This window comes from Vigna umbellata, chromosome 5 (assembly GCF_029865625.1).
Source record: "Vigna umbellata cultivar VRB3 chromosome 5, Vumbellata_1.0, whole genome shotgun sequence".
NCBI lineage: Eukaryota > Viridiplantae > Streptophyta > Magnoliopsida > Fabales > Fabaceae > Vigna > Vigna umbellata.
The window spans coordinates 69,897,726-70,155,160 of NC_142169.1; the positions used below are offsets into that span (position 1 = coordinate 69,897,726).

The 257,435-nt window shown below is 32.5% G+C and overlaps 34 protein-coding genes and 1 non-coding gene across 58 annotated transcripts in view; 16 read left to right on the forward strand and 19 right to left on the reverse strand.

Moving 5' to 3' along the window:
* Nucleotides 1-722, reverse strand: part of LOC124826785 (7-deoxyloganetin glucosyltransferase-like) — a 1,906-nt gene extending 1,184 nt beyond the window's left edge. The window contains exon 1 of the mRNA XM_088116608.1: nucleotides 189-722. Within this exon, the coding sequence (XP_087972734.1) occupies nucleotides 189-708 (520 nt within the window). The 5' untranslated portion in view covers nucleotides 709-722. The remainder of the gene's footprint in view (nucleotides 1-188) is intronic.
* A 6,696-nt stretch (nucleotides 723-7,418) lies between these two features.
* Nucleotides 7,419-9,742, forward strand: LOC124826780 (Aldolase-type TIM barrel family protein). The gene is made up of 6 exons (XM_047299716.2): nucleotides 7,419-7,682; nucleotides 7,843-8,055; nucleotides 8,205-8,300; nucleotides 8,892-9,037; nucleotides 9,142-9,361; nucleotides 9,444-9,742. Exons 1-6 carry the CDS (start codon nucleotides 7,548-7,550, stop codon nucleotides 9,624-9,626), a joined length of 993 nt encoding a protein of 330 aa, XP_047155672.2. The 5' UTR covers nucleotides 7,419-7,547; the 3' UTR covers nucleotides 9,627-9,742.
* A 155-nt stretch (nucleotides 9,743-9,897) lies between these two features.
* Nucleotides 9,898-12,155, reverse strand: LOC148198854 (7-deoxyloganetin glucosyltransferase-like). Its single transcript, XM_047299713.2, has 2 exons — nucleotides 11,036-12,155; nucleotides 9,898-10,943 (listed from the first exon to the last, which is right to left on the reverse strand). The coding sequence occupies exons 1-2, from the start codon at nucleotides 11,562-11,564 to the stop codon at nucleotides 10,000-10,002; spliced, it is 1,473 nt and encodes a 490-aa protein (XP_047155669.1). The 5' UTR covers nucleotides 11,565-12,155; the 3' UTR covers nucleotides 9,898-9,999.
* Nucleotides 12,156-14,685: 2,530 nt separating this feature from the next.
* Nucleotides 14,686-16,735, reverse strand: LOC124826778 (7-deoxyloganetin glucosyltransferase-like). Its single transcript, XM_047299711.2, has 2 exons — nucleotides 16,154-16,735; nucleotides 14,686-15,776 (listed from the first exon to the last, which is right to left on the reverse strand). Exons 1-2 carry the CDS (start codon nucleotides 16,680-16,682, stop codon nucleotides 14,827-14,829), a joined length of 1,479 nt encoding a protein of 492 aa, XP_047155667.1. The 5' UTR covers nucleotides 16,683-16,735; the 3' UTR covers nucleotides 14,686-14,826.
* A 3,161-nt stretch (nucleotides 16,736-19,896) lies between these two features.
* LOC124826779 (7-deoxyloganetin glucosyltransferase-like) lies at nucleotides 19,897-22,445 on the reverse strand. The gene is made up of 3 exons (XM_088116499.1): nucleotides 21,858-22,445; nucleotides 20,851-21,427; nucleotides 19,897-20,453 (listed from the first exon to the last, which is right to left on the reverse strand). The coding sequence occupies exons 1-3, from the start codon at nucleotides 22,375-22,377 to the stop codon at nucleotides 20,078-20,080; spliced, it is 1,473 nt and encodes a 490-aa protein (XP_087972625.1). The 5' UTR covers nucleotides 22,378-22,445; the 3' UTR covers nucleotides 19,897-20,077.
* Nucleotides 22,446-25,845: 3,400 nt separating this feature from the next.
* LOC124826777 (uncharacterized) lies at nucleotides 25,846-30,603 on the forward strand. Of its 2 annotated transcripts, none has more exons than XM_047299708.2 (5): nucleotides 25,846-26,810; nucleotides 26,913-27,051; nucleotides 27,354-28,520; nucleotides 29,567-29,939; nucleotides 30,139-30,603. In XM_047299708.2, the coding sequence occupies exons 1-4, from the start codon at nucleotides 26,068-26,070 to the stop codon at nucleotides 29,933-29,935; spliced, it is 2,418 nt and encodes an 805-aa protein (XP_047155664.2). In that variant the 5' UTR covers nucleotides 25,846-26,067; the 3' UTR covers nucleotides 29,936-29,939; nucleotides 30,139-30,603. The 2 variants fall into 2 exon arrangements, with proteins under 2 accessions (XP_047155664.2, XP_047155665.2); XM_047299709.2 differs by having other exon boundaries at nucleotides 25,848-26,810; nucleotides 30,265-30,603.
* A 1,014-nt stretch (nucleotides 30,604-31,617) lies between these two features.
* Nucleotides 31,618-36,672, forward strand: MC3 (metacaspase 3). 2 transcript variants are annotated; one of them, XM_047299706.2, is made up of 5 exons: nucleotides 31,618-32,433; nucleotides 32,783-33,116; nucleotides 33,203-33,320; nucleotides 33,402-33,581; nucleotides 36,354-36,672. In XM_047299706.2, exons 1-5 carry the CDS (start codon nucleotides 31,833-31,835, stop codon nucleotides 36,411-36,413), a joined length of 1,293 nt encoding a protein of 430 aa, XP_047155662.1. In that variant the 5' UTR covers nucleotides 31,618-31,832; the 3' UTR covers nucleotides 36,414-36,672. The 2 variants fall into 2 exon arrangements, with proteins under 2 accessions (XP_047155662.1, XP_047155661.1); XM_047299705.2 differs by lacking the exon at nucleotides 36,354-36,672 and adding an exon at nucleotides 34,129-34,502 and having other exon boundaries at nucleotides 31,619-32,433.
* A 124-nt stretch (nucleotides 36,673-36,796) lies between these two features.
* LOC124826775 (alpha/beta-Hydrolases superfamily protein) lies at nucleotides 36,797-38,938 on the reverse strand. The gene is made up of 4 exons (XM_047299707.2): nucleotides 38,107-38,938; nucleotides 37,676-37,768; nucleotides 37,353-37,420; nucleotides 36,797-37,268 (listed from the first exon to the last, which is right to left on the reverse strand). Exons 1-4 carry the CDS (start codon nucleotides 38,740-38,742, stop codon nucleotides 37,097-37,099), a joined length of 969 nt encoding a protein of 322 aa, XP_047155663.1. The 5' UTR covers nucleotides 38,743-38,938; the 3' UTR covers nucleotides 36,797-37,096.
* A 998-nt stretch (nucleotides 38,939-39,936) lies between these two features.
* Nucleotides 39,937-46,040, reverse strand: LOC124826772 (outer envelope protein 64, mitochondrial-like). 2 transcript variants are annotated; one of them, XM_047299701.2, is made up of 13 exons: nucleotides 45,628-46,040; nucleotides 45,380-45,532; nucleotides 45,164-45,288; nucleotides 44,543-44,668; nucleotides 43,923-44,105; nucleotides 43,546-43,690; nucleotides 43,211-43,379; nucleotides 42,196-42,330; nucleotides 41,891-42,088; nucleotides 41,537-41,664; nucleotides 41,409-41,460; nucleotides 40,993-41,062; nucleotides 39,937-40,394 (listed from the first exon to the last, which is right to left on the reverse strand). In XM_047299701.2, exons 1-13 carry the CDS (start codon nucleotides 45,849-45,851, stop codon nucleotides 40,312-40,314), a joined length of 1,791 nt encoding a protein of 596 aa, XP_047155657.1. In that variant the 5' UTR covers nucleotides 45,852-46,040; the 3' UTR covers nucleotides 39,937-40,311. The 2 variants fall into 2 exon arrangements, with proteins under 2 accessions (XP_047155657.1, XP_047155658.1); XM_047299702.2 differs by having other exon boundaries at nucleotides 45,380-45,552; nucleotides 45,628-45,764.
* A 903-nt stretch (nucleotides 46,041-46,943) lies between these two features.
* LOC124826773 (putative protein phosphatase 2C 10) lies at nucleotides 46,944-50,637 on the reverse strand. 3 transcript variants are annotated; one of them, XM_088116634.1, is made up of 6 exons: nucleotides 50,356-50,637; nucleotides 49,887-50,036; nucleotides 48,780-49,019; nucleotides 48,272-48,548; nucleotides 47,548-47,702; nucleotides 46,944-47,456 (listed from the first exon to the last, which is right to left on the reverse strand). In XM_088116634.1, the coding sequence occupies exons 2-6, from the start codon at nucleotides 49,911-49,913 to the stop codon at nucleotides 47,316-47,318; spliced, it is 840 nt and encodes a 279-aa protein (XP_087972760.1). In that variant the 5' UTR covers nucleotides 49,914-50,036; nucleotides 50,356-50,637; the 3' UTR covers nucleotides 46,944-47,315. The 3 variants fall into 3 exon arrangements, with proteins under 3 accessions (XP_087972760.1, XP_087972759.1, XP_087972761.1); XM_088116633.1 differs by having other exon boundaries at nucleotides 49,887-50,234; XM_088116635.1 differs by having other exon boundaries at nucleotides 48,780-49,025; nucleotides 49,887-50,234; nucleotides 50,356-50,635.
* Nucleotides 50,638-56,918: 6,281 nt separating this feature from the next.
* On the reverse strand, nucleotides 56,919-68,334 carry LOC124826771 (calmodulin-binding transcription activator 2-like). Its single transcript, XM_047299700.1, has 13 exons — nucleotides 68,162-68,334; nucleotides 66,754-66,873; nucleotides 66,088-66,203; nucleotides 65,832-65,920; nucleotides 65,238-65,280; nucleotides 63,584-63,716; nucleotides 63,109-63,234; nucleotides 62,696-63,006; nucleotides 61,239-61,772; nucleotides 59,488-60,179; nucleotides 58,557-59,139; nucleotides 57,490-57,813; nucleotides 56,919-57,408 (listed from the first exon to the last, which is right to left on the reverse strand). Exons 1-13 carry the CDS (start codon nucleotides 68,199-68,201, stop codon nucleotides 57,295-57,297), a joined length of 3,225 nt encoding a protein of 1,074 aa, XP_047155656.1. The 5' UTR covers nucleotides 68,202-68,334; the 3' UTR covers nucleotides 56,919-57,294.
* Nucleotides 68,335-70,038: 1,704 nt separating this feature from the next.
* LOC124826770 (protein FLUORESCENT IN BLUE LIGHT, chloroplastic-like) lies at nucleotides 70,039-77,798 on the forward strand. Of its 5 annotated transcripts, none has more exons than XR_015786877.1 (8): nucleotides 70,040-70,316; nucleotides 70,413-70,466; nucleotides 70,622-70,775; nucleotides 73,090-73,199; nucleotides 74,044-74,206; nucleotides 74,457-74,780; nucleotides 74,916-75,270; nucleotides 77,457-77,798. XR_015786877.1 is itself a non-coding variant. In XM_088116349.1 (7 exons), the coding sequence occupies exons 1-7, from the start codon at nucleotides 70,095-70,097 to the stop codon at nucleotides 75,116-75,118; spliced, it is 1,230 nt and encodes a 409-aa protein (XP_087972475.1). In that variant the 5' UTR covers nucleotides 70,040-70,094; the 3' UTR covers nucleotides 75,119-75,418. The 5 variants fall into 5 exon arrangements, 3 of the variants coding, with proteins under 3 accessions (XP_087972476.1, XP_087972475.1, XP_087972477.1); XR_015786876.1 differs by having other exon boundaries at nucleotides 77,463-77,798; XM_088116349.1 differs by lacking the exon at nucleotides 77,457-77,798 and having other exon boundaries at nucleotides 74,916-75,418.
* Nucleotides 77,799-81,310: 3,512 nt separating this feature from the next.
* Nucleotides 81,311-87,087, reverse strand: LOC124826769 (potassium transporter 7-like). Its single transcript, XM_047299696.2, has 10 exons — nucleotides 86,613-87,087; nucleotides 85,702-85,930; nucleotides 85,372-85,620; nucleotides 85,120-85,170; nucleotides 84,535-84,795; nucleotides 84,129-84,181; nucleotides 83,922-84,036; nucleotides 83,583-83,837; nucleotides 82,486-83,008; nucleotides 81,311-82,232 (listed from the first exon to the last, which is right to left on the reverse strand). Exons 1-10 carry the CDS (start codon nucleotides 86,862-86,864, stop codon nucleotides 81,698-81,700), a joined length of 2,523 nt encoding a protein of 840 aa, XP_047155652.1. The 5' UTR covers nucleotides 86,865-87,087; the 3' UTR covers nucleotides 81,311-81,697.
* Nucleotides 87,088-88,880: 1,793 nt separating this feature from the next.
* On the reverse strand, nucleotides 88,881-93,108 carry LOC124826765 (CD2-binding protein-like protein). Of its 4 annotated transcripts, XR_015786488.1 has the most exons (11): nucleotides 92,933-93,107; nucleotides 92,323-92,548; nucleotides 91,919-92,044; nucleotides 91,684-91,839; nucleotides 90,894-91,020; nucleotides 90,685-90,726; nucleotides 90,065-90,253; nucleotides 89,939-89,981; nucleotides 89,644-89,721; nucleotides 89,324-89,422; nucleotides 88,881-89,198 (listed from the first exon to the last, which is right to left on the reverse strand). XR_015786488.1 is itself a non-coding variant. In XM_088114831.1 (10 exons), the coding sequence occupies exons 1-10, from the start codon at nucleotides 93,055-93,057 to the stop codon at nucleotides 89,132-89,134; spliced, it is 1,179 nt and encodes a 392-aa protein (XP_087970957.1). In that variant the 5' UTR covers nucleotides 93,058-93,104; the 3' UTR covers nucleotides 88,881-89,131. The 4 variants fall into 4 exon arrangements, 1 of the variants encoding a protein (XP_087970957.1); XM_088114831.1 differs by lacking the exon at nucleotides 89,324-89,422 and having other exon boundaries at nucleotides 92,933-93,104; XR_015786489.1 differs by lacking the exon at nucleotides 89,324-89,422 and having other exon boundaries at nucleotides 89,135-89,198; nucleotides 90,061-90,253; nucleotides 92,933-93,108.
* Nucleotides 93,109-97,789: 4,681 nt separating this feature from the next.
* LOC124843428 (uncharacterized) lies at nucleotides 97,790-103,242 on the forward strand. Its single transcript, XM_047320174.2, has 5 exons — nucleotides 97,790-99,756; nucleotides 99,841-100,003; nucleotides 101,385-101,548; nucleotides 102,201-102,459; nucleotides 102,645-103,242. Exons 1-5 carry the CDS (start codon nucleotides 98,180-98,182, stop codon nucleotides 102,750-102,752), a joined length of 2,271 nt encoding a protein of 756 aa, XP_047176130.2. The 5' UTR covers nucleotides 97,790-98,179; the 3' UTR covers nucleotides 102,753-103,242.
* Nucleotides 103,243-105,666: 2,424 nt separating this feature from the next.
* Nucleotides 105,667-112,799, forward strand: LOC124843424 (dentin sialophosphoprotein-like protein). Of its 5 annotated transcripts, XM_088116171.1 has the most exons (9): nucleotides 105,669-105,834; nucleotides 107,177-107,275; nucleotides 107,407-107,537; nucleotides 108,737-109,272; nucleotides 109,388-109,739; nucleotides 110,335-111,021; nucleotides 111,875-112,017; nucleotides 112,246-112,381; nucleotides 112,449-112,799. In XM_088116171.1, the coding sequence occupies exons 3-9, from the start codon at nucleotides 107,535-107,537 to the stop codon at nucleotides 112,572-112,574; spliced, it is 1,983 nt and encodes a 660-aa protein (XP_087972297.1). In that variant the 5' UTR covers nucleotides 105,669-105,834; nucleotides 107,177-107,275; nucleotides 107,407-107,534; the 3' UTR covers nucleotides 112,575-112,799. The 5 variants fall into 5 exon arrangements, 3 of the variants coding, with proteins under 3 accessions (XP_087972297.1, XP_087972295.1, XP_047176127.1); XR_015786843.1 differs by lacking the exon at nucleotides 107,407-107,537 and having other exon boundaries at nucleotides 105,667-105,834; nucleotides 112,236-112,381; XR_015786842.1 differs by lacking the exon at nucleotides 107,407-107,537 and having other exon boundaries at nucleotides 105,668-105,834; nucleotides 112,236-112,381; nucleotides 112,461-112,799.
* A 1,382-nt stretch (nucleotides 112,800-114,181) lies between these two features.
* Nucleotides 114,182-119,370, reverse strand: LOC124843426 (putative inactive receptor kinase At2g26730). The gene is made up of 4 exons (XM_047320172.2): nucleotides 119,277-119,370; nucleotides 118,124-118,147; nucleotides 115,135-115,665; nucleotides 114,182-115,042 (listed from the first exon to the last, which is right to left on the reverse strand). The coding sequence occupies exons 1-4, from the start codon at nucleotides 119,368-119,370 to the stop codon at nucleotides 114,378-114,380; spliced, it is 1,314 nt and encodes a 437-aa protein (XP_047176128.2). The 3' UTR covers nucleotides 114,182-114,377.
* On the forward strand, nucleotides 119,263-120,950 carry LOC124843427 (cationic peroxidase 2-like). The gene is made up of 3 exons (XM_047320173.2): nucleotides 119,263-119,793; nucleotides 120,075-120,237; nucleotides 120,368-120,950. Exons 1-3 carry the CDS (start codon nucleotides 119,398-119,400, stop codon nucleotides 120,760-120,762), a joined length of 954 nt encoding a protein of 317 aa, XP_047176129.1. The 5' UTR covers nucleotides 119,263-119,397; the 3' UTR covers nucleotides 120,763-120,950.
* A 6,011-nt stretch (nucleotides 120,951-126,961) lies between these two features.
* LOC148198855 (uncharacterized) lies at nucleotides 126,962-133,281 on the reverse strand. The gene is made up of 2 exons (XM_088115936.1): nucleotides 129,945-133,281; nucleotides 126,962-127,215 (listed from the first exon to the last, which is right to left on the reverse strand). The coding sequence occupies exons 1-2, from the start codon at nucleotides 133,279-133,281 to the stop codon at nucleotides 126,962-126,964; spliced, it is 3,591 nt and encodes a 1,196-aa protein (XP_087972062.1).
* On the forward strand, nucleotides 132,641-132,747 carry LOC124834735 (small nucleolar RNA R71). Its single transcript, XR_007028515.2, has one exon. It is a non-coding gene; the product is annotated as a small nucleolar RNA R71 (small nucleolar RNA).
* A 2,245-nt stretch (nucleotides 133,282-135,526) lies between the features above and the next one.
* Nucleotides 135,527-137,165, forward strand: LOC124830028 (cationic peroxidase 2-like). Its single transcript, XM_047303634.2, has 3 exons — nucleotides 135,527-136,016; nucleotides 136,123-136,285; nucleotides 136,569-137,165. The coding sequence occupies exons 1-3, from the start codon at nucleotides 135,621-135,623 to the stop codon at nucleotides 136,985-136,987; spliced, it is 978 nt and encodes a 325-aa protein (XP_047159590.1). The 5' UTR covers nucleotides 135,527-135,620; the 3' UTR covers nucleotides 136,988-137,165.
* A 2,119-nt stretch (nucleotides 137,166-139,284) lies between these two features.
* Nucleotides 139,285-146,332, forward strand: LOC124830029 (cationic peroxidase 2-like). Its single transcript, XM_047303635.2, has 4 exons — nucleotides 139,285-139,606; nucleotides 144,888-145,057; nucleotides 145,149-145,311; nucleotides 145,663-146,332. Exons 1-4 carry the CDS (start codon nucleotides 139,381-139,383, stop codon nucleotides 146,067-146,069), a joined length of 966 nt encoding a protein of 321 aa, XP_047159591.1. The 5' UTR covers nucleotides 139,285-139,380; the 3' UTR covers nucleotides 146,070-146,332.
* A 652-nt stretch (nucleotides 146,333-146,984) lies between these two features.
* Nucleotides 146,985-150,677, forward strand: LOC124830027 (uncharacterized). The gene is made up of 4 exons (XM_047303633.2): nucleotides 146,985-147,356; nucleotides 147,436-147,496; nucleotides 147,580-147,724; nucleotides 150,219-150,677. The coding sequence occupies exons 1-4, from the start codon at nucleotides 147,158-147,160 to the stop codon at nucleotides 150,468-150,470; spliced, it is 657 nt and encodes a 218-aa protein (XP_047159589.1). The 5' UTR covers nucleotides 146,985-147,157; the 3' UTR covers nucleotides 150,471-150,677.
* A 202-nt stretch (nucleotides 150,678-150,879) lies between these two features.
* Nucleotides 150,880-152,239, reverse strand: LOC124830026 (chlorophyll a-b binding protein CP24 10A, chloroplastic). Its single transcript, XM_047303632.2, has 2 exons — nucleotides 151,929-152,239; nucleotides 150,880-151,611 (listed from the first exon to the last, which is right to left on the reverse strand). Exons 1-2 carry the CDS (start codon nucleotides 152,153-152,155, stop codon nucleotides 151,062-151,064), a joined length of 777 nt encoding a protein of 258 aa, XP_047159588.1. The 5' UTR covers nucleotides 152,156-152,239; the 3' UTR covers nucleotides 150,880-151,061.
* Nucleotides 152,240-155,139: 2,900 nt separating this feature from the next.
* LOC124830025 (Protein phosphatase 2C family protein) lies at nucleotides 155,140-160,097 on the forward strand. Of its 2 annotated transcripts, none has more exons than XM_047303628.2 (10): nucleotides 155,140-155,554; nucleotides 155,698-156,303; nucleotides 156,422-156,915; nucleotides 157,106-157,236; nucleotides 157,586-157,652; nucleotides 158,296-158,383; nucleotides 158,745-158,923; nucleotides 159,093-159,236; nucleotides 159,344-159,472; nucleotides 159,831-160,097. In XM_047303628.2, the coding sequence occupies exons 1-10, from the start codon at nucleotides 155,347-155,349 to the stop codon at nucleotides 159,990-159,992; spliced, it is 2,208 nt and encodes a 735-aa protein (XP_047159584.1). In that variant the 5' UTR covers nucleotides 155,140-155,346; the 3' UTR covers nucleotides 159,993-160,097. The 2 variants fall into 2 exon arrangements, with proteins under 2 accessions (XP_047159584.1, XP_047159585.1); XM_047303629.2 differs by having other exon boundaries at nucleotides 158,757-158,923.
* A 487-nt stretch (nucleotides 160,098-160,584) lies between these two features.
* LOC124830024 (non-specific lipid transfer protein GPI-anchored 31-like) lies at nucleotides 160,585-162,153 on the forward strand. Its single transcript, XM_047303627.2, has 3 exons — nucleotides 160,585-161,051; nucleotides 161,193-161,219; nucleotides 161,798-162,153. The coding sequence occupies exons 1-3, from the start codon at nucleotides 160,691-160,693 to the stop codon at nucleotides 161,944-161,946; spliced, it is 537 nt and encodes a 178-aa protein (XP_047159583.1). The 5' UTR covers nucleotides 160,585-160,690; the 3' UTR covers nucleotides 161,947-162,153.
* Nucleotides 162,154-168,516: 6,363 nt separating this feature from the next.
* LOC124830022 (chaperone protein dnaJ 20, chloroplastic-like) lies at nucleotides 168,517-169,268 on the forward strand. The gene has a single exon (XM_047303626.2). It carries the CDS (start codon nucleotides 168,549-168,551, stop codon nucleotides 169,065-169,067), a length of 519 nt encoding a protein of 172 aa, XP_047159582.1. The 5' UTR covers nucleotides 168,517-168,548; the 3' UTR covers nucleotides 169,068-169,268.
* A 7,088-nt stretch (nucleotides 169,269-176,356) lies between these two features.
* LOC124830030 (chaperone protein dnaJ 20, chloroplastic-like) lies at nucleotides 176,357-177,117 on the forward strand. Its single transcript, XM_047303636.2, has one exon. It carries the CDS (start codon nucleotides 176,430-176,432, stop codon nucleotides 176,925-176,927), a length of 498 nt encoding a protein of 165 aa, XP_047159592.2. The 5' UTR covers nucleotides 176,357-176,429; the 3' UTR covers nucleotides 176,928-177,117.
* Nucleotides 177,118-177,480: 363 nt separating this feature from the next.
* LOC148198856 (high affinity sulfate transporter 2-like) lies at nucleotides 177,481-182,915 on the reverse strand. Of its 2 annotated transcripts, XM_088091547.1 has the most exons (15): nucleotides 182,632-182,915; nucleotides 182,218-182,304; nucleotides 181,161-181,511; nucleotides 180,878-180,926; nucleotides 180,587-180,791; nucleotides 180,312-180,486; nucleotides 180,171-180,236; nucleotides 179,972-180,085; nucleotides 179,782-179,898; nucleotides 179,545-179,671; nucleotides 179,171-179,457; nucleotides 178,898-179,088; nucleotides 178,459-178,544; nucleotides 178,299-178,375; nucleotides 177,481-177,937 (listed from the first exon to the last, which is right to left on the reverse strand). In XM_088091547.1, exons 3-15 carry the CDS (start codon nucleotides 181,497-181,499, stop codon nucleotides 177,794-177,796), a joined length of 1,977 nt encoding a protein of 658 aa, XP_087947673.1. In that variant the 5' UTR covers nucleotides 181,500-181,511; nucleotides 182,218-182,304; nucleotides 182,632-182,915; the 3' UTR covers nucleotides 177,481-177,793. The 2 variants fall into 2 exon arrangements, 1 of the variants encoding a protein (XP_087947673.1); XR_015779755.1 differs by lacking the exons at nucleotides 178,459-178,544; nucleotides 182,218-182,304; nucleotides 182,632-182,915 and having other exon boundaries at nucleotides 177,865-177,937; nucleotides 181,161-181,587.
* A 4,946-nt stretch (nucleotides 182,916-187,861) lies between these two features.
* On the reverse strand, nucleotides 187,862-191,524 carry LOC124821893 (high affinity sulfate transporter 1). Its single transcript, XM_047293837.2, has 14 exons — nucleotides 191,425-191,524; nucleotides 190,948-191,295; nucleotides 190,793-190,841; nucleotides 190,509-190,713; nucleotides 190,230-190,404; nucleotides 190,089-190,154; nucleotides 189,891-190,004; nucleotides 189,701-189,817; nucleotides 189,488-189,614; nucleotides 189,108-189,394; nucleotides 188,834-189,024; nucleotides 188,659-188,744; nucleotides 188,494-188,570; nucleotides 187,862-188,295 (listed from the first exon to the last, which is right to left on the reverse strand). The coding sequence occupies exons 2-14, from the start codon at nucleotides 191,281-191,283 to the stop codon at nucleotides 188,152-188,154; spliced, it is 1,974 nt and encodes a 657-aa protein (XP_047149793.2). The 5' UTR covers nucleotides 191,284-191,295; nucleotides 191,425-191,524; the 3' UTR covers nucleotides 187,862-188,151.
* An 8,165-nt stretch (nucleotides 191,525-199,689) lies between these two features.
* Nucleotides 199,690-201,766, reverse strand: LOC124821892 (uncharacterized). 3 transcript variants are annotated; one of them, XM_088115355.1, is made up of 3 exons: nucleotides 201,357-201,766; nucleotides 200,095-200,137; nucleotides 199,690-200,009 (listed from the first exon to the last, which is right to left on the reverse strand). In XM_088115355.1, the coding sequence occupies exons 1-3, from the start codon at nucleotides 201,669-201,671 to the stop codon at nucleotides 199,858-199,860; spliced, it is 510 nt and encodes a 169-aa protein (XP_087971481.1). In that variant the 5' UTR covers nucleotides 201,672-201,766; the 3' UTR covers nucleotides 199,690-199,857. The 3 variants fall into 3 exon arrangements, with proteins under 3 accessions (XP_087971481.1, XP_087971482.1, XP_047149792.1); XM_088115356.1 differs by having other exon boundaries at nucleotides 199,690-199,948; nucleotides 201,357-201,763; XM_047293836.2 differs by having other exon boundaries at nucleotides 199,690-199,948; nucleotides 200,062-200,137; nucleotides 201,357-201,754.
* Nucleotides 201,767-205,072: 3,306 nt separating this feature from the next.
* LOC148198857 (aminotransferase ALD1, chloroplastic-like) lies at nucleotides 205,073-209,064 on the reverse strand. Its single transcript, XM_088091610.1, has 10 exons — nucleotides 208,965-209,064; nucleotides 208,817-208,854; nucleotides 208,565-208,632; nucleotides 207,685-207,801; nucleotides 207,382-207,444; nucleotides 206,681-206,785; nucleotides 206,535-206,585; nucleotides 206,031-206,351; nucleotides 205,703-205,909; nucleotides 205,073-205,539 (listed from the first exon to the last, which is right to left on the reverse strand). The coding sequence occupies exons 1-10, from the start codon at nucleotides 209,009-209,011 to the stop codon at nucleotides 205,234-205,236; spliced, it is 1,323 nt and encodes a 440-aa protein (XP_087947736.1). The 5' UTR covers nucleotides 209,012-209,064; the 3' UTR covers nucleotides 205,073-205,233.
* Nucleotides 209,065-216,904: 7,840 nt separating this feature from the next.
* LOC124839464 (protein RAE1-like) lies at nucleotides 216,905-226,630 on the forward strand. The gene is made up of 11 exons (XM_047315283.2): nucleotides 216,905-217,071; nucleotides 217,158-217,244; nucleotides 217,323-217,400; nucleotides 218,103-218,296; nucleotides 218,708-218,849; nucleotides 220,376-220,456; nucleotides 220,822-220,950; nucleotides 224,948-225,025; nucleotides 225,126-225,197; nucleotides 226,081-226,161; nucleotides 226,248-226,630. Exons 1-11 carry the CDS (start codon nucleotides 217,021-217,023, stop codon nucleotides 226,296-226,298), a joined length of 1,044 nt encoding a protein of 347 aa, XP_047171239.2. The 5' UTR covers nucleotides 216,905-217,020; the 3' UTR covers nucleotides 226,299-226,630.
* A 970-nt stretch (nucleotides 226,631-227,600) lies between these two features.
* Nucleotides 227,601-235,688, reverse strand: BAK1 (BRI1-associated receptor kinase). Its single transcript, XM_088115338.1, has 11 exons — nucleotides 235,167-235,688; nucleotides 234,348-234,480; nucleotides 234,197-234,268; nucleotides 233,107-233,250; nucleotides 231,181-231,252; nucleotides 230,994-231,065; nucleotides 230,828-230,907; nucleotides 229,982-230,110; nucleotides 229,542-229,883; nucleotides 228,849-229,243; nucleotides 227,601-228,348 (listed from the first exon to the last, which is right to left on the reverse strand). Exons 1-11 carry the CDS (start codon nucleotides 235,258-235,260, stop codon nucleotides 228,028-228,030), a joined length of 1,854 nt encoding a protein of 617 aa, XP_087971464.1. The 5' UTR covers nucleotides 235,261-235,688; the 3' UTR covers nucleotides 227,601-228,027.
* Nucleotides 235,689-238,232: 2,544 nt separating this feature from the next.
* LOC148198858 (uncharacterized) lies at nucleotides 238,233-246,151 on the reverse strand. 4 transcript variants are annotated; one of them, XM_088115340.1, is made up of 9 exons: nucleotides 245,615-246,148; nucleotides 244,796-244,928; nucleotides 244,645-244,716; nucleotides 243,546-243,689; nucleotides 241,937-242,008; nucleotides 241,750-241,821; nucleotides 241,584-241,663; nucleotides 238,566-238,606; nucleotides 238,233-238,467 (listed from the first exon to the last, which is right to left on the reverse strand). In XM_088115340.1, the coding sequence occupies exons 1-9, from the start codon at nucleotides 245,706-245,708 to the stop codon at nucleotides 238,453-238,455; spliced, it is 723 nt and encodes a 240-aa protein (XP_087971466.1). In that variant the 5' UTR covers nucleotides 245,709-246,148; the 3' UTR covers nucleotides 238,233-238,452. The 4 variants fall into 4 exon arrangements, with proteins under 4 accessions (XP_087971466.1, XP_087971467.1, XP_087971468.1 ...); XM_088115341.1 differs by having other exon boundaries at nucleotides 238,566-238,625; XM_088115342.1 differs by lacking the exons at nucleotides 238,233-238,467; nucleotides 238,566-238,606 and adding an exon at nucleotides 239,760-240,036 and having other exon boundaries at nucleotides 245,615-246,149.
* Between the last annotated feature and the right edge of the window lie 11,284 nt (nucleotides 246,152-257,435).

A 257,435-nucleotide genomic window follows, 5' to 3' on the forward strand; every position in this document is an offset into this window, starting at 1 on the left:
CTGATATAATTTCTACAAAAAGTTATCTCAATAAGATAATTACAAAATTCCGTAAAAAGTTCCACTTGATGAAAAAGTAGTGCTCTACAGACAAAACTCGAACCTTTTTAAAATAAAAGTTATATTTTTGTTCTTTGTGCTATAGAAGTACCTAACAAACACGTGCTAATAAATTATACAGGAGTAACCTTTGAGTGGTGCGAGACCTTTGTCGACCATGGTGGGAAAGGTCATGGCAGACAAGAACGAACAGGCACTGGAAGTCCAACAGATAACGCTAAGGAGTGAAAATCGTTGAGCAGCTTGTGCAGCAAAGGACATGCAACCGTCAGAAACTAAGCAAGTAGGTGGGGGAATGAGACCCTGAGAGGCAGAATGGTTGAGTTTATGAAGAAGGTCGCAAAAGGGTTGAAGGAAGTTCTTTCGGATAGAGTCAAAAGTTGCGGGTACGGGCTGAGTAACATCATCATTCTCCAATGGAGGAAGGCCATCTGGGATGGTCTCAAAGCGAAAATCTGGTAGGCCATCGAGAGCGTTGGCGCCTCTTGATTTGAGCATGCGTTTGTAGTTGTACTCAGTGTGCACAAAGGTTATGTGAAAGCCTCTGAGGTTAAGCAGCTTCGCTAATTGGAACATCGGCGTCACATGACCTTGTGCTGGATACGGAGTCACCACAGCGTGAGGCTTTCTATCTGCAATGTAACTCATCTTTCGCTTTTCCTTTCTTCTCTTGCAAGATGAGAACAGACTGTACTTATATCATGACATGCAGAGTAACACTAATCACAAATTATAAACATTATTCCCACGTTTTACCAGAATTGACAATTTTTCCACAATGATACCAAGAAAAGGACAAAAATTCATGGACCTACTTCCAGCCAACGCAAATAATTCAAAGGCAAAATTTATGGTGAATGTTGGGCAAGAAATAAAGGCTACAGAAAGATCTGGAGTTACGACCACACAATGCTTGCAATAAGTTGTGTATTTTAAAGTTTACTTAAAAAAAAAAAAATATCAATACATGAAATATGCGTTACAATAAGATTGATGCAGCATATTCAACTTTTTTTTTTCTTAATTTAACACATACCACTAGAAAAAAAGTTAAAGTTCTTGTTTTAAAAAGATAAATATATACACTTTTTTCAAACTCATTTTACCACGTTCGGATAAATCAACAGAAACAATTGTCACATTCTTTTATGACATTAATTTATTTACATATTTTAAAATATTAATTCTATGTTCGTGATTTAATTTTTATGTTTTGGTTTTTAAAATATAGTATTATAACTCTCATTATATTGTCGATTATAGATAAAGTAACATTTTGCATTGAAACTTTTACGCATACTTTTTTCTTTATTAAAATATTAACCTTTTAGGTTTATTTTCCTTATAATTTAAGTTTTTATATATGTCTCTATCCTGTTAAAAAACACCAAACACTGTAAATCTATTATCATACATAATATATTACTTAAACTAAAACTTTGTTAATTACACATTTAACGTAACATACTGATAAGATTCAATGGTTAATATAATACTATTTTTTTATTATTGATCACATTTTAAATTGAAAAATAAATAAAATAAAACAATAATTTAACTTTTTAAAAACAACATAAAATACTATCATATAATAAAACAGAAAAATTATATTTTGGACCTTTATTTTATTACAGATGCTTGATGGTTGGAGATGCCAAATAGCTACTATGGGTACCAGTTCTTTTCCAGTTTATATTTATCAATAGTAGGTATCTACACTTATTAGAAGACTGGGCCAACTTTCAAGTGAGAAATTATGGCCCAAATGAAAAAGTTCGATTGTGGCCCATTAAGAGTCATTCGGTACGTACGGAAAAATGTTTTAAAAATTTTCAATTAAATGGATGCTTTTCAGAAGTACTGCATTAATCAAATATAAAACTAATTAATTATTTTCTGAACCGAGAAGTTGAAGGACACATTCATTCTTGTGGCAGAGACTTCGGAGTGCTGCAGATTTATCTTGTTATAACTATTGTCAAAAGGTTATAAGATAAATTAAACATCTTTTTCAATGACTCATTATTTATAAATGCCATTTCAAAATACTACAATAAAACATTTACTGATTTATAGTAAAATTTAATATTTATGATAATTATAATTTTTAACAGAAGGCCTTTTAATTATGTTCTAAAAATATATTAAATTATAACGAGTAACGTTACCCACTAGTTATACTTTATAACAAAGGTAGCAGAAAACTATTGAGGAAAAGTTACTCTCAAATTGTTGGAAAGTTTTTTGTTTTATGATATGTAACTGTCTTAGAAATAAATTCAGACAAATATATGAAAAAATTTAATAAGAAAAATAGTATATTTCTCATCTATGAATTCCTTTTTATAATTTTGTGACTTTTATGATTTCATTTGGAAAAAGTTAGTTTTGAAAAAACTTCTCATTTAAATAATACAAATATTATACAGAAGTTATCACATAATAAATAAAAATAAAACACTTAACAAATAAATACAAAGTCACAGCACATTTATCCAAATATAATTATAAGTCAAGTTTTATATATAAATCACTGATCCAAAAAAAACTATGTAGCTAGTACATCTAAAAGATATATATATATATATATATATATATATATATATATATATATATATGTTTTACAACATATATACATTAACGTCATCTCTATCCAAAATCTGTTCAAAAAGACAAGTCATCTTTCTTTACTCATACCCATCAGATGATCAACGTCAAAAGGATCAACACACAATAACAATCCACAAAGAAACACACATGAAAGGATAAACTAATGAAGAAAAGAATTAAGCACAAACTATTGAGATTCATGCATTTGTGGTGATCTCTAGTGCTTTGCAGAGCCATTGTTAATGAATTTCATCCTATCACATACACAAGGTTGATTTATTAAATGTTAGTATAACCTCCAAGACTGAGCTTCCAACATTCATATCAACACACTTTGATACCACAAATAAGATTTCTTTCCTTAGAACTCTTAAAACCATAATTCTATACCATCACGTGTTTCAAACCATATCACTAAGTATACAATAAAATATCACAAAAAATACTCAACCACAAACCTCAAACATTCCAATTTGCCTCAAACCTTATATTTTAAAATCTTACTAGTCCAAACCCATAAAAATGAACTTAAAACCATCCAAAACACAACCTATTAACTACCAACCATTTTTTTAACAAATTTCTACTAACTCAAGGCTGTAATAAGTTTCAATGATCACCAAATACATGCTATAACTCAATTTTTCCTTTTTGACCCTTAATTCAAAATCTCACCTATGAAAACCTCTTTTTTATACTAAAAACGACCACTAACTCATTCAAAATCCTTTTTTTCTCAAATTACATTAAATTTATACCACTAAAATTCACAACAACAACATTCATAAAACAAATCCAATCCAAAACAGAATCATACAAGGCATCAAGTATCACATAACTAATTACACTAATCAAAATACAAATGAACACTAAAATGGTTATCTCAATCACATTTAAATCATCACATCATCCTAACAACAACCAATCACAATTCTAAACTAAAATTTAAGCATAAATACTAGTTTCCCTTACCTTATAGAGAAGTTGTGATTGTTTTAGATAATGAGACAAGTTTATCAAATTATATTTATATTATTGAATTATATTAATATTAAAAATACTCGATCTTATTATTTTAAAACATCTATCAATTCTAATACTCTATTTTCTAAATTTTTACAAAAACATATTAACGTAAGAGAAAGACCAGTACCATCCTTTTATTATAAATTCAGTCATTTATAATTTTTAAACGAGTAATAAGAGGCTATAAAAAATAAGTTTAAATTATTTAAGGAGTATGTCTAAATAAAAATATATATATCATTATTACACAGTGAATATTTTAAAGAGAAATGGAGATTTTTTTTTAAGAAAAATAAAACATTATTGCGTTTAAAATAATAATTATTAAACAGATATAATACATTTTGTCTAAACCTAAAAGAAAGTATCACTTAAACATTATTTTTTATAAAATTAAATATTGAAACAAATGATAATGATATATTATTAAGATACGATGCATATTAAAGTATTTACAACCCATATAAAATGTTAGGAAAGTCTCAGTAACTACAAGAGATAATTTGTCATCACTACCTATATAAAGATATTTTCAATTATTTCCCAAAACCAACATTGTTATACGTGAAAGAATTAGAATTTTTTTTTTTAAATGATTTAAATCTTATTATGTTTGACATAACTTTATAGATAGAAAACATCAGTACCTTAGTTTTTCATGTTGAATAACACGACCTCTAAGTCTATATAGCATGTATATCTTGTCTCCAGTAACATATTTAACTCAATTCCAAAACCTATTATCTTCCTAATTATGCATTTGATATTTGATTCTACAACTTGATGAACATTCCCGAATATTGAGGATCTTTAAGTCAATCCCACACCATAAAAATCTCTAACCATTCTGACTTGAACATTTATTTTTCTAACAAACCACTATAGCAATTCAAAATTCATGGACCTACTTCCAGCCAACCCAAATAATTCAAAGGCAAAATTTATGGTGAATGTTGGGCAAGAAATAAAGGCTGCAGAAAGTTCTGGAGTTAGGATAACACAGTCCTTGCAACAAGTTGTGTATTTCATAAGTTTACTATATATATAAAAAGAAAACTTAAATATCAATGTATGAAATATGCGTGACAATAAGATTGACGCAGAGCATATTCAACTTTATTTTCCTTATAATTTAAGTTTTTATTTATGTCTCTATCCTGTTAAACAACACCAAACACTATAAATCTATTATCATATATATTATCTGTAAACTAAACCTTTGTTTATTACACATATAACGTAACACACTGATAAGATTCGATGGTTATTATAATAATATTTTTATTATTGATCGCATTTTAAATTGAGAAGTAAATAAAATGAAAAAATAATTTAACTTTTTTGTAAAAAAACATAAAATACTATCATACAATTATAAAAAAAAATTATATTTTGGACCTTTGTTTTGGACTTGATGATTGGAAATGACGAATAGATACTATGGCTAGAGCAGGTTCTTCCCCGTTTATATTTATCAATAGTAGGTATCCACATTTATTAGAAGACTGGGCCAACTTTCAAGTGAGAAATTATGGCTCAAATGAAAAAGTTCGATTGTGGCCCATTAAGATTTATTCGGTGTGTACGGAAAAATGTTCTAAAACTTTTTAATCCAATGGATATTTTTCACAAGTACTACATTAATGCAAATATAAAACTAATTAATTATTTTCTAGTTATGTGAGAGGAGAAAAAAATATATCTCTTGTCTATGAATTCCTTTTATGATTATGTCACTTTTATTATTTATTTTGGTTACCGGTTACATGTTACAAGTTACAAATTATACACATTACAAGTTACAGGTTACATGTTACAAGTTACATGTTATAGGTTACATGTTACAGGTTACATGTTACAGACTACATGTTACAGTTTTCAGGTTACAGTTTAGAGGTTACATGTTACAGGTTGTAGATTGCAGGTTACAAGTTGCAAGCTATAGGTTGCAGGTTGTAGGTTACAAGTAATAGGTTACAAATTACAAGTTACACGTTACAAGTTACATGTTACAAGTTGCAGGTTGCAGGTTGCAGGTTGCAAGTTGCAGGTTACATGTAAGAGGGTGCAGGTTGCAGGTTGAATGTTGCAGGTTGAATGTTGCAGGTTATAGGTTGCAGGTTACAGGTTACAGGTTATAGGTTGCAAGTGATAGGTTGCAAGTGATAGGTTGCAAGTTACATGTTATATATTACAAGTTACAAGTTGCACGTTGTAGGTTTCAAGTTGAAGGTTGCAGATTAAAGGTTGCGGGTTGCATGTTAAAGGTTGCAGGTTGCAAATTGTAGGTGTCAAATTGCAGGTTGTAGGTTGTATGTTGCAGGTTGTATGATAATTATTTCGTTAATTGTCATATGTACGATATGTTTGTTATTTAATTAATACTATTTAATAAGGTTACAGGTTACCGTTTACAAGTTAGATATTACATAGGTTACAAAATTCAAGATTCAAGTTACAAGCTAGAAATTATAAGCTAGAAACTACAAAATTCAATATTCAAGATTCGAGTTACAAGCTACATGTTACAAGATAGAAGCTATACAAGTTACATATTACAGGTTACAAGTACCAGGTATAAGTAACAAGTAATGGGTTACATGTTACAGGTTACAAGTTACAAGTACCAGGTAATGGGTTACATGTTATAAGTAACAAGTAATGGGTTACATGTTACAGGTTACCGATAACAGGTTACACATTACACATTCTAAGTTATATATTATACATTCTAAGTTACACGTTAGAGGCTCTAGGTCACAAATTATACATTATTGTTTACAAAATTGAATATTGAAATAAATTGTAATAATATATTATTAAGATATGATGTTTATTAAAATATTTAAATCCGATACAATGTTAGAAAAGTAACACTAACTAGAAAATCACTTTTCTTCATTACTTATATAAAGTTCCAAAAGTAGAGTTGAATCTTTTGCTATATATACCTCCACATAGTTATTGAGTTTCACTTGTCTTAGGCTTCTTCATTGCAAGATTTACCAATAAGTAATTATAATCATTTTGGTCTATCTGCTCTGAGACGTAAAATGGATAATTGGCTTCACTGAATAAAAATTAATCTAATTTCGTGTAAAAAGCAAAATGAAAACAACCATTTAAACTTGTGAAAATGGGATACATAAAACTATAAATGAAGCACGTTCAAGTTTTGAACATTTGAATGAAGACAATTGCAAGGTTACTGAAATTGTGATGCTCCAACTTCATCTTTATACTGTGAAGTTTTCTGAGAAACGATCCTTGTATGTACAGTCAAGTCAATTGTGCAAGAGAAAAGTCTACAATTCTTTGAGAAGTGTCGTATATGAATTGTATGGTGTGCACTAAGTTTATTTCACTATAATTCAATCATTAAAAAGAGTTCAAGTTCAACTCCAATACTTGTGAGTTTATAAAAATAATATAAATGGGTTACTGGGTATATTAAGCTAATTGTGTCTGCTTCTGTCTAACCTTAAAAAAATAGTTTTTGTTATCTGATTCTGAGGTTCGTAAGCTAAGTCCACAGGACAAGAATTTACGAAGTAGAGGTGTTAAAAAAAGTAACTAAATTATGTAACAAGCTTTGTCATCTCTCACTTTTCATTATGTAACAAATTAGAAAAGTAAATTACGTATTAAAGCTTCTTTTATATAATGATTGAGCAGGTCAACAATTTCGAACAGCCCTACTAGTACGTGATTGCTTACGTTAAATTCAGAAAGGCACATGTTGTAATCTTACATACTTTTTACTTTTAAAAGCCTCACACATGTAGTGTGCATCGTGGTCGTGACACTCATCAGATTCTTTTACTGGTAAAGGAAGATAAACTCAGAACAAAATGGGTTGGAGAGGAATACTGGGTTTTGAATATGGTATAGTTCAGGCACCATTAGGCCCTGATATCTCTGGTCCTCAACTTGTAGCTGCAGTTGCCAATGCTGGTGCTCTTGGTCTTCTTAGGGCCCCTGATTCGGTATGCTCATGCTTCCCTGTTGCTTATCGCTGCCTTCTGTTCTTCAATTCGCGCATCAATTCATTGTTAATTGTCATATACAGTGTAAATTTACAGTCTTTTTCTACAAGTTAATTGTTCTGAGGTGCATAACCATTGTTTGTTGATTTGACTCTAACAGGAATCGCCGGATTATTTGAGGGGACTCATAAAGACGACTAGGACCTTAACTGATAAACCTTTCGGGGTTGGTGTCGTGCTAGCCTTTCCCTTTGAGGAGAATTTGAAGGTCATTCTGGAAGAAAAAGTTGCAGTCTTGCAAATTTCCTGGGGTGATTGTACAAGGGAGTTAGTAGATAAGGCTCACGCCGCTGGGGTTAAAGTTGTTCCTCAAGTGAGTTTTCTGTTCATTTATTAATAGTAATAGGTTACTAACTATAGGCAAATCCTAAGAGAAGATTATATTCTTATTTTGGCGTTCCTTTGATTTGCTCTGCAAATTAATGATTCCGTGATTGGTATCTAACCTTTTACCTATTACAGGTTGGAAACATTGAAGGTGCAAAACAGGCAATTGAAGCAGGTGTCGATGGGATAATTGTACAAGCACTTGAAGCCGGTGGTCATGTAATGGGTCAGGTGTGCATGCTTATAATAATTTTGATGTATATTTATAGATTATAAGTGTCTTGTTTTGGTGTTGATAGTTAACAAGAATTTTTAATTTTCTGCTTGAATTCAATCATAAGATGGAAGAAAAAATCTTTAGCGGCTCTAAACCCTAGACCTAAAACTTTTCGCGTTAGTGAAGTGGCTAGTGCCATAAAGACCTACATTCACAATGGACTACAACATCGGTGTCCCACTGTCTGTCATATCTGTCTTTAATACGAAAACTTCAAGTGGGACAAGTTGTATTTAGATATAGGAGTCTATGTAGTAGTAGTGATTGCAGATGTTGTATATGTAACTTTCTCACAACCTAAAACCTTGAGGTAACGGGTATGTGATATAAAAAAGCTAAAACACCATTTTAGCTCAAAACCTTAATACTATATGTATGCTCATATACTGTTTTTCAGGATAATTCGTATTCAATGAGACCAAACTCATACTTGAAATCCTTGGAGCTTATCATAGCTAATCATATTTTTTCAATTGTGTACAACACACTACTACTATACATTTTTGCCACTCAGAGAAAGTGCTTTCCCTTTCATGTAATTGCAGGATAGTCTAATTACATTGGTGCCAAGGGTGGTCGATCTGGTTGGTGACCGAGAGATACCAGTTATTGCAGCTGGAGGAATTGTGGATAGTCGGGGTTATGTTGCTGCTCTAGCCCTTGGTGCTCAAGGCGCCTGTTTAGGCACCAGGTTTTGAAATATTACTTTCACATTAATCATATTTCAGTAAATTGCTCTCCTATCATTTTTACACCTTTTCATATATGTTTTCATGCCAAGAGTCTTGTTTGCAGGTTTGTGGCAACTGAGGAAAGCAATGCTCATTCCACATACAAAAGAAAATTGGTTGAATTTGATGAGACTGCATACACGGATGTGTTTGGGAGGGCAAGATGGCCTGGTGCTCCTCATCGTGTCTTGCAGACACCTTTCTATAAGGAATGGAGATCGCTTCCGGCACACGAAAACGAAGCCAACCAACCCATCATTGGCCATTCAACAATTAATGGCGTGGTATGTAACAAAGCTAACATTCTTATATGCAACTGTAATGTCTACAACATTTGTGTTTGACTGTACTTTTTGCATGAAACAGGACAAAGATATACGACGTTTTGCAGGTACTGTTCCAAACGTGACAACTACAGGAGATCTCGAGAGCATGGTGATGTTTTCTGGCGAAGGTGTTGGTCTCATCAAGGAAATTCTGCCTGCTGGAGAAGTGGTAAAGCTGCTAGTTGAAGGAGCACAGCTTATAATACAGCAAAACTTAAACTAGATTGTCAAATGTCGAGTGAGAGAGCATGCTTAAATTCTGTACAACGGTTGTGGCTTGGAATAAAAATAAGTGTGCCAGTTTCAAGACAAGTATATAATAAAAATTTCGTTTTTCCATTGCTTCATCTTCAGAAAAATGTAATGTTACCATAGAAGTTTACTGCAGGAAAAATTTAAAAGAAAAGAAACAATAAAATGAAAATTAGTTAATTGATAACAAATTTGAAATGTCGAGAAGAAGATATTAGGTACTGCTACAAAGAAAACACAAATTAGCACTCGTAACCGGCCCATTATTTCGATTTCAAAGAAAGTCCAGAGAAAATAAGATCAATGGATTATTACAGTACAACATTATAAAAAGGAAAAACAATTCAATCAAATGATGTTTGCTTAAGCAAAACCTCCTTAATTAGTTTGTCCAAATTTATGTATGAACGACCACCGGGTCTGGTGAACTCCTCTGCCTTCTTCTTCAAATCCATCGTATTTTCTCTCATCTTCTTTCCCTTCTCCCCCACCATCAACTCATTCACCAGCTTCTCCACCTCCTCTCTCTTCACATTGGTATCAATCTCAATCCCAATCTCCCACTCATTGCACACATATCTACAGTTTGTTGGCTGATCTGCAAAAAATGGCCAGCACAACATTGGGACTCCAGCACAAACACTTTCAGTGATTGAGTTCCATCCACAATGAGTCAAGAATCCACCAACTGATGAATGGTTCAGCACCTGTTCTTGTGGACACCAACCTGCTATTAGGCTTCTGTCTCTAGTTTCATTCACAAAATCAGATGACAAAATCACGGAACCTCCAATGACAAGGTCAGGCCTAATGATCCACAAAAACGGTTTCTTGCTGTTGGCCAAACCCCAAGCAAATTCCAACAGTTGATCTGCAGACATAACAGTGATACTGCCAAAATTCACATAAACTACGGATCTGGGTTCCTGGGATTGAAGCCACTGAAGACACTTGGGATCTTCATTCCAAAGACTGGAACCAAGAGAAGCCAAGTAGTTATTCGGAATTTGATCCAAAAACGAAGGGAAAGGACCAATGGTGTAGAGAGAAGGGAGCATAAAAGACAGAGCATTCATCGCATCTCTCTCAAGCTCATAGAAAGTATTAAAAACAACAGCCGAGACTGTAGGAATTCTACCAGCTACTTCAATGAAATATTCTAGCATGAAATCATTTGGATCTGCTGTCTTTACAAAGCTAGGAAGGTCCCTCATGCGAAAATTGTTCAAACCAGGAATACATTCTACTTTGGTGGTGTCCAAATATCCGTTTGTCAGATAACTCTCATCTGCAGATCATAACCACAAAAACCAATAACAGTGAGATCCGTACACGAACGAATCTATACACATTAAATGGAGGAAGAACATAAATTTATACCTTTGAGAGGTATGATTCCTTTATCCACCAGATAACCGAAGTGCATAGAACACAAGAATGCACCTGCACTGATAGGGGAAAGGAGAATAATAGGGACAGAAAGTTCTTCAGCAACTTGTATAGGAAAACTAATGAAACAATCAGAGACTAAGCAGGTAACTGGGGGGATGAGGCCAGCAGTGGCAGAGTGGTTAAGTCTAGCAAGAAGTTGGCGAAAGGGTTGGAGGAAGTTGTTTCTGACAGAGTCACAGAGAGAGGGTATGTGTTGACTAACATCACCATCAGCATCGTCATCCAAAGGAGGAAGACCATCTGGGATGGTTTCAAAGCGAAAATCTGGGAGACCCTGAAAGGCATTAGAATCCCTTGATTTGAGGTAACGTTTGTAGTTGTAGTGAGTGTGGACAAAGGTTACGTGAAAGCCTCTGAAATGAAGCAGCTTTGCTAGTTTGAACAGAGGGTTTATATGGCCTTGTAGTGGAAATGGAACCAACACAGCGTGTGGCTTTCTCTCTGCAATGTTGCTCATCTTCGTTTATCTCTTTTAAGGAAAAGTCTCTTAGCCTCTGCGTCGCCTCAACATATATAGCACACTCCAATCAACATTTTGGTTTCAGGAAAAAATTTCTGGCAAAGATGAATTTTGTACCGTCCGGTCTTCTCGTTCATAAACCAAACGTCCACTCAGGTTGACCACCAATAGCAAGCATCCAGGCTAACACATGGACGGAGTGACCCTCCAAGGTCGACCATTCATCAAGACCGAACGTCTACTCAGGTCGGCCATCAAGATCGAGCGTCCAGTGTGACCGGACAGTAGAATCGAGTCGCCGTCCACCTAGGTTGACATCCTGGCCGACCATCCTTCTGACCGGCCGTCTCGACCGACCCTCACTCGATCGACTATACGATTAAATGCTAATGACTCATTAAAGCCCTTAAAATGAAGATTAAGGTACGATTGAGCCCTTATCAGGCCCACGAAAGATAGAAGTCCATTAAGGGTTTCAGGTATGATTTCTGGACAGATTGCTTACGATGCAATATATACATGTATTACAGACCACTCGGTCATGTTACTAACTTAAGCGTCGGAGTGCCTTTGACAGGTATCCGACCTCCCGGCTTGTAGAACGGGGTGGAACGAACGCCACAATCAGGACTTGAAGACGAGAGAGCCCGTCCGACCCCTCCCAGCACGTCCAGACCTCAGCAAAGAGATCGCTCGATCTGTTTCGGCTTGTGAAATTCAACGACGTCCGTCCGATTTTCGACAAACTCACGTTAGCACGGTGATCCAATCCGGCCGAAACAAATTGCAATATCTCTTATTTTATAAAACTAGTTATTGTGAATCTGCGACCAAAGTTGTTTCCATCAAATTTTGATTTACATTTTATTTTTACTTGAAAACGAAAGGAAATTGGTTCTTCTAATTACTTCATCCGCGGGTAACAAGGCTGTTTTTTTTTGAAAAAAATAATGTTATATGATGGATAAATGTTCGATTCCAAAAATGAAAAGAAGATAGAGAAATGTACAATGGTTATTTACATTTATTATTTTTATTATTGTTATAATAATAATATAATATTTTATTCTTAAAAATAGTTGTAGAGATTCACGAGGATGCTGGAGAATGCAAAAGGTAATCCTAATAAAAGAGAAAGAAAAATAGACACCTAAATTTAATTATCCTTCTAAAAATATTTGTAAGGACATATATAATTTCTTTTAGTTTGAATTTTTTTAATACGTTATTGAACTTGTTTATTTTTATTTAATTTAGATGCACATTTGAAATTTCTATTCATACCGTACTTATATTAAACATACTAATTTTTTTAAGGGTAGATATTCATGTGAAGAAGGAAGTAACTTGAAATAGATTGTTATTTTCAAATGATAATTATCTAAATCCCTACTTGAATAGAAAAATAAAAAACTGTATAAAATTGAGAAGTTAATTTGAGTATTCTCGTTATTAAAATTTTAAATTTATGATGACTTTTAAGTGTATGATAAATTTGTATATATTGAATTGAGTTCTGTTGAATTGTTATAGTCTAGTAATTACTAAAAATTGTATATTTTTAATTAAATTTGTGTTGGTGTTATTATGGAATTTTATCATTTTACATTTTTACAATTTAATTATCACAAATATCGCAATTTTTATTACCGATTTCAATTATTATAATTTTTCATTTTTTTAATCTCAATTAGTACATAATCTCTTTATTGAAAAATTATCAGATAACTTTTCCTTCAATACATTGGATGTTTTCAGAAAGTCAATTATATGTTGAACCACATGTTTTCAAAAGAAAAACCATGTGTGAACAATATCATTCAAGATTTAAAATAACTTTACCCATTCTCCACTTTGTGATATCGAAAATTCTATAGAGGAATTTAATCAATAATTAAAACTTAATTCCTTTGTAATTTATATTAAAATATTAAGAATATGTTTATATATTTTTTTTAAAATGATACAATACAAAAATTAAAATTATTTAAATTATATTCTTACTATAAATATAATAATTTTCTGACAAAATTGGCCAGGCCTATTCACTCCATTTTACTAAGGACCATTCTATTGGATGTAAGCCTGGTCACACTTTTTTTAGACAAATAAATTTTAATTACTTTATTTCATTTAATTATCATTAAGAGATTAGTAGACTTTTTTGTCAACAATTACTTTTTAATATGTGTAGAGTTTATCTTTTCTTATAAGAAAACGGAGGCTGTAAAATATTTCAGTCTCTCTCGTGCACTTCTCTAGAAATAATATAATTTAAATATCAAACAAAACTAATAACCAAAAGTATAAAAATTAATTAAATAAATTAATTTTAACACACTTTAGATTTTGACACGTATTTACCTCTTATAACACGTGTATCTTTTCAAATACAAATATTTCTTTTCAAATTTCAAATACACCTCTCGCGTGTCTGATCTGAAAACACGGTATTTCTCTCTCCTCTACAAAACAGAAATAATTTTTTTTTCACACATAAATTTTTTGCATTTATTTATATTTTATTATTATTTATTTATTTATTTTTAATTATAATTTTTTATAATATTATGTATGAAATAAATACAAATATCGATCATTCTACCTTTTTCTTTGAAAACAATATCAACACCTACTCACGCTATATTGTCACACATATGGTATTTCTCTCTCCCATATGTTTATTAATGATAATTATCATATGGTACAATTCAATCTTTATCTAAACGTAATCGAATTGATTTATTATATTAATCAACAAATTAATATTTAAATAACCCGTATGTTTCATGCTTCAAAAAATATATTATAAAAAAGAAAGCTGGAAATAACAGTCAAAAAGTTTAACTTATTGCCGTCCTAATGCATTGTCACATCACATCTCACAAGTTTAATTAAGCGGCCGAAACGAGGAAGGTATATTAGGCATTTCACTCATATCATTAACAAAGAAAACAGAAAAAAAAATGCAGCCACTAAATCTCAAAAGCATATGCTACTTCCACCCTTTTCTAACTTTATAAATTATCATTTTATTATAATATTTTATTTTAATTTATTATATTAATATAATATTTTAATGGAAAAGGTCACCGTAAAACGATATAAAAAGCTGGCATCAGACAATATTCTTGTATTCCAAAACCCTTTGATAAATATAAACTGAAAACAGAAAAGAACGGCAGTTTGAAATGCGAAGAAGAAGATATTAGCTGGTGTACAACGTAGAAAACACAACATTATGAATTAGAAAAACCCTTCAATCGAATGATGTCTTCTGATTTAGCAACACCTCCTTAATTATTTTGTCCAAGTTTACGTATGAACTACCACCTGGTCTTGTGACATCCTCTGCTTTCTTCTTTAGTTGCATCGTCGTTTCTCTCATCTTCTTTCCCTTTTCCCCTACCATCAACTCATTCACAAGCTTCTCCACCTCCTCTCGCTTCGCATTGTTATCAATCTCAATCCCAATCTCCCACTCACTGCACATGTATCTACAGTTTGTTGGCTGATCTGCAAAAAATGGCCAACACAACATTGGCACTCCAGCACAAATACTTTCAGTGGTCGAGTTCCATCCACAATGAGTCAAGAAACCACCAACTGAAGGATGGTTCAACACTTTCTCCTGTGGACACCAGCTTGCTATCAGGCTTCTGTCTCTAGTTTCATTCACAAACTCTGATGACAAAATCACGGAACCCCCGGTGACAAGGTCAGGCCTAATGATCCACAAAAACGGTTTCTTGCTGTTGGCCAGACCCCAAGCAAACTCCAACATTTGCTCTGCAGACATAACTGTAATGCTGCCAAAATTCACATAAACTACGCTCCCAGATTCCCTGGATTCAAGCCATTCAAGACAATCGGTATTTTCCTTCCAAAGGCTGGAACCTAAAGACGCCAATTGGTTTTGCGGACTTTGATTCAAAAGTAAAGGGAAAAGACCGATGGTATAAACAGAAGGGAATACAGAGGAAGAGTAGATAGCATTCATTGCATCTCTTTCAAGTTCATCAAAAGAATTAAAAACAACGGCAGAGCCGCTGGGAATTTTAGCAGTTTCTTCGATGAAAAAGTTTAACATTACATCATTTGGATCTGTTGTCCTCAAAAAGTCAGGCAGGTCTTTCAGGCGATAATTTTCCAGTCCTGGAATACAGTCTACTTTGGTGTCCAGATACCCATTTGTCAGATAACTTTTATCTGCATTTCATGATCAGAAAGGCCAATACTGTCAGATTCATAGATGAACACACATACTACGTAGTACATTAAAATGTAATCGCAGTTTTAAGTTCCTTAAGATTCTAAGAAAATGTTGTCAATCCCTGTATACTAAAAAGAGTATATTGGTCTTTATGTTTTCTGAAATATGATCAATTTTTTTCCTCATCCGGTCAAAATGACAAACAGTCACAAAATTCACCACAGTTCAAAAGTACATGGACTAAAGTTGTCCTTTCCAAATTATAGGTACTAAAGTCAATCATGTGCAAATCTTGAAGAAATTAAAACAAGTTTTATCCTACCTAAATATAGATACTAACTATATTTAATAGATGAGGAACATAACTGTATACCTTTGAGGGGTACGATTCCTCTTTCAACCAGAGTACCATAGTGCATAAAAGACCAGAATGCAGCAGCACTGAGTGGGGAAAGGAGAAGGACAGGGATTTCAAGTTCTTGAGCCGCTTGAATAGGAAAAGTCACAAAACAGTCAGAAACTAAGCAGGTAACTGGAGGGTTGAGACCAGTAGTTGCAGAGTGGTTAAGTCTAGCAAGAAGTTGGAGAAAGGGTTGGAGGAAGTTCTTTCTGATAGAGTCACAGAGAGAGGGTATGTGTTGACTAACATCACCATCAGCATCTTCATCCAAAGGAGGAAGACCATCTGGGATGGTTTCAAAGCGAAAATCCGGGAGATCATGAAGGGCATTAGGACCCCTTGATTTGAGGTAACGTTTGTGGTTGTAGTCAGTGTGGACAAAGGTTATGTGAAAACCTCTTAGATGAAGCAACTTTGCTAATTTGAACAAGGGATTTATATGTCCTTGAAGTGGATATGGAGTGAACACAGCGTGTGGCTTTCTCTCTGCAAAGTTACTCATGCTTGATCTTTCAATGCTTGGTCTATGGTTTATGAATAGAAATTGAAACTCTAGCAACACAAGTTCCAATTTAAGGGTTGCAAGATCATATTTTATTGGATTAATTATTTTGGAATCAGCGATGACGTCGGATCTACATTATTATTGTTGAATCTGGCGGCTATCCGAAGAGGATGATTTCATATTTAATGAATGAGGACCATTATTCATCTGTGCATACTCATCTCCAACTTGTCATTTGCGAATCTGAAGTTGAGAGACAACAAATAAACCTCTTCTTAATGAATTAAATATACCAAATGAGGACATAAACAGAAAGCTTTACTAAATCGTACGCCAAGATACAGAAAAATAATAATACCACAGTCAGTGTTTACAGGGTCATCGGATCTCACGTAAACTCATTGATTTTTTTTATAGTAATTATGCTGAAAGTCTGGAGTATACAGAATGATTTTCGTTTCTGAGTTGACATGATTCATGATTTTGAACTTTTTTTTTACATTAATGTCAAATTAAGATTAAACTTTGATGTCCTCACTTAGTACATGTTCCATCACAAATTGCGAAGAATCTGTTACAAGTGTGATTCATTCAACTTAACGTTGGAAATCTAAGCATGGGTTCAAGTTTCAGATATATAAAAATGAGAAAAAAAAGTATTATATAAAAGTCGTTAACCCATTGGTTTTGGATAGAAAATAGTGTAACTTTTTATATAATACGCCGTTGAAAAAGACTACTTATGAATGTGGTTGGTTGAGAATATTTCTCCTAAAAGAAATTCACCCTTGAAGGAATAGTGTTTGTATCTCCTGTCCTGTCTTTTTGATAAGGAATAGTGTTTGTATCTCCTGTCCTGTCTTTTTGATAAATCCAACACTCAATCACTATAAAAAATAAACAATAGAGAAACTTGGGCACCTAACATTTCATTAGCATTTCTAATCTTTATATTTTTTTCCTTCGCCATTATGTACTTCCTATCATACGTACTTTATTTATTTAGCTACGTTCCGGACATTCACATCTTACATTACAGATAGAATTATTTCATCACAATAATAACTGAATAAAAAATCAATATAAACAATCAGAATATAACTCTTAGGCTGTGTTCGTTTGGAGTGATTTGGGGGAGATGATTTGAATGGATTTGAGTGGATTTGAGGGTAATTTTTTTGTTGTTTTTTTAGTGGATTTGTGGATAATTGAGAGTGGATTTGGAAGTAAAGTTTGTGAGAATTAGTGTAGGATTTGATTGATGTGATACATTTTAAAAATTAGTTTAATTGATAGAAATTAAGGATTACCAAAATGCCCCTAGTTATAAAAGTAATATAAAATATTATTTATAAATGTTATATTTAATTGTAAAAATGTTTATAAAGAAAAAAAAATTATGAATAATTTATAAAATTAATGTTTAAAAATTAAAAAAACTAAATAATCAATTTTTTTTAATAAATTAGAAAACTAAATAATCAATTTATTAAAAATAGATTAGAAAATATAATAATCAATTTATTAAAAATAAATTAGAAAATATAATAATCAATTTATTAAAAATAAATTAGAAAATATAATAATCAATTTATTTTTAATAAATTAAAAAATATAATATACCTAATTTTATTAATATTAAAATAATTATAAAAAAAAACTTAAAAAAAAAATAAATAGAAAATCGCGTAACCGGTTACGAAAACGTGTAACCGGTTACGCAAACGCGTAACCGATTACGCGAACGCGAACGCTTACGCGAACGGACCAACTTTGATCTTCTTCTCCATCTAACACATCTCCTTGCTCTCCCTCCTCCCATTCTTCATGTTCCTCACATTGTTCATGTCTTTTTTTTGTAACCGGAACGGTGCCATCAACCTCAACCACGATACCGCAACCTCATCAACCGGAACGTTTTAATTGATAGGTCACATACCGCAACTTCATCAACCTCAAACCACGATACTCCCAAATCAACGTACACGCGCACACCGTCCATGCAACCGGAGAAGACTGTGCAACCTAGCTCACGTTTTCAAAGAAGCTGTAACCGGTTATAGACCCTGTAACCGAATACGCTCAACGCCAACTTCTGCATCAAAATGTAACCGGTTACGCTCGCTGTAACCGAATACGCACAACCTCCAACTCTGTAATCTGCGTCTGCTTCTCCTGCCCAAACAACGAACCATTGGTGTGCATGCTTGGTCTTCTTTCCCAATACACTGCCATGAACAACCACAGCTCTTCAACCACTGCTTCCACCTTTGTGACCTGCATCCCGTCACTCATCATCATCAACAACCATCTTCCTCATCCTCGTCAACAACATTTAACTCTTCCGTTCAACACTGTCTCTCTCTTGAAGTAGACCACAATGCTTCTACCTGCAACAACCACATGAAAACGGAAACAAACATTACCTCTCCTCCACACAGCTGCTTTGACTTCAATACTTCACCACACACACTCGGCCAAAGCTGGAAATCTGCAGAACTCTTCAAACTTGGTTGTTTATCTACCAACAACCAACTTATTAATGGCGATGGCATGCATGGTTAATGTGTTCAAATTCAAACAACTTTCCCTCGATTCTCTCCTTTGCAGTCAAAGGCAGTGAATGATAGTGTCCACCAGGGAATCAAACAGGGAATCTCTGCTGCAAAAAGCAATTTTTGAATTGAAAATATGCTTTCCCAGGACACTGCAAACTGGCCTTCACATGTACACAGTGCACTTTACTGTTCAAACCAAAGTAAATGGCTTCTTTTCACGTTGACTATTCAAACCAAAGTAAATGGCTTCTTCTTTTTACGTGAAAGCACAGTACATGGATTTATTTTTATTACGATTTCATATATCTGTAATCGGTTATTCAAAATGATAACCTAATATGGTTTATAACAGGTATTTTGAAATTCCGTAAGGGCATATCAGTATTTTGAACGCATTTCATGGCAAATCCGCGCATCTAAGGCGAGATGGGTTGAACAGTGCGATCTCGCAAATCCCCGATTTCACGTCCGAGCAAATTCACGCAAATCCATCCAAAAGAACAATCATCACTTTATAAATCAGTCCTCGCTAATTCACTTAAACAGTGAAATCAGTGCAAACGAACACACGCTTAATAATTTGAAAATAATATCGCTACTGTTAACGTGTCCATTTTACCTATTGTGTGAAAATACTGACTAATATCAAAATATATATAAGCTGAGAATTAATTAATCGATAACAAGTCTGTAAATATCCTTACAAAGATAGGAAATGAATGCACTTTGAAATGTCAAGAAGAAGATATTGGGTAGTTCTACAAGGCGTTCCAAACCGCCCCCATTATTTCGCAACAGGTTCTAAAGGAGAACATTATGAAAAAGAAACAACCTTTAATCGAATGATGTCTTCTGCTTAAGCAACACCTCCTTAATTACTTTGTCCAAGTTCATGTATGACCGACCACCGGGTCTTGTTGCCTCCTCCGCTTTCTTCTTTAACTGCATCGTCTTTTCTCTCATCTTCTTTCCCTTCTCCCCTACCATCAACTCATTTACCACCTTCTCCACCTCCTCTCTCTTCGCATTGCTATCAATCTCAATCCCAATCTCCCACTCACTGCACATATATCTACAGTTTGTTGGCTGTTCTGCAAAAAATGGCCAGCACAGGGTTGGGACTCCGGCGCAAATACTTTCAGTCGTTGAGTTCCATCCACAGTGAGTCAAGAAACCACCAACTGAAGGATGGTTCAACACTGTAAGGATGCTGCAGGAAATAGAAAAGGGTGATGGCAGAGGAAAGAGAATATTCAGAGATGAAGAGAGAAAATTTCAGAGGGAATTTTTCTGTTATCTATTGTCCTCCCCTCTCTATTACAATACTGTATTATATATGCGCTTGGCTCTGCCTTGCAGTACTGATCATGTGCATATAACAAATAAAGGAAAAATTACAAAATAATTCCAATCATTTCTTGCTAACCGAATTCCCCTTCTTACTGGTTGCTGGACACGTGACCATATAATCCTTTAGGTAACGTGGCTGTTTTGTGGTTCTTTTGGCTCTCTCCTCTAACGGTTTCTCAACAGCTGGAGCTGGAGTAACAGCTGTGTTTGGGCTTCTGGAAGGAGTGAGGGGAATGGGCCCTTCAGCCCTTACAAACACTTTCTCCTGTGGACACCAGCTTGCAATTAGGCTTCTGTCTCTAGTTTCATTCACATACTCTGATGACAGAATCACGGAACCTCCGGCGACAAGATCGGGCCTGATGATCCACAAAAACGGTTTCTTGCTGTTGGCCAAACCCCAAGCAAACTCCAACATTTGCTCTGCGGACATAACTGTGATGCTGCCAAAATTCACATAAATAACAGATCGAGGTTTCTGGGATTCGAGCCAATCAACACACTCAGTTTCCTTCCAAAGATTGTAACCTAAAGATTCCAAGTGGTGATGTGGACTTTGGTTTAAAAGTAAAGAGAACGGACCAATGGGATAAAGAGAAGGAAAAATAGACGATAGAGCATTCAGTACATCTTCCTCAAGTTCGTCAAATGTGTTAAAAAGAATTATCGAGTTTTTTTCAACTGTATTTGCCAATTCAACGAAAAACTGCAAATGTACATCATTTGGATCCGTTGTCCATAAGAAGTCAACCATGTCCTTCAGCCGAAAGTTCTCCATTCCAGGAATCCAGTCCACTTTGGAGTCCAAAAACCCGTTTGTCCGATAACACTCGTCTGCATATCATAAACACAAAAAGCCATTGCTTAAAGCTTCATGTATGAATTGATAATTGACTTTCAACTTCTTTATCTTTCTTCCATATCCTTGTTTATAAGAAAAATTTAAGATTCTGACATAATTTCTACAAAAAGTTATCACAATAGTCAAATTGTAAGATAATTACAAAATTTGGTAAAAAGTTCTACGTGACGAAAAGGTAGTGCTCTACAGACAAAACTTAAACTTTTTAAAATAAAAGTTATATTTGACTGGCACCATTTTGTTTCGTATATTAAAATTTACATTCTTTTAGGGAAAGTGTGCTTGGTAAGGAGTACTATTAAATTGTTTTTTGTTCGTTGTGCTAAAGATGTACCTAACAAACACGTGCTAATAAACAATACATGCGAGTTTAAGAACGAAAGTACATATGTTGATGCCAACCTTTGAGTGGTGAAAGACCTTTCTCGACCATGGTAGGAAAATTCATGATAGACAATAAGGAACAGGCACTGGCAGGCCAACAGATAACGTTAGGGAGTGCAAATCGTTGAGCAGCTTGTGCAGTAAAGGGCATGCAACCGTCAGAAACTAAGCAAGTAAGTGGGGGAATGAGACCCTGAGAGGCAGAATGGTTAAGTTTATGAAGAAGGTCGCAAAAGGGTTGAAGGAAGTTCTTTCGGATAGAGTCAAAAAGTTCGGGTATGGGCTGAGTAACATCATCGTTCTCCAACGGAGGAAGGCCATCTGGGATGGTCTCAAAGCGAAAATCTGGTAGGCCATCGAGAGCATTGGCGCCTCTTGATTTGAGCATGCGTTTGTAGTTGTACTCAGTGTGCACAAAGGTTATGTGAAAGCCTCTGAGGTGAAGCAGCTTCGCTAGTTTGAACAACGGGGTCACATGGCCTTGTGCTGGATAAGGAGTCACCACAGCGTGAGGCTTTCTATCTGCAATGTAACTCATCTTTCGCTTTTCCTTTTCTTCTCTTGCAAGATGAGAACAGACTGTACATATATCTTCACATGTAATCACAAATGAGAAAATATAAGCATTCCCACGTGGTAACAAAATAGACAACTTTTCCAGAAGGGTACCAAGAAAAGGACAAAATATTCATGGACCTACTTCCAGCCAGCCCAACTAATTCAAATGCGAATTTATGGTGAACGTTGGGCAAGAAATGAAGGCTGTAGATATTTCTAGAGTTAGGATAACACAGTTCTTGCAACAAGTTGTGTATTTCTTAAGTTTACTATATGAAAAAAAAAACTTATATCCTGATTTGCCACCGCCTGATAGATAGAGATGTCTAAATCTCATGACAATGTTAGACTTTACGAGTTGATGATTATTATCATTACCATTGATTTCTATTTTTATTATTTTATTACCGTTATCTTTGTGAGATAGGAATCTTCTGGGTCCCTTTTCCCAAAAAATTTTACAAAGTTGACAAGACTTCTTCTTTCGATATGAATGTAGAGAGAAAATAATAGCAATGAAAATGCCACGTTTGTCTTTCTCTCCCAAGTTTCTAGGTAATGCTTTGCGTGTTTCTTTCTTATACAGGCTTATCTTATCTGACTGAGATTAAAAAAATGATTTTTGGCAAAAACAAATCCTGAAGTTGAGATATGAACAACGCGTCAGTGGTAATGGATCTGTACTACCATTGCCAATGTTTCCACTCACCAAGTTTCAATCTTACAGGTATTCAACAGTCCTTAAGTAAACTCTATAGTTTGGAGCCACCCACTATAAATTACTACTAATTAATGTCATCAAAATAATTTGAATTGGTAGGATTATAATCACTAGCTGAAAATCAATACACAACCATGATGGGTATGCCGGTAGTTTCATTTACAAGTTCATGTGCACACTGTAATGAAATATTAATGCTTCCAACCATACTTATTTGAAGCAAAGTTATGAAAGTTAGCTAAGAATGTTGAAATAGAAACATTTTACCTATAATTTTATCAGTTTTTGTAAGATATAAAAGTATAAAACAATATATTATAAACTTGTATTACTTGAGAAGCAAAATTTGCAACGCGACCAATGTTTCTTGGGCTTATCAGTCTTTTATTGCAGAAGCCAACCCTACATTTCTAAAAATCCAACAAAGCATATTTTGTATAAAGACTATTTATTTTTCTACTTACATTTAGCAAGGTCATAAATTCAAACCTAATCTATGAAACTATGACCACTTATTTTTCCTGTTTGATCTCATTTTCAACTTGTTCATTATTTAAACTTTTAGGAAACGCCTTCCAATTGTAGCAATCGATACATTTAATTCCTGCAATGTGGTTCATTTTGAACGAAACGATAGTGTTAGTTTTTTATATAAAATGAAGATATTGAATTGAATTTTTAAAAACAGAAGAGTTCAATTGAATTTTATAAATAATAAATCAATAAAGTAAAAGAGTTAATTAAAACGAAAAGGAAAAAAAAAAAGTAGTAAAGAAGAAAGCCCAATGTCTTTGGATCCATCAGCGCGAACAAAGCCGACATGAATACATGGCCTGCTCATAAAAGAATCTGGGCACTTCTTACTGCATCCTACGTTCTTTCTTTCTGCACCTCAAACCTTTTCTTTTTCCTATTTTATCCTCTTGTAATATTATAATAGGAACTAATGGGGAGAACTAATCAGATCAAGAAACCACTTAATTCTTTTTAGTGGGTATAGTTTCCAGATTCCCAAATCCAATGTAAAACTATGGATTGGAGAAAATCCTGCCAGATTTATAACTTCCATAACCATATTTTGAGATTTAAAACATATAACGGTGCAATTACCTTGGAGACCGAATGACCGTGCGAACGAAGCCAAGTGGCCGAGTTGTCGGGTAGTCGAGGTTGAGCGTGAGAAGCCGAAAGGTTGAGTTGACACATTTTTGAGGCACCACTCATTGATTCTTTATGGCTACAATGGGGAATACCAGCTCGGTCCCATGGTGGGCGCCAAAATATTTCGGTCGGGTTTGGTGTGACCCTACTAAAACACTCTTAATTGTATTGAAGACTGGGTGGATGCTAGAGACCGGATGGACGAACTCTGTTCAAAGCGCGACAGGATGAAGACTGGGCGGGCTTTGCTCCAAGCGGGCTACCATTGGGAGCTGGACGAAAGTTGAAGACCCCTTAAAACATTCCGAGATGGTTTCGAGGCCGGACGGTTCTTGATGACTGGACAAACATGTTGAGGGGTAGACGGATTCATTGAAGGCCGGACGACTACCTTGATCTTCCTCATGTTCCAAGTTATTCGTTCTCCCTCCTCCTCCGAGTTGGGCGGGTACGTGTCAAAGGCACTCCGACGCTCAAGTTAATAATGTAAGCGAGCGCTAAGTAATGCATGTATATAGTGCATCCTATGCAACCTGTCCAGAAATCATACATGAGACCTTTATTTATACTAGTTGTAATGATATGTCAGTATGGGTGGTTGACTTAGTCGGTGGGGACGTTGGCTTGATGTTGACCTAAGAAGAACCGTTCGATCTTAGGAATAGTCGTTCGGTTTGGACTATGTGGTCGATCAGAATGATTTTGGCCTGATAGTTGACTCGAAAGGAGACCGTACGGTACATACATCAATAAAGTTTATTAAAGCAAAATTAAATTTAAAACTACAACTATGAAGTATATTTGGAAAAAATAAAAATTAAATTGAATTTTCATAGCATGAAGTTGAAGATGAAGTTATGGTGAGGTTGAAGTGGGGAGAACAAAAATTCTGTGCCCTGTTTATGAAGACGAGGGTTTTTGGAAAAATTGGAGGAGAGAGGATTAAAGTTAAACACCAAATTATAAACTGGAGAAATTGCCATACACATATCAGATGTTTCATTCTGATAAAGGCTTTATTTTAAACATTGGATTTTGAAATTTTGTTGTATTTGTGTGTGCTCACCAAATATTGTAATTCTATTTTATTTTTTTGTGTATTAAATTTTAAAATTAGGTTATGGTAAATTGTGTGTGTTTATTAAATTTTGAACTCTTGTTTTATTAATGTGTATCAAATTTCAAAAGTTAGTTAGGTGAAGTTGTGTATTTCTCAAAATTTGAAATTTAATTTTATTTTGTGTTTCAAATCTTGAAATCTGTAGAATTTTGTAATAACCAGATTTATGAATTCCGTACACTTCTGAACAGGAATTATATACTAATTTTGAAAAGATTTCCGTTAGTTTCCCCTAATAATGTTATCCGTTTATTATTATTAGGAAGGTAAAAATAAGAAAAAAGAAGCTAAATTTTCCTTGAAAGAGAGCAGCTTGTTATTGCAGTTTCATATATTTCTTGCTTTCTCTCATATAAAAGAAGTTTCCAATTTGTAGATTGTATAATATGAAAGTTAAGAATCATTTTTAAATTATACAATTCAGAAATTAAAAATAATTTTTCTATTTTCTAAGTTAGGGATTAACACACGCAGAGGGTACAATTTATCAAGCTTTAAAGAAGTGTGTTGTTGATAATGAAAAAACAGTAATATCCATTAAAGTCAGGAAAGAAGTGTGAAAAAATGAAGTTGGAGAAAGAAAAGGAGAAGAAAAAATGAAGATAGCAGGAGTCGCTGATCAGTATTTTGAAATCGTGGAAGCTTAAGCTGAACTTCGTCGTTCAGAAATGGAAGCCGCAGCGTTGAAAGTGGAGTCACTTGCGTGCATAGACTCAACCACTCTCTCTCACTCCGAGCTTCTCGCCCTTTCTCTCTCCTCTCTCTGCGCCTTCGACCTTCGCGCCACCAATGACCTCGTCACACCCAAGATCGACCCCGCGCTCTTCAACGAGAGCGCCGGCTCCCGCCGCCAGACCTACTCCCGCCCCCAGTCCTCCCCGACGGGCCGCCGCCGCCGCCTCGCCGGCCTACTGCCCGCCCCCAAGCCCCCTCCCCTCCCCGCTCACGACCCCGAGAACGCCGAAAACCTCCTCATCATCGACTACCTCAAACAACTCATCCGAGAGGACCCCAAGTTCGACCAGGTCCACCTCGCTTCCCCTTCCCTTCCCCCACCCAATGTCAAGCGCAAGCGAGGCCGCAAGCCCAAGCTCAAACTCCACCTGGAACACTGCTACCGCGGAATCGACATTCTTAACCGGAACGGCGTCGCCGTTGATCTCTCGCAGTTGGCCACCTCCCAAGACCCCTTCGCCGATGAGCTCAAGAGGCGCACAGAGGGTTTGAGCAGCGAAGAAGAGCTGTTAGGGTTTTTGAGGGATTTGCCTGGCCAATGGGGGAGCCGTAGGAAGAAACGCAGGATTGTTGATGCCTCGGATTTCGGCGATGTGTTGCCGCTCAGTTGGAAGATTCTTCTCGGTTTGAAGAGGAAGGACGGTCGTGCGTGGATCTATTGCCGCAGATACATTAGGTTTTGTTTCTTCTTCCTTCATCGCTTGGTAACTTTGTTTTTCGTTATAACTCTACTGTTGTTTCTTAGGGCTTATCCTATATTTGATATTCCGCCGTGCAGCCCTAGTGGACAGCAGTTTGTGTCTTGCAAAGAGGTTTCTTCGTATTTACAGTCTCTTCTGGGTAATGGTGATGGGCAATCGCAAAGTAGTCGCAGGAGTGAAAATGTAGTGCAGGAACAGATCGTGCCTGCTGAAAATGTAAGTACACATTTTGTTGTCGTGGTTGATTTTGTTAAGGATTTGGCTCTTGGAGCATTTATAGAGAGTACAAAGTGCTCTCACAATTAACTAGAGAATCAGTGGTTAAGAATTGTGATGAAACTAAATACGTGCTATTAAAACCTTAGAATTGATTGCAATCTTAACAGTTGATTTTCTCATTAAAGATTATTATTATTATTGCACTTTATTCTCTGAAGTGCTCATCCTCACATTAGAGGAGGTGAATCTGTTTGTTAAATGTTATTGTGAGATTTATGGGCTGTGTGTTTGTGCTGTAGTCTGCTGGTGTCACTCCTGAACGTCAAGATCAGAGACAGATTGTTGCCGTGAACGCGGAGGTGCCTGGGTTATTTGCGGGTGCTCGGGAAAGAGTCAAGGAGGTTGCCTTGTTGGGAATTGAAAATCTTGCAGATGTGCAGATTCAAGATCTGTTTGAGTGTCGCAAGTGCAATATGAGTTTTGACGAGAAGGATTCGTACTTGCAGCACCTGTTGTCAGTTCACCAGAGGACGACAAGGCGGTACCGGCTTGGTTCCTCTGTTGGAGATGGAGTTATAATTAAAGATGGGAAGTTTGAGTGCCAGTTCTGCCATAAGGTGTTTCTGGAAAGGCGTCGTTACAATGGTCATGTGGGGATTCATGTTAGGAATTACGTGAGGAGGGTAGAAGATTCACCAGGTCAGATTAATGTCCATAGGACAGATGACAAGTCTCCAGTAAGGGAGGACGTGCCATTAAGGATATCTAAGATGGATGCCCTCATTGAAATTGCTCAAAACTCTATTATGGAGGGTTGTGTCACGGAACCCCATCATTTAGCTAAACTGAATGGGATTCCTGCTTCGGATGTTTCTGTTGGTTACTTGGACCAAGATGGAAACTCTGAGGCTCCAATCAGTGAAAAGCAGATGGAAGATAGCTTGACTAAGAAAAATGTGGATCATCATGGAATGGATGGAAAGGTAGAGGAAGTTGATAATGCTAACCGTGTGATAGATGTAAAAATGGTTACTTTTCTTGATAACATGGGTTTGTTATCTGTAAATAAGCAAGATGTTAAAGCATCCGAGACTTCTGAAGTAAAAGATGATGTGGAATTGACTATTGAGGAACTGGATCAATCTGGGATTGATTTGGATGGTGTTTCTGAAGTTCGTATACTTCCTTTATCTGAACTTAACATGATACCAGAATCTGAAAAGGGTGAAAATTCTGAATCTTCTAATGCTAAAGTTCAGTTTAAACCTGATGAAGGCATTAGTAACAAGAGTGATTTGGAATTTGGTTTAAATTGCTTGAAGGATGTACCTGTTACCGTTAGCACTGATGTCCAAGAGATGGTAATGGCAGCTTCTGAAGAAAATGTGGTACATTCTAGGGCTTTTAACTCCTCTATATCCACAGAACAACCTATGGATTGTTTGCCTGCATTCAGCTCTGATAAGGTATAAGGCATAACTATGGATGCCTTTATTTTAAGGATTCCATATATGTTGAAAAATTGAGGGAATAGTCCTACATATATTATACCAAGCTCCTCTTAGAAAGTGATTGATATGAGGTCACCTGTATGTGCATGCAAATGCATGACATGGCATGTGGACTACTGTGCTTATCCTCATTTGTGTCTCTGAATGTATTCTGGTTTTACTTGTATTGAACCATTGTTGTAATTCTTTACTATTTACAATGCCCTCGGCACACATTTCTAATTTTTCAACAACACGTGGTTTTAAGAACCAGTTTTGTCGTCTGGTCAATTATTGTTCCATAGTGATCATTTCGTGTGGTTTTCACACAATTGTTAATGCTCTGCAACACTCGCAGTATAAATATTTATTTTCCATCCGTAGCCATTTCACTTTAACCTGCTATACTGCTGCACTGAGCAAATAGTCAGTCATATGCTCATTCGTATTTCCTCTAAGGATTACATGATTTATAGAAGCCTTTTTTCACTTTTTTTTTATTAATTGTTGATTGAATAACAGGTCCATTCTTTCTTAACCCAATGCTGACTTTCCATGTTATGTAGTTTTTAATTTTTTGTTCTTTCTTATCATTCTGGCCTTCCGTGTATTTTACATGGAGAAAAATACAAATCTGTTTATTTGAATTAGTTTGTTTTTTGGGGAGAAAAATACAAATCGAAGGTCTGACCTGCCTTTGGTCCTCAGATTAAAAGTTTATTTGCCCTGTCTTAGCATGCCATGTGTTATGCTTTTCTTAAAGTTGGGTTGTGCTGGAAATATGAGGAAGTTGAAACTGCTAGCTGTTAACCATGTGCCCGTGCACTGTACATTTGTCAATGTTTTTTTCTTTCTTCGGTTGAACTCATGCTAAAACCTAGTTATGGTGATTATTATAATCTAGAACGATTAACTGTAAATCTCTTATGAGCAATTAGCTACTACCCAGCCATGATAAGTCTCAACTGGTAGGTAGTGCTGAACTTTAACCTTGAAAAATTGTTGTTGTTGCTCATTGACAGGGAGGAAAACAGTTTTGCCGTCTTGAAAATGAACATGATAACGTGAAGGGTCTCGAGGAATTGAGGTTTGATGAAATAGATAGTGTTGATTATGATTTTGCAAGGATTCAGGATTCTCCTTCTCCGCCTGCTGTATCAGCTGAATTGGCCAATGACGCAGTGATGGGAGAGACGTTTTTATCCTCAGTTCAGTTTGAATCACAGCTTACAACTGTATGTGTATGGTGTGGAATAGAGTTTAACCATGACGCTGTCAATTCTGAAATACAACCAGATTCTGTTGGATTCATGTGTCCAGCTTGTAAAGCAAAAATCTCTGGTCAAATCAACGTGTTGGACTGTGAATCGCCAAATGCTGGCTGTCTATAGACTGGTAATTTCTGTTCTCTGCAGATTAATAGTTTGATTAGAATTGTTTCCGGCTTCCTGTCCTATCTCTTAATTATGATCGTCTAACTGAGAGATACTGTAGTCACTTAATTCTGAGGTGAGGGCACCATTTTAGAATTTTAAACTTGCTGATTTGATTTTATAGTTACTCAAACTAATAACATAAAAATCTCATTGAACAGACCAAAATAACATAAAAATTGCAGCTATTAGGGGGGAGGGAAGGGACTTCAATATGCTTTATTCTTTTTCAGAAGGAATCTGTAACGAATTTACTCTTGTTGTCGTTGTACTTGTCACACCTGTAGTGACAGGCAACCTTGTATCATAATTCGTGTCGGCTTCAAATAGAGCTTCTAACTTTGGGTGCTGAATGATCTTCGAGAGACAGTAGAAGGAGGTGATGATGAACTGGAAGACAGCATTTGGGATGGAATACTTGATTTATTGTATTATGGTTTTTATTCTTCTCGTATGTTGTATTGTCGTACATAGCCCTGTTCGTATGAGAGCCAATAATTATCTTGTAGTGTTATCTCTAATCCACACCCCTGCTGCAATAGTGCACATGTCTCGAGTTTGGATTTTCTACATAACTAGAGACTGTATTCCTAAATTACCCCAAATCAATATATTTGTTTATCGTAGTTTAAAAGGTGAAATTAGTACAATTATTTTGGTTTGAGCGGATTGAATTTAATTCTTTTAATCAAAATTCCTGTTCGAATTTTGAAAGAGAGATTGTGATTGAAAAAGACGACCTTTCTAAAAGTAAAAGCTGAATCAGAGTTCTTACAAAATTTGTCACTAAAAAATGGATAAATTTTTCGTGCTCGAAACATTATTATAAAAGAAGTTATAATCTACTCTACTTCATGAAAGTAATTACAATTAAATGATGTAAAAAAATGTATAGTATTTATCGAAGTGATGTTTTTTGTTAGATCACCTGATCATTGATGTGAAATATCTATTCGTATGTCGACAGCTTTTTTTTGTTAGTATCACTTTTAATGAATTTTGTTTTCCCGATCACCTTTTCTGTGTATATAACGAACGACATAAATAATAGTGTAATATTAAATGAATTGCTGTTAATAACTTAATTGTTTAATAAAAATATTGTCAAAAAAAAATTATTAAAAAAATATTTGATTATATATTAACAATTTTTTGATAATAAACTATGTGTTATATTTAACTGACTCGTATGTTTAAAAGGAGTTAATCAAGAGCTATCACGTAAGCTTGTTGTATACAAATATTCTATTCAACTTGTCAAAAAAATATTTTTCTTGAATATTTGTTCTATTTTTCTTCTTTGAGTGATGGAGAACATATGTGAAGAGAGAATTTTTCAAAATTTGTCGAGAATTTATAATTTATTTTGATTCAGTTAAATACTTTTGAAACGATCATGTAAAATCGTTTCAATGTTCATCACTTTTTCTAATTTATGGTGTTATGTCATGAGAAGTCTTGTGCGCTACTAAACCATAATGCAAGTAGAAAAGGAATATGGAAAGAGGACGTAGTTAGGCAGGTAAAGAAATTATCAGAATCTGGTTCTTGACTATGTGTGCCGAGAATAATAGATAAAGCACGCAAAAGAGATGTGCCATAGAGTTATATTTCATAAAAAATACTAACTTTGCTGTCTTTCTTCTTTTTGGTTATTGGTATTATCTCGTATTGAACTTGTGTTTTGGCAATAGAGTTATCTCATCTTCAACTAAGAACCGTGAAAAAAGGTCAGCACTAGGCATTTTCGACAGACAGTGGGATTTGATTCCCCGTTTGGCTTCTTTGTTATCAATTAAAAAGTATTTATGTTGCTGCTAAGATTGCTAGCTAATTATCAAATCAAGGGAAAAGCATGAACAAAGGTCAAAACTGTGCTGTCTTTTGTGTGTGTGTGTATATATCGTTCTTATTGGTTGCATGGTTGGTGAAGAAAACAAGTTTTCAAACCATGGATGGCAGAAATAAAACCAGAGCAAGGAGAAAGGGTGTTCCTTTTCCTTCAAACATTACTGCAACTCGTTGCCTTGTTTCCACAAGGATTAATAGTTCAAAGCGTGTTGAGGAACACGCATTTACCTGCAGTGGTTGCAGACACAAATTTATATTAGCTAAAATTCCAAACGCATACCGCTGCTACAATTGTGAAAGAGTAAGCAGTTCATCTTCTTCGGTTTCTGAGCAATCAACCAAAGACCTTGGATCTTTCAAACGTGATCATCAACCGAATAGTTATAACAGTAACCCAAATGGAACTTTACAGAGAACATTATCTCCTTCACCTAGTGTTTCCTTCTCCTTCTCCTCTCCAACTCACAAACGCGCAGTTATATGTGGAGTTTCATACGGGAAAAGGAAATTCAAGCTCCAAGGAACCATTAACGATGTCAAGAACATGAAAAATCTATTGCTGGATATATTTAAATTCCCAAATGAGTGCATACGTGTCCTCTCAGGTATCTCCTTCAGCCCTTTTCTGATTAGTATGTGAATTTTATATCATCCACATCCATTTCAATTATGCTTCTTTTTTGCTTCAATGCATACAAAATTAAAGTAGAACAATAATTATATACATTATTTATGCGAATATGTTGGACTGTATATTATAGTAGATGAAGAAGATGAACAATATCTGTATTGAAAGCCTGAGTGTTTTTGCTATTGCCTGAACTTTTGTTAAACCAAACTTTCCAATGAATAGGCAGGTTCTTGTTCTCCTAACAAGTAATCTCTCAGCCATATCCATTTTCAAAAGAACTTGAACTTTCCCTTTAGTTTAATTCCAGAACTTGTAAATTTCAGAAGAAAAGAACGACCCGAATTCAATGCCAACAAAAAAGAACATACTGGATTCCTTAAACTGGCTAGTGAGTGACTGCAAGTCAGAGGGGTCATTGGTGTTCTACTTCTCCGGACATGGTCTGCAACAACCGGAACAACAGAAAGGAGATGAAACTGATGGGCTTGATGAAACTATTTGTCCTGTTGATTTTCTGAGAGAGGGAATGATCACTGACAATGAAATAAATTCTATCATTGTTCGACCACTCAAGGAAGGTGTAAAACTTCATGCTATTATCGATGCTTGTCATAGTGGAACAACTCTTGATCTTGTGTACACGTGGAAAAAGGAAAAGTAAGTGCATGTCCAATGCTTTGTTTCTTTTAATGTTTATGTTTCTATTCAAATCTCAATGTTTGGTCTCTTTTGCATGCTTGCAGAGGCCTTTGGCAACGTAAGGAAAACAGATCATCTCATAGCAAAGAAAAACAAACGAATGGTGGAGTTGCTATTTGCCTCAGTGCTTGTGACGATGCTCAGGTGGCTGCTGATACCGCAGTAAGAATCTTTCTTTTGTGTTTTCATCTGCCCCCTTTTATGAAATGCAATGCAATTCTGAATCGTCACCTACATTTGCAGGCTTTCGAAGACAAGTATAATGGTATTATGACCTATTTCTTCTCTAAAATAATCAGAGCTCATCCTCAAATAACATATGGCAGTTTACTGGAAAAGATGCACGAGGAACTTGGACAGATCCACCAAAGCAGATTCTCTAACAGATTCTTACAACGAATTTTTCATCGGAAAATAGACCAGGTAGTGCTCCATCTTCATTAGTTCTCATTGCTTTTCAGGTAAATCCAAGATTTTGTTTACCTCAAATGCAATCTAAGAGAGTGAAATGGCAGACATAATCCTCAAAAATCATGTTTTAGCGGATTTTATCCTTGCAATGTATAGCATAAACTCAAACCATTCTAGAAATTTAGTATCTGGTTTTCGTTCATCCGAGCACTGTTGTCTGCACATTACAGCAGGGCATATACCAGTATGAAGTATGATTTGTTCTGTTTCAATTTCTATTGCACACAACCTTACTTTATCACTCATGATTTGTTTTATGCTCAAAATTACATCTTCTATGATATATGAGAGAGCTGAATGCTATCTACTTGAAGCAGCATCAAGGATTTAGACTTAAATATGATGTGTTATCAATCTGTTTCGAATGTATAATAATCTCAAGAACTTAAAACAAAACTATTGTATAATTTATTTCGTATCTAATTGTTACACATCATAGTTGACAATTCCTGAATGAAATTTAACAAGGAATTGGATTCTTTTCTTTGGTGCATTGCAGGATCCTATCTTATCATCATCATCTAAAAGTTTTGATATTGGTACAACATTTACTTTGTGAGCACTTATGTTGGAAGACAGTTCTCTCATTTGTTAATTGGTTGTTGAGGTCAGGACAAGATATTAAGGCTATTCATCATAGCTGTCTCATGACAGAATATATCATTCATGGTGAAATATGATTCTACTGATACAATAAAATCTGTACTGACTGTGTTACAGAGATGGAATTGTTCGCATCTAGAACAGAAAAAGAAGATAAAACCTAGGACTTTAGGTTTGTTTCACTCTATCAATTTATACCTAAAGTGTAACAGTGACTTCCAATAACAGAGCTTTACTTCTAAAAGAAATAATATTATCAAGTTTTCATGATTTTTATTTCTCACTCAAGTATTTTTAATAGATACTTTTTTACACTTTTTTGTTGATCTAAATTTATTGAGCAATATAAATCACTCTTGTATATTTAATTGAATATTTTAAATATTCTAAGTGTCTCTACATGGTATGATTAAAATAGTTTTTAAAAAATATATAATTTTCTTCAATGTTTCACTTTTCTTATTCTTTTATTTTGTTCTTTTCCTATGTTTGTTTTATATACATAAACTGGAAACCGTGTAAAGAACAATAAGGAAGCAATGAATATAATTAGCATCATCCTAAAACCAAGCTTGCAGCTCACCGTAGACTTGGATGCCAATCATGGGATTGTAACAAGTTTAAAAAATCATTATTAAAAAGTTTATTTTTAAATAAAGAATCTTAAAATAAATTTTGTGTATATAAAATTTTAAAAAATAACATTTATAAGATTAATTTGATTATTTAAAATTAAAGAATTTTATATTTTATGTAAAAAAAAATCTTTTTAGCCCAATCTCAATTAAAATACTGTGGACTCAAATTCAATTATGATGAACGTGAGAATAATGAAGTGAGAATAAGATAATGGATAAAACCATATGCTGAGAGGCAAAACTTCTACTCTATCTAGATCAAGTGTAAACAATTGTACCTCATCAAAATCATTTCTCATCTGAAATGAAGATCACAAAGACTATATATTATGTTCTTCTACTTGAAGATGAAAAATCTAAAGATTTAGACACAAGACAAAAAGAAAAACATATGACGTTAATATTCTTTTAACATCAATTTATTTATTAAAATGGATTTATTTTGAACACTATTTATGAGAATAATTTATTTTGACTATAACCTAAGCTAAATTGAATTTGCGGACGAAACTATAATGACACACCAATCAACATATTATTTTTTTAAGCTCTAAACCAGTGAAATTTTAAATTAATTTTTTCACAGAACATGTTCAGATTCCAACGAACAACATGGAGAGCATCCATTGGATCACCCGTTACATCCTTTTTCAAATGCTGTGAAGCTCCATTCATGAACAAAGATCATGATGAAGAAGTGAGCGTAGGAGCTGAATTCATTTTCATTCTCAGAAACAATCGTATAGATCCTATATTTTATTTTAATCATTAGTGGGTTATTGATAAATAGATAAATAGATTCGCCGTCCCATATCAGAAAAAGGCAAATAGAATGTGATTCCCAACACCGCTTCTTAACAATTGACATATTGACTCTCGTTAGAGAACGTTTTATTCACCCTCGTTTAGCAAGAATGCTGTATATGTTGTCCTGAATGATTTCTTTTTGTTGAGTACAAACAGAAAAGGTTATTATGGATGGGAGGATCATAGAAACCCCAGAGCTTACAAAGGCACGAGAGGAGGGTTAACAGTTTGCATTTCAGCTTGTGATGATGATGGAAATTCAGCAGATACATCGGTTAGTTATGCATCTTTTTCCCTTTCCAATGGGGTGTGTGTAGATTAGAATAGAACTATTCATAGAACATACTTTGTGTTTGTTTTGTTAGGCCTTTAGCGGTGAGGAAAGTGCTGGTGCTTTGACTTTCAGTTTCATCCAAGCCATGCAAGTGAACCTAATTTGACTTATGGCAACTTGCTTAATTCCATTCGCTCTACAATCCGTGGGGCTAAAGAAAAAAAGTTTGGCAAAAACGATCGACAGCTTGGCATGAACAGTCGCATGCAGTATGCTCATGTATTATATCAATCACTCTATATGGTTCATTCATTCCCTTCTCCTATATATATATATATATATATATATAGATAAAACACTGTAGCTGATGCCATGTTTATTTTAATTGGGTTTTGTTTGCAGGAGCCTCAATTGACGTCGTCTGAGAAGTTTGATATTTATTCAAAGTCAATTGCTATTTGACATAACTGGAAAAAGATAAAAAAATTTGTTAAGGACTTTCTTTTTTCTTTAGTATATTAACATGTTCGACACAAGGTTAGTCTTGTACGAGGAAGGAATAACACCAAGTTGGAAAGAGACAAATAAAGGAAGGCTGATTGCCAAGAGGTTTGGCTTTATAAACAGCAGAAGCAGACTGCTAGTACTGTCATTCATACTCATAAAAATAAGAAAAAAATGTTTCCTCTCTCTCTGGCTTATAATGGAAACGTTTCATGTGGTTACTTGGTACTCTGTTTTGTTTACTAAATTAAGGAAATGTTAGTTGTGGCTATTGTGCAGCAGCGTTTTGATGAGCAATGCTAATAATAGACCACAAAACCAATGGCAATGCAACCCAGAAAGAGCGAAATAAAGTAATGTATGTCTTGAGATATATGGTCGATTGTACATATATTTTCTGAAAAACAAAATTAAATAACGGAGAACCTCGTGCCCGACCACAAAAAATGGAAGAAACTAGTATGCTAAGCCTTTTTTTTTGAATTAAATCAACAGATTAAAAATAAATGATCCCCCTTTCCCCCTCCCAAAAAAAAACGAAAAAAAGAGAGTAATCCTGCCGGAATGTATGGAAAATTAGATCTGTAGGAAGCAGAAATCTCAGGCAAGGAAGTTTGATCTAGCTGCTAATTGATACAAAGTTAAAAATGGATATTCTCCCGAGAAGAAAGCGGCGATGTGGGACAGGACTTTGTAGTACCTGTATCAATAAGGAATGCTTTTAAGTGCTTGGCAAACTCTTTTGGCTTTTCTAGGTTCACTGCATGCCCTGCGTTCTTGATGATTGCCATTTGAGCATTTTCCCCTATATGCCTGCTCCAAACACAAATCCACACTTAACAGTCTACGATCATGTTTCTATGCAACTCATGAGCTTCCACTGAATTCAAATCTCACCTTTTTAATCTGTGTGCTAACTCCAGAGGGAATACCTGATCTTGCTCTCCCCATAAAATTAGAGTAGGCTGCTCCAATGTAAACATACAAAATGGTGAATATTAAAGTAACTACATATTCTAAAGAAGGTGAAGCGAATAATCTAGCTGCTTGGAGTTTTTTTATGAGATAACACAGATCAATGCATCACAATAGAGGATGACAACTATTAAAAAAACAGTGAGGTTTCTTTTGATAAAATCTAAAAGTATCAACAAAAGTTACTACCTGATAAAAAAGTTCAGAAAACTAAAGGCATAAGAATTTAAAGAAAGAATAAATACCAGTTGGATCTTAGGAAGATCGGAAAGTTTCCTGCCTTTCAGTATGGCCTCAAGCAATTCTCTCTTTTCTTCAATGTAGTCTGTACACATCACCTGCAAAAGTAATAAACACAGAATTGGTTAAATCATTTGATCTTTATACCAGCATGCATGAGCCTTGATTAAAACTGCTTGACATGACAAATGAACAAATTTTGTAAATTCAGACACAGGACAAAAGGGTTACCACAAAACAATCAAATTCCACAGCTGAGATCATTTTTCAATAAAATTTTGACATACATAAAAGAAATCGAAAAAGATTCTACAGAAACCATCCAGAGTTGAATGCTAATGCAGCAGGATTCACATTTTGACGGGGTATTTGTTGGAGAATTAAAGTAATATACATAAAATTTTGGAAGGAAAATAGGAAAGAAAGAGATGCATACTTGAATGAAATCTTGAAGGAACCAAGTAGGGACTCCCCTGGCGGGTCTAACAAAGGAGAGCTTCATCAACTCCCTGAGCTTATCTGGTGTCTGTGGCAACAAGATGTTTGAAGCTTCGTCCAAAGTGGAAACCCTAAACAAGCCATTCTGCATATCAACCTCCTCCAAACACACCCCAGCACAGCACAGCACAAGCTTCTCCACAACCTCAGGGAACTGAACACCCACACTGTACCCTACAAACCCACCGTAGCTGATCCCCACCAGGCTCATTCGCTGCACCCCATGGGCCTCCATCATCTTCACCAAGCACTCCGCCTGGAACGACTCGCTCCTGTCACTCCGCGACGTGAAGGACTCCCCGAAGAACACTAGGTCCGGCACGTACACGTTGAAGTGGCCCATGAACTGCCGCACGTGTTCCCCGTATTGCCACATGGCGTTGGCGCCGAAGCCGTGCACCAGAACGAGGCTGGGCTTGCATGGCTTCTGCAGCTTGGGCACCCAGCAGTGCATGGTGGTCCCCTCGCCGAGCTCCGTCGCCACGGAGCGGAGCCCCGCGGAGGCGAAGAGGTGGCGGTAGACCCAGTCCCGCGAGGCGGTAAAGCTGAAGCATTTGGATAGTTTTGGCAACATGGAAAGCGTTTGTTGAAGGGTTGATGAATTCGATGAAGGGAATGAGACGATGAGGGAGGAGAGGGAGACGATGAAAGTTATGAGAAGAAAACGGGTTACAGAGAATAACGTAGGATATGATTAGATGTTTGTTATTTTTGTGAAATTAAAAATTTAGTGAGAATACGAGGTCAGGGGATATCCCAACACGACATCAGCTCCAACTCCAATGCAACAAACGCGGACTGCCGTTTCATGTGACACATCCAATTCTACTATTTTCTTCCTTCTCCTTTTTTCTCTATTCTTTATTTTACAACAATGCCACACTTCACATATGCTGAGTGGTCAATTCACTGTGGTTAGGCCATAAAAACCCTTGCTTAACAACTCTTATAATTAATTTTACTCTTAAACTTACCATTAATGTGTTTAAATGCATAATAAGTTACGAGTTATGCCCACCATCTGTTACTTTCTTCCAATTCTTTTCTACGTTACTGCTTTATTCTTCTCGGTTATTCAAAATCTAATCTTTAAGATCTGAAGTAATCATTTTAAAGCCTGAAAGTTAAAAGTGTTTTTATTTATGTATTAAATAATTTAACAAATGATTTTATACATTAGAAAATTGAAAGATAAATATATTACAATATAAAAAAAAATACTAACAAATTTGTTTTATTATTCATTTTATTTTATATTTAATTTACTATCATGATTATTTTATTTTCTTATTTTTTAATTTATATTCTGTTATATGTACATCAAATTTATTTTATTTTTTTATTCATTTATTTTATTTTTAAAACTAATTTATCTATGCTATTTTTTTATTTTTTATTTTTTATTTTTTCTTTTATAATTAATTAGTCATTTAATAATTTACTAAAAAGTAATTAAGTATACACGATAATTAATTATAGTGTAGAGTTTAACATGAATTTGAAAATAAGAAATTATTTCATGTCTATAAAATTAGAGTATAAAACCAACATTTTTTTCTTCAATATTAAGGTTACTTAAATAAATATATATTTAATAAAAGGAATAAATTTATATACATAAAAAATATAATTATATTATTTAAAACTCAGTTTTAAAATTGAAAATGAGTTAAACGTGGTATAATTTCATATAATCTAAAATTTATATAATTTGGATCAATTTAGCATTTGGATCAATATAACATCGTATACAGATTGACTCTCAATATGTCTGAAACAAAAAAGTTTTCTTTTCCGCACAATCAGAAATGCAAAACGTTTAGTCACATCTAAAATTTACAGGAACCTGTTAGGCCAAACTATTACGCAGAACTTATTTGCCTTTTAAACAGGCGCACAAACAAAGAGGGGAGAAAGAAAAGGAGGTGAGACAGCTTATACTTCTTGGCTCCAAATTTCTATGCCTTTTTTCTATAATATTTTTTTACAACAAAATTCCCAGATGAGATAAAAAATGGAGCATCCCACCAACACAGACTGATCTTCCCTGTGTTGCTCGTATAAAGTGCAAGAAAGGAGCCAAATCGACAGCCATTAACATTCTTGAGACGTATGAAGGTCAGTGTCGAAAGAACAGCTCGTATCAACTCCAGGATTTTCTGAGTCTTTTCTCTGCAAGACTAGCAGTCTTGTTCTGTGGTTCAAGAACGAGAGCATGCTGGAAATCTGGATAAAACGTGAGAAAATGAAAGAGGAAAGGGAACAGCATTAAGAATAAGAGGTAGGTGATCCACAAAAAGCTGTCAAATAGATCCAGTTATCCTGGTAATGGTCAGACAATGAGGCTATTACGGGATACAACGAATAGCTCATCCCACAACAGTGCAAGATTCGAGTACAACCAAGACATCCGAGTATCTAACAATTACGATCTCTACCTCAAACAAAACCCTTTTTCACCTACCTATGTTACATGGTCAAGTATGTCAGTTCTTTGAAGATTAAAAGATCTAATGACACCAAAAAAGGTACACACCAGGCACACTTAAATATGATTATCCTCATTTCTGCCTCTTTTCTATTCAACAGATTTGTTCCACCTGTTTCTAAACGTCATCATGCTCCATAGGATCCGCATCAGAATCAAGAAAACAAAGTTTAAAAAAAAGTCCAAACATTATTGGACTGCTTACGCAATATCAAAGTTGACTAGTAACGACTGTTCTATTCTATGATATATGTCCTTGTCAAGAACTATCCTACACCATTTCAAATCAGATTCAAATGACATGCAAGACACTTTTTTTTTTTTAAATTGACGCACCTTTCAGAGCTTCCGTATAACGAAGTAGTTGTTCTCTAGCAGTTCCACGCCTCAGATATGCCTTTACATTCTGCAGTAAAATAAAAATACACAACGATCCCCAATTACATCCATATGTGCTGTAGATATTCTTTTAGATTGAGATGTCAAAATCAAAAGTACTACGAAATACAGGGATCTACTAAATGTAAATTGCAAAAATAAATGATAACTGGAACACTATTAAGCTTCTCCTAAGATGGATACCCATAATGTAAGACATTTTAAGGTATTCAAAGAAATACATTTACCACAATATTAGAATACAAGTTATAGTTAGTAGAGTTCATTAGTTATGGTTATTATTATACATGGCAAGTTTTAGAATACAAGTTTTTCACGATTTTGGCACTGTTGTTACATGCTCAGCTTCTCACCTTCTTATCATGTAATATAGCCTTATTGCAGTCCTCTTCAGCTTCCTGAAAGCTGCATATTTTCACAGTATACACCAGTTACATAGAAATGGTGAAAGTTAATTGTAAGAACAGGAGAAACCTTGTACCATCCTAACTCCAGGTAAGCAGCTGCCCGGTTGCTGAAGTAAGTTGCATTTTCCCCATTCAAGTTAATAGCCTCAGTGTAGTAATCGACTGCCTTATTCCACAGCCTTCCTTTAAAGGCTGCATTTCCCTGAAAAAATGCCTTTTTAGTGATCCGTGCCACATCTTGAAAACCTACCACCATTCCTACACCATTACCCCATATAAAACCATTGACCCTTCTTGAGAAGCTTTAATACAGTTATATTTTACATTCAGTATTAATCAAGTGATCAAATCTTATGGATTTTACAAGATGACCTTATTTACAAAAGAATTTTATCAGAATACAAAAGAAATGCTGAAGTAGAATTAACCTTCTCCTTCAAAAGGTCGGAAGTTTCTATACCACCATTTGTATCCGGCAGGGGCAAAGCATAAGCAACACTAACTTGCTCCTGAATTGTTGTATACATATCCAAAACCGTATTAAGAAGAAATTTATCAGCTCCATGAGCCGAGATGAACGAGACAGAAGCACAACAATCTTTGTGACATCCTAATGGAATTGCAACCTGCAAATGATGCATAAGCAAATATAAAAATCAACAGAAGTTTCAGATAAATAAATAAAAGTTAAGAGGGAAAACATTCACTCCAAAGCCTAAAGATAGAAAGATACCTGACAACATCCAGAGATACTAGCAATGCTAGATAATGCAAAAGCTCTGTCATGAAACTCAGAAGAAAATCCTTTCTCTGTATTACGCTTTAATGGATCATCTGGAACAGTGGGAATAACTAGTATTCCATCATCCTGTAAGACAATCAAAACAGAGGAGATAAGGGCATAGCACGAACAAATACAATAACATTAAGAAAGCCTATTTGAGATTTCATAATAGAAATCGGAATATCTTGATGGAATAATTTTAGGACAAATCACTTTTTCAAACATTGATATGAAAACAAATGCTACATTGGACTGCTAATTTACTCTCCATTTCCCCTAAACTTGCTATAACAAGTTAAGAAAACTCAAGGCTATAACTTGGAAAGTTTACTTACAGTGATGAATAACAATGACAGACAGGCATACACCCAGCATCATACTAGAGTAAAACATTACAAGAAAGTATATTAGTATTTAAATTATATTGATAGGTAACATTTAAAATATATTTTTCGTATATATTATGGATTTAATTCTATATTTTATTCTATCATTGTATAATCTCCTCCTTTTTCTTTTTTTAATCCTATTTAAATTATAATATTTTCATTTTTACAACTATTTCATACAAAATGCTTATATTTTTATATTCTTAGGCAAGTATTGGCACAATCCTACCATGATTATTTTCTTATGTAGCCATAAGTATTTACTACCATGATGGCTTCAGTATCATATATAATATTGCCATTCATTCATGAATATTTCATTTATTTAATTTCTTTTTAATTCAATATTTGAAAATGAATAGTATTATTAACACTAAAAATCTTTGCTTATAAATAAGATAATTTAATGATATATTAAAAGTCATTTTAGTTTCTCAGTTTTCTATTTTTTTTTTTTAAATATGTAATACGACTCCACGCATTGCACATTTCACCATGCTAGTTTTAACATCATTTGAAAGTTGAAAACATTAAGCTAAAGCATTACTGACAAATGACTGCAGATATTACAGTACCTTTAACAAACGTTGGAAAGCAACCCGCATTTCATTTCTTACTTTATACAAGGTTTTCACATGATCATGTGTACTATTCATGGCTGCAATAACACGCTCAGACACAGCACGTCCTAACCTGGGTTTGACTGATTTAAACCACTCTTCATGATTTGTTTTGAATTCATATCTGAAGAGCAGATACAAAATTGCAATAAAGGGTTATACAAGACCCTCAAAAAAATCTAAAACGCAATGTTTATTAAAAAAGGCAAACGAGGGAAATGATTCATCAACCATACGGAAACATAAAGTATATATTTAATAGTAAAATACTAAAGGATAAATTAGCATACCCTTGTAAAGAAAACATAACCAAAGTGAGATCCTTCAATATAGATACTCCATTTTGTTGCTGTGTTAATTTATCATGAAATCCCTTTAAACTGGGAACATTAGAGGCAATATACTGGCAAATATTCATATGATGCGGGGACTGATCTGCAAAAACAATTGGACCAAAAGACTTCATTCTTCATAATACACACAAACTTCCCCTTATAATGTCAAGACATTCAAAGTTTTGTCACTCACTGTATCGACAATCAACCATACAATAATAACAACACAACAAACAGCCTTTTTCCACTAGGTGATAACAACCAAGTAAATCAACCATAAAAATTATATATATAGGAGTCATGAATAAGTCTTCAAAGGTAAAGAAACTTACAACCAGACAATTTTTCAATTGCTTTGTCAATAACATATACTGTTTTCTGCGAAGGAACCTTAGATAGTTGAAAAAGATCATCTGCAAAAAGAATACGCCTTGTCCTTTTGACCTCCACCAAATTCGTTGGAAGTAAAACAAGTCCAACATGACGTAGGACAGAAGCATCCCGAGCAAACCATCCTACAATGTAGTTATGCAATGAGGCAATAAACAATTAAAGAAGAAAGTATTAAAAATATTGTGCGCAAATTAAAAGAACAGTGAAATCCCAATTCAACTCAATGAGCAGTAATTTCTAATTAAGGTAAGCATATATTACACTGGGCTGTCAGACCAAGACCTAACTAGACATGTTATACTGTAAAAAAATGGAAAGCAATACCGAGTACCAACAATCATATCTTGTTATATAGGACTCATCTGAAAATTTATTAAACCGTGAATGTAATTTCCCAATTTTCTCCACGTAATACTTGGTCACGTGGAAAATTGATACAGAATTCAATATTTGAAAGAGATTAAACGTATATGTGGATATTTCAGATAAATAAAACCTAGTAATATATTGAAAAATAAATAAAAACATATAAAACAAATCACACAATTAAGCATCATACCAACAGTGTCCAAGCTTTGTGCATTTGGAAGAACTCCAATGGTGGATACAACCCCATGAGATGGTCGAAACCCAAGAATACCACAGAATGCTGCGGGAATTCTCACACATCCCGTTGTATCGGTACCTACATAAGCAAGCACGATACTTGAGAGAGAAAACAATAGCAAATGAATTTTATGATCACAAAGAAATTGCAATTTCAATGTTTTCATATATGGATAAGACAGTGACAGACTATGCACAGCAAGCCATGCTGCAACAATACATGAATGGGATTACAATAATAAACTACGAGCTGGAATCCTGAAATTGTGAATGCAACTATCAAGATATAATTTGTATATCCCTACAACCATGGAACTTAACTTTTAATGAGTGTCAGCATAGAAAAAACTATTTCACAGCTGTATGAGACCAAATAATACACACAAACAAACACTTTCCACTTTTCAGGAATACATTTGAGCACAAGAACAATTCCAATGTCATAAACAAAATAAAATTGGTTGTTGTTTATTACATTGAATAGGCAAGCTAATAAGTAAGAACACGTACACAAATTGAGAGAATAGCATTTTCAAAGGAAAGATTACTTGACAAGCAAGTAAACTAAAATCACCTATAGCAAAGTCAACGAGACGTGCAGCAACAGCAACAGCCGAACCACTGGAGGAACCGCCAGGGATGGATGAGGTCAAGTAAGGATTAATTGGCGTTCCATAAAACTTGTTCTCACCGGAAATCCTGCAATGCCGACGACGAAAGCCACCAACAAATTAGTAAAGTAAACGAGTTCAGAATCAAAAGCGGTTACACGCTAACACTTATTACACACCCAAAAGAGAATTCATCCATAACAGTCTTGCCAAGACAAGTGGCACCGTTGGAGAGGAGAGCAGTGATGACAATGGCAGTCTTCCCAGCTTCACTGTGCGTCCTCTTCCAATGAGGGTTCCCAAACCCCGTCACATACCCCTTCACATCGAATCTGCCGTAAACAAGTAATCACTACAACTCGTTTAAAATTAGTACGCAAAAATATTTGAAGCAGAGGGAAATAAAGAAATGAAGGACGAAACGAACATGTCTTTGATGGCGAAGCTTAGGGAAGAGAGCGTTTGCGTTTGGTCGGGTTGAGGAATGGGGAGAAGTTCGAAACGCTCTACGAATGCACCGAAGTCCTCATTGGGGAGCTTCCGCCGTCGCCTCCGGCGGGTCTCGACCAGAACAACGGCGCCGGCGAGTCCTATTCCAATGAGGAGCCATACTTTAGGGTTGGAGGCGTTGAGCTTCAACGATTTAGACATGATCGTGAACGTGACTAGATGATACAGAGGGCACTCAACGAAAGGGTTTTACAGAAAGGAGGGAATGTCACCGCTATCATGCGCCGCTCCCAAATAAATTTTCAACCTAATGTATATTCGCGCGAATCTAGCATACTCTATTTTATTACATTACCACTTTTTTTTCTTTTTTATTTTTCTTTGAAGAGTCAGATTACAAAACATTCCCAGCATATATATATATATATATATATATATATATATATATATATATATATATATATATATATATATATTTTATTTTATTTTTCGGCTTTTTCTTGTTTTTAACAAACAAATGTGTCTTTCACGGCATCTAGCGCGTTGATTATTAAATATTTAGTCAGAAGCTTTGATGTTGATTAAATGAATTTAATTTGAATACGTTGATGATAAAAATCATATCACAACTTCGATCGTAGACTTTTATTTGTGATTGCGACAAAAAGACGTGTCAAGTTTCAATAAAAAAATATTCATATTCAAGTTATTTATAACGAAACCTTCTTTAGCTAATAAAAAAAATTAAAAAACATATTAAGTGAATTTGTTTAACTAATATTGGAAATAAAAACCATACGCAGAGGATGAAAAGTAGAAGTTAGTTGATGATTGAATAACTAATTTACTTGTAGTCGAGGAAAACTAGTTTCTAATTTTGAAGAAAATTTAATATTAATTTCGAGTTGAAAAATGAAACGTGGAAGTTTGGAGCATAAGAAAAATTTATGGATTGACTGTCCGATATTTCCAAACATGGCTTTGTTGAAAATAATTTAAAAATATTACATTCAATTAAAAATAATTTAAAAAAATTAGATAAATTAGTAAATCAATTCAATTCATCATATTTAATTCGAATAGATCAAACTTAAAATTAATCTATATCAAAATTTTAATTTTTTTTAAACACAACCTGATCCAAATCCATAATGGACCAAATTAACTTGTGTTGAATTCGTTTTAACCGCACTAATTGAAATAGTTAAAAGATTTAAATATAAATAATGTTAAAAAAAAAGTGAAACAATTCCTGTCGACACTTTAAAAAAGTATGTATCGGAGATGTAGGGGTATTGAAAGAATATTGTAAATTGTGTTCATAACAAACGCATAAATCCCTGGATCAAATTTAGAAACAATGTTCAACTTCACACTGCTACATGAAATAATAATGCAAATTACAAAGAAAAATTATGGTAATAATAATTAATCTACACAAAACAAATTATGAGAAACTAAATGGCAGGAGGACCTAATTCGAAGAAGTTCAATTTTACAGAGGAAGTCTAAGATTTATGAGCAAAACCTGTGTTGTAGAAAATGGATATGACGAGATCTCAAAACAAATGGAAGTCTAAGATTTATGAAATATATACCAAGAAAATATAGGGAATAGTTGTGTGGTGTTTGTTGTTGTGTTGTGTTCCCTTTTTCATCTATCAGTCAACCCTTGAAACGAACTACAATGCACGAAATATCATCCTTGCTGTCTTTGTCCAATGCCTCCGCAATTAGCTTTTTTGCTGCCTTTTGTGGATCTTTTATCCTTCTAGCAATATCAACTGCTTCTTGGTTTGCCATTACCTGCAATGCAAAAAGACAACACAAAGGTGTAGAAATTCTTTAAGTTCTGCATAAACAATGGACAGAAAGATATTTTAGAATTATGGATAACCTTCCAAAGACCATCACTAGCAAGTATCAAAAGCTCAGCATCTGAGTTAATATCAAAATGATGTACATCAGGATCAGATCGCAAGTGTGATTTCAGATTCTTGTCACCAAATGCTCGAGAAACTGCAAGCTGCCCATTCACTCTTGCAACATCTCCTGATATAAACCACTAACATGTTAACAAACTCCTCCAAATTACACAACAATTGTATTAATGTCACAAAATACTTCTATACTAACATTCCAAAACTCGGGTTTCATCTTATAATTTATATAAACTCATGTTCATCTCTTGTTTTATCTAATATGAGACTTTATTTGTATCCTTGCAATTACAAAATGTGCATAAAAACAGACAACCTTGTGCTTATATTCGTGGAGCTTCATTGTTTGTAATTTACTACCTCACTTAATTTAATATTTAATTAATATATATCAAGATCAGTCCTTATATCTGAGTGTAGAGTGTAAATCCATACAACAAGGGTAACTTGTAAGGTAAACATTGTCCAAGTCATGCTTTAAGGTTGCAATCAAAGCATCCCACAAAGTTACTGAACTTAAGCAGTAATCCAACACCATAACTAATGAAAAATCATTTCATGATGCATAAATCCTATTCCCAAACATTTCATAGTATTGAAATCTAAGAATGACAACATAAATCTGCCCCTTGAACATGTAAGCAATATCTAACAGACATTAACTAAGGTTTATTAAAGAACCTGGCATGTTTGAGACAAAGCCTCCTTTGTTCTCGATGAAGCCCCTCTCAGTATTTGGCTCATGATCAATGGTCATCTGAATGGCCACCCCCTTCCTTGACAGAACTGCCCGTGAATCTCCAACATTTGCGACCCATAAGTTCTGATTATTAATAAGAATTGCAGTGACTGCAGTAGATCCTCCTCGCCCCAAATCAGAACTGTGAGAAAGAATGGCCTGATCTGTTGTCTCGTAAGCTTTAATGATAGAATTTCTAGGATCGGTCCAGAAGTCCTCCTGGAATAGTCAAGACTACAATTTGTAATTCCAAAGTAAAATCTTGCCAAGCGGCATTACAGAGTTCAAAGAAGAAAATTAGGCCAAACTTCAGGATTTTCTGACAATAAAGAGGTTATACAAAATTACATTTCTTACTGTCAATATTGATCGTGAAAAGAGACTGTATGGGGAGCTAATCAAATGTGATAAATCAATGATGATACATTTTAGTATGTTTCAATAACTGACCTCCTTCAAGATATTAGAAAAGAGATGCTTTTGTAAATAGGCTGGCACACTGTCTCCCAAGTGTCCATCATATATAGCAAAAAGTCCTAATTCTTGCCCTCCGCATTTCACAATTTTTGCTACATGATAGTCCTCCATTGGGTGGTTTGCTTTCCCTTTAACTAGGCTAAAACCATACTTAACTGGCCACAGATGGCTCCTCCCCTTGCCGGAGCTACATGAAGAGCGTCCTCCAACCACCTACAACTATTAAAGTCAAAATACACTAACAAAAATTCTTGTGTTTAACATAAGATGCCATCCAAGGAAGGTGGTTGAAGCATTCAAGATGTTATTAAAAAAGACAAAGGAAAATGATTGATTATTGAGGGAAGCATAGCATAAATGTGAAGCCAGGAAATAGGAAGTTGTCAATACAAACAAACAACATTCAGAAATAAATCAGAGAAACAAACCCCGTACTAGATAATTCTATCAGCCACAGCCACAGAATACTGAGTATTTATCAGCACCAACAACCAAATGAGTTATAAATAAAACATAGCTCATAAGCATGGTTTTAAAAAATGGTCTGAGTGAAATTTCGTATGCAAAGCTTCTTTGGATCAGTGACCCCAACAACACAACTGCAATTGAGGAGCATCAACCGCATTTGTAATTTCCAACAATATCAAGAATCGTGGCGACAACAACTGTGAGGGGACCATGATCACAATTTAAAATCTTTGTTCATAGTAGACTGAAAAACACTGACAAAACATTCAAGAGTCGAAACTATATTAAATAGACAGTTTGGTTAATAGCAACCATTTGAAATGAACCCTATGTCTCGAAAGTAGCTTACTGCAGAAAGTCCAAAGCTTAAAAAAAAATCTTATGTTTCAATTTTCATTAACAAGTATGCTTAGAAAATAAAATTTCGGACAGTCCAAAGCCATTCATTGCCCCAGGCAAAACTCAATCCGCACATAGACAAAGGCTGCATAAGGCCCCTCTAAGATACAAAAAGAAAATCTTTTAAAACGTTAAGAAATTGTACATTCATGAAGATTGATTATTCAAAAGGCAAAACTTTAGAACAATAATAAAGAGGCCACAGATTCTCACCTGATGGAAGCAACAGAAACAATCCATGAAATAATTCTGCCCCGCCTCACCTTCCCCTTCTATTGCTCAACATCAAACTCTTCTCAAATCTTCAGAACAGAAAATTTAGCAAATATTTGACGGCAAAGAAACTCCAAAACTCTCCAACAACTGTGAATTATCAGCAAAACATTCCGATCACTGACGCAAGCAATTCTAACAATCCTCTCGAGAAAAGAGAGGGCAAAAGGAAATCTTTCCAACACCCAGATAATCAGCAGGCTAAAAAAATTCAGAACCAGTCCAAAAATTTGAAATTTTTGGCAGAAAAGTATATTAGAGATGGGCAGGAGAAGTGGGTGGTCTCCTCTGTAAGAAATGAAGAAAAAGAGAGAAAGAACAAGAAAAGCTTGTAAGAAAACGCCCTTGTGATGAAAAGAGGTTATTAAAAGAAAGAATAGAAAAGAAGACGGAGGGGTGGTAAGGTAACCTTATGGTTTTGTTGAGAAAGTCTGGTCTGCAATGGGTGCGAAAAGGCAGAGGTTGCCCTTATTGACTTTGCAGTTTTGTGTTATTGTAATTGCTATTGCTATGCTGACACACTTTGTTTGATTATTACATACAGCTGTTTTGAGGTTTCATTTCATGGTTCTTCTCTCAACTCTCTCCCATAGGTGGCTGCCTTCCTTGGGTTGGGTGGGGACTTGTGAAAGACTTCAAAAGTCAGCAACACTTTCTACCCTCTTAACACTTTCTCTCTCCTTACCATTCTCTTATTTTTCCCTAAGATAGCTCTTGTCTCCAAAGGATAACACAAACAATCTTATTTTACAATGAACCAATTTCCTTTTATATTCTTACTTGTTTGACCAAGCAACACTATCTAATCATACAGTGTAATAAAGTTATTATTTTTATGCAATGATAAGAGTTTTAATATCATCAACCAATCAAAAGTTTTAACAGGAATGAATTTTAAGTTAATTATAGACAAAAGATAAAAGGATTATTTTTTATTAAATAATAATGTATTTTCTCACAATTAATATGTAAATTAAAAATCATGATAATTTTGGTTCAAAAAGGTAACTCATTTTTTTGTCTTGATTAAGAAATTTAATTAATACTGTCATTTGATTCCAATAATCCTAGTTAAAAATACGTTGTTTTACTTCAAATTTGATATAGAAAATAAATATGGTTAAAAAGATAATTTATTTAAATATATTATTGAAATGACGTCATTAAAGGTAAAAGTGGATAAATTTTATATATATTTATTTTTCTCAGATACTTTTCTCTTCTTGTAATTGAGTAAATTAAAAATACAAATCTTTTACTAAAATTCAAATATAAAAAAAAATGACATAAAACTGTGCTTTTACAGCACTTCTTTCATTTCATGTTTTCTTTCATTTTAACAATTAATTTACATTATTTAACTGTGTTCAACCAAAATATTAAACTTAAGCATTTCTCCTCTTAATAAATAATACTTCTGTATATGCATTTATAAATATTAAAAAACCTGCATCAATATTTGAATCAGGTTAGTCTCTCATAGATGCTAATAGTTTTTCTTAATTTCTGTTAAACGGTATTTAATAGGAGTAAAGGAATCACTGAAATTTATTGTTATTTTCTAACATGAGTAGTATGTAGTAACACTGTAACAATTTTTTAATCTATTTTCAAATTAATTATTTTATTTATACGAAATTAGTACTATATTCATTAAAAGAATGAAATAATTTTAGTAAAAATATTTAATAAGATAACATATTTATTAAATTTTGGTTTAATATTGTTCCCTACTTTTAGGAATTTGGTTCAAAGTAATCATGTCTTTTAAAAAAATTCAGTAAGACCTTATATTTTGTTAAAAAAATGTTCAATCTGGTCCTTTTTACTGTTAAAAACATAACAGTGCAAATGCCACCGTAGCATTTCATAAGCACGTGACACACGTTAATTAATGGACTTAAATGATTTTTTAATTTAAAAAAAAAGTCTCTACCATCACCATCTCGAGACAAACCCTAATTTCTCTTCAAGAAACCCTAGCCGTCCCACCATCGAGCGCTGTCATCGTCATCCTCTCCAATGCATCACACGCCACCACCAAAGCTATGCGACTAGAACGCGAGAAACCCTAGGTCTCCACGGTTTGCTTGCAGGTCTGATTATGGTTGCAGGTTGAGACAAGCAGTGGCGCGATTAGGTGGAGAAGAGTGGCGATTCGCGATCTGCAACAACTAGTGATTTGGCTGGTGGTTAGTGGTGGACGATTCTGTTGTGGAGAATGGACGACAGTACTGCTGGCGCGACGACGATTTGGCTGGTGCGAGGGTGAAAATGGTGAAGATTGGTGGCCGCAGCATAGCAAGGGATCGCGTTGGGTGGTGACGTGAGAACGAATGTGAGATGCGAAGGTGATGGAGGTACAACATAAGAGAGAAGACGCTTTGGTGGTGGCGCGTGATGTGTTGGAGAGGACGACTGCTGGCGAGGATGGCAGTGACAGTGCTGGATGGTGCGGCGGCTAGGGTTTCTTGGAGATAAATTAGGGTTTGTTTGGAGATGGTGATGATGACGTGACATTTGTACCGTTATTTTTTTAACAGCGTAAGCGAAAAGGATCAGATTGAACATTTTTTAACGAAAGGATCAGATTGAACATTTTTTAACGAAATTCGAGGTCTTACTAAATTTTTTTAAAAGATATAATTACTTTAAAACAAACTCCTAAAAATAGAGACCAAAATAATGAATTAAACCTTCCTTTTTCAACACAAGTCTCTTGTAACAGTGAGACTGAAGGAGTTAATATATTATAATATAATAAAAATATGTATAAAAATAGAATATAATAATGGAGAATACTATCTGCAATAAAGAAGTCAACCCTGCAGGTTAGATTTTTTAGACAGGACATTAACTGTGAGCATAGAAACAGTACAGTTGGCAATTGACTAGAGAGCATCATAATCTTAAAGATATTTTTTTCAAACACACATTAAATGCCAAATGTAACAGTAAAAAACTCAACTTTGAAGGAAGGACTCTGCTGGGTGGGGCTCAGGTTTAATTTCATATTAAGTTAAATATATTAGGGTTAGGGTTAGGTTAAAATTAGGGTTAGATTGATAATAGACAGACAGTGATGACAAACATCTGAGAAAGTCAGAAACCACTCTGCTCTGTATAGTAAAAGCTGAATGGTCAAATTAAAAATGTAGCAGACTTGTTTGGTTCCTTCCCAACCATAATTGCATCTCTCCCAAATTTGTCCTGTTTCAGTTTCAATCTAAACCTCCATCCAAACCAGTTCAAACTAAATTGTCCTTTTTACCCTTCATCAGTTAACTGACTTTTTCTAAAAGTAATATTCAAATAAAATTTTAATCTCCTTATTTCATTCAATTTGCAATTTTATTTCATTCAAATAAAATTTCTAAAAGTAATTAAAATTTAAAACACATCCAGTTTTTCTGTTTTATAAATATTTAATTTTTAACTAATTTTAAATTTTATATTCAATTTTTATTACTATGATTTGATGAACCTTACCACTGATATATCTATTAAGGTACCACAAACTGATTTAATTAATTGAAACGTAGCAACAACAAAAAGAAAAAAAGATAAATATACATATATAAGCAAATTTAAAATTGAATTACAATTTTATATTTATAAAATATAAATTACAAGGTTTAAGTATAATTTATGTAACTTTGCTTCTTCTTTTTTATGTAATTCCTACAAAAAACATTTGATATTTTTAAATTCTTGATGTTTTTTAACTTTATATTTAAATATAGTTAGTGCAGTATTAAAAATAGAAGATATATTATGTATCTACAAAAATTTTAATATGAAATATTTTTTAAAATTTAATTACATGAATCAGTATGTTCTATTTTAACACTGTGCTAACTATATTTAAATATAAAATTAAAAAAATCAAATTTAAAAATATAAATTGTTTTTTTACAAAAAAAGAAGAAGGAGCAAAGTTGCACAAACTATACTTAAACCTTACTTATTTTTAGTTAATCAAGATTAAAGAGAGAAAAAAAGGTGTTTCTACATTCATGATAAAATGTCTTTGCATAAGATAATCAACAATAGAATCATTACAAACAAGCACGAGTTTCAAAATTTGTTCAAAAAAGAAAATACTCAGAGGTCTCATCACATAATGATAAATATTTGAAATTCAGTTAATGAATTTGAAGTGTAAAATATTAAAAAATGAATAAATGAATAAGAAAAAAGGAAGTAAGTGGATGTGCTTATTATTACAACCATGAATAGGTCAATTGCATGCATTGGTCTGTGCAGTGTTTGGTGGATCAACAAAACAATAGGAAAAGCTCTTTTTACTTAATTCTTAACATTCCCACTCTCATTATGCCATCAGAAAAACCAACATGTCACAACTTCACACGCGTGGAAACAAACAGTGACCTAGGTGTACGAGGTGGGGTTTTGCCACGTGTACAACCCGTGCTGATGTCTCCTCCTTTTTCTGTTTCTGTTGCTCTGTTACACAAGAACAGATGAACTTTTCCTGTGCTGCTATGCTATCAATCATCTTAAACGAACATGGCAACAGGCATGCCAAAACCATACTACACTCACTTCTAAACTGCAGTCACAATTATGTCACTAAGATAAAATTCTCATCAAATATAAATGTAAAAAATTATATTATTGTGGTTAAAAGTGTAGCTATGAACATTTTTTAGAATAAGTCAATTACAAAATTAAATAAAGTATAATATTTTAATTAATATGTCTGAGATTAATTTATTTTAAGTTGTATATGTTCTTATAAAAATAGGCTAAACCAGTACAAGTTCTGGACAGATTTTAATTTTAATTTTTATTGTGTTGTGGATGCTTTTATTTTGAATGATAGAGTATCTCGGAACATTTGATGCATGTTTGCTAAAAGTCCAGCTATGATTTGACTCTATAATTATGTACTTAATCATTAGTAATTAATCCAATATGATATAAGATTATAATGATTATAGTATTAACGTGAGATTTAAATTTACACTTAAAATTTTAACTATAATTTATAAACAGAACAAAGTTTTTCATACGTGTTAAATCTCATTAAAGTGTTAAAATTTGAATTTGCATTAAGAAATTTCCTAAAGTTGAATCAATGCGACCTGTTTTAATTTCAGTTATTGTCCAACAAATTGAATTAAACTACATTTCAAAATTGATAACTTGCCTCCAAGTTAGGTGAAGCTGAAATCATGTTGGCTCGTCAAAATTAGATCAAGGGCAATCATGCTTGAAAATAACACGAGATTTTGAAAGAATAAAAAATTGATTTTTAACGTAAATTAAAACTTTGTAGATTGAATTCAAAGTCATTTCTCTATAAAGAAATTAAAAAAATGCAATGAGTATTTATTTATGGAATCTTATGAGCAGTAGATAAGAATGCAAAGAAGATTTGATTTGACAAGACTGAATCCAAGTTATGAAATCAAGAATGCACACTGAATATAGTTGACCACAAGAACTGCACTCACTGTTCCTAGATCTAATTTTTTAAATTAGATTAAAACAATTAGTCTATATTAAACCAATTTTGAATAAATGTGAGTCCAATTCTTTTATAAATTATAAAATATTTAATTCTTATATAGGATAGCTAATGTAAATTATCTTCTTAACAATCAACATGTGAATGTTATATTTTAATTTATTATGAAACTCCTTTATTACATGAGAAATACTATATATGTCATCGGTTGGAAAATATAAGAACTAAATGCATTGTAATGTAGTTTAAGGATGAAATATAAGTTTTCATAATATTTTGAAGAAAAAAAAGACATATTTAATCCAAATAAAAATGACTTTCCTCAGAACTACTTGTAAATTTTTATATTTGTTTATTTATAAAATTATCATGTTGTATTCAAATAACTTATTTTATGTTTACAAACTTTTGTCTAGAAAACACTAAAAAGATAATGTTATTTTCTGTATAAATAAATCTATAAAAACATAGCACAAAATTAAAAATAAAATAAGAGATCTATAGCTAAAAAACATGCAAGTACATACCCCCCATAACCCTGTTCTTCTAAACTCTCCCATTTGTGTTATAATCACAAACAAAATCTTTAATGCAGGAACAATAGCAAAACTTTAATGCTGTTCTTTAAAATGTTTGATATTTAACTTATTTAATTCTTTAAATAATTTGTTAGAAGAACTAAATTCAAATTTTCAAATTTTAAAATTGTTTTAGAGAAGGAAAAAAAAAAGAGAACAAGAGAGAGTAAAGAGATGAGAAAGAGAACAAAAGTAGACAAAGAGAGTAAAGAGTGAGAAAAAAAATATCTCAAATGTTCCAATATTGATAAATTTTGAATACAAAAATTATATACCCATTTGAGAACTCTAATGTCATTCCTTAGAAATTAAAGACTCAATAAGTAAGGACCCTTACTATAAAGGTATGAATTAAAGATTCACCAGGAAATAACTCTTATTACTTACAAAAGTATAAATTTTAATGTGTTTTCCATATCTTTAGAAGAGAAAATAAATATGCTCTGATTTGTTTAGAAAACCGTTTAAACCTCAGTAAGTTTAGGTTTTGTTAGTAACTTGAATATTATATTCTTTTTGCATGAGTCTTGATTTTGTCTCCACATGCTTCCTATATATTTTTATTTTCCTCTTTGGACGAGTTTTAATTTTGTCTCCTCATGCTTTCTATATCTTTTTATTTTATTTTTTTCTTTTTTATGAACTTTTCACGTTTGTCAGCTAGTTAAAATGGTAACATTTTATAATAACGCCTAATGTGAGTTTATAAAAAAAAGTAATTAAAACAATTTCATACATTTATGAAAAATCAGTTTCTCTATAAATTTCAATATCCAACCAACATTGCAAAAAATATTCACAAAAAAAAACAATCCTTACCTATGAAAAACAGATGCATTTACAAATATGATCATCAAAAACGGACTAAATTTATATAATTCAGCAATAAAACAGGCCAGATATCATAATTAGCACTTAGTATATAATTACATAATTTTTCTGGCCACTGTGGACTTTTGTACAAATTGCAGTTTAATACTTTAGCAAGTTACATCATTATGTCATGACCCCCAACCATCTATAAACAGAATTATCCTGTCATACTAATTAAACCATAAATAAAATAAAAACCATGCTTCATTAGACTACAACATCTGAAACTGTCAAACCAAAATGGGAGCTAGGTATCATAATCTATTTATATGCAGCGTTGGATACAAGTAATTTTTACCACAAATATATACATGAAGACGATGTTAGGACTCCCCAATGCCAAATATAGCCAAACTGGCCACATGTATTTACAGAGGTGAAGATGGGAGTAGCCAGTGCAGGATCAGTTAAATGCTATAGGAATGAAATTATCGTCGTCTAAAAGCATATCAATATCAATTAAATCCTCCACACCATCAACTGTCCCTTCAGAACTGGTCAAACCCTCGTTAGTTCCCTGCATGATATTTAATGACTATGAGCATATCATGAAGTCAAATATTAATGACTCTATACCCTAGCAGAAGTTAACAGATACCTTGGTTTGACGGAAGTCCTCAACAACATTTAACAGACGTCGGTATTGGGCACGTGCCTCTGGATACTGAACCATGGACTTCACTCTTGATAAGGCCTTTTGGATCTTTTCTTCCTTTTGTTTCCGTCCTTCCTTGAGGAAATCATAATCATCCTCTTTCTGAGAATCATTTTGTTGACTGGGGACTTTGTTAAGCGCATCTGGTCGAAATCCACGTAAACCACTACCCTTGCGCCTCCAGCGTAATATGACCTTTTCTAGGATCCCCACAGACCAGATGATTGGTTTATACTGTTTCCGTACCTGGTGACCTCTTACATGGGCCTTTGACACCACACAATTAATAGTCAGTGGGAGTAGCATGTGTCGTGGAAAAAATATAGCAAAGAAAAACGAAAAGAACATGAGAGTCTATTAATTAGTCACATTTCTTCTCAGGATAGGGGGGGGGGGAGGATACATTGGAGGTAATAGTAGCACAGTAGGGAAGGGTAAAGTTGATTGGCAAACATCAAGTTCACACCTATAAGACTCAGGCCATAGATAATTGAACTAAGAGCTTTGGGCAGTCCTCTGAATATCTTTTTTGGTAGCTTTCTAAACTAAAAGGATGCGAATATCAATTCCTTTGCAGGTAGTGACGGGCGGGTAAGGAAAGACTTGTAAGCTATAGTGCTATGTATAATTGCCTTAAAGACCAATTAGGAGATAAAGCTTCAAGTTCATGATCTTATGACTGTTAAAACACTAACCCGCCAAGTAAATGCATGTTTTCTCCACTTTTTGACAATCCCAATGTGTGACACCCACATGTATACAACGGTTAAAGAAGGAGAAAAAAGATGCAACAGTTTACAGGAGCATCTTTCCATTCTTTTCCTGAGATTGTATCAATCAAAATCTCTCCAATGTAATCAATATTCCGCCTTCAGTTTCCAAAATAGCAGAATAATTGATACAGTGATTTGATGAGAACTTACGAACATCCAACAATATTCAGATTTACTTAAAAAGAAACATGTGCAGCATTAAAAATGAAAAATCAATAAAAAGAGCAGATCACGAACCTGGATTTTAACAACTCTTTGCCGAATCATCAAGAATTCTTTTCTCTTCTTCCAACCACGAAACTTTTTCTGTATGTGTATTGCAGCAGCATTGGCTAAACCATGTCCTTGTCCAGATTTACAAGCCCTAGAAGCTAGAAGAGATAGAGCTTGCTGATCTGACAATCCAAGCTCATCGTCATCTTCATACTGAGTTAACAGCTTCCTCTGAAATGACTGCATTCTGAATACTTGATGTATACGATCAGCAGCTTGTGTTGCATTTCGAACAGCAGTGAGCGAATCCTTCATGCTGAGGGCATCTGGCATATCACCATAGAGCATAGGTGTCGCAGTTCGTTCTAAAACTGTCTGCACCACTTTCATTCCTGAAATTTCTTGCCGACTACCTTTTTGATCATCCACTTTGAGGGATTCAAGATTTTGAGTTAATGAACACTCAGCAAGAAAACCAGAGATTCCTTTGTGCCCGTTTGCAGAGGCAAGATCTGCAGCTGGTCTACCTGATGGAAATGCAGGAGATGGATCTGTCACTGCTCCACAATCTGCTCTCATGGAGACCAGGAAAGCAACTGTCCGCTCTCTGAGAAAAGGACAAAGAATAACAAGAAAAAAATTATGTTATGCAGAACATAGAATATTTGAGAAAAAGTGATAAAAGCAGAACAAAAAATAGAAACGTTCTGCTATTTGCCTTTAACTGACCAAAGCAATTGCTCTAGGTGTAACTTAATTTAGCTAATAAACAGAAATTTAAATTTGCTTCATATGATAGGAAAACCGTTTTTTGTGAACAATTTCACCATTGATAAAATGTCTAAAATATGAAGAATATCAGAACAGTTAAAGAAGGTTCAACCAGATTACAAGACGTAACTTATTCTCAATGACTGGACTCAATAGAGAGGGATAAAATCTCAAGGAAATTTACCTGCCACAGAATGCAGCCCAGTGAAGAGCTGTCCATCCATTCACATCTCGGAAGTTGATATTAACTCCAGCAGCTATAATTGGATTTATGGCCCAGTCATAACCAAGAAAAGCTGCTAAGTGTAGCACACCTTGCCCATCCTCATCTAATACATTTGGTCCTTTACCATTCTCAGTTACTTTGTGAAGAAGCCATGAGTACAACTTCTCTTTAACCTGCCTTTGAAAAAGATGCTCCCTCACCGTGTGTTGGGATATATCCAATTCTTTAGTTTGCTCGTCCTTAATAGAATATTCCTCTTCCTCTCTCAGTGAAATAAGCTTGAAAATTAAGTTCCTTTTCTCCATATCACCCTCAAAAGAATGGTTTGAAGGGTTCACTGGCTTTAAAGTAAGAAATTTCTCCAGTCGCAAATGAATGCGCATTTCAGTTGAACTGCCAAAATATTCTGCAAAATCTACATTTCTAGCAAAGCCTTCTCTGAAATCGAATTCCCGCACTTCACTACAAGCTAGCCTATTGGAACATGTTACATAGAATGGGACCCGTCCAACTTTATGACGGGGAGCTTGGCAGCACAAAATTCCATCAGCTAAAACCTCAGCTGGAACCTCAACTTCCCCAAACATACAGGACCAGTTACATGTTGTCACCTCTGGTTGACTCTTCAAAAATGATCCAATAATCAACACCTGTATTTTTTTAAACAGGATAAGATGCCAATCAAACTATGTCCGGTTTTTGTTCATTTTATCAAGCAACATTGACTCAATCTTGAATAAAAGAAGCAGCAAACCCAATAATCATATATAACATACCAAAGGGGAGGGGGAAAAGAAGGAAGATTGTCAGATGCGTTAACCAAAATGTAGAAGAAATACAAATCGAGAACACTGAAAATTAATAGCAGAAATGATAAAATTAACAGCTATATATACACAGTTTTATAATTCTTTTACTTCATAAAATGCTTAGTACAGAACATAGATGATATTTATAATTTTTAACAAACAAGATTAACTAAATATACGTATAATCCTAATCCAGTTACTTACATTTCATGTGCATACAAAATTATTATCAAAACATAAATTGTATTAGAATTATTACAGAAAAATGTGAGAAAAATATATAGGGAAATTATGATAATGATCCAAAAAACCAGCAAAATAAATCAAATAACAGAAAGAAATAAAAATGGGCAAAATATTATTTAAATAAATGGGATACAAAATATAAAATTGAGCAAGCATACGAGTGAAAAACCATGCAAATTGCAAACAGTGAAAAAAATCTGGTGGATTCATTTAAAGGAATAAGATAAACACCATGCAAATGAGTGGGAAAATAGAAGAAAATAATCATTTCAATGAGGAAGAAAAAATCATTCAAACAAGAGGAAAAATGTCTTCCAAATAGGCAAAAAAAATCGAAAATAAGCAAGACAAGATTAATTTAAATTGGCAGAAAATAGACCGGAAAAAGAAAATCATACATATTATATTATAATATATTACTTTATTCTATTATAATATGGATAATTATATTATTTTAGTATTATATCTTTCTAATAAACTATTTTAAATATAGAAAATTATATTAATACAATAATGTATAATATAAGATAATGATCATATAATAGTGATAATAATACATAATATATGATGTGATTATATTAGAAGGAAAAGTAGGGTTGAAAAAGAATTGGAGGGAGAATAATCAATTATATAGATTTTCAAAAAGATTGGTACCTCAATATCTAACTCCGCATAAGCCCATTTAGGTGAAAAATCATTTATACTAAACAGTTGGTCCTGAGAGAGAGATGGGCTCAATGAGCTATCATCTATCACATGCTGGCATTCATCTGTACTCCATGAAATACCAGGTGTGGACTGCATATTCAAATCAGCTACCTCTCCAAGTTCTTTAGTAACCCAACGAGAGAAACTATCAACCTTCTTCAGGCTCTCATCTCTGTCCAATAACGTACGCTTCATAGTTAAGCCATAGTTGATAGATTCTTCATCAGGAACTTTATTTGCAGAATTGGATTTTAGAGTATGTTGAGATTGTCCATCTGCATGCTCTTGTGGATAGTTTTTCTGCAAAAGCTGCTCTTTTGGATCACCATTAAAACTGTACAGGATTGGAGCAATTTCAGAGCTTGCATTACGAGCTCCATACCCTAGTAAACTGGTGCCATAATCAGATCCATAATGCAGACCAAATGGTTGATTCTGGCTTGACATTGGCATGTCTCCTGAATTGTCTTCAAAAGGAATCTGCATCAAATCAAATAGCAAAATGAGTAGTTATATTTTTTGGCTAAATTTATGAAGTAATTAGTAGTTTGAAATTGCATAAAAGAGAAACCGAAGTTAAGAATATCAGCTTTAAATTAAGCAATCAAAAGATAAAACAGACACCAAGCCAATACCCAGTAATAGCCACCCAATAAGTACATATCTCAACAAAAGGTTGAGTATGGATTACATCTGAAGAAACTGTAATCTAGAGTTATATTAAAGCAGTTCTGAAGTTCAGACAGTCCCAATACCAGATACATGCAGCCCAATACCAGACAGTCCCATATAGCTGTCACATTATGTCTTTTCCATACCAAAAAAAAAGGTGTTTGGTTCCAGAAAATGTCATCTTTTTCATTTTCTAAGAATTTCCTTTATTTTCAAGTTTTCACTAATTTGAAAATGTGTTTGTTTAGATTTGCTTATGATTTTCTGGTTTTCTTCAACAATTTTTTTCCTCGCTGTAATTTGTAATCTTTATTTATTGAATGACCTCTTAAACCTGCAGCTTGAGTTCTGAGACTGAAACATTCATATTGAAGTAGACCATACATCCTAACTTACATGCACACCAAAACAAAATCCGTCTGACTAATTTGATTATAAGGCAGTGTTATAGGTCACAATCCGTTCATGAGATGGTTTGGAGAGAATGCACAACTTGAATGGAAAGATCTAGGTTTTGTCTTGTTGAAATGCATGGTCCCAGGTTTCCAAGAGAGAGAAAGTAATGAATATAAAGACATGAAAATCTCAAAAATGTCATTGCATCAGTATTTTTGAAGATACAGAATTAGTTTTCTCAAATTGAAATTATCAAACCGAAATGATGAAAATAAACAGGGCCTAATAGTTGCAGATGGTACCGGTAGATATACTGTGAAGATAACAGTATGTACCTGCCAACTCGGTTGCAAAGACCGAGAGCTCTCTTCTTCCTCAGTGAGATCTCTTTTTCCTGTTAAAAGGTCACCATAAATGGTATGTTCTTGTTCAAGGACATTACCCATTGAACTAGGAGGGATGGAAGGAAACGATGCAAGAGAAGGATCATTGTGCAATTTGGTAGTGCTTTGCAATACAGTGTCCCATGGTGCCATGCCATGTGTTTTCTCACCATCAAAATAAGGAGTGTCATTTCCTCTAAATTTATCCCCGTGAACAACTGGGATATAATCTGTTCCAGAAATTGATGACTGTCCATGATCACCTAAAATTGATTGAAGATATATGGGGGTAAACATGTGTCAAAGATTGCCTAATATAAGTTACAAAATACCTGAGACAACCAAAATGGAGAAAAAGAAGAAACCTGAAAAGGGACTCGTATGATATGAACTATTCAAACCAGCATCAATCTTTTCTGGCAATGGACCATTCCCCATATGTTGTGACTCATGTAGTGGCCGCAACCCAGAACTAGCTTGGTAGACATCCTCTGGAAAGAATTGTGATTAAAAAATTTAACTGTGATGAAATAAATGGTCCAAAGTATTGCACAAATATTTGTTGTATCAGTGCACCAAGATAATTAAAGTATAGGAGAAGAAGAAAAAAGGGAAAAATAAAATAAGTTTCTCTTTAAGTTAAAACTAATTTCTACAGTTTAATTTAAATATAAGCTATTATTAACTTACGGAAAAACTCATTTCCTTTTTCCTTCCTGTTTTTCTTCTTTTGCGCTTTTTTATGGAGAAGTTTATTCCAACACATTCTTAACATGTTAATTCACTTCACAGACCAAATAAAATTTTCAAACCTCATGAAATAAATTTTTGCAGAATTACCAGAATCAGCATCTTCACGTAAAGACATCAAACTGGATGATGCGCTGATGGAATCTGTGCTAAGTGAAGTAACCTTTTGGGAATCTAGCGGGACCTCATCACCTTCAGTATTTACTACAATATTTTTGTTACCCTGAGAAATAAACCAGAATAGATCTATGAAAAAGTCACTCATGCACTCAAGGCAATTTAGATCAGGACTACAAAACACCGATTCTTCTATATTGAACAGCTTTACTGCTTGAATTCAAGAAGAATATGAAGAAAATATTATGAAATCTTTTAAAAAAGGATGGTATGATATAACCAAGAGTGTTTTTATCACCAAACGGCAGAGATGCAACTTTTGACTCATAAGACTAGGTCAAACAAGCACTTTCCCATTCAAGCAATTGGGCACAGGCCACTGGCTTGAGTCCAACCCATAAACCCAACATATATACATACATCTCATGACCCTTGGGGATAGCATCCCCTCCCTCTACAGAAATTAAATAACATAAATAGCCTTAGTTTCTCTGTTCAGAAGGATTTTGGAATCAACAGTGCCATTATAGCGCCTGATAAGGCCACCATTCAGCCTGCTATTTGCTCTGCAACAGCCACTGTACCAAACCATCCTGCTACAGCAACTCACGTAGTGGGCAGGGCCACTTTGCACTAGACACCACTATGGCACACTAATAAAACCCTGCTTGAGAGGCCTATAAAAATGATTTTTTTTTTTAAATAATCAAATCCTAAATTGAGTATAACAATGTGTTGTTTACTTATTGTAAATTGACACAAACATATCCTTTCATGGGTATGACTGAAACGTTATTCCCACATCTCACCATGTACAAAAAAACCAATCCCACAAAAAATGTAACTATACCCTATTTGGGTATAAAATAATGAAAGACGAAATAAGTTTCTCTCATTCAATAAAATTAGATTGTAAATAATATGTAGAAACTCTCGCATTGTAACTTCAAGAAAAGATTATTTGAACTTATAGAAGAAACTTATTCCACTTTTTCTTCTTATTTTCTTCTCCTACAAGTGCTTACAAAAGGGTTATGCAACAGAACCCAAACACAAATACAAACAATGTCCTAATTTAAAAACTTGAACATAATCTGAATGCATTTAATTTGATAATTGAAATAGTGTGACTATCTATCACAACTTCAAACTAAAACTATTTTAATGGCACATTGGCATGCCAGTAGGTGAGAAAAAGTATTATAAAATTGACATCCACAATTGATCAAATTGACCTCTTTCAGTGGCTGTTTACTACTCAAGTTTTCACAGTATGAAAAACTCATCCTTCATATACTTTCATTAACTCCTCTAGCAACACTAGTTAGAGCCATGGTTATTAGATAATAAAAAATGGGTGGCAATAATATCATTAATCATCCATGATGGCTCAACATATACTACAAGAACGGCAGCTTATTCATTCTTTCCCTTTCAACTACATCATCATATTTTGTAAAACATCAAAACTCAAGCTATAGAGGAAAAGTGCTCTAACAAAAGTAAAAAAATAGATAGAGTCCAAAAGCTAGAAATGAAAGAGCTATAAATGATAAAAAAATCATTGGAAGGTAATAACAAGAAAAGGTAATAACAGCAAAAAATATAAAGAAATGAAAAAAAATACCTTAACTTCCAAGTAATGGACAAATACTATGTGCATCATATCCCTGGAATGAAAGAAAATTAACAAGAAAACCATGTCTTGATTAATTATACGACATAAATATCACAGTAGATGTACATTGAAAGCGCATTTTAGTAAAGATGCAGCAAATTATTTAAAACACAATAAGATTAAAAAATGCCATCTGCAATTAGTAGATAAAGAAGAAATTACATTAGGAACAAATGGCTGAATTAGATGATCACAACTAGAGGTAGGATAAGAAATCCTTCAAAAACATTAAACACAAGAACAGGGAAGAAAGATGCAGTAAAGCTTCTCAACCAACTTGTCTAAGCTAGAAACTCCTTTGAAATATAGAAACACCAGAAAAGGCAAAAAAAATGTAACTCTAATGCTCTACTCACTAAGCTTGAGGGTAATAAAACAACCTTAAACACTTTTATCTATAAATTGACATGAGATATGATACCAAATGTACTAATGCAGTACTTGCAAAGAAGCTTACAAGTAACAAACACATGAAATATGACTACAATTTAATGTCCAAGACAAATTACACAAAATATTGTATGTAAATTAATTCATACTCACGGTTCTAGCATCCAGTAGCTTCGCCTTTGAAAATGTTCATTATCTTCTCCATGGGCATAGTAGCAATGCAACACATCGACACTTCCAACCTAAATTTGCTTAAATGATGTTACAACCCCAGTGAATAATTATATAATGGTAGAGACTTCCTTTGCAGTTAGGGAAGACTAGTTGAAAAATTCCAATCATCTTATGCATAAGCTAATCTTATATAGATTTGATTAACTATAAACACAAAACTTAACCAAATAATTACCTTCAACTTTTCATGAGCTTCTTTCACAGTCTTTCCATCCTTTTTCTTTCTCCAATTATGTCCATCCTTTCTAAAGTACCTCAAAACCTTTCTATCAAATAGAAAAAGTGAACCACCTGAAATTATGAAGTAAAAGTGAAAGTGATGTCTTCGTAAAATCAAAGTAATGATAGGAATATGATTAGAAACTAAAAGATAGAGTGAAAATAACAACAAAGCAAGGCATAAGAAAACAACAAAATACTAATAATAACATCCTAAATCCTGCAATAAGTACATAAGGTGTTTCTTTGCTACCCAGCTTCACGAATTTTTTCTTTTTACTGGATAAGGTGCCCTTATTCCTTGAACTGAAATAAAGGATCTATTGGAACATGAATACGTTAAGTTCAGATAATGAAAAATTAAAAAACTTCATACAGTTTTAAAAATAATTAAATTCAGTTAAATGAACTCAAGAAGGAGAATGCTTCCATTTTGAAACACATTGTTCAGCACCTGGAAAGATATGATTAATTCAGGCCAAAATGTTCATGAACACCAAGTTGAACCAAACAGGTCAAGGAAAATCAGTTTGTGAAAGCTTCTTGGGCAATTCATCTAATCAATATATCAAAAGTATATGCTGGTTCAAATTAATATAGAAGTAACATGCAGTAACCATACTTGGTGGCCTGTTATGAGGTTCTGAAGTGATTTGAAACATCTGATAATTACGAAGAATTTCACAAATTTCTGCAGGTCGCAACCACCGATGCTGGGCTTCAAATTGTAATTGCTGAATATCTGCAAATTGATATCAAGGCATTTGGTCAACTGTTTCATTATGAATTATATCACATACAGAATACAATTTTCAAGCAAGCTTATAAAATCAAATCATGGCCGTAAAAGTCACATGCATCAATAAGAATAATTTTGTAATAATAGAATAAAAATGAAAGATAAACTGACATATGAAAATAACAGCCAATGCCATTCACTAGTGCAATTTCGAGGTCAAAGTTTCCAGTACATAAATTTAGTATCCTATAAGCCAACCCCCAAACAAAATCAATTAATCTACCAAATATATTCCTATCTTCAGATCTGTTTTTTTATGTGATCATTTGGAACAGCATATTTTGTGTTCAAAAAAATTTAAAATAAAAAAAAATACGAGATTTTGACCAAAATAACTGCTTTGAGCAATGTTGTCAGAATCAATATTTTACTTGAGTTCGGGAGGGGGATTAAAGATCTAGATTGAAAGATGCAACCAAATGAAGGAAGATTATACACAAACATGTCCATGTGATTAGGAAAACATTTTATAAGTAATAACGTAGAACTAAACTTGAACTCAATTTATATCCGTAGATTTATAAGGGTAATTTTCGTTATGCTTGTATTGATCCAAAGAGGAGTGCTACCAACCTACTCTTTAGAACGCACACTTTCTTAATCGTAAAATTTTATAGGAAAACACAATCATGACATAATCATTATGCTCTTTTTAGTTGTCTTTAGTTTTCTTTTTTGGCAAGGAAAATCGCTCTAATGCATGTGCTTTTTCCAACAAAACGATTTTGAAATAGTTATAAATTTGGCAATACTACTAGGTTAGCTAATTTGGGGGGATTGAAGCTGCATATTAGTTAGTTTCACGGGGGGATTGAAGCTGCATATTAGTTAGTTTCACCACTCGGGATCCGAAAAAGTGGAAAATCGATGCAGTGAAAAAATACCTATCAATCATTCATATCACACAGCCCTAGTTCCGAAGACGCTGTAACACCTAAAAATGCGTAATTAGACTAAAAAAAAGTACCAAAATGGTCATTTCCCCAAATCAATTGGGCAGAGTTTTAGCCAACCTCAGTAAGGGCCAACCCTTAGGTCCATTCATTAGCCAAGCCCTTAACAGTACCTGACACTTAGACCCAACAACAAGAATGCACTCAATGAAGTAAACATAGTTCGATAGCTGAACTCCGTAACAAGAAATCGCGTCGAAAAAACAATTGAATTTACAGGATCGAAGTATTGCACGAGAAATTAACAAACAAACTGAAAAAGGAAATCAAAAAATGACCTAATGGACGACGCAACCCATAAGCAGCTCCCTCCGCCATGGCGAAGACTGAATCTGAGATCAGCGCGAACGACGAAAGAGACAGAGACTTTTTTTCTTTTCTTTTCTTTTTCTTTTTTTTTTCTTTCCCCCTCAACTCTCCAGTGACGTGATAAAGTGAAACTGTATATTTGGTATTTATATTATACAGAGTAAGGTACTGGCTCAGACATCTAATGGTATAACTTTTGTTTATTATTTACAGAGCACGTGCATTGGAGGGTCTAATGCAGTGCAATTACTAGACCAAATAATTTTTCATTAAGCAAGTGTATTAAAATTATTAAAACAGAAATAAAAGAGATATATTCGAAATTAAACATATTGAAATAATTTTGTTCAGTGATGGGTGACTATTGGGCGACTATATGACATAGGATAAAAGAAGAATGCCAGCTGTCACTATTTATGGTAAAAAAATTTGGTATTAAGAAAATAGCCAAGTCATAATAAAACTAAAAGAAAATAAATAAAGACAAATATATAATTAATAGCGCAAATCTTATCGCATATGTGTATTTTTAAGAATAATAAAGTATAATTTATCGTTGATCTACTTATATATGTAATAAGGTAATAATTATTTATTCAGTCTTTTACTTATTATAATATATATTATTAATGTGCTACACAAACGTTAATATTATTTATTTTAAGTTTTCCAAAATATAATAAATTATGAATGACGTGTTCTATATAAAATTATGAAGACTCGTCAAGATAAATGGTGTATTTTTTAATTAAATTAATACATTGTTATATTTTATTGTAGTTTAATATATTAAATCTATGTTTATTGAGAATTTGATTCAAAGTAGATTGAAGTCAAAATTGAATTTGGAGATAAAATTATAAAGTTTGGAAACATGTATAAAAATGTGCATGTTTTTTGAAATTAAATAGCATTAGATTCAATGATTACTTCTATAGTTACTACTTTCATTCATTAGAGCATACTCACAAATAACATTCATCTTATAACAATAACTATCAATTAAGTTTTATTTAGGCTGGTAAATGCGATACTTTATATTCGTCCAGGTAGGTTATAAATGGGACCTCTTGAAAACTTTCGAGGTTTTTGTACAACTTTAGCTATTTTATCATATTGACGTTATTATCATTAGCAAAACAAATAACTACAAAGTAAAAGGAGGAAAACTAGATTTTTAATAGTGTATCTACATTCTGATTTATTGCATTCGGAGATTATTATTTTTTATTAATGAGGTTGAATGTGATTTGAAACAGGTGAATGAAGTTATTTTGGTTTGGATTAAATGTTTGTAATTTTTATATTATTTAATTGACAAAAGAATTGATTTGCTGGTAAAAGAAATGTTGCAATTAGAAATTAACATTTTTTTAAATTGATAATATTTGTTGAATTTTTAGTTGGAGATTTTTTTGAGTAATTTTCTTTCCTTTTTTTAATATATGTTGCTTGAACTTCATATTAATATACCGAATGATGCTCAAACTTTCATTTAAGTATTTAATTGATTATTCAAGTGATTACATTCATTGTATAAGTTGTGACTTTAAGTTTAAATCATATTTCTTTTAAAATTATAAAAGCTCAAGCTATGAAAATTCAATTAAACGCTAAATATTTTTTGAGTTTTAAAACAATAACATTTTTAAAATTGTAGCAGATGTTATTATTTTTTTCAATGTAAATAATAGCAATAACACAAGTAGACTTTAATTTTTTTGTATTTTCAAAAATAAAAAACTAGGTAGGAATGTGTCTTTTATTAGGTTGTAAAATTCTGCTATTATTCTCTGGAAATTAGCAATTTTTATCTTTATTATGAGAAGGGATAAAAATCATACTTTAAAACAAGCTATCAGAAAGAGCTGAGTAATTTGGCTCTACAGTTGTGAGGTGCCTATGGCTTCGTCTCTTTCATTTCCGATCCTCATTCCGTTCGCAATGGAATCCCCGTCGTGTGTGACGGTGCCGCATATGGCATTTTCCAAACCTCCGAAGCACCACCGTCCTTTGGTCAGAGGTCGAGTCAGAGTTAGACCGGTAAATCGCCGCCTCAACTCCGCTACGCTGTTCCGGTGCTCTTCCGCCGCGGACGACGCTGTCATCACCCTTCACGTTGGGGTTTGTTCGACTTCGACCTCCTTGCTTCATTTTTTTTTAAATTTTCTCAAACGGAATCAAATGTAGAATTTCAAATCCACTTCTCTCTCTTTCCAGGGAATGATGTGCGAAGGATGCGCTAATAGCGTCAAAAAGCTTTTAGAAAGCCGAGTGAGTGATAGTGATAGCAGTACTTATGTTGTTCCAGTTCAATTTTTCCATGTGTTTCAATAACTAAACAACGTGCTATGTTATAGCTTGGAATGTGACAAGTTTATGTTCTTATCATGCTTTTGTTTGTGTTTAATGATTAATGGAGTGGACAGCCTCAAGTGCTGTCTGCTCGGGTAAATTTGGCATCAGAGATAGCAATTGTTTCGCCTGCACCTGAAGAAAAACCGGCACCAAATTATCTAAAGCAATTAGGGGAGGAACTTGCACAGCATTTAACTACCTGTGGTTTTACATCTACCCTTCAAGGTGTGGTTTATTATGTTGTTGTTTCTATTTGTTTTCATTATGGGGCTCAATGTTGCAAATATCACTGTATTTGTTTTTATGAATTTTTATACAATACAGAAAAAAGGTAACATCTAACGTGGTGATGCTTGAGTCTATAGAGAGGAAAGGTACATCCTAATCTTTAAGCAGAAACGAGAGAGCGAAAAAAGAAAATCAAGTAAGAGAGATAATAGATCCACATATGGACAAAAATGTGATAGAAAATGAAATGAAAAATGAGAAATTCATTCGGTATACAAGTATAATAACCCTTATAGACATCACATGCATGTTATACCAATGAAATTTTTTGAAACGGTTAAGTAGGTTAAGTAGTGGACTTTAAGCTTAACTCAATCTCTAAAACCGACTTATAAGGTGAGGTTTGCACCCACTTATATATTATAAGTTCGCCTTAGGATATGCTCTAACTTGACTTTGATAGCAGGTTAAGAAGTGAACTTTAAGCCTAACTCAACCCCACAAAACTGGTTTGTAAGGTGAGGTTTGCACTCAAGTCACGTTGAGGTATATACATCTCGAGTATGAGACTAGCCATTAATGGGTGGTCTGATAAGAGTCCGATATCGGGTGGAACAATATGCTCAATAAACAACAAATATTGATAGATAGGCTCTAACTAGCTCTCATACCATGTTAAGTAGTGGACTTTAAGCCTAACTCAACCCCACTAAACCGGCTTGTAAGGTGAGATTTGCACTCACTTATATATTATAAATTGACCTTATTTCTAGTCAATGTGGGACTTCCAACAGAAACCATACCTAATCTTAGAATTATACTAAAATTCTCCCATGAAAGCACATTCAATTCAACATAGTGGTGTTAAACTCAACACCCTACCGCCCACCAACAACCAAATGAAGAATGTTGGGAAGGTGCAAGAGAGATGCATGCATATTTTCCTTTTCATGTACAATGCGTACACATTCTTTACTCCTGAGTTTATCACTCAATACATTTCCTTTATTGATATTTATAAAATGAATAGTTGAGAATTTGATAATCCTTCCATGTTAGTTGCTTTTACCTCCTTGCCTATTCTTCCTAAAATTGTGTACTTTGATAAGCTGATTTTCCTACATATAGTTACCCATGGTATGGGATTTGTATGTAAATTCATATTACTAATGGATATGTTTGTCAGTAATGTTAATTCAATAGAAAAAAGCAATGCATTAAAAATGTGCTTAGGAGGGAATGTTACTCAAGATGGAAGTCATGGAAAAGAAATTTGTGGGTAACATTATCCTATTTGTTAGTAATATTAAGACAAAAAAATTAAATTGACCAAAATTTGAAAATCCATTTATTGCCCTCTTGAGAACACTCACGTATTTGACCTCTTTTTACTCCATTGACCAACAATCCCTATTTGCCGTCCAACGCTATTTGGTACCAAAAATTTGTATGTTTTTTCTTCATTACCTCCAACCTCTTCTCCTCTGGTAAATCCCTAAATCAAATCCCTTGATACATCTTCAATAGCTTCTTCGTCTCCTAATTCGCTAAATCAAATCTCTTAATATGTCCTCATCTGCTTGTCTCTCACCTAAATTGAGAAATCAAATCCCTAATTCAGGGACCTTAGCTTCTTGTTCCCTAATTAACTCCATCCATTTCCACTTACCCCCTTTGGTAGTACATCTATCCTAGAGCACAAGCTTCTCGATCCTCTTGGTAGTGAGCTAAACTCTAGTGTCATCGATGAAGACTTTGAACTTTGTCAATTCTCAAAACTTGCAACATCTTCAATGGCATGCGTGTAACATTGTCCAACTCAAGCTTGACATGGATGACAAGGATATGGAGCAAGGCACATTGGCAACAAATAGGGACTAGAGGCCATCGATCATTATACTTTGATTATTGTGGCTATGTAAGAGATAGGGCGCATGAAGACGTTGAAGATGCCCCCCTACTTCTGGTGGTTGAGGCACAACCACTAGGGTGAAGGAATTGCAATGTCATTGTAGAGAGCGAAAGCATGGTGGTTGAGGAGGAGAGGGGAGTAGGTTGGAAAGGTAGATTGAAGGAGAATTGAAGCCACTGTGGTGTTGCTCTTGCCATTTTTCTCACCCTTGCTTTTCACAACCACAATTCTATGCTAACAACCCCAAACTTTTACTTTTGGGTCAGTTATTTTTTGCATTCAATCTTCAAATTATTTCAAATTTGTAAATTTTGTCTTGTTTGAGCTTTGAAAACACCCTTTTTTTGTGTTTGTTTTTGGGAATTTTGTGGCAAAGTTGAACCTTTCTTAATGATTCAGGAAAATTGGCTTGTCTTTCGTTAAAATTGGACACGATTATTCCACGCTTTGAATATACACTTGATGGGTCTTCAAAGGTTTCAACTTTGTTGCACTACTCAAAGTATAAGGTATGGTGGTGATTAATGATATTCTTGTTGCTATGTAATTTGAATCATTTTATCCAAGTTTTTCTTAATGTTAGTTTTAACTATAATTGTGTTTCTGCACAATACCATGGACATTAATCGTCAAATATAGAAGTTTTAAGGGGAAATAGTCAGTTCAATATAATAAGTATTGACTTATTTCGTTTTTAGTACAATAAGTAAAAAATTACAGTTTTAGTTCAAAACTTTAATTTTGTTTGAATTCCCTTAATGGTTAAGGTAATTGAACACATGTTCGGTCTTTAATAATTGTCACCGGTGTTTATAAAAGAAAAGGTTAACGTTAATATGCAATTAACCTTGAAGGTACCTTTGCTTTTTGTTTTGTAAATTTAAAATCCTTTGTGCTTCTTTTTCAAAGTTAGTTGCATATCAACATTAATTTTTGCTTTAATAGACACACATAACAATTGCTAAAGACCAAGCACATGTTCAATTACCTTAACCTTTAATGAAGTTCAAACAAAATTAACGAAATTAAGTTTTTGTACTGAGATTATAATTCTTTTCTATTGTATTAAGAACGAAATATGTCAATGCTTGTATTGAATTGACTATTTACCCTAGTTTTAAAATAATGTCGGATTGTTAAATATTGAAGGTTAAAATTTATGATCTTCTATTTAAAATGACGTTATTGGAAAAATTTACAACCATGGATATTGTTTTGTTCAGAGTCTCTCTTTTCCGGTCACTTTTGTAGGATTATGCTTATTGTTTCTCTACATCCTGTCAGCTTCCAATTTCTACTCTCTTGTGGCATTGTTCTCTATTGACCTTTGAGTAAAATCGTTTGCCTTGCTAGGAAGACATGCACCAAAGGTTCCCATCACTAATAGTTGTAGCAAGCAATATTTTGATGTTCTCTATGCCTAATACAGCTTTGGCTGAAACTTGTGAGGCTGATAACTCTTTTTTCAATATGCCTATATTGCTAGCGGTAGCCCTCATTGGAGCCACAGTTGGAGGTAAGGTAGCAAGATTCGTTTGTACATTATACTAGCTTGTGATATGTGTTTTCTATTCCAAGGACTTCGAAAGTGGAACTTCATTTAGTTGCAAGGTGTTTGCGGAAATGATTTTCGTTTGTTGCATACTAAAATAAGTTTTGTATGCAACTACAAATCTTTAAATGCATGAGACTCATTTGAAAGTTAAGAGGCTTAGCTATGTGAGGCATGAGTACATCATGAAAGCTCAATTTTTACTTGTCTTTAGGGTTGCTTGCTCGGCAAAGAAGAAACGAATTACAACGGGTAAACGAGCAATTAATCCAAATCAATGCAGCATTAAGGAAGCAAGCCAAAATCGAGTCTTATGCTCCTAGCTTGAGTTATGCTCCCATTGGTGGTGGTAGGATACCTGATAATGAAATTATTGTTGACCCAAAGAAGCAAGAACTAATTTCTAAGTTGAAAAATGGAAAGAACTTTCTAAGGAATCAACAGTTGGATAAAGCATTCATAGAGTTTAAGAATGCACTTGAGCTTGCCCAGAATCTAAAGGATCCTATCGAAGAAAAAAAGGCTGCCAGAGGTCTAGGTTTGTTATCTTTCCTATCTTGCTTATGAGTCAGGGGGATTCCACGTTATCACTTTGTTTATTGTGTGCGTGTGTTAAATGGATGAAGGATTTTACAAGGTGCTCCATGAATACAATTGAAATATTGCATTACAGGAGCCTCATTGCAGAGACAGGGAAAATATCGAGATGCTATAAAATATCATTCCATGGTTTTGGCCATCTCTGAACGAGAAGGGGAGGACTCAGGCAATACAGAGGCGTTTGGGGCAATTGCTGATTGTTACACTGAGCTTGGAGAGCTTGAGAAAGCAGGCCAATTCTATGACAAATATATTGCAAGACTAGAAAAGGACTAACATGACATGTTTCATGTGGATTTTCTTTTTTCTTTCTAATCCACCCTATTTGAAGTGATTATTTTTTTGATCGAAAATGCTTAAATGGACTTTTTGAGGCTTCGGTAAAAAGGATACATCATGTTTCCGAGATTGAAATATTAGTCCTTAAGGTGAGATTATATTAGATTAGATTGTTCTTATTTGCATTTTTATTTTGTTATGGATATCACTTGAACTTAATGTTAGTAGATAGTTTTATAATTTCAAGGATATTGTTTGAATACTTAATATATTATCCTTAGGTGTTCTTGAGTTGAATTGAATTTGTATTTAATGCATGTTATATGATTTATATACCAGGTATATAATTGATTGCATATTACATAGGGATATTTTTGTATTGCTAGTCAATTATATGAATTTTTTAGATGATTTTTCAAGTTTTTCCTCGTGTTTATCAATGGATTAATATCTCGGTAATATACCTATACAGTAGTTCGTGGATAGAAGTGTCAAAGTAGGTTCAAATTAGTGAGCCAACCTAACTTCACTACAAGTTTGAGCGAGGTTGGATTAGAAAAAAAATATAGTTTTTCAAATGTAGGTCAAACTGAACCTGTGAGTTTCGAGCCGAGTAGAAGGTAAGTTGATTTGTAACCCACCAACAATAATCTTTTATTATCTTTTGTCACTCTTTTTTTTATAATTGTTTACTACTTCTAATTATATAGGTTGGTATTATGATCTTTTTGAATATTATGATGCTATTAAATAATGTTTGAATAATTTGAATGTTTGATTCATCTGAGTCGGGTTGGAAAAAAAATCTAGTTTTTTAAATGTAGGTCAAACTGAACTCATCAGTTTTGAGTTGGGTAGAATTGGATTGAAGGTGAGTTGATCCGTAACCCACCAAAAATAATCCTTTATCATTTTCTTATCACCTTTTTTTTGTCATAGTTGTTTACTACTTCTAATTATATAGATTGATAATATGATCTTTTTGAATACTATAATTCTATTCAATAATGTTTGAATAGTTTGAGTACTTGATTTATTTGTCTATCTAATTATAGTGGTTGACATTTTGATTTTCACTTACTATCTTTGTAAAAATGTTTGGTGAAATAGGTTAAGACTTTGATTGTATTGCTATCAATATATGAGTTAGAGTCAACCTAATAAGGAAGTTCCATATGGACTAAAGATAAGGTCAATTCATGGGTGTAAACCTTATCTTATGAGCTGATTTTGTAGGGGTTAAGTTATGCTTAAAATCTATTTCTAATACATAGTATCAAAGTCATGAGTTAAAACCTATTCTAGCAAAATTTGTTGTTTGTTAGGCTTATCGTGTCACCCACTATCAGGCTGCTATTGGACCACCTATTATTGTCTAGTCCCAGGTTTGAGATGTATATACCCCGGCGGGGTGTTACAGATCCCACATTGACTAGAGATAAGGTGAATTTATAATATATAAGTGGGTGCAAACCTCACCTTATAAGCCGATTTTATGGGGTTGAGTTAGGCTTAAAGTGCACTTCTTAACATGGTATCAGAGTCCTGAGTTAGAGCACCCTAACAAAATTTGTTGTTTCTTGGGTCTATTGTTTCACCTGCTATCATACCACCCATGAATGTTTTATCATATGCTCGAGATGTATATATTTCTGTATGAGAGGTGTGTTAGAAGTTCTATATCAACTAGAGAGAAGGTCAATTCACAATGTATAAGTGAGTGTAAACATCACCTTACAAATTGATTTGTGAGGTTGAGTTAACCTTAAAGTCTACTTCTTAACAATTCACTTTAATTATGCTTTACTAAATATGTAAAACAAGATGGAAAAACGAAGCATGCTTAAGTGAGTTATCCTACCTAACCGACTAATGTGTAATTGGTTGATCAGTATTAAGAAATTTTTGACTAATTAAAAAGTGAGTAGAGTTGAGGTAAGTCACTTTTAACTCAATTCATGGTGAGCTAACTCATGAGTTAGATGGATTGACTTCCATGAAATAATTTGTCACTAAATTTACTCATTGAAGAAACCAAATATTGATTTTTCATGTAGTGTTGGTTTGCGTGCTTGTTAGAAGACAGTTTTAGAATTAAGAGTTTCTATATATTTGACTTAAAACTAACTTTGCATCTCTAGTATTGTTAACTAATAGCTATGCTGCTGCAAATACTTATACCTACCTTCTAATGGTAATAGATGTGCACTTAAATCTGAAATATGATGATGGGCATTTACTCCCCTTAGTGTGCATGTTCTTTGCTTGGCAATCATTATGCATTTTGAATACTATACTACTATAATTTTATTTACTAAATCCATGGTGGACTAAGTGGCAGATAAAGAAGATAGCAACTGAAGCAGTTATTTCTTCAGATACAAATGCAGAAGAGTGGTACATGGACTCAATGATGTCTCTTTTAACAAACTAGGCTTTTATCAAATCTTATATCCTCGGTTCTCAGATATACAAGACAGGTTTATAATAAGTACGTATGTTACCTTATTGTCAATAGCGATTATGCCCTGTATGTGGTAGATTTGTCAATGCACAAATCTATAATTAGTAATCCTGTAGTTATCCAGAATTTCACTTTATGCTATGTTGTTTGGGATTTGTGTATGCTAATCTACATCTTGACAATAAAGAACACAATGGGAAGATTTTCATATCATAGCACAATTGATAATTAAAAGCATAGAGTATCGGTACACTGGATGAATAATAGAAGGAAGAATCAACTTTGCAGTCTCGAGTCATGAAACACAATTTCTATTTATTCTCGTGGCTCACATACACTATCTTTGGCCACACGTTGAAAAGAGTGGAAAGTACAAAAAAACAAAACTCGCTAAACTTTTCGTGTTAGAAGTAGTAAAAACAATCATATTAATTTTTCAATAAACTTAATTGATTCATTGGTGTCTTAAAGATTGAAAGTTAAAAAGATTATAAATATCACAATCAATGAGTTATTAATTTTGAAAATTTTCTTTTGTTGATAACATTCCATAAAATTACATGGATGTAGACAATAATGAATTATCAAAATCAAGGAGTTTTTAATTTTGAAAAGTTTCTTTTGCTAATAATATTCTATAAAATTATATGAATTAAAAATATTGTGTTAATATAAAATTGAGATACTTGTTTATAATATGATCTTTTATATATATATATATATATATATATATATATATATATATATATATATATATATATATATATATATATATATATATAGACATAAAAGGAGAAAAAGACGAAACTGGCTTCTAAAATTAGAATTTGAATCTCTTTCCTTTATTTTCTTTCGAATTTTACCCAGTTTGGTTTTGGCTCCTTCAAATTTTGTTTCACCCAATGTAGTGAATGACTATTTATCACGTGACATGTCATTGTTCTTATTTTCAATCGGAAAATGATACTTGAACAACCATTTTTGACAACATTTAGACACGCGCACACGTGTCAAAATCTGAGTGGTCCAGTTGGAAAAATTAAATGAAAATGGACCACTCAGATTTTGACACGTGTGCGCGTGTCTAAATGTTGTCAAAAATGGTTGTTCAAGTGTCATTTTCCTTTTCAATCTATACTACACTCTCAATTAACTCGGGCAGTAAACCTACCTATAAACAGCACGAAATAGGATATCTATTTTATTTATAAAGATAGATGAAACAAATATTCATCTATATTTTCTATACTATCGTTATATTGACGGTTATGTTGCAGGTTATAAATAATGTTTTTACATTATCTCGATTATTAATATTGACGGTTATTTAACATTTACGTTGGAAGTTACGGTTAAAAGTATTTTCATTTGTATTAACACTTATATCGGTAGTTATAAATACGAATATTTTCTACTATTACATAGACTAATAGTGATGATGATATCCTTGGCTAGGTTGGACCAAAGTTAGAAAATGTATATGGAGGGGTGTTCCTTGGATGAATGGTGCGAAAATGTGGTGGTAAATGGTCCAAGGATGAAGAGCTAATGTATGAAGGGTGTTGCTCCCTCCACCTCCACAGCCTTCTCCCTCCACCTCCCCAATTATCTTTAATTCCAATTATATCCTTAAAGTTAAATTTTTTTATTTTTATTATTTTATTATTTTAATATTTTAATATTTAAATATAAACTAATATAAATATACATTATTAAAATACATTAAAAAGATATTCAAAAATAATAAATCAAAATATTAAAATATCTAATAAAATAATAACAGAAACATAAAATTAAAACAAAGCTTAAACGGATGACATCCTTCAACGGATGTCAACATCCGTTTAAGGCGAAACGGATGTCGACATCCGTTTTGCCTTAAACGGATGTTGACATCCGTTGAAGGATGTCATCCGTTTAGGCTTCGTTTTCATTTTACGTTTTAGGGTTAAAGGATTATTGGAAAGATTATTGGAAGGATTATTGGAAGGGTTTAGGGTTTAGGGTTTAGGATTATTGGAAGGATTATGACTACGTACCTGGAGAGGAACCACGACAAGCACATTACACCACAAACGCACTGCACCACGTACTGCACCGAAAGCAAGAGGAAGATTGCTTGATAATTCTTTTCACGATCACTGAGCTTTGCAGAAAAATATTTTACTCATACAAGGAACTACGTAGGTTATCAGTGAAATATGTTATAAATGAGTAAAATTAAAAAAGAATAATTCTAAAAATAAAATTTTACTGAGGGACAAAATAGTAAAGGGGAGGTGGAGGGAGAAGGCTGTGGTGGTGGAGGGAGCAACACCCATGTATGAATGGTGTAGAAGCTCAAAGCCTCTAAGAGATATGGTGGTGGTGGTGTAGTGTTTGGTGGCTCCAAGAGAGGTTAGTCCAACTCAAGGAAGAATGTGACTAGAGGGGCCTCATGGGTTGCTCTAGTATTGATCTAAGATGAGTAGTATGGTCAAAAATGGGTAGCATAACATTACTCAACATCAAAGATGAAATACAAGGATAAAGACACCTCTATTTATAGGCCAAGGGTGTCTCCTTCTAACCCCAAAAGCATGATCTTCCACCTTTGCTCTCATTAGCCAAAAATGAGGCCTTTTAAGGAGTGGACAAGTGTCCACAAATCCTCTCCAATGATAGGAGGACATGTGGTCACTCACAAAACACAATCATCTCCATTCCTAGAATGTCATGTGGCCACTACTAAAAGAAAAAAACTCTTCACTCCTAAGGTGTCATGTGGCTACCTTTTAAAAAGTAAATTCTCTCCAATGGAAGCATGACACATGACACATACTTTTCACTTGGTTTGGATGTCTAACTTTTAAGAAAAATCCTATGCTACTTAGGCCTTAATACAAGCCTTAAACAAACCTACACTACATGGCCTAAATTCCTACATTACTCTTCAATTCATGCTTCATGATGACTCCAAAGGTGGTCCACAAGGTAGAGTTGACATTATCTTTAGGGATGACTTTAACTCTCTTGAAAGTGCTTGATCATGGCTAAGGAATTTTCCATCATTCCCTCCCTCTTGAAAAGGATTTGTCCTTAAATCTTCAACATGAAACAAGGCAAACTTCCTTATCTTCTTTGGAGTTTTGTGTGCTTTCCCACCAATGTTAAATACCCATTTTATAACACAAGTAAGAACAAATGTTACGTAAACAAAGAATATAACTTCCAACAATGATACACTTAAATCAAATGAGTGATCAAGGTCTTGAAAAGTAAGAACATCTTTGAAGCTTTTATTTGTCTTGTGTTGAATGTATGTTTGAAAGATTATCCATTCCAACACAAAAGTTAATTTTTTTAGGGATATGCCATCAAATAGTTTGTCAAGAAATAATATAACTGTGAATAATAAATTCTGTTTTATTATTTATATCTATATTGATTTTTAGGAAAGTAAATTATTGATGAAAATAGGTATATGAATTATATTTATATTTAATGATATTAATTTAGGCTGAGTGAGAATGGAGTATTTGAAAAAATAAAGAAAAAACACCCGCACAATCAATTATAAGAGTTCCATACACTAATTCTATTAATAAAAAACACTTCATATCAGGATAAACTTAGGAACATAACTACCTTCTTTTCGTGATGAAAGTGCACAAGTGTCTTAATTCCTACTCGTAAAGCTTAAATCTTCTATATTGCGAATTTAGTATATTAAATAACAAAAAGGGTACGACACTTAATGATAAAATTTTCAAATAAAAAAATAAATATGATCTCATTTGTGTTTATCAGAGTTGGGAAGGCTGTAGAAAGGAAAAAAGAGCAACGAAATGTCACTGTACAATACTGTGTCCATGGTTCTTGCATTTAGGGCGGAATTTGACACATTCACAAAAGTGTAAGGGATGTGTAGTTTATAACATTTTCTTTTTGTTATCAGCCTTTTTTCCAATCTCATGCAGATGGCGAACCCACAACCAAAACAAACCTCAGACCAACATTTTAGACTGAGAATTCCAGCAGTTTAGACCTTTCCGAAGCCCACTTACACTAATACCAAACTGCAGTCTTCAAGAATATTGCCATTTGTTTTATTTCTGCTGCAAAATTGATTTTCACACCATGTAAGTCATGCTAACTTGCATAAGATTTGAGTGTGGTACACTTAAAGTCGTGATTCCCCTTCTGCAATTCTTTCTCAAAAAAGCATAAAAATAGTTTATAACTAACTTCTTGATAAACCACGAGTCCTTCCTTGCTCTTATATCCCCGTGACCCAGAAGATAAACAACACCACATTCTTTAGCCTTGTGAATAAAAGATAACTCGCTCTCAAGGCTCTGCTCGGCGTCACACACACTGGGGTCAGGAAATACGGAGCTTATCACCTCTGACGTGCTTGCTTCTAAAACGGGGTTGCTTGTATCCTTATAATCAGCGAGAAGAGGAACACCAAGTGAGTAAACACTCCCATTGGGACCTATGAGAACCCTAGAACGAGGGTACTCATCCTCTGAATCAGAATCATCATCCCCGTCACTCTCCAATGACCTCTCCTGAGCCTCACGACGAATAAACTTCTCTAGGCTCTCAATCAGCAGCTGCTCAAAAGTCTGGTGATTTTCTTTCCGAACATCTTTGTAACCATACCTGTCGACAAACACTCAGACAAATAGACATTTCTTATTAATAGGATAAAATACATTATTTCACCAAAGTATCCTTGATAAGATGCTCAGTGAAAGTGTTTTTAAAAGTAATATCTAGGGCCTCATTTTCACTATCCATTCGACTTTCCCCTAGACCACCACTTTTGAATTAATATAAAGGTTAGCATCTCCATTATCCGCCACAGATCAAAATGCCTCCCAAATCACCAATGTAAAATAATAAAGCTAGTTACCTGGCAATACAACGAAATATATGGTAGCTTTTGGGGCAGACTCGCCGAAAAAGAAACCTTTCACTTTGCGGTACCATAGGAACAGGAACATACTTGATACTCACAAATATGATCATAGAGTGTATTGCAGGAAGTGTGGTTAGAAAATGGCCAAAAATTGCTGGTATTCCTTTGACCAACTCATTATAAAGCAAACCAATCCCAGGAGCTCGTATTGTCCCAAGATTACAACCTAATTCTCTCATCAAATCTGTTGACAGCTTTCGCTTGACTTCAGTTTCATACTTGAGATTGCTTCCATAATTCCATATATACATTATAAGAAACATGATTATGGCAAAGACCAATATAATCCAGCTTCCATCTGTCACACTCCACAGGACAGATGAAAAAAAAGTTAATTCCAATCCCAAGAAGACTACCACGAAACTAAGCACTATGATGATGTGTAACTGCCATATAAGTAGCATAACAAGGGTTACTAAAATAGTGGTCATCATCATCACCCCGAGCTCAGCAATGCCTGAAAGGGGACAAGGAACAAGCTCAATGCAAACACATTACTATAATATAATAACAATGAACTAAGTTCAGTGCTTTAAAGCTAAACTCTCCACCAGTCTACACCCCTCTATCTAGCTTGAAAAATCAAATTATTATCAATTAGGATCAAAACTTTTATAAACTCGAATGATTTTTCTCAAATTAAAATATATATATATATATATATATATATGAACACAGCCACCATTTAAAGAGCAATAAAATGACAAGAGATAGGATCGTGGATTTTCTAAGAAAATTGCCCCCACCTATCCAAGGCTCCAGTTGTGTATTGAATTAATTCTCAACTGTAGTTGAGAACATCCAAAAGAAATATTAAGGACTATATATAAAATAAATAAATACTAGGTAAACAGTTTATCGCCTTTCAAAATAATAACAGAAAAATAAGCTCTTGATACAAACAATTCTATTGAGATAGTTCATACCAACAAATTGTGATATTAAAATTATCACCAAGTTACAATGTGACTGTTACTTGAAAATGGCTGATGTTTTACCAAAAATTAAAACAAAATGCATAAGTTCATTACCGTAGGCATTTCCAATCTCATCAATGCTAGATATAGTGCAGACAAGCACCAGGGAAAGCCCCAAGAGGAACCAGTTTATGACAGGGATATAGATCTGGCCCATAAATTTCCGAGAAGTATGTATAATTTTAAGACGAGGGAAACAACCAAGTGCAGTTGATTGCTTTATACATGAAAATGTTGCTGTTGTCATAGCCCGACTAGCAATAAGTGCAGCCACGTTGGCAATAAAGAAAACTGGCCAGAACGCACCACCTGCAGACAGAGAATATCATTACTTGAATATTACGTAAAACACAAAGCCAACACAGTGTAAGGAGTAATATTATCAACACTTACTCGGAACAGAAGAAAAAAAGACTTGACCAGCATCAGCATGGTTTTCCATAAGGTATGCAGCTTGACCCAAATAACCCAATAGCAGGCACGGCAAAACAAGGAAGACAAATGAAAGCTGCAAATTGGAACCATCAGCTTCACCAGCATAATAGTTCGCCGACACACAGAGCAAATAAAAGAAGCATGACTAGCAAATAAAGTTATTACCTGAACTGATCGGACAGAAAAGTGGCAAAGATCTGCAAACATGGCCTCAGAACCTGCAACATGATAACAGTCATTAAATATGTTTGCAGTCGAATAGGTTGTGCATATGCCAGCAAAAGATTCATCTGTATTGTAATTTTACCACATTAAAATATTAAGTTGCCATGGGCGGGAAGGGATTACAGTGATAGAATGAGTTAACTAATAACCTCAAAATTCGAACTATTTCTCCTCAGATAGTAGCAGAAAACACTAAAACCCATGCACTGATCATCAAAATTTCTGGCAACAAATTGTCCTTAAAACAAATAAAACAGACCAGTAGAACCAAATTTACATACATGACAAGACAAAATTACAGTATTATTGCATTTGTAGTATCAAGATCTTGAGCGTATGTATTTACCAGTTGCGCTCAGTAGGCAACCCCCAAGAGAATACCATGCTTTGGTTGAGTTCCTTTTGAAGAAGTAGTAGATATGAATAGGATTAAATGCCCTTAAGACACTATTGTCATACTTCACAAGATTGTATATCCCAATGCTGGCAAGAGAACAAAACCATAAGAACAAAGCAGGTCCTACTGCAAGTCCCACTTTACTTGTTCCATACTTTTGCACACTGAACAAAATGATAAGGCAGGTAACTGAAATCATCACCACTTCATCTGCATAGACGAGAATGAAAAAAAAGTTTCAAGCAACTATACAAATGACTAAAACAAAAGGACATAAATTAGCTTAAAATTATGCCCAACTCAACAAAACATCCCACAAAAAATTACATACTTGAAAAAATGCTTTCTAACCTCTCAAACAAAGTGGATAGATAGCACTACTGATATTATGTTAAGCTTAAATGATCAGCCAAAGAAGAAAAAGATAAAAGGTCTAAACTGAAAATCTTCGGTCATCTCTATGGACATCAACTATCAATCAAGTAATTAATAACTGTTACATATAATAGAGTTCATTAATAGGTTACGTAATACCTTTCTCGATAGCATCTACCCCAACTTTTAAACCGCCAACAGATGACAGTACTGCAACAAAGAAAAGATAGAAAGAAAATCATTGTAAATTAAACAATAGATAGGTTAATGAAAACAATAGTTGGTCATGAATACTAGCAACAACATATCATTATATCAATGCATATATGGCATTGACATCATTCTGAACACGTTGTGACCAAAGCAAGTCTGAAGAAATTACAGGAAAATGAAGTAAGAACAGTAAAAAACCTGACATTGCCGGTGTAACAACACCATTAGCAATCACCATGGAAGTACCAGTAAGAACTAATATTAGTAGAATCTTCTTCAGAGTCAGAGAATTCTCAAGTCTTTCCTTGATTTTTAATGACCTTTCAAGCTCAGGGGATGGCACCTTAAGCCTAAAGCTTGATATACGGGCATCTGATGGTAACTGATTAGGGAGAAGACTAACCTTAGCATGACGACAGATCAACGAGTACAAGGCAAACGTACCACCTGCAATGGTTCCAGAACAAATATTATTTTGAGGATGTTCGTACCACAAGCTTTAGTTTAGAACATTTACTTTTAACATACCTTCACCATCATCATTGGCCCACAGAACCACCAGGACATACTTCAATAAAGGAATCAAGATTAATGTGTACAAGACAAGTGATAAAGCTCCAAGAATGTCTTCATTTCCATTAATAGGGGCCTTTCTAAACATAACACTGAAGGTATACAAGGGACTTGTTCCAACGTCACCAAAGACAACACCAAGCGTCTGAATAGCTAATACAATTTTCTTACCCACACTGATGTCCTGAAATGATATATAATGAAGACAAAAAGCAAAAATTACTAATATATAAAATCTCATGATGAATACTAAGACATTTTAAGGGATGGAACCGCATGCCGGTGTACAAGTAGAATACATCAGTCAATCACGGACTAAAGTTCCGAGAATCCGGAAAGTAAACAAAAGGAACAACACCCAAAGCTTAAGCCAAAATTTGCAGAATCCATAAACATAACAAGAAAAACAAACACCCATACCTATAAAAGAAGAAGGACAACAACAAATATAAGCATCCCCTAGACACTAAATGCTATAAATAGTAAGATCGTCATTGAGGTTGCAATGCACACAAGAATTTGGTTGTATCGGGATTCCAGGAGCTACTTTGTTTAATTTTCAACATCCACGTTAAACATTCAGTTGTGTTCCGTGAATGCAGACTGCAGGTTGAATCATGTATTCCACATCTAATTTCCTTCCACTTTTTTTCCATATGTGGAGCAGGCCATAACACTAAATTAACAATCACAATTCACAAGGTCCCACAGGGAGACAGAGAAAATTTAAGGTCGATATAAATATATATCCATTATAAATTTCAACTTGGCATGATCACTTCAAGCGACATAACCGTGCACTTAAAACTTGCAATTCCTTTGAATTATCATAAGATAATAATGAAAAGCAGAAAAAGGAAAGAGACCTCATAGTCACTTCTGTGAGCACCGGGAACTTCAAGAGCCTCCACGTCGAATGAATCGACGCGAGGACCAGTGCGGATGAGTCTCTGCTCCGCGTTGTCCTCTTCCTCGTCGGAATCAACGACCGCAGCTTGGCGTCCAAATCTCAAATCCGCGTCGAAGTTCTCTAAATCGGAGTCATCGTCGTCGTCCTGGAAAACCCAGCGTGATTCAGTGGAGTCCACGGACGTTCCGCGATTGATCTCGTCAGCCATGTGGTTAGCGGGATGCGGAAAATGGAGGTTAGGGTTTCACATGGAGAAATGGGAGAATCTCAGGAAGAGGGTTTTGGCATGAATTGGACATAGCATAACGGTATGAAGGGACGGTGCTTCCATTCCATTCTTTCCCGCAACAACACAAGGTGGTGGTGCTGATCACGCGTGAGTGAGAGAGTGTGATACCAATGCAAAACGGCATCTGACTGAACTTTTTCTATGGGGTCCCACACTACCCATTGGATTTCTCAACTCATATTTAATTACTTTCATTTGTTTAAATTAGTAGGAATTTTTATTAATGGTTTACACAAACAATTCCAATGGAAATATCCACTTAAAAGGGTAATAACTACTTCAGATATAGGTATTATAACTACTTTAATTTTTTTTCTAAAATTTATTGGAAAATTACATGTTAGAAAATTACATGAATTGTTTTTGTCACTATCCAAATAAATTTAGACATAGATAACTTTTATTACAGTTTAAGTATATTTGATTTAAAACAAATTTGACCTTGGTAAGAATTTATAAATAAGAGTGCACATAAATTATAGGGTATCATCGACTCCAACTATAGGTATTATTATAATAAGGAATTAGTTTCTATCACATTTGACTCATCCGAAAGAAGTTGAGTTAGATTTGGGAGACTACTTTGTTTAATTCCTAGTATTTGCACACGTGAAACCCACGAGATTAAAAAAATTATAACATATTTATTATATTAATTTGAATTAATAAAAATATAACTATAATTATATATTTTTTTTCACTACCCATATCCCGTTATAAAAGCATCAAATTTTACAATGGACAAAAACTTATAATGTGAAACGTTAGCACACTTCAATTCTTAAACATCCTTGATAAGTTTGTTCTTTTACATCCAAAAGTTACTGCATTCACGTCAAAATTAATGGTAATTTATGTATTATTTTTTTCTAAACTCAATGAAATGCCTTTTAAAAATAAAAGGGCAAAAGTGAGGAACTTGACTTTTCAATTGTTATTATATCAAATGTCGAATATGTAACGACTCTAATGTGAAAAATATGTAATAAAAAAAATGCTTGAAAATTTACTTAATATATATAAGCTGTAATATTCTCACATTAAGAAGGACCAGATTTTCCGGATTTCGCCGTCTTAAAGCGTTACAGAGAATGCGATGGAAGCAACAAAACTAATTGTGCGCCAGATGATAATGGATATGGGCTTCGTAAGATAGACAACATTCGAATTATCTTATCACAATATTGGAAATATATATTATAAAAATACACAAAAAATTGTTGTCTTTTAGAGAAAAAAAAGAAAAGAAGATGAACGTCTTACATGTTTAACGGATATTCATCCCTGGGATAAAGCTTGAGAAACCAGTTCTTACTTTTTGTCATCAGTCTCGGGGATTCAAAGAAATGTATAATAATTTAGAATATTTAATCATTCTGGTGAAATCATTTTGGTTCGATGACTATAATTGGTTGGTTCATGCTAGTAATAATTGATAGGTCGAGAATTACGTTTATATTTCATTTGTAAGATATAATAACTCAACCATGAATAATACTTTCCTCATATATAGCCAGCTTATTGGCATTTTGTTCTTAAAGTTTTATAAATTTGTTTCGCATGTATTTTTAATCATTCTTGATATGGTTGTGGCATGGTAAACAAAATTGAGTTGAGGATGAACATGATATTTAGTTTCAAACAGATTTGATGTCATATGCGTGGATTCTGCATTTTTTGTTACAATTAACAGCAGAAAAAAGAGAAATACAATCAACAGAATACAAAAAGTGCAACATAACATTGCAGAACACCACTGGTATTGTAAAACTAATATTTCACGAATAAAGAATGGCCAGTACTTACAGAATGCATTGGCAAGGGGCTATTGTGACGCCACTTCAAAAAAATGATGTCAAAAATAATAATTATCTAATTGCACAAGCAAAGTGATTTGCAATTTGAGGGCATGAGTGAATATGTCTCGCAAATTGATAAGGGTTAACATTGTATAACTTGTATTGATTCTAACTTCAAGGGATCATTCTAAGTTAATTTTAAGCAAAAAAGTATAGCTAATATAAAACAACAACCTTATAAGAGATAAAAGCACAACTCTGAGCAGTGGTAGCAGTCCCTCATAACGTACAAAAAGTTCAAGAGTGTTTCGGTCTGTACATGAGCCACTCGCAGACAATGATTGTGGCTATGCTATAACTAGCCTATTGTTCCTTGAGACAAGTCCCTCAGTTCACGTTGGATGCAGCCTTCTCAACTTCTTCATAGGTGCTAGTCTCCTCATTAAATGAGTACCTGAATTCAAATAAAAAAGGAGCGGCCCCAGTCAGCTAGAAACATGATTTGCATCTCCCACCATAGATAAGAGATGGGATAAGAGATGAGTAGAAATAAATAAGAAATAGTAAAATAAGTTCAACCGTTTTTTGAAACCATTTCTTCTCTTTGCCTCTCCCAACAAACATACAATATTATTTCCCTCCTCTCAGCCAAAGGTGTTAATTATACAACTAATCACCCTGCATGTTTTTATGCCACCAAAGATCTATAAATTGAAACATCTCTTGATATAGTTTCCAACAAAAAATATCACAAATCAAGAATAAATTTTAACAAACAACTAAAGACACATCCAAATCCACATCTATGTTTGGCACCACTTACGGTAAACAAAGGCTAAAAGATGTCAGCATAAAAATTGACAAACCACACGAAAAGATGATAAAGGAATGTGCTGTACCATTGTCCTGATGCTGCAGAGCAATAAAGCCCGGTATTTGGATCATAATAATAGCCCAAACTGCTGCTATAATAGTACCTGGACCATCAAATATTGATGTCAGAACAAGCTTATAACAGCTCTTTTTGGTAACAAAATTCATTAGAAGAAGAAATGGGTACAAACCCTCAACTTTTGCCACCTCCTTAATACCATAATGATTTTTTTTTTTGGTTTTGAAATTTACAACAAAGATAAATAATGTCATGTATATCAGACTATTTCCCAAAATTTACATGGAAGAGAAGAACCATACCCAGAAGATTCATCATACACATAATCATTTTGCAATGCTCCACCTGAAAGAAAAGTAGAACAATGTTAAGTAAATACTAATTAAATAAAAATCAGTAACAAAGACTTTGGAGGCCAATTTACCTACCCTCAGTGCCATATATGGCGTCCGATGAAGATTGACTAACTGTATTATTTTCATCTGTAGATGGCTTACTGTTATCATCCTCGTCAGCAAACATATCATAATCACCTTCACCAGTGCTAGAGGCTTCTCCACTAGCCAAATGTTGATTTGATGGGCCTTCTTTTGCCCGGGCTAACTTCTCATATCCTTCTGAAAAGGGGAGAATGTAGAAGGCATAAGCATTAAGCAGTTAATACCACGAAACAGGCACCCTTCACTCCTTCTCATAAACCTAAATATCGACAACATCATAGAAAGAAGAGCCAAGGAAAAATTGACAATTAATAACCTGCCCCAAAATCCAACACTTAACTAATATGGAGGCCCAAAGATAGTTTCTCCAAACACTAAGAATAAACAAACACCATGTATGATATTGATAATAGAACAATAAGTTCTATCTTGCATCATGACCATAATAACAACATAAGTTGAACAGTATTATAATAGTAAAACCAAGTAGTTAAATCAAATAAATTAGAAAATCAAACAGCATATTACATCATGTTGTTAACAATGTAAACATAATGAAACAACAAAACATAATATAAGTAGAATAAAGCATAGTGTATAACACTAACCCGCTTCACGATCAAAAACCTCTCGCTTTTCATGATAAACATCTGGGAAAAAGGTCAAGGAGCCAAAGTTAAGCATAATGTAGGCATAGCAACTAAAGAAACAGTGAATCAAAACAAGTCGCATGACATAGAGTCTCATCAGGCTATCTAAATGATTACATGTTTACACAATGCATAATATCTACAAAGCCCGGAGGGATTAACTCAACTGTATTCACCATTCTCCATCAGCTTCATAGCATCCTCAGTTAGCTGGTCAAATACAACCTTAGTCTCAGCAGACATTTTTGCCTTTCTGTCACTGTTACCTTTTAGCCTTCTCAAGGCTTGCAAAACCTATTGGAAGAATATCGGTTAATACTGCCCAACTAATGAACCTCAAAAAACTCTTAACGAAGTAGATATATGATATATAATTCCAGCCTAGTCAAGTATAAAGATTTACAAGATATAAAGAGAACATGTAAATGAACATGATATAAAATTAATAATTGCAGTTAGATACAAGCCAAATATAACTTTAAATATTGTTTCTTATATTTTTATATTTATGAACACCATTAATCCTTTATTTTGAAAAAATGGCAATTAACAGGCTTTCTCTGATAACGGTTTAGGGTTGCCATACTCAACTCAAGTTAAAAGTAAATTTGCATACGCAACTATGGAGTCAACAGCAGATTCGGGTTCTCTTATTTTTTGTATTTATTTGTTCCAACTTGAAAAGCACAATGTCAAAATTACACATTCCTTACACGTTCAGATTTGAGAGTAAAATATTTTTAACTGGATAATATTTTTTAAGGATATGAACTACCCTTAGCAAGAAATTTCACAACTCCTTGGCCACATAAAAAACCAATGATTGCCTAAACAAATGGATGATCTACAACTACTCTGGAGTGAATTGGAAAATAAATATTGTATTTTACAATGATACTTCAGTAGAACAAAGAAACAAAAAATCAGAAAATTAAGAATGATAAAATACATACATACCGTTTCCCCAGGTTCAAGAACATTTGCAATCCGCCTCTTCATGACGGCAATATCTTTAGAAGAAAGGTCAGGCATGCCCTCATCCACATCATTAGTTGGTACAGATTTTAATGCAGAATATTTTGGATCAAATTCAATATTATCAAGCCATGCATCCTGCAAGGATCCCTAATTTATTAACAGAATTCAAATGAAATATCACAAATAAAGAAAGAAAACAACATAAATCCCTCACCTTAATCTCATTCTCTCTTACATATTCAACAAAATTGCCTGCTGCATCAAAATAACCTTCTTCCCTTTCTTTATCTAGGTTGAAAGGCTCAATTTGAATCCCGTCATCGACAAAATTCTCGCTATCCTGCCACAAGATATCACACGTCACTGCCTGCCTATCTTTTACGTATCCAGTAACAGCTCATTGCACCAATAAACTTACTATAAAAAATTATGTCAAATTAGGAATAAATCACACTACAATAATACATTTGAAAAGAAGCCCACATGAAATAAGCTTTACAAGCAAAATATTTACTCTACTAGTGTCCATGAAAAAGCACTTGATAGAAAGAGTAAAGATTTAGTTTAGATAAAAAAGTTCGTCCAGGTTGAAAACTTAAAGAAAACTTCAAAACAAACCTCATATGTCACTTCACCAACTGATAAGTCTATTCCGATACCTCCAGTGTCCTCACTAAAGAGTTCAGCAGTAAATTGATTTCTTAGATTTGCCCGCTCTTTGGCAGCTTTGGCAGCTACTTGGGGATTCATTAAGTCAACTTCACCCTCCTCGACATTTCCTTTGTCCACGACTTCATCTCCTGGCTTCACTTTCTTGCCCTTTGGAAACCTAACCCTTTTTGCTCTGTATAAATTCAACAGAAAATCTCAAAATTCAGTTCCACAAGCCAATCATTACAGCCTCTAAAGTTAAAGCCCCAACAAGGGGACTCATACACACACAACATATTACCACGAATGGGGTGTGAATGAACAGAAAACGGAAACTTAATACATAGTATTCATATTCAAGCACAGTGAATTTAATTTAAACTCACTTTAAGAAATGCCAGATATTTGAACTAGACAGGAGGTGACCAACATGACAGTAATCCCCAAATCAAAATAACACAGAATTCAATGTATAATAACCAAATCCCGATAATCAAGTCTACCTATTACTGCAATTATCTGAATAACAACGAACGGAATTAGGGTTTACTTGCGAGAATAAAGGAAAAGAAATTACGGTGGTTTTTTGCTTAATTCATCATCTTCTTCCACAAATGGACGTTTGGGGTTTCTGCGAGATGATTCTGCCGCCATTGATGCTGCCCAAGGAGAATGAGTTCGATGCTTTGAGCTTCTGCACATAGGCACGACAAGACAATGCTTTTCCCCTCTCTAAATTAAACCTTTTCTTGTCTCTCTCTGTTCATTTTAGATAATTAACAATTAACTAATTAATTAAAATAACATTATAAATTAATGGGCTTGTTGTAGATTCTCTTAGATTATTTCCTTCTCCACCTCTATAACTACTCATTGCACCCCACATCAATAGAAAAGAATTTAGCTATTCCTTTTTATCACCACTGTTGTCACTACCTCTCCTACCACCTCAGCTTGCATCGTCGATATTAGAATAGAGGAAGAACAACGATAGAAAGAAGAAAAAATAATAACAAAAGGAAAGAAAAAACTCATTTTTTTAATGTATTTTATATATTTTGAAAGTTATTTGTGAAACGCATTTCATGCAAAGTGTTCTCGAAAACTTATTTTGAAAGATATATACGTTTTGAAAAAATTATTTTAAAAAATTCAAAAACTTGCTCTGAAAACTTTTCAAACCATATACTTCAAAATAAAATTTTAGCTTGTGCAAAATATCACTAAAGTGGTTTAATCATATTAAAAAAATTTATCAAATTTAAGAAAAATTGGAAAAAAAATTGGATTAGTTATATAAAAGTTTTAAAAAATGAATTGAGACTCTAACTATGTATCTAATTTTTATTTAGGATTATGATATATTAATAATTTTTTTAACAATACATGTCACTTTTTTATTAATGCATATATTTGAAATGGATTAATCACTAACTAATTACCAAATAGACAATTTTGAAAAAAAAATTTATCAAAAGAATTGTTAAAAAAAGTTTTTTCTTTTATGTAATCAATCTATCTGATAAATATAAGGAAAAAGTGGTGAAACATATATATATATATATATATATATATATATATATATATATAACAAGTTCCGAGAAAGAGCATGTTTGTAAAATTTAAAAAATAAAATATAATAGTTTATGCAGTTACAAATAAGTGCTTTTTAAAACGTAAAAAGTTAAGCAAAAGGAGATCTACTGGATTAGACCTTAAAATGAAAACATTTGATTGGTTTGAAAAGAAAAGGTGTGAAAGGAGGAACAGTGGGTCCAAACGGTTTCTCGCTTTCCCATTAAGAAACCGAAGCCAACGGTCATCAAACACATTAATCTTAAATTTCCTAAGATTTTGGTCTTTGGAAATTCCTAAATGACAACTCTGTCCTTTTCTTTGATACCAAGCCACCTCAGTGGATGGTATGATATGATGTCCACACCATTGTTCCATTTAGGGTTTCTCTCTTTCTTTTTGGTCACTAATCACTTTTGTTTATGGCAAAAGCAACTAAGAGGTTGAGTATGGTGAAAACTCTACATGAGGAACCCTCCACTCAACTCAACAAAAACTATTATAATATGTATTATTCTCTAAGTCTTATTCCCATCACTAGAAATTAAATTTTAAATGTAATAAATTTATCCTGTTAACATCATGCCACTTCACAACCAATGCTCACTCATAAAAAAAGTAATAATACATTTAATAACATATATGTTTGTTGGTTAATTTTATTTAAAATCTTCATTTATATTTTAGTTAAACTAATTAATCATTTTCAACATGTGTTTATTTTATAAAATAATAAAAGATTCATTTTATTATTTTTATGTTATTCATGGAAAATTATTTAAGGATAATTGTCTAATTATAAATTTAAATAAATTATTTAATTATACGTGTTGTATTATTATGTTTCACTTACTTAATATACTTAAAAATTATATTTACAACATTACTAATGTTCCAGACCAAAAATTTGTTAAATTGACCTTAAAGTCAATTACTACCTTAAAGTCCATTGCTGAAAAGTTGAAAGTGATCAAATTATTACTTTTTAGTTTTTAATTGACTTCTTCCAATTCATTAGGAAAATCTCACGTTACTCTAGATTTAAAATAAAAATAAATTATAATTATTTTCTTATATATATATATATATATATATATATATATATATATATATATATATATATATATATATATATATATATATATATATATATAAATTTAAAAATAAAATCGCATAACATTTCAAAATAAACATGACTGTAATTTTAAAAAAGTAAAAAGAAAAATTGTATTATCCACTTTTCTGTTCCACAAAACTTGACAAGAAGGGTGAAAATTGACCAAATAAATATGTATAATTAAGTGTCTTGGGATTGTAAAATATAAATGATAATGGTGTTTATTATGTATAAACTATTTCAGATTAAAATTAAAGAAGTTATAACTTATTTCGTTCAATACTTGTTATTTTGTTCAATCCAGTGAGATAGACAATTGATGAAGATAAAATTAAATAGTACTACATTTTAAAAAAGGATAAAATATTTTTTATATTTCCATTCACTAAACTCTGAATTTAAAACTTTTAGATGTTATATCAAATTAAAAACTACAAAGTTAATATGGTATTGTTGGAGTAAATTTGAGTTTAAAGTTCTACAGTAAAATGTCAAATTCAAGTCTATTAAAAATAATTTGTTAGACTTCAGTAGGTACTGACTGAGAATAATGAAAAAAAAAAAATACTATTAAACTTTATCAATAGTTTTCAGAAAACTTATTCTTAAGATTTTGTAAATCTGTTATATATATAATAACTATATTATGTTTATATTTATTACATTACTATTGGTATTGTTTTCAGTAATATCCAGGATAAGTTTTATAATAATTTTATTTATTTACATGTAAACATATAAGATAATAAGTTTCTCTTCAATAACAAAATATTTCACATATTAGAAATTTAGATCAGTTCATGAATGATTTATTTAATCACAAAAAAATAATAATAAATAATTTACTATAAACTATCATATAAATAATACTTTTAAATTCAATGGATATATAATTTTCGATAGAAAAATGTTAAAAAAATATGTAACAAGTATTCGTAAAAAGTTATTTACGAAGACTACTGTTTTATAATTTTTTTATTATAAAATATATAACATATATGTTTTAAATTTGGATGACACATTAAACACTCAATTAAATACATTGAGAATAATAATGATAGCACACATTAATAAAAAAATTTACTAAAGAAAATATTTATGAATATTATTTTTATTTAGTTTATTATTATTTTTTATCTTTGTCATGTGTGTCTCTATTCCCAGTCGTGATGTTTACTTTAATCGACAATGTTATCATTGTTACTATTGGAGTTCCAGTTTCGATTAACAATCATACAATTTTGATCATTTCGGTTAGGTAATCATAGTATTGTTAACAACACCTTCATCAAAGCTCTTATGTTATCATCTCCTCTCAATTAGCAATTTTTTTTTTCTTCTTTTAGATTTGTCATGCATGGTTGCATGTACCATCTTCTCTCACAACTATTTAGAACGTCGATGTCACCCTTGTTTCCTTTTCAAGTGCCTTGATTGAAATCTTAAATTTTTAAGATTTTTCTCTCTTGTTCATTAATAAATTATTTCGCTACTATTTCTTATGACCTTCAGTCACCATTACATTTGACTCGTTCATATATATTTTTTCTTTTTGCGGTAAAAATTGTTAATTTATTTATAGTCATGGTGACTCCTCAACAATAATTTCTTTATCAACTGGATGTTAACCATGCATTTTTTAACGACGATCTGTAATAAGAGATTTATATGAAGCAATGTCTGAGCTTTGTTGCTCAAAAAAATCTTATTGATTGATATTTTGTCTTATATATGGTCTTCACAAATTATTAATAATTTGATGTCACGTAGAAATAAATATTTTCAATAAATTTCTATGAATTATATCAATAACAAGCTTGATACAATTTGTATGGTTAAAAATATTATTTTTATCGTATATTTTTATTTTTAGTTAATTTATTACTATTTTTTATTTATATTTTAAACTCAGTGCGTGTTTATATTTAACAAGATTCATTTTTAATTTTATATTATATTCAATAGAAAGTATTAAGGTCAAAACGTAGGGTTTAAAAGTATTAAAAAAAAGCTGAAATTAGTACCACTCAAGCATTAAAATATGTTTATACTTTTGTTTTTGTATTCAGAGTTCTGAAAAAAAAGATATCAGGAGACTATTATAAATTTGAACTGTTTACTTGTCAATGTATTTTTCTTAAAATAAAAATGTGTGATCATTAAACATGTTGGATATCTTTTTTATTTTTTTGAAAATTTTGAAAATAATTTTGAAATGTTAAAAAGAATATATATATATATATATATATATATCTATATATATATATATATATATATTTAATATTACATAAAATAGGAATATATAGATAACTATATACTCTTACGTGGAGTATGATAGGATATAAAAAGAAAAAAAAATATGTAGAAAGGGTAACATAGACATTTTATAAAACAAACCATTCTTAATTGTACAAAGGAATTTCGAGGATTGTTCTGTTCCAAGCCTTGCAGTTTTGGGTAAGCAGAGCAACAGAAAACTCTTAATTTTTTCATTTTCGTTAGCAACAATGAATATAGCTTCACGCGCGGCACCAGGGTTCAGACTCCACGGTAAAGACTTCACAAGCAATATTTAATTGGGACCCACTTTCTTACAAGAGAGTGTATGTCACGCTTCAAAAAAACACATCAGAGCTAATAATATTTATTTAATAAGAATAAAAAATAAAAGGGTAAATGGGAAAAAGAATTGCAGAGCAGAGTGTTTGTTTGTTCTTGATGTGTGTGCTGGGTGATAGTATATAACAGGAGAGAGAAAGAAAAAATGAAAGGGGAAATAGAAAGTGTAGAACAGTGACTCTTCTTGTTCTGCAAGTTTTAATGGTGTGTGAGAGAGTGGGCACAGTACGCCCTCAGTAACCGTATGAGAATGTTTAATCTTTGCATGCTTCACCAACTCCTCACAGATAAAGCCTAATCACCCAGATGTGATATTTTTTCTTTCTTTTGTTTTCAAATGCAAATGCGATTGTGAATCCCATCATATACACGCCACCTTTGATTATTCTGCCTTACCCTAAGGAGCTCGTATTAATGGCGTCTTTTTCTTTTTTGGTGCTGTTCTTGTGTGGTTCTGGATCCTCTGAGTGAACCACTTTTGTTGTTTTTTTTTTTGTTTTTTCTTTTGGCGAGATGGCGAGGGAGACCATAGAAAAAGTTAGAGAAGATGGGGAACTGGAGGATGAGTTAGAAATGCTGCTGGGTGAGATCCCTCACGCCACTTCGCACAATCTTCATCATCATCGTCATCACAATCGGCATAGACATGGTGTTGATGTCGATTGCGATTGCGTTTTTGGTACGAAACAGACACAATATGGTAATGGTAACTGTAACCGTCACGATTATGGTAACAGTGTGTATTATGACGATGGCTTCAAATCCCCCATGAGTGGGTTCTCTCTACAATCTGATGATTCTTCTTCCAGTTTGTTCTCAATGTCTCCTCCTCCTTTGGAGGACCTCAAATCCAGGGTGGCTTCTAGAAGTTCCTATTATCCCAACAACCATCACGACAACCTCTACCTCAATTCTATGATCCCTGATTGCACTGTGAGGCTCAATGAGACTGAGAGGTTGGTTCATGAACTAAGTCTCTGCTCTAATTTCAGTAAAATGTGCATTGCTGATAATACACACCAGAATCCTAATTTTGTTAATAATCTTCCCAACACGTGTGGTGGTGGTGGTGGGGACTGTGATAATTTTGGAATAAGGTTTAGTGATTCTGTGGGGTTTCAATCCCCTGTAACCAGGGCAAGGAGTTCTGTAGCTGGTGTTGCTTCAGCATTGTCAGGATTGACTCAGGATGATAAAATGAGTAATCTATTTGGATCATTGCAGTCTTGTCCTAGGTTGCATGAGCACGAAATGCTCTCTCAATTAAATGGATTCAGTGGTGGCTCGATGGATTCTCGTAGGCGTGGAAGGCCGCTGATGAGTAACTACTTTGAAATTGAAAGTGTGGTGCCGGGGATTTCAGGTTCCTTGAGCCAAAATCCAACTATTGATGCTGCTTCACTTTATGCACAGAAATATGGAATTAACTTATTGGAAGAAAGGAGTGTGTCAAGACCGCCCAACAATTCCGTTTGTCCTAACGTTAAGCCTTGTATGAGTGTTCATGAGTTGTTACAGTATGGCCTTTCTCAGCCTAATGCAAGAGTTGTGCCACTTTTGAAATCTAGAATTCCCCGAGGAAATCTTGATGCTATTAGAAGTGAGGGGAGTTTCATTATACAGGGGGAAGGTTTAAATTATGTTGCTAGTAGGGTTTCGGATCATTCAAGGTGTCAGCGTGCTGTGCTCGAAAGTGGTTTTGCTAAGCAGCTACACCCGTCAGAGCTAGACATCCGACACCAGATTGTAGGATATGAAAATCCTAGGAGTCCCAGGAATGGGTGCACACTCCCTGTGCTACCTAAGTATAACTCCCTTGCAGAAGCTCGAGGGTCATTATATTTAATAGCCAAAGATCAACATGGCTGTAGATTCCTTCAAAGAGTGTTTGATGAGGGTACACCGGAAGATGTTCAAATGATATTTAGTGAGATAATTGATCATGTAGTGGAACTTATGATGAATCCTTTTGGAAATTACCTTATGCAAAAGTTGTTGGATCAATGTGATGAAGAACAGAGGATGCAGATCATACTTGCGGTTACACAGGAGACAGGGCAGCTTGTCAGAATCTCTTTAAACACTCACGGGTACTTATGCAACTTATGATAGCATTGAAATGATATATTGACTATCTGATACTGAATTTGACTTTACCTTTTATCTTTTTCCAGCACTCGTGTGGTGCAGAAGCTGATTGAGACTCTCAAAACTAGGCAGCAAATTTCATTAGTTGTATCGGCTTTGCAACCAGGATTCTTGGTCCTCATCAAAGATCTTAATGGAAATCATGTGGTTCAACACTGTTTACAATGCCTAAGCAATGAAGATAACAAAGTATGACTTTTATTTTTTTCTTTAATTGTCTATTGAGTTGGATTTGGATTTATCCTACATTTGATAGTTATGGGTTAACAGAAACTGATATGCGTAAATCACTTGTTACCATGTTTTCTTTGAGCTTTTGGATCAATCCATGATAACTGTACATCTTGTGTGAAAAAGCACTTTGGTTGTCTGCCAATTTCATTTCGTTCTCAAAAGTTTATATAGCTTATTCCCGGACTTGCAATAGTGTATAATGATGTTCTATTAATTGAAATTTCAATTTTATTGCATCCTTATGCTTAAATTTGTATGCATGATAAATAAAATTTGAGCAGGCTTTTTTCTTTTTGTTATATTAGTGAACTTCTTAGTCCTTTTTGAAAGGAGAGGGATCCCAGGAAGCATTATGGTTGCGTGCTGTTCTGCATGATAGATAAATGGAACAACCTGGCCAAATTGTTCAAACTATCTTGTGTTAACCTGATCAGGAACTTGTTTTTATTATTCCTACGTATGTAAGTTATTTAGTGAAAAATTGTGTTCTCATCTTTCTGATATGGTCCGCTATGTAGAATGATTATGTTTTTAACAGGACTATGACTTTACAAGCTACTAGTAATACCAAGTTCATTATCTCAGATGGCTAGTTTTGATACTTGATATTAAGAATATACATCATGGTATCAAAGCATTTGAAACTATTTTTTATGATCATGTACTTGACACTCTCCTCTTGCACACAAAAGAGACTAAGACAATTTTAAATAATTCATTGTACATTACCATGCCTGTTTGTATTTTTCTTTTCTTTTCAGAAATACAAATGCAGTGACGTAATTGCTCTTTCCGTGCTTTTGCTCTTCATTGTTTTTTAACATACTGTTCTATTTTTCGAGATAGAAATTTTAATCGCTCTTAACGCTGGAAATCCAATGTAGCAGTAGGTTATAGAATCTTGTTAGAATTTAGGTTTATATTTACATACCTGAGACTATCAAGAGCTTATTTAAAATAATGGTTGCATGAAAATGCTAATAAATACTAACGGTTTACCATCTGAAACATAGTTCGATATGGGCTAAAAAAAACTTCAAGATTTAATCCAAATGCACTCGTCTGTTGGTCTATACAGTGGAAAACGGCTTATGAACTGTGGTGGATGTTGATTATGCCGTGGAGCATATTGTAAGTGTAAGGCTACGTATATTTGTGCAATGAAAATGTTGCGCCAACTAAGTAACAAATATCTGCTAATTGATTCAGGCAGATCACACTGTCACAAATGTAATTTCTTCAACATATGGATGTACGATGAAATTGCTGAAAATGTATGCAAATATAAATATTTTGTTGCGGAAGAGTTACAGTTTCCATTCTTTGCATTGGTCAGTTCATATTTGTTGCTGCTGCCAAGTATTGTGTTGACATTGCCACTCATCAACATGGGTGTTGTGTTCTACAAAGATGCATCGGTCATTCTCGTGGGGAGCTTAGAGAACATCTGGTTGCAGAAATATCTACTAATGCACTTCTGCTGGCTCAAAATCAATATGGGTAATTATTTGAAGCGTATTACTTAAAGTATTAAGCATATTAAATCTTGCATTGCATGGATATTTTTTCCATTAAGCCTGTCTACCTCCTTGCCTACAGACATTTTTTTTCCTGGGACAAAGAGTCTTAGCTGTAGCAAATTGTCTCTAGTGATTGGTAAATAAATTCTTAGCCTATGGACAGACTTTGTGGAAAGGTGGGTAGTCATGGAACATTATTTTGTTTACACCTTTTGCACATGAACATTCCATGTCTATATTGGAGATGGTGCAACTATGGAAGAGAGAATGTCAAATAATTTGACCAAGGGGGTAATTTTTTTTTTAACAAATATTATATTTAGAATTGAAATAGAAATCCAGCTATGATAATGTTTTTTTCTTTTTTAATTAAGCCATTTGTGAGACTCCTTAAACCAGATGGCACACTACAATCCAGGGTGTTTTTCTCTGTTTGTTCCTGTACGTTTTCTTTTCCGTGTTTTTCTGTGCTTGGGTCGGGCAATTAACGAATACATTTTTAACGGAGGGTTTATCTACAGGCAGGTATTTGGTCATATTTAGAAATAATATGGCATTTTGAAACAGATAAATTTTTGTTTACCTCATGATTCTCCGGTGTATGATCTATTCATTCTTTTTGTCTTCCTCAGAAACTATGTTGTTCAATTTATCCTGGACTTGAGGATTCCTTCAGCGACTACAACTTTAAGTTTGCTATTTGAAGGTAAATATGTGCACCTGTCAATGCAGAAGTTCAGCAGCCATGTCGTTGAGAAATGTCTTGCTGTATTCAATGATGAGAACCGATCAAGAGTCATTCATGAACTACTCTGTGCTCCTCACTTCGAACGGTTGCTTCAAGATCCACATGCAAATTATGTTGTTCAATCAGCTTTGCGACATTCTGAGGTTTGTAACATGACTGCTTTATATTCCATTCTCTTCTATTGCTGCGTCCTATATCCTTAAGTGCATGAAATTTCCACAGTCGTGTCTTAAGCTTTTTGGGGTTTTGTCAACGAACATTTGTATTCCTTTTTCATATATTTGCTCGGTATTTCTTTTCTCACATTTTCCCTTTACTTCTAAACTAGGGCCATATGCATAATTCAATAGTTGAAGCAATTGAGACCCACAAAGCAGTTTCACGGAATAGCCCATATTCCAAGAAGATTTTCTCGCAGAAGCTTTTGAAGAAATGATTCATATTTCTCCCCTTAGTAAGCACTGTTGTTGTTCTACTATAAAAATCATTTTGGAGTTTGCCACCGAACAAATGCATTTCATGGTTATTTAACTGTAAGTCGGGATGCTAATAACCATACAAAGGAGTCAGTCTGTTTAGAAAAACTTATCCTTCTGCTCAGATAATATGTGAAAAAATGGAGAAAAAGAACAGACAATTTTGCTCCCGTCTAAATTTTAGACTTTTGAATGTACAATGTTGTCTTGTGTCTGTACTTTTTGGATATTATTATCATCCTGTTAATTATGGTATTCTCACTGGCTGATAATGTACAGTGTATATATAGTATTAGGATGTTCGTTGTTACTGTAAAATACTATGAAGAATCTCTCAGAATAACTTCCCTTGTCTTGTGGGCAAGGGAATGAACTATGGCTGTGGTCTAGTTGTATTTACAATTATTATATTATTATATTATAAATTCCCTGTTCTTAATTTTAGAACCTCATTTGCTGTTAGAGAGCCGATATTTTTATATTAGAAAAAGTAGAAATCATCTACTTAAAAGTTCAATAAATTAATATTTTAGTTGTATATATATATATATATATATATATATATATATATATTTATATTCTTTAATTTAAAATACTAATATATATTATAATATTATTACAATTGAATGTTTTTATTTTAGGGAGTATAAAAGTGTTTCTTTTTTGTTATACACTAGGCAAGGATAACATGCCGAGACATCATTAAATAAAAGTATAGAACAAATATTTTAACCTTTAGTCTGAATGACCATATGCATTTCCATTGAAGTGAGTAATAATGAAATGAGGGAGAAAACTTTTACAACAAAATCTATTTAAGGAGTAAGTTATGAGTTAATTATATATAAGAAATCATATACTATATTCAATCCAAAATTTAAAAATAATGAGGTCGTAGGACTTTCTTTTTATATATATTTAATCACATCCATCGTGGGATTCTTACTTCTAAACTTGAATTTCTCATTTCGTACAGAGATGTCAGATAGCGTTTAGTACTTCATATGGAAAATGAAAATATAACAAGTCTTGAATTATAAATTATTCCCGCGTATATGGAACCTAATAATTTTCAACTTAAAATCTTTAAACATTAAAATCTTTAAACATTAATTTTTTTTTTCATTTGAATAGATTTGGGAAGAGTGATCGAATGAATTTGAGAGAATTTGAAGGTAAATATTTTTGTTGTTTATTTGATTTGATTTAGATACAAGTGAGAATGAATTTGGAAGTAACTTTTTATTTTTATGAATGACATTTTAGCTGATTAGTTTAGGGCTTTCACCTAGATTAGATATAATTTTTTGAAATAATTTTTTTTTATCAAAATAGCTATAAACCTTCAATAAATGTATTATTCTGATAAAAAATATAGATTAATTAATTTAAAAATAATTTTGAAAAGTCAACTTCATTAAATGTGAGAACATTATTCAATTTAAAAATCTATTTAAATAATTAAAATTAGAAGCTAATAGTTTATATAACAAATGAATTTGTCTTATATAAGTAAACAAATGAAATGACTCTTTTTAATTCAATGTTAAATGAATAAAACAAGAGTTCCGAGAAAATGTATTACAATATAATAGAAGATAGCTCGGTTTTTCTCCTTTCAACAAAAGAATCCATAACTTCATAAACAGGTAATAAGTTGTTAAGTATTACACACGTAAATATCAAATACAAATAAATGAATAAATTTGTTATATTCGATTTATTAAATAAGTTTTGAATCACAAATTTTAAAAATTAGAATTAGTCAAAGTTTATATCAATTTACTTTTTAGTTTTAGAATTACGTGAATTTATTTATTTTTAATTAAATATTTAAATTATAAGTAAATATTCAAGCTGTGTCAAATAAATTTAACAAAATTTAATTAAAAAAATTAAATTTATACATTTTTAAAATTATAAAATTAAAAAATTAAAAATATATTTAATTCTAAAATTAAATATTATATTGTTCTTAAAAAAGATTTAGAAATTGATTTAGAACTTTTACGATAAAAGTAAAAATATCAACATGGACCTCTTAAATTTAATATTTACACTTTGTTCACTTAAATAGATTACGAAGAAAATGAATATTTATAGAAAAATATTGGATTATAAATACAAACAAAAATAGTTAAAGCAATAATAACCAGCAGAAAGACAACATGTCTCCCAACACAACAAAAGGTACTCACATTGACAAATAATACAAAACAAATCATTTTTATCCAACAGTCTTTTATTATTTTATTATACAAAACAAATAATTTATTTTTTAGAACTAACCTATATTTTAAAATATTTTGTATAAAACTGTCCTAAATTGATATTTTTTTATTTTTTTATTATAACATATTTTACTTTTTATTATTTTCATATATTAATATAATCAATTTACATATATTGTTAATTTATAATATAATATAAATATTTAAAAAAAGGAAGTACATATACATGTGTTTACGCTACTTTCGTAAAGTGAAAAAAAGTTGAATCGAAGTCTGGAAGTAGTAAATTGTGTGCCTAAAAATATGTTTATATATTTATTAATTTATCATTTGATCCCTCCAAATATATATATTTATATATATGTGCAGGGAGGAGGTTCCAAAGGCGCAAAACAAAGACAAGTGGCAATGACGGTTGGATTGAAGTATCGGCACGTGCCATTGTTAGTGGGTACCCGACACGTGTGATGTAGCGGAAGCCAAACTCGTCGTGGACCAATAGAGATGCAGTAACTGATCGGATCTCAAGCACCCACCTCCCATCCACGAACCTTATTTCATATCAATCTGGGTGCCACGTGTCGGTTTTTGCGTGATACCTTTTGGCCACATTAATTAATTAAAAACAATATTATTTTTAGAGAGAAGGAAATTGTGGGCAAGTTCAAGTTGGACAGTAAAGAAGGGTCTGGAAAGGAATCCCCACGCGTGAGGTGAACAGAGCACGAAGCCTTCTTACTTCAATTTCTCTCTGTTTTCTTTCTCTCTTTTTTCCCAAATTCTGCGATTTCAACCCAATCTTCATCCTCAGGTCAGTTTCAATTGCTTTAGGTTCTTTCGTCATGCTGATTTCTTGTTTCGCTAACTTTTTCCCTCTTTCTTCTTTAGTCTCTGCATGCTGTAGTGTTTTACTTTCATCTATACCGAAACTAACCCTCAAATGGAAAATACCTCCTCAACAGAACTTCTTCGCGCTTCTCTTCTTCTCTTAAAAGGTTTATTTTGTAGTTGTAGGATGTAAACCACACCAAAGTCGTTTTAAAATTCCTTATCAATAATATTATGATAATTATTGTTTTTCAGCAACTAGCAGGTTGTTGTCACCTCCGCATGCCTTCTAGTATATGTGATTTTTATTTTCTAATTTCTTTGATTTTCGTTTTTTATTTTAATTTTGGTATTTTGGCGTTTTTTTAGTATAACTTAGCAATTCGGTACGGGCAATGTTTGTCAATTATGGGAATGGTGAAAATGATATTTCAGTTTTCTGGATCTTCAAATTTTGGGGTGTACTCAATCGTTTTGTGTTTGGTATAGCTGATTTATTCTGGATTTATGGTGTATTTTACTGTCTAAATTCGTAGTAAGTTGCTAAATAAGATGAAGTTGTATGAATTTTAAAGTTAAGAAGAGAACAAGAGTGGCTGATTGATAAGTTGGCATGAGGGCCTAAAGGGAATAAGATTCTGGGATAGCGAAAGTTCAACATAGGAGATGATAATTATACAATAAAGAATATCCTTAGATAATAAGTTCTTTTGTCAAACTGGGCTGGTTAATGTTTTGGCCATCATGATCTACTTTACCATAAAAAAGAAAAAAGAATGTTTGTCAAGCTGTTAAAACTTGGAGCAGGAACCATTTGGATTCCCTTTTATAATTTTGAGACCTAGTATGTATAGTGTGAGCTGTAATGCCAGTTATGTATTTTTTTAACTAAAATACAATATTAAAAATTTTACATTATTGGAAAATTACTATTATATTCAAAATTTCCAAATTTGGTGTTATCATACTTACAGTAAACAGAGATGAAGGGATTGGTATTGGAAATTTCTAATGGATATAGAGATGAGGGGATATCTTCCTGTGTTGTGGTAGTGGTGATACAAGTGCTAGCTGGCCTTGCTAAGACTCGCAATGCCGTAGCTAGTGTGTTAGCCTAACATTAAGATTTCACTGTTGGCTGCTGTAGCCTGTAGGTATTAATTGTAATTTCTATTCATAATTTTTAAGCTCCATGCATATGCAAGCGCTGATTAGCATTGATTCTGTTTCAATGATTTTTCAAACTTATGGTTTAAGAAGTCAAGCTATGTTTTCTATTTGGCATATTCTGTAATTGAAAAGCCACCTTTGGACTTTGATGGCAGATATAATTAAAGTAGCATGACATTGGATCAACCAGTTGAATGTATCTTTAATGGTGGATAAAAAGTCTCAGCGGAATATCAAACATCTGCATGTACGAGGTATAGACTATTATAGTTAAATTCAACTCCAGTATTTTAAGTATAATATTCTTGTGCCATACTAAACTGATACAGTGCAATGACTTGTATTAATTTTCTCTGGTTCAAATTCCAATCTTTACATTATGCAGAATATATATTCCGCCCTACTTCCTTTCCTTATAAGACATCAAGGTACCATATGTCTTCTTGAGGTACCTATTGAATATAGTTGTCAATCAAGTTGGTGCAAGGAAACATCTATCCCAAACTTGTTAAGATGGTTAGGATCTGTCTCTAACTCTAAAACAGTGTTTTTTTCTAAATTTCACAGGATTAGATAGAAACTAACTTCACTTCTCTACTAACTAAAATAATTTACAATGTTATTACTGTGTTTCTCTGCTTAAGTTTGTTCATTTCACACTTAAAAATGATGGTTATATGCTGACATGTCTTTACTGAGCACGAGTGCCTTTTTCTGCATTAACTAAAAGGTTACCTCCTTTTTCTTCTACTTATGCCATAGTGATTAAAATAAGTTCCTGTCATTGGTTGCTTAGTGATGTCACATCTTTGGCCATGTTCCCAAGATTTTCATTTCTTTATACATCACCCTAAAGCTATGCACTCAATATTGAACAGTTTGTTGTGAGCTGGAAGAAACATGACTGTACTATAGCTAATACTCAGTGGCAGATGTATGTGATAACTGAAAAATGTGCTTTTGTTAATTGTATAATGTGAACCATTCTGTAATATTATTGATTATATCATTGTTTGGACTTCCTTAGATGTTTTTGTTGAAGTAGTATTGCTATTTCTGATTGAATATCACTGTTATATGAAATGAACTTTCTGTCTGTAGCATAATCTTATTAGCAGGCTGTTGTGCAATCCAATCTCAAAACAGCTAGATATGAAGATCTGGCTTGATAATTATTGATAAACTTCTGAAGTACTAGCTTTGAAAAGGTAGATGTTGATTGGTCATTGGTGATGGGGGTAGCTGATGTTACAGTTAATTTGAAGTGCACAGTACTTGTTAATGATAAATTTGAACCCTAAATCTGTACGACATTTCTTCTACTTTTTTCCTAAATCAGCACCATGTGTTTCCTTATTTGAATAGCCCAATATTGAGCTCGAGTTAGGCTTTTGTTGAATTTTAGTTTGAATCTTAGATGACAAGGTTCTTGTTTTGTAAGATGAACATTCTAATAAAAGTTATTCCAGAACTTGTCCTTTTTTATGAATAATGAAAAAAGTTATGGGTTGTACTGTTATTTATTGTTTCCTCTTTCCTGCCAATTCTAACAGAATTGTGGGGGTTTTACTTGTATGTGCTTTAACAAATTTATATGTCTCGTGCTTGTTATTTCTCTCTTTATCAGGTTTGATGTCTTATGTTTATCTACTTGTTACAATATGTGATGCGTATTTATTTGAGTATTTCTCCTATATTGTGCCTTTGTTTTACAGCTTGAAGATAACGTGTGGGATGGATTTGGTGAATGTGATGATCATACAGTGCCCCATGCTGGTGACAAGCATAATAAACAGTTAACAGTACAGGGAGATATCTGTAAGGATTCACTTCATAAATTACATGGTATAGGAAGTAGTGATTGCCGTAATAGCTATGGTACTCAGGATAAGGAGGAATTGTACTTAGAGAATATGACTCAGAAAGAGAAAATGCTAGAAAAGGATTCTTGGTCTCATACACCTGAAGCTGTGTTTTCTTCTCGTGTTGGTGACTCAAGTAAAGAAGCCAAAAGGCCAACTTTAGATGACACAGGCATGTCTGATCAGGGCTTCAAGAGCAGCAATTTAGATTCTGGTGGATGTGAGCTCTGTGAAGATGATACTATCTTGGGAGACAAGTGTGTGGTTGAAAATGACAGTGTCTGTCAATATCCAATCAATCACATATCCCAAGCTGACAATGAACTCAGTTTTCTTGATAATGATGGGTGGTTAGATATAGGAAACTTTGAAGATGTTGACAGGATGTTGTAAGAAATTCTCCTATTTGGCAGAAATTTCCTTATCTTTTCCTTTGTTTTCAAATGCTAATCAATTCATTGCAATCATCTTTCAAAATATAAATATCACTTTTTTAAATTTCAGAAGTTGTGATTTAACGTTTGGAGCGGGAAGCCTCAACAATGAAGAGGAGTTCTGCTGGCTCTCATCTTCTCATGGTGCTGAAGGTTCTGATGATGCATTGAAGTCTGACTTTAAGTTTTCATATGCAGAAATGAGTCCATTGAAAAGTTTAACAGATTATAAAATGGATTCTAAGGAAAATTTGGTTGGTATTTCAAAAGATTCCAATGAAAGATCGTCTCCTGTTGATGAAAAAAACAGTTCTCAAATGGATGTTATTGACGATAGTGTACCTGTTCCATTATCAATGTTCAGTGAGAATGAGTCTGATATGAAATCTGGTGATATAATTGACTTGCTACCCAAAGAAAAGGTTGGTTACCCATTCGTTTTATTTCATTATATTTTCTCTCTATCTTCTAATATAGGTTCTGAATTCCCAACTTTTTAATTATGGAGCAAAAACACGTGATGCGAATTCTTTTACCTAAATATGGGAAGTGGGGGAGGGGTCGGGATTATTTGAACAATCTCCTGTAGTGGTCTTTTCAAAGGATTGTGACATAGTAAGTTTTGACACATGCCTTTGACCTGGTAAAAATTATTGATGCCATTAAATTAAACTATTGAACATGGTAATACAAGTCTATCATGAGCTTTCGCAGAACTGATTATGTTTGACATTTCAAGGATAATAATGTACCTCTATTTGATATAGATTATGTTTTTTCATGTTACACTACTTTTTATTTTCTGATTAAAAATTGGACTCGAGACCTTTATGTTATACTCAAAAGTCATCAATTGTTTCATTTCACTTTCAAGGGTAATTTGTTGGATTTACTGGGTTTCATTGTAAGTTGTAATAGTAAACTGAACTATTCCAAATCCATTTTATTAGGGTGAGCCCTTAAACTGAACTAAGTTGACTCCTAACTATTACATCACCTATAATTTTTGTTTTACAGCCGCAGAGGAAGCTGCCAAAGCCATCAGCGGGAAGGCGAAAAAACTGTTACATAGAAAATGGAGGTTCTGTTCATCCTTACGCACCTCCAGAGAAATATGCGGATACAAAGCAACCGTTTGGAACGTCTTCCAGTGGAGTTACATCTCTTGATAGCATCCAGAAACATAAGCTGAACTTAGATTCTGATTCTTTAGGCTGTATACAGGCACAAATTCCTACAAGACTCCCAGACTATAGTCATGCTCCAAATCACAGTTCCTTGTTTCCAACTTTATCTGGATCAAGATCTGAGCATGACGGTCATCTGTCTCCTTCTGTTAAAGAGTCATCATATGCGTCAAACATTGAATCTCATGGTCATTCTTTGGACGCTGCTGCCTTGAAAACGTTTGAAAACAGAGACAAGTTGTACCAATGCTGTGATGGACCTCCGTTAACCAGCAGTTTCAAAAATGATAATACGCCAAATCAAATACCACTTCATAGTCCCGGTTCAGCTCAGCAAATAGGTCACCAGTTTGAAAATGACAATGAAGGTCATAGTGAAGTCCAGGGAGTCAGCCTAGGCTTTTCACCAGAAATAGATTCTTCAGCAGTGCAGGAAAGCTCATCCATGGGCTCTGTTCTGGACCAAACCTCACTTGAAGCAACTAGCTTTTGCCACCTGCAACAGATCATGGATCAGGTATCTGAATCTTATTCAAGTTTGGTCCTGTTTGTTCTTTATATATTTTTTATCTTGAGAGGAATGAGTATATTATATTTATTTGCTCAACATTGAACTCTAAACATGTATTGAAATGGTTAGCTTTGATTTTGACCACTAATACTTAGTAAGAGAAATAGCATTTAAGTTTATAGTTTATCAGTTGGCAATGTTTTATCAAATTTATCAAAATTACTCAGGGTTTAAGCAGCGGAAAGGATTATCAAATTTATTACTTTTACTGTAATATTCAAGAATTTAAGGCAAAGCCTGAACTGAAGAACTAAAGATTTGTAGTTGTCATAACTATTAGTTTTCAGCAATTTTCCATCTTTTTTTATTGGCAAGTTTTGGTTATGTTCTTTAGTTGGAGTTGCTGTCATGTGACCAACAGCTAGCTCACAGGTTTGAGTTGTGGTGACATCCTCTGGCAAATGCAAGGTAAGGCTGCGGATAATAGATCTTTAAGGGGTCACGGTTGAATCTATATAGCAAGCACTAGGTTGCCTTTTTTTGCCCCTACCTATACAGGGAGTAGGCTGATATAGTGCTTATTTGATTTACTTCGTTGGACCTGAGTCTGCTTTGGATTGGTAACATATTAGCGTATGCTGTGTTTAGTAATTTATTTTAAGTGGTGATGTTGCATATTAAATAAACAAAGCTGATGCTACGAAACTAGTAGTTAGCACTTTTCAAGAAAAAAGAAAAAGAAAACTGAAGATTCGAAGTCGTGATGCTAAGTTTACCTGCATGTGACTCGTTACTGGAAATTGTGGCTTCATTGATTGTAATTGTCTATCACATCACACCTAAAATTTGCTTGATGCAGTTGGATATTAAAACCAAACTTTGCATAAGGGACAGTCTATACCGCTTGGCTAAGAGTGCGGAGCAAAGACACAACAATAATGCTAATGGTTGCATTGGAGACAATGAAGCATGCAAAGCAATGATGGTGCAGGATGCAAGCAGGTATCGCTCACTTTCTTCGCTTCAGACTTATATTTTTCTTCACTACAAGGTATGACATGATTTAGAATGTTCGTAGTTTTGTATGCTACGTATCTGGCCTTTGTAATGTTTCCAAAGATGTATTATGGTATTATTTTATTCACGTACTGACGTTATTTATTTTTTGGATCTATCTCAAAATACCATGTTTATGAATTAATGTTTTGGATAACACATAGCTTCATTCAGGTGTACCGGATTAATGGACATGGAAACTAACACAAATCCCATCGATCGGTCTGTAGCACACTTATTGTTTCACAGGCCTTCAGATCCATCAATGTTGCTTCCTAACGAAACTTTACCTTTCAAATCCGGAGCCACAGTATGCTTTCATGAAATTTTGACATTTTAGTAAAAAATTACAGTTTAGTCCTACTCTCATTTTCTAGTTTAATTGGCAGATACATCATGGATCAGTGGTCAATCTACCAGTAAAGACTGAGAAACAAGTCTGTCAAGAAGATTCTTCAGCCGGATTGGAGAACAAGTTTTCCGGGGGAAACAACACCAAATGAAGGTGAAACCAGCATTGACAGGTTTCGTTGTACAATTTTTACTTTTCCAATCATCGTCGTACATGATGATGTATAATTATTTCGGGCTTACTCGGATCCCTTAGTTAATTTTGTAATTCATTTTTGCATCGAATGCCATAATACTGATGTAAATTTGTGCTAATCGTCGTCATAAGGTAGCATATACGATGATTTAGAGCAGTGCCACGCTCGCAATTATTTTCATCCGAAATGTCACTATCATCGCGCAGCCCACCAACTCATTAGATTAATCTGAAAGTAGTCTCTCTTGAATGTACCGTTTATTTTTCTGGAATGAATCACTTCTTTGACCTTTTTTCAATAAAATTATGAGATGTGAAGTGGACGCGAAGACCTTCAATAGTAACTTGACCTTTTTTGTTTTTGTAAGGTCTACTTATTTAAAGTTCTTGTGCGTTTTTGTATTGTCTATCACCGTTATTTGTTTCCAGATTACCAATTATTGGACCCTCTAGTGGCAACTTTTTATCAGAATTTTACTGGATTTAAATGTCTTCCACCCTTGAAAGTTGGAACCTAATTGGGTTGCAACTCATAAACCAGATCAACCAATTCTAGTACATATATGTACTAATAATTTGACTATGAAAAGGTAATATTATATTTAATATTATGTTATTCATTTTTTTTTCTATTTTCTTGTTCAAATAACTACAAAAACTCTTCTCAATTTTTTCTTATACCTTCCATATTCTCTTTCCTTGCACATCTCATTTTTTTCTGTAACTGTTGTGTTTTATATAAAATCAATATACACAGTAATACGTGAGGTGCTAAAAAGGAATAACACCAGTAAATATTAATATTTTAAGTATTTCCTTAGTATTTTATAAATATTAAGAAATATTGAAAAAAATATTGAGTTTTTTAGAAGCAATAATTTATTTTAACTAGAAAGTTGGGAGATAACTTTCTTTATACTCGTCTTGTTGTATATCTTTCAGTCACATGTTCATGCAACATGGCATATGATGAAGTATTTCTGTATATTTTATTTCCACAAAAGGTGTTGGGAGAATTTTTGGGATTAAGAAATTGATCATGATAATTTAATAATTTTTTTAATAACTTTTTGAGATGATATGTACCGATCACAGACTACCAATTAGGTTATTGTAAAAAATTATTAACTTTTTTTTTAAAATATTTTCCTTAGGAAATACTAATGTATACTTTGGTCAGGTCTTGTTCCTGGGGATTTAGTTCCTTTTATCACGTGTACACAGATACTTGCCGGGAACTTGGTATTCACAACAAGCATGACAATGGGGACGGGTGACCAAAAGAAAAGTGTTTTTGTTTGCGTCTCAGTGGAGAAAACAGCAACTTTAGAGTCTGGAAGTGAAAAAACAGAGAAAAAAACTTCACCGTAGGAACATTTTCCCAATATTTCCATTATTCGGCTCTAGCAGAAAACGCTTTTATACTTACTCATTTTGAGTCTGGCATGAACAAATTCCTTTAACACGTATCAAAGATTATAGGATTCTATTAAACAAATAAAAACCAAATTTTTCTGTAAACCCACTTTTTCCCATGTGATAAAGCACCAACCGAAGAGAAGACGAAAATACGTGAGATGAAATCTGACCAAATGAATGCAATTTCTTCTGTAGTAAATCACGAGATAAAAGTGGACTTAAAAGTTTACTATTTAAGAGAAACAAAGATACATAATAATGTGTAACTTATTAGGATCAATGCACTACCTTGATGTTAAAACAAGATTAAAAGTCAAAGATTACAGGTCTCATATATAATCTATCTTTCATCTCCAATGATAGAGGTACTGGTTGAAAGAGAATCATCAGTTAGGGACCTATCCCCAGACACATCGTCATCATCTTCTGTGATCACCGGGACCTGTATTTTCTCCACTTCTCTCATCACCTCTCTCATCTCAGGGCGCTTCTCAGGGAACCTCTCAATGCAACGCATTGCAAGCTGCAACAACCTCAGCATCCCAGGAAGTGCACTCTTTTGCCCTGATATTTCTTTGTCAAATATCTCAGCTGTCCATTCTTCCCTCACTGCTCTATGAACCCAACTGCATAGATCCACGCCATTCGTTCCTTGTGGAGCCGAGTTAATAGACACTTTTCCGGTCAGAAGCTCTATCAGAAGTGAACCATAGCTCCACACATCGGCTTGCATTGTCACCTTTCTTGCGTACCCATATTCAGGTGATTTGTAAACAACCATGTGCTGAGCTGCAATAGGTTGTGCTATCAAGGAGGCAAGACCGAAGTCAGAAACAAGAACCGCATCGTTTTCATCGAATAATACGTTTGAAGACCGCAAGTTGCCGTGTGGGACAACGTTTTGGAACTTGTGGTTGAGGTGCAGGTACACCAATGCTCGAGCCACTCCTCTTGCAACTGACAATCTTGAGTTCCAACCGAACGGTGCCCGGTTTCCGCCTCTATCTGAAATGTCATCGGCACATAAACATACACATAAACATGACTAATGTACACGATATCAAACTAAAAAAATGGAGCAAGTTGATGTAAATCACCATGAAGTCGGGAGAAAAGATTTCCATTCCCTGCAAAACTGTAAAGCATGAGCTTCTCATCTCTGGAATGGTAGTAAGCGAGCAAAGGCAACAAATTGGGGTGCTTCATATCAGCAATCGCATTCACTATCTTCTCAAATTCCTCCTTTGTAAATGGCTTCAAGTCCCTTAGCCTTTTGACGACAATGGTAGATCCACTATTCAGCATAGCCTTATAACTGTTTCCCAAGATCCCATGACCCAGTGGCTCAGCAGAAGCTCTAAGAAGTTCACCCATTTGAAATTTCTGGCTATCGTTAAAGAATATCAGCCCCTTTCTCTCTTCCACTGTCATAATCACTGTCCCCTCTCCTATCTCTATCTTCTTTTCAACACCGATCTCCACGTCATCCTCTTTTTCTATGACTGTGTGAATCTGCCCCTTCACTATTTTATTCAGCCTTGTGTATGTGTTGTAGTAAAGCAGCAAGAGCAGTATGATTGCAAGCAGAAGAACCACATTGATAATGAATGAAATATTCATTAATGAAGGTTTACGAGATGTGAAGGTTGTTGGTATGAAGGTTTTACGGGTGAAAATGGGGTGAACTGGTAGATGAAACCATGTCTCCAATGAATGGAAGTAGGAAGCGTTAAAGTTAAGGACATAAACAACCTAGTTGCAGTTCAGACAATAACAAGGGTATCTACATGATATTCTCCTGAGAATACTAAAATTCTTGTATATCGATGTTATCAGGCAGTGTAGGAATGAAGTTTGTAACCTTGGAGCTGTCAAGTAAATTGGAATGTTGCATGTGAGAATGGCCTTAATGAAAAGCTCCTTCTTCTTGTAACTCTCAATCTCAGGACGGCCATTATTGTCCTCCTCGAAGAAAATTAATGCAAGATTGGACGCTGTTGCCAGTTTAGTTTATGAATTGAACAAAAGTAACACAAAAATTAAACTTTTTTCTAAGTAGGCATGGATAATTGTCTAAATTTTAGAAATAAAATTATTTAAATGAATTATTAGTAAATATATAAATTAAGATAATATTATATTAAAAAGAAAAATTAAAAGTCTACGTTACTATAAATAAAATTAATTTAATAAATAAAAAAATTACTTTATAAATCTATTTAACTCGTCTATTTTGTTATTTGTTGAAATTATTGTTCTAATCATCTATTTTATAATTTGTTGGGATTATTGTTTTAATCATCTTATTTTACAATTCGATTCGATACAAATGAGTTAAATTTAAAATTTACTTTTAAAATACGAATCAATTTATTTATTTTTAAATGAAAACTGTAATATTTCTATGACAAACGGATAAAATATTTAAATAGTAATATAATTATTAGTACTAAGACAAATGCTTTGGTTAAGAAGTTGTACCATATTTTAGTACGGACTTTTTTATAAAAAATCTTGAAAAATTAAAGAAGAAAAAATTAAATAAACTTCCGTATGAGTTAAAATTAAAATATGGAAAACTTAAAAGTAAAATTAGAAATAATTATATGTATAAATTAGTTATATATAAGTTATTTTTAATTTATGAAGAAACTTTTTTTCTTTTTTTTTTCAAAAAGTCTTGTTGAATTGTATTACAAGTTTTTTATTTGGATGATCTTGTGATCCATATTCAAAACTTTTTTGTTCTTTTAAATTTAACACATGGATCAGAAATATATACTAAAAAATCCAACCAAAATAATATTATAAATTTTATTTATATATTTAAAATAAATAATATCTAATTTAAATTTTAACTTTTAAAGTAAACATTTATGACGCCTAATGTGTAAATTTTAGAAAATCTTAACAGTAAATGAAATCATTATCATCAGCTTGCCAAGTGTCGACTCTAATTAAGGAGAGAAGATGAGAAAGAAAAAAGCTAAATAGAATAAATATCATATAAATTATTATATATAAGTATTGTTTCAAAGAAAAAAGTGAGTGAAACATCATTAAATAGTTATTATTTTTATTTTTGTTTAGAATTTTTTGAAGTAGTTGTCCCGTAAACATCACCCTATTATTAATTAAAAATATTGAAAAAGATTAGATCAAATAAAAAATGGCTCATCCATTCACGATTTGTCCCTTTTAATTAATTAATTTCTGAAAACTATGGTTTGGTTTCTTCCACTGTCCATTGGGGAGAAATACCTTGGCTGGACCAACCACTTCTCAAATGAAATAATCTTTTTTAGTAGTTAAAATTAATTTATAAATAAATTAAAAATATACTTTATAAATTATAAGAGAGGATTTTTATAATTTAACTTATGTATCAACTGCTTTTATATAAGAATACCAATTTCATTTTCTTATAAATTTTCCTTTTCCTGCTGCTTCTTCAACGTAATTTCGAGAATAAAATAACAAAAAAGTTAACTTCTTTAAAACATAAAAATAAAATTTAAGAGAAATTTGTATTGATTTGAATACATTTTTGTGATGACTTTTAATAAAATTTTCTTTTAATCCGTGTTTTCTATCCAAAAAACTTAAATATGAAAAAGAATATAGTTGTAATAAAGTACTTATTTGAGAGAAACTACATAAATTTCTTAAAAGAAAAATGCTGTTTGAACCAGTCAAATACGTGTCAAAGATGATTGTTAAAATAAAATTGATTCAATTAATAATTGGAAAATACTACAAAAATAATTTAGATTAAATAAAATAGTTTATAACTTATATTATATCAAATCATTTTTTTTTTCAATCTAGTAGTACCTAAATCAACTGACACATGAATTACCTATTTTATAAAATAATAATTACATTTAAAAATATAAAAATAATATTATTGTTTTATAATATACACATAAAATATTATTATTTGTATATAAATTTATATTTGTAAAAAAAAAGTGATTGAAAGATAAAATATTAGATATAAAATGTGTGTAAAAATTTGTTGCACTACACGTAATTAAAACCAGGCTTTGTTAGAAATGGAAAGAAGTGATTTGCATAAAAGCTTATAGTTTGAGCTGCATTTATCATTTCCTTCATCAGCATCACTCGTGTTTTACTGTTTTTCTTCTGCTTGCTTTAATATCTCTACCGCTCATTCTCAAACAGACCAAAACCTTCTTCTTCAATAAGTATTTAATTTCAGAAAGCTAATATTTTTCATTTTTCCAATCACTATATCTCATTATATATACCTCTCTCTATGTATCTTTTAATATTTATTTATAAATTAGTATTTACTTTTTTAAAAATAATTATCTGTCACTGAAAACACATTTGTATTATTATATCAATTATTTACTATTACTCTAAAATAAAATCTAATATTAAGATAATATTTAGTATAAAAGATATATCAGATACATTTTTTTAACTTACAAAGGCTAATAAAATGACATAGTATATGAAGTCTGATCAAATGTTTTGTTGAATTATTTCAAGGAGTGAAGAAAATAAAACGGAAAAAATTAAAACGACTTTATTTGTAAGTTAAAGTAATTTATATATAGGTAAGTTTGGACACATTTTTCATAAATACCTCTAGAACAAAGAAAAAATAAAATAAAAATGAAGCAATTACTTTATAAAACAAAACTCTCTTTTTTTCTTTTTTTTTTCTTTTCGGGAAAGTGATATTTATCTAAACATTATAATCATTGATCCTAAATTAATTATGTAAAAACTTTTCCATATGCTAGACCAAGTCTCCTTACCCACGGAATTAATTATTTTCACTTTTATGCCGGGAAAAAAAATTAAGAAGGCTTATGGTCCAAAAATGTTATATTTAAGAGAATAAAGCTAGAATTAATTAAATAAAGATATATAAATTGAACATGAAGCATTTTAAAGTATAATCAAACTTTGAAAGTTCATTGACGTATAAATTTAATTCAGGTATTCCGTCAACCTGATACAGGGTGTTCTCAATTAATGTTCTAAAAACACCAATTACTATATTAAAAGAGCTTTTTATTAATTATATGTTATGCAAATTAAAAAATTAAAACGAACATATTTTTAATATTTGAATACAAATTACATATAATTGTTTAATACAATAGGGTTTACCTATTCTAAAAGATGGAAGTATGAGACTTGTTCAATTTGTAGTACAGTAGAGGATGACAATTAATACATGTATTAGTTGGGTTTTGCTTACTCATTCTCCCAATAATGGCTCCCAAAGACACGAAATCTCCATAAATACATGCATAAACCTTCACACTCTCAATCCTCAAAACTACTACAGCCATTGTATACATATATATAAATATTCCTTAATGAAAATGGAGGGTGCTATGCTTCTAAAGTTGGTTTTGGTTGCTGCTGCTGTTGTGAACACAGTGCATGGGCATGGGACGCGTGTAGGGTTCTATTCCAGAACATGTCCGGCTGCTGAATCCATTGTTACCTCCACAGTTGAGTCCCACGTTAGGTCTGACCCTACTTTGGCTGCTGCCATACTCAGGCTGCACTTCCATGATTGCTTTGTCCGAGGTTGTGATGCTTCTGTTCTCATTGCTGGCTCTGCTACCGAGAGAACAGCACGCCCAAACCTTAGTCTCAGAGGATACGAGGTTATTGACGATGCAAAGGAAAAGCTCGAAGCTCGCTGCCCTGGTGTTGTGTCCTGTGCTGATATCCTTGCTCTTGCTGCTCGTGATTCTGTTGTTCTGGTAAAATTTAAATTAGCTAAACTCTACTTTTATAAAATTAAATAAACCATCCTTTTATAATTACTTAATATACTTGATAATTTTACATGTATACACTTCCTATAACTCTCAGTGAAAATAGAAATAAAATAACAGTCACATCATTTAATTAATAAATAAATTAAATAACATAAATTTAATTAAGAAATATAAATTAAAAATATTTATGATTTTTAATTTTTTATAATTTAACTTGTATAAAAAAAATTAAAGTTGGAAACTTTTATATTGGTTGCATGCAGAGTGGTGGAAGAAGTTGGAAAGTGCCAACAGGACGCAAAGATGGAAGAGTTTCAATTGGAAGCGAAGCCCTTAGTTTGCCTGGTCCTAACGATACTGTCTCTGTGCAGAAGACTAAGTTTTCTGATAAGGGTCTCAACACCCTAGACCTGGTCGTTCTTGTTGGTACTTTCATTCATCAATTGAATACACTCTTATCGCTTTTTCTTACATGAATCTGGATTGAGTTAATTTTTTATCAAAGCCATAGAAATAGGATGAAAACACGATTTTTGTTGTTTGTGAAATGGTATAGGTGGACATACAATAGGCACATCAGCTTGCCAATCTTTTGCAGACAGAATATACAACCCTAATGGCACCGCTGATCCTTCCATCGACCCTTCGTTTCTTCCATTTCTGCGACAGATTTGCCCACAAAACCAGCCAACGAAACGAGTGGCACTGGACACTGATAGCCAATTCAAATTCGACACTTCGTACTTTGCTCACCTGAAGAGAGGGCGTGGAATTCTCCGTTCTGATCAAGCGCTTTGGACTGATCCTTCCACAAGACCCTTTGTTCAGAAATACTTAGCCACCGCTCTTTTCAACTACCAATTCGGAAACTCTATGGTTAAGATGAGCAACATTGGTGTCAAACAGGGTGATGACGGTGAAATTCGCAACAAATGTTCTGCTATAAATTAATCACTATTTTCTCTACTTCCATAGACCTCTGTTACTGCATACTGTTCTTGGAGCTTCTCAGATCAAACTTCATTGCACCCCCTTAAGTTGTTTCATGTCTACTACGACTATAAACTGTGCTTTGCTTCATCAGTGGATAAAAAAAGCAATAAGAAGTTAAAAATATAGTATGTGTTTTACATTTGATATTCCAATAATCAATTTTAAGAGATTATATATATATATATATATATATATATATATATATATATTTATTTATTTATTTAACGTTATAATGTTAAATGCATAAACTGCATGTGAATAAGTTAAATAACTTTGAATATTATTTTCTTATTCCTGTATGAAAGCTCAGATGTTAATCTGGTTTTTATTCAACTAATTAATTAAATTTCATTTTTTTTATTTTTGTATTCATAAGTGAACCTTGAAATTAAAATATTATACAGTGATTTGAAATTATGGAACAGAGACCCTTTGATTAATAGGTCGTTGCCTTAACCATCAATCATTTAAGGCCTAGAAGAAAATTATGCACAAAATTTATTTGTTGCAGATAAATGACAGTGATGGTATTAGATATTAAATAAATGAAGTTTTTCGAACATTAATGCATATTATAATCTTTTTACTTGTGGTGATCGACATTAGTGTTGATATCAATGATGTTGGTATTTTTTTGGAACTGGAAGCATTTAAAAATTATAACAAAAGAATATCTGATTGAAAAATATCGAATTATATTAAACCAGTATATTTATTACATATTTCATTACATATACAATATTTTCATTAGTATTGTTTTATTACTATTCATATCGTGAAATCCTGTGTAAATACTGTTAATGCTTACTGTATGTTTATCTATGTTGAAATTCGGTGTAAATATTGTATGCTGTTATTTTGAATCTGTAAATAAGAAATTTGTTAAAAACTAGTTGAGGAACACTTTGGCTAAGGAAAGACTTGGTACTTAAGTTGTCCATTGTGACGCACCTCTCTTTCCTGGAAGTCTACTCGACAAGTTTTTAACTTAAATCCTATTGAACAGATTATGTATTGTTAAATTATTGTGTAATATATGTGGTTGGAATATATTCAGTTTGTATGATTTCTGAAATGATTGGATTTTATTACATTTGAATTTATGCATCTGAACATGATTGTGAACTATAATGATGTTATTTATGTGGAAAGTATGTGAATGTATGAGATATGTTAGATTCACTGTGATAATATGATGGTATATGGTTATTCATGTCTTGGGTTAAGTTTCAAGGTAATAGTATGATTCATGAACGTAATTCCATGATCCTCAAGGAGAGGATACATGGTGGTGATTTGGGGGTGTATAGAATGATTGCATGGTAGCTCAGTTTTGGGGGTCATCCTGAAACTCCAATGGCCTTTCTTCTCATGTAGAGAGGATTGAACCATGTGGTGAGGAGTAGCAGGAGGTCCTAGTCTTGGGTGCTTCCATATGATCCAAGGTGAGTGATAACGGATTAACCTCGTGACTGTGGCCGGGCGGTAGTGCCCAAGTTCCATAAGGCGGTAGTGCCAAGTTCCATAAGGCGGTAGTGCCAAGTTCCATAAGGCGGTAGTGCCAAGTTCCATAAGGCGGTAGTGCCAAGTTCCATAAGGCGGTAGTGCCAAGTTTCACAAAGCGGTAGTGCCAAGTTTCATAAGGCGGTAGTGCCAAGTTTCATAAAGCCACCACGAGTGCAAGACCCGCCATAGCTCGGTAATCATTCTAGTCCGGACGAGTCGGGTTATAAAGTAACACGTCTTGTGATATCATTTTACCATGTGTATCAAAGTAATGGATAAGTATGTATGATGTGATTGTTGTATGATGGTATGAGTATGTATGACATAATTATTATATGAGGTTTGCATGCATGTTTCATAAATGATTGGTTGCATGTTAGCTTACCCTACTTGTTTGTGTTTGTTTGTGTTTGGGTATGTGCGATGATCGTATAATTCGTTATACGGGAGCAGATGGCAAGGAGGATACGTTGGAACCAGTACTTGATGGGGAAGGCAATGCTGCAGCTTAGATTCACTAGCTTTTATTAGTTAGCTTTGATGAACTTTTGTACGTTTAAAGCTTTAAATTCTATGTAATTTCTAGGGAGAAAACCCTAATACTCTAAGTTTTCAATTCCATGCTATTCTAAGGATGATTGAAATCCTTAAATTACTCTTGACTGCTTTCCTATATTAATAAGTGATGACGTCTTTATTATATAAGTTTGATATATATATTTTGGGACGTCACAGTTTTAAGCCTAACTCAACTCCCACAAAACTGGAAACTGGCTTGTAGGGTGACGTTTACACCCCACTTATATATTATAAATTGACCTTATCTCTCGTCGATGTGAGACTTTCAAGAAAAATAAATATTATTCTTATCCGATTCAATAAAAATACTAAAAAATAATAAAATTTAATAAGTCTTTTTATCCTAAAACAATCTAAATTTATATCTATTTAAATAATATCCATATAAATCGACAATTTATTATTCTATGTTTGAAATGATTATTATTTCAATAAAATCATAAGTCTATATAATACTTATTTTATAATCATTTATGTTTATTATGTTAAAAAAAATTAACTGACTTGAGTTTTTTTGAAAAGTTTTATTATTTTTTTCCAAGTTAATCTCCCTCAAAATCAAATATAAATACTCCTGTCATAAGGCGTGAATTAAGGGATAGTTTGGAAGACGTTGACGTGTCCCACAAACATATATAAAGTGGATATGCTTAAGTTAGTACTTGTCAAACAGGACCCACCTGTTACCCTTTGCCTAACTACTTAATTAATAATTACATGAAGATATCAGAAGTCGTGGGTTCATACATGCAATTTAAATTCACGTGCATGTTATGCTTCTAATCATGAATATCAAGATATACTATGCTCAATTATTTCCAAAATTATTGTCATTCTTTATATCATATCAAAATGTTAGTGCTTTTCACTTCTTTCTTTTCTTTTTCGGATAGTATATTTAATTTGTCTAGTTTCTAACCAAATGTGCAAACTTTTCAAGAACTTACATTGCATCAATAAAATATATTATTACTTTAATATTTTCTAATTCTTTTAGTTAGAGACAAATTTATTGGTAGTTGAAAATAACTTTTAGAGGGTCTTTTATTAAAAAATTAACATTTAATATTATAAATATCTTACTTTCTTTTTCAATAAAAAATATTTTATTAATTTTTATTGTTAGGAAAATACATCTATTAATAATTACAATTTGATTTTATTCTATTGAAATATATTTAAAAGAGATAAGAAATTAATGGCAAGGTTATTTTGTTTTAGATCTATATTATAATATTTGTATCTCCTTGTGAGATTAGAAGAAGTAAACTTTCGTCTATTGGGCCGCTTGCTGGCTTACAAAGCTTTAGCACTTTCAGGAAGACTTACAATGGAGTATGATAAAGATAAAAATACTCCTTACATAAAAGAATTGATATAGGCAGTAATATCCATTGCATATAGACACACTGCAGTTTATATAATATTGACTTTAGTGGAAAAGGTTTGTATATAATCTTGAGTTTTTTTTATAAAATGAATGTTTTGATTCCTCACATAACACTCTTGTTATTTTGAAATCTATTTATTACTTATTTTATTATTGTAGTTGCCCCGCGAGGCCGTCACTAAACATGGAGCTCTATGAGGAGTGGTTTGACACGATAGGAAATCTTGCTTAAATTATCAATAATTCTTTTGACTAACTCGCCTATCTATGGGAGATATTTAATTATTTTAGTGATGATTACAAATATAAACTCATTTAAGCATTCTGGGTTATTAAGAGATATCTAGTTACGGCTGAAGATGATGATAGTCAGACAACATGATGACCAGAGATAGATGATACTTGATATGGAGAAGAAATAATTTTTGAGGATTTAATTTATCTATCTTATAATCTTCTATTTATAAAAATAAATTAATACAAAAATACATGATAATTAGGTAACTTTAGACATAATATAATCATGATAAATGATGTACGTTTGGCAAGTGTACCAATCGTAATTGTAGTAACAAAATATCGTCCTCAAGGATTGAATGAGTTGAGTACTAGTTTTACTAATTTACTTAATTTTGAGCAACAAAGATTGTCAAGTAGAATGATGAACATAAACAAGTGATGGAAATTCAAATAGTATAAACAATGTTAGAGAATTGATTTCATACCTTTTCATATAATTTCCTCCCCTTTCAATCAATGTGTAAATTATAATTATCCACTTGAGTTTATTTAGAGCTTGTTTACCCCTAATCCCTTAGTAGGCAAACGTATCCCTTGAATTTGAATCCCCAATCCCTTAGGCCAATTACAAATTCAACAAGATCATGAAGAACAATCATATCTCAATTCAAACTAACTAGTCCTGCCCAATTTCCTAATTGTGACAGCATCTAATCTGTTCTATTTATAAACGCAAGCAATTCCCAATCTCCCAACTGTGAAACTGCTCATAGAATAGACATTAAAACATAAATAGAACACTGGGATAATTATAATGAACTTAACATCAATTGAAAAAGGTTCAGAAAATATAATCTAAAGTACTACATCAATCCACTAACAAAAGGAAATTTAGTTCTGCATAATGTAAGAGAAGTCCTAAAGCAAAAGTCTCAAAAAGCTACAGAAGAAGACGAAGAAGAAGAAATCCTCTGTTGTGCGTGAATTCCCCCTTTTTGTCTCACCCTTCCACGTGTTTTCATCCTCCCCCATCATTTCCACAAATTCCTCTTTTTTAGGAGAGTGGTTTTCCTTTTCCCTAACTTCCTCCAATTTTCCTTTAATTTAATCTCTTTAAATCAGTCATAAAAGAGATCACTAACTGCTCAATAACTGCTCCTGGAAACTTTCACAGCCCATGGAAAATTCCCCACTCTGCTTGTGTTCTTCTCTGCTTTAATTTTGTTTTCTTTCGTGAATCCACAGATTACTCCACAGGTTGTGGGAACTTTCACAGCACAGTTGTTGAACTTTCTGTTTTGCAACTCCATTTAGAAGCAACATCCACATGTAACTCCACAGGTTGTGAGACTGTTCACAGCTTGGTTGTTGAACTCTCTGGATTCATCTTGGTATCTTGTACATCAATTCTTCCCAAATTGTGATTTTGGCACTTAGAATCATCAATCTACAATAAAAACACAAAATGCCAATGTATGATCCGAAACAGAGATAATCCATGACTAAATCCTTCAATGAATGCAATTATGCATGCAAATGACCTAAACTAAGACATGAATGCAATTACATGTACTCACACATCAAAATACCCCATGCTTAGACGTTTGCTTGTCCTCAAGCAAAGAGAATTCAACTAACACAGAATGATTATGCACACAGAATGATATAAAACCTAAATGGAAACATACCATCTCATTTCAAGTTCAGTTCAAACAATGATATTCCTCAAGCCCATACTTCACAAAATTTCAAGCATAATGACTAACTTATTGGGACCCTAAGTGCAATTACTGAATTGAGGTATGACACAAGACATTAAGGCAGATAATATTTGACATTGAAGTGTCCTGAAAAAGATTTTCTATTAGGTTCCTCACTTAGAAAACACTTACCTGTCAACTAAGCATGGGTCTTCCACTGGCCACACTCAGTCTCAAAGGAGTGTCTCTTCCCCAGTAACATATAGTCTCAAAGGGGTGTCAATTTATTCCTTCAATTTATTGTTTTGTTTTTGTTTTTGTTTTTTTGTTGTTTTTTTTTTTATTTTTTTTTTTATTTTATATACCGAAACTGTGACAGACAATTCTCCAGTAACCAAGTGCAGTGAGTGTCACCATAGAAACCTAACAGAAAATATTTTCTATCTTTTCCCCAAATATTATCTTCCATTAGTATCTTAGTGTCAAATCGCACTGTGTAGTGTGTGAAGTTTCCCAACAAGCAATCAGAAATCTATTCACAATGTGCTTAGAAAATATCATTGTTCAAAACATAGAACTCAAAGCTAAAATGATACATTTCCATATAAACGTTAAATGCACATGCAAATGCAAAATGTAAGATGTCATACATACAAACACCCTAAGCCTACATATTTACAAAGTCCCCAATGTATGGAAAGTAAAAAAAAAAAAAAAAATACAGGGGGTAGAACTCACAAGATTAGTGATGACTAAAGTTGAGCTTGGTGAGAACTTCTTGTAAGAGTTGTTCCACCTTCTGCTGATGAAGAATTTGATTGTCCCTAAATTGGATGAACTCCTGATAATGTAGGAGTTGTTGTGCTTTGAGTTCAGTAAGGGACTGCTGGATATGAGCATTAGTGTCAGCCGTAGAAGGCCGAGGAACTGGAGGTATGTGAGATGACGGTTCTGGATCATGATGAAGGGGATTTTGGCATTGAGAAGTGTAACACCCTAATATTTTAAAGGGTATTACTGATAGTAGAGACTAAATTAATTTGATATCTCATATAAACAATCAAACTTTATTTCAATTACTTCAAAGTACAATACCAAACTTACAAACTTTAAACAATATAGTCTTCACCATTGAAATTTCAACTTATAAATTTTACACAACATAATCTTCCCAATACAAATTTATTCTTTTTACAAAAATCCCTGAAAGTTTTTCCCCGCATCTCTCTCATCTCTAAGCTTTTTCAACCGCATCTGCAACATTATCTAATCACATATAACATGAGTTATATGATCATAGTACAAACAAATAAGGGTAAGCCAACCATATCATAAAATCATTAAACTTGTAACAAAAATATTAAAATCAGGTATTTCTGCAATTGATAAAATATCATTATTCCGATGTCATTAATTCATCATTATCAAAATCATCTTTCTCATTTCCATAAATCTTACAAGTGTACCATGCTTACTCATGAAGCCTTATGGTCAGACCGCTCTCTGCCTGCTTCCTTAAGCCTCACTTACATACTATGTCTTACTTTCTGAAGCCTTATGGTCAGACCCCTCTCTGCCTGCTTCCAAAAATCTCAGGTGTTACTTTGCTCATACCAAACTCTCATGGTATAACTCGAACATACTACTCCCGGTAGTAAACATCATTTCATAAGTAATGATTTCTCATATCCACTCCAACATTTCATAAAAACCAACAATTCATACCCTCTTATCCACCTAACTCAATCATGTTCATTCTTTAATCATGAATTCATAATAACCCGTTTTGGTATCGATAAATTAAACACATTGCCAGATATCATGCTTCATATTATAAACTCATTTTGCCCATAACGAGTATAACTCAACATATTTTCACCAAACAAAGATCATGGATCAACCAAAATACATCAACATATCTTAGGAACTACATATTAAAGTATGGGCTCAATGTAATGATAAATAAAATATATATGAAATTTTTACCATGATAATATTATGCATCTACAATCAACTTGTTTTATTTTATTTTCATCCTAGTAGAGATTTTTCTTTACCCTAATTGGTCACCGGAGAGGACCCAGATGTCTGAACGCATCAAACTCACCTTCGACGCCAGCACATATGACTAGTCACAACTGACTGGACCAGGCCAGGGCTGCTCTATGATCAGGGATGTGCCAACTCAGGTTTTTAAGGTTCCTCTATCCTACCAACAAAGGGAGGCCTTCAATAATTAACAATTTATTTATTTAATTTATCTACCTTGTTTTCTTATGCTCTAAATCTTAAAATGCCTAATTTTACTTCCTCTCACAACAACCTCAAACACTGTATATATTTAATACCCATATACAAGCTATTACATAACCCTTATTCCAAACCTTCCAACAAGATTAATTTCAGCCAACAAACTTATTCAATAAAATCATCACAATAAACATCCATAATAGAATTCATACAAGATAATTATAAACAATTAACAATAATAAAACATTACTATAAATGGTCATAGAAGAATACAATATTTGACAATCATAAAAATAATCTTAATATAAAAATTCATGGGGAAACAAGAAGTTGAATCTGGCAGAGCCGGTTAGACAACTTCTAATCCATCCATCAATACAATATAATTAAATAACAAGAACAATACATGTATGGGGAAATAAGAAGTTGAATCTGGCAGAGCCGGTTAGACAACTTCTAATCCTTCCAAAAATGCAATAAAATAAATAAGTAAAGCAATAAATAGTTTGGGGAAACAAGAAGTTGAATCTGGCAGAGCCGGTTAGACAACTTCTAATCCTTCCAAAAGTGCAATAAAATAAATAACTGAAGCAATAGAAAGTTTGGGGAAACAAGAAATTGAATCTGGCAGAGCCGGTTAGACAATTTCTAATCCTTCCAAAATACAAAAAAATAAACAACTAATAACATACAAGTGGCATAACATAATCAACATTACGTTTTACAACTATCACACTTGGATATCAACACAAAGCATACTCTCATTTAAAATTTAAGATCATACAGAAACAAAATACTCCATATTCAAGATATAAGATCAGAAAAAAGCAAAATATAGCATATCCAAGACTCAAGATAATACAAAAGGAAATACTCAAAGTTAGCTCCCCTTACCTCTATTCCAGACTTAGTTTCCTCTTCTCAAACCGTTCTCCGGAAACTTCCAGAATTTCCCCTCTTTAACTAGAATTTCCTCTACTCTCTTCTCTCACAATTTCTCTAGAATTTTGGTGTAAATCTTCAGCCTCCCCCCCTTGGCTATTTATAGCCAAAAATTTTACTATTCATTTTTACTATTCATTTTTACTATTCACTTTTACTATTCATTTTTACTATTCAAAAATTATTTTTTATTCACCATTCTTATCTCTGAATGATTACTTCTACGTGGAGTGTTCTCTTCCATAATTTATTTTAATATTTTTTTTTTTTTTTAACTATTCACTATTCACTATTCACTATTTACTATTTACTATTTACTATTCACTATTCACATTTCTAAAAAAATCCTAAATAAGTTATCAAAAATTTGAAGCTCTCCCTCTAAAATTACTATAACTTTATATCCAAAAATTTACATTTTTCTATCCATTAAAATTATTATTACTAATAAAATGTTAAAATTTACTATTATAAATATTTTTTTTTTTCATGGATCTTACATTTTAACATACAAATATTTTCAAGGATCTTACAAGAAGCAGAGAAGGTCCAGCTATCTTTACCCTGCACTAAGGTGAACTCTGGATTTGGAAGACGTTGAGGTTGCAATCCTGTGATAGCACTCATGACTAAGCAATAGTGATCTTCCCTTTTCACCAGCATCTCATTATGGATTAACATTTCCAAATCAATTCGGGAATTCCCTGAGATTGCCTTGTCATTCTCCAAAGAAATGTTGAGATGCAAAGCAATAATGGTGATCAGGCCACCAATTGCTATTTGCCCAGAGGATGCTTTTCCTACCTTGAGAAACTGCTTTGCCAACCAAGCTCCTGAGTCTAATGGAACATCGTTAACCATACCCCACAAGAATAATAATTCTGACTTTCGAACCGCAGAATGACTATCACCCCTAGCAAATAGTGTATGAGCCATGAGGCGGTGGGCATATCTAAAACAGGGGTGTTGGATATTAGCCTCCTTGGAATCAGATGAGACAAAAGAGCTTGATTGAGACAATTGATACCAAAAAGACCAAGCATCAAAACTTCTAGGATAGTTCCTTTCACCTCCAGTTGGGAAACCAAAGATTGCATTAAACTCAGCTAAAGTGAGTCTATAAGACACATTATGCAACCTAAATGCTATCAGCCCTTCTTCACAATCCTCTTCCAAATAAATTTTATGCATGCACACAGTAGGACTAATACCTTGCAAATCATCAATTTTCCACCCAAGGGCCGATTTATACTCCCTCAACACCCTTAAAAGTTTATCTTCTTCAGTACATGAAAGTTCATTGCTCACAATTATTGGATTACGCTTTTGCTCATCAAGGAATCTATATGTAAGGTGAGAAGGGAGTTGTTTCAATTCCACCTTGGACGTTTCTACTCCTCCATCTTCACTCTTGTGTAAATCTTCTATTCCTCTAGTGGAATTGAATATTGGCTTCAGCACTTCCAATTGATGAGCACACTTCACCACCTCTTCATCATTAATTTCTCTTTTCAACTCCTTTGCTTCCATTCCTGACAGTAGAGTTCTCTCTAATGGATTCTGCTTTACATGGAAATTTATCTCCTTCAACACAAGAGACTCAAGTATTTCAGCTTTGAAACAGTCCTCTCTGTCAAGTTTGTGCTTCACTACTTCAGTCATAGAAAATGTGACTTTTTCATCTGCCACTCTTAACATCAATTGTCCTTGTTCTACATCTATCAATGCTCTTCCTGTTGCTAAGAATGGTCTTCCCAATATAATTGGGACTTTAGCATCTTCTTCCATGTCAAGAACCACAAAATCAGCTGGGAAAATGAATTTATCCACCTTCACTAGAACATCTTCCACAATTCCATAAGGATAAGTCATTGATCGGTCTGCCAATTGTAAAGTTATCATAGTGGGCTTTACTTCACCAATACCCAGCCTTTTAAAAATAGACAAAGGCATCAAATTGATACTTGCTCCAAGGTCACATAATGCTTTACCCACAGTTATGTTTCCAATCTCACATGGAATGACAAAGCTTCCTGGGTCTTTCAACTTTGGAGGCAATTTTTGTTGAATTATTGCACTGCACTCCTCTGTGAGCATAATTGTTTCATCTTCTTGAAGCTTCCTTTTCTTTAACAGCAAGTCTTTCATGAATTTAGCATAACTTGGCATTTGCTCTAATGCTTCAGCAAATGGAATATTAATGTGGAGCTTCTTAAAAACATCAAGAAATCTTGCAAATTGCTTGGCTTGTTCTTGCTTCTTCAACCTTTGAGGGAATGGAATTGTAGGGACATACTCACGCATCTTTTTCTCACTCTCTTGATTTTTTTCTCCCTCTTCCTTCTCCTCACATTTTCTCTCAATTTCTTTTTCAGCACTCTCTTCTACTATTTCATCAACTCTTTTCTTTTTCTCTCTCTCCATCTCACTCCTTTTTTCATTCTCTAACACTCTTCCACTCCTCAATTGAATTGCCTTGCATTGTTCCCTTGGGTTTGGTATTGTGTCACTAGGGAATGTGCCAGGAGATCTCTCTGAGAGTTGTCTTGAAAGTTGTCCAATCTGGTTCTCCAAATTTCTGATTGAAGCTTCCTGGTTCTTGAAATTAGTCCTTGTCTCATTCATGAAATTTGAAGTCTGGTCCACAAAGGTAGAAGTTTGCATTGTTAACTTCTCTAATGCATTTTCCAACGTAGACATCTTGTTCCCTTGATTGCTGGGTTGAGCTTGATATTGATATGGAGGCCTTGGCAGGTTAGGTTGGATTGGATTACTCCAAGGTCTAGGTTGTTGGGGCCTCCAATTTGCATTAAAGTTGGTAGAAAATTGATTTTGTTGTTGTCCCACTGCATTTACTTGTACCTCTTGGTGAGTGGCCTGACATTCACCATTTTGATGCATTCCTTCGCAAAAATCACACCCTGGAGATCTTGTATTCACATTATTTGCTTGCATATTTCCCAACTTCTGAGTCAAATCAGTGATCTGTTGTGTTAATAACTTGTTTTGGGCTAGGATAGCATCCAAAGTATTAACCTCCAACACTCCAGCTTTTCTATTTTGACGATCAAACTGCATATTCACTGTGTTGTTTGCCATTAATTCAAGAGTCTCCAAAGCTTCCTCTGGTGTTTTCAGATTAAATGATCCTCCACTTGCTGCATCCAAAATTGCCTTAAAAGATGGTGAAAGACCATTATAGAAAATCTGCACTTGCAACCATTCCGGTAGAGCATGATGTGGACATTTCCTCATTAGTTCCTTATATCTTTCCCATGCCTCATATAAGGATTCATTGTCTTGCTGCACGAAGGAGGTGATCTCATTCCTCATTTTCGCTGATTTGGAAGGAGGGAAGTATTTGATTACAAATTTTGTAGCCATATCCTCCCATGTAGAAATACTTCCTTGAGGTAGGGATTGAAGCCAGCTTTTAGCTTTATCCCGTAGTGAAAACGGAAAAAGCCTCAAACGAATTGCATCATCTGAAACTCCATTATACTTCAAAGTATCACAGATTGCCAGAAAATTCTCCAGGTGAGAATTAGGATCTTCTGAAACTGCACCTCCAAATTGATTCTGTTGAATGACTTGTAACAAGGCAGGCTTGATTTCAAAATTATTGGCTTGAATAGGAGGTCTCACAATGCTTCCTTGATAACCATTAGGATCTGGCATAGAATAATCACGTATAGTCTTTCTCGGATTTTGTTCTTCTGCCATTGTTGATGTCTCCTCTTCTTGCTCAATTCGTCTCTGTTCCTTTCTTCTTTCTCGCTTTCTTCTTCTTGCACTACTTCTGTTGCTTCGTGCTGTGCGTTCAATTTCTGAATCAAAAAGTAGATCTTCCGGAGCTACAGTACCTCGCATAAACAACTTAAAGACACAAAAACACTGCACAAAAATTATACGTTACTAAAAACAAATAACAACTCAAATCTTAAGCTAATTAGATCACTAATATCAACTAAAATCAATCCCCGGCAACGGCGCCAGAAACTTGATGTACGTTTGGCAAGTGTACCAATCGTAATTGTAGTAACAAAATATCGTCCTCAAGGATTGAATGAGTTGAGTACTAGTTTTACTAATTTACTTAATTTTGAGCAACAAAGATTGTCAAGTAGAATGATGAACATAAACAAGTGATGGAAATTCAAATAGTATAAACAATGTTAGAGAATTGATTTCATACCTTTTCATATAATTTCCTCCCCTTTCAATCAATGTGTAAATTATAATTATCCACTTGAGTTTATTTAGAGCTTGTTTACCCCTAATCCCTTAGTAGGCAAACGTATCCCTTGAATTTGAATCCCCAATCCCTTAGGCCAATTACAAATTCAACAAGATCATGAAGAACAATCATATCTCAATTCAAACTAACTAGTCCTGCCCAATTTCCCAATTGTGACAGCATCTAATCTGTTCTATTTATAAACGCAAGCAATTCCCAATCTCCCAACTGTGAAACTGCTCATAGAATAGACATTAAAACATAAATAGAACACTGGGATAATTATAATGAACTTAACATCAATTGAAAAAGGTTCAGAAAATATAATCTAAAGTACTACATCAATCCACTAACAAAAGGAAATTTAGTTCTGCATAATGTAAGAGAAGTCCTAAAGCAAAAGTCTCAAAAAGCTACAGAAGAAGACGAAGAAGAAGAAATCCTCTGTTGTGCGTGAATTCCCCCTTTTTGTCTCACCCTTCCACGTGTTTTCATCCTCCCCCATCATTTCCACAAATTCCTCTTTTTTAGGAGAGTGGTTTTCCTTTTCCCTAACTTCCTCCAATTTTCCTTTAATTTAATCTCTTTAAATCAGTCATAAAAGAGATCACTAACTGCTCAATAACTGCTCCTGGAAACTTTCACAGCCCATGGAAAATTCCCCACTCTGCTTGTGTTCTTCTCTGCTTTAATTTTGTTTTCTTTCGTGAATCCACAGATTACTCCACAGGTTGTGAGACTGTTCACAGCTTGGTTGTTGAACTCTCTGGATTCATCTTGGTATCTTGTACATCAATTCTTCCCAAATTGTGATTTTGGCACTTAGAATCATCAATCTACAATAAAAACACAAAATGCCAATGTATGATCCGAAACAGAGATAATCCATGACTAAATCCTTCAATGAATGCAATTATGCATGCAAATGACCTAAACTAAGACATGAATGCAATTACATGTACTCACACATCAATAAATAAGGTAACCTTAGACACAATATAATCATGATAAATATAATAATTTCAAACACAATATAATCATGATAAATAGAATAATTTTAAACATAATATAATCATGATAAATCAATATTCAACTACTATGAAATGTTAATTAAAGATGAAAGAAAATCCTCCATGGTTAAATCAATACAAACTTGTCATATAAACTTATTTTAAATTCCACATCTAATTCGAACCAAAATAATTCGAACCAAAAGTAAATCCAAAATCTTCCACTCAAAGGAATATGTTCGGAATTAAATTTAGAATTTTAATTTCAAGTGTCAATTGTTTAAACATAATTTTTTGTTTAATTGAATCAACTTAAATTAAAATCACAAACTACGAACAGTGTCATCTCTTTGAAAGACGTATTCCAACTGAATCAAACTATTACAAACGTTCTTGTTTTTTAACATTTAAGGCCATTAATATTCGGTGATTGTGTGCTAATTGATTCACGCACTAACTGATCATGACAACATGAGATGTGTCGAGGAAAACATTAAAATGTGTTTATATTTTAAAGATAGAAAAGAAAGTGCGTGATGAGCTAAAACAAGGTGGAAAACTTCTTTGCTACTGTTCATGCCAGCTTCCATTTTCGTCGCCTACGAAGGTGACAAGGGAAAAACAATAAGAAAGATTCCACTTGCAAAAGCTGTAAGAAAAAGTAAACAATGTTTGACAAACTGCACTCTCACGCGGAATCAATCTTTTTGCATTATCACTGTATCACACAAGCCAACCTCATAATATAATCTCTCTTCGCCACATCATTTCAATATTATACACGTCAACTTTCGATACAAAGCCGACTTTGCTTACTCACTTTCACAAGGTTGACCAAACAAGCCCTATAAAACACCTCTTACTCTCTCATTCTTTTCCACAGTCCCTCTCATATACTCATTGCATTTGATCACTTCACTTGGCCTGCTGCATTTGCATTTGCAACCCTTTCCTCACAAAAAATGGAGCCACGCAGTTTCTACTCTCTGCTGTTTCTTTTGCTTGCTTTAGCTTCTGTAAACTCAGTGCATGGCCAAGGGACACGTCAAGGGTTTTATTCCAGTTCGTGTCCTCGTGCCGAGTCCATTGTTAAGTCCACAGTTCAATCCCACGTTAAGTCTGATCCTACTTTGGCTGCTGGCTTGCTTCGGATGCACTTCCACGATTGCTTTGTGCAAGGTTGTGACGGTTCTGTTCTCATTTCCGGTTCTAACACTGAGAGAACAAACTTTGCTAACCTTGGTTTACGAGGATTTGAGGTTATCGATGATGCAAAGACACAACTCGAGACTGCATGCCCCGGTGTTGTGTCTTGTGCTGATATCCTTGCCCTTGCTGCCCGTGATTCCGTTGTTCTGGTAATTAATTAACTTAAACTCTTTACACCATAAACAATAGTTTATGTTCTAATCAATTTGCAAGTTGATGAGAGTATATTTTATTGGTGTCATTTTTGCATGGCAGAGCGGTGGACTGAGCTATCAGGTTCCTACTGGACGCAGAGATGGACGCGTATCACAGGCCTCTGACGTGAATAACTTGCCTGCTCCTTTTGACTCTGTTGATGTTCAGAAGCAAAAATTCACAGCCAAAGGCCTCAACACTCAAGACCTCGTCACCCTTCTTGGTAATAATCACCCTTCAACGTATTATAGCTTGTTTACACACTTCAAGTCAATGAATGAATATATCATAGTTAAAGTTTGAAAATTGAACTCATTTCGTCACGTATAATATAATAGTATCACGCTTGCTTTGTGACAGCTCAGTTATTACAATAAGCATAGTTCTTTACACATTCGTATCTGATACCCCCATTAGAGTAACATCTTTTTCTGTCTTTTTGTCATCATTGTCAAGTGATTTGACGTTGTTTTATATCATTATGTTTGTTTTTGTTGAATATACAGGTGCACATACCATTGGAACAACAGCTTGCCAGTTTTTCAGTAACAGATTATACAACTTCACTGCAAACGGTCCTGATCCTTCCATCGACCCTTCATTTATTTCTCAACTACAATCGCTATGCCCACAAAACGGTGACGGTTCAAAACGCGTTGCCCTAGACACGGGTAGTCAAACAGCATTTGATTTATCTTACTATAATAATTTGAGGAGAGGACGCGGAATTCTGCAGTCTGATCAAGCCCTCTGGAACGATGCTTCCACTCAGAAAATTGTGCAGGGGTACTTGGGCTTGATAAGAGGGTTGCTTGGATTGAAATTCAACGTGGAATTTGGAAAATCTATGGTGAAGATGGGAAACATTGAGTTGAAGACTGGCACTGATGGTGAAATTCGCAAGATTTGTTCTGCCATCAACTAGCCACTTCAAACAATTAATATATTGCTTCAAAAGCTGGTTTTATTTTGTCTCTGTTATTGGTATATGCATCTCAAGTGTATCATGTACCGATATCTTTTCATTTTGGAAGTGTAAAATTTACAGAAAATTGATGTGATACAATAAATATAGTCTTTTTAAATGATTTCTTAAATTAAAATCTGTTATAAATTGAAATAACAACCAGTAAATACTGATCAAATTTAATTTTTTTCGTACAAAAAATCAGTTATAATTAAAGCCAATAGATTCTACGTGCCAATAAATAGTGACAGAAGTTTAGTTATGGTAGTGTTATTGACAATTTTATACATTTACAGCGACGATTATGTGTAATCTCAAGTGAATTGCCGATAAATTAATGTTAAAACAACTTGACTTCCTCTGTTGAGAGCTTAAAATATTAATATCCAAACTAACAAAAATTGTTTTAAATGCTTTTCCTTCGATAATATTTACATATTTTAACTAAAAAATAACTTCAATATATTTTTCCAATTTTTTTTAAGCTAACATTCTACGTTCTATCCGAAAGTTAACTATTGTTTGTAATCATTGATGTTACATTATGTTGGATGAGCCAAATCTAATAACTATGACATCTTCTGTCGTTACAAGAAAATGAAAGGTAATATGTATTATTTAAACCTACATAATTGCACGATGTCCATAGTTTTCTTTTTTGGGTTCTGAACAAACATTTGCATTAATTATAAACAACATTATAGAATACGAAATTATCGTATTGGTGAACCCAAAGTATCATCAAGTCTGTCTCAGATGATAGATGAGAATGAGTTGGATACGAAATAAGGGACGAAAAGAGACAATTGCTTGGAAGTTTCAATCTTACACAGTGTCATATGTGTGTGTGGGAATGGAATATTAACTATTCATAATTACGCATCGTGATCTTAAAAAAGAGATAGCATGATGTTGACTTTTGAAGTAAACTTATATGAAGACGAAAATCATTTTATTGCATTTAGTACATGTATATATGTTAATCATCAGTAAACATTCAAACCAGAACGTAACTGTTGTTTAAATTAAGGGGAAAAAAAGTCTATGAATTTGAGTTATTGGTTAATTAGGCCTTTGCTTTAACTTACATATGTCAAATCAATAACCTTTTTTTATTTTATCAAGAAAAAAAATCATAGAAAGCCAAATCATTCCTTCTTATTCTACCAATCTCAAAGTTTATATTCAAATAATTTAATTGAAATTACATCCAAATTTATTCATTATAAATTCAAATAATTTAAATTGAAATTGCATCCAAATTTATATTTTCTAAAAAAATCAGTTTCACTTTTAGAGGTTCAAATTCAAATAATTTGAATAGAATCCAAATCCACATTTTTTAAAAGAAACTGTTTTGGATATTTACAAATCCATTTGATACCCATTTGTAAATGATTTTTTTTTTCAAAATTGTTTGTAATCCTACATAATTTACAATTAATGATAAAAAATATTTATTGAATACACACTTTATTCAACGCAATAATAAATAAATGATATAATAAAAAATAAAATAAAAACAATAAGTTAAATGTTTGCATAGAAAATTCATATGCCCTTACTAAATAAATATGAAGTAAAAATATAAAAAAATATAATGTGATAAAATATATTTATGCATTTTACCTAATTAAATGTTATAATTACTGACAACATGAAAAAATAACTCTTGATGACAAAAATTAAAGTCAACCTTTAGTTAAATCACTGAATTTGGATTAGATATGACCACATTGATCATATTTTCCATCATTCATCAAACTTTTATCATTGATTTGAAATTTGAATTATTCAGTATTTTGAATATTGTAAAAGAAAATTTAAATGAATGTGGATAACGAATTGAGGTGGATTGCACATAAAGAACACGACTCTTGTAGTGTGTTTCCACGGACCAACGTGTGATTTTTTGTGAAGTTTAGCTTTTGCTTTTGACATTTAGATGTTTGAGTTTTTCGTCAGAGATTCCACCTTTTTGCAAGTGGTGGTCGTCACTGATCGTTATGGGAAAAAGCATACAAATAAGCTTTGACTAAATATATATTCTCACACCAACGCGCTATCATTTGTATTTTTCCAATCCAAAACCCAAAACTAAACAAAACCCGTGACTCTCAGGACACTTGCGTTGCATGCAGTTTAAACTAGCCGGCTCTGCTTACTCTTTATCCAACGTTTGACTTTTTTGTTTATATCTTCCAAAGTTCATCACACACTCCTATAAAATACCTACATATACATCACATTGCATTCCACAGAATCATACATTATCATCTATTTCGTATATTAATCTTGAATTATTTCTCATTGAGTGGTGGTGCAGTTGCAACAGTTTTCTTGAGAAAATAATGGAGGGACGGAGTTTGTGCTCACTGATGTTTCTTTTGCTTGCTTTGGCCACTCTGAACGTTGTGCATGGCCAAGGGACGCGTGTAGGGTTCTATGCTAGAACATGTCCTCGGGCTGAGTCCATTGTTAGGTCCACAGTTCAATCCCACGTGAGGTCCGATCGTAGTTTGGCTGCTGGGCTGCTTCGGATGCACTTTCACGATTGCTTTGTACAAGGTTGTGACGGTTCTATTGGAACAGGCCCAGCACTGTGCACTTACAACGTTGATGGCCCAATTCCCTTCTTGGCCCATGTACCTTATTAATCTGAAAGCAGATTGCATGCGTGGCATAATGCAACAATGAAATATCGAGAGAGAGAGAAAGACGAGACGGAGCGAGAGGCGATGGAGGGAGAAGAGATCGGCGACTCCTTCAACGGTGATCTGACACGGTGGTGGCCGGAGCTCCAGAAGGAGAAAGTGTAGATCGGAAGACGGTAAGTAACGTAAACTAAACCTTTCTTTATTCTGTTAAAAATGATAGAGTCTGAATACATTGACATTAAGGGAAAAAGGGGAAAGGAACCCTATATATATAGGGTTCCATGAAAGGGGGAAAAACAGAAGAACAACAAAAATAAGTTAACTGTTGAAAGACAGTTAAGAGAATCAACAGTGATTCTCAATAGCCTCCCCTCAAGCTGGACAGTGTATGTTTACCAGTCCAAGCTTGGGAATAATGGTTCCAAATTTGACGCGATGCGGAAATTTCGTGAAGATATCAGCAAGCTGTTCTTCGGACCGGACGGGGAGGAGATGTAGAAGACGCTCCTGGAGTTTTTCACGAACCACGTGACAATCAAGCTCTATGTGCTTGGTTCGTTCGTGGAAACTTTGATTGTGGGCTATGTGGCGAGCCGATTTGTTGTCGCAATATAAAACAGGAACCCCAGATTCTTCAATTTGAAGGTCTTGTATAAGATAATGGAGCCACTGTATTTCGCATACAGTGGCAGCAAGGGCCCGGTATTCAGCTTCAGTAGAAGATCTGGAAACAGTCTTCTGCTTCTTAGATTTCCAGGAAATGAGGGATGATCCAAGGAAAACACAAAAGCCTGTGGTGGATCTCCTTGTGTTAGGACAAGTGGCCCAGTCGGAGTCACTAAAAGCCTTTAGTTGTTTTGGAGATTCAGCTGCAAAGAATAAACCTTCAGATGGTGAGGACTTTATATATCTTAGTATATGTTGAACAGCTTGATAGTGATAATGAGTGGGTTTTTGCATAAATTGACTGAGAAGATTGACAGTAAAACATAAATCGGGTCTAGTATTAGTAAGGTAGAGTAACTTCCCTATCAGTCTTCTATAGGATTCAGGATCATTCAAATAGTTGTCCTCTTTGTATAGAGTGCTGGTGTCCTTTAGAAAGGGAGTAGAAGAAGGCTTGCAACCTTCCATCCCTGTTTCCTCAAGTATGTCCAGGGCATACTTCCTCTGACATAGATGAATTCCCTTCTTGGATCTTGCCACTTCAAGTCCAAGGAAGTATTTAAGTTCTCCAAGATTTTTTATACGAAACCTTTTGTGCAAAAGCCCTTTTATGTAGTTTATTTCTTCCATAGAATTTCCTGCTAACACAATATCATCCACATATACAAGTAGAGCAGTAAAACCAGTAGCAGTTCTTTTAGTAAACAATGAGTGATCAGATTTGGATTGATTGTAATTCACAGATATAAGAAAGGTAGATAACTTCTCAAACCACTGCCTACTGGCTTGCTTTAAACCATATAAAGACTTATTTAGTTTACAGACCAAACCTTCTTTACTAGTGTCCATGCCTGGGGGTAATTGCATATACACTTCTTCATTTAAGTCTCCATGTAGGAAAGCATTATCAACATCAAGTTGTTGTAAAAACCAATTATTAGAAGCAGCAAGGGCAATAAGAAGTCTAACAGTAGTAAGTTTAGCTACAGGGGCAAATGTGTCAAGATAGTCTATCCCTTCCTGTTGGGTATAACCCTTGGCAACTAATCGGGCTTTATGTCTCTCAATACTACCATCAGCTCTGTATTTAATTTTGTACACCCATTTGCATCCTATGGGTCCAGGTTTTATTTTCTTCTAAAGCTTTGATTTCCTTATCCATAGCTTCTCTCCATTCAGCCTTAATTTTAGCTTCAGCATAAGATCGGGGTTCTTTGTTATTAGTAATAGTCATGATGTATTTAGAATATTTCGCAGATAGATTGTTGCAATTTAACACATTATTTATAGGATAGGCAGTTTTAAAAGTATTTTTAATGGATAAAGATTGATGAACCTGATGAACATAGTCTTTCAGGTAGTCAGGAGTCTTTCTGAGCCTGTTAGATCTTCTGCTTATATGGTTCTCTTGATCTTCGGTGTCATTGTTGTTGTCTCTGTCAGCAGAGGCTTGTTCTTGCCTTTCCTGGTCATCAGACTCATTATTTCTATCTTCAATTAAAGGATAGGAGTCCTTTAGAAGATCATTGAGAGATTCAGTTTTCTCTTCATTGCTGACATTGTCTTGTCTGTCTTCTTGCATGTTGTTGTAAGGAAAGACATTTTCATAAAAGATAACATTTCTACTTATGAACAACTCTTTTGTATTTAAATCTAAGACAGTATAACCTTTGACACCACTCTTATAACCTAGAAAAACACCTTTCCTTGCTCTGGAATCAAGTTTGTTTCTGCTATTTTCAAGAGTAGAAGCAAAGCATAAACACCCAAAAACCTTAAGATCTATATAAGCAGGAGATTTGTCATAGAGCATGTCATAGGGAGTTTTGTTGTTGAGAATATGTGAAGGCATTCTATTTATTAAGAAAACAGCATGTCCAACAGCATATGACCAATAACCTTTAGGTATGTTTGATTGAAAAACCAGACTGCGTGTAACATTAAGAATATGACGGTGTTTTCTTTCAACAATAGAATTCTGTTGAGGTGTTTCAACACAGCTGGTTTGATGATTAATACCATGAAGATTATAGAAATTTTCACATTTGAACTCAGGTCCATTGTCAGATCTGATGTTCTTAATTATTTTATTGAATTGGTTCTTGATTTTAATCACAAAATTTTGTAATAAATCTCTTGTTTGTCCCTTGTTGTTCATTAGGAAAATCCACGTATGTCTAGTGTAGTCATCAACAATCGTGAGGAAATATCTATGACCATGAACAGAAACAGTATTTAGAGGTCCCCATATGTCACAGTGTATAGTTTCAAAACTTTCATTAGTAGCAGAAATACTCTTAGGAAAAGGTAACTTGTGTTGTTTGGCAAAATGGCAAGTATCACAAACAAAATTATCATCAGCTTTGATATAGGAAAAACTCTCACATATGTGTTTCATTGTTCTATGTCCTGGGTGTCCTAGTCTAAGGTGCCACAGGTTAGCATCAACATTTTTACAAGAAAAAACACCTTTTGAGATATTGCTTTGAATAGATTTAGGTAAGACTTGTAGATAATAGAGCCCATTCCACGATTTAGCATATCCAATCGTCCTCAAAGTGTGATTTTCCTTGATCTGACAATGCTTAGAAGAAAAAGTTAGGCTGCAATTCATATCCTTGATAAGTCTTTGCACAGATATCAAATTAAAACAGAAATCTGGTATATAGAGAACATTGAAAATATTAAAATCTTTGGCAAACTGTACAGTTCCAGCATGTTCAGCAATTACAATAGTGTTATTTGGTAGTTTTATAGAAATAGGTTTGATCTTGTAGAAGGTAATAAAATTGTTTTTACTGTAAGTAACATGGTCAGTAGCACCAGTATCAACAATCCAAGAAAAAATACCTTGTTCATTCTCAGTTTCATTTCTTTGAACCTGATTGATGTTGTGTGTGGGGATTTCATCTATTTTGTCTATCATTTTGAGGAGTTTTTGCATCTGTTCTGGCGTGAGAGAACTAAAATTGTTTCCATTGCTGACCTTTTGAGTTTTCTGGATTTCTTCAGAGTCAGTGTTGTTCTGACAAGCATTTGCACTTGACCATTCATTTCTTTTGTCTTCCCTCTTGTACCAAGGGGGATATCCATGTTTGGAATAGCATTCGTCTATGGTGTGATTCATTTTGTTACAGTAAGAACATTGTTTCCCATAATTGGGATTTCTTCCCCTTCCTCTGCCTTGACCACGGAAAACAGTTCCCCTTCCTTGATTCTCAGCACTTCTTCCTTGGTTTTTCCAATTCTGGTCAGGTTTCCATTGACCATTTCTTCCAGCAACATTGGCTAGAGTCTTAGCCTCTGTGGAGGTTTGTTTTTCTTGCCTTTCTTGTTGGATAATAAGAGAAAAAACACGGTTAACATTGGGAAGAGGATCCATCAGGAGTATCTGCGTCTTGACAGTGTTGTAGGAGTCGTTTAAACCTTTCAGAAAGCATATTACATGCTCAGCTTCTCTGTATTTCAAGGAAATTCTGGACAAATCGCAGCTGCATGGGGTGGCACAAGTGCAAGTGGGTATAGGCCTTAAAGACTCAAGTTCTTCCCACAATATCTTTAAATCTGTGAAAAACTGACTCACCCCCCTATCACCTTGTCGAATGGAATGTATTTCTTGCAGTAAGTCAGAGATTTTGAAATAATCTCCCTTAGAGAACCTTTCTTTGAGCTCATCCCATAGCTCTTTAGCTTCTTCAATGTAAATCACACTTTCGGCAATGTGGGGGGACAAAGTTTTAGTTATCCAGGACAAAATCATAACATTGCATCTTTCCCAGGCATCATAGGCAGGGTCACTTTCTTGAGGTCTTTTTATGGAACCATCAACAAACTTCAGTTTATTCTTTGACAGCAAGGCTCTCCTTAAGCTCCTGCTCCAGGATGAGTAATTATTCTCGTTTAACACTTGAGTGATTAGAGTGAGTCCAGGATTTTCTCCTGGGTGCAAATAGTAGGGACTGGCTGGGTTGATTGCTGGTTCGAATTGTTCCATGGTGGAATAAAGATACCACCAAGAGGCCCAAGAAAAGTCAAGAACGATCAGAGTGATGAACGGAAGCAGAGCAGGCCCTTAGACCTGCTCTGATACCATATTGGAACAGGCCCAGCACTGTGCACTTACAACGTTGATGGCCCAATTCCCTTCTTGGCCCATGTACCTTATTAATCTGAAAGCAGATTGCATGCGTGGCATAATGCAACAATGAAATATCGAGAGAGAGAGAGAAAGACGAGACGGAGCGAGAGGCGATGGAGGGAGAAGAGATCGGCGACTCCTTCAACGGTAATCTGACACGGTGGTGGCCGGAGCTCCAGAAGGAGAAAGTGTAGATCGGAAGACGGTAAGTAACGTAAACTAAACCTTTCTTTATTCTGTTAAAAATGATAGAGTCTGAATACATTGACATTAAGGAAAAAAGGGAAAAGGAACCCTATATATATAGGGTTCCATGAAAGGGGGAAAAACAGAAGAACAACAAAAATAAGTTAACTGTTGAAAGACAGTTAAGAGAATCAACAGTGATTCTCAATAGGTTCTGTTCTCATTGCCGGTGCTGGCACCGAGAGAACAGCATTCGCAAACCTTGGTTTAAGAGGGTACGAGGTTATTGACGATGCGAAAACGCAGCTCGAGGCTGCATGCCCCGGCGTTGTGTCTTGTGCTGATATCCTTGCTCTTGCTGCTCGTGATTCCGTTTTTCTGGTAATTAACTCAAAACTAATTGATATTATAAGATAGTACAAAGTACGTGTTATTTACTATAGTTAAGATTTGGCATTTTTTTGCATGGCAGAGCGGTGGACTGAGTTGGCAAGTGCCTACTGGACGCAGAGATGGGCGAATATCACAGGCTTCTGATGTGAGTAACTTGCCTGCTCCTTTTGACTCTGTTGATGTTCAGAAACAAAAGTTCACAGCAAAGGGACTCAACACTCGAGACCTCGTCACCCTTGTTGGTAATTACACTTATGACTTTGTATGTAGACACCATCATTAGAATTCTCGACCTTTTCTGATGTCACTTTTCTTGTACCCTTATTAGGAAGGAAACATCTTTTTCACTCTTAATTAACAAATCTTCTCTCACTGTCTAGTGATTTTGACATTTTTCTATAGGCTGTCTTAGAAAAGCCAAGGGACTTCTCAATGGCTGCATGAAAAAGTCTAATAATAAACACTCAAATTTACTTTAACTTGACAAACGTGCAGTTTTGTCTTTTTTATGTGAAAGGAAAAATTTATATGTAGGGTACGACAAGTTCACAATATAGAGATTTAAGACTAACGAGTTTTTGTATATTTATAAGGTGGACATACGATTGGTACCACGGCTTGTCAGTTCTTCAGTAACAGATTGTACAACTTCACTGCAAATGGTGCCGACTCTTCAATCAACCCTTTATTTCTTCCTCAGCTAAGATCATTGTGCCCGCAAAACGGCGGTGATTCAAACCGAGTAGCTCTTGATACCGGTAGTGAAAACAGATTTGACACATCATTCTTTGCCAATTTGAGAAATGGGCGTGGAATTCTGCAGTCCGATCAAGCGCTTTGGAACGATCCTTCCACCAAGTCTTTTGTACAGGGTTACTTGGCCTCCAAAGCCTCGTTTTTCAATGTGGAATTTGCAAAATCTATGGTGAAGATGAGCACCATCGAGTTGAAGACTGGGACCGATGGTGAAATTCGCAAGATATGTTCTGCCTTTAACTAGCTAACTGCCATGGTTTAGAAAAGTTGTTTTGTTTGTTCTTGACCAAGTGTATGATTCACTTTTGAGGTCTGATTTTCCGAGGACTGAATGTTTCCAAATTGTAAAAGTTACAGAACTAAGGTTGTAGGTTTTTTTTTTTTTTTCCTATTGGATAAGATGCACAATCAATTTATAATTTTGGAAATGTTCTTATTGGACAAGCTAAAATGTGAAGATTTTGATCTTTTCTTCGTTATAGGCAATGAATGGAGTTGTTGAATAGACAATTGAATAATTACGGAGCCAAAATTAAGGATGAAAATAGACAGCTGATTAGAGTTTTCAATCAATGCAATGCCATTCTGATGATAGTGATTTTCAAAGAGAGAGAAACATAATATTGACTTTTGTATGACTAAAAATTTCGTTACATTATTAATGGATAATTTTTTTAACAGAAATATAATATGTATGTACTGATTGTCAAACTCACTAATTAATTTGAAATATTTGCTAATATTTATGATAATTACTCTAAAAAAAGAAATATTTATGCTAATTATCAAAATTATCATAAAGAAACGAAGAAAGCAAGTAATGAGGAAGGAAACTAGAAATGCTACTTATTGGAATTCAATTTTTTACCTTGAATCTCTATTATTAGAGAGTTTATCATAATGAACTTTCGGTTTCAAAAAGTGATGTTAAGAGAGAACACATACACACACACACATACTATTGTCATTTTAGAAATTGAAAAAATGAGGTTGTGGGCTACAACAGATCCAACAGAGATTGGGCTAAGAAAATAGTGGACTTGGGCTGTGTCCTTTGCAAGAGTGAGTGAGTATTTCACTTTTTATGGTCCAACACAATACTGAATCTTGAACAAACATCATGGGTGCCTCCGCCCTAACTGTAACCCAAAAGGTAGCATTAGCTTTTGCTACTCGCACTTTCCACCATTTAATTTCATTGTTCTTGTCGCCATTCTTTGCTTTTAACGTCCACCTGGAATTGTCATTGCATTCACATTCAATAACTCACTCAGTGCCTCACTCTTCAATTGAAAGCTTTGGTGTGACTCTTCATTTCACACTTGAAAGCAAATGGCAGCGTCTGCTTTCTCCAACGCATTGCTTTCTCCCGTAACACTTCCTTCCAAACCCAAATCTATTTCCTTTCAACCCAGATTCCCACTTCTCAAATTCCCCAGCACCAGATCCCACCCCTCGTTGAGCAAAACGACCACGTTTTGTTCCTCGGATGCCGCCGATGCTCCTCAACATGACACCCCAATTGAATTAAGTACGACTTTTAATTTTGTTTTTCCCTTTTGATTCTCTATTCGTTTCAATTTTCTTCCTTGATAGTGTGCACTTTGCAGGGTATCCGGCATTTCCAACAGTCATGGATATCAACCAGATTCGTGACATTTTACCCCACAGGTACTCTCAGCGTTCTTTTCTTCTTCTCTTGTTTGTTTTCTGAACGTTGATGAGATTCACATCCACCTTTTTTCTTGATTCAGGTTTCCTTTCCTTCTGGTGGATAGAGTGATTGAGTACAATCCTGGCGTTTCTGCTGTCGCCATAAAGAATGTGACAATAAATGACAATTTCTTTCCTGGACATTTTCCAGAAAGGCCCATCATGCCGGGTGTTCTCATGATTGAGGTATTAAGCTATACACTATGCTGATTACTGGCCCTACCTTTCTATTTTGGTGTTGCCTTGTCTGTAATCATGTGATTTTAATTCTTGTGTATCTGCAATGAGATTAGCTATTTATATGATTAAATGTAATAGAATAGAATCAATTTGTTACGATGTCTAGACTGAGATTAGTGGTATAAAGTTTGTGATATCTCATCTATCTGTATTGATTTACGTGGATTTATCGTTATAGTAGCTTGTTTAAAACTATAAGGATGAAAAACCTCTTGTAAACTTTGCATTTGAAAAATGATATATCCATTTATTTGAACTTAAAAGTGTTGTGGTTGCAAACTTGATATTAGCCTAGAGTTTTTTGTGCTTTTTAAACTTGCAATTATCCTGGAGAGGAACTTCTTTAATATAAAACTTGAAAGATACTAGACATAATTGTATCAGGCATCAAATTAGATTAACTTAGTTCTTATGAAACCTTTCTCAAATTGATACACGGCGGTGTGATTGCTTGCGTTCACAATTTGCCATAATGAAATGTGCACCTCTGTTGAAAGTGGTCTGACTGTATTAACCAGTGAGAAAACCTATGAATTTGACTAAACACAACCAATAAAAATTTGATGATGTTCATTTAGATGCTTTACAGCATTTAAAACATTCTTTAGTGCTGTATGGAGCAGTAATTTGATTGTTTTCTTTTTGAAAATGAATCAATGTTATTATTGTAATTTCTCTCTTTCCATGCATGTCTCCTTAATAGTGAACTCATGGATATAGTACAGGATATGGTAAATGTAAACATTTTCCTATATTAATCTTTTTCTTTATTATATATGTTGTCATAAATTCAAAAGGCACCAAAAGAATGAAGTAGTCAACTGTTGATGTTTTTGCATAGGGTAATAAAAAAAGTTTTGAATTAGAGGACAAGTACTTTTAGTCCGGATATATAGGAATTTTGAGATCTTCGGAATTCTAGATTAAGTTTTTCCCACTCGTGGTAGTTCTTCAATTCACCCTACAGTGGCTATCAGCAAATCAGTTAAGCTTGTAGCTCTTGGACCATGAGTTTTTTTTCGATTATGCAAATGAAAAAAATCTTGACTTAGTTTTACGTCATTGGTTTGCTTCACAAGTCCTGAATGTGGGCCGGGATTAGCAAATGTTAATGGTATATAGATGATGTTGTGGCCATGTATAGGACATGTTCCTTGCTTGTTTTCACGGCTTTTAAATGTTTGGTTGTATCTGCTTTTAAAGAAGTTGTTTTGGTAATGCTACAACGGTAGGCCTGTAGCTTTTTCAGTCTTTCATTTGTTAATGCATATTTCTCTGTGCTAGATTATGAGACATATCAAATGCTCTTATCTGCCATATCGAGATCATGTTTGCATTAGACCTGTGTCTTTGCATCTACTAGTTCAATTAAACACAGAAACTACTTCCATGGCATGTCTGGTGTAAATAATGACACATTCTCGGATTCATGAGTTTTTGCTTCGAAAGTCATCTTAAGTAGTGGAATTAATTTGACATTCCTGCAAAAGGACGATAGGACTGTGAAAGAGAGATATTTTCTGAGTTTTTTAACAAATCACGTTTTAGCTTGCTAAAATTTAAAAACTAGAGAGTAATTTTTGAAAAGCTACTCCATTGGGGAACTTTAACAAATCCAGTGTTATATTATAGCTTGCTAAAATATTACTTTAAAGAAAAAAAAAGCAAGCGGATTATATTAGCAAATCGTATGTTTGTACATTAGAAATATAGAAGATTATTCTAGGTCATGGCATCCACTTGAGTCCCATACTTTATAAGCAGGTCTGCATTTCACTAAATGAATGGCTTAAATGTTATTAATTAATCTTAATATGCATCGAGATTTGAGATTGATAAGTTCGTTTGCCTAACTTCATGTTCATATTTTTTCCTCGATTTCGAAAACCAATGCTCTTTCATTCTTCTTTCTTCCTTTCTTTCTCTTTCAAGTTTCATGTCTCACTTATGACATCTTTTGTCCATGGTCAGAAAATAAATTTAACTGTGTAGCATGCATGCATTTTTCTGGGTTGAGTGCTTTATGCTCCAACGAAACATTGTCCCTTGTTGTCTACCGTATTGTCAAAATTTGTTTCCCTTTTACCATTTTATATGCAGTCTCTGAAACTGGTTTTATATCGTTATCTTGATTAGACCGACATACATCAGACTACGATCACTTGTTACATTGTTAAGCTCATTTATATTCAGTGAACTATAATTCCTAGGCTCCAACTTCTGTAGCACTTCTTTTGTTGAGATGAACAACCATCCTCTTTAAGTTTCGAAGTTAGTTGTAAGCTTTAGAACTGCACGCAAAAAGACTCTGTAATAGCTCTATTTCACTACAAACTATCTCAACTCCAATGTAAGAATGTAAAGAAAAGAGGGAAAAATTTATTTGATTTCTGTTAATCTGCTTTAAAAGTGGGCATGAACATGAGGTCTTTTGTTGCAGGCAATGGCACAAGTTGGCGGTTTGGTCATGTTGCAACCTGAAGTGGGAGGTTCTCGTGAAAACTTCTTCTTTGCTGGAATAGACAAAGTGCGATTTCGTAAGCCAGTGATTGCAGGGGACACCTTAGTTATGAGAATGACGCTTACTAAGCTGCAAAAGCGATTTGGAATAGCAAAGATGGAAGGGAAGGCATATGTTGGAGGTGAAGTTGTGTGTGAGGGTGAATTTTTGATGGCGATGGGGAGTGGATAAGTAGACACATTCCTTTCGACTGGAATAGAGTTCATATTCTTCCATCTTTAAATTTAATTGCTTCTGCTTTTGAATGCAGAACGTTGTGAACATTTAGATTAATGTATGCATTTTCAACGAAATCTATCTGAACCTTCTGTTCTAGTTCTCCATATGACTTTGCTTTGGTTGTTTTGTTATTTAATACAAGTTTATCTTTTAGACGGATGAGCTCAATGGCATTTGACCTTGTGTTCTCTCATCCAAATTTGTTTTCATTCAGAGTACTTGTTTATGGCAATCCAATATTGTATACATTTTTTACCCAATTGTGCATAAAAAAGATACTTGAAACTCCATACGACTAGGCTACACAATCAGGCACTAGCAATATTTTCAAATCAGCCTTATGACTTCAACTACTCCTGGCTTGAGAATGAAAAGTAAATGCAAGTATTTATACGGTGGCTACATTAGAGTACTACTGATATAAAGTGAACGCATCCATATTAGAGCATAGAATTTGAATTTGTCATGGGGTAACACAAACAGGACAAAGGTTCATTTGCAACTCCAGCCTCTCAATTCAATTATCTACATGAATTGTGTAGTTTACAAGCCAAGTGCGCCCAGGGGGGTCTTTCCTTGTCCAGCCTCAAAGTAGAAAATCAGCATGGCCAACATAGCAATCCTGGCATGCTTAATCTCAGCTAATTTCAATCTTTCCAGCTTCTCTGTATCCGGGATGTAAACTCCATCCTTGAGAGTGCCAGCGAAGCCCAAAGGGTCAAAGAATTTGCCTCCTGGGTACCCTTGTTCACCAGTAGCATTGGCAAAGTTCTCAGCAGTTTTTGACCATGGAGTGGCCCATTCCACTGACTGTGAGTCTGGGTTGAAGAAATCCACCCATCTCTTGCTCTCAACCCATCCCATAAGAATCAACTGGGTTCCCAAAAGAGAACCAAAGGAAAAAGGAGCAATTGCATTGGGGTCAGCTCCAGCCTCAAACCATGGCACTCCACTCCAGGCCTGCCCTACAAAGATACCTAAAACTGCAGCCATTGCCCACCTCCCATGAATCAGCTCAGCTTCTCTGTACCATTTCAGGAATGCCGGGTCCTTCCCCAGGCCTAGTGGGTCAAAACCAAAGTCACCTGGTAGCCTGCACTTGAAACATTATAAATCAATTTCCAAAGAGAAATTTGGAGGAAAAAGTGAAGAGAGAAAATGGGAAAATTTGTTTTCAGAATTCAAAATATGCAACTTCACCAAGTTCATGCCCCACCACATTCAACATCGCTCCAGATTACTCACCTTAAGCTAGGACATCATACAACACCATTTCATGGTTTCTAAAACACTTTAATTTAGAAACATGTTTTTCAGAAAATGAAAAAAAAAAATTCTGAATAGCCATGGAATTATGTCAGAAAACACATTTTGAAATAAAAAAGTATGAAGGAATTTGGGTGGACTCACGATCCATCAAGCCATTCTGGGTCGACGAGATTGCCACCAGCTCTAACACCAGGGAGCCATGACTTCTTTGGTGCTGCTGCAGCTACCACAATGAGTCTTCTAGGACTAACTGCAACACCGACTTTGCCTCCAATGGAAGTGGCCAGAAGGGTTTGGCTCCTGCTTCCTCCACTCAAGAAGGAAGATCCCAACCCATTTAACACAGCACCAGATGTTGCAGCTGCCATCACTCTATAAAGTTCTCTGGAGACAGTGAGAAAATAGAGGCTGCTTTTGAGGTTTACTTGTAAAATGCAGCACTCAGGGAGATTTTATGTGTGTGTGGATGTGAAGTGTGAGAGAATCTAAGGAGTTGTCATAGCAGGCCAGGTAGGATGGTGAAATCTGTAGAAGAAATCTTATGGAACAACGGATAGATTTCGGACCAATAGGAACTAGATGTCCATCCTCATCCCAAGTTGCTTCCAGCCACGTGGACAACTCAACAACCTATTCCCTCCACTTAAGTTGTTCTTGTAATAGAATCACGTCCCAACAAAACCATTTTAATGAAGCAATATGTGGATCACTACAAACCTACTTCTTCACCTCACAAAAACCATGGCATATTCGTTATTTCAACTGCTACTTATCTAAGTTCACGAACAATATCTAATCACCAGTAAACAAGTGATAAAATTTATAGGTTTTTTATAATTCAGAATATAAATAATTTTATTCAAAAAGTTATTATGAGGAAGATGAGTGATCTATATTACACTTCTCACACTTTTTTATTATTATCACAATTAAAAGATTATCAGAGCACCTATTGAATAAAACGTAAGGTTTATATAAAATATATCTTTTGATCAAATTTTCATTCAATCAAAAAATATATTTCCTTTTAAAAAAATTATATTTAATAGAATTTTCAAATAATAGATTTAATTAAGTCAAATTCGATTGTTTTTAATTGAATTTTTATTTTTATTTTTTTTATTATTTTATACTTGGAATTTTATGATTTTTAATTGACTCTCTATTGTTTAGTTTTTTTTTAATTGAGTTACATGATTGTTATCTTATTTCATTATATTACATTTTTCATTTTATCACATTAAAAATTTGAAATTTTATGATTGATAAAATAATATTATGATTAATATAAAATGATTAAATATTCACATATATAATAAAGAAGTAAGACGATAAAATCGTAGTATGAAAAGTATAAAAATTTAATATGAACTCAATTAAAAAGTATACATTTTTTTAGTATTTAATTAAAAAGTTAATATAAACTCAATTAAAAATATTTAAACGTACTAATGATGTAAATTTAATTAACTTAAATAACATTTTATTAATATTTCTTGCAATGAATATCAATTAGATATGTACTCTGCTCATGGTAAATAAGAAATATAGCCAACAATTAGATGTTAATAGAATAAATACGTTTCTATATATTTTATTTGAATAAAGGAGAAAACTAACATATAATATTCATATCTACAGTAAATGTTATCGACTTTCACCTTAATAATAACATCCTACTAAAAATGTCATGTTATTTTGAAATTGGTGGCTATCCATTATAAGTATGTGTTTTATATTATTAAAAACAAAAAGTCATACTAATTGGTACGATTTTAAAGATAATTATATAAAAACCGAAAAAGAAAAAGTGCATTCATGATGATGATTTTTAATTAAATAATATTATTTAATATATTAAATTATAATTATTATATCTAAAAGTAATATAATACCTTCGTACATTCTCATCTAATTCAAATGCGATCCGTATTGTCTTCGATCAAAACGCAGCGTTTTAATCATTTTAGTTTTCAACTAGTATTTTTTGTTTTACTATTCTATCATAAAATACTTACACAAAAAGAATAATTCATTTTATATAAAATAGAAGTAATATGATTATAGGTAAATTAATAAGATACAAAAGTACATTTTCAAAATTGGTGCTTTGTAATTAAAAATCTTAGTAAAAAACATAACTTGACGAGATCTTTAATCCAAAATTTTTAAAATAATAAACTTTTGAGTATTTTTTTTTGTATATTATTCATTTTAGTATTCTCTTAAACAACTGTAAGAATAAAATGATTAAATGAGACGAAATAAAAAATATTATTAACTAGTATTTTAAAAATAAAAAAGATTATTCTAAGATGAAATTAAATAATCTATAAAATAATATTAAAAATAATAATAATATACTAAATTAATATGCAAAACTTAGATGGTAAAAATATATCAATTAAAATTCAATAAAAATTATTGAAAAAAAAACATAAATTCATAACAAATAAATAAATACATATTTAAAAATGATTATTAACTCGTATTTTAAAAATAAAAAAGATTATACTAGGATGAAATAAAGTAATATTAAATATAATAATAATATACTAAATTAATATGCAAAACTTAGGATGGTAAAAAAACATAATTTCATAAAAAAAAATACAGATTTAAAAATTCTCATTCTCACTCTTATTAAAAATGGTAGAGCTTAAATAAACCCGTTAATGATTTATAAAACATTGCATTCTATTTCACTCATTTATGTTCTTTTTACCTTAGTCTCATTCTATTTCTCGATTTAGTGAATATTAATTAACAATAAAAAATTAAGGTAATTTTTTTTTTAATTTAGTTGTATATATTATAAGCGTCAAAATTTTGTATACAGTTGTTACTATAAATAATAGAAAAATATTAAACATGCACTACTTAAAATGTTAATAAAAATATATTAAGAAAAGCGTGTTACTGACTAATAATTAAAATGGTGTGACATAGGCCAAAATTATTTTGACTTTTGGTGAATAGCCTGGTCACATAATAAAATTGGAATTGTTCTTAGAAATTTTCAATAATTTACTCTTTTATTTTTAAAATGAAATGAATTTAATCATTTTAATTAAATTTGTTAAATTTATTTGAGATTTTAATTATATTTTTTAATTAATATTAAAAAATGTGTCAAATTATCTTTTAAATGTTAAATAAACTAATAATTATTAAAAACATATTTTTAAAACTAAAAAAACTAAATTATAATTTTTAGTACAAAATTGAAAGATAAAGAACATATTTAATCCAAAATAATTATATACTTTTATCTCGTAACAGTAGTTATTCTACTTCACATGTTTGTTTTTGGATTTTTGGAAAGGTAATACAGGGCATAATCATCAAGTGGATGGATGTAAGGTGCAGAAGTTGCATGAATGGCTCTTCCTCTGTTTCTGTCTGTAATATGTTGTTGTCCACATGTCCTTCCTTTACTCCACCCTTCTCTTCACTCTCTTCAACCAACCCACCATGCAAATCATGTCTTGATACAAATTTCAAAAACAATTAATCAGATTTGAGAAGAAAAAGAAAAAAAAAAATCTAACTTCATGAAATGGCCCATCTCTTCTGCCGAAGCTTCCATTGCTTCTGGTTACCATGCTGCAATCTTCCACCAAAATCTTCTGAAAGGTTTCGAATTTATGCTCCAAATCCACTTCCCAAACCTTGGATGAGCTTCACGCACCATACCCACATGCTTCTCAATGCCACTTCTTCCCGGAACTCCGATCCTGAGGATTTTGATATTCTCTCTTCCACTGGTATGCCCGCCTTGCTCCCAAAAACATACTTTTTTTCATTTATGTCTTTTGGGTTCGATTTAGTTTTCCGTTTTGTTTTGTGGGCTTTATTTTATTTTTCTGAATTGGCCAATGCGGACTTGTGCTTCTGGTTATTTTGACAGAACATTCCGATGGTACTTTTCTGTTCCAGTTCGCCACTGCTAGCGAGATCAGACAAAAATTAGATGAATTGAACAAAAAGAAAAAAGCAGATGAACTGAACAAAAAGAAAAAATCAATTGCATTAAACAAAAAGAAAAAAGTAGATACATTGAACAAAAAAAAGCTCGCCCCAGAGGTTGTTGTTGAAGAAAGTAAAGCTGGTGTTCGAGCTTTGGTGAGTGATAGTGTTGAAGAATTGAACATTGGTGATTATCGTCCATCAGAGTATGAAATTGAGTCTTCTGCGACTGTAGTAGTTACTGTTGCTGATCAACAATCTCTGCTTCCCGTGAAGGAAGAGGAGAGTGTTGTTCTTAATAGTGATTCTGGGACTCCAGTGATCAAAGATAGGCATTTGAAGTTGGATTCCGTAGAGGATGGTGATGGTAATCAAGGAATTTTAAGTGAAGATATTGGTGTTGAGATTAATGGTTTCCTGAGTGCGTCTGAGGAGGATTCGAAACTTGATACTCCTCAAGAAACTGTAGTTTCAACTGTTGCTCCAGAGTCTGATGGATTCTCTGATTTGAAGAGTGGCGCTTCTGCAGAAGTTGAAGAGGACGAAGGTGATGTTGTAGCTTATTTAGTGTCTTCTTAGTCAACGTTATCCATTGATGTTTTTAATAGTGATTGTTCTGTTTGTCAGGTAGAAGGCTAACATTGAAGTTGCTCATCTCTCTACAGCTGGCAAGGGTTATGGTGTAGATGGAGTGACAAATAACTTGGCCACAACGGTGGATGCTGACTTAAGTCAACTGGTGCAACAATCCTCTTCTTTAGAGTCTGAACAAGTTGGTTACAGTGCAACAGACAACCCGGCTGCCATTGTTGCTGCTGAAATTAGTGAATTGGTGCCAGAATCCATCTCTTCAGAATCTGACTCTGAACAAGTTAGTTATACTGCAACAAACAACCCTACTGCTTCTGTTGCTGCTGACGCAAGTGAAATTTTGCCAGAATCCACTTCCTTAGAGTCTGAGCAAGTTGATTATAGTGCATCAAACAACCTGATTGGTGATGAAGATACTGGTGCAAGTGAAGTGGTGCCGGAATCCACTTGTTTAGAGTCTGAACAAGTTGGTCATAGTGAGTCCGAACTACTTGCTAATGGTGAAGAAACAACTCACCTCAGTGTAGATGACTTAATTGAAGCAAGTAAAACGGGAAAGTCAGAATTGGTTAGTCTTATTCCCTTTCCTTACAAAGGCTAGAATTTACTTTTTCTATGCATGTCGTTTTGTTTGAGTGCATTTAGCTATCCAACTATATTGACCATAACAGATCAAAGCATTCCCTTTAAGAATTGATTTTTAATGGATTCATATGCTACAGTTTCTAATATGATTTCCGTGTTAATTATGTGTTTAGTTACATGATGAGGTTCCGTCCTCAGATTTGGAAAACATCACAGATGTTGACAATACCAAAAGAAGTGATTATGAAAGCACACCACAGCTTACTATCCCACAGATACATTCAATTGAGGTGGCTAGTAATCGGTATGCTAACAATATTCTTTCTATTCTGTATTCTAAATTATGTTACCTCTTCCTCTCACGGCCTGCAATAATTATATATGATTTCCACCCAAGGAAACTTCCTCAGTTTTTCTTCAACATGAATGTTTATGAACATGATGTACTTACTGAATTTGGTGATAAAAGCAATGATAATTAGAAGTGGTATATGGTGCAAGTAATACATTGCTGTCAGTGATGAGGGAAGTACAATAGCTCCCAATGATTATCTTATTCTTCTAAAAACCAAATCATTAAAGATGCAAGAATCTAGGTTTGATGCATGGCAACTTCTTGGAATTTGGAAATGACACCAGTTTCATGTACACAGGACGGATTCTTCAAAAACGGAGCTTTACCTAGTTTCTGGTGGTGCTTGCTTGCCTCATCCCTCAAAGGTACATTCCATACTTCAATATCAAGACTCGTTCTCTTACATATGACCTTGATGAGATTTCAGTGTCCTAGTTAAATCAAATTCTAAAAAAATAAATTATTCAAGTTGTGTTTTCTATATTTTTCCAGGCAATAGAATCAGGTTTTCTCCTCCGTTATTAAATTAATCACCATTCTGAATTTGTGATTGTTTCCCCTTTCCAATTTTGATAAAATTCTCCATTTAAAGAAAAAAAATGTGCTAGTTCTTGTTATGTTTTGGTATCATTGATATGTTTGATGTTTTTAAGTGAAGAGTTTCACCCAAATTTATGATAAGACTGACAATAAATAAATCTGCAAATGCGTGTATGCAGTCATAGTAGAAGAAAATGAGAATTGTTAAATTCTACTGGAAGGTAATGACAAATTTCTTTTTGGTCGGTAGGATATGCCGTCTTGTTGTTAGAAGCTGGTGCTCCCAAATGCTTTATTTAGTTTATAAATCTAGGAACAACGTAACCAACAACGTGCAAATACTTCTAGCCTAGGAATCTGACTTGTTAACTGTATGTATATAATGATGAACCTGTGCATGACATTTTGAGTGATGTTTGGCTTGAATCCTGAATGACAGATGATAAGCCAACTAATAACAAGTTTCAGGCATTGACAGGTCGGGAGGATGCTTATTTCATTTCTCAGCAAAACTGGCTAGCTGTAGCTGATGGCGTTGGTCTGGGGTCTCTTGAAGGTATCCTTTCAACAATATTTGGATATCTATTAAAACTATAGCACTAATATGCCTTTTGTTTTTGTCCCTTCTTTGTGTCTACTTAAGGAAGTTCAGTCTGGTACAGACTTTCTGTATAGAATGTTAGTTTGCTACTTACTATAATGGCCCCATTTACTAACATAGTGCCATTTCTTGAAATTACGCTTGTTCTTCCTTTTGATAATTCTGAACCTGCATTTCCTATCTTCATCTGTTGTTCGATTAGATGAATAGTGTCTAATAACATCACGCTTCTCATATCTTGCCAGTTACCATTATTAGAGCTGTGATCTGTAGTCTTTCTGAATTTTGTTCTATGCTTATAACTTATACACCTTAGATAATTATGCAGGAAATGCTGGACCGTATATCAGGGAACTCATTGAAAATTGTGAAAATATTGTGTCAAATTATGAAAACATTTCAACAATAAAACCTGCAGAAGTTATCACCAGAGGTGCTGACGAAACACAAACTCCAGGATCATCTGCTGTCTTGGTAGCTCATTTTGATGGACAGGTATACGACTAACTGTTTTAGTTAAGTGGGTTGCTCAAATGAATGATGGAAGTACAAGATCAAGTGAAGTTATTCATTCAAACGATACTACAATTTTCACTGCCTAAATAAATGTAAAACTAAACCCCTGAAGTATATTTTTCCAATATGTTAATCATCTTTATTACAGGTGCTTCATGCAGCCAATGTTGGGAACACCGGATTTATCATTATAAGAGATGGTTTCATCTTCAAAAAATCAACTCCAATGTTTCATGAATTCAACTTTCCATTACAGATAGTTAAAGGACATGATCCCTCAGCACTCATTGAGGTACACAATCTAACCTTTAGCATCTAACCGTTTGAACAATGAAGAGAAGTTACATAGGAGGACTTTAGATTACCAAATAATTAACATTCGTTAAACCATCGTTTCAGCCTTACACAATTGATCTACACGATGGTGATGTGATAGTTACTGCCACGAATGGCCTCTTCGACAATCTTTATGAGCAAGAAATTGCATCTATTATATCAAAATCACTACAAGCTACCTTGACACCTCAGGTGAATCACTTCCTGCCCTTCTTCTAATTTTGGATTTGTGTATCTTTCCCTTTTTAAGGATTTTTTTCTCAGCTTATTAAAATGTAGATATATATGTATCATTATCATTTAAATTCATCATCTTAACTCTTTAGGTGAGTAACACAAAAGTAGAGAACATTTTTCAAAAAAGTCATCTATGAAAACAACCACAACCTATTGGTAACTAATTAATTTTTCCCTTTTGACAACATTTGGGAATATGCTATTCTAAATTACCCTGTTGAAACGTATCTCCTCATAATTATGATTTCCATGTGCTAATGAAAGTGGTTCTTCTGGAGTCTAAAATCCAAAATACTCGTGTGGTAACTTGCAGGAAATAGCAGAATTATTGGCCGTGAGAGCACAAGATGTTGGAAGATCAACATCCATAAGAAGTCCTTTTTCTGATGCAGCGCAGGCTCTGGGTTATGTGGGATGTGTCGGAGGCAAACTTGATAATGTTACCGTTATAGTGTCATTAGTTCAATCTAGATAGCTCTCCCATATTTTTGTCGTGTTATAATACGTATGTTCCATGTGTATATACAAACCAATAGATATGTGAATTTATCATGATACTGAAGGTGGTAACTTTTTCTCATGATTTCTCCTCTTATTTGGGATCGCAAAAACATTTTATTTTTCCCATCTAAACTTCTTCAGTCTTTTTCTTCTTTTACATTCATTTGCAATGCACTTTTTCTTGTAGCATAACTCTGCAAAATTATATTCAACTTTTACACATAACAAGATACATTTTGTTTAAAAAGACTAAAATCGAAAATAATCAAAAGTAAAAAAAAGAAACATATTTAATCACTAAATTATATAATTTGATAGTCGGAAACCCTGAATTGTGCTATAAAGTAGCACAAATGTGTAGTTAGTGTGGACTTGAATTTTTTTAAAAAAGTTATCGTAACTTGTAAATTGATTTAAATTTAAAGTGAACTTTATCTTGAATTAGACCTTAGAATAAAATGTGTGAAGTACATTAATAGAACGTTGAATTAAAAGATTCAGTTGGTTTAGGTGTTTAAGTGAAAATAGAAAGGGAACATTAATGATAATAAATTCTGACATTAAACACTGATGCATGTGGAGCATAAAGAGACACTTCCAAGTTCCAGCTCACATTCACTGACTTAGAGAGAAGCGAACCAGTGAGGGTTGAAACTCCATAACACCTTACTCATGGCAGCCAAATGGTTTCTCATTGCGTGCGTCGTGGCCGTGATCTGGTCTGCTGACGTGGCTCCCACCGTCTCATCGTCACACCACGCTCACGCCCATGCCCCAGCACCCTCCGTCGACTGTTCAGCCGTCGTCCTTACCTTAGCGGATTGTCTTCCCTTCGTTTCCGACGACGGCGCCCAAACCAAACCTCAGGGGACATGCTGCTCTGCCTTGAAAACTGTTCTCACCACCGCTCCCAACTGCCTCTGCGACTCTTTCAAGAATAGCGGTAGTCTCGGTATCGCCATAAACGTCACAAAGGCTCTCACTCTCCCAGCTGCCTGCAAACTCTCCACCCCTTCTCTCTCCAACTGTGGATGTTAGTTTTTCCTCTACCCATTTTCTTTTTTTCTCGCGTTTATTCCTTTTTTCATACAAAGTTTTCTTTTTTACGGTCTGTTGAAGATAAATTTTGTCCCTTTCTAGTTTTATGTCAGTAATGAGGATTTTTTTTTTGCAGTGTCTCCTTCGTCTGCTCCTGCACCTGGTATGTGTACAAATTTATGCCATATACCATATTTGCTTTGCTGGTTCCATGTTCAATTTTATGCCAAATTAAATGAGTTGGGGACGGTTCAATCATACACTTGTTTGATCCCAAAGTTTCAAGGGCCATTTTTTATCTGCTTTCTTTCTACTGTCATTTAATCATCTGGGTATTCTTTTTGTGGACAGTTTTTAAATTAACCGTGCATCGTGAATCGTTAACCAGGCATGATTAATCGTTGTCAAGAATTTAATTTTCACCACTTATTTTGGATTCGGTATAGTTTTATGACAGAGAGTCTCTTGATTTTCTTTGTTACGATGTTTGGTTTGGTTGGGAGATTACTGGATTTATTCATGTTCCTTATTAATAGTGAAATGTAGTATCAAGCTGTGATCTGTTATATCTTCAGCGTGTCATTTATGCAGGTTTACTCGTTTTTATCCCATATATGCTATTCGTGCATTCATAATTTACAGTGTGTTGTGTGAAAGATTTCGAAGGTCTATGATCTTTGTTGTTAGGTTCTAAATTTCTCACATGGTTTCTGATTTGAACTACTACAAATTTTGTTGCAGGTTTGTCTACAGCATCTGGTGCAGCAAATGGGTCTCCAGGTGGAGCTCCATCATCAACTCCTGGGAACGCAGCATCAGCAGGCGGCCCTATTTCTGCTGGATCCTTTATTATTTGCCTCTTTGTGGTTGTATCACTCATTGCATTTTGAGGTGAGGGACATCAAATGAGAGACTATTTTCCTGTCTTTTGACTTTTCCATGTTCTGTGAGACTTAATGCAGTACACTGAGGGAGTTGAACCTACTCTATGCTTGTATATTTATGTTCTATGATGTATACGAGTGAGTCTATCATTATTATTATTATTATTATATGAAGTGATATTGATGTGGGTGTGATTGGTATTTTGTTGACTAGTACGTGTTCATGATACTAGAAGCTTCTTTCTCATATGGTTTTATTGTCATCACCCCAAGTCCTCAACCAACTCTCTGTGCAAAACTGTTGCCCGACATGGATATTGCAGTTAAATGTTTCGAGATGGATCTACTTTGGTAATTTTTCCTACAGGAAGTTCATGTTTTTTTTCGGTTAAACTGTTGTTTTTTTTCATCTCCGACAAACTATGTTGTTCATGGCGCAAAATTATGACAACTAAAACAAAGAAATTGTCCATGAGTGACCCTACGTTGTGGTCCTTTATCTAAGCCGAAAGGCATCTCTATCCCGTTTCGGGCACGTACGTGAGGAAAGAGGATGTATGGCAGATAACGTTTGTATCTATATCCAGAATTGGAAGATTTGGAGATCAACTCTATAGGGCTAGAGTTAGGTGTTACTTATTCTTTTATCCCATCTCATGAAGGGGCTTTCTTTCCGCACCCACCTTTTTCTTCCTCCACCTCCCAATTTGACTGTAATATTCATTATAACCCTGCCGAGTGTATATATATAAATTATTAAACTAATTAGGTACTATTTACTACTAATGTGCTGTTACATTTACTTCTTCAGCATCCCAAGCCCTTATTTTTCTTTCTTTTTGTGTTCATATTCTTTACCGATGACATTTTTTTCTTCAATAGAGTTCTTCTCTCAACAGATTTTGTGTTTTTGTTGAAGCTTAAATGTATCTATTCATTTCCTTCTTCTTTATTTTTCGAGTTATATTTATTTTTTGAAATACGATTTGGAGAAATAGAAAATCGATTTAAAATAAATATCATATTTCGAAATTCAATGGAAAATGGATTTAGAGTAAATACCATATTTCGAAATTCAATGTATGAGTCTCAAATTTAAAATTTTAAAATTTAGTTTAGGAAGATCTTATATTTTAAAATTCCGTTTAATCACTACATATTATTCATATTTTCTTATAATTTAAACAATTCACCTTTCCAACCCCCGTTTCAAAAAGCTTTAGTAAATGCGTCACAAATAACCTGACATCTTTATATTTTATATTTTTTTTTATTTCTCTCGAGAAAAAAAATAAAATCAGTTTTCTCTTAAACCGAATTTAGTTTATGTAAAAAAAATATCAATTTCTTTATATTTGTATTATTAACTTGTATTATAGAGTTACCTGTTTATGTGTCCCTACATTTTTCTTTCTTATCGAAATTATGTTCTCTCTCAATAATAACTAAATAAACTTATTATTAAAGGGAAGTAATGTTATCTTAAAATTTAAAAAGTAACATACATTTGAATTAAGAGATATGTCATCCCTCTCATGAAATTTTGAAAATATATTTGGGAATATAAAATATATGTTATAGGGAGAGTTTGTTATTGTATTTGTTAAATATATGAAAAACTATATATGGGATTAATCTTTCTTGGATTAAATATACAGATTCTCTATTTATAATAGAAAAAATATGAACTAAGTACAAAATAAAAATAATAACAAACTAACTAAAAATAAAAAATAAATATAAAAGATAAATATAAAATAAAGATAATATATATTTATACATGTATTATATGTTTAAAATAAAAATTTGACAAAAAGATTAAATTTAACACTTCATTTTATTATTTCTTCATTTTATTCTTTCGAATAATCTTTAGCAACTTTATGATAATAATTATGGTGAGGATTATTTGTAAAAAAAAAACATAATTTCTTCTTTGTTTTTTTAATTTTTTTCATTGATTTGGACCGTGATAGGATTTTTAGACTGGGTATCAACAACGTAATTTTCTTTCGTTCGTACAGTCCTTCATCAAAGAGTGTTACAGTGACTTGTGGAAATTTTTCTTATGTTATATATGTATAGCAATAATGATAACTTTTGATGGAATTTTTAGAAATATAAATAAATAAATATTAAAGAGATATTTTGGATCCCTAATCTAATTACAAGTAACTAACTGTGCCACCTTTCTCTTTTGGGTGTTACTCCCTCCACCCCCACACGTCTCTTCCTCCACCTCTCCTTTACTATTTTGCCCCTTCCTTCACCTTTCCTTTACTATTTTGCCCCTCAGTAAAATTTTATTTTTAAAATTGTTGTTTTTTAATTTTATTCATTTATAACATATTTCACTGATAACCTACGTAGTTTCTTGTATGAGTAAAATATTTTTCTACAAAGCTTGGTGATCGTGAAAAGAATTATCAAACAATCTACTTCTTGTTCTCGGTGCAGTACGTGGTGCAGTGCGTTTATGGTGTAGTGTCCTTGTCGTGGTTCCTCTCCAGGTACGTAGTCATAATCCTTCCAATAATCCTAAACCCTAAATCCTTCCCATACTTCCAATAATCCTTTTAATATCCAAGCCTATAATCCTTGCATGAGCCGCAAAACGTAGTAAAATAAAAACGAAACGTAAAAGGAACACTGCCTATGGACGGATGACATCCTTCGGATGTCATCCGTCCAGAGGCAGTGTTCCTTTTACGTTTCGTTTTTATTTTATTTGTTTATTTTATTTACAGTAATTTATATTTAAATTTATAATTTTAAATGTTATATATGGTTAGTTTTTAAACGTAATAATTTTGTTAAAATATGAATTTGTTAAAATATGAATTTGTTATAGGTGGAGAAGAAGCTTAACGGAAGAGAGAAAGGTAAACGAAAATGGAAGAGAGGAAGAGGTGCAGAGGGAAGTAAATCAGAAGTTTTAAATAAATTAAAATATTAAAATAATAAAAATAAAAAATTTTAACTTTTGAGGATATAATTGTCATTTTAGAAGGATATAATTGGCATTTTAGAAAATTGGGGAGGTGGAGGAAGAGACGTGTGGGGGTGGAGGGAGTAACACCCTTCTCTTTTTCGCTTTCCTTTTTCTTATTTTGGGCTGCCCAATGGTTTCCAGCCCATACAAGTTTCATCCACGTTTATTCGTTTTGTCATCGAATGGTTGGTTTTGATTTTGAAGGCACCGATTGTGTCATTGTAAAGTAAGATACACATTGACAAGGAAAACTTCCTAATCATCTACTTTTTCTCAAATTCAATATCTTCAAAATTTATATTCCATCTTTTCATTCATTACTTAATGTACATTATTTAAATTGTAAGTTATTACGGATGCATTATTTGGATTTAATTTATCTTAGACCGTTTTTTTTTTCTAAATTTAGTTTAGTTTTTTTTTTAGTTTTAAATAATTAAATAAATATATTGGAAGCTTTTGAAAAAAAAAGTGTGTGTGATTTGAATAGTTATTTTATAATGGACTATAGTTTTGGAAATTTAAACAAAAAATAAAATTAAAAACTTAAATATACTTTTTAGACCGAGTTTTATTCAAACTTGTTAAGATAAGAGAATTTTAGGTAAGGTTATAAAAATACCAAAAGAAACATATCAAGGCCTACTTCCTAGTTCCTATCACTATCGTGTTTTATGCTTGAGAATTGAAATATATATACATAGCAGATTGTTTTCAACACGTTTAACTATATAAATGCTTTTATTATTTAATATAAAACTTGGATTTTGATTATTTTCAACACGTTTAACTATATAAAACTAAATTAACTATATATTAGTTGAAATTATGGAAGTGAAACTGTATTTAATATATTATTGTATCTTTAAAATCGATTTAAAATTTTGTACCCATAGTGAATTTCATATTTTGCCCTTGATACGTACATGCAAAAGAGGATAGACACGTTAAAAATGTTGTGTCATGAGCAATTCCACATATATATATATATAACCAAACAATGGACATTTAAAGTAATATACTTGAAAAATAGAAACATACTTTTACATTTATTTAATACAGAGTATAAATAAAATAACTATAAAAATATAAATTTTTGTATTTATAAAAAGAAAAGAATTATATGAAATGAATATAAAAAGTTTAAATGTATCGATAAATCATTACATGTTTAAGACGTGAAACTTTCTTTTAGTGTAGGAGAGGTCCAGACTCTAACAGAGACCTTAACTAGGACGAAAGAATTCCGGAGGGTACACTCCCCTCGTGACATGCTAATTATTTAAGGTCTTTTGCTACAGACACAAATATTTACGTCTATTAAATGACTTGTGCCTTAAAGTTTGGCACCAGTCCAAACCTTCCATTTTTTGTTAAAGGATGCTTATCTTATATTAATGCCTCTTTTTCATCTCATTATAAATAACTTCTTTTAATGTTTTCTTTATACGTATCTGATAAATATTTTAACCAATAAATTATTAATGTATTTTATAATACGGTATAATTAATCCTTCTATAATCATATCCAAAATGGGTATTCCAGTTCTGACATGACTACTTAGTATGCCAACTCAACTCCACTTATTTATTTGTGAGTTAAAAAAGTTCAAATTCGGTTCGGCTCACCACAGATCGACTTACTGGCTCATTTAATTTTATTTTTTTTTAAATAAAAAAATTATAATTTTTTTTAATTCAAATTTAGATAAATGTCACACTGAAATGTTAAACTCAAATACATTTCAAAATAAAAAAGAAATATCATATAATCCAATAATAATAAAAAGATATGTAAAAAGACAGAATATATAAGTTTTTAATATTGATAATTTTTGTATCACTTATCTATTTATAATATTAGAGATAAATCTATAATATTTTTTTTTCTCTTAAAACATTTTTTTTATCATATCTATAATATAATAAAAAAATACTAACTAATAATATTAAAACAAAAATAATAAATAATTAAATTAAATTATATGAATTAGTGAACTAACTCTCCAACAGTCCAATTATAAATCAACCGAATTAAAAACTAACATCATAAAATGATTCTATCTTTTTCGAATTCAATGGCTCAGATATGAGTTACGACACCACTATTCTCACCCAACCAACACAACCGTATCGGAAACAACATTTAATGGGTCCAAACAGGACGGAAAGGGACAAGTAATATGTACGGATTTAAGAACCAAAAACGAGGTTGCGGTGATGCTCTCTCTTCAACTTTGGGTTTTCAAAGTTGAAGTTCAATGGGTGCAAAAAATATCTATACTTAGTTCGGAATGAGAAAGAATATATACATAGCAGACCTAAAAGCAATTCCAATTTTATCAGTATAAAAGCTGGTGGGATATTATCCAAGAGACGACGCATTATAATAATAATAATATTTGAAATATTGGATGTTAAACGAATATTATCTGTTAATATATGATCTAGTTTAGAGTGATTTTTCACAAAATATCTATTCACTGGTTATGTAAGAGTATTTGATTTTAGGATAAGAACTATCCAACGGCCACCAATAATTGTCTGTTTCCAGTGTACCAAAATATGAACTAGTTTTTCATAAAGCCGGTTTCTCCCTTATCCAAAACGTACGTTTGAGATATCTAGTTTGAAATATTAAAATAATAGACAGAGAGGCATTTTGAATTTTTCTTTACCAAATTAAATTATAATATTTTCAATTGAACTAAAACAAATAAAGATCTATTTTTGTATGTATTTTTCACTGCCTCCCTTTTAGATACTTTCGGTCGGTCTCATTTTAATTTTTTACTTATTTTGTTTTATAATTTTCTCTTTTATGAATCGATTAACATTTTTGGACAAAATTCGGTATTGCATATTAATTAAGTAATTTCACAGTTTATATTTATGCAACGAATGAGGGGTGAATTAATTCGATTTTGGCGGCGGACGATGGAAAAACACAGAATGATGAGGCCAATGGTTTGATGAAGGAATTCATCTCTTGTGCCTCGTATTTGCTTTATGCATTATCTTACATACCATTGAGTTGCTTGAAAAGAGGACAAAGCAAAGCCTCATCCATTTCATCCTCGTCATGAAGTGGATGACACCAATTTTCACTCACTTTCTAACTGCCCATCATTAGGTCGGCACATTATCTGCCAAAAAAATTTCCAAATCAACCACAAAAGTATACTGCAAAATGAAATAATATATCAATTAATTATTTGATGTTATTATATGTACAATGGGCCAAAACATTATATAAAAATTATTTTCAATTTAAAATTTTTTAAGAATGACAAGCCAACCCAAGTATTTTATTATTCTCTATAATATTCTTGGTCTATCGAGTAGTCACATTGAAGTACATGATATCCGATAAGATGCAATGGGTGTGTAGAAAGATCAGTGCGACGTCGTTAGACTCGAGTTTAGTCAAAACACCGGAACCAACCTGTCGGTGGATTTCAATAATTAAACATGGAATGAGGTTGAAAAGTTTAGTTTGTTTTCCTAGTTAAAATTACTTAGGAGGACATTTCCGCGACAGGTTTCAACAAAATATCTGAGCCCGCACTATATATACCACACATTGTAAAAGGTCGAGAGACAATGAAGCAGAGCGATGGATGTTCTAACAATAGCCTCAACTCTCACCATTTCCAAACCCTTTCAAACGCTTTCACTCCCAAAGATACACCACGCACCACCTCCTCCTCCCACGCGCTTCTCGGTTTCATGCAGAGCCACGAAGCAGCAGCTTCGAGGTGTGGAAGACAACCTGTACAAGATTCTAAGTTTGAGTCCCAACAGCGCCACCACCGACGACATAAAGAAAGCGTACAGATCAATGGCTCGTCAGTACCACCCCGACGTGTGCCATGATAGTTCCAGGAAAGAGGAGTTGACGAGGATGTTTGTGCAACTGAACGCGGCTTACACCACCTTGTCCAATCCAAGGCTTCGAGCAGAGTATGACTACGAACTGGGTTTGAGAAGCAGAATGGGCGTTGGTGACGAGAGTTGGAGAATGAGATGGGTGGAACAACTCGCCGAGTTGAAGAGAAGATCTCACGATCGTATGCAACGAAATCGTGGATCGTGGAGCACCAGAGTCAGAGCACAAACCGTGAACTCAAATTAGCGTATTTTTCATCTCGTGTTCTTCGAGGATTCAACATTTTAGAATTTTTTTTTCTTGAGTTTATTCAAGAACAGTACTACGTTGTTATTATACTATTGTACATTATCCATGTCTATTGGTTCTGAATAATCCCAATCGATACATACAGAAAATAGTAACTTGCCTTGTGTTGACGACCGAGTCAAGTTCAGTTTCCAGAAACCTCTTTCTTTTTATGCTTTATCCGTTGCCATACATTATCCATAGCTTTTTTTTATATAGTTTAAATGATTCACTTTTCGAATCAGATAAACTAGAAACTTTACTAAACAGGTAGGTCCTTATCTTTGGGTCCACTACATTGGTCCTGTAAGCTATCCCACTTTCTAACATTTTCTCGTAGAATAATAGTTATTTGACGCATGAAACAACAAAATAACAAAAACTTGGCCAATTTTCATATGATGTTTTTTACTCAAAGTTATATTAAACTGAAGTAACCCTACTCATAGAATAAAAAGTGGCGTTTGCAGAAGCAGTTTTGGAGAGTGTTGAGTTCCTAATCGAATTGGGCCCAATGAAGGATAATTCCTAAGTATTTGACAGATTCTTCGATTTTTAAAGAGAGACTTTTTACACTTTATCAGTGATATTGTGTGAGAGATTTTGGAGGATTCCAAATGCGAGACGGCTGTATAATTATGGCACATGGAATGTGGGCCGTGGTGAGCTGGACTTTGATATCGAATGTGACTGTGTGGAGATTGGCCCGTCCGTTTAAGTCCATAAGTTCTTTCCATTCAAATTGTATTTAGATTACATTGGCTGTCTTGTAATTCCATATGCAGATTCAATTTCTTTAGCATCCATTTACTTAGCAATAATCTATATAAATCATTAAATAATTTATAACTAATGAAAATAAATCAGATTAAATTTTTAATTCAATTAGACTTGCTATTACAGATTGTGGGTAATTCACGGATTATGTAGACCGTGAAATCAAATATAAAAAGCTCGTTAAAAAATCTTCCATACATATATAATGCGCATTCACATGAATTGTGAATCATACGAGTGATCAGCATAGTTTAGAAAAAATATTATGTGAATTTTGGAAAGAGTATTCCTAATCATAGTAAGAAACTTTTTTTCAATTAAAATAAATAAATTAAAATTGAGACTAAATTGAATTTAGTGATAAACAGATTTGAAATCTATAGTATAAAAAAATCATACTTAAAAATTTATCAAAACTATAAAGTTATGTCTACTAGATCTATTATAATGCACGTTTTATCAACTTCTGTATATTAATTTTTTTATAATCATAATCGAGACATTTACTGCATCTATAAATAAATTGAGTAATTTATTCATAGTATTAATACTTTGAGAAGGGAGGGAAATTAAGTTGATTTCTTTTTCAAAATTTGAGTATATAAAGATTCATTTGGACATTTAAGTATATATAGATTTCCTTCTTACGAATGATTATAACAACACTTAAAGATGTGATTACCTAATAATATTTGAATACTTAAGTGACCTTGAAGAATATGTTATATAAATTCTCTTTCCAAATATATATCACTAAACCAAATATGTGTATTGTGTAATATTATACAAATATATGATCATTTTAGATAAATGGAAAATGATTGATATTTGAAATAATACTACGTGTTGAACTGATAAAAGTAATATATTTTAGAAAGTATCACAACACTTATTATAAATAATGGAGTAAGTGATAATGATTATATAATTTATTGTAAGTTCGTGATTTAAAATATTTCAAGTCAAAAGACACTTTAAGTTTGAACTAAACTCTTGATTTAAAAAGTGTGGGTGTAGTTGAGGACAAATAGTAGGTTGTGTTTTTTTCTTTTCAATAAAAAATACATTAAATTTTATATATATAACATTGATTCATATCACATTCCGCCCTTTTAAAAGTTTGATTTATTAGTAAAACATATATAAAATTCATACAACTTATATATATATAATAAATCTCATACTTATTAACGAAGATGTCATCATCGTTGAATTTAAAAACTTGAATATTACTCAAATCCATACCAAATCTACTAAAAAAAATTCATTAAAATAAAAATATATTAGAATAATACCTGAATAATAGATTTATTTGATACTCCTAATAAAACGTAAAAATAAAAGAAAGAAATAGTAATGAAAGTAGGTAAAACATTCGTTGTCTAGAAGGTGGTTACGTGGATAAAGGTGTTAAAAATGATATTTCCCTCTAGAACCTTAAAAGTCGATGAGAAAAAAGAAGCCGTTATCATCATCATCACCATTTTTCATACATTACGTAAAGGAATTGTCAAAAGAGTTAGAAACAGTGGCAAAACGAAGCTACCAAGTTCAATTTCTCTTCTCATTCTCTCTCATTTCTTCAATATATCAAATAATAACTTCATTCCTTCAGACCAGCTGGGCCCCACAATTCTACACCTCAATTTTCACTCTTTATTCTTTTCAAAATTATTTATTCATATTTTCATCAAATAGCGAACTCCTACATTTATTATTCAAATATACTGTTTCATATAGTCATGAATATTGGTCCACCGATGCCTAATTTTATAAAATTATTAATTAAAAATATTTCTGGGTTGGTCAAGTACTCATATGGACTAAAATGTGTATATAAAAATTAGATTCTTTTGTTTATGTTTATAAGGAATGGTATCAAGGAATGATACGTATTTTACAAGTCTAAAGCAACTTGGTTATGATTTTGGAATTATCAATTCAATAATTTATCTGTGGAAGTTATGATGGATGGAGTTTAAATAATTCATCAATCTATTTAATATGTATTATTTTCTAAGAGGTAACACTATTTTTGATTTCATTTTTTATATATATACTTTCATTTTAAACATCATTTAAAAAATTATTAATTGAATATTATATTTAAAAAAATTTAGTAATCCTATATGTTTCTATTGTTATTTTTTAATATGTTTTCTGTTTGCTTCACCAACACATAATTACACGAAATGTCTCGTGTATACATATATTTAACTTTATATTATTTAGTACTTAATTTTAAACTTAATTATACATGTTTTAAGATAAAAAAAATGAAATTAACCATACAATACAAAGATATAATAGTAAAACTTAAAAATTGAATTAAAAAAATCAATTTATAAATAAACACATAAAAATATCATTTAAGCCTTTTAATTTTGATAATAACTAAATAAACAACTTAAAGTTGTAAAGTTTTTGGAGTTAAAATCAATAAATATATTATTTAGAAATAATTAATGACGATATTTATTTAATGAAATTCATACTGATTAAAAAAATTATAAAATACGTTTAATAGTAAACATATTTAAAATTATTAGTTATGAATAATAAAATTTAAATACATCACATAATATCAATGATAATAAATATTTGAATAATTACATAATCCGATTTTTCATTCTTAATTTACATTAATTGAAAAAATATATTAATAAACTTCGATAAATTTATTTCAATAATTTTCAATTTAAAATATAACTTTATTATTTATTTATAATTCGTCAAAATTATAATTATACTTTTATTTGATATCATAAATAATTGGAGACGTGTGAATTGTCTTATTGACCTTATGAAGTACATACCGCTCAACTACCATAAAATATAGACTTAAAAGTAATAAAGAATAATGATGATGTTTTGAGCCAAGAGTATTTTTTATATAAATAAATTAAGATTAAGTCATTATTTATTAAAATATTATTATTATTTCTCTAAAATCTAAATTGTTTATATTTTTTAATAATTTTGTCATCATTTTCCCACAATTATAAGCAAGGAATCAAAGGAATATATATGAAGTAACCAAATACAATCTTGTTCATGGTTACTTTATGTGATTTAGATCTTGAGCTCCATTTTTTCTTTATTTGTTTACCCGTGGTCGTAAAATGTACAATTAATTTAAAAGGACAATTTTTTTATAAATTTGCGGTAAATAATTTACTTTTTATTAGGTCTGTCTTTTTTAAAATTAAACTAAAATATATCTAAGCATCTTAGTTCAAATATTTCAAGGATGGTTTATTTAAGAATTAAGTTCTTGTAACAAAAATAGTTTATTTTGCATGTGTTTTTTTGGTTGAGCGTCATCGAGGTTGGGTGTCTTACATTCCAAATTTTTATAATAAAAATTTATGAATTAAATTAGATGAATTTTTATTTCTTATGATACAAAACATCTCATAAAATTAAATATAATAAATAATAAAATTATTAAGACCTTTATGATAATTACACTGCCATCTCACTCTCTGCAAATCAGAATCTTCCTTCGTATTTCAACTTTTCAAGCTCTATCTTTTAGGCCTTGTTCACTTGAGGAGATTTGAGGGAGAGTAATTGAGGGAATTTGAGGGAGAGTAATTGAGGGGATTTGAGAGGATTTGAAAATAATTTTTTTTGTTGTTTATTTGAGTCAATTTGGAGATAAGTGAGAATGAATTTGGAAGTAAAGTTTGTGAGAATTAGTGTAGGATTTGATTGACGTGACAGATTAAAAAAATTTACTTCCAAATCCAATCTCATTTACCTCCAAATTCACTCAAATAATCAACAAAAAAATTTATTTTCAAATCCTCTCAAATTCCCTCAATTACTCTTCCTCAAATCTACTCAAGTGAACAAGGCCTTAAATCCTAATTTTTCTTCACGCGCTCCTTCCAGAATTTAACCCTTTCCCACTACAAAATTAAATTCGACGAGTTGCAGTATAAATCCAACCGTTAAAATAACATTATTTGATGGACCAGATTTAAAATTAAACAGTATTTTAATGGATTACGTTTTCGCAGTTCTGCTACTGCTAAATGCAGAGGATCCAAACTTCTAGAAAGACTATGCAATAAATTCTGACGTCAATAAGCCTTTTTTGACTACTGACTGCTGCATGTGCGCGGAGAAGAAAGACAAAGACAAATAAAGAAACGTGTATTTATTTTTTATTTTTCATCCCATTTCAATTTAAATGTTATTCTTGATTAAAAAATTATAAATTTGATCCAATGTTTATTTTAATTTTAATTAGTTGAGTTGTTTTCTAACATGTTAAAATCTATAGTTTTATATATTAAGATATGGTGACACGATCCTATATAACAACAAAGACAAACTTCTAATTTAGTAAATACTCAAAATAAAATTAAAATAAACTTAAAATCTGTTTGGCCTGATACGAAGAGGTCGGACATTGATCTTAATAACATTTTTTTAAAAAGATATTAAGAAGCAGGTTTAAATATAAGTATTTATTAATATAATGATTAGGATTGGATCGTGTGATTAGAGTTCACTAATTTTAAATCTATTTCAGTAATTATAAATAGAAATCAAAGATAAAAAATATATAATCGTATTTATTATATATTTAAAATTATTGTTCTGATTTACTAACTTAAGTACTTTTTTACAAATAGTTTGATTATCTGAAGCAAAAGTAAAGACATAAAATAACTTTAAATAAAATTGTAAAAGTGATTGTTAAAGTTATTTGCTCTCGCATCTAAAATCCGAAATATAATTGAATTATAATAAATTGTGTAAACTTGTAATGTTTTTTTAAGTATAAGATTGAAACAAAGAAAAGAAAAGAAAAATAAAATAATATAATGATTCTAGAATCATAAAGAATATTATAATTAATGTAAAAAGATATTGAAAATTGACGGTAGTTAAAGACGAAGATGATGGCATGATCGATCAGTTTTCTTGTCAAAAGAGAGGAAAATTTTCTCCTGCTTTTCTTTGTGTCTTTCTTCGGCTGATGTAACAAAAACAGAAGATTCGACTTGGACTGAAGACCATTCCTTAATGCGTGTTTGGAAAATCTTCCATTATACTTTTTTATACTATTTTTTTCGTTAATTTTAATGTTGAAAATACTTACAAATTAAATATACAACATTTTTTTAATTCATAAAAAGGAACATTAACCCAATTTTTTTATAATAAATCATATCATTGAATCAGTTAATTAGATAAAAATAAAAAGATGTATAACAACTCATCCTGTCAGCTCAGAAAGATAAAGATATTTAAAAATATTTTTTTGACAATATTTTAACATTATCTACATGTTATTATGTGATTGGTCCATAAATATGAAATAATTTTGAACTAATAATATAATAATACATAAATAATGTTAAAATGTTTTTTAAAAAAATATCATAAAGTTTGACACATATGTATGTGATATTGCTTCTTTTCGTGACACGTGTTATGGATATCCGAATAAAAAGAGTATCAAACAATTCTATTGAATTAAAATAAAGCTAAAAGAAAAAATACATTTGAAAATTACCTTTGAATCTACCTCACTCATTCCCTACTCGTGTTCAGAGGTCCCTCCTACTTCCTCCAATTCAGACTTTTATTTTGTTTTTTCATCTCTTTTTCGCATTTGGCGTTTGACGTGGATTTTATTTTTAACTGTTAGCTTTTAAAGTTGCTATTTAAAAAATATCTTTTATATTTCACATTTAAGAAATATGTTAACTTAATTCTTTTAACTGTTATTTATTATAATTATTGTTATTATTTGTTTCTGATATAAAGTGATGTTAACTTTTTTGCTGTTCTAAGTTTTGGTTTTCGTCACGTTCATCCGTTTTATTAAATTGAGAAATTACTTTCAAAAAATATTCCAAAATTAGTAAAGATTCAATAATTATATGTTAATGTGTATTAAATGTAATAATTTTTTTTATTTCATATTTATATTTATAAATTTTAAAATAAATTTCGAATCAGCATATCTAGTCACACTTTGCTTTAAATTAATTAATATCAATATTAATTTCGTGATCTCAAACCATTCGACTCATCAAACCATTCATTTTAACGTGATGGTACACTATAATTAAATCTACCTTATTGGCATGCTAATTTCATATACAAGATATATTTTAAACATCTGTAAATATATCAGAAATTGATGCAGGAAACACAAAACGTCTTTATTTTTTCTAGAAGTTATAGCCAAACATATACCTGACTTATTTTTAAAATACATCGAACTGAGTTAGTGGAAGATTATAAATATCATTATTATATCACCAGATTGCTTTAGTTTTGGCAATTGGCAAAAGAAGGGTAAAAAAATAAGAAAACGTGTAAGAATAATTAAATAATACATTTCTTTGTTGAAAAAGCTAAGCTTCTGTTCCTCAGAATAATATTAATGAGCGTAAGATATGAACAGTGATTCTAGAAATGTCGAAGCTGTCTGTGGCACACTTGTAAATATATACCCCACATACTGAAAAGCAAACCAGAGTCCCCAATACTACACAATCAATTAGAATCAGAGCAATGGATGTTCTCAGATTCACCTCAAACCTTAGCACCACTCACATGCTTCCACTCTCCAAAAGACATCAAACACAACATCCTCGTATGAAGTTTTCCGTTTCATGCAGAGCCACGAAACAGCAGACGTGTGTGGAGGAGAACTTGTACAAGGTACTAAGTTTGAGTCCCATGAGTGCGACCACAGATGACATAAAGAAAGCGTACAGATCAATGGCTCTTCAGTACCACCCCGACGTGTGCCATGACGGTTCCAAGAAAGAAGAGTTGACGAGGATGTTTGTGCAGCTCAACGCCGCCTACACCACCTTGTCCAACCCACAGCTTCGAGCGGATTATGATTATGAGTTGGGTTTGAGAAACAAGAAAAGTGTGGGTGATGAGAGCTGGAGATGTAGGTGGCAGGAGCAGGTGGTTGGGTTGAAGAGAAGGTCTCACACGCGTATGGCACAGAGGGACGGATCCTGGGGCTCTAGAGTCAGAGCACGAAACATGAACTGAAATCAAACATTTGAATGAACCACCTCAAAAACTCAGATAGTTTTGATTAGCTTCTGTTTTTATTTCGATGAATATCTGTAATATGTAGTTCAGTTTTTCAATACTACAAATTACGCAGGATTAGTTAAACTGCAGTGATTGATGTATGTAAAATAATTTCTCTGTAGTAATTCCATTTTTCTCGCTACTATTTTTTGTAAAGAAAAGGTTAGGGTGAAGTATATATATAATTATAGACTAATCTTCCACAACATACAACTTATTATAGACTCAGAAAAATGAAAAAAAGAATAATTGTACGGTGACATTTTGTAAATAAGTAGAATTTTTTTATGTAAGAATAACACTTAATGTTATATTTGTAAATTTTTTGAATAGATTGCTAGTTTTATTTTTAGGATGGTTCAAATTCGCGCATGCAATCAGGTGTATAGTAGTATATTCGGAAGTGGGTTTGGATTAGATTTGAGAAAGTATAATTTATTGATCGGAATTGTCCAAAAATTTGCAATAACTAAATCAAATTATCAAATGAGATATGAGATGCTTCACATCAGAAAAATGGATCCCAATCATACCATACAAACCATGAAGTCAATTTTCTCTCTTCTTCTGCAACATTTGAGTGTATGTATATCATTACGGATATGTTAATATTCCCACAAATTAAGATATAGACACATAATACATTTTATATTTCCTGCAACATATAAAACATGAAACAATAGAAGATAACCAAGCAGAGATATGGAAGACACATCTAATAACTCCCTGCTCAGAAACTTTCTAATGAGCACTTTGAACACTTGATTCCCACCCTTTGGACTTCAACGGTTGAATATTGAAGCTATAGTTATTTCATTTCTTCATAATACTCCTTCACCATTTGCACCAAAAGTTGAAACAACATCAGCCACTGTTGGAAATATGTTATTTTCTCCAATGACATCTGTTAACTTAGATGCACGGAGTTTCTCTATCACAATTGGTCCTGGGTTTGCCATGATAAGCTGTAAAAACACAAAAAGAAAACGTCTTCACATTTAGTACAAGTTGTTTTTTACTGTATTACAATAATACTATCATTATTTATTATATTGTTTGCACGCAAGCAACTCAATTAATAAATTTGTCCCCTGTAATGAAAGAAAAGGCCATTTAATTATTCATAAAGTATATGTATCTTCGTCAAGCAAATATGGGAGGACAAGGACCTTCGAATTCCTTACCATTTTTGGCAAATTTTATCAGCATAAGACAAAACAAATCTCTGCCCAGAGACTCATTCAAAAGAATTTCTACAGAAATTAGAAATGACTAACAATGTAGAAAAGGTTAAATTCTATGATTATTTAGTTATTTATTTATTACCTGCACTTTTCTTTTCTGAAGACTCTTGTATAACTCTTCAAAAGCATGAATGCCACTTGTGTCAATATCAGTGACAGCTGCAAGAAGAGTATGGTTGGGTGAATAATTCATCAAAATTAATCTTGAAAAACACGATGAAAGGATTTCTTAGGAATCTAACGTGACATCTCAACAGTGAGATACTCTATTCTGGACAATCCACTTGTTATCCTTTGGTTTTCTTCATCACTCAGCCATCTCAAAATTCTGCAAATTAAATTGTGATGGAATTATTCACCAGCCTAATCAGTAAACCAATATCTAGATTTTCTTAACCTAGAACTGAGACTGTCTACAAACTTAATAGTATTATATACCTAAAGCTCATGGTACCAATAAAACTTATCCATAGTATTTTTGACCACATTCCAAACTGACCCTCAGTGTGAAAACACTATACAAAAAGATTCCCACCTCACACTTCCCAGTGATAATAGTTTCCAACTTTCAACAAACAGTTAAAGGTTCCTAAATTATCATAATAGCCACTTGTAGCTTCCAATTTAAATCATGTGAGTCTACAATCATACAAATAATTAGGAATAAAATTAGTCATTTACCTCTCCTTGATATAGTTGGAGTTTGAGAAGTAGATTGCAGAGTCAACCCTGACAATCAGCATGCCATCAATTTGGGTTGCTTTGGGGTATTGCCAGACGTTCCTATAAGCAGTAGTTCCTGGAAGCTTCCCTAATATTGCTGTCCTTGGTCTTGTCACTTGTAAAAGGATTTTAGAAAATGATATAGCCACCTGCATAATAGTGAAATGTCCAAATTGAATATGCAAGAAACGAAAAACCCTTTTCTGAATCTTGTCCTGATTTTTCAATTACCGCAATTAGAAGGCCAATCTCAACATTTATGAACACCACACCAAAGAGGGCTCCCATGCAAGCAACAAAATCGAACTTGTCAATCTTCCATAAAAGAATAATAGCTTCAATGTTCACAAGGCCAAGCACCGCGGCTATTATAATAGAAGCAAGCACCGCATTTGGAGTGTACTCGAATAGCGGCGTAATAAGTAGCAGAGTCAATAACACAACCATGGACATAACTATGTTCGATACTGCAGTTTTACAACCGGCCATGTTGTTCACTGCTGTGCGAGAAAAACCCCCTACATCATAAACAGCTCTTGTTCATGTGACAGTGATAGGTACAAGAAGTTGGTATGAAGAGGTTAAACATGCTCGAATAATTGTACCTGTAGACACATAACAAGATGTTAAAGAACCAACGATGTTCATTGCCCCCATTGCCATCATTTCTTGGTTGCCATCAAGTGGGTAGTCTTTCATGGCAGCAAATGTTCTCCCAATCGCTACAGCTTCCTAATAGTTAAGGAATTAATCAAAAGAGAAACGAAAGAAAAATGAATTTGCTTTACTAGTGTGGATAAGGATAAAGTGAGTGTTCTCAAGAAAATAAAACATTTACTTACCGTGAGTGCTACCATACCAGCTATTACACCAACACGAATACCAGGACCTAGATATTTTCCACTGAAAAAAATCTCTCCAGCAGATGATGAATTCACACCCTTCTTGACATGTTTAATCTGAAATAACACACTTTCAGTTCCATGGTGCTTAATTTTGTTTCAATTACTCCATCAATTTTACGCTACTTACAATTGCCACGCCTTTCTTGTCTGCTCTGGTTATGTAGACAGAAAAGGTAGACACTACGACAGATATCATAGGGGAAATTGCAGCCACCCAAAAGAGCTTCTTATTCTTTTTACCCTGTCCATCCAACAGAAATGTTATGATAATTAAATCTACAAGAGAAAGGTGGAGAAAAGGAGGAACCTGTTTTTGACATTCTTACGATATACTTGGCTACAAGAAGGAAAACCAAGAATGATAATCCAATGACTATTGTCTCCCAATTCCACTGCAAGGCAAGGTTTCAAGCAAATGAATACAAGCTCCATTTTAAAGTGAATTTTAAGGCAAAATGAACCCTTACCCCATGGTGTGCTGAACTGAAAACCGAGCGCATGACAGAAACAATATCAGTTTTCTTAGTGAAGTTTTTTATGCCAAGCAAACCCTTAAGCTGTTGCAGAGCAATTGTAATGGCAGATCCAGTCATGAATCCCACAACGGCAGCATGTGACACAAAGTCAATCAAGAAACCAAGTCTACAATATTCACGTTAGACACTAAGTTAACACACAAAAGAACAGTTTAAGCAAGGCAAGAAAGAACAACGAATGAAAGAGAACCCTTTCCTATATATACCTGAGAACACCAAGTGCCATTTGAATGACTCCTGCGAAGAAGGTGGCAGTAAATGCAAGGCGCAGGTATTCATGACTTTTGATGTCGCTGATTTCATCGGACAGTGTAGTCCCAAGCAAGAGGGATACAACAGCTACGGGTCCAATGGCAATATCTCTTGAGCTTCCCATGAAAGCATATACAAGAGGAGTAACAAAACTAGTGTCTGCAGAGTCAAAGAAAGCCAAAGTCATGAAACTGAAGAACTAAGATGTCCAAGTTGAATTCTTAAAACAAAACCAAGACGCTCACACAGTGCATACTGGGGATCCAAATTTGCAAGTTTTGCGTATGCAATATCCTGCCATGCATGCATTCATGTGTTAAAGAAGATAATAACATAAAAAAGACATAATCGGCCAACAATATCAACACACTTCTTGCCATTTTCTTTTCAACCCATTCCTTTTATTAGTTGAAATTCAATCTCATGTAATAAGAAAATGTGAAAAAGTGTGTTTTTAATATTTTTAGAAGTGTAGCACAGATACTCACATAGACAGCGGACTCACACACGACATGGATAAAGACTTACTTGAGGGATGCAAAGACTTGCAATGGTGAGTCCAGAAATGAAATCACCTCTGAACTTTTTAAGATTGTAGTCTCTGCCCCATTCGAAAATGGGGAAGAAAGATTGCAGGGCTAATACAAAGACTCTAAAGAAGCTTTGGTCTTTAAATTTGTGTAAGGGTTTGTCTGGGAAGAAAGTCTCAACGACAGAATCTTTGATCTCTTTGAAAAGTGTCTGCTTAGGAGGAGATTCCACTCTGTGAATGTGTGACAAAGTATCTCCATGCTTACGTGAAGATGCCCCATTTCTTACTTCCTCCATGTCCTTTCTCACACCCTCGTCAGTCACGCGTTGACTCATTTATCGTCTCACCTGCAAATCACACAATACTTTAGTCATGCAATTTAGTTTTATGTTGAATGAGAGTGAGTGAGAACATCATAAGAGGGTTATGATATTGAACACTTCAAAAGGAATTCGCACTATAACTTTTCTTTTCATATAAATAAAACCAAGATAAGGCTAATGATTTCAAGTGACCATAATTATCAATTAGTTTACTCATTGATGGGATGTTACATGTTGGCTTGATTCATTGAATGTTGTAGAGTTGTAATTTGGTAGAAATGATTGAATCTAAGAACAGAGGAGAGTTTTACTTGGCTTTTCATAATAGCTCTAACTAGACATAGAACTGTCCATTATCCGAGAAATTAAATTAAATTATTTTATTTTTGTTCCATTAGAAAGAAACTAGTATGAGACCCCACCGGCTGTTAGTTTCCTTAATTGTTAACTTGTAATTAATGTAATTATTACTATATTTAAATGAATAATTTATTTATGTAATTATATTTAAGTTATGTATAGTTATAAATATAATATTTAAATGAAAAGTTTAATAATATGAAAAAAAAAATTAATTAATTATGGGCTATTTTCACTTTTTTATTTTTAATAAATTAATGAAAAATAAATAATATTATTTTAATACTGATTTCTTTATATTATTGAACATACAATTAATAATACCAATAGTAATGAATTATAATAATAATTGGTGAAACTAATATCTTACATTTGATGAGAAAAAAGGTAAAACCTTCTGAGATAGCCTAGCAAGTAGAAAACGGGTCCTTCTTGGACTATTTTTTGATAAAACTATCTGCACAATGAAACCAATTGTGAAACACTGCAACAATGGTAGAAACAGAACCCCGTCTACTAAAAGCTGAAAATTCAAGAACATATTGCAACTGTATCATCCACATTCACATAATATTTTCTGATGAATAAAAAATTATCCAACTTAGTACCTTGTAGTAGAAACAACAGACCATACAAAATGAACTTGAAGTAAAGAATAATCATAAATAAGATCAAAGTACAATACCATAGTATGCATTGCATATTAAGTACTGACACAAAGCAAACAATTTATATATCCACAAAATCCATACCAACTTTGAATCATTCACAGGTTGCAACTTACATATTTGAGCCAGCATTCCTGATATTTGTACTGATAGATATCTGTTGAATGACACCCATATTGTGGTGGACAATAAACCCAAATTTTGCATTTCTAAGAAAGTCAATCATGAGAGGTTGTTGATAGAAGATGGGAGGAATTATAACTGCATCAAAATTAGTGACAGACTGAAAAATTACAAAAAAGATTGGAGGAAATTTTTTGACCAAACTATTACCTTTCTTGGACTCACCCTCAAGTTTGTCATTACCCTTCTTCATTAGCAACCTCAATAGGTATCCAAAGAGCAATTTCTTCATAAACCACAGCCCAATTAGACTCCAAAGCTCTTAGTAGCATTCTTACAAAGATATGAAAAGCATTCATTGTTAATGTCTAAAGAGACTAATTTCACCTAAACGTGTCAGCAACAACAACACATTCAAATGGCAAAGCAGAGCATAATATTTCTGTTCATGCCTGCCTCTTCATGTGGAATGATCGATTTGGAAGTCCCTTTGACAACAACCAACTTAACTTCTTTCAATTTTTGTTTGAACCTATTTTCAACTGCTTCCATAGGATAAAGAACGAAAAGGAAAAGACCTTAAAAAAAGAAACTCAAGTTGGATTAAAGAATGCCTACCTTCAAGTTGATGTTCACCAAATAAGAAGAAGAAGAGCCTCTGATGAAGAAGAAGGAGAAAACTAAAAATGCAGGATTGGAGAAATGCAAAGAAATCAAAAGCATTTGTTGGACAGAGCTTCCAAAATGCTTTTTCGCAAATGATACACATTTGAAAAGAGAGCCAACAATGTCTACTACCATTTATAGTGTTGGCGCCAATTATGCAAGAATGCTGCAAAGAAGAAAATAACATTAAAAAATGGTCATACACAGAAGTAAAACAGGAGTAAGTTGGTAAAATACACAACAAGAATGACAAAAAAAACCCCATATTTAATGTATGAAGTGTATCAATAACAATAAGGGTATTAAAGGAAAACAAAAAATGAATATAAAAAACAAATAACTAATTTTTTGGACAGGTGTCACAAATTTAGATAAGGGTATTAGGATATATTTATTAACTGTTTGTTATTTTAGTTTTTATATTAGATATTATGTTAGAAGTTAATTTTACTCACGGGATTGCAATTAATTGCTTTAATGTATTTCTATTCATATGATAAATATCTAACTAACTCATGATTTTAAATATTCATTGCAGATTATTCACTTATTATTTTATTTTGTTTTTAATTCTACAGTCGGTTTTCATGTCAGATTATTTTATAGTTCAACCGTATAAACTAACACGGGGAATATCATGCGAATGTGATGATACAATTGTAATATGTTCTTGAATTTTCATCTTTTAGTAGAAAGGTTTATGTTTCTACCATTGTTAGAATATTTCGCACTGGGTTTCTTGATGATTCTTGCTGTTTTAGTTGGTTGATGGGACAAACATTTACAATATCCTAGAACCATGCTATCAATCCACAAAGACAATAAAAACGTTAATTTTTTGGTTTTTATATTTCGTTCATATAAGGTTTATTTTTTTTGTTTGGTATGGATTTTGTGGATGAAAAATTTGTTTGTTTTGTGTCAGGACCTTATGTGCAACAGATATACTATGGATGGTACTTTGTTCTTATTTATGGATATTTTTTTCCTACAAGTTCGTTTTTGTTCAATAAAATTGATCTCTTTAAAGTTACATTTAAATAAATTATGATCAAAATCATAAGTTTTAAATAAATTACTAAATTTACTTTAATATGAAAAAACGAAATAAAATTATTAATCTTTCACCAATGATATTATTATTAAATATATCCGTATTCATTATTATAGATATTTTAAACAATTTTATTTTTATTTTATGATAGTAGATTTTGTAAAGACGTGTTTTTACGCATTAAAATAAATTTATAAAATTATTGATAAGTGGTAATTAAATTTAATACGCAATGAATACTCTAGTCTCAAGTTTTATTATTTTTTTTTCTTTCATAAATAATTTCTAAAACTTTTACTTTTAATTTTTTCATTTATATTTATGTTATTTGTTAAGGTAATTAGAAATATATAATTATTAACTTTTATAAAGTTGAATTATTATTTCTTGATTGAATTATTATAATGGAAGATTAAGTAAGTTGTGACGAGATCTAATAAAAAGAAAATAAACAATCTATATCTAAGAATAGATGGTGACGATTGATAATTAAATACTAAATATTGTTTTGGGTCCTTCTAAAGTATGAAAAAGATAAAAGAATTAGTATTGTTCAATAGGTTACGGGTCAGTTCACCATAACTCGGAGTCAGTTCACTGTAACTGGACTCAAACTCGTATAACTTAAATCGAGTGAGCTGAAACCATTTTGACTTATAACCAACTAAAGAAATTCAATTTTTTAATTTGACTTAACTCAAATTTATAATAAATTTCACCAAATCAAAATAGGATTGACTCATCAACTCATCCATAAATTTTAAATATTAAGTTATATTAAAAAAATCATAAATGTTCTTACTATTTTGATTTGAAGCAACACAAATCTTGTTCTTTACACACACTCCTTCTTAGATTTGAAGGAGAGCGTACTCTTTTACATGTTCAATAATATTAAATTATTTATATCAAATAAAAGGTATGTATACTGAATTTAACTGTTAAGTTGTTTTTAAAGCTGTCAGTTTTAATTGTGTTTAGTATAATGTTCGAAATATCATATTTATGTTTTAATTCAAATGAAAATCGTAATAAACTAAACCAATTTTAATTTAAGTCATGTGTATATGTAAATACAAACATAATAAATTGTCATGTTACATGATGTGCATATTATCATGGGATTCAAAAGAGTTAACCCAATTCTATTCTTATCCTAATCCAAATCCACTTCATGAAGTTTTGAAGACCAAAAGTTTTAGAAAAACCCTCTAATATGTGGGAAAAAAATGAGGCCCAGTTCTAGAATAGGCTTTCCGTGGCTCTAAAATTACCACTGCACTGCACGTTAGCTCATGTTATTCCTTCATGGAATCTCAGACATCTAAAATTTATAATAAATACACCATTTTTAATTTATAAGTTATATATATTGTAATTAAAATGTTATGAAAACTAACTTTAAACATATAAATGTATTATAAATTCATGATAAATAGTTTCTATTATAATAGAAGCTTGTTTTAACCTATTGATATTGTTTATGTGAAATTGAAAATATGAAATATAACTTAAAAATAATACTAAACTAAAAATTGAAAGAAAAAGAAGTTAATAATTTTTAGTTAAAAGAATAAAAACTATTTTCTAAAAATGTTTTTTTAATATCCTATTCCAATTTATATATAATGATGATTGACTTCAAAAACAAACACAAAATCTCGAGGTAATAGTTGATATGGACTTATTAAAAAACAAAAAAAAAAAAGAGTGAAAGGGACTATTAGAGTGTCATCACCCTTCCATTATAAAATATTATAATGACTGTATTGTGAGTTTGCAATTGATTTTTATTATTATGGTCAACCGAGTGAATTTGAATTGAGAAAATTAATCGTTTTGATTAACTACGTGGCCATGAAATATAATAAATAATTTACAATCATTGTAATGTAAAATTGTTTATTAAGCTGAAATGCCTCCAAAATCAAGAGAGATGTAAACGAAATAATGGAATAATTATAAGATTGATTTAATAGTAAAAGTTGAAAGAGAGATTTTAGATTTAAATTTTTCACTACTCTTTAAAAAATATAAATTTGATTAAAAAGATTTCAAAAAAATAAAAGAAATTAAAATATTAACAATTAATACTTGTTTCTAAATAAAATAATGAAACATATAGTCTAGTTTGGTTTTATTCTTCTAATATATATGTGAGTTGAGGTTTCATATGTCTTGATAAGGGATTAGTGATTCAATAATACTTAATTATTATGAAAAATTAAATAATTAATATTAACAAGTCATATCAAACATAACTCTGAAGACAAATCTGGATGACACTGTTCTTTTCTAAATTAAATTCTAATAATTAATCAACTTCAACAATTCCCCGTGGGAATCTTTAGTCACTGTAAGTTGAAACAGCATCTGCAAAATTAATAATAATAAATCCATATTTTACGACGTGTTAAAGAATACGTGTAATTAGAGATTTTTTTATTAGTTGGACTTCTCTCTCTTAATATTTATTTGAATGAGAGGGGAAACGTAGGGGGAAAAATGAAAGAATAAATTAGAAAATATATATTGTTTGAATGGATAAAGAAATGAATAAATTCCTCTCTTGTATATCGTATGAATGAGAAAATAGTAAACTTCGAGTATGTTATACGCAATTATACTTGTAGTCAGCAACTGCTAATTGTTTATTATTTGACAAAATACAAAATTATATTAAACATTATTTATAAATTTGTACTATAGGAATGAAGTACTTCAGAGATATTGATCAATACATGAGAATTAATACTTAATTAATATGAAAGTTAAGAAAATGAACATTCTAATGAATTTTATTCAAAGAGTTAAAATTTATGTTAATATAAATTAAAATGAATTTATATATACTTTTTTCCCTGAAAAGAATTAATATTTCCCTCTTAATTAAAAAATATCTTTGGTACAACCCATAAAAAAAAGCTGGCTTTGTAACCGACGAGTTTAAAATATTTTCTTAATATTTTTTTATTAAAAATAATTTTAAGATACTTTTTTAGCTTTTAAAAATATCTTTTATATCAAGATAACTATACATTTATTTATTATTTAAATTAAAAAAATTAAAATTGAAATATTATAAATATTTAAATATTTTAATCACATTTTATTTTACCCAGAGAGCGTATGAATGAAATAAGAGGACTAGTCCTCCCTATAAGATGATGCTTCTTGTAGGTCTTGTATTTTCAAAACCTTAAAAATCTCAAAACACATCGATATCGCGATAAAGTCATATTTTCGTGAATGAGATCTCTGGAGGAAGAACCATATCACCATTTCCACATCCCAAAAGCCAATCACACAATACTATAAAATGTCACCTCAACTCATGAAGATTCTGATTTTTTTAAGGTTAATTATGTAGACTCTGATGCAATAACATATTTTAACAAGTTTTATATTCCAATAATTGTTGATGATGATTGAAGTATGTCATATTTTAAATCATGTGGTATAATATACATGCTTAGGTCGTCATGATGATATCCATTCAGAAATTTATCAAATCATGAAATCGATTTTATTTCTTCTGCAACCATCGAGCAGATGTGATGCATCTCATAAAGAAAATAATTACTTCCACAAAGTAAAGATACGAACACAAGGTAAAAACATATATACCACAACCAAACCATGACACACTTTTCTATCCCTTTTGTTTTGTATATACATCATCTGGGGTTATAGAATGAACAAAACCAAACACAACTTTTGATGACACAAATCTACGTAACACTTTCTACTCATTTCCTTCAACGGTTGAATTGAAGCATTGTATTCTACTCCATCATACTTCTCCTTCACCCTTTGGAACAAAAGTTGAAACAGCATCAGCCACTGTTAGAAATATTTTATCTTCTCCGATTAAGTCTGTTAACTTTGATGCATGGAGCTTCTCTATTACAATTGGTCCTGGGTTTGCCAAGATAAGCTGTAAAAACAAAACAAAAAATGAACTTTACAAACTCATTTAATTAATTAGTTCACTCATTGTCAAACAAATATGGTATAGGAGATGACCTTGGACTTCCTCACAATTTATGGCAAATTTTAAGAGAATCTGTACCTGGAGACTTTTTCAAAAGAATCTCTACAGAAATTAGAAAGGCTAAATTCAATGATTATTTACCTGGACTTCTCTTTTCTGGAGACTCTTGTATAACTCTTCCAAGGCATGGATGCCACTTGTGTCAATATCAGTAACAGCTGAAGAAGAACACGGTTGGGTGAATAAATCATTCATGAAAAATTTATCTTGGAAAACAGGATGAAAGGATTTCTGAGGAACCCTTACGTGACATATCCACAGTGAGATATTGTATTCTGGGGAATCCACTTGCTGTCCTTTGGGCTTCTTCTTCACTCAGCCATCTCAAAATTCTGCATATTTATTGTGATGGAATGATTCCTCAGCCCAAATTACAATGCTACAAACACACGTATCTGTTAGGAAAAAAACATGCATTTACCTCTCCTTGATGTAGTTGGAGTTTGAGAAGTAGATTGCAGAGTCAACCCTGACAATGAGCATGCCAGTAATCTGGGCTGCTTTGGGGTATTGCTGGATGTTCCTATAAACTGTAGTTCCTGAAAGCTTCCCTAGTACTGCAACCCTTGGCCTTGTCACTTGTATGAGAATTTTGGCAAAAGATATGGCCACCTGCATAAGGAAGAATAAGGCTAAATCGATTATGAAAAAATGACAGAAACTCCTTCTCAATCTTCTCTTCATTTTCTTATTACCGCTATTAGAAGGCCAATCTCCACACTTTTGAAGATCACACCAAACAAGGCTCCCATGCAAGCAACAAAATCGAACTTGTCAATCTTCCATAAAAGAATAATAGCTTCGATGTTCACAAGGCCAAGCACCGCAGCTATTATAATAGAAGCAAGCACCGCATTTGGAGTGTACTTAAAGAGCGGCGTAATGAGTAGCAGAGTCAACAACACAACCACCGCCATAACGATGTTCGATACTGCAGTTTTACAACCGGCCATGTAGTTCACCGCTGAGCGAGAAAATGAGCCTACATAAAGATTGCAAACAACTTCTATTAGTATGACAGTTTTAGGTGGAGGAAATTTGTGTAAAGATGCTTTAACACGATTTAAAGTTCTACCTGTTGCCACATAGCAAGATGTTAGAGAACCAACCATGTTCATTGCTCCCATTGCCATCATTTCTTTGTTACCATCCAGTGCATAGTCTTTCATTGCAGCAAATGTTCTCCCAATTGCTACGGCTTCCTAAAATTTGAGGAATTTAGCCGCAAGAGAATGAAAAAAAAAAGGGAATTTTGCTTGTCTAAACTAGGAAAGTTAAAGTTGCTTACCGTGAGAGCTACCATTCCGGATATCACACCAATCCGAATACCGGCGCCAAGGTATTTTCCGCTGAAAAATATCTCGTTGGCAGATGATGGATTCACACCCTTCTTAACATGTCTCACCTGAAATAACATACTTTTAGTTTCGCAGTGCTTAATTTTGTTTCGACCACTCGATCGATGTTATGCTACTTACAATTGCCACTCCTTTCTTGTCTGCCCTGGTAATGAAGACAAAAAAGGTAGACACTATGACAGATATCATAGGAGAAATTGCAGCCACCCAAAAGAGTTTCTTATTCCTTTTAGCCTGTCAACGTTAAATTTAAGTTATGATGATGAAAGTTCCAAGAAAAGGGGCATCAAAGAAGGAAAATTGTTGTTGCATCCTTACGATGTACTTGGTTACAAGAAGGAAAGTCAAGAATGCTACTCCAATGAGTATTGTCTCCCAATTCCACTGCAAGCAAAGATTCGAGCAAATTAAGGACGAGCGCCATTTTAAAGTGAATTTGTAAGCAAAACGAAAGTTTACCCCGTGGTGTGCTGATTGAAACACTGAGCGCATGACAGAAACAATATCAGTTTTCGTAGTGAAGTTTTTTATGCCAAGAAAACCCTTAAGCTGTTGCAGTGCAATTGTAATGGCAGCTCCAGCCATGAATCCCACAATAGCAGCATGAGACAAAAAGTCAATCAAGAAACCAAGCCTGCAAAATTCACGTTCAGATTGAAACACAGGACGAGAAGAATTTAGGCAAAGCAAGAAAGAAAAACGAATGAAAGAGAAAAGAGAATCATTTCCTTTATATACCTGAGAACACCTAGTGCCATTTGAGTAACTCCTGCAAAGAAGGTGGCAGTAAATGCAAGACGCAGGTAATCATGACTTTTGATGTCGCTGATCTCATCCGACAGCATTGTCCCAAGCAAGAGGGACACAACCGCTACCGGTCCAATTGCAATGTCTCTTGAGCTTCCCATGAACGCATACACAAGAGGAGCCACAAAACTTGTGTCTGCATACAGTGAAGGAAAAGCCAAGTCGTGAAACTGTAAGATGCCAAAATTTATCTTAAAATAAATCAAGATTCTTACACAGTGCATATTGTGGATCCAAATGAGCAAGCTTTGCGTATGCAATGTCCTGTCATGCATTTACACAAAAAGTTATCGTTAAAAAGCGAATTTCAAACCCTTTTATGACGTGACAGTTTTGGTATTTGTAAGAAATAGCTGAGAATGAAACTCACCTGAGGGATGCAGAGACTTGCAATAGTGAGACCAGAAATCAAATCACCTCTGAATTTTTTAAGATTGTAATCTCTTCCCCATTCTAAAATGGGGAAGAGAGACTGCAGGGCTAATACAAAGATTCTAAAGAAGCTCTGGTCTTTAAATTTGCTTAAGGGTTTGTCATGGAAGAAAGTCTCAGCCAGAGAATCTTTGATCTCTTTGAAAAGTGGCTGCTTAGGAGGAGATCCCACCTTATGAATGTGTGGCAAAGTATCTCCATGTCTGCGTGAAGATGCTCCACTTCTTATTTCTCCCACGGCCCTTGTCACCTCGTCACCCACACGCTGACTCATTTAACCTCTCACCTGCAAACCACACAACACTTTCGTTATGCAATCTGTGTGGTGTATACTACACCATTCCATTTTCTGCATGGCCACGTTTTGTCATGAGAACTTTCTTAAATGCAAATAATTGAACAGTAAAACACATACCAAATGATGTTACAAACTCTGATACCTCAAATTCTTGCTATTTCTGAGATGAGACAAATGCTTATATAGGATCATAAATGAGAAGTGATGGGCAATGTCAACTATAGTTGATGTAATGTGTGAGGTTCAACTTCGATTAAACAAATTGTACTTCTCTTTATTAATGCAAGTCAACCACAGCAACTTGTACCTAGGATTTCGTATACATGGTTTGAGTGGGAGGGCTAAAAGGTTGAATGAGAACATAGAAAAAGGGTTATGAAACAGAACACTTCAAAACGAATTCTCACTTGAACTCCTTTTTCTGTTTATGAATGACACCTAGATAAGGTTAATTATTGCCATTGACCATGATTATTAATTAATGTACACATTTGGTGGGAGTGTGTTTTTTCTGTTCTCGAATGTTACACGCTGGTTATTCATTGAATGTCGCAGGGACTTGCTTTTAGGTATAGACAAGTCTCTGAGCAATGTGTGAAAAATTACGGAAGCAAAGAACAAAGAAGAGTTTCACTTGGCTTTTCCATCATGGTATACATATAAACCTTACAGAAAATTAAATCAAATTGTTTTTCATTAGAAATAAAACATGGTTTTTAGTTAACATATTTACATTTACAAGTATGTATTATTTGATCATTTTTTTCTCAGAGAAGTATAATATTATTAATCTTTACTTTTGTCAGTTTTCTAAGTGAAATTATTCACTTTGTTACTTGTTACACACCAAACACCTGTCCCTTTGCTGTATAAAGATAAACAACAACATGCGATGAGATAATGTCATTGCATTTACCATATTGTAATATTTTCAAAAAATCATTTCCCAAAAAAAAAATCTTTCATTACACTTATAATCATTAACATATTTTTTCATTAAATTTAGCGATACTAAATAAAAACATAAATCATCAATAAACTGAAACATTTGAGTATCAAGAGTTATTTCGCAATAATCTTTGAACATATCATGACACTCTGTTTATTCCTTATTTGGGGGCTTTAGTTCTAGAAAAAAAAAATGTAATTGAATATCACACTGGCAATCAGATATCTTAAAGAAAAAACAACTCATTACACTCTTGAAATTAAAGCTGAAAAAAACAACTCTTGAAATTAAATGCCCTATAAAATCCACTGTATTTATTAAGGAAACATAATTTTCAAAAAGAGAAACCGATAAATTAGAAAATGTTGATGATAGGAGGAAAAATAGAAAAACTATAAATTGTTGTAAAGGTACGATTAGGAGAGTATATAAAAATAAAAATAAAACCAAAATGTAAATTTTATAATAGGCAGAGACATAGGGTTTGGTTTGAATGAATGGGGACAGTATTGTGTCCAAGTTCATGAAAAAATGAATGGAGTGTAGGCGTTGACTGCTAATTTATAATAAGGAGATTACAGCAAGCGTATTTGCATAGCGTTGACTATAAATCCATTGTAGGTTTAGTTGGGAGATTATATACGTCTTATACTTTAGAAAGTGACAGATAATTGTAAATACATCATATGTAAGGATAATTTATTTGCATTAATTTATGTAATAAATAGTTTTTTATTTTATCTCTTTAAATTAAATCATTTACTTATTACACATGTTGTGCTTTTTTTAAAAATCTATTTTCTCTCAATCTTTGTTGTAAAAAATGCCATGCAGAATTAATGGTATGTTCATTGTACTTTTTTAAAGATAAGCAGCGCTTTTTAAATTGTGATTTTCGTGTGTTTTGCTATCATTTTCCAAAATAATTATAAAAACAGAACCAAAAAACACTGGATTCTTTTATGCCGCCAGACTTTTTTTTCTTTTAATCTAGAATAAATTGGACCTTCTGTAAAAATATTGTTTCAAATTCTTTTTAGCAAATATTAATTAGTTCAATAGTATGTTATTCAATATATCTTTTTAAACACATTGTTCTACTGTTAGTTAAACAGTATTAAAAATGAAAAAAAATAGTACAAGTTCTACTATTTATACGAAATAACTTATTACAATATGTATAGTATTACAAACCGAACAGTTAACAAGTCTTTTAGTTTTATATAAAACGATTGGTGGATTGGTTGTCGAGACTATAAACAAGGTTAGTATTAAGAATAATCACTGAAGGTAAATTTTGTTGTTGTGGATTTGGAGGTAACTGAGTGTGGATTTGAAAGTAAAATTTATGAGAATTAGTGTAAGATTTGATTGATGTGACAAATTAAAAAAATTTAGTTCCAAATCCACTCTCATTTACCTCTAAATTTACTCAAATAAAAAACAAAAAATTTACTTTCAAATCCTCTCAAATCTCTTCGATCACTCCCTTCTAAATCCATTCAAGTGAACAAAGCTCAAGTGAAATCATTACTATTTAAATCGTAATTAGATCAATACTAATCGAAAATCTATCCTAAAATTTATAAATACATATTTGACATCAAGATAGTTAATTATTTTTAATACATATTTATGTTAGAGTATTTAAACAAATACTAACTTTAACGTGTGAATACTTTCCACAAGTAGTACTATGATCAAACCAAACAACAACAACAAAAATATTGAAAATTAAACATTAGCTTAAGCTTCAAGATTTATTAGAAAATATCTAAATTCGACTTGGTAAACCAAAACATACTTGTAAATATGTTAAAAAAAATTGTTAGAAGTGTCTATTTTCTTAAATATTTTCATACTTTTATTTTCAAATAAATTTTAAAGAATCATTATACAGAAGTAAATATATAAATATTTAACCGGACACACATGATCCCAAATAATCATTAAAAATGGCTACCAGAATCTCATGACTCAGTGGTTGCCTTTCATTTTTTCAAGAAATAAAAACTTAAATTATAAAGCTGAAACTCTTTTAAAAAATTGTTTCGACTGAATTATTATTCACGCTATCGTATGTTTGATGTTTCCTAAGCACTGGTCTGAGAAGTATTTCTTTTTCCAAAAAACTTAACTGGGGAAGTAGCTCATTGATTTTCATCTCCAACATGCAGATTTATTTTATTATTCATTACTTCGCATGCTAATCTCATAATATTCGCTTGAATTTTTTTTATTTTTTTTTGTTAATCTGCTATCTTGAAATAATAAAACTAAGACCAGATCACTTGTTCTGTACATTACTCCATGTTGATTATTTATGGATAATGACTTTCTTCTATTGTTTATAATTTGCACTTAATGAACTAATAAAATACAAAACGATGAGATATTTGATGAATGAAAATGAGAGAAATAAAAACAGGAGTGAGAAACGATATTTGTAAATTTTTTATTGTTAAATAATTTTAATAAAACTGCTCTTTAAATTTATAACTTCAATAAATTCAATTAAGGATGGAAAAATAAAATAAATGATATAATAAATACTGTAAAATATTTAAAGAAAAACAAAAACGTTCATAATGTATTGCAAAGTTAAGAAAAGGAAGTTACTTTTATAAAGAAAATTCACCACAATCTATTAAAAGTTATAATTTCATTGGGTTTTTCCGTTACAAAGTTGGATTTTCTTATGGGATAGAGAAAATTGAAAATATATTTTGCATACAAATTTTATAGGCAACTTATCATATTTGGAATTAAATAAGAAAAAGTTTAGGCAGATTTTAAATAAAAACAAGAAAATGCTGGCAAGTAGCAATCTAATATCTTTTTACAGTTTCTTTTTCTATTTGTTTAAATTTAGTTGTGTAACTAATTTACATATTACCCTAAAAATCACATAGGGCAACCCTAGATTAGATAACAGAGATTAATTATTGACCTAATAGCCCACTCATTATGATATCTATCACACTTTTGTTGTTTACCATTTATAGTTGCATAGTGATTTAACTTTATTCTCAACCTAATTTTGTCTTCAAAGATCAAAGGATAATTATACTTTACAACATTTTTTTATAACTTTTTAACATCGTTTACGTGTCATTCTATGATTGGTCCAAAATTATTCCATAATCAATAATAATAATCATAAACACCAACATGGATCAAAAGCTGTCGATTCATCCTGATGTTCCGTGAGTACTCGTCCTCACGTAGAAGGGAGTAGTTCATGTGTGGGAACGGCAGGAGGTTCTAGTCCTTAGGGGTACTTCGGACAGATAGGATTAACCTCGGGTGGTAGCTGTTGAGTGTATCCCAGTTACTACACCACCCGGGTGCACGAACGTCGTAGCTACACAGATGTCATACAGTCCGGACGGTCAGTCTAGTGATAGGCTTGGTATGATACATATGTTGAACTTCTCTTGCGTGGTGGATTGTTTATTATATATGTATGTTAATGCATGAATTAAATTATATAAGCTTACCCTGTGTTTTTCTTGTGTTGTCTTGTTGTACGTCCGTCCTTGTCGTTGCAATGATCATCCGTGTGGATGTGGGCAGATGGAGACGCGCTACTGGAAGAGGCGCTGGAAGAAGAAAACTTGGTAGATGTAGAGGTGAAGACCGAACAGTAGGAGCGTTTGGATTGTAGTTAGTATTTTATTTTGAGGTGATCATTCGGTCACCTCCTCTCTTTTGTTTAAGTGACCGTTCGGTATTTGGCTTTTGTAAACCGTTCGGTCACGTTTCTTCTCATCTGATACAGATTTATTTTGGTAGCTTATGTATGGCCGTTTGGCCAGAACCGTACGTTCTTTTGAGATGTTAAGACTGATCTGAGTTATTATTAAATGTTAATATTCTATTATATGGTATGTTGATATATTTTAGGATGTTACATATCCGAAGGAAAACATAAAGTTCAGTAAAAAAAAATGTAATATATGAAAAATTATGGTTTGTATATTCTCCATCACTTCTCAACTCTCAACAACCCACTACCACTTCATTTTTACAATAATCCTGATTCATTACCAGAAAAAACGAAAAAGAACCATCATCAATATTAAAAGTGATTTCACTTTAAAGATTATTTTATACGTCATCATCATAAATTTTTTATTTTTCGTTATTAATAAAAAAACATATATATTTTAAATATGTAATTATAGTTATAAAGTGGTTATTATATTCTTTATAAGTTTTCTTGCAGTGCGCGTGACACAGGAGTAACTAATTTTGTACAGTGTATTTGTTTATTATTTAGTCTTATTAAAACTTTGTATTAATTTGAATTTTTATAAAATAGTTTAATTGTTGTTTTATTCACGCCCATAACATTACCTTTTAAATCTTGCATATATTTGTTATTAAAGTTCAAATGCTAAGACGCTTTATTTAAAAACCGTTACAGAAAAAATTTCATAGCCCTAAATTAATATAACATACTTAATTAACCTATCTGAATATAATTCAGTGTTATTATTATATTGTTATAAATTTAAGTTGGTATGTTATTTTTTAGCGCGCTGACATGATCTCTTACACTGCTAATTTATTATCATTATGTGACACATGTTGCCGACTTTTCACATAAAATAAAACTATTCAATTATTTTTTTCTTCTTCTAATTTTTAAATATACAATTAAATTTATCCGGTTAACATTAATTATGACAAGAAATTTTTATTCAGGATGGAATGCATTTTTCTTTATTTTTTTTAATAGACGAAAGTGAGATATTATTTATTCTTATCTATTTTTTTAATCAAATAATCTTTTTTTTACTCATTTTTTACTTGTTTATCTTCATCAAACAGTTGTCATTCTCACTTAATTTTCTTTTTCTTTTTTCATTCGATGTTCTCTTTACCAACCAGAACATTAATTTTTAACATAATTTAACTACTTTACATGATTTTACACATTCGTATGATTCATAGAATATTGACATACATAAGAAAATCTATTTTAAACTTTATTTTGAATAAAAATAAGTTTTATATTACTTTTGAATACTCTAAATTGTATGATATGAGTTTTAAATTAACGAAAATACGAACAATAAAAAAAATCAAATTATAGAGTATTCGTTTGAAAAATATGGATATGTCTACATTCATTTTTACTAGTTTGGTTATGGAAAGCACGTCTAAATTCATTGAATTTGAATATACAGAATGAGACCTGAATTTTGCATCTTTTGAACCACTGGTTAACTGCCACGTGTCCATTGCTTTGTTGCGCATGCACCTCTTTATTTTGACTTAGTCAATGACTAATTCACTCTACTATTTTATTTATCAATCGCTAAGCTTTTTTTAATGATCCACGTTCCGTCAAATTTTCGTAAGCACATACTTCAAATCTTCATTTTAATCTTTCACAAATTAAAAGAGAGAAAAGAGACAAACAATACCAAATTTAGTTCAGCTGTTTTATTCATCCAATTTCACCTATTTAAATGCACAAGATTTAATATCTATGTGTTTTTATTTATTTATTTTATATACCATTCAACTTTTTCATTTTCATTTACTTTGTAAATTTCGATTCATATTTAGATTTTTGACAAAAATGGATTAATTCACTTTCTGCATTTGATTTACCGATCAACTAAAAGCAAGTAATAAAGAAAAAACTGAGAAGCAGGAGTAAAATTCAAACTTACCATGACGTTATAGGAGCTTCTCCAATGGCTTCAACAATAAGAATTTGCTGAATTTGGAGGTGGAGAAGCTTCAAATTCGCAGCGTCCTTTAATCTCTAACGCAAAACACACAGAATGAATTGAAGTTTGTAGACAATTTTGAACTTCAAAACCTCCTTTAATAGCAACGAAAACTCTACCGATAGAAAACTATCAAAACGATCATTTTCTTAATTTAGAAAAAAAAAATGAATTTTTGATGTAGACTTTTGGATATATGTTGTTGATTTCTTCTGCATGGTCTCTTTGTCTCATGCGTACACATTCATTTGTTTATTTTCCTTTTAAATTCATTCGTAATATCATAACAAAAATAATATGCAGTGGTATTTAAATTGTTAGATTCTACACTACAAAGGGAAAGAAACAAAATAGGGAATCTTATGGTCTGTCCGTTATTTCTGATGCCACACCAGCTAGTCCGTTTGACAAAAATAAACTTTCATTAGATTAAATATAAATAAAAACATTTTTTTGTTAATTTATCGAGATACAAAGTAAAAGATTAGTTATTTATGTCAACAACAAGTCCAGAGAAAGAAGCTGGTGAGTGAAAAGATAAAAACTGCAGCGTCCAAAGAAAAAATTTCTTCATAAATTATTGGGCCACGGGCCACGGGCCACGACGAAGAAGCTAGGCCCAGTCCAAGTTGAAGCACTCGTGAGTAGCCTTGTGAGAGGCCAGTGCTGTTGTTGCATTGATTTCTATTTAAGTATTGTTTGGGTTATGAGTTTGTGGTTAGTTGTTTATTATATTTAGCGCGGTTAAAATGGGTTAGAACCTATGGATTAATTTCGTCTTTTGATACGGGTCAATTTTTAACTTGGTATACTTAAAACTCGGCTTACTTAAATTGAACTGATCGTGGTGAACTGACTCATTAACTTATCTAATTTAATTTAATTATTTATTAATTTATGTTTCAATATTATTAGTTAATACTTTTTTATTGTGTTATAGATTAGAAGAAAAAAATGTGTTTCAAAGAGAGAAAAATATTATGGATTCATCTATTCAAGATTTTAATATTATAATTGGATCAGTGACACAAAAATGATCAAGTTTATAAAGTTATTTGTTCGCTTTTTGTGTTTGGTTTTGGATTACATTTGGATTGTTTGGTACTTTTTTTAATTTTGAATTGTCAATGAAGTTTAACATCATTTTAGAGTGAAATTTATTTAGATTTGAATTATAATTTTTTTTAGATTTGAAAAAAAAATTCTAATTAAGTGACTCAGTGAATCAACCCGTTTAACTCACCAACCCATGGTGGGCCAAACCGGATTCAAATTTTTTTGGCTCGCTGATAAATGAGTTAGGTTGGATTGACTCACTAAGTGACTAACCCGTGGTGGATCGGGTTACTCGTTTTGACGACACTAAATCTCTCTTGACAATCCAAATTTTGTCCTAACCTTATGATTATGGTTGGTTCTAATTGTTCTAATTGTCCTTTATAAGTAAGCAAATATTTGACCGTTACAATAATAAATACATATTAAATGTTATCATATGTCTTTTTGTCTTTTATAAATTTTGAAATAAGTAATTATTTAATTATAGTCTATTTGATAATAATCATAGTTTATCGGGAGGGAATGAATATTAAATCTAATTATCCTAACTTAGAATGACATTTTGTAACTATTATTGTGACGTGTCTGACCATTCCATCTTTACTGAATGGCCATAAGATAGCAGTATGAATGAACATTTGCTTGAAATAAAAAAAGTTGATATTTTTAACGTGATACCAAGTCATCCAACATGAATCTAAGCACAAACATGAAATGTTGCAGTGGTAAAAGCAAGAAAAATTTGGAACATTAGTGCAGTGGCTCTAACAATTCCAGAACTCAGCCCTCTTGACCTTAGAAATGCTCTGAAGAACTCCCACCGGAGAAACGTATCCCATCACTGTCACCCTCTTCGACTCCACGTCTACACTGAATGATGTGACTCCTGACATTGCATTGTATATGTTCAAAACACAACCTTACTTTACTTACTACACCATTTCTACCTACATATAAATTTTATCAATTTCAGATTATCAAAATATATATGCAATGAACCTTCCATCTTAGACAGATGCTTTTTCACTTTACCAGCGCATCCTTCACAGTGAATAGAGACCTTCATCACAACCACCTGAACATAAACACATACATAACATAACCCCTTCAAAATTAGAGAGTAAAATGCAAAGATAAGAGAAAAAAAAAAGTGATTTGATGAATGAAAGGGAAAAGCAGATACAAACACTGTATAACTGTATTATAAAAGGATAATAATAATTTGACAATATTTTTTTAACAATATTTTAACGTTATTTACATGTCGATTGGTCTAAAATTATTTTATAATCAATAATAATAATAATCATAAACACTAATATAGACCAATCGCAAAATGACACAATAATGTTAAAATATTATCAAAAATTATTGTAAAAGTTTCATTATCCATTATAAAATTGCAGCTTAACGTATGCATGTACGCGTATAAACTAGGAGGGGAGATAATTAGTGCTCTACGTCGCTTTGCAGAGTTCAGCAGTGATACAAAATGTACAACTGTTGAGGCATAGTTGACCAATGTATTTGACCATACTGGCAGTAGTGGCAGAAAAGGAAATACTCTGACATGTGCAGCAAGAAAATGGAAATCCATTTCCTTTTCTTCTGTCTATTATTTTGGACTCATTATATTAATATGCTCACAGCAGTTACTTACTGTTTTAAGAATTTGAATTGGTAGTTTTGAACTACTATACAAAAGAATTAGAATAGGTCCTTTCATTTGTTTTTTTCTTAAAGTTTAAGGACTTGCTTTGATTAATCGTAACACTTTTTTCAAATTTTTCCCAAAGGGACTCATCATTTGCGTGATATAAACAGAATAGGTAAAGCAAAGGACAGTACAAAAAATTCTACAATCATGTAAGAGAAAGAAAGGTTAGCTTGCAAAAAATACTATTAATTTGTACAAAAGAAGAAAAAAAATCAATCTGTACAAACAAAATATGGTTGCACAAAATCGTATCCACAAGAGAACTTAATTGTATTGGTTATTAGGTTGTCCCATACATGATTAATGATGCATTTTCCCATAACTTCAATTATTTTATGAATAAAGATTAAATATATAATCAGTGTCTTGAACATGTGAAATATACGTATAATATTCCTAATACAAAAGATTAGTAGGAAAACAAGGAAGGAAAAACTATAAGTATCCGAATGGTTCAAACACTAATACTTTCTGTCTTAAGTTTTTTCCTGCAACGAGTAGAATGGCTTACAAAAAAGAAATGAAGGAAATGTTTGTAATTTGCATTGCATTTGACATGGAATGAGAAAGTGTGAACCTGGAAGACATGATCTGCTGTCGTTTTGTGAAGTTGGCTTGATCCATTGTCTTGATCTTGGCTACTCTGCTGGATGTTTGCTGAAGAGAGAGAGTCACATTTCTTGTGAGCTGCTGAATTGAAGGTGGCAGTGGCAGAGTGAACAAGTTTGGAGTAGCTGGAACAGTTGAACAACCTTGTATCATCCAGAGAAACACTTCTTTTATGTATCTTACTCCTACTCCGAGGCACAACCACAGACCAAACTGCTGTTGATGCCTCAGAGGGGCACATGAAACCGTTCCTCATTGTCCTCTTCGCGTTTTTCAGGCTCATCACAATATGAAGATATTCTGAGGGAGGACTGTGTTTATCAATCTTATGCTTAGAGAGATATAGTTGGCACTAACGATGGCTTTCAAAGTGGAAGGAACCAGAAAGTGACTATAGAATAGAAGAGAGACGTGCTGTCATTATGATGTATGTAACAAATAACAATGAGTTCACTGGAAGAGTGGAACCCTTTTGTCATTTTATGTATTATGCATATGTCTACATGTATATGACCTTTAAAGAGTCCAAAATCACGTCCTTTTCAGCTTTTAATGCTGAGAAATCGACGCTAACCCTTTTTGCTGTAATCGATTACAAGCACATGTCACAGAAAATCACATTAGAGCATGGATTTCTTGTATTATTTGTATCTTTGGATTTTCTTATTGTTGGAAATCCAAGTGTGAGTCTAAGTAACATATTGGATAGAAATAAGAAAGTAAAACATTGTATAAAGATGAAAAATCCATTACTTTTAAGTTTTTGGATAGAAAGTGGTGTCAATCCTTTATATTGTTAGACTCATATATCATTGTTATTATGTCTCCCCAATGAACCAAGCTCTGTGTGAATATCAAAACTAAAGAACTCTTCTTTTATCCTCCACTCATTATTTTTGACCTTAGCCAAATATGAGTGATGGGAGTAAGAAAAATACAAAGGAGCACCTCGTCTGTATCCTCCACAGAAAATTAGGTGGCTGAAGAAGTAGGGCACCCTTTGTTACAAGATATGGTCGTTTTCTTTGTCTTCTGTAAAAAGGTTATAGCCACTATTTAAGCATGGGCGTTAGGTATATAGTGGAAAAGCTGAAAATGTAGTTGGATAGCGATGCATCAAAGGTATTTAGTTGATACACAAAAATGGCTAAAATCAATGGGGAGAGATCGATGCAGACAACTGTTACAAGTTGCGGAGCATTGCTCTTACATGTTCAGCAAATCAACTAATCAACACACATACATACAAGAATCAAATTACTAAATGCTGTGTAAGACTATGTATGATTATGCAACACGTAGGAGGTAGAATTAGAAGATGATTAAAGGAAGCAGACATGACTGATCGAAGCTTCCTTAATGATGATTGCATGAGTTCTACATACGCACACTGCTTTGTCTGAGGGATGGCATGTGACATTATTTAAGTGGGTTCAGTCTTAAATTCCTTCTTCTGTTCCATGCTGCAGAAAGCAGAAGAGTATGACATCAAACCAAGGACCACCACAACTCTGATACTTCTACCAACCTTAGCAGAAACTCATCACTCCAACTCTTCCATTACCGTCCACAGTTCCAAGCTAAAATTAATTAAGTTACGAACTTCAATGAAAATCTTTCCCATGAAAAACATACTTTGTTTAAAAATCTTTAATCTTACTGTGTTTTTATTTTTTTTTAATCCCTTTATACAATTTTCTTGTCCATTAAAGAGTACGAGTTTTTCAAACCAAAGCGTAAAGCTTTATTTATCATCCACAATTATTAGGTAAAATATTTATGACAAGAAGTAGCTGTAGAATCCGTCCATATGCATAGTATAACAAATGTATTGAATGTACTAACACTTTCAAGGGAACTTTAAGCTTTCTTTTTAGCAAGATAACATATTTCACAAGGTGAAAAATAAGAAACCTAGTCCATAATGCCAAGTACTAGCTAGATTTATGTTTTACAATATTATTAAGAAAATAAGAATTTTGAAAACATATATAGCAAAATAGTTTTACTATTTAGATTCATTGTATATAACCTCTTTGAAGTTCAGTCACACCAATTATATTTGAAGGTTGTTGTTCTTGATGTGACAAAAAATTAATTTACAAGAAATCAAGATTGTCAATTTAGAACTAGAGATCAAATTAAAATTAAAAGAATGAATATATAGAACATGAGTGAAAAGAAGACTATCATGTAAAATAAACAATTCCATACATGGTGGTTATTAGTTACCTAATTATCACGAGGAAGTTTAACATTTATTGGATTGATTTGTTTAAAAGATTGAAAACTGATGGAGAATAACAAAGCCAGACTTGAAACTTCAGTGCATGTAAAATTCTCCTCAGTAGCATCATTCAATAATTCCTGTAATAACTTGGAAGGAAATTGTGTTTTTTTATGTAACAATTGTCAACGTGATTGCAACATGAGCATGGTTTGAAATTATAATTTCTTCCTCTACAACCTCTGCCCCTAGATCTTTCTCTTCCTCAAAGTAACTACACATGGCATGGTAATAATGTTGTTTAAGATCTTGTCATATTTTTGGTGTTGTTATTTCTATCCACAAAATGCTTGGATGAATAAGCAATTGAACGATAAAACCAAGAAACTAACATAGTGCTACAACTATCCCATGTTTCGAATGACAAACTATACTTTAGGTTTATGCGATCATTACCAAAAGGACTTCCTGGTTTTTCAAATTAAGAGCTATCTTTTGGGAATTCAAGTGTGAACCCAAGTCACACGTTGAATAGAAATGAGAAAGTAAAGCAATATATAAAGATGAAAAATCTCTTAACTCATTGTCTTAAAGCTTTGGGTAAAGAGTAGTGTTGATACTTTATATAATTGGTTTAGATGTTATTGGTATTTGTGTTCCCTAAAGGGAACCTCCTCCTTAATAGACCCAACACCATCATCATGCTTTTTCGTTAAAATCCACGAGTTTGCCGAAGACCCCTTGTTCTCCAAGCCGGGTGGTCAATCTTCGTTAAGAGCTTTAATGAGTCGTTAGTTTGGACGCTCGGTCTTGATGCAAAGCACGAAAGAAAAACTCAAACAATTAAGATTTCTATTAGCTTTTTAAGAAAAGATGCAAAAGCTGGAAAATAAAAGATAGAGAAAACCAGTAGAAGCTAATGGAAGAATGCAATTTCGGAAATCTCTCTACAATTTTTTATCTTTAAAGATTAACTAATCATTGCCTCACACTTTGAAGGACAAATTTAGTAATTTCTTCTTAGTTTAATCAATTACCAAGGGTGCTTTTTGCAAAAAGCTGAGGTTTGTATGGTGAAGCTTGGCCCGAAAGGCGTGCTGGAACAAATTTGCGTGTTACTGTCAATGGTAGCCTATATTCATTTGATCCTTCAAGTTGCTAAGATCAAGGTATATGATTGTGAAGGTGATACTTGCAAATTTTAGTATGTTACAATCTAACACTTCACAGCTTTGATAGTTAGGATAATATGTTTAAGATTTGTCAAGGCATCATGTAAATTTTAGTGTGTTATGCAATCTAACACTTCACGACTTCGATAGTCTGGATTTTTGTTCAGTAACGCAAAATGCACTATGAGAAAGAGAGAACATAATCCTTAAACAACATTAGCAAGCTTTTTCTCATATGTTAAACATTGGTCCTGTTGAGTTTCGATAGGAAGAATATCATCAAAGTGGAGAACGAGTTCCTGTTGTTTATTGCACTACAAAGATGTCATATGTGACAGGTTTAGTTCTTAGGGGAATGCTCTTGTAACTTGAAGCAATGAATGCTCTGATTTGACAAACTTTGCTTTATTTTATGCATATATTCATAAAACTGACAGAAGATAGTGTTAGTTTTGCTTCTGATAGATAAAATATTTGAGTCTCTGTGAGGCTTCAATGATGGAATGTCTCAAACCGAAAGCACTAATTCTTATATACCCTTCACCCCCTGGTCCAAAACCACTACCAGGGACAGTAATTATGTGAGTCTTCTCAAGGATTTCAGCAAAAACGTTCCAAGATTTTGAGCCAGGGAAATGAACCCAAACATAGGGTGCATTTTTACCACCATAAACTGTCAGACCAAGAGAAGTCAAAGCATCAACCAGCATTCTTGCATTCTCCATGTAGTAGTCGACAAGGGACTGTATGGCCTGAAATTTTCCACAATCACACCAATGCCAGAACAGTTCCATACAGATGATAGTAGCCAAGAAGAAACAATTTGAACTAAATCTAGGAATTAGAGTTTAAAGGAAACATAGTAATAGCAAGAATTTTGACTAGCTATACATGTTCTTAGGAAGTAGAATTTACCCTTAAACCTTCTGGGGAAAGGCATGCCAGTCCACCAGCTTGAGCTATGCTGGATGCTCCATTGAAACATGTGCACATTATACGGTTGAAATCATGCAGAACAGGGAAGCCATTTGAGTACAAGAGTTCCTCAGGGACCACTGTCCAACCAAGGCGGACACCAGTGAAGCCAGCAAATTTCGAGAACGATGACACTTCAATTGCGACCTGAACATAACAAGGAAAAAAAGAGGTTGAAAGATGCACCAATCATGTGTACAGAATAACAAAAAGGGTGTACAAGATGCTAGTGAAAGCAACATGAAACAGAAAGGAACCAGTGGCATACCTCTCTAGCTCCAGGAATTTCATAGATTGATTTAGGACTATCATCTGTGATATATGCTGCATATGCAGAGTCAAAGATAATGATTGATCCATTCAGTCTGGCAAAACCCACAAGTTGCTCTAATTGCTTCCTTGTTGCTGCATGACCAGTGGGATTGTTTGGAGAATTGAAGAAAATAAGTTCTGTCCTTGGAATGCTTGGCAGATCAGGAAAGAAATTAGTTTGAGGTCCACATGTCATGTATTCTATGTTTTTATACTTCCCAGCATTATCTACAAACTTGCCAGCCTGACCAATTATGACACTAGAATCTATGTAGGCCTGTCTTAAGACAACATGTAAACAAGTTACACATTATAAGACAAGAATAAGACAAGAATAACTAAGAATATTTTATAGAGTTCCAATGCAACGAAACAATGAGACCGAGCTTATATCATGTTTACTGTTCTAAAAGTCTATTCCAGAGAACATACACAAACTGAAGAAGATGAATGACTATACCGGAAAGGATGGATCCTGCACGGCAATCTTCAGATTGGGACCCATAAGTAACTATACACATTGAGAGAAATCAAATTCAACACTTTATAGTAATTAATGTGAGAATTAGCAGAGGAATGTAATTTACAATGAGGATGAGACATGACCTGAAGACGAGTAATATCACACTGTGCACCATCTGAAACAAAAACCTCAGAAGGTTTAATCCCCATATCTTTGTAAAAGGTAACAGAAATTGCCTTCCTCAGTGCCTGCAATGTCATTTTGGCAGGATATATTTAAGTTTTATGATATATACTTCAAATACAAAAACACCTCCAAATAGGATTACAAATAACTTCACCATACATTTATTGTCTAAATCTGTTACAATTTCGAAGGAAAATTTGATCAAATATGAATTTAGGAAATTTCAAACTTTTAAATTATAAAAATAAATTATAAATTCTAACATTGAATGTTCACCAAAGTTTACTCAACTTCTTAACATATTCTTTCTCTCTCAATATTTAAAACAAAATAATAAATGTTATAACATGATGGAATTTCAATTAATTGTTATTTAATATCATTTTTTCTTTAATTTTTTATAAGAAATTATTTAATTAATATATGGGTGTATTCGTTATTAGAAAGAGACTAATATGAATATTTATTCAGGAATATATATATATATATATATTTCTTTTTCTCTTTTTCTTTTTTTCAGATATGAGAACAAGTATAATCACACCTCAATATTGGTGAATAAAAAGAAAGTATTTTCTGTTTAATATGAGAATTTCATGGTAAAATGCATAGGAATGAAAAAAGAAAATGGATGAACTTCTCAAACAAGATAAGATACCTTTTCACCTTGCTCTGGTCCATATCCTTTATAGCCTGATGCTGTTGAAAGGCCATGCACAAACTGCAAACACCATATGAGTCTATGAATTTCTCTTCTAAACCAATGTTTCCCGTTCTCAACTAGCTATCTCAATTCAACAGAGTTAAAACAAATTCATAGAAATGCGCAGGGATGGTTGAATTTTGCTGACAAATCCTGTTCATTTTGTTAATAACCAATCTTCTTGTACTGTATAAACACTCTCATTTCATAGAGTTTATACATGCATCATCGTCTGCTAACTCAGAAAAAGAAGCTTACATCAACCATGCTAGCTGTTACAGTCTTTGGTAAGGGTTGTGTCGTATCACCAACTCCAAGGTCTATTACATTTGCATGTGGATGCCTCTTCAAGTGCATCATCTCTTGTCTTTCAATCTGATCATATCATAAAATTCTATCTCATATCAAAAAGTGAATATCCAATAAGAGACTGAAAAAATCTTGGACTAGTAATCTAAACAATTATATGTAAAATACTTTTTTTATATTTCATTTTAGTTTTATTGTATCTTTTGTCACATCTAACTTTTCTTTCTTGTAATTATTAATATTTTTCTCCGTCGCGCTTTCATTTCTGTCCATACATGCAAAATTAGGATATAAAAAAGGTTTTTCCAATACAAAACTAATTTGCTTGGTCGGTAGCATTTTGTCACATCAACATGAAACCATGAAATAAAATGCTGTAGGAATTTATATACAAGGGATGTTCAAGAAAAGTCAAATTATGTTTGGATTAATAAAAAAAATGAGACATTACAAAATAAATTTTCTCTCAATTATTAGTATATTTTATGATCAAATAAAATTCTCATCTAACATTAGTCTTAAGGTGGGAGAAACATCGATGTCAATAAAAAAGATGGAAATAGTATCTTTGACGGTATCTTACCATTCCAACCAATCCAAACATATTCTCAATAATATGTCATTAGCCAAACAAGATTATTGCAAAAAAAAATAATTCTCAGATATCTTTCCCTATTAGGAACATAAATGGATAAAATAGAAATCAACAGCACAATATGTTGAACTGAAATTTGAAAGCAGTAAATGGGTGTGATAAGCCAGATTAAGTAATTAATTAATTAAAGTGATCAGAATTATGTGAAGAGAAAAATTGTGGAAAAACATGCACCTCTGGAAATAAATAACCATGTTGCAGTTTCTCCATGTTTACATTCCTGGGTACCTTAGTGCAGTGTCCTGCACATATGATCACGGTCAAAAAGATGATATATTAGAAAGTGGGTTTAAGCCTAACTCAACTCCACAAAATCAGCTTGTAGCACCTAGTTATAAACTATGAATTGATCTTATCTCTAGTCGACGTGAAACTTTCAACAGATAAATCTATAAACTAAAATGAAAAGTTGAACTGTGAGCATACCGATTCTCACGTTTTGACTGTTGAATGTGCATGAGAACCTATGGATTAATCATAATTTGAATTCATCAGCCAATACTGTACAGTGAAGAAGGAAAACCCAGATAATGTTGAAATGCAATAGAGAAGATGTTCAGATTATCATTTTTACCTTGCAATTACCATCTTAGGCTGAAAAAAATCAGCACTGAAAAACATTCCTCTCAGACCAGTTTTCTGCTTTATTTGAGATTAATAGTAACACTTGTGCTACTGATTTCAATAATTGCCACATATTTATATGCACAATAGCAAACTATGCTGCTACTGAAGAATGTACGTCTACAATTTCTCGAGCAGACACATGTGATTTTCCCTTTGTCAATTTCATTTTCCACATACCTAACTTTATATTTGTTAAATTAAAACAGTTGCACTATATTTTTATGTTTTGGACTGTATAGTCAATTTATTTATAAACATTGATGAAGTTAATTATAATAGAGCTCTTAAAACAAAAGTTTATTTAATTAACTACATATATTAATTTTGTGTAATTTTTAATAATCTAAAAATATATTAATTTAAACATTTTTTAGACCATTGAAATTAGACCATCTTAATAAAATACATAAGTTAGACCATATCAATGCTCAACAAAAGCCGAAATAACCTTTGATATGATATTAAACTATACTATGTACTTTTTTCAAGAAAGATTTTCTTGCTTTTTCACTGTTTATATAATAACATATTTGACTTTGTAAGCGTAGTTCAAAAGTAGTTAAATTTTGGAGTATTTATAAAGCGTGAAAAAGATCAATTATTAAGTTTAAAGTGATCTCAAGTGATCACTAGCCATAAGATTTAACACAAGTGATAGTGATGTGTAGAAAACGTATTGCAAGCTTTAGTTGAAATCTTATAAACATAAATGGAAATAAGGTTACTTTTATTAAAGTTAACTAAAAGGGAAAAGCTGAAAAGTTAAAGTTCAAAATAAATTTGAAGCTAAAAAAATTAAATTAAAAATATTTGATAAAATTAGTTTAAATTTATAAACGAAAAATAAGGATATGACTGACTATTAAATAAAATCTTAATATTATATAATTACGTTTTTATTAAATTTCCTGTTTTTTTTTAAGTTATCTGAACCTAGTTTTTTGTAAATTAATTTTCAAGTTACATTTGGTAAAAAAATTATTCTTTATTGAAATTTAAAATAATTATCATTTCCTGGTAAAAAATATATTTTATTAACATAGCTAACAATTGAATAATTAAAAAATAATAAATAAATAAATGTAACATTAATTTTTTTTTAAATTATAATGATATCTTAATAGTCTAAAAATCATAATCATGAATAATGTCCGGACATTAAATTTTATTATTAATTCAAGGAACGAAGTGATAAAATATAAGTTCCATCTCGTGATCAATTGATTATTTTGATATGTTAATATGAGTAATTTATTGAAATAAGCTAAAAAATATTGAAAAAACTATCGTATAATTTAAATATAAATCCATTGTCATAAAAATCAATAATAAGTGAAATAAAGTTTGATCAATGAATTATATAATATGATAGGTGATATAATATCTTCTCGCTTTTCTTTTTCTTATCAATTATTGGATTTGAACAATAAAGAAACACTGAATGGATAAAAGAAGACAAGTTACCGACGGGGTATCACTCGTATATCAATAACGAACAAAAATTTATATACAAAACTCACGTGTAACAAAAAAATCAGAAAAAAAAAAACAATATCTACATTCTATAACATGAGTACACAGATAATCAATAACAAGTCATCCACTAACATAATAAACGAGATATTTTAAACTAATTTTGTATATAAATAAATTTAGAGTTATATACACTTTGATATACTTACCAAATTATCTAAATTTTATTTTAAACTATTTGAGTTATTTATACATCTTATTGAATTATTCTACTCGAACTATTTGTATCTTACCAAGTTGGAAAATAGTACAAATGTCTCGTAGATCTTACTGAATTGAGAATATGAAACAATATAAAAAATTTGTTATAAAATTGACAAATATATCAAATCGTAAACGTAATAAAATGGATAAGTATAAATATTACGTAATTTGCATTGTTTAAAAAAATTATGTTTATTTACTAATTAAGGTTATGAACTTTAAGAGTGAAAATTATTGATGTGTATGAAATAAATCTAAAATTGAAAAAACAACAAAATTTATGAAATTATTGTATATGGTAAAAACTTTATTAGATTCTATACATCAAATCAATATGAAAAATACTAAATTATATACTTATAATTCCTACTCATTCACGTTACTATTTAACAAGTCCTAATGTCTTATACAAGTCTAAACTTTTTAACAAAAATCCTAATCTCTTATATTTTTTCTTATTAAAGGTTCACACAAGCATTAAATTTGGATATGTTAGGAATGACCAATGATAAACTTTAGTTCTAGATCTTCAATCAATAAGTTGTTTAATTTTTGTATAGGTTTCGACATCATGTCTAATAATCATATACTCACAAATATATAATTAATCAATTTACAGTGATAAGACCGATAATAAAACACAAGAACAATGGAAAATAAATATATTGAATAGTAGAAATCACAAAAATTGAAGATGCATTTTTAATTAGTGTCAAAACGGATAACCTGATCTGGGCCACCACGGGTTGGTCACTTAGTGAGCAAACCCAACCTGACTCATTTATTAGCAAACCGAAAAACATTGAACCCAACCCACCACAGGTTGGTGGGTTAAACAGGTTGACTCACTAGTTCACTTAATTACAATTTTTTTTAAATTTAAAAAAAAGTACAATATTTTTGTAATTCAAATCTAAATAAATTTCACTCTAAATAATATTTTTCTCTATTGATACATTTTTTTTATCTTCATCTACAACACAATATAAAATATGTTAACTAAAATAATATTGAAACACAAATAATAAATAATTAAATTAAATTAAGTGGGTTGGTAAGCCAACCCAACTCATCACGGGTTCAATCCGGGTGAGCCGGGTTCTAAGTGAATCATGTTAAAAATTGGTCAATATAAAAAAATGACATTTTTTTCAAACCCAACCCGTGATGAGTCAGGTTGGTCCGCGAGTTCTAACCCATTTTGACAGCATTATGTCTAATCCTACGAATAATGGTTAGTTGCTCCTATACGTTGGGTTGTATCTCTCTTAAAGTTAGTTTCTTATGTTCCAATGGTGCATCCTTCTAATTTTGTGCAAGCCTCCCATTTATATAGGATTTGGATGTTCCGATTAGACCGAATATGAAATTTATACTTTTTGGTAATTGAAGTAACCAAATTTGCTTGACAACTAATTTATTTGATTTTTGTAATTAACACAATGTGTTGATAGTTGATTTTATTGAAATATTATTTCTTTTTTAATAATTTTCACTTATCTACACAATATTTTCATAAATAATAATTAAATATTTTTATTTCTCAATTTATTAAAAAGACCTTAATTATTTAAAAAGTAATAATAATAATATCAATAAAAAAATATAAAAATAACCAAAATTAAACAATTGTAAAAAATTACTAATATTTGAAAATGGTTATTGTTCCTTTGAAAAGTCATAGTCATCATACACTATTTATACTATATATAGTGTGGAGTTTAGGTTTTGCTTGAAAAAGACTAATCATAATTACGAAAACGGAGAACAAAGACAAATAAACAAGCATTTAAGAAATGTTTGACGATACCTACACGCATTCCAAACATGCCCAGTGGAAAATATTAACCCACTTTTGACTTTCCAATACAATACAATGCATATTAAGGGATTAATGGAAAAAAAGTGCACTAGAAACTACATGGAAAACACTTATTCTATAAAAGGAGAAATACAAAACTAATAAATGATATTTCGATTGAAAGAACCACGTGTCAACAAGATGATCACTTGAAAAGTTGTTACTTCAATTAAAATCCCTTCATTCCATGATTGAGCTAATTGATATTCATGAACTTTAATTAAAATCTCCTACCTTGGTTGTTGGTCAGCATAAAATACATTAAATAAATAAATAAGGATGTAGTCTTGGAAGTCAAAACCAGAGAAATAATCCACAATTTTCTTACTTGTAGTTTCTTGAAAATAACCTATGAGAAAATAAATTGGTGACAAAAATTCTAATTTTAAAGACACACCTTAAAGGTAAATTGATTTAGTATATTTGCTGTAATATTAATTTATAATTTTTCTTCATGAAATATTTGACTTTTAAACAAATCATGACAAGGAGTTATAATTATCTAAAAGTTTAAAATTATAGTCAACTACGGAAATGTTTTTTTTTTCACAAATAAAAAATTATATGAACATGCATGCCTATTAATTATATCAACATGAATATATATATATATATATATATATATATATATATATATATATATATATAATATATAGATTTGCTACTGTTTTTATATATTATGGATTCTATGTTTTAAGGTTAAAAAGAAACCCCCAAACTCTTACCTCTCTCATTCCTCTCAACCCTTTCTCTTTCATCTTTCTCACTCCAATCTTTTCTCTGTCATCCCTACTGTAGCCCCAATTGAAAAAATCAAAAACACTTGTCGTTAAACAATCTTACAAAAAAATGATTTTATAATGAGTTTTCATCTTATAATTTTTGTCTTATATAATTTTATCCAATTTTCACAAGCATAAAGGAATTGGTAATTGACCTGGAAAAAAATCAGAAATACTCGCTGTTAAACAATTTCTTACAAAAAAAATGACTTTATAATGAGTTTTGTCTTTATCTAATTTTATCTAATTTTCACAAGCATAATGACATCAAAGGAATTGGTAATTGGCCTGGAAAAAAATCAGAAACACTCGTTGTTAAACAATTTCTTACAAAAAAAAATGACTTTATAATGAGTTTTCATTTTATAATTTTTTTCGTATATGATTTTATCTATTTTTTACAAGGATAATGACATCCAAAAGAATTGGTAATTGGCCTGAAGGGTTTTTTTAAAGATGTTGATTCAACATATGCAGATGATGAAATTAGAGAGGTTAATGAAGATGGTGAAATTGAAGAGATCTTGAATGAACCTTTGCCTCAAGGTGAATATGTCAATCTCTTTACAAAGGCATATTGTTTAAAAACAAGTGTTTCTGATTTTTTTTCAATTGGAGTTACAGTAGGAATGACAGAGAAAAGGTTGGAATGAGAGAGATGAAAGAGAAAGGATTGAAAGGAATGAGAGAGCTGAGTAAGGATTTGGGGTTTTTTTTTTTTTAAGTTTTGAGAATGAAAATTATTAAAATACCCTTAACCTTAAAACTTAGAATCCATGATATATAAGGGTATTTTTGTCTACTAAAATCCGGTACACATTGCTAAAATGTACCAACTTAAAACAGGCGCGCGTTAGCAAACTCCATATATATATATATATATATATATATATATATATATATATATATATATATATATATATATATATATATATATAAATCTAGATAAACGATGCCCAACTAGAACCAAAATTTCCCACAAAATCATATATAGTTTAAAAATAATATCTCACGTAATAAACTTTCATATTTGTCATTAACATCTCTATTAAATTTACCGGTAATAAGTCATGAAATACAGCACTTTAACAAGTTTGACCTAATTCCTTAGAAAAATGCAATTTTAAATTTCACGAAATTTATAATCAGTGTGTGATGTTTTAAATTATTATAATTTGTTATTTTCTCGTAGTAATTAACCACTTGTTAAATCTATCAATAAAGTCACCAATCGATAATATTAATATAGTATTTGATTAATCTAAAAAATCGAAAAATACCAATTCCTAAAAGTTTATCATCAAATTAAAATAAAATAAAGGCAAGTCATCTTCTTGAGAATATAGCAATTACGATGAACTGGAATAAAAAACAATGTATTCTCATAAAGACTCGGTCATTGGACGCTAAAACGATAGAATAATTTATTTAAACATTTTTTACAAAATATCTTCATGTTCGAAAGTCAGAAAATTAGTATAGAGAAGAAACTATGTTTTCTTAACAGAAACAAGACAAAAATAAATTAAATAATTCACAAATAGTAAAAGGCTCAATATTTTTATACGATATGTTGATAGCCTCTTCTACAAAGAAAGTTACTTTATTAGACGACTGTTTTCTTTCTTCTTCTTTATTCAAATCAAATTATTGCAGAAAAAAAAATTCTTTGTAAAATGAATTTAAAATTTAAGTCATTTTGGAAAAGAAACTTTCTATGTGTAAAAGGTCTCAAGAAATTACTGTATTAATTACTTGGTGTATAAATTTTCTAATTTAACCGGTTATTTTCTTTTAACTATATGCAACTTAAATATTTAGAGAAAGAATTTTGGAGTTTGTAATAATTTTATATGATTGAATGACACTGTTTTTAATTAAAAATACTTGTAATTTTAACTTTAAAATAATCTCTAGATAGATGTGGATGTAAGTTCTTAACATCGTATATTTAAGGATGGTTACAGAAAAAGTACATTCTAACCGTAGAAATTTATTTCCATTCTAATACTTATTCAATAAATAGTTATATGTGTTCCCATAGTACTTGCTATTTAGTGTTCAAAATATTAATAAAATATTTTTTAAATATATGAAATAAAATAATATATTATCAAGTATTTAATTTTAAAAGAATATACGTTTTCTTTTAACTAATGTCAAATATTAAAAAATAAATTATGATGATATAAATATTAAATACAAATATCAAATGTTAATAAGATAAATGTCAAATAATTATAAAAAAGAGTATAAATGATAAATTTGTGTCTTGTAACTAAGTTTCTAGATAAAATAGAAGTGATTAGATTATTTATAAATAAAAAATATTTTAATAATTTAAAATTGAACAAATTGAGACAAGTATGAATACAACAATAGTACCTGTCAGTGCAATAATTTTTATCAAAATCATAATGGGTTATAATATTGAGAGGGAGGGTTCATTTGTTATCTAAATACACCAAATTAATAAGTTTTATAAATTAAGAAAAATAGATTGATGTTTTTTACACCAAATTAAGAAAAATATTTTTTAGAAATTTTATAAAATTCTTTATAGTTCACACTAACAAACTTGACCCAATCTATTTTTCTTTTTAAATAAACTTAATGATCAAATAATATAGAGATTACTTCCTCTACCACCACAGGTTGCTCCATACACCTTTCCTCCAAGTTTTTTTATTTTTAAAACTCATCTTATTTAAATATTTATTTTTTACTTTTACCTATTTTAATCTAAAATCTTAATTTAATCTCATTCCCTTTCACTCTTCAATGCCACAGCCCCACACCCCCACATAAATTTTATTTTTTCCTTTCACTCTTTATTCCTCTCCTCCTAATGCTTTTCTTATTTGTGATTTTCGTTTTCTCTTCTGTTTTCGATGCTTTCATTATCATTGAGTTGGCTCCAGAGATGGTTTGTTCGCGAAGAAAAGTGTGGTTCGTGGTTGATTTCGCTCAAAAATGCTGGTATCTGTGTGTTGTTGTTTGAAAAACGTAGAAAAACCCAAACATGAAGGTCTGGACGAATATGGGAGATTCGTTCGACCTTCAACGAATCTTGCATATTTGTTCAAGCATTCGCGTTTCACTTCTTTTATTTTTTTGTTTTAGTTTATTAATTTTTTTTATAATTTTTTATGTGTAGTATATAATTTTAAATTTTGAGTTATTTATTAAATTAATTATAATTATTTAGTTTGTTTAAAATTTGTTTTACATAAAATAAAATTGTTCAAAGACCACAATTATCTTGATTTTTCTTAACGGATATCAAAATTCGTTGAAAGAAAAAAATGAACAGAATAAAATGAGAATAAAAAGGTAAATAGAGCAACATGGTGGAGGGAGTAACCCTCGTCAATATATTTATTTAGGCCCATAATAAACATATTAACGGCAATTAGTTAGAGCCCAAAAACAAGCGTGGTAATAACGCTAGGTCGTAGTATTTAACTCCTACGCCTGCCCTTACCCACACAAAACCCATTAGTTCACGTTTTTCTCTTCCCACCCAACCCAAGGCCCAAACCAACTCCCTCCAAAGTCCAAACTACGAACACTGTCTCTCTGCAAAAATTTTCTGAGAGAGAATCCAGCGAGAAAATTTGCAAATGTCCAATTTCCTGTCGAACACTAATCCGAACCCGAACAAGTCCTTCGAGGTACATCAAAGTCCACTCCGTCTGGGAGAAACAGGTTGTTATGTTGTGCAGTGTGAGTTTTCATGATTTGTTGGTGAATTTTGCAGGTGAATCAGCCTCCCACTGATTCTGTCTCCAGTCTCAGTTTCAGTCCCAAAGCCAACTTCCTCGTAGCCACTTCTTGGGACAATCAGGTCTTTCTTTCTCACTCATTTCATTGTCTTCATTGTGAAACATCTCATTTGGAGAGGTTTATGAGCAACCTTTTGCAGGTTCGCTGCTGGGAGGTAGCACGGAATGGAGTAAATGTGGCCACTGTCCCCAAGGCTTCTATAACGCACGATCATCCAGTAAGCTCTTTTAGTTTTAATTATTCATGTCTCCTTACTATTTATGTGTGTGTCTGCATGTATGTATTTATTTTCATGAATTACTATTCTGGTACATGTGCGAGGTTAATTTGGTAGGATTCGGATATTATTATGGTCAGGTATAATAATCAAAGCTTTTTTATAACAAAGACATTAGGATATAGAGGTTTCCCAATGATGTTGCTTAAAATGAAGTCTATTGCTGAATGGCGATGTAATGTATGGTTGCTTATTTTTCATGTTAAGGTATGGTTCTTGCAAACCATCCTCTATGGGCACTAGTTAAGGAATGAATAGAAGCCCTTGTTGGACTTACATCGTTGCATTTGAAATTGTTTGGGAACACATTAATAATACTTTTTAATAAAAAAATTCCATATTCTTCATTCAGTGTCCTAAGGTGTGACGGTTTGCATTAGTCTTACAATATTCATGTGTATGTTATACATGTTTTTGAGTATCAAGATTTCTTGGCACATTCCTTAGACGAGGAACCACAAGTAGAAGATTTATTTTTTAGGAATTAAGAACATATTTAACTTTATATTAATAGTTCTTGACAATTGAATCTTTAGACAATAGGTTTTCACGATGTTTCTTCTCTTTTCTGCCTTTTCCTTAAACAACAGTAGTTTACTGGTCTATGAAGTCATAAATTCATCATTTTATTTCCCTGCAAAGGTTTTGTGCTCTACATGGAAAGATGATGGCACAACTGTCTTCTCTGGTGGATGTGATAAGCAAGTGAAGATGTGGCCTCTATTATCCGGAGGCCAACCAATGACTATTGCCATGCATGATGCACCCATCAAAGAAGTTGCTTGGATTCCTGAAATGAATCTCTTAGCCACAGGAAGCTGGGACAGGACTTTGAAGTATTGCACTAGCATTTGCTACCTTTACAGCAATTTGTTTTTAAATTATAACTTTAGTAATTAGAGTATATGAAAATCATCTCATAATATCAACTTTATATCTAGAATATTTTAGAGCATCTTATTATTTTCTTAATTTATAACTTAGGGACATCAGTTTTTGTCTTTTACAATGAAATCTCTTCTTCTTTGTTTATATCCAATCAGCTCTTCAGGCTGGTTTTTGTCACACACATCAGGTGATGTGTATTATCTTTATATAGCATGCCATTGCATATTATATTTTATTATTTTGTAGTGCTGCTGATATCTATCACATCTTTCTGATTAAGTATGGTATGAAGCTTGCAATGTTTCTTGATCTGGTTCTTCTGTCCTCTCCTTGCACATGACTCTTTTGGCTACTTTTAGATACTGGGATACAAGGCAGTCAAATCCTGTGCACACACAGCAACTCCCAGAGCGCTGCTATGCTATGACAGTGAGACATCCTCTGATGGTTGTTGGCACTGCTGATAGAAATCTAGTAGTTTACAACTTGCAAAATCCTCAGGTAATACTTTCAGTCTAATTTAGCGAATCTCAACTTAATGGTATTATGCATTATTAGTGTTACCTTTCAGTTGTGTATTCACTTATTATATCACGACCATTTTATCTCAAGATTTCATGATAAAAAGGGGTTGTTTCTTTTTATTGCTTAATTAGACAATAAATATATTAAATTTATTAAGGGTGAGGAGCAGGAACTAGGAGTTAGATGAGAATAATAAATTATCTAGGAGAAAGAGAAGAAACATCCCAATTTCTGGGCCAGAAATTCAATGTATATTCACTCAGGTACTCCGAATGATTGTTTGGAGCCAGAGGTTTCAAATAGTAAAAAGGAAGGAATGAGTTTTCCTTCCAAGTACGATAGGCATCCTCAAGCCACTAACATAATATCCAGAAAAACTTATTTGGTTCATGGTTTATTTAGATATCTCATATTTGGAATCATACTGAGCAAAAGTAGGACAACCTATTTGCAGAAGATTAGTCCCATGTAGTTCTACTGGGACGTCAGTCATTCAAGTCACAAATTTAATAAATTGTAGCCCAACATACTTTTTCCCAGACATCAGGCAATCCTCACTTATCTTTTTCTTAGCTGAACTTTAGTCTCATGTACTTCCTCGCCTGTTAGGACCTTGAATAGAAGTTTAGTCTTAAGTACTTCCAACCCAACATCAAGCATATTGGAAGGAACTTGGGTAATTTGTGGTGCCTAAGTCCCTAATTGAGTAGTATGGGATGGGATGCCCGGTGTAGTTTTTCCACCTTAATAAATAGCTTTTGAGGGGGGAATCCCCAAGTGTTTGGGTATTTATCCACTAGTATCAAAGCCTAGTTGTCAGTGTTTTGGAAATGGCTACCAACAAGGGGTTCTGATTGGTGTAGTATGGGATGCTCGTGGACTATTTGAGTGTTTGGCTCCCTTAATAGCTAACTTTTGAGGGTGGTTTTCCCAGGGGCATAAGTACTTTTCACATTTCTAACATTCTAACAAACTAATAGCCACAATTTGGCTCCAAATATGCAATTATTTTCTCTCTTCTGCTGTGTGCTTCATTGTAGGACAATCAATTAACTATATATATATATATATATATATATATATATATATATATATATATATATATATATATATATATATAGTGTGTTTGATTTGATGTTCAACACTGTTAAACGTCTATTCAGCTCAATTATTCAAGAACCATAGATTGCTTTCAATGTGCATTGGAATGTGTGTAGATGTAAAATGAATGCACGTTAGTTGTGCTTCAGTCACCTGGTGGGTTTGGCAACATCATACTTTTCCCACAGATATCTGTACTGATTGTCTAATTGAATACTAGTTTGTTGATCATTTGCCTTTTCATATTCTATTGTGAGCATTTTAATTGTTTCAGTTAGATCAATGTGTTGATATATGATGTATTATTCAAACTATTCATCCTGTGGATTATTCTTTTTTTTTAGCTTTCATTTCTGTTTTGGCTAGTATCCCTACCTTTGGCCATTGTTCATTTGCTACAGGTTGAATTTAAGAGAATTGTTTCACCCTTAAAGTATCAAACAAGGTGCCTTTCAGCATTCCCTGATCAACAAGGTTTCTTGGTATGCATCATTCTCCATTTGGTTTAGATATTTATTCCTTTCTGCATTTGAGTAGTCTTATTCTTCTGTAAAAATCAATATTCAACTGTTTCCCAACTGTGTGCTATTTAGTGTCTTTTGTAACCAATTTTTTGGTTGCTTGTATTTATCTATTTTTACATCGAGTCATAAATCTGATAGCATACTCTAGCAGAATGGGGTATTCTCCACTTTCTGGTCCTTTTCCTTAAATTTTTTTACTCCAACTTATGTTTGTTTTCATAACTTATCCAAAATACACAAAATATCTTTTCCCCCAATTTATAAGTTGTATGTCTAGTTTGATTAATTTTGGGATGTTGAAACTGACAATATACCTGCTTCAGGTTGGATCAATAGAAGGAAGAGTTGGGGTGCATCATTTGGATGACAGTCAGCAGGGTAAAAACTTCACTTTTAAATGCCACAGAGAGGGAAATGAAATATACTCGGTCAACTCTTTAAACTTCCATCCTGTAAGATTTATGTTCCACCTGTGCCTTATTATTCTGATTTAAGTTTGTATTAATTTGTTGGACTGCTTTCTTTGAATTTCAATTGGGTCATTGCACTTTTTATAATGAATGATTGGTGTTAAAATATTCCTGGTTGTGATTTGCTTATTGTTTGTTTTAGTAATGTTATTATCATTCTTTATCATTAAAAATGAAGCAGCTTAAAGAAACATTCTCTCCATCTTAAAGTTTGTGCTCGGTTACTCTTGCAGCCATACTACTTTGAATGGTCTCTTTGAATTTTACAATTATGCATTTAGTAATAGTATTTAATTCACCTTGTTACTTTCTCCTTTTCTTTAACCAATTTGAAGTATTGAGCTATATGTGTAAATATATTGCTCAGTAGATCTGAGTTTATTAAATAGTTCCTGCTATGCTGATTTAAAGAAATCCATTTTTGTTTCATAATGATGAAAAAAAAAACACATTGAGATTTCTGTATTCATTGAAAATGTTATTTTCAATAAATGAACTCTCATGAAATGAAACACCTTAACATTACATGTCAAAATTCTGGTTTCAATTTTAATACATTTTGTTTTTTTTGTTTTGTTTTTGGTTTTAATATTGATTTCTTTGATAACAAATATCTTAAGTGAAGTGTTCCATTATTTATTTATGGAATTTAGATGCAGACGACATGTTGTTAGTGCTGTCAAAATGAGCCATCCGGTCCGACTCGACCTACTACGGGTTGGCCACTTCGTGAGCCAACTCAACCCGGCTCATTTATTAGTGAATTGAAAAAGTTTGAACTAGGCCCGATCTATCATGGATTGGTGGGTTAAACGAGTTGACTCATTAGCTCACTTAACTTTTTTTCACCTCTTCTTTCGAGATTCTTATAACATGTTACTTTGATCAATCTTTTAGATAAAACTGTCATGCTTTTAGATAGTCTAAAAGCAAGATATAACAAATGGCATCTTCCCTAAATTATCCATCTTCTTTGTCTCCATTTACAATACAATAAAAAAATAGTGTTAATTAATAATATTGAAATACAAAATAATAAACAATTAAAGACATGTGAGAATAAGTTAGTTCAAAACCATGCGACCAATTTTGAGTTAAAATGAGTGCCTCAACATTCTCGAGAAGAATGGAGGAATGATATTTGGTTAGGACATGAGAACCAAGACTAAAGGCAAACTCACTAGCAACGGTAGTGATTGGAATGTTAAGAACATCACAAGCCATTTTAGACAAGTTTGGATAACTATCTCGACGATCTCTCCAATAACTTAACACATCCAACTTATAAAAAAAAACTTTGGATCAAGATTTCCTTAATCTAAATAAAGATCTAATTCAGACCTCCCAGTGTCATTAACATGTTGGCTCAACTAATCAACATATTCCTAAGACATCATGGAACAAAGTTAATATGTCATTAGTCACAAGTAAGAAATAAAATATACATGATAAAATAAAGTAAGTCTAAGAATTAAAGACTTACATCAAATGCATCCATCACTGACTCATCATTAGTAAAAGAAAAGAAGGTTGTTGTGTAGGAGGAGAAACTTGAGAACTTGAAGTATTTGATTCATTTTAATTTAATTTAACATATTCTTCAAACAACTTATACACGTTATTCTTTAAAACATTAATCTTTTCTTCACAAGTAGAAGGATTAATCTTTCTATAATAAAATCGAATTGCTTCAAACTTCATCCGTGGATCAAGAATAGCCCCAATAGCAAGAATGTCACAATATTGATCCCAATACTTACTAAACTTGTTCTTCATACTCAATGACATATCTTTAATCGTCAGATCATCACTTTTTAGATTTTCCCGTAACAAACATTCAATTTTCCAAACTTGCATGAAGTAACAATTAGAAGTTGGATAAAAAGAATCTGAAATCAAATTAGTCATTACATAAAATGGCTTCAAAAACTCACATTTTTTCGGACTTTTTCCACTTTACGAAATGTGAGTTCTTGAAGTCATTTTATGTAATGACTAATTTGATTTCATGTTCTTTTGATCCAACTTCTAATCTGTTACTTTATGCAAGTTTGAAAAATTGAATGTTTGTTACAAGAAAAGGTAAAAAGTGATGATCTGACGATTAAAGATATGTCATTGAGTATGATGAACAGGTTTAGTAAGTATTGGGATTAATATTGTGACATTCTTCCTATTGGGGTTATTCTTTATCACGAATGAAGTTTGAAACAATTCGATTTTGTTATAGAAAGATTAATCCTTCTACTTGTGATGAAAAGATTAATGTTCCAAAGGATAACATGTATAAGTTGTTTGAAGAATATGTCAAATTAAATTCAAATACTTCAAGTTCTCAAGTTTCTCCTAAAACACAACAACCTTCTTTTCCTAATGATGACCACTTATGGATGCATTTGATGTAAGTCTTTAATTCTTAGACTTACTTTATTTTAATATGTATATTTTATTTCTTACTTGTGAGTAATGACATATTAGCTTTGTTTCATGATGTCTTAAAAATATGTTGATTATTTGAACCAACATGTTAATGACACTAGGAGGTCTGAATTAGATCTTTATTTAGATGAAGGGAATCTTGATCCAAAGTTTTTTTGATAAGTTGGATGTGTTAAGTTATTGGAGGGATTGTCGAGATCGTTATCCAAACTTGTCTAAGATGGCTTGTGATGTTCTTAGCATTCCAATCACTACAGTTGCTAGTGAGTTTGCCTTTAGTCTTGGTTCTTGTGTCCTAACCAAATATCATTCCTCCATTCTTCTAGAGAATGTTGATGCACTCATTTTAACTCAAAATTGGTTGCATGGTTTTGAACGAATAGGTAACATTATTGTTATTCTCACATGTCTTTAATTATTTATTACTTTGTATTTCAATATATTAGTTAACACTATTTTTTTATTTTAGTGTAGACGGAGATAAAGAAAAAGATGCTTCAAGAGAGCATAATATTGTGGATTTATCCCTTCAGGACTTCAATTTAATAGATGGGATAATTCATAAAGATGCCATTTGTTTTATCTTGTTTTTAGACCTATCTACAAGCATGACAGTTTTATCTTGTGTATGTCTCGTTAAAATAAATTAGCATAATTTTATGTTTAATAGCTTAGAATATATAACAATAGAGTTCTTTTGTTTCATTTTCTTTTATATCAATTGGTCCATCTATTATAGTTTTAATTTGATCGATCAAAGTAACATGTTACAAGAATCTGGGAAGAAGAGGGTGAAAAAAAGTTAAGTGAGTAAGCCCGTTTAACCCACCAATTCATGGCGGGTTGGGCCGAGTGGTCCGTTTTGACAGCACTAGGCAACCGCGCAGCAAGAAAGGCTCTATTGCGAAGTAAGAGTTGTGCGTTTTGAATAATTAATTTGATTTCATTAAAAAAAATAGGTAGGTTGATGAGTCAACCTAGCTCACCACAGGTTCAACTCGGGTGAACTGGGTCAAAAATTTCGCATTTTTTTCCAATCTAACCCTGCTCGAACTTGTGGTGGGCTAGGTTGATTCACGAGTTTCAATCTATTTTGACAGCACTACATGTTGTAATTGAATAAAAACACTCGTAATTTATTTTAATTACTAATGATTTCAAGTGTTAGTACGTTGACATTGAAATGTTTGAGTTTGACAAATGCTTAGCCCCATGGTTATGGTGTATTGACATCTTTTATCCAGTTCATTTTGTGTAAACAATGAATAAGCATCGCAGTATCCCATGTCCTTTAGTTATAGAATTTCACAGATACTTGTACGCTCAGTTCTTTTTTTCGCCAGTGTACTGTTTTGTTGAGTGCTGTTTACATTTTGTTGGTCTCCCTAAAATTATAGCATACGTACAAATGTTTATTTGGTGATTGTTCGAATATATTCACGATTTCTGCTTGCTTCTATCCCCAATGGAAATCAGAAATCACTGACAAAGTTTGTCCACTTTAGTCTATCATCATTTCTTACATTATTTTTCTACTAAGGTACACCACACATTTGCAACTGCTGGTTCGGATGGTGCTTTCAATTTTTGGGATAAGGATAGTAAACAGAGGCTCAAGGTTACTTCATCTTTATCAACAGCTCCATTGACGGACACTTATTGTAGTGATATTTTCTGCCCAATACTTTCTTATCTAATGCAAACTTAGCTTATTTCAGGCCATGTTGAGATGCAACCAACCTATTCCTTGCAGCACCTTCAATAGTGACGGTTCAATATTTGCTTACTCAGTATGCCCACCTTACTACTCTGCATAAATTTTCGTCTTTGTTAAATTCGTTTTACACCTGTTTCGAGTTATGCACATATACTAGTGATGATTGGGTTTCTTTCTTTTGCTGCATAACTTGTTTTCCTTGTTTCATTTTGTTGTGAGAATACCTCAAAAAACACCCATGACTTCAGCACACCATTATGTGTGACAGGATGTTAAAATGCAATATAGTTTGTAAATTTTAAAACAGATACTAAAGAGCAAAATAAACAGTGACGTGGATAAAGAATTTGCCAGCAGATGTCATAATTTTGTTGATGGACTTTGCTTTCGAGAAGCATGGTTCAAACAATGCAATCTAGAGGTTTATCTTTATAAAATACGCATTTTTTTTTAAGGATTGAGGGTGGTGTGGACATGAGGGATTTTACTTGCTTGCTATATTTGATAAAAGCTAATTAGGGAGAACATGAGGGATTATCATCCATGGCGATAATCTTCTGTGATAGATAGTGAGAAGATAAGGGATCATGATACATAATGACAATCTTCTATAATAGATATCTAAAGTCATCAACAACAAAAATCAGGCCTAATAGTCACTTGTCTAGTTTGGGTGATGCATTCGACCACATGGATTGATCAGCACCATTGGGTTTTTGTTTAATAAACTTAAATGAGAGTTGATGTTATTGAACGAGAGTTAATGTTTTTGTTGCATTGCTCTACTTTCTATCCGGCAATTAAATTCTTGATATGATTCGTAATTTGCTGATAGAAGGATTCTGATTTCAAAATCTAGGTATTGTTGCTGGTCTTATCTTTTACCTCAATGGAAGTATTTCTATGATTTTATGGTTCAAACATGTGGATTTAATACATTGACATCTTTCGTGTAGGTGTGCTATGACTGGAGTAAAGGGGCTGAAAATTCTAATCCTACAACAGCAAAGACCTACATTTTCCTGCACTTGCCTCAGGTATTTGGTTTGGCTATCCCTTTCTTAAAAAAATATCCTTTAATCATCTGTGAATGATGCGCATATTATATTAATATGAAATGCAGGAATCTGAAGTCAAGGGCAAACCACGCATTGGTGCTACTGGCAGAAAATAGAGAAGATCCTGCTCTGGGATAGTGTAATATGTATATAGTTCACTAATACTAGTATATAATGGAGCCAAGGTATTGGTTGAAATCAAAGTATAGAAATTGAATGGGCTGGTCAGAACTTGGAAGAAATTATCGACTAATTAATGATAAAAACGTGTATATAATGTGTGGTTTGTATTTTACCTGTTTTAATATCAGGGGTGTTTTGACTTCTACAGTGAAGCACAGAAAGTAGGTTCTTTCATGGTGCTATAAGACATTGGAATGTTGTACCATATGATCTTTATTTAGCCCTTGAGGTATGACTAAGTGACCTATTGATTTTTGAAAGAAAATAGTCATTGTAATGTTATAATAATGAAACAAATATATAATATATTTATAAACTATCATTGAGGATTGAAAATAATTTTTGAAACAACTAATGATATTGGATTGTAACAAATCTGTGGTGGTAAGTGATTCTTTTTTTTGTACATATTCTAATAAAGTGAATATGTTAAATGTATTTAATATTTTTTTTATACAATAAATATAGGTTGTCATTACTTTCATAGGTTCAGATAAATTAGTTTTACAAATTCTTTTAATTTTTTTTTTATAATTTTATATGTTGTTTTAGAAATTTATTTTATACTAAATTAAAATTTAAAATTTTAATGACATTTAAAAATATGAAAAATTTTAATCAAAGTAATTGAAATCTTAATTATTTAAGTTTGTACTAAGTATTCAACAGAATTTACGAGATTAAATCTTGTAAAAAAAAGGAGATTGAGAGAAAGAGTTCCCTCAAGATGGCCAACCAAATGCTTTACGAAAATTTAGTCATTTATAAAACCAGTAAATACTTTCTCCTAATAACAGTTATTCAAGAAAAAAACAACTTCGAATTGAATAATAAATACATAGTCTTCCCAAAATCACTGTAAAAAAATTTAATCTCTTCAAAATTCAGCTTAAGTCTGCTCACTGCAACTTATCATTATTAGGTATAATTTATTCGTAATTAGTGCAAGAACCAGGAAAAAAAACACTCCTTCTAAAAAGTTATATGTGCATCCCACATTTGTTTAGAAGAAATAGTTTAGCTAGTTAGCACTTGCAGGGTAAATTAAGAAGATAATCTACAAAAAATGATTGGATGCCATGGTATCAAAGTGTGTTCTAGCGTTCCACTTCATGGATGGATTAATTCATCGACATATTATTTGGAGCAACATAATCATACATATTTGGCGAATAACAGATTTCAAAAGAGAAACTGAAAAATCGATTGGATAGCCATATGAACACATTTCCACAGATAATAAATGCAATGCCCTCCATTAAAAGACAATAATCAATGAGTCAAGTATTTTTTTCTTAAGCCCCTCAATAAACTACTGAAATAATATTCTTGTCTGAAATTGATAATAGAATTTCATTTATTTCCATAAAGATCTATTCTAATTTCTCATACATACAATGACAAAAGTTGCTTGTAACATACACTTCATTCTGCAACTTGATAACCCAATAGAAATTACAAACTTCTTCCTTTAATAATCACAACATGATCAATGGGCATGTAATCTGAGCACAGAAGATAATTTCAAAAGGATGAAAACAAGAGAAGAGGTAGGTAGAAGGGGTGAAAATCATATGCACAAATCAGAAGTATGTCCCTTTCCAACAGAAAGCCTAGTCAGGCAGAATTGTGTATTCACTTGTTCATAGAATGTTAAAGGGATCATCTAGGACCTGACAGTTCATCTGGTTGGATGTGGGAAGTTGAATCTACTATCCAATTTGCTGCATTAGGGTGATGAATGTTGTTGTTGAAGTCTTGCCGGAAGGTCTCGTCTTTCTGCCATTGCTCCCATTTCTCAGCCAAACCATCACCTTCTAGCATTCTGACCACTTCAGACATCTTTGGTCTTTCCATAGGAGAGCCCTGTGTGCATAGCAGTGCCACTTGGATTAATTGCTCTACCTCCTCATCAATATAATTGCCCTGTAAATCTGCATCTACCAGTGTTTCCAATTTCCTGTCTTTGAGAAGTCCTTTAACCTGGTCTCAGAACAATGTCAGTTACCATCAATGATCAGCCATTCCTTGGTGTTAATATAACATATAACATGAGCAACACTCTAAGGAACAGTCAGTAAAAAGAGATTAAAAATTTGTTAAGGAAATTGAAATACCAAATCAATTTGTTGTTACACTATAACATTGAAGGCAATGTTACAAGAACCCTCTAATGAAATGAAATGAGATTGTCAAGAAACCAAGAAACAAGAAGGTGCCGAAACAGAATTGTTCTTCTTCAACCTTGTAATACTTGCCAAAGATAAAAACAAGAAAGTTAATTGAATTCTTAAATTAGTATAAGGCAAAGTTTCCAGGGTTGAAGAAGGGCTCCAGAAAGCATGAATAAAAACAAATCAACAAGGGACATAGTAAGCTTGATAATTTAGAACATAAGGAACCATGTGAAGAGATTAATAGATAGTGCAGTTAACATAAGTTCTTCAAGTACTAATTAAATATTTAAAGTAATTAATTCCTACCCAATCAAGCAACATGACATCGTCATCATTGGCAAGTCGAGCTAGATCAAAAGCCCTTTGTCCAGTTATGAGTTCAAGAAGCATCACACCATATCCAAAAACATCAGTTTTCTCTGAAGACTTTCCAGTTGAAAGATACTCAGGCGCTATATGTCCAATTGTTCCACGTACAGCAGTAGTAACGTGAGTATCTTTATAATCCATAAGTTTTGCTAGACCAAAATCTCCAACAACTGCTTCAAATTCCTCATCCAACAAAATATTTGCTGCTTTGACATCACGATGAATAATCTTAGGGTCACAATGATCATGTAAATAAGCAAGCCCCCTCGCAGAACCCAGAGCAATACGCTTCCGTTCTGGCCAACCAAGTGGTGGTTGAGCCTCTTGACGTTCTTCAACAACAAGATCAACAAACACAAAATCAGTTTCAGTATAAAACTGCACATGCAGGAATTCAACATAAACAACATTCATCTGTATTTGAAATTTTGAGCTATTAAGAAATTTGTTTAAGTTGCTGCCTGGAAAAATCTTGGAAACACGGAATTCTTTTTCTTCTATAACAAATCAAAATACACTAGAAATTATTTTGGCATTGAATACTATAACATTGAAACGAGAAAGGACAGGAGAGAAAAGTTCTATACATAAGAAAATTATGAATGAGTGCAATTCAAATAATAGGGGTACCTCGTAAACATGATGCTACACTTCCATTAGCCATGAAAGGATACACAAGCAATCGTTCAGTAGGTGTCATACAGAAACCACGAAGCCGAAGCAAATTACGATGCACAGCCATGCTGATCATTTCCACTTCAGTTTGAAATTGGAGCTCCCCACCCTGCGTACGTTCCTCTTTAAGCCTTTTCACTGCCACAAGAGATCCATCAGCTAAGCGTCCTTTATAAACCTTTCCAAATCCACCTCTACCCAGAATGTGTTTGTTACTAAAGTTATCAGTGGCAACTTGCAGCTCACGTAGCGAAAACCTTTTAAGTTGACCAAGGTGAACTTCAGGATCCTCCTCAGCTGCCAGTAAAGAACAGATAAAATATCAGCAAATAAGTTATGGCCATCATATCCAGCATTTATCGGTGTATATGTCATCTTTCTGTCATTCAACTAACCAGGAACATCAAAGAAATGATCCTGAGGTTTCCTTCTTCGCCAATAAGCAAGTGCAATTGCAGGGGCTGCAAACAACAGAGCAGCACCAGCAGCAACTCCTCCAGCAATAGCTCCAGTGTTACTATTTCCTGAAGAAAAGGATTGACGGATTAAATAAGAAATTATAACTCCATTCAAGAATTGTTTGTGATTGAATGGAATAAGAAACCCAAGATTTAATATAATTATACCCCCACTGTTAAATTCAACCACGAGACACCAACCCCAAGTAGTGACATTTCTAAGTGTGAGGCATAATGCAACTGAGTTAGAGAAGCTGACATTAAGTTATGTTTGTCTTCAGGATACTGCTGTTGAAAAATATTCACCCTTTTCCATACAACTACAGAATAAATATCTAGAAAAAAGCTACATAGACTGTGCCTATCAATTATCAACGCTTACCTTTCTCCTCGTCCTTTAGGGGGAAAGGGTATCAGTGGGTAAGAGAAAAGTTTGAGACAGCATATAAAAGAAGCAAAGGTAAGACAAGAAAATCCCCATAGCATTAATATTAATAGACTTGTTTAAGAAACCAATATTGGTGTTTGCTTAGCAGCATAAACTTTTAGGTCTAGCCGTCATTGTTATTTGACATTGTTTCAAGTCTAGTAGACCTAATAGAGTGGAGTTCAGTGTCATCAGAGCCGGGTTTTATAATCAAAATTTCAGAACAAAGTTTGAGTTCAGCTTTAATTCAAGATGGCTGTGAACATGCTATAGTTATATTTTAAACTGAAGTTGTAACCTCAAGTTATTATTGATCAGTTTAAATCATTGCGAATGATAAACAAGCCTCGACAAACCTGAAGAAGCTGGTGGTGGAGTTGGAGAAGCTGGAGATGGAGCGTTTTTTGGCTGTATCAAGCCAGGATTATTTTGATAACTGTGAAATGGAACATAGGATTAGAAAAATTTTCAGGTTGTCCCTCAACAATAACCATAGAAAATAACTTAATTATTTGTACCAACCTGATGGGGGTAAACAATGAAAATGAACCATTCACTGGGATATTCCCTGTTAGATGGTTGTTCGAGAGATCACTGTATTCCAAAATTACAGTTCATTCAGGTTACACATAATATATGAAACTAGTATAAATGGGAATGTACTTTGGCAGTAACTCAAGGAAAATGTAAATATAGGAGTGACACTCACAGAACTTGCAGAGAAGAAACATTTGTCAAAGTCATGGGTATGCCTCCTGTCAAGGTATTATTGTTGAGACGCCTATTTCAGATAGAAAAATGAAAAAAATAAGCTACTGATAGTGTAGTGTAATAAGACATAACAGGAAACAATTTTCAAATATTTAAATAGAATAAATATTTAAAACCATCATAAGTTTATTACGCAGTAATGAAAAGAAAAATCATGAAGAATAGAAAAAGAGAAGGGAGAGAAGGATGTATTATTTCATTGTGTACAAAATGATACAAGAGGATATATACATATATATATATATATATATATATATATATACATATATATATATATATATATATATATATATATATATATATATAAATGAAACTGTAACAGAAAAAAAGAAAGAGGAGGACAGAAGAAAGCATGAGCCGAACGGTAAACACAGTAAAGGCAAACGGTGTAGCAGTAAGGGACCAAACGGTATTACTGTTATCATATTTATTGGCGCAAAGAGAGAAGAATATTTCTAGTTTGTAAAGTGAGTTGGTAAAAAATGAGAAGTATCTCTAACTCCGGGAATAGATGGCACTGATACATCATAACTCCTATACAAGTACATGAATGACTTAAATGATAAGGATTGGAAATTTTACAGGTAAGGTATCTCTAAATTTCTTCAACCCACCACCAACAGACACGCATAGCAAAATCCCTTTCGCATAAATAAATTTGCACGGAAAGAATCATGTGAATAATTGGGGTTCAATCCTTCAAAATACTGTCATGCTCATAGACTTGATTATTTAAAATATGGGATGAGAAAATATGCATGATAAAAAGTAATTTCAGCTGTCGCTATAATAAATAAAACTACACAACGGATCAGTCACAGCAGCCACCTGAAAAAATTTCAAACAGCCATGTTGATAATGGTCCATTTCTTGAACATCACCGTCCAACAACCCCTCCCATCAATGTGGAAGTAAATGAACAATTATTGCATTAAACTTGTTGCATCTTTGAAACAGAATTATGATCAGTGTAAACATGTGAAAAACACTTTATACTGCTTTCACCAGATTAAAATGGAAAAGTTGGATTAGCAAACCCCAAAAAAGAAATTGTCACTAAAACTCATGGTTGAACTCTGATAAGCTGGTCAAATTGCATTTGTCCCCTCTTGTTTGGAAGATGAAAGACTTTGGTCCCCAAGAGTTTTTTAGTTAATTAAATTCCTTTATTTTTTTTTATAATCAAATGAACTTGATCCCCATCAAATTTCTTCCACCTAAAACCCTTTTATTCACAAATATTAATTCAAAATATTTATAAATTAAATATCTCTTGCTCAAAATTCACCAACCAAAACATCAAATGTCATTAAAAACTCTCAAATTTTTCCTTCTTCAAACCTTAATCTAAAATAATATAATATCCTTCAACTTTTATCAAGTATCCTCAAAGTTTCTTACTTCTAAACTTAAAAATTTATTTCCCATCCCAATTTCATCAAAAACCCCATCAGATATTTGGATAACAAAGTAACTTAACTGGCTAAACCAGACTTCAGAGTTCAAAATCACACACAATCAAAGATAGAGGGGCCAAAGGTGCAATTAAGACTACTTTTAACAGCATTGACCTCATGCATCTCACTAGATTGTGTTTGCTCACCTGGTCACACTAATGCATCAAGTAATAATAACAATAGCAATAGCGGCAATAGTAAAAATAGGAATGATACTTGTCCCATCTCCGCATGTATATCAAAGGCATTATTAAAACCTAAATGGGTATGTCGTAGGCTGCGAAATTTATCACTTTTGCATGAAAAAGTGAAAAAGAAGAATGAAGTGCTAAAGGGAGAAACAAAACGGAACTTAATTAAATAATTTTGCACTGCAAAGACATGAGAATAAGGATAGTATGCCATACAGGAAACGTAGTTTTGCAAGGTTGCCCAGCGTAGTTGGTATAGAACCAGTTAAATTGTTCAAGTACAGATCCAAGCTCACCAAGTTTGTCAAGTTCCCAAGCTCCTCTGGAATTTTTCCAGATATATTATTACTATAAAGTTCCCTGTCATTGAAAAACAACACTCAGATTTGTGTGGGTAAAATCATCCAACAAATATTTAAAGGGTGACAGAAAATATTCACAATTGAGAGTGGAAACAGACAAACAGATATTGATGGTTATGTACAATACAACTTTTCTTTGGCTTTAGCAACTCATACAACTATCTGTAAAACCCAACTGATATTAAGTAAGTCATTGGAAAATGCCAGAAGTTTCTGTTTCAACAGTAGAAAACAGGTGGTTAAGGCCTTTACAATTTTTATACAGAATATGAGAAGGCAAACAAAAGCACACTTCATTGTGATTGTGAGTAGTTGTCGCTAAACCATACGAGTGCTTCCCTGATTTATCAGTTTCTTTCTCTTATAACTTGATTTACAGATTAAGCACATTTCCCTCTGATTCAAATTATTTTCTGTCATGTCCATCTGGTCTTCCACATGAGGGGTTAATTACCACAATTTTAAGAAGGTATACAGTGGCTATATTTTATGGTTGAGAAATAAAACAAACAAAAGATTATCTAATTACCTTTCTCAGATCCTTTAACCCTTTTCCTATTCAATGGTCATTGAAGAACAGCTCAAATCTTTTGCATGAATGAACAAGAGCTCAGTCTAAAATTAAAATAACTACCAACTGCCTTAAGGGGTATAGGGAATGCGGAAAGTGTGCAGTGAGCATGGTCTAAAAGAGATGCAACTTATATACTATATATTTTGAGGGTTAGGGGAAAGAGGATGGGTGTGCATGCACATGTAGGGGTGCGAAAGAGAATAAAAAAATAGTGAGATGCCATGCACCCAATGTAGAGCTGCATATGAGATCCTTCAAAGAAAGCAAAAAGAAAGGAAATACAAGAGAATCAATCAAGAAATAAATCTAAGCATGAGCTGCAGGAAAGAATCAAGTTGCTCAACAATATCATATCAGATTCATAACTTACAAGTACTGTAAATTTGTGAGCTGACCAAGTTGTGAAACCAGTTGACCAGAAAGGTCTGCATTTCCAAGATCACTGACCAAACACAAATAAATAATTCACCATGTAGTCAAACAGTGGTAAAACAACAGGGAAAACTCAAATATTAACTTACACACGGGTCACACTGTTATCACTATTGCACGTAACATGAAACCAAGTGCAGGGATTGACAAGAGTAGCATCCCAGCTTTGAAGAACATTGTTAGGATCAAGCAAGCTGCTCTTCAATGCATTCAGGGCATCGCCTGTGATGGGAAGAAAGAAGCAATATTCAGGTACAATCGTTCCCAAGATTAAATTGAATGGAGTAAGAGATCAAATGTGTTGCTATATCAACGGTGCAATGTGAAATTGTAAGATTCAAGAATCACAAACATGAAGCCCAACTTCGATTAGTAAGCCTTAGAATACTCCCCCTAACCACTTGCCAACAACTGAAAATGGAAAGCAAATGGAAAGAAACATCTTTTTGCAAGAATAAAACCACTTTGACAAGCCACTCTGAGATAATGAAGTCAATAAACTGTCTCACCCGGGCCTTTCATCACAAACTATTCCAATACGAATTATGGTTAATTCCCTGAGCTTAACAATTCCCACTGCCTAACTAAAACGACGCTATGGACATCTTCCAAACCTTTCAACTGTATGTTATATTCTGCTTACTAAGATTACATCTAGAGAAGCACTGAAACTGAAATATACTCCAAGTCTAACATTAACCTCTCTAGTTCAATTTGTCAAGTAAATAACACATGCAGCAGTAATAATCAAGTTGAAGGACAACATATACCAGATCAAAAGGGGGCAAAAATAATAATAACACAATAGAGTGAATTTTCCTAATCCTAGTCCTTTATAAAGCAGCTGTTTAATGAGAAGAGACATTTATGAAACAATTAAAACCTCAAAGAGTTAGGTAAGCACCCACCTTCCTGATTGCCAGAAGCCTTAAGTACCAAATCAAGCACCAAAATTGCCCAAACAAAAAAGGAAGTCATAAAAGATGAATTCACTCTCTCCATGCCTCTTCAACTTCATAAACAATTGACCTTTGTGATAACAACCAAGTCTTCATAAACAATTGCTTCCCTAACCCGCACGCCCCTCTTGATCTACATGACACCCATCAAGCTCAGAAACATCTTAACCTTGCTGGCCAACCCAAAATCGTACTGTGGGCAGCTTCAAGTCCTCTTCTTTCTCCACTTTCTGCTCTTGCCTTGGAATCTGGAGCCAAAAACCCAATTGGGTGTGCGCAGGTTTAGCAGAAAATGCACAGAACGGCTTTGAGAGAGAAGGGACGAGGAAAAGAGAAAGCTCAAGTCAACGAATGTTGCATCCTTTGTTGAGAAATTGCTGCTTCTATTCTAATTATTCTTTTCTTCTTTTTTAATTTTAAAAATTATACTATTACGGTTTTTCTTTGTTTTATTTACATGAATATGAATTATGAAGTATGAACTGTGATTAGAAAGTAAAATTCAGCTGAAAAATGCTAAGAAGAGAGAGAGAGAGAGAGTTTGGTATTTGGAACGGTAATAAATAAGAAAGTTGGGTCAAACACGCACGCTTGCACGCCTGTGACTGTCCCCACACAGTGCCCCAAGAAGCTTTCAATGTTCAAACTTCAATTCAAACATAGAACACACAAAAACACGTTTTTGTCAAAAATTATTAATTATTTTACTATAATTACTACAGTTTACAAAAGTTACTGAATAAATAATAAACACAATTATTAGACAACAATTTATCTCGTAAAAAATTTACATGGAAGTCCTAAAATCGTGGTTAATCACTTTTTAGCCAAATAATTGTTGCTATTTTTCCTTGTTCTGTTTTCTTTTTTTTTTTACTTGTTTCACGTTCTGCGTGTTAGATTACATACATAGCTTAGCTGTTTCAACTTTTGAAAAATATTCATCACCATGCTACAAGCACGTTGTTGTTCACTTTTTCTTTTTATCTTTTTCTCTCCTCGTATTTCTTTTCTGTCTATTTCTTTTATTAGTAACTCTCTTGTACGTTTCCATTTTCTTGTATATTTTGATACTCATATCTTACATCTTTTGATTGTATAAATCTATGAAATAGCATAGGATACCAACATTATTCCTCTTAGCATAATAATGTTATGCATTTGCGGATTTTAGTGTCAATACCCTTCTACTATTAATCAGTATGGAACCGTATAGTTTAGGAGAAAATCATATTAAGTGCATAATCATTCTAATATAGTTGTTACAGTGTATATGTTATTTTAAGTAGAGCTGTCAAAACGAGTCAATCTAACCCTGCTCATTTATTAACGAGCTAGAAAATTTTAAACTTGGCTTGATCCACCGCGGGTTGGTGGGTAAATTGGATTGGCTCATTGGTTCACTTAATTACAATTGGTGTTTAATTAATTTTAAAAATAAAGAATTTAAATAATTTTTTCAAGCAAAAAAAATATAATAATTATTTTTTTATAAAATTAAAATAAAAATATAATTAGGTAAGTGGGTTGGTGGACTAACCCGGCCCACCACGGATTTAACTCGTATGAACCGAGCCACGGATTTAACCCGCATGAACCGAGTTGAAATCTAACCCGCATAAAAAAATACAATTTTTTTAAACTCAACTCGACTTGAACCCGTGGTGGGCCTGGTTGACCCGCGGGTTGTGACCCGTAAGCTCTAATTTTAAGCATGAGAATTTTTCCCATTTTTTCCTTTTTTTTTAACACTTACCATGTTTACCTTTATTTGATGATACTTACTCGTAATAAAAGTTATTATATTATTCAGTATATTTGTTTCATATTACAAATTTATTTTGTGACAAAAATATTTTTGTATTTATACAGCACATTTATATTCCCATTTATTATCTTAATGTTCCAAATTAATTTTGATTGATAGGGCTTTGATTAAGGTCGGTTAAAATCTTATCTATCAATACACATTAAAACTTTCATTAAAGTAGATAGAAATTTTATTTATCATTAAAGCAATAAAACTTAATTCACTATACTTTCATTAAGATAAACAGAATCACTACAATATCTAAAGGAGTAAAATAAAGCAAAGGGTCATAGCACACAATAACAAAGGAAGATTAAAGTTATTTTGAATGGTTTGTTAGACTGACCAAGTCGTTTTGTTGACCGACAGGAACAACTACTCCATCCATTTATGTCATGCAGTGTTTTATAATCCATTCTTCTTTTTTTTGTTAGACTTTCATGCCCAAAATCATCTCATTGAAATTAACAGGTTAATAGCTTCGTATACGTACGATAATTACTCAGCATCAGCTTATATTTGTACGAGGTAGATATAAAAAAAAAACTAATTTTAATCTTAAATTCATTTTAGTTTTTAAAATTATGTGAATAATTTATTAATTATAACTTGAATAAAAATTTGATTATGTTCCACAAAAATTAATCGGAGACCTCCAGTTTTTCCCACATCTCAAACAGAGTGGTTAGCACAATAAACTATCTAAAATAGGGAATATGGGCTTCAGATGATTTTTTTCTTTTTTGTCGAAAAGTTAGATTATGGGCAGTTTATTCTTTGATGGATTGTTCAATTCGAAAAATAAAAAATTGACTTTCAGATTACATAAAGTAAAAAATATTTCTCAAATTGTACAATTGAAAATATTTTCGAATTACATAATTGGAAAATCGTCTGATTTTTTAAGTATACAATGAAGAGGGCCTTTTTGGCTCTCAAATTTGTGCAATCTAAAAATTATTTTTTGGAGGTGCAAGAAGAAGTTGCGTGGTTTGTGTACCTTGACCCTTTCATAAAATTCAGGTTTGCTCTTTTGCATTGGGTTTTTACTTCTTCCACCCCCAAATATTTTTCACACACCCTTAGAAGTTTTGAAGTGACAATTTTACCCTCTGTACAAGTGACTTTGGATTGCATGTTAGAATTTTTAAAAAAAGATTTCCATAACAAAATTTCAAGAATAATTTTTTAAAAAACACATCAAATGTATTTTGGAATAAACTTTCTAGAATAAGATTTCTAGAATAAACTTTGCAAAATGTATATAATGTCTTCATCACACACAATCATAGAATTAACAAGAACTTGAATCTTGTTAAAATATTCTGCAATTGTTTCCTGGTCGGTCATGAACAGAAGCTTAAATTGTCTCTGCAGAGATTGTAGACACCTTTTTTGTCTTTCCTGCATTCCCGTATGTCTGTTTCAACGTGTCCCAAACTAGAAAAACAGAGCCCTAAGTTAGTTGGATCACAAATTACAACAAGTATGGGGTGCCGTTAGTAATTTTGGAATTGCAGGGTGTTTGTCTATCTTACCATGTCCATGGGCCTCGAATCATGAGAGAGAGGCCTCTGTTCTGTTAGACAAAAAGGCTTCTGCTTAAAACCCATAATAAACCATCAATTTCATTTTGAACAGTCAACATCTTCTATAAATTTTAAAGCCAGGAAATTTTAGTTCTAATTATTAACTTATTCCATTAAAAATCTTCCGGTCATGAATATCTATATCAATATTATTACACAAATTACTCCATAAATATTTATACAAGAAAATACAAAGATAAAACGAACTACGATCTTGCATAATATGAAATTAACTTATCATTAAATTTATAGATTTTTTTCTTCATTTAATCACCCTTGTTCCTTATTTCTTTCCAATTTTCCTTAAATTAAAAATAATTTTATTTTTGCTAATATGGTCAAAATTGTTGAAACTCGTGAGTCAACCCGATCCACCACATATTTGAACTAGGTTGTATTGAAAAAAAAAATTAAAATTTTGATACAGATCAATTATGAATTTGATCCAATAAAAATCTTATTAACTTGAGTTGAATATGTGGTGGACCAGATTGGCTCACCAACACAATTAATATTGTTTTCTTGTGCTTGTTTTTTATTATATTTAAAGTTTAAGATGATTTTATATTATATTAAAATTATATTATTTTTTATTTTGAATCGTCTTTAAAATTTAACATCATTTTAGATTGACGTTTATTTTAATTTAAATTAGATTTTCTTTTTAAATTAAAAAAAGTGTAAAATGAGTTAGTAAGTCAATCCATTTAATTCATCAACCTATGGAAAGACAACTTAGGTTTAAGTTTTTTCAACTCTCTAAATGAGCCGGATTAAGTTGACTTAAGTATCTCAAATGATCTGTTTTAACCGCTTTAATTTTCATTTATTTTATTAGCCTACTCTTGGGCTGTTTTTCTTACTATATTTATGTATTATAATTTTTTTTCTAGAAAAAAAGGTTGAATACTGGATCGCAAACAAGATAAGCATAGAGTCTCATCTTATCTTCCAACCCAAAAGTGACAAATTCTTAGTAACTTTTACTCTCTCTTTTCATCGTCGAATGTTATGTTGTCTTCTTCAGTTAGCATACCAAGGTTTCTCTGTCTGAGTCTTCTGCATTAGAAACTTATCAAACTAATTATTGCTCGTTGTCGTTTCAGAATTTTAGCGTTATTTGAATATCGTGGAAATAAAAGATAAAAATGGTAGTAAGTGGCACTTTCCTTTTTTTCTTTTTCACATTTGTACACGAAATTAGAGGAATACGTACAACATGCTTCGTTTGGAATAAGAAAAAATAAAAATAGCCCATTTTAGCTCACTGCAGTATTATTCTCTGTGGTCCAGTCCATTATGTTTTCATACATGTCTTTCAACTTTCAATGCTCGATACTGTCTTATCCAGCGCTTTTGCTTTTTTAATCTTTTTACTTTTTATTTTCCATTTTTTAACTTATTCTCTCTTTATTTTACCCTGAAAAATTAAAAGAGATTTTGTTAATTAGTGTCCCTAAAATACCGATGCAGGAATTAAGAGATTTTTTAATTGGAGTTTATAACATTTTAAAGATGCCTTTAATTTTTTTCCAAAGCATCTGATATTGTATGAATATTATTTTGAAATACGACAAAGACTAGAAGACATAAAGAGACTAAATCCTAAGAGTGGATGACCTGAAGCACCGACACTATAACTTAACTGAGAAGGGCGAATCCTCCACAAATTAAAAAGATTATACCTTTTTCGATATTGTGTGAATATCGATTTATTTTAAAATATTTTTTATTTTTAAAATAATAAAATGTACATAAATCATAATTTCAGCTACATTTTTTTTTTCAAATCACGTATATTTCTTTTTACGATAAGTAATAATTTTCAGCCCATCAACAATATTTTTCAATAATTAATAGAACCACATACATGATATTTAAATTCAATACAAGCATTTTTATTTTGTCATCTTGTAATGTTTTATTTTTTTTTTTTAATTTTATTGTGTCACGTTATTTTTAAGATTGTTTTATAACTTTTATTCTAACAAAAAGAGGTTTTAACCATTCACCTTCTTTTTAAATATTTTATTTGAATGTTAGATGAAAATATGTATTTTTAATAAAAAATAATAATTTCATATAATCATAAACCCAAGTCTTATTTTATGTATTTAGTTGACATGCAACTGAGTTAGAGAAGCTGACATTAAGTTATGTTTGTCTTCAGAATATTGCCGTTGAAAAATATTCACCCTTTTCCATATAACTACAGAATAAATATCTAGAAAAAAGCTACATAGACTGTGCCTATCAATTATCAACTCTTACCTTTCTCCTCGTCCTCGACTTTTAGGCTTTGTTCACTTGAATAGATTTAGGAGAGAGTGATTGAATGGATTTGAGAAGATTTGAAGGTAAATTTTTTGTTGTTTATTTGAGTGGATTTGAAGGTACGTGAGAGTGGATTTGGAACTAAAGTTTGTAAGAATGAGTGTAGGATTTGATTGATGTGACAAATTAAAAAAATTTACTTCCAAATCCACTTTCAAATACCTCCAAATCCACTCAAATAATTAACAAAAAATTTACCTTCAAATCCTCTCAAATTCATTCGATCATTCTCTCCCAAATTCAATCAAGTGAACAAAGTCTTAGGGGAAAAGGGTACCAAGAGAAAAGTTTGAGACAACATATAAAATAAGCAAAGGTAAGACAAGAAAATTCCCATAGCATTAATAGACTTGTTTAAAAAACCACCATTGGTGTTTGCTTAGCAGCTTAAACTTTTAGGTCTAGTCGTCATTGTTATTTGACATTGTTTCAAGTCTAGTAGACCTAATAGAGTGGAATTCAGTGTCATCAGAGCCAGGTTTTATAATCAAAATTTCAGAACAAAGATTGAGTTCAGTTTTAATTCAAGATGGCTGTGAACATGCTATAGTTATATTTTAAATTGAAGTTGCAACCTCAAGTTATTATTGATCAGTTTAAATCATTGGGAATGATAAACAAGCCTCAACAAACCTGAAGAAGCTGGTGGTGGAGTTGGAGAAACTGGAGATGGAGCGTTTTTTGGCTGTATCAAGCCAGGATTATTTTTATAACTGTGAAATGGAACATGGGATTAGAAAAATTATCAGGTTGTCCCCCAACAATAACCATAGAAAATAACTTAAATATTTGTACCAACCTGATGGGGGTAAAGAATGAAAATGAACCATTCACTGGGATATTCCCTGTTAGATGGTTGTTCGAGAGATCACTGTATTCCAAAATTACAGTTCATTCAGGTTATATATAATATATGAAACTAGTATAAATGGGAATGTACTTTAGCAGTAACTCAAGGAAAATGTAAATATAGGAGTGACACTCACAGAACTTGCAGAGAATAAAGTTTTGTCAAAGACATGGGTATGCTTCCCGTCAAGGTATTATTGTTGAGACGCCTATTTCAGATAGAAAAATGAGAAAAATAAGATACTGATAGAGTAGTGTAATAAGACATAACAGGAAACAATTTTCAAATATTTGAATAGAATAAATATTTATTGGCGCAAAGAGAGAAGAATATTTCTAGTTTGTAAAGTGATTTGGTAAAAAATGAGAAGTATCTCTAACTCCGGAAACAGACGGCACTGATACATCATAATTTAACTCCTATACAAGTACATGAATGACTTAAATGATAAGGATTGGAAATTTTACAGGTGAGGTATCTCTAAATTTCTTCAACCCACCACCAACAGACACGCATAGTAAAATCCCTTTCCCATAAATAAATTTGCAAGGAAAGAATCATGTGAATAATTGGGGTTCAATCCTTCAAAATACTGTCATGCTCATAGACTTAATTATTTAAAATATGGGATGAGAAAATATGCATGATAAAAAGTAATTTCAGCTGTGGCTGTAATAAATAAAACTACACAACGGATCAGTCACACCAGCCACTTGAAAAAATTTCATACAGCCAGGTTGATAATGGTCCATTTCTTGAACATCACCATCCAACAACCCCTCCGTCAATGTGGAAGTAAATGAACAATTATTGCATTAAATTTGTTGCATCTTTGACACAGAATGAATTGATCAGTGTAAACATGTGAAAAACACTTTATACTGCTTTCACCAGATTAAAATGGAAAAGTTGGATTAGCAAACCCCAAAAAAGAAATTGTCACTAAAACTCATGGTTGAACTCTGATAAGCAGGTCAAATTGCATTTGTCCCCTCTTGTTTGGAAGATGAAAGACTTTGGTCCCCAAGAGTTTTTTAGTTAATTAAATTCCTTTATTTTTATAATCAAATAAACTTGATCCCCATCAAATTTATTCCACCTAAAACCCTTTTATTCACAAATTTTAATTCAAAATATTTATAAATTGAATTATCTCTTGCTCAAAATTCACCAACCAAAACATCAAATGTCATTAAAAACTCTCAAATTTTCCCTTCTTCAAACCTTAATTTAAAATAATATAATATCCTTAAACTTTTATCAAGTTTCCTCAGTTTCTTACTGCTAAACTTAAAAATTTATTTCCCATCCCAAATTGATCAGAAACCCCACCAGATATTTGGATAACAAAGTAACTTAACTGGCTAAAACAGACTTCAGAGACCAAAATCACACACAATCAAAGATAGAGGGGCCAAAGGTGCAATTAAGACTACTTTTAACAGGTGTGACCTCATGTATCTCACTATATTGTGGTTACTCACCTGGTCACACTATTGCATCAAGTAATAATAACAATAGCAATAGCAGCAATAGTAAAAATAGGAATGATACTTGTCTCATCTGCGCATGTATATCAAAGGTATTATTAAAACCTAAATGGGTATGTCGTAGGCTGCGAAAATTATCACTTTTGCATGCGAAAGTGAAAACGAAGAATGAAGTGCTAAAGGGAGAAACAAAACGGAACTTGATTAAATAATTTTGCACTGCAAAGACATGAGAATAAGGATAGTATGTCGTACAAGAAACGTAGTTTTGCAAGGTTGCCCAGCGTAGTTGGTATAGAACCAGTTAAATTGTTCAAGTACAGATCTAAGCTCACCAAGTTTGTCAAGTTCCCAAGCTCCTCTGGAATTTTTCCAGTTATATTATTACTATAAAGTTCCCTGTCATTGAAAAACAACATTCAGATTTGTGTGGGTAAAATCATCCAGCAAATATTTAAAAGGTGACAGAAAATATTCACAATTGAGAGTGGAAACAGACAAACAGATATTGATGGTTATGTACAATACAACTTTTCTTTGGCTTTAGCAACTCATACAACTATCTGTAAAACTCAACTGATATTAAGTTAGCCATTGGAAAATGCCAGAAGTTTCTGTCTTCAACAGTAGAAAACAGGTGGTTAACGCCTTTCGAATTTTTATACAGAATATGAGAAGGCAAACAAAAGCACACTTCATTGTGATTGTGAGTAGTTGTCGCTAAACCATATGAGTGCTTCCCTGATTTATCAGTTTCTTTCTCTTATTAACTTGATTTACAGATTAAGCACATGTCCCTCTGATTCAAATTATTTTCTGTCATGTCCAGCTGGTTTTCCAAATGAGGAGTTAATTCCCACAATTTTAAGAAGCAGGTATACAGTAGCTATATTTTATGGTTGAGAAATAAAACAAACACAAGATTATCTAATTACCTTTATCAGATCCTTTAACCCTTTTCCTATTTAATGGTCATTGAAGAACAGCTCAAATCTTTTGCATGAATAAACAAGAGCTCAGTCTAAAATTAAAATAACTACCTACTGCCTCATGGGGTATAGGGAATGCGGAAAGTGTGCAGTGAGCATAGTCTAAAAGAGATGCAACTTATAAACTATATATTTTGAGGGTTAGGAGAAAGAGGATGGGTGTGCATGCACATGTAGGGGTGCGAAAGAGAATAAAAAGTTAGTGAGATGCCATGCCACCCAATGTAGAGCTACTGCATATGAGATCCTTCAAATAAATCAAGCAGAAAGGAAATACAAGAGAATCAATCAAGAAATAAGTCTAAGCATGAGCTGCAGGAAAGAATCAAGTTGCTTAACAATATCATATCTGATTCATAACTTACAAGTACTGTAAATTTGTGAGCTGACCAAGTTGTGAAACTAGTTGACCAGAAAGGTCTGCATTTCCAAGATCACTGACCAAACACAAATAAATAATTCACCATGTAGTCAAACAGTTGTAAAACAACAGGGAAAAATCAAATATTAACTTACACACGGGTCACACTGTTATCACCATTGCACGTAACATGAAACCAAGTGCAGGGATTGACAAGAGTAGCATTCCAGCTTTGAAGAACATTATTAGGATCAAGCAAGCTGCTCTTCAATGCATTCAGGGCATCGCCTGTGATGGGAAGAAAGAAGCAATATTCAGGTACAATCGTTCCCAAGATTAAATTGAATGGAGTAGGAGATCAAATGTGTTGCTATATCAACGGTGCAATGTGAAATTGTAAGATTCAAGAATCACAAACATGAAGACCAACTTCGATTAGTAAGCCTTGGAATACTCCACCTAACTACTTGCCAACAACTGAAAATGGAAAGCAAATGGAAAGAAACCTCTTTTTGCAAGAATAAAACCACGTTGACAAGCCACTCTGAGATAATGAAATCAATAAACTGCTCACCCAGGCCATTCATCACAAACTATTCCAATAAGAATTATGGTTAATTCCCTGAGCTTAACAATTCCCACTTCCCAACTAAGAAACGACGCTATGGACATCATCCAAACCTTTCAACTATATGATTATATTCTGCTTACTAAGATTACATCTAGAGAAGCACTGGAACTGAAATATACTCTAAGTCTAACATTAACCTCTCTTGTTCAATTTGTCAAGTAAATAACACATGCAGCAGTAATAATCAAATTGAAGGGCAACATATACCAGATCAAACGGGGGCAAAAATAATAATAACACAATAGAGTGAATTTTCCTAATCCTAGTCATTTATAAAGCAGCTGTTTAATGAGAAGAGACATTTATGAAACAATTAACCTCAAAGAGTTAGGTAAGCACCCACCTTCCTGATTGCCAGAAGCCTTAAGTACCAAATCAAGCACCAAAATTGCCCAAACAAAAAAGGAAGTCATAAAAGATGAATTCACTCTCTCCATGCCTCTTCAACTTCATAAACAATTGACCTTTGTGATAATAACCAAGCCTTCATAAACAATTGCTTCCCTAACCCGCACGCCCCTCTTGATCTACATGACACCCATCAAGCTCAGAAACATCTTAACCTTGCTGGCCAACCCAAAATCGTACTGTGGGCAGCTTCAAGTCCTCTTCTTTCTCCACTTTCTGCTCTTGCCTTGGAATCTGGAGCTAAAATCCCAATTGGGTGTGCGCAGGTTTAGCAGAAAATGCACAGAACGGCTTTGAGAGAGAAGGGACGAGGAAAAAAGAAAGCTCAAGTCAACGAATATTGCATCCTTTGTTGAGAAATTGCTGACCAAGTCGTTATTTTGAATGGTTTGTTAGACTGACCAAGTCGTTTTGTTGACCGACTTTGAAAGAAATACTCCATCCATTTATGTCATGCAATCATTCTTCTTTTTTTGTTTAGACTTCCATGCCCAAAACCATCTCATTGAAATTAACAGGTTAATAGCTTCGTATACGTACGATAATTACTCAGCATCAGCTTACATCTGTACAAGGTAGATATAAAAAAAAAAACTAATTTTAATCTTAATTTCATTTTAGTCTTTAAAATTATGTGCATAATTTATTAATTACATAACTTGAATAAAAATTTGATTATGTTCCACAAAAATTAATCAGAAACCTCTAGTTTTTCCCACATCTCAAACAGAGTGGTTAGCACAATAAACTATCTAAAATAGGGAATATGGGCTTCAGATGTTCTTTTATTTTTTGTCGAAAAGTTAGATTGTGGGCAGTTTATTCTTGATGGATTGTTCAATTCGAAAAAAAAATGACTTTCATTCTCAAATTGTACAATTGAAAACAAAAATCTAAATAGTTTTTTTTTTTGAATTACATAATTGGAAAATCATTTGATTTTTTAATTATACAATGAAGAGGGCATTTTTGGCTCTCAAATTTGTGCAATCTGAAAATTATTTTCTGGAGGTCCAAGAAGAAGTTGCGTGGTTTGTGTGTACCTTGACCCTTTCGTAATATTCAGATTTGTTGTTTTTGGATTGGGCTTTTCGTTCTTCCACCCCCAAATATTTTTCACACACCCTTAGACGTTTTGAAGTGACAATTTTACCCTCTGTACAAGTGACTTTGGATTGCATGTTAGAATTTTTAAAAAAAGATTTCCATAACAAAATTTCTAGAATAAATTTTTAAAAAACACATCGAATGTATTTTGGAATAAGATTTCTAGAATAAACTTTGCAAAATGTACATAATGTCTTCATCACACACACGCGTAGAATTAACAGAAACTTAAATTGTCTCTGCAGAGATTGTAGACGCGCCTTTTTTTTCTTTCCTGCATTCCGGTATGTCTGCTTCAACGTGTCCCAAACTAGAAAAACAGAACCCTAAGTTAGTTGGATCAGAAATTACAACAAGTATGGGGTGCTGTTAGTAATTTTGGAATTCCAGGGTGCATTGTCTATCTTGTCATGTCCATGGGCCTCGAATCATGAGAGAGAGGCCTCTGTTCTGTTAGACAAAACGGCTTCTTTTTGAACCCATAATAAACCATCATTTTCATTTTGAACAGTCAACATCTTCTATAAATTTTAAAGCCAGGAAATGTTAATTCTAATTATTAACTTGTTTCATTCAAAGTCTTCCCGTCATGAATACCTATATCAATATTATTTACACAAATTACTCCATAAATATTTATATAAGAAAATACAAAGATAAAACGAACGAAAATCTTGCATAATATTAAATTAACTTATGCATTGAATTTATAGATTTTTCTTCATTTATTTACCTTTGTTCCTTATTTCTTTCCAAAATTCCTTAAATTAAAAATAATTTTATTTTTACTAGTGCTATCAAAAAGGGTTGAAACTCATGAATCAACTCGGTTCATCACGGATTCGAACTAAATTAGATTGAAAAAAGGAATTTAAATTTTGATACGGGTCAATTTTAAATCTGGTCCAATAAGAATTTGGCTCACTCAGGTTGAATCCATGATAGGCTGGGTTGGTTCATCAACCCACTCAATGTTGTTTTTTGATTATATTTTGAATTTAAGATGATTTTGGATTAAATTAGAATTATATTATATTTTTTATTTTAAACTGTTTTTAAAATTTAACATTATTTTTATTGAAATTTATCTAAATTTCAATTAATTTTTTTAAAATTAAAAAAAAATTGTCATTAAATGAGTCAATAAATTAATTTATTTATTAATTCGTGGTGAGGTAGATTAGGTTTGAGTTTTTTTAACTCTTTAATAAATGAACCGAATTAGATTGATTTGTTAAGTGATCAAAATCGGTAATAGATTGAGTCAGGTTAAGTCGGGTTGTTTATTTTGACTGTTTTGCTTTAATTTTCATTTATTTTTATTAGTATACTCTTGGGCTATTTTTATTACTATATTCATAGATTATACTTTTTTTTTCTAGAAAAAAGGTTGAGTACTGGATTGCAAACAAGATAAGTATAGAGTCTCATCTTATCTTCCAACCCAAAAGTAACAAATTCTTAGTAACTTTTACTCTCTCTTTTCATCGTCGAATGTTATGTTGTCTTCTTCAGTTAGCATACCAAGGTTTCTCTGTCTGAGCCCTCTGCATTAGAAACTTATCAAACTAATTATTGCTCGTTGTCGTTTCAGAATTTTAGCCTTATTTGAATCTCGTGGAAATAAAAGATAAAAATGGTAGTAAGTGGCACTTTCCTTTTTTCTTTTTCACATTTGTACACGAAATTAGAGGAATACCTACACCATGCTTTGTTTGGAATAAGAAAAAATAAAAATAGCATTTTGGCTCACTGCATTATTATTCTCTGTGGTCCAGTCCATTATGTTTTCATACATGTCTTTCAACTTTCTATGCTCGATACTGTCTTATCCAACGCTTTTGCATTTCTAATCTTTTTACTTTTTATTTTCCATTTTTTAACTTATTCTCTCTTTATTTTACCCTGAATTAAAAGAGATTTTGTTAATTAGTGTCCCTAAAATACTGATGCAGGAATTAAGAGATATTTTATTGGATTGCAGAAAAAATATGCTATTTTTATAACATTTTTAAGATGCCTTTAATTTTTTTCCAAAGCATCTGATATTTTATGAATATTATTTTGATATACGACAAAGACTAGAAGACATAAAGAGACTAAATCCTGAGAGTGGATGACCCGAAGCACCGACACTATAACTTAACTGAGAAGGCCGAATCCTCCACAAATTAAAAAGATTATACCTTTTTGGATATTGTGTGAATATCGATTTATTTTAAAATATTTTTTATTTTTAAAATAATAAAATGTACATAAATCATAATTTCAGCTACATTTTTTTTTCAAATCACGTATATTTCTTTTTACGATAAGTAATAATTTTCAGCCCATCAACAATATTTTTCAATAATTAATAGAACCACATGCATGATATTTAAATTCAATACAAGCATTTTTTATTTTGTCATCTTGTAATGTTTTATTTATTTTTTTTAATTTTATTGTGTCACGTTATTTTTAAGATTGTTTTATAACTTTTATTCTAACAAAAAGAGGTTTTAACCATTCACATTCTTTTTAAATATTTTATTTGAATGCTAGATGAAAACATGTATTTTTAATAAAAATAAATAAATTTATATAATCATAAACCCAAGTCTTATTTTATATATTTAGTTAAAATGTTCTATTTTAATCTTACTACTGAGCCTTTGTTAAACTAACACCACTTTGTATTAATTGAATAACAAACTCAATGTATAATATCTAACAAGAGTGTCTTAATTATTTTTTAAAGGGTATCCTTTTCATAGTACTAGTTATTTTCATTAATAATCAGTCTCATCCATAATGTTATTGAAAGGTATATTATGGATGAAAAATAATTATAAGAAAAGGAATAATTAGTAATTATTTTTGCAGTTATATGTGCAGAGTTTGGGATGGAATTTGTATATATGAGTGGCCAATTAGGTGGTGTTGTTTCTTTGTTTGGATGAGTTGGGTTTGAGAATAATTAGGTGAAAGGGAAACATGCAGACATCTTGTCACATACAAATGCTTTCCTATCACTTTGTTATATAAAAGATAATTAAATAAGTAAAATATTAAATTAACATTTTATATTAAGTCACAGTTTATTCTTCCTGATAAAGTGATCATAAAATAAAATTAATGCTGAATCCTAATTTTTAGTTTCGTTTTTACAAAACAATATCTAAATTCTTTCTGTTCACTGTATTGTCACTTTTTTAAAAAAACTAATGTAATTTAGTCATTTTTATTAAAAAAAATTTTTAAATGAATCAAAGATTTTTTTTTTTCAAAATTAACATTAAGATTATGTTAATTATATCACTAAAACAAACCCTTCTTGTTAACTACTTTAATTTTGATGGAAAATCTTTTACTTACGTTAAAAAATTTAACAAAAAAATCAAATTGTATCAATTGTTTATAAATAAGACCAAATTGTATTAATTTTTACAAATCTAGATGAAACTGAGATTAAAAAAACTGAAAAATTAACTTGAGAATTTTAAACAAAAACAAAACCAAATGAGTAATTAAATATTTCTTTAAACAGTGTATTGAGAGGTATCTTGTTTTGGTAAAAAAAGAAGGAATTTCAGTTTTCTATCGAACCATTGACAGCCTCTGAAGTGATGGTATTGTAGTAAAAGTGAAACATTTCCAATTTTGCGAAATTTTGTTGTACTTGACCTTGTATGACAAAAAGGATTGATGCCTTGCATAGAAAATATAAAATATCTCTTATTCCCTGTCGCATTGGGCCACAAAAAGAAGGAACAATTAATTGAATGATTGCTCCTTATCCTACAACTGCATTGAAATGCATTAAAACGTATGAAAATAAAATGTAATTGGCCTAATAAGTACCTAAGTTTTGAAAGAGTGTAAATTCATGCAAAAAGCACCACAACCACTGATATTTATGAAACTCTACCGTCCATTAAATGACAATTAAAGTGAGTTAGATACTCTATTCCTGCGCAATATGTCTGGATGAATATTTACTTTCACTCGGTTTAGGACGAGGGATGACTTATCGAAAATGCTCAGATTCTTCTTTGGAATTTTTCTCTGAAAATATAAAGTAATTTAATTATGAAAAAAAAATGTTTGTTATATTGAAATTAAATATACTTATAAGATTTAAAAGAATCAAAATTATTAATTTACCTTTTAATGATTATTAATGTTAACATTAACCACTCGTCATCATTAACAGTTACCGTCTTGATTACACTTTAACTCTACTCAACTGTTATCGTACTGCTGTAATTCTCTTGCGTCCGACCGATCGATTCATATGACTTTAGTAGTAATAATACCTTATCGGTCACTTCTCATCTTATAGTAACATATACCATTTTAGTGGTCATGGTGATGGACCAAATTAATGCCTTCTCTCATCATCAATCATGCTTCTCCTTTCAATAAGTATGAGTGATTGGAATAATCACATGCAGTACTTCCTTAGCTTGTTGCTTAAACCAAAAGAGCCACAATCATGTTTGATTCCCCTTCACGTTATGCTATTGTGGGACATGCCCATGCAAATCCCCTTATGATGGAATCCACATCAAAATAAGATCAGTCCAACTTTTCTGACCAATGAGAAGCTACAAAATAGGATAGCTGCTTCTGCTAAAAGTTTCTTAAATAAGTTATTTCCATCTCATTATTGAAAACTATGAACCAAACACTGCCATTCCAGTTGCCAAAGATATGATAGGATGAAATTGTGGGTAGCATATGTAAGTCTATTTCTGCATTAAAGACACTGATTTAGTGTTTGTTAAACAGTGATCGTGATCGTGTGAAACACTCTAGAGCATAGATGCTTTTCTGGCTTGTCTATTGTCGTTTCCGATAAGGTAAAGGGTCATATTCATGGCTGTTAAAAGGGAACTTCTTCAACAATGTTTTGTTTTTTTTGAAATATAGTGTAATAGAACAATGACTTTGATTAACTCATGACTAATGTTTTGTTTTTCTACTTTTGCTTTGTTCGGGTTTGTCTTGTTTTTTCATTTAGTATTTTCTTTTTCTATTTTAGATCGATCCTATCTGTCAACATACAAAGCTATACGTAACCAAGCTGAAAATCAAACGTAATTGAAAGACGATTTTTCCAAATTTTAATATATTATAAAAGCTTAAAAGTTTTATGCGGCTTACCTGTGTCACTTTTAACTCCTAGTTTTAATGCATGTAATATTTATTCAATTATTTGTAATAGTTATATTTGTGATATGAAAAGATATATATAGTGACATTTTGAAGTTATAATTAATATGCAACATAGATCAATAACAGATAAAAAATATATAAGAATTGTATAAATGAATATTTATAATTTTAAAACTATTGATGTAAATATACATTTATATTTCAAACCAATTTAAAATGTTGCCAAAAGTGTTATGGTGTGTAATATTTTTTTATCACATTATAACAGTGTTTTCTAATATATATATACACAACAATTAAAAAGATACGATCTTTTACTATTGACAATATTTCAAAAAATGTTGTCTATATAACGTTAAAATTAATACCAAAAATGAAAAATAAGACTTAAAAGGGTAATGTAAAGAATTTTTTTCTCGGCAATTAAGAACAGAGTTGAGTCAGCAGTAATAACTATTATTGTGCAGTGAAACATCAGTGACAAACGTGTAATTGTTTTCAATCTTAAAATTCAAACCACGACAATATATTATTAAATGTATGAGTTTCTTATTAAAAGTATTTTCGTTTATCTTAAAATAAGAAGAAATAAAAGAAATGAAACCTGAATTCAACTCATATAAAATATTGATATTATCTTTAATTATTCAAAATTTTAAAATAAAAAATTTGACGAGTTTTATCTTTATAGTGTTTAATTTCATTTTATTTTATGTAAAACTTAGATTTATATACTCATAACATTTTTATATAACATAATTGGAAAAATGTTAAATAATATGCAGCTATAATAAATCTAACCTCATACCAACTTAAGATGCTTCACCCTCCTATAATAGTAAAAAATGTATACTTCATACCAACTTAAGATGCTTCACCCTTCTATAATACTAAAAAAAATGACATACCACCCACAATTATATTAATATTGCTGTTTTCGAGGAAGGGCGTGTAAAATTAGCATTCTGGTGCAATATTTAAAAAAAAAATCGAAATACGTAAATTTGAAAAAAGAAATTAAAATATAGATAAGTTGTGTCATCTTTTGAAATTAGAATGACACGTTATTATTGTGCTTTAAACTAAAATCGTATTAATGTAAAACAGCTTTAGTTTAATATATTTTAAATTTAATAAAGATTATGTTAAAGTAACTTATTTTATTATTAAATCTCCTTAAATCTATTTCCTCGTTCTCTTCAATTTTTTTCACCTAAGTGAACACGTTCTAAATGTCTCTTTGTACAAAATTTTCATTTTCGACAGTCAAGTTACATGCATCGCATGAATGTTTTAGGGAAAAGATAACTATAATAATATACACAATATTTTCACTTTCTTCGCCTTTATCTTTTTTTTCTTCTTACATCACTCCAAGTCAAACATTTTTTTTTCTTTTGTCTTTCTGCTTTTTTTACTTTCCACCTACATCCCGTATGTGCAGTAATCATATTCCAAACAATACAAAGAGAAAGAAATGGAAGGAACATTCAACAAATTTAAACATAAACTTTCATAGTTTTAATTTTAAGGTATGATCTCTAACCTACCCACTCTTTTTAACTATAATAAACTTTTATTATAAAATATCAATGGGATTGAAGTTTTTAAATGGCTGAAAGACGAAATAATTAATTAAGTTATATACTATTTTAAAAAATTAAAAATGATTGATATATAAAATGGTTTATATTATTAATAAAATATTTGATTGATTTTTAACATAGAATCTAAATTGATTTTTAACTTAATTATCAATATTTTAACTATTTATTATCAATAATTCAAAAATCATTTGTAATTAAATTAAAAAAATAAAGTTTTGAAATTGCTGAAAGATAATTTCAGCAACAGATAATAAAAACAAGTATTAGTGTAATAAATGTAGATCTTTCTCGTGTATATGTTCTTCGTTAGTAGTATACCTTGTATGTTATTGAGATAAATGGATTTATAAAATGATTTGAAGTATGTTAATAAGATTAAAAAGGAGAGACATAAATGAGTGTGAAGTGGAGATTAGCCTATGAGTAGATTGGATAGTTTGAGTTGAAGTAGGTGATAGAAGTTTGAATTGATTGGGAATGGCATGGGTAGGGTATAGAGACATTTATATATTCCTGGTTTCACTAATTTACGTGAATGTGATTTAATGCCAATCGCCCTGCAACTTTCCATAGGTTCAAGCCTTTCATCTAAACATAATAAATACTCTCAAAACTTTTCTTGATTCTTGCTTCTTGTTGTTAACCAGACAGAACAATATTGGATACATTTCCCCAAAAAAACATTATTAGTCTTTGATTTGGTTTAGCACATTTGACTTCTGTACCATTCATAGATGAGAGAGAAGAAAAACCCACACACAACAGCTGTATAAAACCAATCAATTCACACTCATAGGTGTAGTGTAGAGTAGAGGTCATTCCATTTTCCTAAGTTCTAATCATATATTTAACTCGGAAACTTTAATAATTAACAATTTCATATACATGTCCCTTCATCTTCTTTTTCCATATAAAAATAAGGTTTATATAAACAGACATACCAACTTAGGAGTGTTGTCTAAGCAACTTGATTTTGTCTAGTAAAGTAAAGTAATTACATTGACTTTCATCCTACTTAAAAAAATACCAAACACATAGATTAATGGACTCTGCTTTAAGCATGAGAAAAAAAATAATGAATTATAATCACAAAATCGATAATGTTTACGTTCATTTAGTAGATTTTAAATTTAATTCGATTTTCAACCTCGGTTACCATACATTAAAAATATTGTTTATTTTGAAACATAAAATTCTATCACAATTTTATTTTTAAAAAATATCTTAAAAAATAAAAAGAATAAATGCTTCAAGATCTCAGCTTTGCACTTTACAAAGGCCTCACAATTAATAATATCATGTTGAATTTGTTTCCGGAATATAATTGTATGTTCCCGAGGTTATTCCTGAGGTTGTCTTGCATTCCGGAGTCCTCTATCCGGAAAGGTTATGGTCGTATCAATCACGTATTCCTTTTATTCTTCAGTTTCTGGTATGTAAATTCGTACGATTACAGCTTGTATGGCATGGGTCAATTACACCTGTGAAAGATGAATTCTTCTGACACTTACAGGAAACTAAATATTGATGACCAGAAAGGTGTGTTGACTTTGACATTTTTCATTTTTAAAATCCCTTTATTTGCCCTTTATTGTTTAGCTAACAATCTGTAACTGTAATGTTTTGATTAGGCCGGTCGACCTTCTCATGCATGTTTGGAGTCAAAATATTCAATTTCTACCACGATTCCATCTTTTCCGTAAACTAACTCCGAGAATATGATTACCATTCAGTAGAGTGTGAAAATTTTCTTACCTCGTAACCACGATGCTCCGCCGCAAATCCTGCCTCAGGTGCTCCAAACACGGCGGCGCTATCACAACCAAGGCAACAAAAGAGGGATAAAGGACAATAGAATATGTACCGTATGGTCGGATGGTTAATACGATTGTCTTGCATTAATTGGATGGACCGAAAATTAGGAAATGATTTATCGATATGACGTCATTTAACTCAGCGACAAAGCTGGAAAAAAGTAAAGACGTCTGATTATAATCATAAAACAAATTTTATTACAAGAATTAACGTAAATGATAATTAGAAGTATTGGACTTAGATTATGTCACAATTAAAACTTTGTTAATATCAAGTTCATACTGAAAACTATAAATACAAATTCAAGTAAGGAGCAAGGATTCGCATTTATTACACATTTATTATTGTACTCAGATTACTGTACGGGTCATAACTGTTTTTGACATCGAAAAATCTTTGACAGGTACATCTCTAAACGATAAAAAAGAGATTGTAACAACGACTAATCGAAGACTGAAAAATATTATGGTAACTAGAAGATAATCCATGTGAATAAAAACGGAGGGAGAAGGGAGAAAGACATACAAGAGACGAGGTGAAGGGGGAAAGACATAATTAAAATTTAATTTCAAAACCTCACACATTTCGGAGGGGTGCAGGTCTATATCCGAGGGTTGCAGAAAGCAATTTCTCTATTAATATTTATTAATAACCTTGGTGAAAAATATTAATACTATTGGTATTTCTTTTACGAGGTGAAAATATAAATTTGTTGCAAGTTGTTAGTGTATGAAAGTTGGTGGTTTACAGTGAGGATGGGTAATGAGTCAAAGTGGACCCCACACACTCTCCTCCGTCAGGACTGTTCTGCATGATAATGGGTCCCACTCCTCCAAACTTTAACGTCACGCTTTTATGAGTCGACACTCGGAGTGGTTCATCTGTGCTCGGGTCCACCGCAGAGTAGAATAATCCCATCGATCCTAACCCCACATCGCATTTTTATTTTCATCACCCATTCCTTACTTCCCAATTTTCTTTATCAAACAATATCCTTTTTAAAATTAACCAATTAAATTTATTTATCAATATAAACTTTTCAAGAAACCAAATTCTGACATTATTTAAATATATCATAAAACAAGTTAAAATTCAGTTTGGAGAAACGAATTCTAACCTAATTTTTCACTTCTTCTAAAAATAAAAAGATTAATTTAATAAATCATTAATAAAATAAATAGTAATAATAAAGTAGGTTTATTTTTATTTATTATTAGGCTTATTAGAAATTATTTTAATAATAACATACAATTGTTTAATATATGAATTTAACTAATAGAAATAAAAATATTATATCAAAACAGTAATTTTAAAATGTAAAATTATATTTTAAATAGTGAGAGTAGTTAAAAAAATGAAAAAAACAATAACAAAAATAATAATACATTATTACTTGAAGACAAAAGAACAATATAAATATTGCGAAGATTTGTACTGATTAAAAAGTACAACATTCACTAAATGTGCCAAACCATTTATTTATTTTCCTCCCACGTCTTTTCTTAGTTTTTTCATAAGTGATATCTCAATTATTAACAGAAGTAAACACCTATATATATAAAATATTTCAGTCGATATTATTTCTTTAAAAACCACTTAATAACTATATATATATATATATATATATATATATATATATATATATATATATATATATATATATATATATATATATATGAATGGCTAAAACATTCTATATTCATAATTAAAGTTATCAATAATGTATTTAGATTTGAATTTGAATTGGGTCCTGAAACTTATTTAGAAATGAAATTAGGAATTTATAAAAATAGTTTGATTCTGAGATACTTGAAACACTCTCACGAAACATGAATAAAAACAGAACATCATTATGACTAATCACATAACACAAAAGAGGACACAAGGATTAACCGCTAATCTCATACCCTGTATAATTATTTGCTTCCTTTATCATACATTCACTGCAACTGGCTTTGCCCATGAAAATGACAACACAGATAGTACTTCCGGCAAGTTGGAGGCACATGGAAACAAGATCCCACAATATTCACTTCCCTCCTTTGCAATTAATTCCCATACAAGTGT

Bases quoted from the DNA above. Each gene is read 5' to 3' on its own strand.
- LOC124826780 (XM_047299716.2), top strand. From the start codon at position 7,548: ATGGGTTGGAGAGGAATACTGGGTTTTGAATATGGTATAGTTCAGGCA. The intron at 7,683-7,842 runs GTATGCTCATGC...TGACTCTAACAG, and splicing joins TTCTTAGGGCCCCTGATTCG to GAATCGCCGGATTATTTGAG. The intron at 9,038-9,141 runs GTTTTGAAATAT...TCTTGTTTGCAG, and splicing joins GGCGCCTGTTTAGGCACCAG to GTTTGTGGCAACTGAGGAAA.
- LOC148198854 (XM_047299713.2), bottom strand. From the start codon at position 11,564: ATGAGCAACATTGCAGAGAGAAAGCCACACGCTGTGTTGGTTCCATTT. The intron at 10,944-11,035 runs GTATAAATTTAT...TATGATCTGCAG, and splicing joins AGGAATCATACCTCTCAAAG to ATGAGAGTTATCTGACAAAC.
- LOC124826778 (XM_047299711.2), bottom strand. From the start codon at position 16,682: ATGAGTAACTTTGCAGAGAGAAAGCCACACGCTGTGTTCACTCCATAT. The intron at 15,777-16,153 runs GTATACAGTTAT...CATGAAATGCAG, and splicing joins AGGAATCGTACCCCTCAAAG to ATAAAAGTTATCTGACAAAT.
- LOC124826779 (XM_088116499.1), bottom strand. From the start codon at position 22,377: ATGAGTTACATTGCAGATAGAAAGCCTCACGCTGTGGTGACTCCTTAT. The intron at 21,428-21,857 runs GTTGGCATCAAC...TATGATATGCAG, and splicing joins AGGTCTTTCACCACTCAAAG to ACGAGTGTTATCGGACAAAC. The intron at 20,454-20,850 runs GTTTGTAAGGGC...TATTTCCTGCAG, and splicing joins TGGTGTCCACAGGAGAAAGT to CATCCTTACAGTGTTGAACC.
- LOC124826777 (XM_047299708.2), top strand. From the start codon at position 26,068: ATGGAAGCCGCAGCGTTGAAAGTGGAGTCACTTGCGTGCATAGACTCA. The intron at 26,811-26,912 runs GTTTTGTTTCTT...TCCGCCGTGCAG, and splicing joins TATTGCCGCAGATACATTAG to CCCTAGTGGACAGCAGTTTG. The intron at 27,052-27,353 runs GTAAGTACACAT...TTTGTGCTGTAG, and splicing joins AGATCGTGCCTGCTGAAAAT to TCTGCTGGTGTCACTCCTGA.
- MC3 (XM_047299706.2), top strand. From the start codon at position 31,833: ATGAACAAAGGTCAAAACTGTGCTGTCTTTTGTGTGTGTGTGTATATA. The intron at 33,117-33,202 runs GTAAGTGCATGT...GCATGCTTGCAG, and splicing joins TACACGTGGAAAAAGGAAAA to AGGCCTTTGGCAACGTAAGG. The intron at 33,582-36,353 runs GTAGTGCTCCAT...TTTTGTTTGCAG, and splicing joins TTCATCGGAAAATAGACCAG to GAGCCTCAATTGACGTCGTC.
- LOC124826775 (XM_047299707.2), bottom strand. From the start codon at position 38,742: ATGTTGCCAAAACTATCCAAATGCTTCAGCTTTACCGCCTCGCGGGAC. The intron at 37,421-37,675 runs GTATTTATTCTT...ACATTGGAGCAG, and splicing joins ATCTTCCTAAGATCCAACTG to CCTACTCTAATTTTATGGGG. The intron at 37,269-37,352 runs GTGAGATTTGAA...TGTTTGGAGCAG, and splicing joins TTAGCACACAGATTAAAAAG to GCATATAGGGGAAAATGCTC.
- LOC124826772 (XM_047299701.2), bottom strand. From the start codon at position 45,851: ATGTCTAAATCGTTGAAGCTCAACGCCTCCAACCCTAAAGTATGGCTC. The intron at 42,089-42,195 runs GTATCTTTCTAT...CATCATTTGCAG, and splicing joins GTATCTCTGGATGTTGTCAG to GTTGCAATTCCATTAGGATG. The intron at 41,665-41,890 runs GTTAATTCTACT...GCATTTTTTCAG, and splicing joins CCGACCTTTTGAAGGAGAAG to GGAAATGCAGCCTTTAAAGG.
- LOC124826773 (XM_088116634.1), bottom strand. From the start codon at position 49,913: ATGGATTGTTTCTGTTGCTTCCATCAG. The intron at 47,703-48,271 runs GTTCTTTAATAA...GGTTTATATCAG, and splicing joins CTTTGTCTCAAACATGCCAG to GAGATGTTGCAAGAGTGAAT. The intron at 47,457-47,547 runs GTTATCCATAAT...TTTGCATTGCAG, and splicing joins CTAGTGATGGTCTTTGGAAG to GTAATGGCAAACCAAGAAGC.
- LOC124826771 (XM_047299700.1), bottom strand. From the start codon at position 68,201: ATGGCGGAGGGAGCTGCTTATGGGTTGCGTCGTCCATTAG. The intron at 66,204-66,753 runs GTATGGTTACTG...TCATAATTTCAG, and splicing joins ACCTCATAACAGGCCACCAA to GTGGTTCACTTTTTCTATTT. The intron at 59,140-59,487 runs GTAAATTTCCTT...TCCTTTTCTCAG, and splicing joins TGGGCTGCATTCTGTGGCAG to AGAGCGGACAGTTGCTTTCC.
- LOC124826770 (XM_088116349.1), top strand. From the start codon at position 70,095: ATGGCTTCGTCTCTTTCATTTCCGATCCTCATTCCGTTCGCAATGGAA. The intron at 70,776-73,089 runs GTGTGGTTTATT...TTAATGATTCAG, and splicing joins TTTTACATCTACCCTTCAAG to GAAAATTGGCTTGTCTTTCG. The intron at 73,200-74,043 runs GTATGGTGGTGA...TTGCCTTGCTAG, and splicing joins TGCACTACTCAAAGTATAAG to GAAGACATGCACCAAAGGTT.
- LOC124826769 (XM_047299696.2), bottom strand. From the start codon at position 86,864: ATGGCTGACGAGATCAATCGCGGAACGTCCGTGGACTCCACTGAATCA. The intron at 84,182-84,534 runs GTAAATACATAC...ATCATGTTGCAG, and splicing joins TTGCCTACTGAGCGCAACTG to GTTCTGAGGCCATGTTTGCA. The intron at 84,037-84,128 runs GTAATAACTTTA...TCCAATTTGCAG, and splicing joins TTTCTGTCCGATCAGTTCAG to CTTTCATTTGTCTTCCTTGT.
- LOC124826765 (XM_088114831.1), bottom strand. From the start codon at position 93,057: ATGTGCAGAAGCTCAAAGCATCGAACTCATTCTCCTTGGGCAGCATCA. The intron at 89,982-90,064 runs GTAGGTAAATTG...CTTTTCTTTCAG, and splicing joins CGCCATATATGGCACTGAGG to GTGGAGCATTGCAAAATGAT. The intron at 89,722-89,938 runs GTATGGTTCTTC...TTGATGGTCCAG, and splicing joins GTGTATGATGAATCTTCTGG to GTACTATTATAGCAGCAGTT.
- LOC124843428 (XM_047320174.2), top strand. From the start codon at position 98,180: ATGGCGAGGGAGACCATAGAAAAAGTTAGAGAAGATGGGGAACTGGAG. The intron at 101,549-102,200 runs GTAATTATTTGA...TGTCTTCCTCAG, and splicing joins CTGGCTCAAAATCAATATGG to AAACTATGTTGTTCAATTTA. The intron at 102,460-102,644 runs GTTTGTAACATG...CTTCTAAACTAG, and splicing joins CAGCTTTGCGACATTCTGAG to GGCCATATGCATAATTCAAT.
- LOC124843424 (XM_088116169.1), top strand. The intron at 109,740-110,334 runs GTTGGTTACCCA...TTTGTTTTACAG, and splicing joins ACTTGCTACCCAAAGAAAAG to CCGCAGAGGAAGCTGCCAAA. The intron at 112,382-112,448 runs GTATGCTTTCAT...CTCATTTTCTAG, and splicing joins CTTTCAAATCCGGAGCCACA to TTTAATTGGCAGATACATCA.
- LOC124843426 (XM_047320172.2), bottom strand. From the start codon at position 119,370: ATGGCTGTAGTAGTTTTGAGGATTGAGAGTGTGAAGGTTTATGCATGT. The intron at 118,148-119,276 runs GTAAGCAAAACC...ATGCTGATGAAG, and splicing joins AGCCATTATTGGGAGAATGA to GAAATGATAAATGCAGCTCA. The intron at 115,043-115,134 runs GTGATTTACATC...ATGACATTTCAG, and splicing joins TCTTTTCTCCCGACTTCATG to ATAGAGGCGGAAACCGGGCA.
- LOC124843427 (XM_047320173.2), top strand. From the start codon at position 119,398: ATGAAAATGGAGGGTGCTATGCTTCTAAAGTTGGTTTTGGTTGCTGCT. The intron at 119,794-120,074 runs GTAAAATTTAAA...GGTTGCATGCAG, and splicing joins CTCGTGATTCTGTTGTTCTG to AGTGGTGGAAGAAGTTGGAA. The intron at 120,238-120,367 runs GTACTTTCATTC...GAAATGGTATAG, and splicing joins AGACCTGGTCGTTCTTGTTG to GTGGACATACAATAGGCACA.
- LOC148198855 (XM_088115936.1), bottom strand. From the start codon at position 133,281: ATGCGAGGTACTGTAGCTCCGGAAGATCTACTTTTTGATTCAGAAATT. The intron at 127,216-129,944 runs GTAAGATCCTTG...TTAAAATATTAG, and splicing joins CTGGACCTTCTCTGCTTCTT to GGTGTTACACTTCTCAATGC.
- LOC124830028 (XM_047303634.2), top strand. From the start codon at position 135,621: ATGGAGCCACGCAGTTTCTACTCTCTGCTGTTTCTTTTGCTTGCTTTA. The intron at 136,017-136,122 runs GTAATTAATTAA...TTTGCATGGCAG, and splicing joins CCCGTGATTCCGTTGTTCTG to AGCGGTGGACTGAGCTATCA. The intron at 136,286-136,568 runs GTAATAATCACC...TTGAATATACAG, and splicing joins AGACCTCGTCACCCTTCTTG to GTGCACATACCATTGGAACA.
- LOC124830029 (XM_047303635.2), top strand. From the start codon at position 139,381: ATGGAGGGACGGAGTTTGTGCTCACTGATGTTTCTTTTGCTTGCTTTG. The intron at 139,607-144,887 runs GTTCTATTGGAA...GATTCTCAATAG, and splicing joins CTTTGTACAAGGTTGTGACG to GTTCTGTTCTCATTGCCGGT. The intron at 145,058-145,148 runs GTAATTAACTCA...TTTGCATGGCAG, and splicing joins CTCGTGATTCCGTTTTTCTG to AGCGGTGGACTGAGTTGGCA.
- LOC124830027 (XM_047303633.2), top strand. From the start codon at position 147,158: ATGGCAGCGTCTGCTTTCTCCAACGCATTGCTTTCTCCCGTAACACTT. The intron at 147,497-147,579 runs GTACTCTCAGCG...TTCTTGATTCAG, and splicing joins CGTGACATTTTACCCCACAG to GTTTCCTTTCCTTCTGGTGG. The intron at 147,725-150,218 runs GTATTAAGCTAT...CTTTTGTTGCAG, and splicing joins CGGGTGTTCTCATGATTGAG to GCAATGGCACAAGTTGGCGG.
- LOC124830026 (XM_047303632.2), bottom strand. From the start codon at position 152,155: ATGGCAGCTGCAACATCTGGTGCTGTGTTAAATGGGTTGGGATCTTCC. The intron at 151,612-151,928 runs GTGAGTCCACCC...TTTCAAGTGCAG, and splicing joins CCAGAATGGCTTGATGGATC to GCTACCAGGTGACTTTGGTT.
- LOC124830025 (XM_047303628.2), top strand. From the start codon at position 155,347: ATGGCCCATCTCTTCTGCCGAAGCTTCCATTGCTTCTGGTTACCATGC. The intron at 155,555-155,697 runs GTATGCCCGCCT...TTATTTTGACAG, and splicing joins TGATATTCTCTCTTCCACTG to AACATTCCGATGGTACTTTT. The intron at 157,653-158,295 runs GTACATTCCATA...AACAAGTTTCAG, and splicing joins GCTTGCCTCATCCCTCAAAG to GCATTGACAGGTCGGGAGGA.
- LOC124830024 (XM_047303627.2), top strand. From the start codon at position 160,691: ATGGCAGCCAAATGGTTTCTCATTGCGTGCGTCGTGGCCGTGATCTGG. The intron at 161,052-161,192 runs GTTAGTTTTTCC...TTTTTTTTGCAG, and splicing joins TTCTCTCTCCAACTGTGGAT to TGTCTCCTTCGTCTGCTCCT. The intron at 161,220-161,797 runs GTATGTGTACAA...ATTTTGTTGCAG, and splicing joins TTCGTCTGCTCCTGCACCTG to GTTTGTCTACAGCATCTGGT.
- LOC124830022 (XM_047303626.2), top strand. From the start codon at position 168,549: ATGGATGTTCTAACAATAGCCTCAACTCTCACCATTTCCAAACCCTTT.
- LOC124830030 (XM_047303636.2), top strand. From the start codon at position 176,430: ATGGATGTTCTCAGATTCACCTCAAACCTTAGCACCACTCACATGCTT.
- LOC148198856 (XM_088091547.1), bottom strand. From the start codon at position 181,499: ATGAGTCAACGCGTGACTGACGAGGGTGTGAGAAAGGACATGGAGGAA. The intron at 180,927-181,160 runs GTAAGTCTTTAT...CATGCATGGCAG, and splicing joins CAAGTCTTTGCATCCCTCAA to GATATTGCATACGCAAAACT. The intron at 179,899-179,971 runs GTAAGTAGCGTA...GTGTTATTTCAG, and splicing joins ACAAGAAAGGCGTGGCAATT to ATTAAACATGTCAAGAAGGG.
- LOC124821893 (XM_047293837.2), bottom strand. From the start codon at position 191,283: ATGAGTCAGCGTGTGGGTGACGAGGTGACAAGGGCCGTGGGAGAAATA. The intron at 189,395-189,487 runs GTAGAACTTTAA...ATCTTTATGTAG, and splicing joins ATCTTGCTATGTGGCAACAG to GCTCATTTTCTCGCTCAGCG. The intron at 188,745-188,833 runs GTAAATGCATGT...ATAAATATGCAG, and splicing joins TCCAACTACATCAAGGAGAG to AATTTTGAGATGGCTGAGTG.
- LOC124821892 (XM_047293836.2), bottom strand. From the start codon at position 201,671: ATGAGCCTGAAAAACGCGAAGAGGACAATGAGGAACGGTTTCATGTGC. The intron at 200,138-201,356 runs GTTCACACTTTC...GTTTATGTTCAG, and splicing joins CAGCAGATCATGTCTTCCAG to GTGGTTGTGATGAAGGTCTC. The intron at 199,949-200,061 runs GTTCATTGCATA...ATGCAATGTCAG, and splicing joins GCATCTGTCTAAGATGGAAG to GAGTCACATCATTCAGTGTA.
- LOC148198857 (XM_088091610.1), bottom strand. From the start codon at position 209,011: ATGTTTTTCAGTGCTGATTTTTTTCAGCCTAAGATGGTAATTGCAAG. The intron at 208,633-208,816 runs GTATGCTCACAG...TCATATGTGCAG, and splicing joins CAGTCAAAACGTGAGAATCG to GACACTGCACTAAGGTACCC. The intron at 205,910-206,030 runs GTATGCCACTGG...TGTTATGTTCAG, and splicing joins AAATTCCTGGAGCTAGAGAG to GTCGCAATTGAAGTGTCATC.
- LOC124839464 (XM_047315283.2), top strand. From the start codon at position 217,021: ATGTCCAATTTCCTGTCGAACACTAATCCGAACCCGAACAAGTCCTTC. The intron at 217,072-217,157 runs GTACATCAAAGT...TGAATTTTGCAG, and splicing joins ACCCGAACAAGTCCTTCGAG to GTGAATCAGCCTCCCACTGA. The intron at 218,850-220,375 runs GTAATACTTTCA...CATTTGCTACAG, and splicing joins ACAACTTGCAAAATCCTCAG to GTTGAATTTAAGAGAATTGT.
- BAK1 (XM_088115338.1), bottom strand. From the start codon at position 235,260: ATGGAGAGAGTGAATTCATCTTTTATGACTTCCTTTTTTGTTTGGGCA. The intron at 234,481-235,166 runs GTGGGTGCTTAC...TTCCCATCACAG, and splicing joins GGCTTCTGGCAATCAGGAAG to GCGATGCCCTGAATGCATTG. The intron at 229,244-229,541 runs GTACCCCTATTA...TTGTTGTTGAAG, and splicing joins TGTAGCATCATGTTTACGAG to AACGTCAAGAGGCTCAACCA.
- LOC148198858 (XM_088115339.1), bottom strand. From the start codon at position 245,708: ATGGAGAGAGTGAATTCATCTTTTATGACTTCCTTTTTTGTTTGGGCA. The intron at 243,690-244,644 runs GTAAGTTATGAA...TTTCAATGACAG, and splicing joins CTCACAAATTTACAGTACTT to GGAACTTTATAGTAATAATA. The intron at 241,664-241,749 runs GTTGGTACAAAT...TCCATTTCACAG, and splicing joins TCATTCTTTACCCCCATCAG to TTATAAAAATAATCCTGGCT.